Below are 244,967 nucleotides of genomic sequence, written 5' to 3' on the forward strand. Positions count from 1 at the left end.
CATTTTTCTGTTTCTTTTATCTTTTTACCATATGATAAAAATTCTAGTACAAGTCATATATTTTAACAAAATTAGTCAAAAGAATAGCCGGACAAGCCCGCAGGCATTTGAAATCCAATGTTATCCATTGAAACATATAGCACCAACAATGAACACATCAAGGACTTGCTGCCCCATGGGAGCTAGTGCAATCACAATGGTTTCATGGTTAAAGAAGAGCCTCTATATATATATACTCTGTTGGCTATACATACTCAAGGTAGCATATATATTCTCTGATACCTTCATATTTAGCCTATACGTACCCATTTGAAATATTAAAAACCCAGTCCTTTATAGTAGCTTCCATATTTATTTTCTTTTTTGACCACCTCACTAAATATTGGTCTTTAGATATGAATACTGTTTCATCTAATAGTCCTAACTCCTCTTCAAAAATAAGTTGTGTCACTGATTCCGCACCAAGTACAGCTGCACCCGCGTTACATTCTACACCCACAAATTCAAACAAAAAAGCAACCACATTATTATTATGATTCAAGAGATAACCACCCACTATAGTCATATATTTTTCATGAATATACTCTACATAATCACCAACTCTTTTTTTTCTCTCATGTTGCTTCCTATCATCTATTCCTTCACTCCTTTTAAGAATGATCGCTCTCAACTTCTCATGAGGAGCCCAAGCATTCAAATTTTTCCATTCACTCCAATTGTGCTTTATTACTTCCCAAGTTTCCTCCTGCTGAAATTCTTTATTTTCAAAGAATTTAAGATTTTCAATTCTCCATATTATCCACACCATAGCCAAAAAAAATGTTTTTGGATACACCGGCCTAACTTATCTAATTCTTTTCATATGCATTGCTTTTTTTCTCTGTTCTTTCACCTACGTGAATAAAAAAAAGTGATTTCCATCTTCAGCAGCTTCTTAAAGCATATTTTGCTTCATTTAAACTTAAGATGTTTTTTACTAGCCTCATCTTTGTATTAAGCTTGCCAACAACAACAAACCATGCTATCATTTCCACCTTTAGAAAAACTAATCCTCTCCAGATATGCTAACTTTTCTTCCCAAACTGATGCAGAAAATCAAACCCAAACAACTTATTATGACGGGGAGAGAAAAAAAAACAATGAAGAATCACATCCAGTTCAACAAAATTCCAAAACAAAATCATTCGGTTTTCCCCATTCTCAAAACCCTAAAAAATCGACTTCTGTTAATTAATTAAAAAAATATAAATTAATAAATAAGGTGATTGACTTAAAAATGTAACTTTTTTTTTTAAAACGGGGACTTAAAAATGTAACTATTTGAGTAAAAAGTACTTACCTTCTTTCCACCAACTAGCAAAAAAAATAAAAAAAGGACACATCTCTGATAACTAAGTAAATAATGGTTATAGGTGGCTATCAGTTGACTTGCAAATGAAGTGACAGTTTGTCACATGAAAGTAAATCATTTTCGTGAATGACGGCTGAAGTTGGACGAAGAATGCATCATGCCCACTGCCGTTGTTAGCTCCTCCATGCTCTGCCTGCCAGTTGTCTGACACTCGCTGCTGTCTGTCTTTGCCAGTCGCAATTCGATTCTGAGCACCTGTTTCCTCCACTGCATTGTGCACCTGTGACACACGCCACAACCATAGCTGCTCCACCACCACTACTTGGAGGTTATTTCGCCGCTGTGTGTTCGCTGCCAAGTTTCGAAGAGTCTAGCATCTTAATTGCTTCTGTAGGTGGTGCTTCAGGTGTTGCTGTTTCGGTCTGGATAGACAAAACTCGACCAAAAAATTTATTATTTATTTATTTATTTTAATAAAAATGATTAAAAAAAGAGAAGATTACTGTCCCTCTTTAACAAAGTTATTGTGCCTTCATTGTGTCAAAACCGGGTAAATGTACTTTTTTCTTTCTATGTGTCAATGTCTAATAAGTATTACATCTCTAATGGCCTTATTGTTAGTGGCTACAAATAGCTATGCGCTGACCCTACAATGGCATTATGACACGTGGATTGTGCATTCATAGCATTAAAGTGTGACTAACACATTAAGGGGTAAATTATTTTTCGGTTACTACAGGAAATACGTCCGAATTTAACCTCCATCTACGCAGTAGGTTCAAAGTGGAGAAAGCATAACATTGGTTATGTCTTGGAATGGTGTGGATGTCTTGGCTGTTGTTATTGTGGAACTCTGATGTGATGTTCATCCTTTGGGTATGGAAAAAGAAATTGATCAAGAAGGTCAGATTAAATCCGTGTACAACAGGCATTAGTTCTTGATCTGCATCCGTAGAGTTTTTGTTGTGTGTGTTAATATCCCAAGCAGTAGGAAGTCGTAGTTGCAGGTGGCGTTGGTGCGAGGTTTCAGGTTGTGGCAATGGCACGAAGAGGTTGAAGATGAGTATGTGTTGGTGTCACCGGGTTTTTTTTGGGTTTTTTTTTCAAAATGCCTTTGGGCTTGTTTTTTATGTTGATTGTTAAATTTTTGTGGTTTCTATGTGTGGGCTAAGATTCTTTTATTTTTGCACAAGTTTAATTGAATGTTTATACTAAGTGGTTCAGTGGCAAATGTATTTGCCTCAATCCAAAGCCACGTAACCTAGAATTGGGGTAGATAGAATGGACAGTGAAAAATCATTACTTTATTCTTTGTTATTTTTGTTAGTAGTAAGCTTGGTTTTTGAAAGTAAGAATTATATATTTAGATCTACGTCTTTTTGTTTGAATTCATTAGTCAAATTTTGTACCAAAAGAAATTTAGAAATACACCACAAGAGAAAGAGAAAAGCGTGGTATGGCAGGCGGCAGAAGAGAGTTTGACGGAGGCGCTATGACGGAGGAATCCGATTGAAATTCTTGTGACTTGACCCATCCTCGAGCATATTCATTAGAGCAGAAGTGGTCTCGTTGTGATTAGCACCATTGGGGGGAATATCACTAGCAATTCGAGTAAATACCCATAGTCGTCCCTGAGATTCGCGCAAATACTCAATATAATCCTCAAGATTCCGATTTTCCCATTGTAGTCCTCCAGATAGAGCTCTGAGTACTCATAGTGGTCCCTGAGCATATTTCTGGTGATGAGTCATCACCGAAATGCTTACGTGGCGTCGTTTTGCCAGACTGGAGCTGAGCTGGCTCATTTTCAGTTTATACCCACATTGGTCCCTCGCAGTTGGTGTTATTGTACAAATCCCCGCTCCTACACGCTTCGCTCTCCCTCTTCCTCGAGTTCTTCATCGCATTCTTTAGGCTCCCAATTCTCTTCCTTTACGCTCTTCAAACCTACATCCACCCTGATGCCCAACCCTCCACCTCCAACGGCCTTCCTACTGCCATTCGCCACCCTAGCGCTCCCAAAGGCCCTGCTCCTGACGTCACAAAGTGCCCCAAGAATAAGGACAAGCTCGATTTCGACTAGAAGAATGCCCGATCCTCAGGCTCGACCATGCTCACCTGTGCATAATCACTACTTGTGTCTTGTGGATTATGGTACATTGGTAGTGGTGTATTGTGTGTGTGATATGGGAGGAACTTTGTTCTTCTGGTGTTTTGCTTCTGATGCTTTTGCTTTGTGTATTGTCATCATGGAAGAGGCAAAGAAGAACATGTATGCCTTTAGCACCACCACCTACACAGGATTTCAGTGCACTGTTGACGAAGCAACATATGAGAAATTCAAGGGTAATGTTTTACAATTTGTGCAGTTGTCTTTGTGGCCTTGTGTCGTTACTTGGTAAAATATTTTTGGATCTTCTTGGTCTAATTTATGATTGTTCATCTTGTAGGGTTGCCTGGTGTTCTTTGGGTGTTGCCAGACTCGTATATAGATGTTAAAAACAAAGACTATGGAGGTTAAATTCGTTTATGGAAGAGGCACACAAGCTATTCGACGAAATGCCCGAGCGAACTATTGTTTCATGGACAACTTTGATATCTGCTTAGAAGCTCTCGATTTGTTTAACTCCATGAAAGTTATGGGTCCAAAACCAAACTATATAACAATGCTTGGGGTTCTATTTGCATGTAGTAATGCAGGGCTGGTAAATGAAGGCTGAAACTACTTTCGGTCTATGAAGAATCTTTATGGGATAGATCCTGAAACAGAGCACTATAGTTGCATGCTTGATCTTCTTAGAAGAGCTCGGAAGATTGATGACATGATTAAGCTAATTCAGGAGATGAATTGTGAGCCGGATGTTGTAGCATGGAGGACTCTGCTTTATGCTTGCAGAGCCCACCGGAATGTGGATTTAACCACATATGCTGCTAAAGAGCTTCTAAAGTTAGATAAAAATTTTGCGGCTTGTTTTAATTTGTAACTCCTGGACCACAAAGACCAAAGAAAGGGTGCATGGTTGTTGCTGTCTCTTAAAAAGCCTAAGATGTTGTATAGGCTTGTATATGCAATTTTGCATGCTATGTTTGAGCTGTGACTTTTTAATGGTATTCTAGAAGCCTAGTATTTTCTATGGTATTGTTGAATTGATGATTTTCATGGTAATAATTGAAAGTATCTTGAATTATCTTAGGCAAGTGGGTGGGATAATGTGGCAGGTTGTAGGCACAGGTTGTGGTCCTAATTTTCTTAGAAAGAATTTAAAGAGTTATTATTATTTTACCTTTAGCTTGACAATAATTTCTTGTGTCAATGGTGATTGTCTCTTGAGATAATTATTTCTGTAGTACCTCTTCATGTATGTTTCTTTTGCTTTTGTAGAATTTTCACCCTGCAACTTGATGTATCAATTTTTGTTTCACTTGTTTCAGGAAACCATTGATTAGGTTGGGTACCAATATGCCTGCAAGAGCAGAGCGCATGGCCCGTCGGAGTGATTTCGATTAATACACAATCGTCAGAATCAGCCATTTGACCCCTTATCGCAATGGAGAGACTAGCGATGTTGTTCTATATTTTGGGATTATTGACATCTTGCAAGACTATGATATCAGCAAGAAGTTAGAGCATGCGATGAAGAAAGCGATGAACAAAAAGAAGAGATGAAGTTTACGAAAATTTGGAGATTTAGGGTTAGATATATAGGGAGGGACCAACGTGAGTACAAATTGGAAATTGGCCAGCTCAGATAGTCGTTGGACCCCTCCAGCGTGGCAAACAGAACCCACGTCAGTGCTCCGGTGATGATTCATCACCAGAAATATGCCCAGAGACCACTTTGAGTGCTCAGAACTTTATCTAAAGGACTAAAATGGGAAAATCGGAATCTTGAGGATTACATTGAGTATTTGCGCGAATCTCATGGACAACTATGTGTATTTACTCCTAGCAATTCTCATAAGGTGTGACAGCCATGGAGTTTGTTAGCAGTTCTTCGCTGGTCAGGGGGACCTAGCAGCAATGTAGGATCTGGTAGGAATGTGTTCGGGGCGGGCGGGTCTTAGTGGGTTTTTGGTAAGGTTCAAATGCATGGTCCAAAACAAAAAAAAAAAAAAAAAAAAAAAACTAAATGCACACACTCATAATTACCATCTTGATTAGAAGAGTTACCATTGGTTTACCAATGAAAAAAAGTTATTGTCCTTCAAATTCGGAGTCATGTGATTGAATTTGATAATCAACTTGCTACGGGTTACATTATTACAGGCCAAACACTTATAGTCACGCTAGCCAATGATTACATCTAGTCATCACAGACAACACTTAAGTATAATCATCTTAGCCACTAAACTTATTATGCCACCAGAGATAGAACCAGAAAAAATTTCTGTATCGCATCCAACATTAAGTACAACCTAAATGCATGAAAGTTACAATCACTTTTTAGTAAAAACTAAAAAGATATTAAAGGAAATAAGAAAAAAAATAATGTAAGTGATTTATCTTAATTAATTACCTTGCCATTATATTAGGTCATGATACGTGATTGCATTCTTATAAGTATTGGTCCACACGATATCTTTATAAGATTAAAAAAAAAAAAGAAATTGTTCATATCCTGACCCAACGCTACGGCCAGGACCAAACGAAAGGCCCAATCCAAAGGATTGAACCTCACCCTGCGCCAACCTCTAACCTACTAAGTTGGTGCTTGCCACGACCTACTCTAAAGAAGTCGGAAACGAAGATTAGCTGGCAGATAAACACTCATTCAAATGAGTAACTGCCCCTAAAATCTCTCTACCCACTTCCAGGAGCCATATCTCAACTTCTCTAAGATAAAGGGACAGTTATTCCTCCTTAAATGGTGGAACTACTCTAACGGTTGTTATTGTTCACCACTATAAATACCCTGACACCCCTCAGGTATCACTAAACCCAATACTCTCTAGACCTGCTTATTCCCTTGCTAACTTAGGCATCGGAGTGTCTTTGCAGGTACCACCCCCCGTTCATTCATACTCACAAGTCGGACGGAGGCCCGAGGACGTGATTCTCTTCAAAGGCTTCCCTTTTTCGGCGATTGGGCCAACCCAACGAGTCTAGCCCATTATTCTCCGGTTACCCATCGTAACATTGGCGCCGTTGCCGGGGACCCGAGAGATCAACCAGGGATGGCAGACAATTCACCCGAAGATGGTCATACAGTGTCCGATTCTGAACAAGAAAATCTAGACACCGGAAATAACGACGCGGACCTAACTCTTCATCAGGGAACCAACGACCAACAAAGAGAAGGCACCTCCGGGTTGAAAAACCCGAAGGTAAACTCCTCATAAGGACGCGAATCAGGGAAGGAAGGACCATCCAATGCCGCCAAGCTAATGGGGTTGGTCCATGGCCACCAAGGTCATCTGGAACAACTGGAACAGGAGTTAGAGTGACAACGAGAGGCAGACCGAAATCTCAGGGAAGAAATAGAGCGACGAAAAGAGTTAAAGGAAAAACTCTTGAGGCTAGAATCTTCCCTTAGAAGTCGGAACTCACGTAACAACCGAGAGGAATCGCCCCTGGGGGGAGAGGATCCATTCTCTGAGGACATAATGAGGGCAAAAGTTCCAAGAAAATTTAAAAGTCCTGACATGAACCTCTATGACAGAACCACGGATCCGAAGCATCATCTAAGCAATTTCAAAAGTCGGATGTATCTGGCTGATGCTTCTGATGCAACTCGCTGCAAAGCTTTCCCGACCACCCTATCGAAAGCGGCGATGAAGTGGTTTGACAGCCTCCCTCCAAGGTCGGTCACCAGCTTTAAGGACCTTTCGAGAAAGTTCTTGATGAGGTTCTCCATCCAGAAGGATAAAGTAAAGCATGCCCCGAGCCTCCTGGGAATAAAACAGGAGGTCGGAGAACCTCTACGAGACTACATGGAAAGGTTCAACAAAGCATGTCTGGAGATTCAAGACCTGCCCACTGAGGCAGTCATTATGGGATTGGTAAATGGGCTTAGAGAAGGCTCCTTCTCGCAGTCCATATCAAAAAGGCACCCCACCTCCTTAAGCGATATACAAGAGAGAGCTGAAAAGTACATCAATATGGAGGAGAATGCCAGATTACGAGAGTCGAGTTGGCGACCTGGGCACCCTCCCCCAATAAAAGAGAGGGAGAGGGAGCCCAAGAAAAAAGAAGAGGTCGGTCTCGACAGACCAAGGAAATATCACTCTTATACTCCTCTAAAGGTTTCCATGGTGGACGTATACAGAGAAATATGCAACACTGAAAGACTGCCACCTCCCAGGCCCATTAAAAATAAAAAGGGAGGAAGTCGCAGCGAATACTGTGAGTACCATAAGATCTATGGTCATTCAAAAAATGATTGCTACGACCTCAAAAATGTGATAGAAAAGATGGCCAAAGAAGGTCGACTTGATAGATATCTCATGGAACGGTCGGATAATCATGGGAAGAGAAAGCGAGAGGACGGGGACAGAAGAGACCCTCTACCTCAAACCCCCGAGAGACACATACATATGATCTCGGGAGGATTTGCGGGAGGAGGACTCACCAAGTCCTCTCGCAAGAGACACCTCAAGCAAGTTTATTAGGTTGGGAGTGAAGCTCCCAATCTTCCTACTATCGCATTTACAAAGGAAGATGGGCAAGGAATAATCCCTGGACATGATGATCCAGTGGTAATAACCATGATCCTAGCCAATGCCCTTCTCCACAGAACTCTAGTGGACCAAGGGAGTTCAGCAGATATCCTTTTCAAGCCCGCGTTCGACAAACTAAGGTTGGATGAAAAGGAGTTAAGAGCCTACCCCGATACCTTATACGGATTAGGCGACACGCCAATAAAACTACTAGGATTTCTGCCCCTCCACACGACCTTCGGAAAGGGGGAAAAATCCAAAACTCTGAGCATAGACTTTATAGTCATTGACGTGGGGTCAGCATACAATGTCTTGATTGGCAGAGCTACCCTAAATCGACTCGGAGCAGTGGTATCTATCCCCCATCTTTGCATGAAATTCCCGACACCTGCGGGGATAGCAACGGTACGGAGAGATCAAAATTGGCAAGAAAATGCTACAATAAAAGCCTGAACCTGAGGGGAAAAGGCAAAGAAGTCCACACCATAGAGCTTGGTGGTGCAAGAGCCAAAGAAGAGCTGCGACCACAGCCAAGAGGAAAAACTGAGGAAATACAGGTCGGCATAGAGGAAGGAAAAAATACCAACATAGGGGCTAACCTAGAGGGAGTCTTAAAGCAAAAGTTGACCAAGCTCTTAAGAGACAATTCCGACATCTTCGCCTGGAAAGCTTCCGACATGCCAGGGATAGACCCCGAGCTCATGTCTCACAAACTCTCGGTGTACCCGGGGGCATGACCTGTGCAGCAGCGAAGACGTAAGCTCGGTCCAGAACGAGCCCAAGCGATGGAGGAGCAGTTAAAAGCACTCCTAGAAGCCGGCTTCATCAGAGAAGTTAAATATCCAACATGGCTAGCGAATGTAGTGCTAGTCAAGAAACAAAACGGCAAGTGGAGGATGTGCGTCGACTACACCGACCTGAATAAGGCATGTCCTAAAGACCCTTATCCACTCCCCAGCATTGATGCTCTAGTAGATTCTAGCTCGGGATATCAATACTTGTCGTTCATGGATGCTTACTCGGGATACAACCAAATCCCGATGTACAAGCCGGACCAAGAGAAAACATCATTCATCACGTCCAGAGCAAACTACTGCTACGTGGTCATGCCTTTTGGATTAAAAAACGCAGGGGCCACATACCAAAGGCTGATGAACAAGGTGTTCGCTCCCCACCTCGGGGACTTAATGGAAGTCTACGTAGACGACATGCTGGTGAAAACCCGGGAAGAAACCGACCTCTTAACAGACCTTTCGCAGGTTTTCAACACCATAAGGTCGCATGGGATGAGGCTAAATCCCGCAAAATGCACCTTCGCGGTGGAGACCGGAAAATTTCTAGGATTTATGCTTACCCAAAGAGGGATCGAAGCAAATCCCGACAAGTGCAAAGCCATCCTAGAAATGAAAAGCCAGACTTGCTTAAGAGAGGTTCAACAACTGAATGGCCGACTTGCAGCCCTCTCCAGGTTCTTGGCAGGGTCAGCATTAAAATCCCTTCCATTGTTCTCTCAACTAAGAAAGGGATGTCAGTTCGAATGGACTCCAGAATGCGAAGAAGCGTTCCAGGAGTTCAAAAGGTTCTTGAGCCAACCTCCAATCTTAACCCGACCTCTAGTTGGGGAAGACCTTGTCCTATATTTGTCTGTAGCGAACAAAGCTGTTGCATCAGCCCTGATAAGAGAGGACAAGGTCGGACGGCATCCAGTGTACTTCACCAGCAAAGTTCTACAGGGCCCCGAACTAAGGTATCACAAACTAGAGAAGTTTGCCTACTCCTTAATAATAGCCTCACGGAGGTTACGGCCTTATTTCCAAGCCCACACGATAAGAGTTCGAACGAACCAACCTATGTAGCAAATCCTCCAAAAGACGGATGTTGCAGGTAGAATGGTTCAGTAGGCGATAGAGCTCTCTGAATTCGACTTAAAATACGAAACTCGGACAGCAATCAAAGCTCAATGCCTCACCGACTTCATAGCAGAATACGCGGAAGACCAAGAGGAAAAGCCAACTATGTGGGAACTATACGTAGACGGATCCTCAAACAAGACCGAAAGCGGCGCAGGCATAATACTGGTTAATGAAAAGGGAATCCAAATAGAGGTCTCCCTCAAATTTGAATTCCCAGCTTCAAATAATCAGGCAGAATATGAAGCCCTGATTGCAGGATTGAAGCTGGCAGAAGAAGTTGGCGCAACAAAAGTGATGATATTCAGTGACTCTCAAGTGGTGACCTCCCAGATAAATGGAGAGTATCAGGCCAAAGACCCAAATATGAAAAAATACTTGGAGAAAACTTTGGAACACCTCGGGCGCTTTGCAGAGACCGAGGTCAGGCATATAACTCGGGATCTTAATAGCAGAGCAGACGCCCTCTCCAAGTTAGCAAGTACTAAACCAGGGGGAATAATAGAAGCCTGATCCAGGAAACTCTCCAAGAGCCCTCTGTGGTGAAAGCAGAAGACAAACAAGATGTCCTTGAAATAATCGGTCTGAACCTCGGATGGATGAATCCCTTGGTCAAATACCTAAAATTCGACATCCTCCCCAAAGAGGAAAAAGAGGCCAAGAAAATCCGGAGGGAAGTACAATACTATACTCTGGTGAAAAATGTCCTCTATAAAAGAGGAATATCAACGCCATTGCTGAAGTGCATACCGACCTCAAGGACCACTGAAGTATTAGAGGAGGTTCATAATGGGATCTGTGGAAACCATCTCGGAGCCAGGTCGCTGGCAAGAAAAGTAATCCGAGCTGGGTTCTATTGGCCGACCTTGCAGAAAGATACCACAGAATTTGTGAAAAAGTGCCAACCATGCCAGATGCATGCAAATTTTCACGTGGCTCCCCCCGAGGAGCTCATCGGTATAACTTCTCCATGGCCCTTCGCAAAATGAGGAATGAATCTGTGAGGTCCTTTTTCCCAGGCCCCAGGACAAGTCAAATACTTAATTGTGGGAATAGACTACTTCACAAAGTGGATAGAAGCAGAACCATTAGCCACCATCACAGCCCAGAGAAGTCGGAGGTTCCTCTACAAAAATATCATCACATGGTTTGGGATACCCTATTCCATTACTACAGATAATGGAACCCAGTTCACCGACTCTACCTTCAGAAACCTAGTGGCTAGCATGAAGATCAAACACCAGTTCACCTCGGTGGAACATCCACAAGCAAATGGACAAGCCGAGGCAGCTAACAAAGTCATATTGGCAGGTCTAAAGAAAAGACTACAAGACGCAAAAGGAGCTTGGGCTGAGGAGCTCCCACAAGTGTTATGGGCCTACCGGACGACGCCACAATCTGCCACAGGAGAAACACCCTTCCGACTTGTCTACGGCGTAGAAGCCATGATACCAGTAGAAATCATCGAACAAAGTTCAAGGGTGATCCTCCATGATGAGATCGGTAACATACAGGGGCACAAAGAGGAGCTTGAATTGCTCCCCGAAGTCCGAGAGCAAGCTCAGATATAAGAAGCAGCATTGAAGCAAAGGATGACTACCAGGTACAACAAAAAAGTCATTCGAAGGAGTTTCACCCCAAGCAATTTGATCTTGATCAGAAATGACATCGGAGTCAACAAATCGGGGGAAGGAAAGCTCGCTGCCAATTGGAAGGGACCATACAAAATCAGTGGGCTCCTAGGAAAAGGTTATTATAAGGTGACCGACCTAAACGGCATCGAGTTACCTAGGTCGTTGCATGCTTGTAACATGAAAATGTACTATAGTTGAAAGCGAACTTTACTCCCTGATGTACTCTTTTCCCAACTTCATGATTTTTTCCCAAAAATAAAAGGGTTTTTTCTGAAGAAGGGTTTTTAATGAGGCATCACAGTAGGGACTAAGGGGAAATAGACTATCAAAAACCCTTAGTAGCAGTAAAGTATCTTCCCAAATAAATAAAGATCTTTTACGATATCTCTTATAAATTCCTTCTCATATTTTTTCCCTTCTACAAAATGCGCTGACTTAAGCTCGACAAAGCGTGAAAATCCCATGAACCGACCTAGATGGTCGTCAGGATAAAATGACGAGGTACAAGTCGGCGTAAAGAGGTTATAAAAGTCGATCATGATAAAGTCGGAAAGTATCTGACTTACAAGTCGAAAAACCGAGACACAACGAAATGCATCGCAAAAAATAACCTAAGTCATAAAGGCTCAATAAATCCAAAAATTGGGTATAAGGAATATCAAAAAGAGACCAGAAAACCTATCGAAAACGCTAAGGCAAAGGCTGTCCCAAAGGAAAACTTAAGATAAGGGGCAGTCAGCCAAGGAAAAGGTTTTTAAATGCAAAGATCAAAAAAGGTTTTTTTTTTTCCGAAACCTAAGACAGGAAAAGCATGCACACAACAGACAAGAGGTAACTTAAAACCCTTATCCAAAAAAGGGTATTTTTTAACTTAAACCCTTATTCAAAAAAAGGGTATTTCTAAATATTTTGTTTACGGCCTTAAAAGGCCAAGGAAAATGTCAACAGACCAGCACCACAAAAATAAATAGTTTAAAAAAGAGGAGACCCACAGGCCGGGTCCCCATATAGCCACAATTAAATTTTTCAAAGAACATCACCACCAGAGCCAAGAGGAGTCGTCGGAGCAGCACCAGAGTCAGGAAGAGTAGTCGGAGCGCCATCAGGACCAGGGAGAGAAGTATCCATAGGAGATGGAGTGGAGGTTCCGGGAGCTTTCGAGGAACTTGGGGCATCCTTTGGTCGGGGAGGAGACTCCATTATCTTCTGCCCCCGAGTCTTCAAATCTGACTCGGTGACATATTGGGGAGAGGGAGGAGAGACTATAGCCCCGTCAATGACAACCTTGTCCGGATCTAAGGGAGAGAGATCCAGGTCGGGAGCGAGAACTCCGACCTGTTCCTTAAAGATCCTCCATGCTTCCTCGGCCCCGTCAGCAATTGAGTCCTCCAGCTCGGTATAAGCATTCCGAGCATTCAACAAATCCTTCCTCACTGCCACGAGGTCCTCGAACAAGCTCGAATAACTCTCCTGTGCCTTCAGCCTCAAGCCCTCCTCCATGTTGCGCTGGGCCTGCAACTTCCTTTCCTTCTCCTGGAGGCCATCCCTCTCTTCCTTCAATTTAGCGACCTCTTCCCTCAGCACCTTCTCTTGCCCTTGATATAAGAGAAGCCTCCCCTCCAGCTCCTCAACCTTCGAGGGTGAACTCAAAGAACTGAGGGGAACCTTCTTAAAAATATCCAGGAACTTTGTACATACCCCAGCCGCCCTGCTACTCTCCTGAGCTAGAATAGTAAGATGGTTTCGAACGGAAGCATCATCTATACCTATACGAGTATGAGGATAGATGTACTTCCGAACAAACTGAGGCGCATCCACTTTAGCCTCACCTTCATAAGAAGAGGTAGACTCTAAAGTCTTGCGCTTCTTCTTTTCTGGCTCAGGGAAAGATCGGGGAGGAGGGGACGGCTGAGAAGAAGCTGAGAAAGAAATAACAATAGGTCGGGCAGGGGTCCCCAAATTGTGGGAAGGAGGGGGAGGAGAAGGAAGAGAAGAGCTAGTTACCCTAGTGCCGCCGACCTTGGCGCAAGACCTCGCCTTGGCCTCCTGAACTCTCTGGTACGACTCCTTGGAATTCTTCTTCGCCATCTCTGTAAAAAACAATTGGTAGCCAAAGTCAGCAAAACAAGTCGGAAGAAACAAAGTCGGAAAATATAAACAATCCAAAAGCTACCTAATTGTGTCTGGACGAAGGTCGGAGCCCTCTGGAGAAACTTTTTGGTATCCAGATAGGGGGCCCTCCCCCACACTTCTTGGAGGAACCCCACAATGGCTGCCTCCACTTCATCCAGGTCATCCAAACTATATTTCTCACAGGGGGAGGCCTCTAACCAGTACAGAGGAAAGCGAGGAGAAGAACTCTCGTCCAGGAAAAAGGGGTGGTGACCCTCTACGGCTTGAACTTTGAAAAAATAATTTTTGAAGTCGTGAAAAGATTCATCGAAAAGGATGAAGACTCTCCGACCTTGTATAGCTCGGAAAGACACCCACTGTTGCTTGTTATTTTGCCCACTAAAGGGCTTTGTCATGTGGAAGAGGAAAAAGAAAATCCTCAAGGACGTCGGAAAGTCTAAAGCATGGCTAATGAACTGGTAAATTTTCAGAAAACCCCAGGAATTAGGTGAAGTTGGGTAGGAGCAATACGGCAGTGACGCAAGGCAGCCATTTCGAAATCAGAAAAAGGAAGAAAAACACGCAAACGGGTAATCATGCTCTCATACATATAGAAAAAATGAGGGGCTGCCTCAGCAACCCTCGCGAAGCAAACCCGGTCTTCAGGACCCGGGACAACCAACTCATACTTCGGCTCATCCTCATCAGAAGTACAAATTCTATGATGAGTACGGAGGTTGGTGATAAAATCGGTATCAACCATAGGTTCTTCCCCTAGGACCGTGACGTCGACCTACTGAGCAAGAAGTTCTAGGGAAGACATTTTTTTCTAAAGAGGATTAGTAAAACCTACAAAGAGAAAAAGAAAAAGAATCAAAAACAGGGTCTCTAAGGGGCCTGGAATCAAACAGAAGTCTACAAATCAACTCCTCTCTCTAAAATAAAAGCATGCAAACAGAAGCACTTTATGAAAAGAGAAGAGGAGAAAAAACTAACCTTTGCCTGGAAAAAGGATAGAGAAAGATGAATGCCCTCAAACAAGAATTCTCCACGAACAGATGAGAAGAAGTTGAAAATTCGCAAAAACGAAACAATGAAAGAGAGGGAAAGTATTTATAAACACGTTAGGGGCATAAGGGTAAAAGTAGAAGCGGTCATTAATGGGTGCACCGTTACCAAGGTAATTAATCCCTACGTGTAAATACACGAACCTCTAACAGACGCGACGTTTGATTAGACGCGACTGTGAGAATTCAAAAGTCACGAAAAGTCACGTCGGTTCCAAACGATCATGTCGGTTCCTTCACAGGTCGGCTACGACCCCGAGTAGAATACTCGAACCCAAGTCTTGAAAGAAATTGGGCTCGAGTAGGGACACTGTTCATACCCTGACCCAACGCTACGGCCCAGGACCAAACGAAAGGCCCAATCCAAAGGATTGAACCTCACCCTGCGCCGACCTCTAACCTACTAAGTCGGTGCTTGCCACGACCTGCTCTAAAGAAGTCGGGAATGAAGATTAGCTGGCAGATAAACACTTATTCAAATGAGTAACTGCCCCTAAAATCTCTCTACCCACTTTCAGGAGTTATATCCCAACTTCCCTAAGATAAATGGATGGTTATTCCTCCTTAAATGGTGGAACTACTCCAACGGTGGTTATGGGTTCACCACTATAAATACCCTGACACCCCTCAGGTATCACTAAGTCCAATACTCTCTAGACCTGCTTATTCCCTTGCTAACTTAGGCATCGGAGTGTCTTTGCAGGTACCACCCCCCGTTCATTCATACTCACAAGTCGGACGGAGGCCCGAGGACGTGATTCTCTTCAAAGGCTTCCCCTTTTCGGCGATTGGGCTAACCCAACGAGTCCAGCCCATTATTCTCCGGTTACCCATCGTAACAGAAATAATATCAGCATTACAGTCCAATTGTATTAATCTCAAAAATCTTTTGAAACACTGAAAACAAAATAGTTAGAGATTAATATTTAATTATTTAGTTTATTTTGTAGTTATAATATTATGATTCTGCTAATAAAAATAATTGGAATGAACTAAATTAGGTTGGTTTAGTGGTTAGTTCATTAGTTTTTTAAGTAAGTATCGGAGTTCAAATCCCGTCTTATGCATGCAACAATCTATGATCAGCAAAAAATTCTTTAAATAGAGCTCAGTATAGTCCTTGATCTATCAAACTGAGAGATACTATAAAAAACCAAAAATAAAAAATTAATAGAGATGTGCCTTATTTTCAATTTTAATTTTGAGGGCTCTGAAATTACCATGGTTAACATTGATTGTTAATTGCCTAATTGATTGTTAATTGTTACGATATAATTGTTAATTCCTAATTGATTAATTATTAATTGTTAATAGGCTCAGTTGTTACAGTGTGATCGTTAATTGTTTAATTAGAATTGATTGTTAATTGCTTAATTAATTATCATTATTATATCAAATTAAGATGTTATTGTAATATTAATTAATTTTATATCTATTTTTGTATTAATTATTTTAGAAATTGAGATTTGATTGTGACTCTAAGTATTGATCAAGATATATATTTCAAAATTTAATTTAAATTTTTTATTATTTTATATTTTTATTTAAGTAGAACTAAATTAGTCGATTCAATCAATAATTTACTAACTAAATCTCAATAACTTAATAGTCTAATCGATTTGATTACCAATTTGATTTTCACAACTACGGTATTTAATTTAATTTTTTTATTATTTTATATTTTTATTTAAGTAGGACTAAATTAGCCAATTCAACTAATAATTTATTAGTCACAAAAAAAAAACTAATAATTTATTAACTAAATCTCAATGACCTAATAGTCTAATCGGTTCGATTACCGATCTGATTTTCACAACTACATTATTAAATCTTATATCAGTCTAAGACAAAATAGTAAAGAAGTGCCCTGTTTTCTTTCAGAATGTTGAAACATACATGAAAACTTCCTCGATATCCTTGATCACTTTATTAGGTCTAAGTATAGACCAGCTTTAGATATATACCTTATTGCTAGTTAATAGTTATATGACATTCTTATTTCTAATGTTACATATATTGCTGTCTACGCCATTGAAGATGGACCAAGAGTTTTTCATAATCAGGAAGGTTTTCCTTAATCAGAGGAACTTGCTTGAAATTTTGAGTCCATGCATGCAACCGAGGGAATTGGCTTGGATCAATTAGTTTCAACCCTGTAATTTCCTCCAACCCTTCTAACCAATGACAAAGCAATCCATAAGCTATGTCCACCATTCCAATGTTGTTGCCTCCAAAGAACTTCTTGTCTCCTAGTCCTTTCTCTTCCATTACCTTCAGAGTTTCTTTTGCTTTCTCAATTGCAATTGCCCCCTCTTCTTCATCCTTTGAGGGTCTCATAAACAGATCAGTAATAGAAGCTGTCTACAAAACCACCTCAATAATTTCAATTAAGAAAACTAATTTTGATTTAACACAGTATTGGAAAGAGAGAATAGATGAAGATTGAGTTAAGATTACCGAATCTTCTCCAAATTTGATCCAAAATCTGGCTAAGGCTCTCTCATAGGGATCTTGAGGAAGCAAGGGATTGTGAGGCCAGGTATCTTCAATATATTGAAGAATGACCATGGATTCTGCAATGGATTTGCCTCCATGAATAAGAACAGGGACCTTATTGTAAACAGGATTGGATTGGAGCAATAGTTGACTTTTGCCATGCCTCTCCACTTCTATGTACTCGTAGCTGATGCCCTTCAGCTTCAGAGCCCATATCACTCGGTGGACATAAGGGCTTGACCAGAACCCTAGCACCTTGATGTCTTCCATTCTTCGTTACTAATTCAGAACAAGGGCTATGCTTTTTTCTATATATATAAATATATGAATATTTTCCGTGGTTCTCAATCGGCTAGTTTAATCCAGAATCAATTATCAAGTCTGTCCAAACTAGTAAAACATTGGAAAAATCGTCAAATTTTAATAAAACTTTTTAGTGGTTTATATATATGTTTAAAATAATGAAACAAAAAAAATAAATTAGAGAATTAACCTTCTTGAACTCATATTAGCCAATTTTTTAAAGTTACGATTTTACACTTTAAATTTTATAAAATAAAACAAACTTAAAATTTTTTTTCAACAACAAAATTTGACTATATTAACTAAGTATTTAATGTTGATGCACTGACAATCGTTTTACATGGACATCTAATCATATAACGTTACATTAGCAAAATAATTACTTTTTAGTTTTTACATTGACTACATGAATAATTATCCAAGAGAACGATTGTAATTGTACGACTAAGTAAAATATTTTACTGTCAGTTAAATAAAATTATACTCATTAAATAATTCAAATTAATTTTTATATTTATTAATATATTTTATATATAAATATATTATATTATTATCCAATTCAATTTTAATGAAACTTTTAATTTTAACATAATTTCTTGCGGCAAATTCTTGTCTGAATGAGTGGTCGTCGCAACTCGCACGCCAATACCAAAGTTTCCTTTGCGAATATTCGGGATTATTTAGAACATATTAAGGGAATTTTTTTTTAACAAACAAATGATTTCTATTTATTTGGGCCGGGCTCATATTGGGCTTCCTAAACAGATAAGGTTTTTGGAGCCCATCTGTTTGCTATACTTTTTTCACTTTTTTGTTTGGGTAATTTTCTTTCTTCGTGTTCGTGGAATCGTGTACATTGTGCTCTTCTTCTCTGGTTCTCTTATTAGGCAGAGATTTGGAGCGCAACGCAGATTGATACAACTTCCACTGGTTAGGTGATTGTTTGAATCTGCGTCTGAAGAATCATAGCAAAGAAATAGTTGAACTCGCAAGACACAACCCTAAGGTAAGGTAATTAAACTTCTACTTTCTGTCTCTGCTTCATTTGAAGTGCTTGTCTTCGAGTAATATCTGCTGCTTTTCTTTTTTAAAAACATTGTTTCGTGTAAATTGTGGTGATTAAAGCTTTATGGATTGATGCAAATTAATTTGGATTCATAAAAAGAGTGTTTTCTTTGCTTTGTGTCCAAACAGAGGCCAATAAGGTAGGTGAAATGAGCAAGTACGGCTTAAACCTTAGGCCTGCAAAACAGAAGCAGCAGCCAAAAAGGCCTTCCCTTGCAGCACCTTTTGGATTCAATGATGATCAATGGAATGATGTCGAGAGAGAAATCGCTCTCCAAGCTAGCAAGAAAAAGACTCTTATGGACGTAAGTTGATGCTTCTCTAGTATAATAGAACATTAGAACTTGTGAATTTACATGGTTATTATATTTTTTAGTTTATTTGTTGAAGTGAATATAATCTCACATCCTTGTGTGTGTGGATGTTGTTTGTTAAACTTAAGGGTTGAGGAGCAGCAAAAGAAAGCCTTAGAAGAAGATCCAACTGTATTTGATTACGATGGAGTCTATGACAAAATGAAAGAGAAAGTTGCCCGCCCATTGATACAAGATCGCGAACAGAGAAAAGTATGGTAATTATTTTCAGAATGACGTGGTCTTTGTTCTATCAAATCATTTTTGTGGACTAATTTTCAGCATGTAGAATTTCAATACTTCATGCAACATTTGCGCAGGGAAGGTCCAATTTATAAAGATAGAACAACATAACCTAAAATTATATATACTATATATAGATCAAGTAGGCAAGTAGCATATGAAGCTCTCTCTATATTTAAGATTAATAAATATAGTTTGTTTCCTTTCCATATGGTATTGGTAGTTGGATTGTCACAATGACATGCAGCCCTTCTTGATTCATAATTAGCACTTTGTTTTAATACTTAAAGTTGCTTCTTATTTTATGGTTAAAATTACTTTTTCGTGTTATAATTGAGTTAGTTATTATTGTTATTATTATTATTTCTTTTCTTTTTCAAAAAAAAAAAAAAAATTCAGTTTCATGCCAACTGACATTGCTAATCATCATCCTGCAAATTTTGTCATGCAGTCAAGGTATATCCAAAAGAGAGAAGCAAATATAACCATCTCTATGATGACAAAGACAAATTTATTACTGAAGCTTACAGAAAGAAGCTTGCTGAACTTGAGAGACAGATGGAGCTAGAACGACTGTGTGAACTTCAAGAGGAGAGAGATGATGTAGGTTCAAGCATTTTAAAAATTTCTCATATTCATTATCATGTCTTGGTTGTCAACGTGATTGGTAATGGAAGAACAGTCTTGCTTTTCGTTTTCTTCAATATCCTAATTGAATTGATGTACTTCTTTATGGTTCAATTCCTATATTTCCAATTCTCTGTTTCTTGCATACTGCTGACATACAACTTTTATATTTGTATATAGGTTACAAAGAAGAGGGACCTTTTGCTTGATTTTTATACAAACCTTGATAAAAATGTTGCATATGGTGCACAAGATCCTCGCGAGAGTTAACACGAGAATCGAGCTGAGCAAAGAACTGCAGAGACATGCGAAGACACAAAGCTTGATGCACCTGATCGACACAAGCATAATGAGGTGCCAGATGAATTGCAGAATTCACCTGTGAAGTCTTCCATGAAAAACGATGTGGATTGGGGTGAAACTCCTAATCCTTCCAATAGAACTGTTGATCAATCAGATATGAAGCCAAATTCTGAGGCGTCCATGGAAGGAAAGGATTCAGTTGAACAGTCATCAGCTTCCCAGCCAAAGGCTGATCATCACAAAAGAAGTCAAGATGCTGTGGCCGCAACAAAAGAACGGATTTTGGCCCGTAAGAAAACAAAGGATAAGGATAAGGAGTTCTGAATTTGTTTTCCTTTCTAGGCTTTATCCAACGTCGGGTTACAGATATTTTATTCATTAGCGATGATGTTATGTTCCTACCTACATTGTTAAAGAGCTTGATCGGGGGGAATAGTAAGTTATTTTGCCCATTTTTTATGGTATGCAATCTTGGTATCGGTTCCTGAATTCATCATATTGATTCACCTGAGTAACATTGATTTTCACATGTTGAGTTCATGAAAGTAGAGTTTGAAATTAGGACCTCCTTTATCTTGTTCAAATATCTAACCATATATCATTTTCCAATATAAGTTTTACCGTTTTGTTTTTGGTGGTATATTCGTTGTACTTTTCTCATTGCAGACTTGGTTTAATTTTTAATATTTAATTATAGATGAACTGAGCAGTGACATATGAAGGCAACGATGCAATAGTAATTTGACATATTCCTTGTTAACCATGAAATATGAATAGTCAAACATGATCAAAGCTTGCCTGGGCAATCACCCTTGTGATGAGATTATATTAGAAAGTTGTTTTTAAAATATAAATTGAAAAATATTTGATCTTTTTATTGTAAGATACCATTCTTCATTGTTCCAACTTTTGGAAGGTAATGCAACGCATCCATCTGAGCCCCTCTCATGTGTGGCCATCTGTTCCGAAATGATTCTTGCAAACTATATATAATGCTATATTCTCATCAATAATTGGTTTTAGAATAAACAAACTCTTAACTTGTACAATAAACAATTGATCGAGTTTGGCAAAGAGTAGGTCCATTAATTCTGTGTCCATAAATATACTATTAATGAGTAGGTTTGGTGCACCTGGACAGAGACTATCAATAAACCTGGAAAAACTTATTTTCTGAACAACATATTCAAACCTTAATGCAAGTATGACTGTCTTAACAATGTCTTTAAAATTAGTCATAGTGAAAAAGAGATCTAATTTTTTAGTATCTACCATGTGTTATGTAGGACAGCATGCGCACTTTCATCTTAAAGAGAGTAATTAGAATATTATTAACTACCATTATTGCAAATATGAACTAAAATGCAAATTGAGTCGTCAAAGCAAAAAAAAAAAAAAAAAAGTAAACTGTAGTTGACAAAAAAATATTTATATATATACAGATGTGTATGTCAAATTAATGAAAACAAAATGATTAAAATTAAAATATAGAATAACAAAAAAAAATGTAAAAAATGATTAGATATAAAGGTAAAAAAATAAAATCTTAAGATATGATTAAGTCATCTCACCTTGAGAAATAAATAGTAATATAATATGATGTGATATAATAGAAAATATTAAATATTTGTAAATGACTGTGAAACTATCTTGTCTTTCTTTTCTTTGTATATATTATAATGGAAAACTATGTCCAAATGCTTTGAAACTTTAATTAACTGGCAGCTATGTATAAGAAGGAATTGTCTAAGGTGGGGAAACTTGAAATTGGTTCTTAAAGGATTAGGGAAGAATATTCTAATTTAATGGTCTATATTAGTTTCTAACAAAACATATGTAAATTTATAAAATTTTACTTTAAAGTTGTACTAATTATGAAAAAGGTCTGTTAGATTAAATAATAAATTGATAAAATAATTGAAAACTAATTATATCTTTTTTATTAATTTTTTAAAAAAATTAAAAGAAATCTTTTAACATTATGAAGAAATAATATTTTAGTATCAGTATAAAAGATTAAAAAGTTTTTTAATTGTATTACAACTTAAAATTTGATTTCTATTTTAAAATATTAAAATATCTATAGAATTCATATTAAAAAACCAAAATATTTGTTAATTAGCATTAAATTTAAAATACCAAAATATTTTTTATGTAATAATTTTAAAATTACCATTACACATTTTATATGAATAAATAATATTATTTGATTTATTAGCAACTATAAATTTTAATTTAATATTAAAAAGATTAAAATATTTTATAGTTAATTTTAAAATACCAAAACAATCTTTTTTAGCATTAACCTTAAAAAAACTAAAATACCATTTTAGAATAAAAATTACTTAATTGTATTAGAAATTGTAAATTTAACATTTGAAACAATTAAAATATTCATATAAGTAAATTTTAAAATAACAAAATAATATTTTAAAGTTAATCTAAAACAAATTAAAATACCATTATAGATTAAATTCACATTGTTTGATCGTATTAGAAATGAAAAATTCGAATTTGATTTTAACAAGACTAAAATACTCATTTTAAATGACTAAGATACCCTTTTTAAAACTCAAATAAAAATAATTTTTTTGTATTAATTTTTAAAAATTCTAAAATATCTTTTAAATTTAAAGATATTTGATTGTATTAAAAAATAATATTTAAATTTCATTATAAAAAGACTAAAATTTACATAAAATTCATTTTAAAATAGAAAATTTTCTTAACATTAATTTTAAAGAGATAACTTTTTTTATTATAATTATAATAATTTTTATTATTATTGATATTAATGTAGTACATTAATTGATATTATTATAATTATTATTATTACTGTTATTATTGTTACTTTTTATGACTAACATTTTTAACAAAAATATTTTAGATTTTTTAATGAAATTGTTTTTAGAAATAAGCAAGTAATTTAAATTTGCAGTATTTCTCTTATTAGTGATGTTAACACGTGTAAAAAATGGTATAAACTCTTCAAGAATATGGGTTTTGAATTCTCTTTAAACACATATGATAATTATATGAATGTGATAGTCATATAAAGGTTAATTACTTGATTATCATATTTCAAAATGACTCGATGTTTTTTACATATTTTAAATTTATCCAGATCCATTAAGGACTTTAAAATACTTTTCTCATGCTAGAAGCTTCCGTATAAGAAAATTATTGGCTGGCTATCATACATCATCTGTTGGTGAATCATCCATAAAAAAGTCCTGGAGAAACATGATATTGATGATGACGTGAGCACTGACAAACCAAGCCCAACAATGCTTAGTCAATTGCAGAGTTCAAAATGACCAAAATTTTTCACTCAGGCACCCTTTAAATACCCTGCTAAAACATGCAAGAAGCAGTTCAAGGCACAAACAATAGAGAGATAAGAGTTGTGAAGGGAAACTTATTATATCAATAGGATGGCAGAAGTGAGCAACAAACAGGTTGTGGCTGCACGGAACATAACTGGTAATCCAAAAGAGAGTGACATGTATTTGAAGAGTTCCACCATAAGCTTGGAACTTCCTCCAGAGGCTGAAAATGCTGTGCTTGTTAAGAACCTTTACTTATCTTGTGATCCTTACATGAGAGGAACCAGGGGAAAGGATATCAAACGCCTCTTCTATTCTTTCACTCCTGATTCAGTAAGCACTTCATATTCATTTCTTTTAATTCATCAAAGTACATATGGTACTGCAGAATTTGTTTATTAACAGGTCCAATTTGATCACTAAAATTGCTACTTCCTAGAATTATATTTTAGCCTATTTTATAGGATATTTTGTTTTTTATTTTCCACAGTATTCCACTATTCCCTATTTCGATAGGCCAAAAATTAATCTGTATCTAAGTTTCATTTAAGAGTCTACAACTTCCTAACGAGTTGCTGCATACATAAATTAAGATTCGAATCTCGACACTTGTTTGAATGAACTAGTGAGCTGACTTTTTTACCAACTCTGATTATTGGTTATTTTACAGGATATTTTAGTCAATGTATAGTGACACATCATATTCAGATTTCATGGACTAAATTTAATTTTGAAATTTCAGGACTAACTTTTATTTTTTATTTTTTATTTGCAGCCAATAGTTGGGTATGGAGTATGCAAAGTAGTGGATTCCAAACACCCTGGATTCAAGAAAGGAGACTTGGTGTGGGGAGTGACCAAATGGGAAGAGTATAGTGTGATCACATTGACAGATAGCCTCTTCAAAATTGAGCATACAGATGTACCTCTTTCCTATTATACTGGACTACTTGGTAAGTAATTAACTCTTCTGGAAGCTTCCTCATTTTCATACATGGAATTCTAGGCATATTTCATAATACTTGTTTGCACATGCAGGTATGCCTGGTATGACTGCTTATGCAGGTTTCTATGAAGTTGGAGCTCCAAAGAAAGGAGATTATGTCTTTGTATCTTCAGCATTTGGTGCTGTTGGTCAACTTGTTGGTCAACTTGCAAAATTGATGGGATGTTATGTTGTTGGAAGTGCTGGCAGCAAAGAAAAGGTACATATGATGTTAGTAACTTTAATTGGAACCTAGTCTGTGTTTGTCCAAGAATTCCGGTTATAAGTTTTCATGTTTTTCTTGTAAAACAAGGTTGAGATTTTGAAGAACAAGTATGGGTTTGATGGTGCTTTTAATTACAAGGAGGAACATGACCTTGATGCAACATTAAAGAGGTGAGTACTTAATTGGTAGTTTGTTGTGAATTTTGTTATCAATTCAATTAACATTTATACACTTTGTTAACAAAACATAGAATCTTAACTATTTATTATGTCAAAAAATTTCTCAGGTTCTTTCCGGAAGGCATTGACATTTACTTTGATAACGTTGGGGGAGACACACTTGAGGCAGCACTTATTAACATGAGAAGGCGCGGCCGAATCGTAGTGGCCGGAATGATATCACAATATGAACTTGATGAGCCTCAAGGCATAAAGAACTTGCTGAATATAATTTATAAGCAGATTAGAATAGAAGCCTTCATAGTGTTTGATTATTATGAACACTATCCTAAGTTCTTGGAGATTGTTGTGCCTTACATTAAAGAAGGCAAGATATCATACGTCGAAGACATAGCTGAAGGCATTGAGAAAGCTCCGGCAGCTTTAGAAGCAATGTTCACAGGCCGAAGTGCTGGCAAACAAGTTGTTTTAGTTGCTAATGAATGAACTACTTTAACCTCTAGTACTGTTTTGTTTTTTATTTTCTGTATGTATCTATCAGTATTTGGATTTTGTTTGAGAAATAAATTACATACTGTCTTGTGCGAATTACTCCAAATAGTGATAGGTATTACAAAATTAAGCCTAATTATAAATATATAATTAATGAAAAGAAATGGATAGTCCTTGTTTATAATTAGGCTCCATAAGCAGGTAGTTCACTACAAGGTTTAGGTCGTTCCTCAGTTCTAACCGAAAATTCATCTTCACTTCTGTACTCTCTGAAGTGTGCCATTCTTCCCAATAATTCAACTTCATCTATGACATATTCTAGCTTTGCCACCATATCCAGCAACAAAGAAGTGAAAGCTGCAAGGGGAAGTGCTTCTGAGAACTCGAGGCCAACGATTACACTCATTGTCTTACTCATAGTCTTACTCAGTTGAGGCATAGGCATCTGACCATCATCACTATCAGGAGGCAAAGGGGGCCCTTGAGCTCGCATCCTGGCCGACAGTGTGTGGCTGAAATGAAGCTGAGGTTGTGATTTCAAGGCATTGTTGAGGTCTTCTAAGGCTTTGTTGAGACCATTGTTGAGTATGTGAGGGCAAACTTGGCGTTTGTCCTTTATGCTGTTTGAGAGTTCCTTTAGAATCTTGTTAGCTTCTTCTGCAAGTCTGATGCAAGGGTTCTTGCACTTGTTTCGAATGGACCACGGTGCCTTGAGGAGGAATCAATCAAAATAGTAATTGAGTACATGTATCAGAATGCAGAGCAAGCAGCTTCATGATTGAGATTGAGTTTTATAGTACCTGAATTTCAGACTTCAAACAACCATGTAGAGCTACAACAGTGTAACAAAAATGGCGAAGAGCATGGCCGACTTTCCCAAATTGCTTCCATGGGATTCTGTGGAAGCTTGTGTATCTTGGCTCCCACCTTGCATGTAAGATCTGTTTACTTTCACAGACACAAAGTTCATATGATAAGATCTTCTGTCATAACATAAGAAAGTGGGAGTTTAGGGATATACCAATGTATCTTCAGCAGCTTTGGAATCCAAAACACCTTTGTAATCTTTGGAAATTCGATCATGAATCGAACCGTCGTCACTTCCTTTTAGATCAGACTCACAAAAGTATTCCTTCACACAAACTGCATTCATGGTTGTTCCTTCTTTTCAGACACTAAGAATATATGAATCAAATCAAATCAAACTATTAATAGTTAATTACCATTACCTTCTATACAGTTTCCTAGGCTTTCTAGTTTTGATGTGATTGAATCCTGAAGGTATTTCCCTGACCAGTTTGGAAACACCAATAGGCACATCACAAGGCATATCATGCATCCAACCGCGATGTTTAACATTCTCGATTGCGCCAGTCTCAACACATTATCATCACGGTAACTGGACACTGTTACTAGATTAAATGTCAAGATAAACACAACAACACCATAGTCTAGATTCTTCTTGATGTGGGGTATGAACCTTGCATAAGTAGCTCCACTTCCTGCCAATAACATAAGATAATTGCAACAAGTTTGAGAAAGATAGTTCCAATTAGTCCATTACAAATTTCAAGATAAGCTTTCTTTGATGCTCAACAACAAGGAAAACTGAAACACCAACAATAATTGCAGTTAAAATCTTAGTAGAGGAACTTGCAAGAGCATCTATCAGAACTGCTAAGCATGCTGCCAAAACTGTCCCCAATGCTCTATTTAGTCCTTTGCATAATGTTGCTCCTGCAGAGGATTCATCAAATGAATGAAACAGATTCTTGATCTGATAAACATGATCATATATTAGAGAGTAGAACATACCAACTGTGAATTCCATCACCACAACCACAGTAAACACAGCAAACATAGCATCCTTTTGGAGTGCATTGTACAAGTCATCAATCATATAAAACAAAGATACGAATGTCAATGCCACGCCGAACTTGAAGGCATGAACCACCCTTCTTGGATCCTCTCTGCCAACCTTCACTGTCGAAGTCCATACCGATTCTGGAAACTTCCTCACTTTATCTGCAAAGCTACAACCTTCATTGCATTTTTTCTTTTGGATTTCTTTACCACTGCTGCTGCTGCTGGTTTCTTCTGCTGAAATCTTTGAGTCACCTGAGTTGGTTTTTGAGATAAATTCATCAAATTAAGGGCTTCAGTTATGATAATCTCTCAGAATGCAAAAGGTGACAAAAGTATGGACTAATGGAATAATAGACTTCATAAATTGGCAAAATCATAATGCTAATAATTATAATAAATAGTTTGAAAATTTAAATGATAACAACCTTTAGAAGGGGGAGGAACTTCAATATCCGGTTCAGGATGAACCTGACGGGTCATCTTTCAAAGAACACAATTTCCACACCAAGAGAAAGGTTTCTTGAACACCAAGTTATTAATCTGCGTATTGTGCTATTTGACAAAGAACACAATTAACGCACCAAGAGAAATGTGACACTTAAATCATGATCTTTAGAATTTAATTATTGTTTTGTGAGGGGTTTAGGGGTTATGGTATCATCATTCTATTTTCTTTTTTATTGTTATTTTGTTAAAAACGAGAAAAACTGGATGCAAGGTCACAGACAATGCAACAGAAACCACACCTGACAACAACTCTTTTTTTTAGTTCTTATTATTATTTAAAAAAAAAATCCAAAAACTGTTTTTGAAAACATTTGCCAACTGTGCTTTTCATTTTAGTTTTTTTTTATAAACTAAAAATAGCATTGAAAAACCTTTGACGAAGGAGCCTCAAGGGTTGCTCATAATAATTCAAGAGTGTTGCCTTTGGTGGATTTATTTTCACAGATCAATTTTATTGGCATTGTGGCCATTATGGCAAATGGGCAATTAATAATTAAGGAGATTTATAAATAGTGGTTAACTCTATCTATTATAATGTATCTAAAAATAATGTAATAAAATTGAGTCTTTGTAATATCATGTTATCAATATAATAATATATTCATCTCATCCTACCTATTTCTCAAAGTAATTAGACTTTAGCATCATTTTGTCTTATTAAAATAAATCATCTCGCATATATCTTTATAATAAACTAGGTACGCGGCCTATAAATTAATGATAGTATATAATTAATATTAAAAATTATTATATTTTGTAAAATTAAATTAAATATATGTAAATTAAAGTGAAATTTAAAAGGTGTTTTATTTAAAATAATTTGTAATACAAAAAATTTTGATATTGAAATTGTACAAAGTGATATTTTTATTTGGTGGTTTGATTTTTGTATTTATTTTAGTTGATGGACTTAGTCTTCTTATGTGGCGTTCGTCCTCCTTTTTCTTTATTGGTTGTTATTAGAGTTATTGCTTTCTTCTTTCTGTCGTAGGTTCTTATGAAGTCATGTTCTTTATGAATTGTTGAGTTGTATACACTTTCTATTGTGTTGTTTGTTTCATCTTTGCATGTATATTGTTCTTTGGAAGATGTGTCTTGAATTTGTATGGTTTTCTTTCTCCTTAATCTCTTGATGTGTATGTGATCTTCGTCTGATGATATTAGTGTTGACGAAGTTGGTTCCTATAATTAATGATTAATTTAAATTAGAAATAAATTAAAAATGATATCTTGAATAAGTGATTTTTTTTAGAATATTACTTGTTATATTTGTTGTAATGGGTGTTGAGGTTTAGTGTTTTTTATTGGAACAAATGTCTTGGTAACAATGTATTATTGAGAACCTTCTTTAAGATTAAAATCATTTACTTTGACTTCAAATATAAGTGTGAGGTTACACAAATTTTTCAATTGGAGTGGTGCTTCAATGTCATTATTTTTCTAGAATGTCATTAGATTTGAAACCGTTGTGGGCTGTGGCCAACAATTTTTTTTCTTCGCCATCAAATAGTACAAAAATTATTGTAGTACTTTGATCTAAAATAAGTATTGAGTTAGTAACTAATAATTTGATAAATGTGATTATGAAAAGTATATAGAGTTACCTTATTGTTGGATATTGTAGTGTTGTTTGATTATATGTGCCACAAATGTTAAAATGTAGTTGTCTCATTTTCATCTAATATAATCATTTCTAAGCAAAGAGACTTATCTTTATTTGTGGGTGTTAATGTTTTTTATAGACGAACCACACAAACTTTAATAAACTAATTGTATTGTCTGTTTTTTTGGTGTTATTGTCCAAAGAATGATACTCCATTGAGTAAGTTTGAGATGTTGTGTAGTTCGAAAATAAATTTCTTGTACTAAATTTGATGTTATTTGAAAGAATATTGATAAGAGACTTATATAAATAGGTCAAATTGTATGGAATTTGAATTATTGAATATTTATAATGTAAAATTTATTATGATTAATAATATTATTATGACATTTGTAACATGAATGTTTATTACATTTAATGTTTATTACATTTGTAATATAGAAATTAATTATTGGGATTATAAATTTATTGTCTTGTTTATAACGATAAGATATAATAAATATAGAGATATGAATTCAATGTCTTTGTATGTTACAAATTTGGTTAGACACTATTAATTTTTAATTACGGGTGTTTTTTAGTTTTTTTTGTATATTTTATTTTTTTCTGTTGATTTGAAAAAAATTGAGTGGTTGATTCTAAAATTTTGTCAAATAAATGATGTTGCTGACATGACATTAGTAAAAGAAAAAACATGTCTTAAAAATAATGTGAATAAACTTATCCATTTACTTTTAGATATTAAGAATGGATACCATTATAACATCGATATTCCTTTAACAATCAAATGCTTTTTTTTCAACTAAAAAATAATTTAAATATATAATTAATTATAATAACTATATTTTATACATATTATGTACGAATAGTGTTATTAAAAAGAATAACGAATTTTGATCCGTTAATAAAAAGTAAAGAAAATGGTGACCGGAATGATATCACAGAATGACCTTGATGAACCCCAAGGCATAAAGAACTTGGTGAATATAATTTATAAGATCAGAATAGAAGCCTTCAGGTGTCTCATTTTTGGATTTTGTTTTGAGTAATAAACAAGATTGAGAGTTATAATAATAAAAGTACATATTGGTAATTGATTGCAATTAGATAAAGAGAAAGAGAAAGAGAAAGTAAAAAAAGAGAATAAGAGAAAACAATGCAACATAATACAACAGTGGTAATGAAGTAATCTTGGATTTATATACAGAGAATGGTTAGAAAAGAGAATAATGTGTGATATAAAAAGAAAAAATAATAAAAATAAAACTTAATAATTTTAAAAGAATAATAAAATAAAAAATAGTTTATGATGTTAAATATATATTTGAAATAAAATATATAAATATTATTTTATCAATTAGAATTATGCATGGATATAAAAAGTTCTTCAAATTTAGATTTTTTATATTTCTTCAAATGAAATAGAATTAAAAAATGAATAAATTTAATAATATTTATAAATAACTACTTTGTGAGTAATATTTGTAAATGTTCTGATCTTATATTTTTGTTACATATAATAACAACATAATAATTTTTTATCATACCTTATTTAATTTAATTTTATTATTCATCTTACTTCTACTTAATACGCTGCTTTAAATCTAATTTATATCTAAATAGATTGCGACTTGAGTCTTTTAAACCTTGAAAATCGTTGCGATGAGTTAAATCAGCAGTGTTTGATGACCAGGATTTCTCAGCATTAGTCCATTGCTATGAGTTAAATCATTTGAAATTTCTGCTTCAACAAGAAGTTGCTATATATACACATTAACAAATCCAGATAGATGCCTCAAATTGTTGTTCAAAGTTGATATAATCCCATTTAGTTGAGACATGATCATAACATATCTAATACTATCAAAACAAGCAAGCTATAACAAACTAAGCCTACTCTCTTTAAACTTTGCCCAACTACAATCAAGGTTGTCAAACTCTTGAGTATGATTTTATCAACAAAATCTTTCTCAGTAATTACTCTTCTCCATAAGAAGTGATGTCATTATAAGACGAATTCACTTTTGGTCTCTCACAAGTGACAACAATCTCATCTTCAACTCTGAACTCTCTAAAGTGTGACATTCTGCCCAATTGTTCAACTTCATTTATCACATGATCTAGTTTTGCCACCATCTCCAAAAGCAAAGAAGTGAATGCAGCAACAGGAAGTGCTTCTGAGAATTGAAAGCTAGTGATCATATTCAAAGTCTTACTCAGCTGTGGCCTTAGAACCTTCTTTTGTCTTTCCTTTGCATCTTCACAAGAATCATTGTTGTTAACACTTGAAAATGAGGCTCTAGACTCTTCTTCATGCTGCATTTTCGAGGTTCGGCTGATCTTGGGGCCGCGAAAATATTGTGGTTGGGATTTCAAGGCATTGTTGAGATCTTCTAAGGCTACATTGAGATCATTGGAGAGTATATGAGGACAGAATTTTCTTTTGTTCCTTATGCTGTTTGCCAGTTCCCTTAGTATTTTGAACACTTGTTCTGTGAGTTTCATGCAAGGTTCCTTGTATTGAGATCGAATTGACCATGGTGTCTAAAGAATTAGTCAAATGTAAGTCAATAAATAACTATATTTTGATCATAGAAGAGAACTGAATCAATAACATGGCCATGTGCCATCAATAATAGAAGAAGCAGAATCTTGGGAGAAAAATGAGTTGGCATGAATGATGGCTTGTATCAACTAGCAAGTTTCTTTAATTTGAAATTCTGAATTATGTAACAGCAAAATTAGTTCAACTTTTTTAAAAGAAACTGGTTAAAATTAGTACCTGAATTTCAGACTGCAGACATCCATGTAGAGCTACAACAGTGTAACTAAAGTGGCGAAGAGCAACGCCGACTTTTGTATATTGCTTCCATGGGATTCGCCGGAAATATCTCGAGCATCTCGGCTCCCAGCTCGCTTGTAATGCCTGCTTGATTTCATAGAAACAAAGTCTAGCTTATGAATTAAGATATGTATACTAACACACTTGAACATAACAAGGAATTACCAATGTTTCTTCACTAGCTTTGGAATCTAACACTGCCTTGTAACCCAAGTAAATGGGATCCTCACATGAATCATCTTCACTTGATTGTATCTCAGACTCACAAAAATATTCCTTGACACAAACTGCATCATTATTGTTTTCAGAATCCGTTATACAAATCAAAGTACATTGATTTTAAAATGCGCCTTACCTTCGATGGCGTTGGCTAGTCCTTCGAGCTTTGATATGATGGATTTATGAAGGTATTCCCCTGACCAATTTGGAAACACCAACAGATTCATCACAAGGCATAGACCACACCCAATTGCAATGGTTAACATACGATCTCTTGCAATGCTCCAAACATTTTCTACTCGGTAACTTGATACTGTTATCAAATTGAAGGTCAAGAGAAATATCAAAACACCATAGTCATAATTCTTCTTGATATAGGGGATGAACCTCACATAAGTAGCTGCATACCCTGCCAATCAAAGTTGAAGCAAAGAATTGGTTTTATGTTAGTATCAAGTTGTTTTACATATTTTCAACTAAGAACATAATTTGTATCTAGATTCTTTTCATGATTACCAACAAGAAAAACTGCGGCGCCAATGAAAACAGCTCTATAAGTCTTAACAGACACATCTGCAATATACTCAATAAGAAATGCCAAGGACCCTGCCAAAATAGTCCCTAATCCTCTATTAAGTCCTTTGCATAATGTTGCCCCTGCAAGAATGCATAACAAGAGGAAAAGGCATAAGGATAGGATCAAAGGAATTGCGCGCACGCGAGAGAGAGAGCTGAGAGCATATATATACCAGCAGTGAACTCCATAACCACAACCACAGTCATAACAGCCCACATAGCATTCTTTCCAATGCCTTTGAACAATGGCTCCAAAAGATACAAGAGAGAAATAAGTGTCAAGGCCAAGGCTACTTTCAAAGCATGAATCACCCTTCTTGGATCCTCTTTGGCAACTTTCCATGTTGCTCTCTTCACCAGTGCTGGAAACTTTTTCACTTCATCAACAAAGCTATAAATATGTTCCCAATAATAACGGCTTGAGCTTCTTTTACTAGTAGTATTGATCTCAGCCATTGAAAAAAATAAAAAGAACTCTTAATTAAGCCTGAACAAGCTTTCTAAGGCAATCAATCAATCATTTAGAGAATTTCAGTTTTGATAATAAAGTGAATGTGGTGTTTAGCTTAAAAAGAATGCAAAAGATGACAGAGAATTGGAGTATTTGCAAATTTTATTTATTTTAAAAAGGGATACAGGTAATTCCAGCCATGTCTCTAGTGCAATCCACCGTGTTTACAAAGAGAGAGAGTTGATGAAGGTTGTAGCTTTCACTAGTGCCTTCAGTCAATGTTCAGTGTAGAAAACCAGACTCTCAAAAACTGGCGGTTGTTATCATATTGGTGAAGGTGGTGACCAAAAGCTTATACATATAATAATCATACTCCTAGTCTATAATTGTATCTTTTGGTACATAAAAGTAATTGTATTTGGATTAAAGTTGTATCTGGATACATTAGTCTTTAATGTATTAAAAAGTTAACTCATTCGTCTATTTAAATAAATATTAGAATTTAAATTTTATTTTATATATATAATAATTTATTAATCAATAATAAATCATTAAAAAAAATTCATATTCGTAACATGTTAATTCTTGATTTGTTGGATTAGAAAATATTCAGAGAAAAAAAATAAAAAAAATTGTTATTATATATATATATATATAAATTTGATTCATTAACAAATAAAATATAACAATCTAAATAGCACTTATATCTCATTTAACAATAAATTAAATATAATATGATAAGCTATCTCTAACACAATATTTAAAGAACAATTTTCCAAATGCATGAGTGCACCTTCTAAATTGTAGGATCTGACAACATGTTGTCCCTTCTGTTGGTTGTGTGCTTGACTTATTTATTGTAAATTAGAATCGTTTAGAGTATAATAATAACGTGGACGGCTAACATGGAATGGTGGTGGTGGATTGGTTAATCCTGAAAATGATAGTGGCTCGTATGATATATGCTTTTGAAAATGCAAGTACACTTGTCCTTTCCTCATATGCAAGTAATTATTTTTATGTGAATAATCCTAGTCCTAGGACTATGAAGTAAGCTATGCTGTCGGTTTCTTGAGGAGAAAAGAGGAAAAGTGTAGTTTGTTAACTATCTCCAATGTCCATAAGTCAGCCTAACTTGCATAAAATTAGAGACTGACACAAAAGTGAACCATTTTATCAAGCTCAATACATTTATTATGCTTTAATTGAACATGGAATTAAAAGGGTTTATTTATATAAGATCAAATCCTTTAAAATGAAAAAATTCAATAAAATTAGAATACTCAGTTACTCAGACAGTATAAATTATAAATTTAATAATAATTAAGTTTTTATTTTATTATTCTATAAATAATTTTCTAATTAAATAACAGTCATGATTGGCTCTAGTGGAGCATCCACACTAGATCTCGAACACTTTACATTTATTAAATTAAATTGTTTTAAAAAAGAAAAAAAAAGTAGTTTAACTCCAAATAGGAAACAAGAAACATGTATGGTGAGACGGACTCCTCAACTAAAGGATAATTCAGGTAAGAATCGAATCTTTCCTAAAGTATATCGAAAAATCCAAAACCATTATTGGCCACTTCGTTTTGTTTTAAAATGATTTGTGACAGATAGTTGGATCCAAGAATAGAGTTGTGAATGTGCTACGAGAAATCTAGAACCACCAAGATCATTATCATCATCATATGGTACAAATATTATCCATTCATGTGTTACTCAGCCAGTGACTTGAAAATCTGTATATTATACAAGTTTTACATTGAAATTGAGATATTCTATTGTTCTCCAACTAATATAGCAGGTGTCTGTGACTCTCACTCTATCTCTATTACAGGCTTCCGCAGTCAAAAAAGTAACTAAGAACTCGCAGCAGATATAATACCAATGGAAAGAAGCAACAAATGTTGGCAACCCCACCAGGATTGAGACTATGAACCTAACAGGTAAAAACTTTCAATATTATGTCATAACTTTGCACTGACTCGTCACAAAAACAAAAACTAGGTTTGTGCGGTGTATCCTGCAATCCATGGTCACAGAAATATCAAAGATAAAATCATAAAATCTTCACTAAATGTTGGATAAGTTTGACACCGGATGAGAGGGCTGCCCTTACCTAACAAGAATTTTACCGGAACTCGTCGTGGTAATCATAGTCGTCTTCTTCATCTTCATCGTTGAAAATGGCACTATAAAATACATATGGGTTCTCAATCATCTCAGTCAAACTAAGGCGCCCATCTTTGTCAGCGTCCGCCTGTCATTACATTATTTCATGAATAAATAAGATGTACATTGAAGAAATTAATGCATGATGTTAAGCAACATATGCTGGAGTTCATATTGAGCTTTCTTTGTCAATATCTGCCTACCATAAATCTGTAACAAATTATTACAAATTCAACAATGAAATTACTTCAGGATGTTAACACATCGAGATGATGTAGAATTGTAGATTACTCTGGAGCCAGCTTGAAGAAAATTTAATCCAATGCTAACATCTAGTTAAACACGCTTAATATGTAAATCAAGCATGCTGGAGACACCGCCCATACCCCTTTGGCCCCACACCATACCCCAACAAATACAAATGGAAACATTTGTTACCATAGGCTTCACATTCTTAAATAGAATAAACTTCCTTTCATTGCTTATTGGTGGTTATTTTCATTCATAATACAATCATATATCTTGATATTATTCAAAAAGTCAGAGACCTTCAATAAGAAACGGAGGGGTACAACAACTCCTCCAACAAGAAAAGAAAATCTTTCCTTGCTCCTACCTAAACCTATTCCATGAAAACAGGTTTTCTTAGCAGCGAGGTCTGTGGCTTTAGCAGTACTAACTCAAATGCCTATTACATTGGAAATTAGGACACATACCACCATGGACACAAACACACAGCACATGCGCACAGCCGCACACACATTCCCACACATACACCCACAAGCACACCTTACCCAATCAACAAGAAGGTTTAACATCTGAATATTTTTGTGTATAAAACAAATGTGCAACAAACGAATATACATAAATATATATAATCATAGCGACAGATTTTAACTAAAAAATATTATCAATTAGCAGTTAAAAGTTACTGAAAGGAAGCAGCTATTATGTCACCCATAATTACCATGACATGCAGCTATCAGTCCACAAGGTTACAGTAAGAGACATTATTTATCTAAAAAAGACATCATTTTAACTCCAAAAGGTAAAGCGTCAAGCTATGGAAATCTAATCAGCTTTCCTAATTGCATGAAATAGTTCAATCTGTTATGACATCATTATTTAACTACAATTTTTTTTTTGAAAAAAATGGTCTCTAAGCACACAAAATGCAATATGTATAATAGAGTGAACAAGTTTTTCTTTTTTTAAACACAAGTGGGGCAGATTTTGTTTTAGAACCGTGCCTCTCTCCCCATTTTTCCATTCTTCTCCTTCATTGTCTTATTATTTTACCTGTGATTCTTTGTATTGCTTCCCATCACCAAGGCTCTATTTTTTACTTCCCCTGCTACAAAATTTGCACACCATAGCTTCTAAAACTTAAAAGTAAGCTTCTGACCTTAGACCTTTATTCCTTTATGAACTTGATACTCTATAGAGCTTTGCAAGTTCAACATGTTGGATACATATATTTTTAGAGACTTTTGAGTAGAAATTTATGGGTTTAGAAGCTTTGGATTCTAGTAGGGATTTTATTTGGAATTAAGAGTTTTTCTCGTGAATTTTATCTGTTGGTTTTCTCATAAACATCCAAAGGTAAGTTGTGATACTATGGCATAGTTAAACATAAAGTATCTACTCAAAAAACATCTATACATGTGATCCATGTTAGGTCAAGAATAAAAAGTCCTTTCTATGTTCCAATTACACTGCAAGAGTGTAATTATTATTATCATAAGGTTAAATTCAGTACCTGTGAAATGATATAATCTGCTTGTTGCTTTGCATAATAGTGCTCAGATGGATGGATTTTCCCAATTATAGGGAGTAGTTCAACATCTGACAAGAACCTACAAAGATGAAACGTCAAAACTGAATTATACTAAACTGGCACAATCATTCAAAGATAAGTGACTCAGCATTAAAATGGAAATCATCAGTACCCATCTCCATCTTTGTCAAGCTGAGCAAACAACATTCTAGCTGGTGCATCCATTGAATTATCAGAATGATGTGAACCATTGTGAGTTTCTTCATCATAATTTCTTACCAAATCAAAGAGCCCATGGAAAAACTCTTTAAAGTTGATCTTCCCATCACGGTCTGTATCCCTCTCCCTGTAAAGAATTGGGTAAATCAAGCATGACGAAGCCAAGGCATTGGTGTAACAAAACAGAAATCATTTACTCGTGAACTAACTGATACTGAACCAGTCATAGACATTTTCGGGTTGTAGTTACCGGATTTCCTCCTGGCACAGCCATTGATGAAGCTTTGGGTTTTTGCTGTCAGCTGGATGAAGAAAGCTAGAATAAAAAAAACAAAAGCCAATGTTAACAAAGGCAAAACTTGTTTACATGCATAGACAAGAACAAGGTTTCATAACAAGTATTAGGATTTAGGAGTAGGAGCTTACTCATTGAACTCGGTTAAGTTGAGAAGACCATCTCCATCGGCATCAGATGCATTAAAATGCTCTTCTTTCCACCAACCCATGTCATATCCAACACCTGATAAATGAGAAAACAAGATGCTCAAATAATAATCCAGCATCTACCATAAATTTGCAACAAACATTACTACTACATTGAATTCACGAGCATCTATTCATAGTGAACTAACAAAAAGGTCATAGATCGAGAGGAGAAGGTGAACCTGAATTGTGAACCCAGCTGGGAGGATCGTACTCGGAGAAGGAGACGAAGCCGTCGTGGTTCTTGTCGTGGAGATCCATCTCCCTCTGGGAGCGGTGGAGAACCTCTCTGTTGGACTGGAGAACGTTCCACTGAGTCAACTCGTGCTCGCTAACAAACCCGTCGGGGGGTCCACATCGATCTTGGGGAAGAGGAGGAGGAGCCTGTTGGTGACATTGAACTTGTCCTCGTCGTTGAGGTAGTCCTCGGCGTTCATGAAGTCCTCCCACTCCGGCTGGGACTCGTGGCCGGGGGCGGAGTCGTCGTAGTCGTCTTCGTGAACGAGTTCGGGGTGGTTGTGGCGGAGGTGCTCCATCTCCCACTGCTTGTCCTCGCGGCGGCGCTCGATCTCGGCGACGAGGGGGTCGAAGGCGACGTGGTCATGGTGGGAGTGGTGGTGGGATGGAGTTAGGGTGAAGTTGGAGCGGAGCCTTAGGCGGCGGTGGCGGTGGGTGGAGGAGTGGTGGTTGTGTGGTGAGCGCGACAGGAAGAAGAGGAGCACTACGGCTACACCGATGTACACGAAAATCGAGGCTCTCCCCATTGCATTGAAGACGAAGAAGTAGTTGAGATCTGTGCTCTGTTCTGATTCTCAATAACGAAGAAGATGAATTAACGAATGCAAGATTTTCCGCTCATACTCTTTTTCTTTTATTTATTTATTTATTTAATTAATGATGATAATAATAAGATAACATTTTTTGAATGGCGTCACGTATGTTTTTGCAGATTATATAGATCTGCATAAAGAAAATTACTCCTCTGTTCTTCGGTTTTATGCACTGTAACTAATTTCTTTTCTGGACGACAACTCAAATCATCTCCTTCGCATGATCTTTTTTTTAGGGTTAAGAAAAAGATCAAGAGGCTGATTTCCTTATGACAAATCACTTTTTTAGTCTTTTCGATAAAAAAATAATATAATAAAATAGAATGACTTGGACGGTAATCTAATATCCCTTTCCCACCAACACAAAAAGCATGAGGTGCCATGCCATGTTGATAGTTGCCTCTGATCTCATTTTCCTTCAAAGCTGAATCAATCATTTTCCAAAGTATGATAAAGCAACACATTATTATGTTGTCTCATACATCATCATATAGACACTTGTTATGTACCATGAATCCTGAAGTTTCTTATGCTTTTAGAAGTGAGTGACTCAGATTTTAATATCCACTTCACCCTGAAGTTTGAGAGCAAAGCTGAGGGGAAAAAATGATATTTTTTAACAGCTGAACCGTCTCTAAATGGCTGCAAATATATGTACTCTAAGTGCTTGATAAATGGTCCCAAAGGAATATGGGATATTACTGTACACGTTTTTCCTACCTTTCTCTCTCAATACAATTGGAGAGGTTTCAACTTTCAATTTCATATTCATATATCTGAAAATCCCAGCTCATGAATGCTTTATAAGGCATTCTTACATAAGCAGGTTTTGCAAAAGAAAAGTGCACTTTTTTCTCTGAAGGATAGCTGGAAGTCATTACCAAATTCCCTTATTTTGATCATCAACCACCTTGACGGCCTATGGGACCTTGCTCTTTCTTAAAACTACCCTTTTTAAGCATCTTAAATAGGTTTCAGAAAAGATGAATCGGATGCTTCTGTTGCACACTTGCACCTTTTTTTCTAAAAGCAACCAATCAGTCCATCATGTTAAAATATCATCTTGAATAGCTGTATTTCAACTTGACATGTCAGCGCCTTTATATCACTAAATGCTCATGACTCATGATTGATGATCCATGATTGAGTCTCTAGAATCTATATTCAACTACCTAGTTTTCATCCCTTTATATATAGACCTCTATTGAATTCAAGGGACTGATCAAACCCAAGTGACCTTAACTTGCTCTCACCAATCTTGTATACTCATATCACTCCTCTTCACTAATAATCAATCATGCAGACCTCATCACTTCTTCAAGATTTGTTCATTGGAAATCCAATCATCTCAGCAGCATGTGATCAGCTGCAGAAGACAGTTAACAGATACTACTTGCCTGATCCTGTCATTGCCCAATCTCAGTACTCAACAAAAGCATCAAAACAAAGTAATAGTCTCTCTCTCTTTACACATAAACAACTAATTCAGGAAGAAATGTTGATGTTTGATACTTGATAGTTTTACCAATACTAAGAACTTAATATTTCAGGTAGACTATACTCCATTATAAACAAGCTTGTAAAGAAAGCAGATAGTAGTCATTCACAAGGAGTTCAAGAACATGGTTAGTATTCAAAGTTCAAACTACTTTCCTTCAATATCTGTAGAAGTTATATGAGTTTAAGTTATTTTTCCTTGTGAAACTATAATATGCAAATCTAATTCAATATTTATATAACTGTGAGATTACAGTGAGATTGGGGACAAAGATATCTGAAACTGTTAAGGAGAAGTTGAGACTAGGGGCTCATATTCTTCAGGTTGGTGGAGTGGAGAAAGTCTTCAAGCAATTCTTTAGGGTGAAAGAAGGGGAGAGGTTATTGAAAGCGTCACCATGCTATCTGTCGACAACATCAGGCCCTCTAGCAGGTCTGCTCTTTGTCTCCACCAACAAGGTTGCCTTCTGCAGCGATCGATCAATGAAGGTCTACAGCCGGGAAGGCCAGATGTGTAGGATCCGTTATAAGGCAAGTCATGAAGTGATGTATTCATAATCTTTCTTCATCTCTCTCAGTATTTTCTTTTAGGTAATCTGAAAGTCTTGCATTTCATGCCATGTACAGGTTGTCATTCCGCTCAAGAAAGTCAAGTGTGTGAACCAAAGTGAAAGTATTCAAAAACCAAAACAGAAGTTTATAGAGATAGATACAGTGGACAATTATGAATTCTGGTTTATGGGTGTCTTACAGTATCAGAAAACTTTCAAATATCTTGAGCAGGCAATTTCACAAGCTTACATGAAGAAAGAGTCACCCTTTTGAGCCTATAAGCCGAGTCACAAAAATTCATGTTGAGGATACACATTAAGATTCAAGAGATGATAGTTAGCAATAAAAATGGGTAGCCATAAGTGAAGAGTGAAGATGCAGGGCCTCATTTATGATGCAGAGAACATCTTATTGGGCTTCATCTTTTCGCCTAATGTCTGAGTACAAACAATTAGATGACACTTGTCACTGTAAACCTGAAACCAAGGTTATCAAATTTGAGATTGTAGAGCATAAGTAAACTTGAATCCTAAGAGTCAGCTCGTAAGCTCGTAAGAGTTTACACGAAAACTCGATTTGGGTACAAGTCAACTCAAGATTTTGATAATGTTGCATGTGATGTTGAATAGAAAAGATTTTATCATCTGAGGTGCAGAGAACATGGCGTTGCTGTCACCATGTTTGCATATAAACTTTGCTGCCCAGTTGTAAGCTTTCAGGCTCAACTATTTTTGTATCTATGATGTAAAATTTTCCGGAGCTACATTTTGCATTTCGGATTGCAATTACACCATCTAACTCTTTTCATCAAAATTCTGATTAATTACTTAAATTTGATGAATTTTAGTTAACCAGTTCAAAATAATCAGACAAATTTTTCTATTATTAACCGAATTCATTTCATCAAACATTAATACATTATTAAGTTTTGGAAAAGTATAAAGAGACAATGATTTCAATGTACAATGTGTTTAATAGGGGTAAAAAGAAAATTAAGATTATATAATAAAAAAGAATTTTAAAAATGTATACAATAAACTCGTTATTTAATCCAATAACAATAAAAAATAAGAGAAAGTATTGAGAACCAATACTAGTTGTGTATAATATGTAAAATGGATTAGAAAAAGATAAAATTACAATTAAAAATTAAATCATTAATTAATTATTTAATTTCAAATTTTAAAATTTGAAAAATTAGGATCAGTATTTAAACTCATTCACATTGCACCGTCATCTTCTCTGGTCCTCACCTTGCACCACTGAATTCCTCGTTGGCCATACCGACGCCGCCGCATCCTCCCACCGACACCGTCCTTACCTTCGCTGGTCAGCCCGATGCGCCTCGCCCTCTGACGCTCAGCCTAACGTTGCTGCCGCTTTTTCGCGAGCCTCTCTTCCGAACCGGCTTCGCTTTCTCCCATTCCTTTAGAATGGATGATTGAGCTCAGATACGTACACTGTTGTAGACCCAGCTACGGGCTTTCAACGTCCATAGGTCCTTCCTTCACAGTACTAGATGCTCCCGACCTTCGTAGGCTGCCAAAGATTGCTCTTTGTCGAGTGACGAGTTCAGTATCCATCCTCGCCCTTCTTTATATTCTTAAGCCTCGGATGGAGTGAATGGGTCGAGGAGGACGGGGTCGGTGTCTTCTCAAGTTGAGTCAACCGCAGCGAGAAGCTGTGTTTTGCCAGACTCGGTGTGTGGTGGAGTGATTTCTTTGGCATCTGGCTCCAACATTTTTTTAAATTCCGGACACTGCATGAGGGAGACGTCAAAGTCACTGCAATGAATGCAAATTGATGTTAGATAAAACCACAGTTATGCTTGCTAAGAACTCTAATAATGGCATGGGCACAAGAAACACAAACAAAAAAAATTAACGACACACAACTTGCCTGTCAAAATCATATGCTGCACAAGTGCCGATAATGGCTCTAGCGACGCGCAACTGGAACGACAAAGGAGGCGTCCGGCAGATGTCACGAAAGACCCACGACGGGAAGCAGGCGTCGTTCGAGATGTTGGCTGCTGGTGACAAGACAGACGCGCATGCAAGAGGGGGCACTACGGTCGAAGCTGTTGGACAGTTAGGGTGTCTTCGGCGCCGCTGAGGTAGGATACTTAGTGAAGAACGTACTAGGGGTCTGCCGTCAGGAAAGAAAGAAGGAATTGGGGGCAAACTGTTTTCAATTAGGGTTTGGATGGTTGTTTTGGTCAAAATATCTGAATGGGAATTTTTAGAATGAGGGTAATTTGTAGGGTGATTTTTATTTTTTACTGCTGTTAGGCTAAATAAGCAATCCGTTATACACATTATCAAGATTTCTCATTGTTTCTCTAACGGAATTGTTAAGTTTTTTCATTTATTCTGCTTGGTTATAGTAGAGTGATTTTTTTATCAACTAAAGTTGAGCTTGGTTGAGTTTATTGATTTCACACTTCACAGAATCCATATTATAAAGTTGTCCAAATTATGCAAATACTGTTAATTAATATGATTGAACTAAGATACTTGCTTGGATTTGAGTAGTAAAGTCAACAGTATCACTGATCACTAACACTAAATATGTTTGAGTAAATCTCCAAAATGGCCTCCTAGATTGGGCTCGTGCACCAATGTTGTCCCTCAGTTTTCAATTGCTCTAAATACACCCTCCAGTTTGAGCTCCATGCAATATTATGGTCCTTCTACCTAATTCCAGTATGACTCAGCAGCCGGACCACTGAGCTGGCGGTGCCACCTCCACGTAGGATGCCTGAAATGGCTAGCTGATGTGGAATGCGATAAAAAAATTTTCCAAATTAGTCCCTGGCACCAATCATAAACCCTAACGCAGTTCTTCGTTCTTCCCCTATGAATTTCTTCGTCGTCCAGCTAAAGCTCTTCGGCTTGTACCCTCTTCTTGCTCTGATTCTTGTTCGATTTTGTCCTGTTATTCTTCTTCTTACTCCTCTCCCACCATGAGTGACAGTTATGCTTCTGGAAGGTCAAATCGCTCCTCTGCGACCGGAAACTGGAAAAAGAACAATGTGCGTAGCCGGCATTCAGCAGTTCCAGAGTGGTGCGGTTGTGGGTGCAGGCTTGTCCTTCGGTGGTCAGGGACGGAGGCTCATCCTAATAAGTCGTTCTTCGGGTGTTCCAATTATAATGTGAGTGCACTAACTAGCTGAGATCTCAAGCGTTGGTTATTTAAGATAGTTGTTTGATAATGTTGATGCATATTTGCAGACTAGTGAAAAGAATTGGTGTGGGTTATTTGTCTGGGCAGATTCTGTATAGGATGAGGTGCCGGTGAAGTCTGATGAAGAGGATGAGCATGGTGAGATGAAGATGAACATTGCATGGAAGGTGGGTAAACTGGAAGCAGATGTAAAAAATGTAAAAGTGATGGTCCAAGTGCTTGGTTTAGAGGTATTCGTGTTATTTGTGTTGGTGTTAATATTACTTTTGAAGGTTTGATTATGCTCAAAACTGCAGCACAAAACCATGCTGTTAGTGTAATCCGTTTTATAAACATTGTAATTGATATTAGACTGGTTTTGATATATTGATATTAGATTGGGTTGTTTCTATAGTTTTGTTTTTGTAAACGTAATTGAACATGCAATGATGTTATGGATAAGTAAGAATAACGAAAGCTAACATAAGGCATCATTCATAAATGAATGACAATAACACTAGTTCATATAAGCTTCTGCAAAAATGCAGTGATCACAAGAACAATAAAAAAGATACTGAGCATTGTTTCAGCTGTTTTTCAGTAACTTAATTAGCATGTAAAAGTTTCAGAGGTGTCTATGAATTACCATGACCAAACAAAAAAAAAAGATAATTGTTTCACGAAACAGACAAACTTTCGGACTTTCAACCTAAAGCTATGGACATAATCACTTTTTTCTTGGCAGTTTGAATCCTGGGGTGGGCACAAACTTGAGGAAGTTGGCCAGCCTTGCTGCAGTTGCATCACTAGCTCCCTACATTGGATTTGATGATGCAGAGCCAATTGGAGGAGGTGACCTTCTTCTAAGTGGCAGTTTTCCAGGTCTTGTAGGTGTCTTCCTCTTAAGTTGATGTTCCTGCAGTGCAAATAGTAATAAGGCCTAGAAAATAAGGAAACGCCAAATAATAAAAACACATAACATGAAGCATTATTGTACACAATACCTTTTGGGAGTCTTCTGCTTCAGAGTATGAGGGCTGAGACAGATCAATCTCAGCCTGCTGGATATCAACCTCCACAAGAGTGGCAGGATCAGGTGCAGATGTAGTAGTAGTAGCAGACGCTGTTGCAGTTCCAGATCCTGTTGCAGTAGCAGAGGCACTTGCAGCTTGAGTTGCATTAGAAGTAGTTGTTGTAGCAGACGCAGAGGTAGTTGCAGTGACAGTCTGAGCAGCAGCCTCCGCAGCTTTGGCCGCACCAGCAGCAGCTTCTGCAGCCCTCTTCTTCGTGCACCCCCTTTTTGTATGACATTTCTGCAAGAAATACTTGCAAGTGAATGGTCGTAGCTGCCTCTTCAGAGTGGTGGTTGGCTTTGATTTCTTGTTAGACTGACCTCCTTCGTCCGCATCTTTCCTCCTCTTGGTTTGGAGTTGTCCCAGTTTCCTCTTAACCAATGGTGTCAATGGTCTATTGTTCTCAGATCTTTCTCATAATTGCTGTCCAGGTAGAGGGTTTATGTGGTGGCAGTAAGTGGTTTTGTATGACTCCATTGTTAGGAGCTTGTGGCAGAAATCCTTTGGATGCTTGTTCACTCTAGCAATGGCAGCACAGGCGTGAACACATGGGATTCCTGCAACAGTATAAACAATAATAAGGAATTGGTGAATAATTAATTCAAGTCACTAGGCAGACTAACTACATACTTAAGTAACACTTAAATATATTACCAGTTAGCATCCAAAACTGGCAAGTACATAGCTTTTTCCCAAATCCACTACATGGTTTGTAGGGTGTCCATGCACTTCGAACTTCTCGTATCCGGTGTCTCCAGCCCAGATTGGTTGCCAGTGCTTAGATTCCTTCCTCACCTTCTCTAGTCTACTCTTGATCACCGGGGAAAGTATCCCGACATAATTATCTAGCTTCACCTTATTTTTGGCCATTGTCCTCATTATGAACATCCTAACCTCTTCAAGCAGTGTGATTATCGGCTTCTTCCTAACTTTCTTAATCTTTGCGTTGAATACTTCGCATGCATTGTTACATATTGAATCTAACTTTGGACTGTGACTGAACTGAGATCTTGTCCAAGAATGTGTTGGCCATTTTTCGAGGCATGCCCATGCATCCGGATTGAGCCGCTTCATCTTTTCCCTGTGTTTCTTGAATTCCTCAAAAGTAGTGGCCCGTGCACAGTCCCAGAACAAGCCTCTTAGCTCCAGATCGATTTTTCCATTGCTTATTAAAATTTTTCCACAAATGCCATACACAGAAACGGTGATGCACACTGGGCATCACCTCCTGTATAGCATTAATCAAGCCCTGCAATACAGAGTCAATGGAAATAACAATTAACACAGATACAGCAGCGACGACAATTTAGAATACACATATTATCGTGACCCCTTGACAGAGGCTTTAACCCCTTGGCCTTCTTTTTAAGTTTTTGTTCAACCGGCACCTTAACAGAGGCTTTAACCCCTTGCTCCCTAGGTCGACTAACATTATCAGTAGGATTCTTTTCATCATCTGGGCTAGCACTGTCGTGTGGGGCTGCTTCGGCATTTTCCTTTGCTTGCGTCCCAAGGTCCCTTACTTGATCATCAACGTATACCATAACCTCCTTCTCTTGTATCAGTTCAGGTGACGAAACCTCATGTTCAATGTAGATATCAACAAGACCCTCATTCTGTGAACCCATCTCACACATCTCTCTAGGTCTGCATCACTGTTTAACTTCCTCAATCCCTCCCCTATGCTCTTTCCAGGTACAAGCCACCAAACTTTCTTTATTCTGTCATAACCTAGCTCCTTATAATAGTTTCTCAGGTAAAATACATCCATCATATCCACCTCAACATCATCCAGGCAGTTTCTGTTGTCAGGATAGTAACCAATCTTTTCATCTACACCCTTTTCGAAAGTTTCTCCATGATGAAACATAATGTCTAGTACTTCATCCATTTGCAAGATACATAAAGTAAACAAACAAATTAAACACATGCAACACTAACTTCTGATCATAACTAAACAACTGTATTATTAGAGGAAAGAGCCATTGTTTGATACATAAAAAAACAGAACAACCCAAACCCTATGCTAACATCGTAACCACAAAAAACCTAAAAACATAGAAATCTCAACAAAACACTAAACGAAGATGAAATCACCTTCAATCAACAACTCACGTGAAGAGCCATCAATGAAAACCCAAAAAAAAAAAATTTAAACTTCAACTCCACACTGTATTTCTAACATTGTCAATGCTGACGATGATGATACCCTCTGGTTCACCAACTTCCTACGATTGGCGTCCTTCCTTCTCCTGCCAATGAACTCAGAAAAGCACTAACGAGGACGTGCCCTACTGTGACCGCATTCTCTGGACGAAAGGGAGAAGAAACGTTTGAAGAGAAGTAGAAGAAAGACTAACGAATGATGAACCCTTCCCCAAGCAACCTTTCAATTCTCCTCCATCACAAAACGACATTGTTCTGATTCATCCACCCCCTCCAAGCAAAACGATGTCGTTCGGGCATCCTACGTGGAGGTGGCACTGCCAACTCAGCGGTCGGCTACTAAGTCATGCCGGAATTGGATAGAAGGGCCAGGATTTCACACGGAGCTCAAACTGAAAGGTGCATTTAGAGCAATTGAAAATTGAAGGGCAATATTGATGCACGAGCCCAATCTAAGAGATCATTTTGAGAATTTACTCAAATAGATTTGCATCAAAATTGAGCATTGAGATTAATTTAAATTGACTTAAAAAAAAACCTTAAATTTTTTATTTTTTAAATTATTTTTTAAATAAAAAAATTAAATATAAAAAATGCATTTAATTTTATTCGAATAAAACGAAGAAAATATTTTTTTAATTAAAATTACATAAAAAGACAAGATCAAAATACAAAACTCATGACTAACAACTACGGTACTCTTTTTATATATTTCAACTCTTAATACATGCCTCTAAAATATAAAGCACCATACAATCTCCCTTAGTAGTCTAATCCCTCTATGTATCCACTGCATTAGTTTGCTTATCTTGATTATATAATTAACTTCTTAATAATTTTTTAATTCTTTCATTATTTTTATCTCTTTTTAGTTCTTTTCATATAATTCTATCATTATTATAAACATTATCTTCACTAGTATTTTTATCACCATTATCTTTTCTTTTAATTTTTTTTCTCTAAAATATTTTTAAATTGCTCAAGAATATTGACATCGTTTAAGTCTATTCTTTTTATATAGTTGTACAAAACAAAATAAATTTATATAATTTAAAATCGAATTTTGAGCTTGAAGTTAGCTATATCTATTTATTTTTATTATATAAAAATTAATTTCAAAGTCTTTGTACATTATGTTTAAGTCATGTTTGTTTTCCTAATAATACCACATCAACATATTTGCTTATTTGACAAAATTTAGAAATCAACCAATCAAATTTTAAAAAATTAAAAATTAAAAAAAAAAGATTGTTTTTCAATGAAATTAAAAGAACTCTTTGTTTATCTCAACTTTTCTTAGTGTGAAAACATTAATGGCATAACCTTCTCTCTATTGGCAACTTTTTTGAGCCACCCATACCTCAGCCAAGGAACTCATGAGTCATTACTATTCTCCGAATCAATACACTATTTTTTGTGAAAGCTTTTCTAACTCTCATCCGGTCACGCCTGCCTTTTCAAAATTGTATTTACCCCATATTCAAATAAAAATTATGCTAAACTTTTGTGTCAAAATTTTATTTCTATTAAAATTAATCTCAAATAATAATAAAAATTTTATATTAAATTTTATCTAAAAATACAATAATATATATATATATATATATATATATATATATATATATATATATATATAAACAAGTTAACAAAAATAGAATATAGTGATAGTATTTAATTAAAAATCTATTTACTTAAATTTATATTTTTCAATTTTCTTTACTCAACTTTAATATTTATTAGTAAATTGAAAAATTTTGTATTACATCTATATTTTGATGACAAATTCTCAAACATAAATTGAATTCAAAATAGTTTAAAATTTATTTTATATTAAACACACAAAAAGATAATCTTTATTATAAATTCATAAAAAGCATGTTATAAAAAATTGAACTAATAGTCACATTAATGTCTATTAATATATTAATATTGATAATAAATAAATAAATATTTATTTAATATTAAACATTTTCATGTAATTTAATTCGACACTGGAACTATATAACATGATTCCAATAAGTCAATAACATTTCAAACGGTAAACCATAAGTAACAACTATTCAATTATAGCTTACCAAAATAAAAAATAATTCTATTACATTGATAAATTCACATATAAATTGAAATGGTTGACAAAATATATATATAAGTGATCGGAATATATACAACGTACAATGAAAAACTACCAATTATAATAATAAAAGGAAAAATTTAGGGACAAACAACTTTTTTAAATTTTACCTAGCATGTAACCAGCAAAGAAATGTGAGCCATTAGATGAAATCTCACACTAATCTCACACCATTAAAATCATCATTGATGACTATTTGATGACTACAAATCACAAAAGTTACTACCCCTTAACACTCTTCATAATAAAAACTTAATAATAGTGTCTGAGCAAATAATTTTTATTTCAAAAAAAAAAAATAAACAATCCATCACATCGAATATAAAAATTAATATAAAATAAAAGAAAAATGCATATCTCCTTTGTAACATACAAAAATCGAAATCTCAATATTCACAATATTTTACCGTTAGAAAATAAATTAATACTAATAAAAATATGAGAATAAAACGACACAATCAAATTATAATTATTGTAATTAATTAATTTATCACATTATTATTGAATAAAAATATAAATAACCAATTAAATATAATAAATATTTACATTAAAAGATAATAATAATAATAATAATAATAATAATAATAATAATAGTAAAAAATTTAAAGTTATAAATATTTAAGTTTTATATTAATTAACCTACTTATATATTATATATAAGATTCTTGTTACTATTAATTTATTATTTCATTTTAAAAATTTACATATAAATTATTGAAGATTCTTTCAAAAAACTCAATTTTGACACAACAAAATATTCTTATTAGATATATTTAAATATACAATGAATATACAATTAATTTCTATTTTTATATTATATTATTTTTATTTTTATTCTCAATTAATTTTCTCTAATGCTATTTTTTTTATTATTTCAAAACTATATAGCATTTCAAAGTAAAACGATTGAATTTGAAAAAATAATAACAATAATTTGATGACATAGGACCAAAAATCTAAAAATGTGTGATTAATTTGTTTGGCAAGCCATAAGCATTCAACTTAATCATTCATGGTAAGAAATAGTTGTAAATTATTATCCAAAATAAAAATAAAAAAGATAGATCTTTAGTAGGCAATAGGGGTGTGCATGGCCCGGCCCGGCCCGAAGACCCGACCCGGCCCCGAACACTTTAGGAGCTAATTTGATGTGATTTCATCGGGTCTAGGACCGGGTATGGGTCTCAAAAGTAGACCCGGTCATTATTTCGGGTCGGGTCCGGGCCATAGCTCGGGTCACCCGAAATCGGCCCGGTGGCCCGGTCATCATACACAATTAATATTTTGTGTTATTAGTGATGGATGATGACTATTATTATGTGAAATTTAAGTATTGTAAACCTTAATATTTTGTGTTATTAGTCATTATATATAAGACTATAAGTTAGTGTTTTATGTTTAAAATGCATAAGACTTTTGACTAATGCATAATCTTGTGTTATTTGTATTGATTTAAATATTTGGTGTTATTAGACTATATTAGTATTGATTATGGTTATACTTTAATTTTAGAGAAGAGTTAGTTCTTATTATATTTTTCTAAGTGAATTTTATCATGTCAAATAATGGTTGGAGTCTTGGAAATTTGGATATTTTTACATGCTAACTTACAAGAAGGTATCAAGGTTATGTTAACGGCCCGGTTTTTACCCGGTATAATCGTGGCCCGAAAGTGTATAGGTTTCATCGGGTCTAGGGTCGGATTCGGGTCTAACAAACAGGCCCGGTATATATTTCGGGCCGGGTCTGGGTCGCATCAAACCCGATTTCACCCGACCCATGCACACCCCTAGTAGGCAAAGTTATAGTGACTAAAAGTGGCTAAATTTTGATTGACCAATAAATACATAATATATGGAGAATTGGGTAAAAGTTATTAGTAAGAGTAATAAGTCTTATTGTTAGTGAGTAGTAGGGCAAAAGAATAAATAAATTAACCAAAATGATGTGTATATCATGTGGACTTTTTTTTTTAAGAAAAAAATTTATTAGTATTTTTTGAGTGGATAATTCCAAAATTTTAATGGTTGGACTTTAGGGTGAAAATCTATTATAATGTTGAATCAATAAAAGATTATGAACTATTAATGATGAAAGTAATCTAAAAAATATAAGAAATAAATCATGTAATATTTATGTGAGTTCTTATTATTAATATATTTGTGGCATGAATTATATCATAATATAAATATATGAAGTGTTAAAATTTTATAAAAAAATATTTTTATTTTGAATAAAAATAACTATTAAACAGTATTGTTGATATTATTTGGTATTATTTATATTATTATTATTATTAAAAGAGAAATAATAATTTTACTATGCCTTAATATTTTTAGAATTACACGTATAAATCTGGTTAGACTTTTATAAATTTTTTTATTATTATTATTTGTTATTTTAAAATTTAAAATGTAAAAAATTTATACTAAAATGCCACATTAGAAGGTTATATATAGGTTATTTTTTTCAAAAATAAAATTCATGGTTTAAATTTATATGTTTGTAGATATACCATTTTATTTGAGTTACAATCAAATACAAAATGTGAATTTTAGTTTTTATTAATTTTTATTCTGTTTTTATTTTTTATTGTAACACTTAGGAGACAGTAGTGGCTCTGGCCATAAAAAAATTTTAAAGAACCATGTCTACATATGGGATATATGCCTAAAGAAATAAAAAATATTATGTAATTTAGTAGTTTTATATGTATTAATTTTTATTATGTAATGCGTTTATATCTTAATTATTTAGCTCTCTAATATTTTTTAGGACAAAATACAGATATAAACCAATTGGAGACCAATATTACATATATTTACCAAAACGAAAAACGTTACAAAGATCTACCAAGTGTTTTTATGTAATTCGAATGATACCCATTCGAATTATAAAATCCAATACTAATTCGAAGCAGTGTAATTCGAATTATGTATGGACAAAATGTTTTAGTAATTCGAATGAGGGTGAATCGAACTACATGCACTGTGAATATAACTCTAATTTGAAGTGGACTAATTCGAATTACCACCAAGTAGCAGCCCAAGGTAATTCGAATTGATCTCATTCGAATTACCAATAAATGCCCTATAAATATAGTTTGAGTTCTGCTTTTTTTTTAATTTTTAAATTATTAATTTTTTAATAAATTTATTTAAATTATATCACAAAAAATATTTTATTCCATACAAAATAATTAAAAAAATGTCTTAAAAAATGTTAGAAATACTATAAAAATTTGTAATATTCTAGTGACTTAGATAAATACATGCATGTACTCAAATTTTTAAATAAAATACTATACATAGTCAATTATAAGATTTTTTTTTTTATATTTGGATAAAACAAATTCAATAACTATATATTATTCCTAAATTGCTTTTATGTAATGAAAAAAATCTAAAAAAAACTAAAAAATTTGTTTATAATTCAACCCCTCCATATTAAAAATCCTAGATCCATTCCTAGTAATCTAAATATAAAAATATTTTATACACTATTATGATTAAAATATCTTTTATCGTAATTTTACATGAATATCTTTAGAAAATACAAGTGATTCTTTTTATTTTATATTTGTACGTTTTGTGCTTGTCAATGCCCATTTCTTCTTTAGTTTTAAAACTTATATCATGGAATTAACAAATAATATGTATAATTATAGATATATAAATTAAAAAGCAAAATTTTTTTAGTTAAATAAAATTAACAAATTAATATTTAAAAAAAAACTTAAACGTTGATAAAACTAACAATTTTACTTCACAAATTGTGGTGGTTTTGCAGATTTTATATTTGTTTCTTTAAAATTTTATACAAGAACACGTTTTATATAAATATTGAGAGGAAAAAAAAGTTTAATAGTAAATTCAGTTTTAAGACAATCTGGTATGATTGATTTTCAATTGGTTTATTTAAGTAAATTATAGAAGGTATGATATTATGAATTCAAGATTTATGGATGCCAGTTTTAGTGGATTCACAAAGTAAAAAAGTAAATCTTATTAATAAAATCATTATAAAGATTTTTAATAACAACAATGTTATATGACTAACAATGCAAGTATTATCATTTTTTGTCAGCACTTAGTCAGTAATAATTACCCATATTTATAGAGATTTTGTACACAATAAACATACAGTTTACACTTATATTTATTAAAGTTTTGCACACATGAATCATTATCATTTGCACTCAAAATTTTCAGAGTTTGAACACATATATTAATAAAATTTATCTATTAAACATAATTTAGTGTTTATATTCACCAAAAGATGAACAAAACTACTAAAAATTACTAATTTTCAAAATTTTAATAATAATAATAATAACTATGATAATATCAACAATACTGTTCTTGCTGAGTTTGGCCGGTGTATAGCTCGTCCGTCGATGAATGTCTTTAAATTTCTGGTCGGGATGAGTTATACGTCAGTAAGGAGAGAATAAGGGAGTGGGTACCTGCAAAAAACACTCTGACGCTCAAGTCAGTAAGTGTTTAAGAGGTATAAGAATAATTCTATGAATATAGAATGTAAGACATGAAATAGAAGTCATCATGTGTTGTATATTATAATAATTTTATGAATATAGAATATATATAGAATATATCTAGAATGTATAATATATATAAAAATTGGTGCCTTTTATAGGCATAGAATTGATGAATAGAGTTGATCGTATCATTGTTGATCATTAAGTCAGAATAATGGTCATTAAGTCGATAATGAAGGTGTCGGTTACAGAATGAATGATAATTAAGGCCAAGTTATAATTTATAATGCACAATAAGGATCGAGTTATAAGATGACGGATCAAATACTATTTAATAGTTATTTTTATTTAAAATAAATTTTTTTTTTATAAAATTTTAACACTTTATAAATTTATATTCTCATATAATTTATGCCACATGCCCACAAATATATTAATAATAAGAACTCACATAAATATTACATGATTTAGTTCTTATTTTCTTTAAATTACTTTCATCACATTATAATAGATTTTCATACTAAAGCCCAACAATTAAAGTTTTGGAATTATCCACTTAAAAAATACTAACAGATTTTTTTTTTCTTAAAAAAAGGCCCACATAATATACACATCATTTTGATTAGTTTATTTACTCTTTTGCTCTGCTACTCACTAACAATAAGTCCTATCTGCCTATCACTCTAACTAACAATTTTCACCCAACTCTCCACATGTTATGTGTTCATTGGTCAGTCAAAGCTTAGCTATTTTTAGTTACTATAATCTTGGCCACCAAAAACCTACTCAATAAAAAATTCATCATTCTCTCAAAGTTATTAAATTCATTCTCTCTCTTCTCTAACCTATGTGAATTAGCTCCAAGAGAAGGCAAGAAAAGAAAACTTGGATTAGAGTTTTAAATCAAGAAGAAAAAGGTGATTTTTGATTGCCAAAATCAAGAAACAAAAAAGAAAGAAAAAGAAAAGTCAGAGATTAGGGCACAAAAACAAAGATCAAATCCAAAGGTAAGTCTCTCACCTTGATTTACAAACTCAAAATTTCGCTTAATAACTCTGTTTAGGCTTGAATGATAATAATGAAAATTTTTTCTAAAAAGTGCATTATATGATCTGAATTATATCTTAAATTCAGAAAGATAATATTTTTTATTCTTATAATGTCCTAAGAAAAATATTACTCAAGTTAAATCAATCATGCAACTTAGATTTTTGTTCAACACATTATAATTATTTCGGTATTTCTTGTTTAGCTGTGGCCAAGTGAGATATAAGTAGAAGAGTGTTTCCCCTTTAAAATGATCAAAACAGAAGTAATGAAGAAGGAACTTTTACTGTTAGCTTTGAATTTCTAGCAGCATATGGGGATGATGTGGAAGTGATTTGGCTATTATTTTCTTTGCAACATTGATGCATGTGAAAGAGACCACTTTCTATTTCTGGCCTAAACAGTATCAACTTCCATCACATGACATTGTCTTCATAGCCCTCTCAGCCTCATCAACCTCACTTTATAATATATACTTTGACTCTATTAATATAATAATGTAGGAGCTTCTCTGAAAGAAATAAAATATTCAAGTTTCAAGTACTTTCCATATTAGAACCTAGATAAGAAGTGCTATATGCTTGTTGCTGTTACTGTCATTAACTTGAGATATTCTCAATGGTCCATGCATGCAACAAATGAAAGAAAGAGAAGAGAATGACCTATGTGGAAATGATTTGGCAGTTCCCTTGATACACATGTCATAAAGTTGATATGAAAATATGATTTGATTTTATTTGATGTGATGTGATTTCATGCCCCACAAAGACAAAAGCACATGCCACCCCTCTTAAAATGCAATGTTTTAGGTCCAAAAGAAATAGAAAAACAAATTCAGTTTCTTCAAGGATTAGTCAATCATTCCAAAACAAACAATGCAAAAAGGAATATCTAAATGCAGGGAATGCCGTCCATTCCCTATTCACTGGAAAGCAAAGAGATTGTGTTGTTTCCCACTTCAGCCAAATGGTTATGCTTATGGTATCTGCATTACTCTCTTAAAAAGTCATCTACATATTTGAAGTGAACTTTTACATATTTGAAGTCATCAACATGGCTTCTATGTTTGGTAAGAGAGTTAAAAGAGATGCATCATAAAGTTAAGATGCCAACTCAGAACGCTCTCACATACATAAGCAACATAAAAAAAGATGGTAGCAATGCTCTTTTACATTTTTTTAAGGTTTATTTTCCATTACAAGTTGCAAATTATATATATATTATGTCATCAGAGACAAATGCTTTATTTCCTTTGTTTCTACCAACAAATATGGAACCTTGCACCTTAAGATATCAACTCTTCTATCTATCTAAAGTCTTAACCGCTAAAAAGAAAAGAAAAACTACCCTCTTCATAATTTGTTTGTCTAAAAAATGTTGACGTGGATATTGAATCTTTGTATAGCAACTTTTTTCAAAAAGAAAAGCAAGCAGACAATACATGTTGTCAATACTAACAATATCATGGTTGATGATCCTAGTCTGAGTCATACAACACAAGGATCAATATTGAATTCAAAGATTTCAATCCTTTAAATACCTCTTTGGATTACAAGGGACTCATCAAACCAGCCCAAGTGAACATATCTTCATTCCTCCATCATCTAGTATCTTAATCACCAACTGCTAAAATGTCAAAGAAGATGCAGACCTCATCATCACTTCTTCAAGACTTGTTCATTGGAAATCCAATCATCTCAGCAGCATGTGATCAGCTTCAGAAATCAGTTAACAGATACTATTTGCTAGACTCTTCCTCTACTCAATCCCAATATTCAACAAAAGCATCAAAGCAAAGTAAGACTACTTTAATTTCTTTTCCTTATTATACACAAACATCAATGTTTATTGAACTTTTCATGGATTTACTTACTAATAATATCTTGTGAATTTCATTGTTTCAGGCAGAGTATATTCAATTCTAAACAAACTTAGAAGGAAGGGTGATGATAGTCTTTCACGAGGAGTCCAAGAACATGGTGAGTACCCTTTTGTTGTTATCAAAATGATTTGTTTGGTGTTCATGTGAATTGTGAAGTAGTCTAAATACAAATTCAACTGATATATATGAGTATGAATTTGCAGTGAGAATGGCACCAAAGATATCTGAAAGTCTTAAGGGGAAGTTGAGCTTAGGGGCTAGAATTCTTCAACTTGGTGGAATAGACAAAGTGTTTAAGCAATTCTTCAATGTCAGAGAAGGTGAGACGCTTCTAAAAGCTTCGCCATGCTATCTTTCAACGACATCAGGGCCTCTAGCAGGTCTGCTGTTCATCTCAAGTGACAGGGTAGCATTCTGCAGTGAGAGATCAATCAGAGTGTTTACAGGGAAAGGCCAAATGATGAGGATTCATTACAAAGTTTCCATTCCACTCAAAAAGATCAAGTGTGTAAACCAAAGAGAAAATGTTGAGAAGCCAAAACACAAGTATATAGAGATAGTTACAATGGATAACTTTGATTTTTGGTTGATGGGAGTCATAAAGTATCAAAAAACTTTGACATGTCTTGAACATGCCATTTCTCAAGCTTAAGAACAATGTATGTATAGCTGAAGAAGCTACCTTTGAGTTAATTAGGATGAAGAAACATGTACATTCTGAAATGATGATTTGTTGATTTGCAAATCAAATATTTTGTTTGGATTAATTTGATAATGTATGAAGGAAATTGAAATTATTTATATATCTATTTATTTGGATGGAATTTTTTATTGTTGGAACTCAATATCAATATTTTATAAATATTTTTCTTAATCTTTCTTAATAATTAATTAGCTGATCATTGTATATAGGGAGGGAGAAAAAGATTTAAATAATAAAAATAAATCAAATTTATTTTAATTTTTATATTTTCAAATTACGTTCAATTGTTTTTAAATCTAATTGTAATGTTTCTATTTTTGGTTTAATTACTATCTTTGTCTCTATAGTTTTAACAAATTTGTTATTAGATCCATATATATTTTTTTTAATTGGATTTTTACACTACTTTTTATTTTGTAATTGTTCCGAAGATTAGAAACTGGGTCACTCTTGGGCCTAGACGTGAGGTCCATATTCCCTTTGAGGTAGCGTCCAACTTGTATTGGTGCCGAGGTCTCGCCGATTCCGATATTTAAGTTAGCAAGGATTTTAGGCAATTTTTTTAGTAGATTAGGACTTGAATATACTTGAGAGTTTCAGTGTATTTATAATAGAGTTGACAACCACTTTTTAGTGTAGTTCCATCTTTAGTAGTGGATAGTCGTTTTCCTTTTTCTATAAAAGTTATTGAGATCTCCTTCTAGATAAGTGAGAGATATCTTAATATCTTATGAGTTAGTTACTTATTTTAGATAAGTAAATATCTTATGAGTTAGTTACTTATTTTAGATAAGTAAAGCTGGGTTGTTTAGCGCCGCGTCGAGAGGTCTGATAGTTGTAGAAGAGGCCGCCTTTATTGGGTGGACTTTTATTCTTTTGGACCTGAGTTTACTTTTTTGGGTCTGAGTATGAATAGTAATTATGTTATTTTTTATGTCAAAAATGTTAAAATTAACGAAATATTTATCCCAAAAAGACGTGGTCAAGATCTAATTAAGTTTTTAATTGTGGATACCTTGAATTTGCGGAGAAATATTCAATTAGCTCTAATATCTTTTATATTAAGAATAACCTAATTACAAAATTAAAAAAAATATAAAAATTCAATTAAAAAAATTATAAAAATTTAATTATAAATTTTTAATGAAAACTACAATGACCAACGAATTAATTAATCTTTTTTATTTTAAAAAAAATAAAAGAAAAAATTTTAAATTAAAGAAGCATTAAACTTAATCCATCTCACACATTATTTTTTTTTTCTTCTAAAAATGATAATCACAAAAATACCCTAATTATATGCCTGCATATTCTAAGGAATCCATTCAGCAATATCCATACAAGAGTATTTCTATTTATTTAAACAATAAAAAAGAAAGGAAAAAACAAGTAAATGGTTGGTTTGCACATGATGAACAACTAAAATATTTTGTCATATCCAAATATAAATCAATTCGGATGTGTACTCTTTGAATTCGGATAAAAGCGAAGGTATCAACTATGAATTCGGATGTGTACTCAGTTAGCAGTGAGTCAAAGGATGTGTACTCTTTGAATTCGGATAAAAGCGAAGGTATCAACTATGAACAAGAGATTCAGAGTGATCACAATGCTGAGGAGGATGGCAGAGAAGAGAATGATGTTAAGATCGATGTGAAAGCACTTGCAACAACCTTGCAGTCCGCTTAGACCATTGAGGACGTGGAGGATATTCTTAAGGAGAAGGGGGAGTTGCCCCTTCAGGTGTATTTAACCATAATAAAAGGTTTTCGTCAAGACAAGAGAATGGATTCTGTTTTGATTCTTTTTGATTGGATGAAGAAGAGGAAGATAGAAACTAATGGTTCTTTTGGCCCCAATCTTTACATATATAATGCCATGTTAGGTCTTGTTAAACAGTCTGAACAATTTGATGAAATGGAGAACATTTTGAATGAAATGGCACGAGATGGAATCGCTTATAAGGTTGTGACATGTAACACCTTGATGGCTATTTACATTGAGAAAGAGGAAGCTGGCAAAGCTCTCGATATGCTTGAGGAAATCTATAGGAATGGCCTTATCCCATCTCCAGTGTCCTATTCTCAAGCCTTACTGGCATATCGGAGAAGATGGGTATGGAGCTCTAAACTTTTTTGTTGACTTCAGAGAAAAATATCGACAAGGTGGAATAGGGAGAGATGATGATGGTGAAGATTGGGAGAGTGAGTTAATAAAGCTTGAGAAGTTTACAATCCGTGTTTGCTATCAAATAATGCGTTGTTGGCTTGTCAGTCATGATAACTCGAGCAACCATGTATTGAAGCTTCTCATTGATATGGATAATGCTGGAATTCCACTGGGGCGTGCTGACCTTGAGCGACTTGCATGGGCTTGTACTCGTGAAGACCACTGTATTGTTATCAAAGAGGTGTACACCAGGATAAGGAAAGGTATGATAAGATCATCTTGTCTAGGTGCAATCATGTAATTTGGTTGATGGGGAAGGCAAAAAAGTGGTGGGCTGATTTGGAGATATATGAAGACTTATTGGACAAAGGGCCAAAGCCAAATAACTTGTCATATGAATTGATAACTTCTCACTTTAATGTCCTTCTCAGTGCAGCCAAGAAGAAAGGAATTTGGAGATGGGGTGTGAGGCTGATTAACAAGATGGAAGATAAAGGCCTAAAACAGGGAAGTAGAGAATGGAATTCAGTTCTTGTGGCCTGTTCGAAGGCGGCAGTCCAAATAATTAAGAGAATGGTGGCAAATGGTGAAAAACTGACTGTGATTTCATATGGGGCTCTGCTGAGTGCTCTTAAGAAAGGAAAACTCTAAGGAGGCCCTCCGTGTGTGGGACCATATGATCAAAGTTGGGATTGAACCAAATGCATATGCTTACACATTACACAATCATGGCATCAATTTATACTGCACAAAGGAAATTTTAGTAGAGTAGATGCGATCATTAGAGAGATGGTAACATTGGGAATTAAGATAACAGTAGTTACATATGCAATTATTAGTGGTTGCGCTCGAAATAGTATGAGTAGTGTAGCATATGAATGGTTTCACCGGATGAAAGTTCAGAACATTTCTCCCAACGAGATCACTTATGAAATGTTGATTAAGGCACTTTCGAAATGATGGAAAGCCTAGGCTGGCATATGAATTGTATATGAGAGCTCAAAGTAAAGCATTATCCTTTCTTCAAAAGCTTATGACTTGGTTGTACAATCCTCTGAAGCTTATAGTGCTATCATCAATCTAAATTCTTTAGGACCATGTCCTCTAGATTAAAAAAAATGTGCAAATAAAAAAAACAATGAAAGAATTCTACAACTTGGCTGATGTTTTCAGGAGAAATTAACCATTTGATAACCACAAGAATTGAATTAGCTAGTATAGTGAGAATAGGATAGTCAAATATTTTGCAACCTTTGTATATTCGGCTTTGTTGTTGCTTGAGCGTTTTCTATTCTTAAACAGTAAAAGTGAAAGAATTGTTGTAATTTTTTTCCCATATGTGAGCAAAATCCAGAAGGCAGCACATTCTCTGAAATTATGGCTTAGATCATAATCAAATGTTTAGTTGCAAAAAAAATGTTTTGTACTTTGTAGTTAACCTTTGTACTCCTTATGTACTCTTATTATAATTAATTAAAATGACACATGTGCGACACATGGTTATTGTTCATACCCTGGCCCAATAATAAAGGTACAGGACCCAAACAAATAGGCCCAACCCAAAGGGTTGGCCCTCACCCAGTACCAGCCTTCATCCCAAGAAGTCGGTACTAAACACGACCTGCTCCCAAGAAGTCGGATACGAGGGTTAGCTGGCAGATAACACTCATTCGAATGAGTAACTGCCCCTAGAAACTCTCTAACCACTTCATAGAGCCATATCTTAACCTCCCTAAGATATGGGAACGGTTATCCACCTAAAAAGGTGGCACTACTTCAGCGGTGGTTATTGGTTCACCACTATAAATACACTGACACCATTCAGGTATCTCCAAGTTCCAATACTCTCTAACCTGCTCACACTCTTGCTAACTTAGTCATCGGAGTGTCTTTGCAGGTACCACCCCCATTCTTTCACACGTACAAGTCGGACGGAGGAACACCGAGTAACAGATCCACTCGAAAGCCACCTCCTTCATACGTTTGGGCCAACCAACGCCATCCAGCCAGCCCATTAATCTCCGGTTACCCACCGTAACATTGGCGCCGTTGCCGGGGAACCCGAGAGATCAACCAGTGATGGCAGATAGATCCCCTGAAGAAGGTCATGTGGAGACAGATTCTGAACAAGAGAATCTGAACACTGGAAACAATGAAGCAGACCAGACCCTTCACCAGGAAGCCAATGATCAACACAGGGAAGGCACCTCCGGAATAAAAAACCCGAAGATAAATTCCTCGGAGGGGCGCGAATCAGAAAAAGAAGGACCATCCCACGCAACTGAGCTCATGGGATTAGTCCACAGTCGCCTCGAGCAGCTAGAACAGGAACGGGAACGACAAAAGGAAACCGAAAAGAACCTAAAAGAGGAGATGGAGCGACGAAAAGAGTTAGAAAGAAAACTCTTAAAGTTAGAATCCTCCCTCAAAGGTCAGAACTCCCACGACGGTAGAAAAGATTTGCCCTTAGGGGAGAACGATCCTTTTAGCGAGGACATAATGAGGGCCAAAGTTCCGAGAAACTTTAGAAGCCCCGATATGGACCTCTATGACGGAACCACTGATCCAAAGCATCATCTGAGCAACTTTAAAAGTCGGATGTATCTGGCTGACGCCTCTGACGCTACGCGATGCAAAGCTTTTCCGACAACCTTGTCAAAAGCAGCGATGAAGTGGTTCGACAGCCTCCCTCCGAGGTCAATTACCAGTTTTGAAGACCTCTCAAGAAAGTTCTTGATGAGGTTCTCCATCCAGAAAGACAAAGTAAAACATGCACCAAGTCTCCTGGGAATAAAACAGGAGGTCGGGGAGTCCTTACGGGCCTATATGGAAAGGTTCAACAAAGCATGTTTGGAGATTCAAGACCTGCCCACCGAAGCAGTCATCATGGGGCTAGTCAATGGTCTTAGAGAAGGTCCCTTCTCACAGTCCATATCAAAAAGACACCCCGCCTCTTTAAGTGATGTACAGGAAAGAGCTGAAAAGTACATCAATATGGAAGAAAATGCTAGGCTAAGAGACCCGAGTTTGCGACCCGGTCACCCTCCCTCAACGAAAGAGAGGGAGAGGGAAGCTAAGAAGAAGGAAGAACTCGGCCTCGATAGGCCAAGAAAATATCACTCTTATACTCCACTGAAAGTTCCTGTAGTGGATGTATACAGAGAAATTTGCAATACCGAAAGGCTGCCTCCTCCCAGGCCCATTAAAAATAAAAGAGGGGGGAGCCGCGGTGATTACTGTGAGTACCATAAGATATATGGGCACTCCACAAACGACTGTTACGACCTTAAAAATGTGATAGAAAAACTGGCCAGAGAAGGTCGGCTTGACAGATATCTCATAGAAAGGTCGGACAGTCATGGAAAAAGAAAGCGAGATGATATGGATAGAAGAGACCCACCACCACAAACTCCGGAGAGACATATCCATATGATCTCAGGAGGGTTTGCGGGAGGGGGACTCACAAAATCTTCTCGTAAAAGACATCTCAAGAGAGTTTACCAGGTCGGAGAGGGGTCCTTCGACCTTCCAACCATTTCATTCACAAAGGAAGATGGGCGAGGAATAATCCCTGGGCACGACGACCCAGTGGTAATCACCATGATCCTGGCAAATGCCCATCTACACAGAACACTAGTAGACCAAGGAAGCTCAGCGGACATCCTCTTTAAGCCCGCTTTCGACAAACTAGGTTTATATGAGAAAGAGTTAAGAGCCTACCCCGACACCTTGTACGGATTAGGCGACACGCCAATAAAGCCACTAGGATTTTTGCCCCTCCACACCACCTTTGGAAAGGGGGAGAAATCAAAGACCCTGAGTATAGACTTCATAGTCATCGACGTAGGGTCGGCCTATAATGCTTTAATCGGCAGAGCTACCCTTAATCGACTCGGAGCGGTGGTATTGACACCCCACCTCTGTATGAAATTCCCGACCTCAGCGGGGATAGCAACGGTGAGGGGAGATCAGAAGCTGGCAAGGAAATGCTATAATGAAAGCCTAAACCTGAGGGGAAAAGGCAAAGAAGTTCACACAATAGAGCTCGGTGGAGCAAGGATTAAAGAAGAGCTGCGACCACGACCCGGAGGAAAAACCGAGGAGATTCAGGTCGGAGAAGAGGAAGGAAAAAGCACTCACATAGGAACCAACCTGGGGGAAACCCTAAGACAAGAATTGATTAAGCTCCTAAGAGATAATTCCGATCTCTTCGCCTAGAAGGCCTCCGACATGCCTGGGATAGATCCAAAACTCATGTCCCACAAGCTCTCGGTCCACTCGGGATCTCGACCTGTACAACAACGAAGACGCAAGCTCGGCCCAGAGCGAGCTCTAATAGTAGAGGAGCAAGTACAAGCGCTCCTAGAAGCCGGTTTCATCAGAGAAGTCGAATATCCAACATGGCTAGCCAATGTGGTGCTAGTCAAAAAACAAAATGGTAAATGGAGAATGTGCGTCGACTATACCGACTTAAATAAGGCATGTCCCAAGGACCCTTATCCACTACCAAGCATTGACACCCTAGTAGACTCTAGCTCGGGGTATCAATACTTGTCGTTCATGGATGCCTACTCAGGGTATAACCAAATCCCGATGTATGAACCAGACCAGGAAAAAATATCATTCATCACGCCCAGAGCTAACTTTTGCTACGTGGTCATGCCATTTGGATTGAAAAATGCAGGGGCCACATATCAGAGGCTGATGAATAAGGTGTTTGCCCCTCACTTAGGGAGCTTAATGGAAGTGTACGTCGACGATATGCTGGTAAAGACCAAGAAAGAAGTCGACCTCTTGTCTGACCTTTCACAAGTCTTTGACACCATAAGGTTGCACGGGATGAGACTAAATCCTGCAAAGTGCGCCTTCGCGGTGGAGGCAGGAAAATTTCTAGGATTCATGCTAACACAAAGAGAGATCGAAGCCAATCCCGACAAGTGTAGAACTATCCTAGAAATGAAAAGCCCGACTTGTTTGAGAGAGGTCCAACAGCTGAATGGCCGACTAGCAGCTCTCTCCAGATTTTTGGCAGGATCAGCACTAAGATCCCTTCCACTGTTCTCCCTATTGAGAAAGGGACACCAATTCGAATGGGCTCCCGAATGCGAGGAGGCGTTCCAGGAGTTCAAAAAGTTTTTGAGCCAACCTCCTATTTTGACCCGACCTGTAGCCGGAAAAGACCTCGTCCTATACCTATCCGTGGCAGACAAGGCTATCTCAGCAGCCTTGATAAGAGAAGACGAGGACGGTCAACACCCAATCTATTTCATCAGTAAAGCTCTACAGGGCCCTGAGCTAAGGTATCACAAATTAGAGAAGTTTGCCTACTCCTTAGTGATAGCCTCTCGAAGGCTACGACCTTACTTTCAAGCTCACACAATAAGAGTCCGCACGAACCAACCCATGAAGCAAATCCTCCAAAAGATGGATGTTGCAGGAAGAATGGTTCAATGGGCAATAGAGCTCTCCGAGTTCGACTTGAAGTACGAAACTCGGACGGCGATTAAAGCCCAGTGCCTCGCCGACTTCATTGCAGAATATGCAGGGGATCAAGAGGATAAACCAACTACATGGGAACTCTATGTAGATGGATCCTCCAATAAAACAGGAAGCGGCGCAGGCATAATATTGGTAGATGAAAGGGGAACCCAGATAGAGGTTTCCCTCAAGTTTGAATTCCCAGCTTCAAATAATCAGGCAGAATATGAAGCCTTGATTGCAGGATTGAAGCTGGCAGAAGAAGTCGGTGCTACGAAGGTAATGGTATACAGTGACTCTCAAGTGGTGACCTCCCAAATAAGTGGAGAATATCAGGCAAAAGACCCAAATATGAAGAGATACTTGGAAAAAACTCTGGAGCACCTTGGGCGTTTTGCAGAAACCGAGGTCACGCACATAACTCGGGACCTAAATAGCAGAGCAGACGCCCTATCCAAGTTAGCAAGTACCAAGCCAGGAGGAAATAACAAAAGCCTGATCCAAGAAACTCTCCAGGAACCTTCAGTGGTAAAAATGGAAGACAAACAAGAAGTCTTTGAAGTGATCGGATTAAACCTCGGATGGATGAACCCCTTGGTCGAATACCTGAAATTCGACATCCTCCCCAAGGAGGAAAAGGAGGCCAAGAAAATCCGAAGGGAAGCACAACACTATACCTTGGTGAAAAATATTCTCTATAGAAGGGGGATATCAACACCATTGTTAAAGTGCATACCGACCTCAAGAGCCACCGAGGTATTAGAGGAGGTACATAGTGGAATCTGCGGGAACCATCTCGGAGCAAGGTCATTAGCCAGAAAGGTGATCCGAGCTGGATTCTACTGGCTAACCTTGTAGAAAGACGCCACAGACTTTGTGAAAAAAATGCCAACCGTGTCAAATGCATGCAAATTTCCACGTGGCCCCCCCAGAGGAGCTCATCAGTATCACCTCCCCATGGCCCTTTGCAAAATGGGGAATGGATTTGTTAGGTCCTTTTCCCCAGGTACCTGGACAAGTCAAATATCTAATAGTGGGAATAGATTATTTCACAAAGTGGATAGAAGCAGAACCACTGGCCACCATCACTGCACAAAGAAGTCGGAGGTTCCTCTACAAAAATATAATCACAAGGTATGGGATACCTTATTCCATTACCACAGATAACGGAACCCAGTTCACCGACTCCACCTTTAGAAGCCTAGTAGCCAGTATGAACATCAAACACCAGTTCACCTTAGTGGAACACCCACAAGCCAATGGGCAAGCCGAAGCAGCCAACAAAGTCATACTGGCAGGGCTGAAGAAAAGATTACAAGATACGAAAGGAGCTTGGGCTGAAGAGCTCCAACAAGTACTATGGGCTTACAGAACAACCCCCCAATTCGCCACTGGAGAAACACCCTTCCGACTAGTTTATGGCGTAGAAGCCATGATCCCAATAGAGGTCAATGAGCAAAGCCCAAGAGTGATTTTCCACGACGAGATCGGGAATATACAGGGGCACAAAGAGGAGCTCGACTTGCTCCCCGAAATTCGAGAAGAAGCCCAGATAAGAGAAGCAGCGTTGAAGCAAAGGATGACCGCGAAATACAACAAAAAAGTCATTCGAAGGAGTTTCACCCCAGATGACTTGGTCCTAATCAGAAACGATATTGGAGTTAACAAATCAGGGGAAGGAAAGCTCGCTGCTAATTGGAAAGGACCATACAAGATCAATGAGGTCTTAGGAAAAGGCTATTATAGGGTAACCGACTTCGACGGCAACGAGTTACCAAGATCATGGCATGCTTGTAATATGAAAAGGTACTACAGCTAAAAGCGAACCCTACTCCCTGATGTACTCTTTTTCCAATTTCATGATTTTTTCCCAAAATCAAAGGGTTTTTTCTGAAAAGGGTTTTTAACGAGGCATCATAGTAGGGGCTAAGGGAAAATAAATTATCAAAAGCCCTTAGTAGCAATAAGGTACCTCCTCAATTAATAAAGATCTCTTTCATTTTAAATATCTCTTTTAAATTCCCTTTTTATTCTCTTTCTACGAAACGCGCCGATTTAAGCTCGACAAAACGTGAAAATCCCATGAACCGACTTAGATGGTCGTCAGGATAAAACGACGAGGTACAAGTCGGCGTAAAGAGGCTATAGAAGTCGATCATGATAAACTCGGGAGCAGTCCGACTCATAAGTCGGAATGCGAAACCGAGTAAAATTAAAATGAATCGCAAAAGTAGCCTAAGTCACGAAAAACTCAATAAAACAAAATTGAGTACTAGGAATAACAAAAAGAGATAGGAAAAAACTAAGAAAAAGTCGTAAGGCTGCCTTGAGGATCAAAGAGATTCAGAAAAGCAGGCAAGCCCCAAAGAAAAGGTTTTTTCCAGAAAAGATCAAAGAGTCAAAAGAACCACGAACAGAAAAGCATGCGCGCATAAGGTAACTCAAAACCCTTATCCAAAAAAGGGCATTTATTTAAACGCTAAATTAAACCCTTATTAAAAAGGATATCGAAAATTTGTTTTGTTTACGGCCTAAAAGGCCAAAAAATTGTTGCAAACATCAACAAATAAATATAAAAAGAGTTTAAAAAGAGGGGCCCACAGGCCGAGCCCCAATAGCCAAAATCACTTCTTAAGAGGAGTAGAAGGATCACCACCACCAGGACCAGGAGTTGGAGAGAAAGTCGGAGGAGCGGCAGAAGAACTCGGAGCATCCTTAGAGCGAGGAGGGGACTCTATGATCCTCTGCCCCCGAGTCTTCAAATCAGACTCAGACTCCACCACGGGGACAGGAGGATCCACGATGGCACCATCAATAACAACCTTATCAGGGTCCAAAGGAGAAAGGTCCAAGTCAGGAGCAATGACTCCGACCTGCTCCTTAAAAACCCTCCAAGCCTCATCAGCACCATCCGCAATAGAATCCTCCAACTCGGTATAGGCCTTCCGAGCATTCAGCAAGTCATTCTTTACAGACACAAGATCAGCAAATAAACTATTGTAGCTGGCTTGCGCTGCTTTCCTCAAATCCACCTCCATGTTGCATTGGGCTTGCAACTTCTTCTCCTTCTCCCGGAGGCTGGCTCTCTCCTCCTTCAGCTTGGCAACTTCCCCCTCCAACTCCCTCTCATGCTCCTGATATATGCGAAGCCTGCCTTCCAGCTCATCGACCCTTGAGGTCGTCCCTAAAGAGCTGAGAGGAGTCTTCTCAAATATATCTAAGAGTTTACCACAAACCCCCGCCGTCTTGAGACTCTCCTCAACCACAGTGGTGAGGTAGTGCCGAACAGAAACATCATCCATACTCATACGAGCATGGGGATAAATGTTCTTTCGGACGAACGCAAGAGCGTCCGCCTCACCAGAAGCGCCAGACTCTAAGGTCTTGCGCTTCTTCGGCTCTGGTTCAGGAGTAGGTCGGACAGAAGGGGGTGGCAGAGAGGAAGCAGAGGAAGAAATTACAATAGGTTGGGAGGGAGTCCCGACGTTCCGAGGAGGAGGAGGAGGAGAGACAACCGCCCTAGCACCACCAGATCTGGCACGAGACCTTGCCTTGGCTTCCTGAACCCTCTGGTAAGACTCTTGAGCGTTTTTCTTTGCCATCTCTGCAAAAACAAATTGGTAGCTAAAAGTCAGACAAGTCGGTAAAAGAAATTGCAAGTCGGAAATAAATAAGAAACGCAAAAAGCTACCTAGTTGTGACTGGACAAAAGTCGGCGACCCCTAGAGAAATTTTTTAGTATCCAAGTATGGGGCCCTCCCCCACACTTCTCGGAGGAACCCTACGATGGCCGCCTCCACTTCGTCCAGGTCATCCAGACCATATTTCTCACAGGGGGAGGCCTCTAACCAGTATAGAGGAAAGCGAGGAGAAGAACTCTCATCTAAGAAAAAGGGGTGGTGACCCTCTACTGCTTGAACTTTGAAAAAATAGCTTTTAAAATCGTGAAAGGATTCGTCAAAAAGGGTAAAAAGCCTCCGACCTTGTATGGCTCGGAAGGACACCCACTGTTGCTTATTATTTAGCCCACTGAAGGGCTTGGTCATATGGAAGAGATAGAAGAAAATCCTCAAAGAAATCGGGAACTCTAAGGCCTGGCTGATAAATTGGTAAATTTTCAAAAAACCCCAAGAGTTGGGGTGAAGCTGGGTGGGAGCAACCCGGCAGTGACGTAACACAGACATTTCAAACTCTGAAAACGGAAGAAAAATGCCCAAACGGGTGACCATACTCTCATACATAAAAAATAAATGAGGGGCCACCTCGTCGGCCCTCTCGAAGCAAACCCGGTCTTCTGGACCCGGGACTACCAACTCATACTTCGGCTCATCCTCTTCAGAAGTACAAATTCTGTGGTGAGTACGAAGGTGGGTGATAAACTCGGTATCGACTGAAGGCTCCTCCCCTAGGACCGTGACATCGACCCACTGAGAGAGAACATCTACGGAAGCCATTTTCTTTTCTTAAAAGGGGTGACAAGAAACCTACAAAAAGAAAAGGAAAATCAACACACGGTCTCTAAAGGGACGGAGTACGGAACTAAAACCTACAAACCAATCTACCTACAAAATAAAAGCACGCAAATAGAAAGCATGTTACAGAAGGGGAAAAAGCTAACCTTTAAGTCTAAAATCAAGACTGGAGGAAGTAAAAGCCTTCGAAACGCAAGAATGCAGCACGAACGAATGCAAGGGAAATTTGAAAAATCGCAGAAACGAAACAACGAAAGAGAGGGAAAGTATTTATAAGAACGTTAGGGGCATAATGGTAAAATTGGGGCAATCATTAATGAAGATGCACCGTTACCAAGGCCATTAAATCCCTACGCACACCCCTAACGGACACGACGCTTGATTAGACGTAACTGTCAGAACCGAAAGGTCAAGGAAAATCACGTCGGTTCTTAAACCATCACATCGGTCCTCTTGCAAATCGGCTACGACCCCGAGTTGAATACTCGAACCCAAGTCCTAAAAGGAAATTGGGCTCAAGTAGGGGCACTGTTCATACCCTGGCCCAATAATAAAGGTCCAGGACCCAAGCAAATAGGCCCAACCCAAAGGGTTGGCCCTCACCCAGTACCAGCCTTCATCCCAAGAAGTCGGTACTAAACACGACCTGCTCCCAAGAAGTCGGATACGAGGGTTAGCTGGCAGATAACACTCATTCGAATGAGTAACTGCCCCTAGAAACTCTCTAACCACTTCATAGAGCCATATCTTAACCTCCCTAAGATATGGGAACGGTTATCCACCTAAAAAGGTGGCACTATTTCAGCGGTAGTTATTGGTTCACCACTATAAATACACTGACACCATTCAGGTATCTCCAAGTTCCAATACTCTCTAACCTGCTCACACTCTTGCTAACTTAGGCATCGGAGTGTCTTTGCAGGTACCACCCCCCATTCTTTCACACGTACAAGTCGGACGGAGGAACACCGAGTAACAGATCCACTCGAAAGCCACCTCCTTTATACGTTTGGGCCAACCAACGCCATCCAGCCCATTAATCTCCGGTTACCCACCGTAACAGTTATTTTTTGTAGAATTAAATTAAATATGTGCAAACTAAAGTTAAATTTAAAGGTGTTTAGTTTAAAATAATTTTGGATGTTGAATTTCCAGAATGTGATTTTCAACACGATATTCTTAAAATTATTAGTATTTTATTAATAATATATATGTAAATAAAAAATGAATTGCTTGTATATTTTTTTACTCTTTAAGTATCAATTTCATTCTTTGTATTTTTGTGGAGTTTTCTTTAATATCTACTTGTTTTTCTTCTCTCAGTGCATGTAATTTTTCAATGATATCTACAGTAAAAATAACAAAAATGTGTAGAATTTTTTTTGAATAAGTTAGTTTTAATAAGAATAATTGAAATAGTATAAAGTGAAATTATCTGTTAATATTTTTCTTTGACCCACCGTGTCAGACAATGTTTTAATAATGCAAATTTAAAATAGTGTTGGAAAATGTTCAAAACTGAATCTTTAATTTCTTTCACAATTATTGTGAGTAAAAAGTTTGATTTCATTATACCTTTAATTGGTCTATACAAATCATTTGCATATTCCATTTTCAAATTTTGTATAGTATAGACTTTTTCTTCTTGTAACAAATGTTTGAATTTGTTCATCATATTTTTCTTCACAATTATATGAAGATGTGTTTTCTGCAGTGTTACTAAATCATAGTTAATAATTAGTTAAAAAAATTTGATTACATTTGTTTTTTTTTAAGTTATTAGAAAAGGAATAATGAATAGCATATTAAAAGAAGTATAATTTTAACGATATTAAAATACAATTATATATAAAGTATTAGAAAATAGTATAAAAAGTATAAAAAGCAAAGATAATTAAAGTATTTTTTTGTAAATTCAATTTAAAAATACAATAAATATGTTTGTTTTGTACCTTTTCATCTAATATAATCATTTCTAAGCAAAGAGGTTCTTGTGGGTGTTAATGTTTTTCATAGACGCAAATTTTGGTAAACCAATTGTCTGTTTGTTTGGTGATATTGTCCAAAGAATGATGTTCCATTGAGTAAGTTTGAGATGTTGTGTAGTTCAAAAATAAATTTCTTGTGATAAATTTGATGTTATTTGAAGGAATAGTGATAAGAGACTTATATAAGTAGTTCAAATAGTATGGAATTTGAATATTTGTAACGTAAACTTTATTATGATTAATAATATTATTATGACATTTGTAATATGGATATTTATTACATTTAATGAGTTATTTATAGAAATTAATAAATTAATTATCCGAGTTATAAATTTATTGTATTGTTTATAACGGTAAGATATAATAAATATAGAGATATGGATTCAATGTCTTTGTAGGTTATAAATTTGATTAGACACTATTAATTTCTAATTATTGTCATTGGTGATTTTGCACCCTAATTTACATATATTTCTATTACTTTGTATATATATATTTTGCTGATTTGGAAATAAAAGTTGATTTGGCAAAAATTGAGTAGTTGATTATAAAATTTTGTCAAGTAAGCGATGTTGCTGACATGACATTAGTAGGAGGAAAAAGATATTTTAAAAGTAATGTGAGTAAACTTACCTATCTACTTTTATATATTAAGAATAGATTATCATTAATATTAAACTAATAAAAAAATAATTTAGGTAATAATATACTTTTATTTTTTTATAAGAATGATCATGATTCTTTTATTTGTGAAAAAAAAAAAAGTAAAAAACTAAGAAATTATATAAAAAATATTTAAAACTATTTTACAACTTAAAATATAAATAATCAAATTTACCAAAAGGGAACATCAATGTAAAAATATTAGATTATTGTGTTTTATCCTTTTAGTTATAAGGTCAACTTTGTTATAGAACCACCAATAGATTTTTTCCTTTTATTTTCTTCCTGCAGAACTCAAAACACATAGTGGTCAACATGGAACTTTTATGATGTGGAAATGATTTGGCAAATTCCATTTCCACAAAGTTCTTGAAACATGTGGAACACTCTTCAATGGCCTCCTGTAGTCTGCTTGAGATCACTTTCTATTTTTGACCTAAGCAAAACTATATCCAATGTCTCCAATTCATAGCCCTGTCAGCAAATCCACTTTATGATATATACATATAGTTTGACTAACAAACATACATAACTGATTATTTTTTTATTTCCTTAGTATAATAATTTTTAATTTAATAACACAATATTATAACTATAATAAGCTTCTGCCTAATGTTGCTTACATAAAAAATATCAATTTCACAAAAAATATTGGTTCTGCAGTTTAAATATTAGACATACTGATACTGATATATATAGTCATATATATATAGATACATATTTATATGCATTTTTTCTAGCTAATTAATTAGTAGTTCATTCTAGAGAAATGATTAAGGAATTAAAAATAATATTTAAGCATTAAATGATACTAAAACATTGAATAAATTAAATTAGTGGAGAATCAAATTGAGTTGGTCTAGTGGTTAGTTCACTAGTCCACTTATTGGCCAATGGAAAACTCTTAAATAGAAATCCGTGATGGATTAATCCTTAACCTGGGTTGAAAGATACCGTGTGGAATGAAAATTAAAGTAGTGTGGCGTCAGAAAGGTGATGAAATAGAAAATCATCCACATGAATCTGTCTGAATGTCTGATGTTCTCATCATATAATAACATGGGATATTCTTAGTGGTCCATCCATGCATGCATGCTAATGCAACGTACCAGTTAATTAAGTGGTAGAGAAAAAAGAATATATACCTCTGTGGAAATGATTCAGGAGTTCCCTCATATGCACATGGCAATAAAGTTGTTGATGACATTGCAATGGATTTCTTGATTTCCTGCCACAGACAAAACCATGTGCCACCCTTCACAAGTTTGTGATGATGAGTTTCTTCAAATAAAAAAAACTAATAATAATGATGTTTTCTTCTTCAAAGGCTGAGTCAATTCATTTCCAAGACAAATAAAGAAAGCAAAAAGGAGGGTTATCTATATACAAGGAATTCAGCACCATTTCCTATTCACAGGAAAGCAAATAGATTGTGTTGTCTCCCAAGTCATGTATGTGTGCTTTAATAAACTTGCCTACATTACAAACATGATATACATTTTGATCAATCAAGTAGTTAAGATACACTATTGATTTTGTTTAAGAAATATTTTCATTAGCAGCTTTGAAGTGAACATTCAGAAATGTAATATTTTCATTCACCATTTTCCTTGTCTATATCATTGATTTCAAATATTATATGGTATATAAGAGTCACAAGCTAAGGGAATATATATGGCATATGCTTCACCATTGCTTCTTCTTTATCTTATCTTCTTATTAATCAGAGTTTAAAGAAGGCTTGCATCATAAAGTTTAAATGCCAACTCAAAAAGCTTTGATGATGCAACTTCAGATATGCAGAAAGGTAGCAGTGCCTAACAACTTACACTTGTAAAGCAACACTAACTGGAAAAGAATTTCAACTAACTAGTAACTAGCATAGTGATTCATCTTTTAGCCTTTTACATTTTCATTTATGCATGGTTTACTTTCATTACAATTTGAAAGAAGATAAAAAGTGCATTTCTCCAATAAGGTGATGATGAGGGAAGACATCACAATAAACTAATCAGACACAATCTTTATCCTTAATTAATTTCTAGTATTATCAACAAATATGGAAACTTGCTCCTTAAGATTTCATGTCTTGTATCTAAACCTCTAAGAACTACACCTTCAATATTATAGGTTTTAAAAAAAGGATGGCTTTAAATTCTATATAGCATCTTTTTCAAAAAGCAACCAAACATTCCATGACATCAATGGATCCACCTTTGAATACATTCGTCATGCTACTGCCTTTATTATATCCATCAAGATCATGGTTGATGATCAGAGGCTGAGTCATCCAACACAAGGATCAAGATTGAAATTCCAAGATTTCATCCCTTTAAATACCTCTTTGGAAGACAAGGAAATCATCAAACCAGCCCAAGTGAACATATCTTCATTCCTTGAACATCTAGTATCTCAGAAATCAGTATCTTAATCACCAACTGCTAAAATGTCAAAGAAGATGCAGACATCATCATCACTTCTTCAAGACTTGTTCATTGGAAATCCAATCATCTCGGCAGCATGTGATCAGCTTCAGAAATCAGTTAACAGATACTATTTGAATGACTCTGCCTCTACTCAATCTCAATGTTCAACTAAAGCATCAAAGCAAAGTAAAACTTTGAATGTTTCGATTCTAAACAAGCTTAGAAGGAAAGCAGAAGATAATCTTTCACAAGGAATCCAAGAACATGGTTAGTATTCTTGTATTTCTTTCTTTATTTGTTATACAGAATGATTTGTTTGGTGTTTATGTGAAGTCCAAAATCTAACTCAATTCACATGACTATGAAATTGCAGTGAGATTGGCACCAAAGATATCTGAGACTATTAAGGGTAAGTTAAGCTTAGGGACTAAAATTCTTCAAGTGGGAGGAGTGGACAAAGTCTTTGAGCAATTCTTCAATGTCAGAGAAGGCGAGAGGCTTTTGAAAGCTTCGCCGTGCTATCTATCTTCAACATCAGGCCCCCTTGCAGGTCTTCTGTTCATCTCAACAGACAAGGTTGCATTCTGCAGTGAGAGATCAATCAAAGCCTTTAATGGGAAAGGCCAAATGATTAGGATCCATTACAAGGTTTCTATTCCACTCAAGAAGATCAAGTGTGTGAACCAAAGGGAAAATTTTGAGAAGCCAAAACAGAAGTATATACAGATTGTTACAGTGGACAAGTTTGATTTCTGGTTGATGGGAGTCATAAAGTATCAAAAGACTTTGAGATATCTTGAGCAGGCTATTTCTCTTTCTCAAGCTTAGATGATTTTGAGACAGTGACTTGAGAATGTTTTGTGAGCATTTAAACTCCCAATTGTACATATAAAAGAGAGAAAGAGAGAGAGATTTCAAGTTCAAGTGCCTGTTCATTAATTATGTACATATGTTTAGAGGAATCATAGTGTTGTGTTTGAATTATGTATCAAATTTATGTATATTAATTAAGCATGAGCATCTATCTTTGATGTATTATCAGATTGTGTTGATAAATTTACTTTTAACATTGACAAAACTAAGACTCGCACCATGTGTAGAGAGCTAAATAAATTAGACTACATAGTATAGATTTATATAACAGTGAAGGTCTAATATTTTAAAGAGTGCTACCTAGTTTGAAGATTGATAAAATAATATGTTAAATTGATGTTTGACTAAGTATGTAATTTCTTTTAATAAAATCCATTATTTGGTTATAGTAATTATGTAAAAAAGGTACAATACAGACACCAATAGAAACAAACTTGTATATTAGAACAAAGAAGACATGGGCATGGGAATATATTTTCTTCTTTTGAGTTGATTATTAACATCTATAAATTGCTGACATGACACAATTAGAAAGAGCAATATCACATAAGTTCATTCTATAATAACTTGGTATCAAGTTTTATGTAATATAAATAATATATTAGTGAATTAATTTAAAAACCAGCATTAGTGAGGTGTTAACTGTTATTGTCAAGAAGGTATTCAAATTTTCATCAAAAGGACTTGTTCTTATTTCTGGCAGTTCAAACTACTTTTCTTCTTTTCTTTAATCTCTGTTGAGTCATATAACAATATAGTCCAATTAATGATGATACAATTTTTTTTGTGGTCCAAACCTAAATTGAACAGAGATTTTCAGATGGAATTACAAAGGTTCCCAGCACATGGGAACTAGATAGGGTTTGTTGATGTTAGTTACAAAAGCTATATTTATGGTGCATGATAAGGGACATGGAGTATCATTCTTAACTTCTTATACCACTTGATAAATTTTGGCACCAAATTAGTGTTCTATCACAACAACTGATCCACCAATAACACTTAATATTTTACAGGAATTGTTGATTAATGAAAAAATGAAAATATTTTTCATAATACAACTAATCCCCTTAAAATTTCAGTTATAAAACATTAATTTTCTCTTATATAAACTCAATCAAGCTGCACAAATAATAAAATGAGAATGATTTCCTTTTAGAAAACAGCAGAAAATGAAGAAGGAATTTCTAATAATCTATTTAGTTTTGAATGTGGGGAATGAAAGTATTATGAGGGAGTGAATGATTTTGGCTAATTCCTTTTCCACAAAGAATTGAATTGTGTCTCCCACTTTAATTCCTTCCAGCACATGATGTCCACAGCCAAACTAAAATTTCATTGTTTCCTTTCCATTTATAAACTAAACAATATAATGTTCCAAAGCACTCACTTGCCTTCTTTTCTTATAAAAAAATGCTACGTGCACACCAAAACTCAGCCACTAAATTAGCCGCTATATATTTGTATATAAACATATATGTTGTTTAAATTCTTTTTAATGTGTATAACATGGGTGCTTTCTTACAGAGCTTACCATAGCCCTCTCAGCTACCTCACTTTATGATATATATATATACTCTTGCCACTCACCAAAATATGCACTTTCAATTAATGTTAGTTATAACTTTTAGGACTAGAATACATGAAGTAAATTATACCATAGTAGGAAATTCTTAATATAGTTAAATAAGGACTTTGAAATGCTGAATTAATTTCATTCACACGTTTGGTGCTAGTCTCTTTTTTTTTGTTATTTTTATATGTAGCTAGGAAAATGCAAAAGCTGAATCTTTTCTCTGACTGAACCTCCAAACATTTTCTATTCCTTTTAGCATGTGATTTGGGATTGATGTAAGCAAACAAACTTTTACTTATCTTTACTTTTCCATGATCTAATACAAGTAAACCTTGGAGAGGTATTGCATCAGAAAGTTAAGATTCCAGCTAAGAAAGCTTGAATGACACCCTCATGTTGGCATTTTTATATAAATAAAATAAAGTGACAAAACAATGGATCCTGCTTTGTCATCAACTACTCAACAAGCATGTGGCATAGATAGATATATCCTACCAAACCAAGATATATTATTAATTTCCTTAATCTTGCTAAATTGCAGCTTATAATTAGCTTCCTTTTTTTTCTTTTTTTTTGTCCCTAATGAATCCAAAAAATTTGCCTTGGTGCAAAGAAATTAAATTCAACATATATTCTATTTTTTACATGGATAAATCCCATGCTCAAAATCCTTTAACCAAAACAGTTATGAGCATAAGAAAATTATATGTAAATTTGAATATAAGAACACCAAGTTCATTGTAAATGATGGAAATAACAGACACAAACATGTTTTTTGCTAAACTGAATGAATTGAGAGTAATTGCCAAGTTTCAACCTACAGTCAATATCCAACTGCTATAAAAAGATTAACAAGACCCTTTGGTCTGAAATCTGAGTAAGCATGTAATAAGCAACCAAATATTTTGTCCAATCACATTCCAAGTTTGTGTAAGTTTTTTTTTTATATATATTATTTCAACTGTATCAACAACTAGAGCAGACATGGAAAGAAGTTGCCTTATTTAAACACACATCCTTTTTCATAATCTTATAGGATTATAATTAAGGATGACTTGTATTTTACCTTGTATATAATGACTTTTTCTAAAGGCAAACCAAACATGAAATCCCAAGATTTTGAATTACTTTATTTCATTTAGTCTTCATGATGATCCATATCTGACTCACCCTACAAAAAGTCAAGACTTAAGACTTACCTAGTTTCCTTTTAACCATTATATATATACCTCTTTAGAACACAATGATTCATCATCCAAGTTAAGAAGATTTCTTGAATACAATTCAGTTAAGTGCTCAAGACAATCCACAAGAAGAACAACAAAAATGAAGTCCTCATTTCTTCATGAGCTTGTTAATGGACTTCCTATCCAGAAGTCATCAAGGAGATACTTGCCTGATGCTTCTGGAAAATACAACAAGTCTTTCGCGAAATCAAAGCAAGGTAGGAACACCCTTTTCATCACAATATTGGATTGGTGAATCCTTACTAAAGAAAATGCAGTTCTATTCATGATGGCCATTTTGTTTTTCCAGGTAAAGTAAATTCGGTTTTGACTCGGATGAACAAGTTCAGTTTCGCACATGGAATCCGAGAACATGGTAAGTACTTAGTTTTGAAAAGCTTTTACCATGTTTGGGAAATAGAATGAATGAAGTTAACTGTAACTGATGGTGTGTAAAACTGTTATTGTAACTTGCAGTGAGATTAGGACCAAAGATAACAGATACAGTTAAAGGGAAATTAAGCTTAGGGGCCAGAATTCTCCAAGTTGGTGGAGTAGAAAAAGTTTTCATGCAACTTTTCAGTGTTAAAGAGGGAGAGAAGCTTTTAAAAGCATCACAATGCTACTTATCAACCACATCAGGTCCTATAGCTGGTCTCCTATTCATTTCCACTGAGAAAGTTGCTTTCTGCAGTGAGAGATCAATCAAGATCACTTCACCAAATGGAGAAGTGAAAAGAATCCATTATAAGGTGATTGATTAAAAGATAGCCCTCTAGATCTCTTTAATATCTTTTTGAGACGTTACTAATACTTAACTTGAAAAATGTGTTTGTCATTTCAGGTGTTGATTCCAGTTGTAAAGATAAAGTGTGTGAATGAAAGTCAGAATGTGGAGAAGCCTTCACAGAAGTACATAGAAATAGTTACTGAGGATAATTTTGATTTCTGGTTTATGGGGTTCTTGACTTATCAAAAAGCATTCAGATGTCTTCAGCAGGCTGTGTCTCAAGCTCAGAGGACAGAATTGTTGAACTGAACTTGTTCATCCCTCTCTCTATGTATCAGAAAAGAAAAGAAGAATTGTTCATCCCCTTTGCTTCATCTCTTTATTTTGTGGAGCTGCAAGGCTCCTAAATATGTACAAATATCACATGATTTTGTTAATTAAAAGAAAAAGGAAATCCCTCTATTTCTTACACTTTTGGTCTCTTCTTTTAAATGAAAAATGATGAAAATGCATGGAAGTTATTATGGCACAAGTAATACAATTCCATACACTTAATCCATAGTGTAGGTAAGCAAAACAAGGTTATCAAGCACTAACTAAAGTACATTTTAGTTCCTAACATATGAGTTAAGTCTTAATTTCATTTCTAATGTTTAAAACCTTCTATTTTTTTTTAAAATATTTTATTTTATTTTTATTTTTGTTCTCTTGTAAAATTTAAACTTTTTCTTCAAAAAACTCTATTTTCTCTCTATTATTATATTTTCATTTCTCTTATTTTTCTATCACTTTTACTCTCAAATCATTACAATTACGTTTTGATACTACTTAAAAAAAATTATAATGAAAGAATGGGTATTTTTCAATGAAGATAAAAAATTCTAATTTTGACCAAAAAATTAAAATAGGACTAAATAAGATGTTTGAAACAAAACTAATATGTTTCAAATATTAGAAAAGAAAGTCACCAAAAAAAAAAAACATTAAAAAAGAAATTATGACATCACAAACTTTTACCCCACTAAATAAAAAGAGATCTCATGGACAAAAGTTTAAACAAGTTCGACAATGATCATCCTGTTAGAATTAGCGTATGCTTACAAAATCTAACTAGTTACATAAATTGCACATGCATGCATATTTAAGAAGTTACAACTTTGTGAAAGTGGCTTCCAAATTTCATTTTCTTTAGTATAATGTACCAGGCATCTTTCGCATCTTTCAAATCTTGGATTTTCCACATGTTTTTTTACATTTGGGGGCTTAAGGGGTGATGTGGAGGTGATTTGGCACTCCCATTTGTTGAAACAAAAGGTTGTGTTTCGGTGCCTCCATCGCATGATGTTAATGGCGGACCTAAATTTAGCTGACTAGGTTATCACAAAATAAGCAACGAAGGTCCTTTCACCTTGCTTACTCGATAAGCACATTCTTTAAACCTACCCAATTAATTAATTATAAGTACAAAGGATTTAATCACTGATGGATGCTTGTATTTCTATCATATCAATGATGTTTGCCAAGTAAATCTGCCTGATGTAACAATTCATTTAGTAAATGGTAATTCCTTTCCACCTGATTTCCTTAAATTCCATTTGTGATGGGTGACTTCTGATTTAGTCTGGAGTGTTTTTCTTTTAAAAAAATTGCAGCCACTAAGTGTGATTTAAGATTAAAATTTGTAAATAAAAATTTGTATCAAACTAATTTTATAAACTTGATTTTGATAAAGAATAAATTAATATTAACTTGATTTATATTTGACATTTTATTTCAAAATAAATTATAATAAAATAAATATTATTTAAATTATATTATTTAAAATCATTATCGAAAAATGCTAAGGAGCCAACAACTTTTGTAATTTGTAGCCATCACATAGTCATCAATGATAGTTTTAATGGTGTGAAATTGGTGTGAAATTTCATCCAATGGCTCATTTTTCTTTGCTGATTACATGCTGGCCAGAATTTAACAAAGTTGCTGATCCCTTAAACTTTTTCTTTAGATAAAAATTATTAAAAAGGACATAAATTTATATTATTTAAAATTATATTTTTTTAATACTCTTTTGACTATAGTTTTTTTTTAAAAAGTTTAAATGTGTTAAAATCTAATAATTTTTTTATCATAATATTTCAATACTTTTTTTAATTAAATTTAGTCTTTCTAATGAAATCAATAACTTATATTATTAAACCCTAACTACAAAAAATTATTAAAAGAAAAATATCGTAGTTAATAAAAATTGATCGTCATTGATTAGTTCTCTATTTTATCTAGAGATAACTATCGTCTCATTGAGTTATATACATAATCGAGGTCGCAGTGATAGAAACTTATATGTTTGGTTGGAAGGAAAGAAATAGAAAGGAAGGAAATAGAAAGGAAAGAAAGGAAAAGAAAGAAATTGAGTGGATTTTTATTTTCTTTAGATGTGTTTGGATAGAAAGAAAATAATTATAAAAAAACAATTTTACCCCTATATTATATAATATATTGAAAAAGTGAAGGGATAATATTAGAAGTAGAGAGAGAAACATTAATTTTCTCTCCATTTTCTTTCCAATGTTAGAGAGAAAAAAAAATTGGTAGACCCCACCAGTTTTTTTCCATCCATTTTTTTTCCTCTCTAATTTTCCTTCTCAACCAAACAAAGGAAAATAATCCTTTTCCTTCCCATTTTCTTTCCTCACTTTTCTTTCCTTCCATTTTCCTCTCAAACAAACATAGTATAAGAGTATGATTGGTTACAAATTATGAAGCACGGATATTTCTCCGATTTGCCGTGTCTGCGTGTCGGACACGACATTCATCGACACTCGTGTCTTCTATGTCTAACCGTGTCCTAATAAAATCGTGCGTCCGTATAGGATAAGTTACAAACAAATCCAAAAAAAAAAAAGGTTAGTTAGTATAGCCTCAAATAGAATAAATACAAGGAAAAAAAATATTAACCCTCTAATGCCGAATGCCAATGCACTAACTTTAAAATGTTATGTTTGCATGGATTGTGTAATATAGTCTTTCAGTTTCAATCTTCATTTGTCCCATTAACCTGTAATATTATATTATAATATAGAAATAGAAAGTTGAACATCACCCATAACGCTGGTATCTTTGGACCTTTCATGATATATATCATTGATATATGTCAAGTTACTGGCCAATAAAAGCTACCGCGACATTGTAACCGAAAGAGGCAAACACTTCATCAGTTCATCACCTAGATTTATCCAATTTGGTGATATGCCTTAAGTTCTGCAATCAGCTTATATCAACAAAGCAATCCAACAGAAAGAGGTTCAGGCCGTTTTGACTTGGAGATCCCCCACAGTGGAAGAAACTCTTGTGAAGAACATGTAAAATATTGATACGACACAAGTAATCAAGTACTGAACTCCTCGCATTCTGGTCCACAAGTAAAGTTGATGCATGATACCGAACTTAACTAGTTCCTTAACAGCATGAGTTAAGCCGAAGAACCAGATTTGAGCTCACGTCCAAGTTCAGTAACTTAAAAGAACTATGTACTTAACAGTTTATAACTTGTACCTAGTTTGAGCTAACTCAGTTAACTTGAGCTGCCTCTGATCATCTGGTGAGTTGTGCTTGAGTCTGAAAAAGCACATTCTCATAGAATCCAAGCCTTTGGGGAAACCAGGGTTGTTTCTAAGATGCAAAGAACCATAGATAGACATGTCTAAAGTCCTTTTAGCAACACATTAGTGATCATTCAACCATATCATAAAGTCTAATACTGAAAAAAAGAAACCTTAAAAGCTCTCATCAATACTTTCACACTGAAGCTACTAATCAAGCTCACTAGTGTTCAATAAAGACGGCGGCTCCAGCAGAAAAATTCCACAACAAAAGAACAAACTTTTACATGATGAGAAGCTACAAATTGAATTGAATTGAAGTAGTGTTGATCACATTGATTCAAATGCCTATATACAAAGTATCTTAGCAACTGGAGCTAAGAAGCCAGCTACATAAAATTAAAAACCTTCAAATAAATAGCATTGGGCAAAGTTTTGATTAAAAACAACTAATAACCCTAAAAAAAAAAGGTTCACAAAGGAAGATAGAATTATAGAAAGCACAAAATATATTACAGCAATGGTAGAACATAACAGAATGAGAAACAGAACATACCAATTGGCATCAACCAGAGAAGGTGCCACCTCCACCGCCACCGCCACCTGAACCAGAAGCACCGTTAGCAGAATTGAAGACTCTCTTGTTCTTCCTCTTGTCCGCTTCATAATCTCTATCATCAGTTGGCAGCTCAAACCTGCAAACAGGGCACGAATTTCGAGAACCTAACCACGGCACAATGCAGTCTCCATGGTACTCGTGCCCGCACGGCAACCTCTTTGCCACGTCACCGACGCCCACCATGTCCTTGCATACGGCGCACGCCACCACCTCGCTCTCCGACGAGATCTTCACTGTCGGCAGCGCCTCCACGGCAGACTTCGCCGCCGGCGGAGCTCCCCTCCTCCCTCCCCCGTCGCTCTCCGCCAGCGTCTGCAGCAAGGCCTCATACTCCGCCGCGTCGACGTAGTCCTCAGGGTTTCCGACGTAGCGATCGGAATCCGGCAGCTGGAGGCGGAACTCGATGGAGTTGTCCTCAAGGCCCATCAGGATGTCGGCCCAATCCAAGATCCGGTTCCGCATACTCCTCGTTCGCGTCGCCAAATCCCTAATTCGGAGACGAAGCAGCTCGCGCCTCCTCCGCCGCAGATCTTCGTCGTCGCCGTGCGGTTCCTCGTTTCCGACTCGATCTCCTCGCTCCTCGACTGCGTTTTCGCGGTCTTCGCCTCCGTGGTGGAACTCGATGCCGTTTTCCTCGTCGTCATCGTCATCCTCGTCGTCGTCGTTGTCCCAGCCTCCGAGCTCGATCCGGAGGAAATCGTTTTCCGGCGAGCGACTAGGCGGAGGAGGAGGAGACGCGTCGTCGTCACGCGCTGACTGGGCGATTAGGCGGAGGACGTGGAGGAAGTGAGAGCCGAAGTAGGGGTCGTCGGAGGAGGAGGCGGCGGCAGCGGAGGAAGGGAGAGAGGGAGTGGGGATGGACTCGACGAAGCCGTTCTTGCAGTCACCGCAGATGACGTCAGGTAGGTCAGGGAGTGTCTCGACGGAGACGCGCTTCTCGCAGTGGTAACACCAGTACGATGGCGCTTCGGGAGCTGGAGGAGGAGGCGGTGGCTGAGACGGTGACTCCGACATGGTTCGCTTTCCGGTGCGGCGGAGATGGGAGCTGGAATGGAAAGCAAAGGAGCCGAGTGTGATTGTTTTCTTTGGGGATTTGGGTTCCCTTTGATTTTATGTAAGGTATAATAATAATAATAATAATAATAATAATAATAATAATAATAATAATAATAATAATAAATTAATCATTTTTATAGTAATAAGTTAATATAAGAGTTTAATTGGAAATGGAAATGGACCATTTCTTCTTTTCTTTTCCTTTTTCTGGTGTAAAAATTAATTAGTGGGTCATATTTGATAGTTCATTGTCCAGGATAAAGTGGGAAAACAATATATTAGTAAATACTATATAATTTGTGACATTTGCGATTTAGAAGTTAGAAAAATCGATGTACAAGATCAAGGAAGAATCAAGTGAACCCGGCTGAAAACAATCGTAATCATACTGCCAAAATTTACAACTCAAATCACAACAAATTATGATATATATTACATTACATTACATTACACATGTGGGTTCCATAAGAAAACTAAAAATATTCTCCTCTCTTATCAATAAAGTTCATCATATTGATGTAGGAAGAATACCCTATGTCGATGCCAAATCTTTACAACTAAGAATTATAATTATAATTATAGAATCAAATAAGCACAACAGGCTCATTGATGGTACCATTAAAATTAACTTTACAGAATTCAGGAAAATGGAGACCAGCCTCATCCAGGCCAGCCTTAGTAATATGTGGGCATGATCTCACATCCAAGTATTCCAGATAACTGCATTTTCCCACAAGAATGCCTATTCCTGCCACTGTGATCTTCGGACAGTTACTAACCTTCAAAATCTTCAACCTCAAATCCACCTCCTCGCTGCTTATAAGCTCGAAAGCAGCATCGCTCACCTCCTCACAGCAACCAATGTCCAGTGCCTCAAGGTTTCTGCATTGACTTAAAATACAGCTCAATGATGAATCCGAGAGGTTTAGACACCAATCCATCCTTAAGTTCTTAAGATTGCTCCTACCTGCAGCAGCAAGAGATTTTATTGCGTCGTTGGAGACATCCCGGCAACCACCAATGATTAGAGTCTCAAGATTATCGCAGTATTTGGACAAGGATAATATGGTTTCATCCCCAATTTTGTAGCAATCCAACAACTTCAACGTCTTGAGAGATGATGAACAAGCCCTAGAAACACTAGAGACACCAACATCGCTGACATTACTGCATTTGTTGATGTCCAAATACTTGATCTGTTGACAACCACTTGCAAGGCTTATCAATCCATAGTTGGTAATATTTGTGCACCCTTGCAATCCCAGTTTTTCTAGATTATGACAGTTTTTGGAGAGAGCTTCTAATATACCATCCGTAACGAATCTGCAACCGGCGAGATGCAATACCCGTAAGTCGCTACAGCCTTTAGCGACAGCAGATAGTCCCTTGTCAGTCAGCTTTCTGCAGTAGGATACATCCAATGACTGCAACAAGGAAAGACCTTCGCCAATGGCTTTCATTCCAACATCTGAAATTCCTGTGTACATTAAACCAAACAAAAACATTCCATCTCAATCTTATTGAGATTTTCACTCCCCATCATAAGAAAAGCAACATCACAAAGGTGGTAGATAACCTTTATGAATCCCGCTAGGGAGCCAATGGAGTATTTGTACAATGTGTACAATGGACTATTTATTTGGCCCGATATGAGTTAAAAAATGAACTTCCAGGATAAAATACAACTAATTCCTCAAACACAATACACTCATACTATCCAGAATAACCATCCGGATACCAGAGATAATAAACATATGATATCCTACTGAATCGAACATCCCTAAACCCCTATTGTACACATTGTGCAGAGCCTATACTTCCTCAACCTTAAATCATCACTCAAATTGACTATCATGACAACAGCACTAAAAATTGTCAAAATTGTTCATTTTCAAATTGCATAATACAAACAACAACAGAACACAATCATTCCGAGTGATGAGTTCAAAACTACTTCATATAACCAGTTTCAAAAGCAAAAATCAAGAAAAAGCAACAGCAGTAAACAAACCCAGCATTTTTAAAAGAGAAGGGGGGGGGGGGGGGGCTGAAATTTAAAGCTCAATCTCTGGAGAAAAAAAGTGAACAAAAAATTGGCACCGGCATTAACTAAAATCGTAAAGCAGCAGAAGCATTTTTAACAACAGACTTTTAAATTCAATGATACTGCCTAAAATAAAATTAATTAGCACAGTAATATTTGGGGAAAAAATAACAATCAAAATACAAGTCAGCACACTAGGGAAAGAAACATAGCATCCATCACGATCAGAAGTCTGAAAGGTCAATTTCAACGGTTTTCTCGCAAAACAAACAAAAACAACGGAAAAAAAAAGGGAAAAAGAGTTCACCTTTACAATTATGCAAATTGAGGACCCTCAAGCATGTGAAACCATTGGCGATGACGGCGAGGTCGGAATCGGTGACGCCGGGATAGAACGACCGCGAAACGGACTGGGCAAGGTCCAATTCGAGCAAGCGCGTGAACCTATCAGCCATTCTGCGAAGCATGTGTGGACCTGCACGCGCCGCAAGCTTCTTCCTTTCGGTGCTCTGCAATCGGAGCCACCTCTTACACACCAACCCGAAGATCTCCTTGTCCTTCTCGCTCTCCAGCTTCGCCAGGATCGAACGAAGCTCGTCGTCAGTGAGAGTGTCGTTTATGCAGAGGTTCGAGGATCCCGATCCGGCACCGTTCATTGTTGTTGGTGCGGAGGAAAACCCTAACCCCTCGAGAATTTGAGACTAATTTTTGCAGAGCACGGTTACGGAGGGAATAATTAGCGTACAAAAGCAAAGCTTTAGCAGCTGAGAGGTGTGAAAATGAACCCTAATTTGGTGGCGTGCATGATTATCTGCAACGAAGCGTACATTGAAGGAAAGGCTCTCGCGAGTGAATTTACGTGGCAATGCCCCTTCTTCATAAGATAGTGCCTTTAGTGAAGGGGTGATTTCGTCAAAGAGAAAAAATATATTATATTTTGGGTGCTGTTAGTAACTAAATGATTCTTTCTTTCTTTGTCGCCTTTGTAGTTATAAACCCACCAACCCCATCTATTATACATTTATACAAAAAGAACAAGTGTCTAAAGTTGCGAGAAAAAATTTTGTGCACATTAAATGTGTTACTTTTATGAATTATAAAAAAAATGCTATGAAAATAAGTATTGATGTATTATAAAAAATAAATATAGTAGTATGTACATAAATAAATAGAGTAAATAACCATTTTTAACCACAAAAAATATAAGTGTTAATAAATTTATTTATAGAAAAACAAAACTAACGTTATATCTATATAAAATATATTTTAATTAATAAAACTAACCAAAACTTAAAAAATTATTTAGAATTCTCAAATTACTCATTTTAATATTTCATCGTCATCTTCGTTCAATTCCATAATTTTTTTTCTTTTCTTTTCATATCGTAACACCCACTTCTGATACCACCATTAATGATCTGTATTGAGTCCATTCTTTTTTATCTCTTTATCACCACGTCGTTGTTCTTCTTCCAGTTCCGAACTTACAGTGTCTCCTCTCCTGTTGCTCATGGCGCGAAGAACAATGCTCTCGACGCAGTCACCACAATCCTCGGCAACCCGAGAGGAAGTGATTCGGATCCAAACGCAGAAGCAGAAGCTGCTTTTTCCTTTAGCGAGAACGCCGACAAGTGTAAGACCCGTGACTAAACCGATCATTTAGATAATATAAAATGGTAATTTAATTGCTCGAAATAGGTTTAAAAATATAAAAGTATTTTTCAATAATATAAAGGTGAAATTTGAATTCAATGAATTTTTCTGAGTGAAAAAATTTATCTTTTGCGAAATTTTTTTGTAAAAATGCGTACCGGTCTTTAGCCGGTAGTACCGGTTCTAGTCTGTCCGGTACCGCGTATTTTGGAAAATAAAGTTTTGAAAATTGAATTTATTGTTTTGAAAGGACAAAAAATAATTTAGAATAAAAAATCGAGCGCTAATCTTAAAGGTTTTGACCCAAACAGACCTAAAACGCTAACGGGTTAGACCGGGCCCAAACTGGACCCAAGGCCCAACATATATATGTATGTTTAATGAGTATTCAGCTCATTTTAACCTAATTTGAGAGAGATTGGCGCTAATTTGAGAAGAGAGGAGAAGATGGTAATGTTACTATTCATCACCATCTTCTAGAAGCCATAACTTGAGCTACGGTGCTCCGATTGACGAGTCGTTTACGGCTAGCGAAGCTCTCCTCGAGATCTTCGTTTCTGTTAAAACAAAGTGGTAAGATTTTCGAAATCCATGCTCCAGTTTCCATCCCTAACAGTTTCACGTTTTTTGTTCTAGTTTTTTAGTAGATTTTGTGATTTTAGTTGTTTAGGGATGATCTAGTATTGAAAAATTGTTGGGTTTTGTCTCTAATCTCGTTGGATAAGGTAAATCTCTTTTATCTCTTGTGGTTTGATATTTTGGATTAGCCCTAGTGATATTTTGTATGTTATATGATGTTAGATTGATGTTTAGTGTTTGTTGGAGTGAGCAGATGGTTTTGGAGCTTTGAGTTTGAGCTTGGTATTTTGAGTTGTGTGGAAACCAGCTAAGGTATGGTTTCAGTTTTCTTTAAGTAATATGTAAAGTTTCATGAAACTTAGGCTAGTAGACCATAAGATAGGATTGAATGATGTTGGTGTATGCTTAATTATGCGTGAATTTATTATATTGTATGATATAGAGGAGTATATAAAATGTTGGAATGTGTAATATATGAATGTGATGATTATTATGTGTGATTATGGACATTGATGAGTATGATGATTGAGATGGTATTGATGAATTATAATGTTAATTGTGTAAAAATTGTTAAAGTTGGGATATTGGTTTGTGAGTTGTGGATTTTTGTTGAATTATGGTGAAAAGATTGAGTGAAAGAGGTTTTAAGTTGCTTGAATTGAAATAAAATGATAAAGTGTAGTATGCAGGGACGGATCCACATGAGTGGGTGTGGGGGCAAGCGCCCCCACTACAATTTGGAATTTTATTGAGTAGTATACAATAATAATATTTATTTGCCCCCACTAAATTATTAAATTTGACCCCACAATCATTTTTTATTCAAGTTTCGACACTTGATAGCCAATTTGAAAACTTCATATTAGATGTTAATTATAATGATCAATTTTTAAATTTAAATAAGATTGGTGTTCTTTCTTAGAGATCGACTCGAAAGAATATTATCTATTAATTTGTGTTTCTTCTTTTAAAATTAGCTTTAGTTTTTTCATAATAACTACACTAATTGAATGAACTTTTTTAACTATGAATATCATCAAGAGCTAATTTGTATGAAAGTTGAGTTTTAAATGATTGTTAATACAAAAAAAAAAGACATTTTAATTATATTATCAAGGTTTCAAAATATGAAATATAAAAAATTAAATTTTAAATTATATGTTATTATTTAAATTACTATTTTAGTATTTTAATTTGTAATTAGATATTTTGAAACCTAATCATATTTTACAATAACAAAATATAATTATAACAACAATTATGCTACGTATACATAAAATAATCACTTGTACAGAATAAATCTTAAAATATAAATTTTGAAATTCAAAATATATATTAAAAATAAGTTAAATGATATATGTATTTATACACAAATTTATAATAGATAATTTGATAGCTAATTTTTTATGGAATAAATTATCATTTGTATCCATGAAATATACAAACGCTGACAAATGTATCCATATAAGAATAAAACGACAATTGTACCTACGAAAGATAGCTTCCGTGCGCCAAGAATACCCTAGTGGACCAATTGTGTAACCAACGTTCAGATACTCTTGGCACACAGAAGCCATCTTCTATGGTTATAATTGTCGTTTTATTCTTATATAGGTACATTTGTCAGCATTTATATCTTTTATGTGTACAAATGGTAATTTACTCTTTTTTACATAAACATAATATTTTTATTATAAAAATTATTATAATGTTATATATATTTTGCCCCCACTACCAAAATTTTCTGGATCCGTCACTGGTAGTATTTTGTGATGAATTGGGTATGTTTTGGTTTGGTTTGGTTTTGGGAGTTTGGAAAAATTAGAGAATTGTCACTTTAGTAAAAACCTATTTTGGTGAACTTTGACAAATCAAGTGTGTTATCGATTTGGCCATACCGCAATGACTTGTTTCCACCGATTTGATTCTTCTTATCAACAATCTACCATGAATCCATCTAAATCTGCATCTCAGGCTTTACCACCTCCACCATCCACTTTTCATAATCCCAGGACATACTTGGCTATTCCTTCAACATTTTCTTATTCAATGTGGCTACCCGATACTGGTGCTTACATCATGTCACTGGCGATGCTCAGAATTTGCTATCATCATCTGAATATAATGGCTCAGAAGAAATTATGTTAGGTAATGGTAAAGGTGCGAGTATTACACACTATGATAAAAGTTATTTAATTAATCTTGATACTCATAGAACTTTCTTGTTGGATAAACTCTTGCATTCACCTGACATTGCACACAATCTTATTAGTGTAAGAGAATTTGCAACTGATAACAATTGTTATTTTAAATTCTATACTGATTTTTGCCTTGTTAAATCTTAGGAAACTCAGGAGGTTCTACTCCGAGGAACACTTAGACAAGGAATTTATGTATTTGAACGTGTTGATGTGCCTTGTTCTAGTCTAAATAATATTTTCCAATCAAAATTCTAGTGATCATGTACTTAGGGCATTTCTTGCAAAATTTGATTCTTATAAGTTGTGGTACCATCGACTAGGCCATTGTGCCTCAAATACAGTTCTGAGTGTAATGAATAAATGCAATATGTATGTCTTTTCTAATATTGTTCCATCTAATGTGTGTGAATTTTGTTGCAATGCAAAGATGCATCTTCTTCCTTTTAATCTTGATAAATATAATTATACTGCTCTTTTAAATATGGTTTACTCAGATTTATGGGGGCCTGCTCCGGTAACTTCATATCATGGTTTCAATGATTATATCTCTTTGGTTGATGCTTTTAGTAGGTATACTTGTATATATTTACTGCATTCAAAGTCTCAAGTTTTTCAGGCTTTCTTGCAATATAAAACTATGTTAGAGAAGTATACATGTTTCAAGCTTAAGCGATTTCAAACTGATCATGGGCACGAGTATTTGTCACAAACTTTTACACAATATCTCGCTGATCAAGGCATTGAGCATAGGTATTGTTGCCGATATACGCATCAACAAAATGGAAGGACTGAGCGCAAGCATCGCCACATCACAGAGACTGGTTTGGCAATGCTTGCTGCAGCATCTCTTCCCTTAATTCACTGGGATGATGCTTTTCTCTCAGCCACATATGTCATCAATCGTCTTCCATCTCCTAATACAAACTTGGTAACTCCTTTTAAACTTATGCACTCTAGGAAACCAGATTATGAATTTTTGCGAGTGTTTGGTTGTGCATGCTTTCCATGCTTAAAACCTTATTCTCAAACAAAATTAAATTTTAAATCTCAATTATCAGTTTTTCTTGGATATGTCCCTCACCATAAAGGGTATAAGTACCTTACAAAGTCCAGCAAAATCATTATCACTCGCCATGTGATTTTTGATGAGTAACGCTTTCCTTATGCAGAATTATTCTCCACTGATTCTGCCCCTGAGGCCAGAACCCATTTTCCTCATACTTCTCTTATTTTTCCTTTGAGCACTACCATGTCCACTGTACCATCTAATTCAATCCTTAATTTACCCCCTGATTCTTCTCACAATTTACCTACACCAACCATAGAGAATGAGGGACTTATAAATCATCCTCACAATAATCAAAGTCCTTATTCTACTTCTCATCCTATTCACACTAAGTTTCCACCAACTACACCCCCACCATCCTCATCTAATCCTTCTTTTTCTAATAATTAACTTCATCCTAGTAGTAATGTAGTATCCCTATCTCAGATACCGAGATACAATTTGGTAGTGCCCCTAAGACTCATATTAAACCTAATAATCATCCTATGCAAATTAGATTGAAATCGGGTATTAGTAAACCCAAGTTATATCACACATTGGTAACTCTTCAACTTGATTTGATTAATCATATTTTCTCTAATGTGACTCAAGCTTCACAATCTAAACATTGGCATCAAGCAATGATTGAAGAACTAAATGCTCTATACAAGACCAATACATGGTTTATTGTTGCTGCACCTACAAACACTAAAGTGATAGGCTGCAGATGGATATTTGTTATTAAGCGCCATCCAAATGGTGCAATTATGAAGTATAAGGCAAGATTAGTTGTCAAAGGAAATCATCAAATAGAGGGTATTGACAATGATCAAGTTTTTGCTCCCGTTATCAAACCTACAACTATTCGAGTTATTCTTACAATTGCATTGAAAAATCAATGGCAAATTCGCCAATTTGGTTTTAACAATGCATTTTTGAATGGAGACTTGAATGAACTTGTTTTTATGAAACAACCACCAGGTTTTATAAGGTGATGCTGCCCAGGTTTGTAAATTGCACAAGTCCTTATATGGACTCAAGCAAGTTCCAAGATCATGGTTTCTTAAACGTTCTTCTACTCTAGCACAATTTGGATTCATCAAAATCAGGTCAGATCATTCTTTATTTACTAAACATGATGGTGATCTTATCTTATATATCCTTGTTTATGTTGATGATATACTAATTACTAGAAATAATTCTCAAGCCATACAGTCCATTATTGATCAATTAAACAATGTCTTTTCCCTCAAGGACCTAGGTGAATTTAGCTTCTTCTTAGCAATAGAAGCAAACAAACTAGAATTTGGTTTTGTTCACCTTTCTCAACTGAGATATATTACTGAACTTCTTCAAAGAGTGGGAATAAAAGAATCTAAAGCGGTTCCTACACCCATGACTACCTCGGTTAAGTTGTCCAAAAAATGGAGATGATGAATTTGAAAATCCTTCTCTTTATAGGTCGATCATGAGCTCCCTTTAATATGCTACTCTTACCCATCCTGACATAGTTTTGTCGGTAAATAAACTGTGTCAATATATGCAGAGACCTCTCATTAGTCATTGGAAATGTGTTAAAAGATTATTACGCTACCTCTCTGGAACTATTACTCATGGTCTTATATTTCATGCTAGCAATGACTTATATTTATTTGCTTTTTCAGACTCTAATTGGGGCTCAGATTTGGATGACCATCGTTTTACATGGGATTACTGCATCTATATGGGATCAAATCTTGTCTCATGGTCAAGTCGAAAGAAGCATCCGTTAGTAGATCAAGCACGGAGGTCGAATACCGCGCTCTTGCTGCTGCAGACTCGAAAATTATTTGGATCCAAAATCTGTTACAAGAATTGAGAGTGAAGATTACATTACTACCAACTTTATACCGTGACAATGAAAGTGCTCTCCTCTTGTTCGTAAATCCAATTTTGCACAGCAAAATCAAGCATTTTGAGCTTGATCTACACTTTGTGAGAGATAGAATAAATCAACATCAGCTACATGTGGTGCATATAAGAGCCATTGACCAAGTGGCTAATATATTTACAAAGCCTATTTTATTGAATTTATTCACAAAGTTTAGTACCAAACTTAAGGTTGCTCCTAAAGTCATCTTAACTTTGAGGGGAACTGATAATAATACCAGTATAATACAAGAATAATGGCAATATTAGTTTGGTTAGTTATCAAGAAGAGTGTGTGTTATTTTCTTGAAGAAATGAAAAATATCTTTTGTATAAGTACTACTCTTATATCAGTAACTAGTGACAAGCAATAATACAATTCTGCAGAATTTATTTTCACATGCAATTTTACTCCTCATACACAAATTTTATCAATGTGTTTAACATACCAAATAAAGAACTTGTTCTACTGTGTCTTTGTCTTTGGCGCACACACACATCAACTAAAAGGTGCCTAAATTACTAAGACTTATAATGTCCTAATACAATTATAACACTTCGTTAAAATGAACTAATGAGTTAATTGGAGTTTTTTAATTTTGATATGGATGTGTTGATGGAGTATAGCAGTGATATGGGTGGGTTTAGGGTGTTTCACCGAGATGTGACGGCGGTGTAGAAGAAATTGGTGGCACCGATGAGGGGGACAGAAATCGGATGGACCGATTTCAGGACGCAAAAGGTGCACAAATTGGTGGGTCCGATTTGAGACCCCCTGTCCACGCGTCACGCATGCACCTGGCTTCTTGGTTGGCCCGTGACTCTCTATCCCAAGGATCAGTGTTTCACCCCCTCCCAACACTATCTCTTTCACTCTCACTCTCACTCTCGTATCCCTTTCTTCTTGCTCCCAACCCCACCACTTTCCCCATTTCACCATTGTTGGACCACAACAATCCTGCTGAAAAATTTAAACAAAAATGCCAAGAAGACCAAAAATTAAGGAAGTAAATCAACCAGAGCTTCATATTATTAATTATCTTGGACATCCAAATTATGTAAGTTTTTATTTTTTAATAATCTGATTTAATGATAATAATAGTGATAATATTAGATTTTATTAGCAATATATATTATAATGGCACTAAGTAGAGATTAAGCATGTATGTATGTATGATTTATTTGGTGGTTAGAAATAGAAATTAAAATATGAATTAACTATGTATGTATGTTTGATATGGTTATGGTTAGTAAGTAAATTCTACCGGTGAACTGGATTTTTTTTATGCATATTAGTTAAAATAAAATGAAAAAATGAATGAATGTGATGCATGTAAAGAATGAATGAATGAAAGAAGAAGGAAAATGAGATCTGTACATATTAGATTGGAGTAGATAGATATTGATATATTGTTGTTGTTATTATTAGTATTAGTAATTGAGTTTAATTAATTATTATGATTAATAATAAAAATTTAATTAATTATTTTATTTATGATCATTAATAATTGAATTTTAATTCAGTAAAATTTAGACAATAAATTAGTAATAACTAAACTTAGATTAGGAAATTAGTATGCTATGTGTTATGAATAATAATAATAATAATAATAATAATAATAATAATAATAATAATAATAATAATAATAATAATAATAATAGAGGCTAATTTACTGTGTAAGGTTAATTAATTTTTATTATAAGGTAATGAATATGATTGAAGGATTTTTGTATAACAGATTTAATGTGTATGTTTGAAATGAAATTATGCTGGAAATTAGTTATAATGGAGATGTTAAGGATAATTGTGTTTTTGATAATATAGTTATATTATACTTGTCCTTATAATGGAAATGTGATATTGTAGGATTCACGGATGTTAATATGTGATCATTTAAAGCCGCTGGATCCATACAACCAAATTGTTGAGTCACAGTTACGCGAGACTGAATTTTATTATGTATCCCAAATTGGAGTTATCAAATGTCAGTCAGCAATGATTAATGCTCTAATTGAGAGATGACGGCCCGAGACTCACACATTTCATTTTCTGGTTGGTGAGTGTGCCGTGACCTTGGAGGATGTGGCGGTAATTCTCGGTCCCCGACAAATGGTCTTCCGGTTACAGGTCTGACCATGAGTAGCTTTGAGGCATTGGAAGCCGAGTGCTTGCACCAATTTGGAGTGCACCGAGGAAGGCGGACTGTAGAGGGAGCTTTATAAAATTAACGTGGTTTAGGGGTTTGAAAGATCGTATAGTGTTGAATGATGATATGCACATTCAGATGTATGTAAAGTGTCACATAATGTTGTTATTTGGGACAATTCTGTTTGGAGATAAGTCAAGTGTAGCGGTGCATTGGAAATTTTTACCTTTGCTCCGTAACTTCGGTGGGATCATATAGTTTAGTTGGGGTTCGGCATGCCTGGAACACTTGTATAAATCATTGTGTAGGGCAACTCGTGTCGACTGCAAGGAGATAGACGGTCCACTGACACTATTGCTCACTTGGGCTTGGATCCGGCTACCATTTCTAGCGCCGATTCCCGGCAATCCCCGAGTGTTTCCAATTGCGAATAGGTAATTTTGATTAAAGTATGCATTGAAAGAATTGATAGAAATTGTATTTTGTTTTTCACAAGATAAGTTAACTAATGGATTGTCCGACGGCAGGTGGCGTAACTGGGACCGTGAAAACTATGCCTACCGATATAAAACGCTTGCGCACTATAGGAGGTTGTTGGATGATCTACAAGAAGGACAGGTATTTTGTAAAATACAAGTACCTTATGTAACTTGTTAAGTGAATTAATTCTTGTGTAATCATCTGACTGGTTTGATGTGTCCAGTTTGTTTGGCAGGCTTATGGCATTGGAAACATCGACCCAGACGTGATTCATTTAGACATCCGTCATAATTCGGTTATCTGGAGTACCACATTGCCACTTATATCTTTTGAATGCATCGAGTGGCATGCATCTGATAGAGTCATGAGGCAATTTGGATTGAGACAGGGTGTTCCTAATCAAGAGTGGGATCTAGGTGCATCACACGGCGAAGTTCTAACTGGGCCTAAGAATCAAGATTGGGCCAATACCCACTCTTTTTGGGTGATGCAGTGGACCAATCGGTATAGTCACACTCTCTCTGATGACTTGGTGCATTTACATTATCCATTGAAAATTTACATGCATTGGTACCGAGAAGCATTTGGTGACCACTTGCAATTATCGAACCTTGTATTTGAAGAGAATCCAGAAGGTCCTCCACCACCACCGCCACCGGAACCGCCACAACAGGGGGTTGAGTATTTTGCACTATATGTTCCTGACACGCATCCGTCTGATTATTACTCAGCGTCAGTCCTGGTACATCAACAGTATTGGGGTGGTCCACAGTTTGACTATGGAGAGCAAACTTCATTCAGTCAGCTGCTTGGTTTCATGGCATCGGGGTCGCACCACTCACATTCAGGTAATTATGTTGACATTCCCATCGACCATGAAGCACATTCGGGTGGTATTACTCCAGCTAGGAGGTCATTGGATTTGAGACCTCGGGTTCGCACTTCCTCTGATAATTCTGGTGCCAGAATGTCTGTTGACTCGAGCAGAAGTGCTGAAGCGGCGGGAGGGATTATACAGAGTGGAAACCCTAGACGTATTTCGATGACTCTGATTCATGAGAGTAATAGGGCAGTTGATGATGAGACTGATAACTACCTAGTAGACCATCCAGAGGATGCGGATGAGGGTCAGGATGAGGATGAGGATGATGATGAGGATGAGGATGAGGATGAGGATGAGGGTGAGGATGAGGATCCAGCGCCTAGTGCAGGTAAAATAAACTGCTGGTAATGATTTAGGGCTTGATTATGAATTTCTATTAGTAGCTTCATGGTGAACTTGTAATTGTATTACATATCGAATTGCCATTTGAGTAATGGAATCCAACATTTGTTGTGTTTTCATAGGTACGGCCACAAGTGAAAAAGGTAAAGGTTATAACCTTAGAGCTGATCCTCCACGTCGGAGTGCGAATTGGTATACACCATCCGCTTTTAACAGGATTGCAAAGAAGTGCAGAAAGTTATACAAAGATATGAAGTGGGCACCGAGAAAGTGAAGTTGTAACTATTTAATTATTGAGTATGTTAATTAGGTTGTTACTACTATTTAGGAATTAATTTGTACTATTTACTTATTGAGTATGTTACCTAGGTAGTTATTACTGACTATGTTAATTAGGTTGTTATTACTATTTACTTATTGAGTATGTTAACTAGGTTGTTATTACTATTTAATTACCGAATACGTTAATTACGTTGTTATGACTATTTTTCTATCGAGTATGTGAATCAGGTTTGAAATGAATACAAGCACGAGTTGGTAAATTCAAATGTCAATGTCGTACATAAATGTAAAGTCAAACGAAATGTAAAAAAAGGTAACTACTACTCTTCGGCTGGACCTGCACTCGGTCAACCACTTTAACGACATCTACTGCGAGAATGGCCCTCGGCACCGCATTGCTTGCATTGCCTAGGGCGACGCAACATACGAGTGTCCATCTCATTCAAGAAGCAGGTCATCTTCGGCCGACCTTTGGCTACCCGTATGAGGAACATGTTTCCAACGAATCGAGGTCCATGATAAGTAAGCCACGTTGCCGGATTTCCCAGTGGTCTAAACCTAGCCCTGTATACTCTTCAAACTTGGTCCATCTTGTATACATCATTAACGTACACTTGCCAATCCAACCGCTGATTTGCACAACAAGCAAACACATGTCGACAAGGAATTCGGTCAACCTGGAATTCACCACAGTCGCACCGATGGTGGCGTAGGTCAACTGCATACTCAACCCCACTAGGCATCTCGCGTACTTCAAAGACTTCATTTTCTCTATCAAAACAGCTAACCTGTATGTTACCCGATGCTCGTTGATTTGCATGTAGCTTGGTGGTCACCATCTCAGAGAACACAAGTCCAGCATTGATTCGGGCTTCGGCCTCGACTCTTTTCCTAGTGAACAACTCATTCAGTCTGTAAAATGTAGCCTTAACAAGTGCAGTGACCGGGAGATTGCGTGCACCCTTTAAGACGGAGTTGATGCACTCCACAAGATTGGTGATCATATGACCCCATCGGTATCCACCATCAAATGCCAAAGCATACTGCTCACGAGGGATCCGATCAAGCCAGGTGGTGTAAGCCTCACCCCGTTCCTTTAATCGTTCATAGCGCATCTGGTACTCCCTGATCGTCCTCAAGTATTCTATGAAAAACATTCAGTCAACTATGAACACCATTCTATTCGATCGTACTTACAATAAATTCAAAGTTCATTCTATTCAAACTTACCAATGTTGACGATAAGCTTCTGCAAGTAAGGTGCCTTGAACTTCCTCAAGAAGTTGGACTCAATATGCCGGATACAAAACATATGGAAAGCTCTAGGAGGAGACCAAGCCCCATTACTTCGTTCAATAGCTGACCTAATTGAATCGTGTCGATCAGAGATAAGTCCCACACCATCACATGTCACCACATGTTGACGCAAGTTACTCAGAAAAAAGTACCATGCATCAGAAGTCTCTCCCTCCACTATGGCAAATGCAATAGGCACGATGTTGTTATTACCATCTTGTGAGACTACAACCAATAAACAACCCTTGTATTTTCCATACAAATGAGTCCCGTCCACCTGCACCACTGACTTGCAGTGTCTGAAGGCCCTTATACAAGGGTAATAACTCCAGAATACTCTATGTGGGACACGTATATCAGGAACCAAATCATCCCCTGGTAAGCAGGCATTGTTTCAAAGTGAACTACTGCTGATGGCTCTTTGTGGCACATGGCCTCAAACCATATGGGCAAAGCTTCATACGATGCTTCCCAACCTCCGAAAATTGATTCGACCGCCTGCTGCTTTGCTAACTAAGACTTGTGATAACTGATGGTGTAGTTAAACTTTGACTGGACTTCAGCAATTATTGATTTCACCTTTATAGACGGGTCAACCTCTACCAACGGCTTAATTGCTTCTGCAACTGTCTTGGAATCCAGCTTCGAATGGTCTTGAGAAATAGTAGACCTGGTACAAGTGTGACTTCCATTGTACCTCCTTATCTCCCAACAGTACTTCTTCTGCATTTTGGTAACCCTAATCAACCAGTCACAACCATTCCCATATTCTGTATATTTGGCATAGAATGTTGTCGGTTCCGACTCATATACCCGATAGTCCACACCTCTTCGGATGGTATGATCTTTCATTGCCTTGATTACTGCCTCCCTTGAACTGAATTACATTCCCACTGTGAACTCACCATTCGCCACAACAGGAGGCGCTGCATACATCAAAAGTAATAAATGCTTTATTATGTACTCAATAATAAGTCTTTTATTACAACTCAATTAATAAACACACTTTACCATGTAAGATCATTATAGTCTTATTTTTCGCTATTCCATCTACGTAAAGAACAACTAAATATAATTCATAACAAAAAACTATTAATTAATAAAAAAATCAAACATTATGGTCACAAATGCCTAGTCACATATCACATATATTACTCATCCGACTTATTGATCTGCTACTTCAGAGTTTCACATAGCAACCTAGGTTTACGCACCTGCATTCATATATTGCGGAAACTCCGGTGGGTGCATAGCCTCCAAATCCAACATCTGCATGAAAGAAGGCTCCTGAAAAGGATGTGGGTTTGCTAGTGCATTTGCAACTTCCGCCACATCTGCGTTCATGGCGCCGCCAGCTTCATCTTCGTCTTCACTTGGACCAACGATCTCATAGTTACTTTCAAATTCATGTTCGCTTTCACTATTATAATCTTCCAATTCAATGTCACGGTCTACTTCAGATTGCTCAAACTCAATATATAACTCGATGCACGACATTCGGTGACGATTTTCCATGTACATTGAAAACATTTCATGCATACTCGCTTCGTCTGTCACGTACTTGGTCTGAAATTGAACAAACCCACCAAACACAGATAAAGGATACTTGTACAAAATACACGATACTCTCCTACATCTTTGAGAATCTAGCTTCTCACAAATCACACCTTTCAATTCTTCAAACGACAATGTGAACGGAATAACGACATCTAATGGATTTTCACACACAAATTGAACTCCCTCATATATTTGCAATAAGATCTACCCGTAATAATAAATCTTCAATACAACTCTATCATCCATAACACTACACGTACTTGACTATTCTCAACCTCACAGAAATTTATTTTACAAAAATGAAGGAGAAGAATCAGAGAAGAGAAGAGAAGAGGAAGAACATTAGCTGAGAGCGGCGATGAAGAAATGGGGCTTCTGTGAGCTCTTTCCAGTTTATGTATGCACTAACGGGCAAATCGGACGGACCGACCGCGCACTCCCAAATCGGTGGGTCCGATTGGTGCACCCCGGATTAAAATAAAATTTTTCACCACCAGTAATCGGTCCCTCTTCGGTTGAAAACATTGGCCACCCAGAAATCGGTGGCACCGATTTCATGCAACCTCAACGTCTCCCTCACACAAATCGGTGGGTCCGATTTGTGTTACTTCTTTTCTCTGCTTGAAATCGGTGGGTCCGATTTCTTCCCCCAATATTCCAAAAAGCAACGCCGTCATAACAGTGTAAATCACCCCTAATGATCATATCCCAGCATAACTCACACCACCAAATCATATCCAAAAAAATCAGCCAGTTAATTGTTCAACCCATTCAAGATGCTTTAAAAAATTATATAAATAAATATATAGATTGTTTTTTATATTAAATGATTGTTTTTTATATTTAAAAGTTCTGTATTTATTTATTTGTTTAAAATATATAGAAAAATAAAAATTTATTTATATATGTATTGGTATATTTTATTTTATTAAAATTTATCAATATTTTTTTTAATGCATCTTTTTATTTTCATTTAATAAAATTCAACATTCATAAAAATAAGACATCTAATAGACACCAAATTATTTAGACTTATTTTTAGACACAATAAAGCAGTTTCTCAAAATTTAAAATTTCTCTAGTTAGAAATAGACATTAGCATATCTATAAATGTTCTTAATCAGGACCAAATAGTTTCTGTTAAATTTATACAATTAATTCGTCATAATATAGTATATTAAAAGCAAGTGGAACATTTTTCCCTTAATTCATTCTTATTAGGTGGTGCTACTTTCTTGTTGGCTCTTTATTGGCTCCTAATAAAGGGAGTTAGGCAAATTGTTTGAAGGATAAGGCTATAGTTTATATTCTCACATGAAAAACGCTAATTATTATTCTTATGTGGTAGCCAACGGTATGTTATGTGGCCCTTATTAACCCTTTTGTTTGGACCAACAGAAGAATGACCCTACAACTTGGTTTCATATTCATGATCTTTTCCATTAGTTGACCAAGTTCATGCTGCCAAACATGAGTTGTCAAATTCAAAATAAACCTTGAATCAGACTTCACATTCCACTAGTCCAATTCAATTTCTCACATGCCAATTATGACGATAACCATTAGGTTTTATTAGATAACTAACATCCAATACCAAAGAAAAAAAATCTAACATCTGCTGAAGTTTGATCAGAGGGATAATCAATCAAGGAAGTATGACATCTTATAACCAAAAAAATAAACAAAATTATAAAATTTTCAACAGGGAAAAGAATGAACAATTATATAATTCCCCATGAAGGGTTGACTTTGATACAATGGCAACCACAATCTTTAAATGGAAGGGTTGCTCTCAAAATGAATCAGAGGTGAGCTGTATGACTAGTGAGCTATAAAGAGTTAGTGAGAAGATTTACATTTGTTAACCACACACTCATCAAGAAATTGATTGACCTGAGAGGTGTACAATTTGGGGTGATTTCTAAAGTGATCAACATGGGGTGAGGACACAAAATTGCATGCCCTCACATCATGCCCTGATTTGCGCTGCGCCTCGACGAACGACTCCACGGAGTCTGCAGGTATAACTCTGTCTGCAGTGCTATAGATGTATAACTGAGGACAGCTTGGTTGCTTTGATGATAACACATTCAAAACATCAGAGAGCCTCCTGCATTACAATAAGATTATCATTATGGTTAGAAACTCAAAAGATAGATATTCATTTAGGAAAATAGTGCTCTTGGCTGGTTACACTTTAGAAGATACAATAACTTTTACATAGGAAATTTTATCATGACATTTTCTTATCAGCTTTATCTTACAAGCAAGGAATGAATTAAAAGACCTTACCTATTCACTGTAGGGAGATTCAGAGTGATCTCAAAAAATTTCTTTAGTATTAATAGCAAAGCTGCTTCAGTTAGTGCAGGTTTGGGTCCTGAAGCTTCCTCGCGGCCAATTGATACCTTAATGCCGGATTCATTAGAGGTTACATATCCCTTTGTGGCCACACTTCTTTTCTTGAGAAACGCTGCAGAGAAACCTGAAGCCCATACCTGACAAAGTAACTGGATAATTAAAATCACATATAGAATAAAACCTTCAGCATATTGGTTGATTTCTAATTTTCCAATGCCAACTAAAGACAAGAAAATTAATAAATCAAAGAGATCAAACAAATGTGCAAGTGCTAATGGCAAGTCCTAAGATGTCAGAGAGATCAAACAAAATGATTGATTGCCAGAGTTAATCCAACAATGCAAATATAACTCACAATAATAATATTGAAAAGCAAAGAATTCAGAAAACAAGCATGTTAGTTATACATATCCACAACAATTCGCTGAGTCTAACAAGTGCAATACCTCAGGATCAGGATATGCAACAGGTGCAGAATCTACAATGCAGCCCTTAATCCTATCCATTATAGACAGGCCCTGCTTTTGACATTGCTCCAGAATAACCCCATATCTGCAACAATGTATAATACCAAACCAATCAAGCAAGGAACAAATGCTTCTAACCAGAGAAGAATAATCCAGATTTTATGCTTGTATACTTAACAAATTTCACAACTTACGTTAACCATCCAGTGTTGCTGAAAGTATGAAAGACCATATTCTTTTCATTTTCCCCTTCTAACCAATCAGCCAAGTGGTCTACAAGCAATTGAACATTCTGTTCAGCTTTTCCTCCTGGCTTATAACTAAGGACCTCATCCATGGGAAACGTGAATGTAATTACATGATACCCCTTCGAAGTATACCATTCTGCATACTTCGAAAGATGCCTCTGCTTTGCTCCCAACCATCCCAACAAGACCACAACAGTCTTTGACTTCACAGACGAACCGTCCAATACAGCACTTGGTTGGGGCAAATGCCATTCATACATGCCCTCAGAAGCTGAAGTGGACACACCACGAGAATGCACACAAGGCCTAGGCAATCTAGAGAATTCAGCAGATTGATACACATTCCAAAGAAGCGGCGATGAAGCAACAGAAGAATGGTACAAATTGGAAGCACAATTGTGGCCCAAACTTGGCACCCGGAGTTTGACATTAGGCAAAGGTGCTGGAATCCGTGTCACAAAAGAAAGGTCCGCAAGTTTTGAAACGGAGATATGAGAAACCCATGCTGTATTAAGTTGTTGTATTAAATTGCATGCCGTGGAATGTGCCAAATTGGAGGTAGAGCAATAATCACTTGTTGTTGTTGTTGTTGATGATGATGTTGTTGTTCCACTGGATGGGAATTTATCAGAAAACTCGGCAGAGAAAGAAGCCACAGCAACCGCAGCAGCAGCAACAAGGGGTCGCTGAATGGCTCCTGAAAAGTTACTCATTGATCGCACAAATTTAATGCCAAAAGAAACTCCTTCAAGCCAATACCATTAACACCTTGTCGCCCTTGTCAATAGCTCAACCAAACCCCAAAATCCGAACTCCTGCAAAATTCAATTTTGATGGCAAAAAACAATGCTTTACGTGAAGCGAAGACAACCCAGAAGGAAAAAAAAAATTGGGATAGCGAAAAAGGGTAGGTGGGGTTGTATAAAATTTGAAACGTGAATCGCGTAATATGACACGTAAAAGGAACGCAGAGTAAAATAATGGAATAAAAGCGTTAAGGTATATTCGGTTGGTGGAAGAGATTATTCCAAAGAAGAAGAAGAACGGAAGCATACGAACCTGAAATTTGGAATTTGTGGGGTTTGAAACTTTGAATATGCGTCTCCAAGGAACCGGGCTGTCAATGTTGATTCGACAGCCCGATTGGAAGAGAAGAATCTGAGTGTGAACAGAAACAAAACACCGCACCGACCCACAAAGATAAATGCTGATTTATGGAATGGGGTCACCGAGTTTAAACCCCTTCGCTGTCTCTTCTCTCTTTGTAAAAGCAACGCAACGCAACCTGAATGAAAAGAAAAAAAGTAATAAATAATAAAATAGTTGAAGGTTTCTCTTAAAAAAGGTAGTTATTTTTCCTATAATGTTGGGGCTCTGGTGAAAGAGAATGGACCAACCGGATTGAGCCACGTGGTGCCATACTCCAACCGTCCAAAGTGACGAATATGGGAGTTGAATATGATAAGATTAATTAAGATGGGGGAAGGTATGGGAATGATAATTGATAATGATATGACTCTTTTCATGCGACCCATACTTTAGTTTTGATTTTGAAAGACGCTTTTACCCCTTCACATGTTTATATATTAGCCTTAGGATTAAACTTGATATCAAAATGGTTTCTAAACTATAAAGATTATGTGCGTGTAAATTTAATTATCAAGTGATCATAGTTTAAAATTAGTGGCTAAAAAATATGAATTAGATAAATGATAATTTCACTCTTATTTTTTTATAATTTTTTGGTGATATCAATTGGATGATATATAGTCACCAAAAAATTGGATGATATATCACAAAATTATTGATATCACATATCAATATTTATAAAACAAAATAACCCATCTGACTTGTGGAGTTATAGTTGTATCCTTTGAATAATAAGTAATTATAGTTACATAGAATCCGAAATTTTCTTTAAAATTTAGTTTAATTTTATTATATTAAATTTTTAAAGTTTTGAAAAAGTAAAAGCCTTTTTAACATGATTTAAACGACAAAAATAAAATTTCACAGCACATCAACGTATAGTGATTGCCTTTTTCCATCCACTTTTGTTAGTCAATGTCTGACTTTGTAAACAGAGAAAAGTCAAATTTCAACCTAAGCAATCCAACGTCAGCAGAGTCATATATTGATTATCTATTGATTACGTGACATAACAATATAACATCATCTTAGTCACTGAATCATGATTAATCACAAGATTATTACTATTATACATATTTAATAAATAAATCAAAAATAAAAGCAAAATAGAATTGGAGGTAATCAAAATCGATCAAACCTTACTCAAAATTGGCATTCTAATTCTATATAATAAGAAAAAAAAGATCAAGTTGGGTTGGCTTAATGGTTAGCTCACTAGTCCGCTTAAGCAAGTGTCGGGGGTCCGGATTCCGTTTTATGTATGCAACAACCCATTGACCAGTAGCAGACCCTAAAACTCCAATTCGCCACAGATTAGTAGTACTTGGCCTGATTCTGTGGGTAACCAAAATATGAAAGGAAAGAAAAGCCAGCTACAAAAATGTGATTCATCAAAGGTGGAATTAAGATGGTGAGGATCTAAACTACCTGAGAAATATGATTCTTTCTCTTTCTGTGGTGGAAATCCATTGGAATGCTCAAAACAAATCTATTGATTCCAAGACCAATCTCCACTCTTTCCACCAGATTTATGCTTGAGCCTTATATCTGTAATGACTATATCTTTTGAAGCAGCCTTGCACATATCATACACTGTTAACCCAGCAACAGAAACTGCTGTCATAGCCTCCATCTCAACCCCAGTTCTTCCTGTTGTTGCAGCTTCCCCTTCTATCATCACACTAAAGTCGTCGTGATTCAGCTTCAAATCCACCTGCACATGTGTAAGGTTTATGTTATGGCACAAGGGAATCAGACTGCTGGTTTGCTTTGCAGCACTTATGCCGGCGATTTTCGCAACAGTAAGCACATCCCCTTTTGCCATTTGATTAGCTGAGACCAAGTTGAACACCTTCTTTCCAAGAAGTACCTTGCAACCGGCAATGGCGGTTCGCTTAGTACTTTCTTTGGGAGACACATCCACCATTTGAGCTTCCCCTGAATGGCCAGTGTGAGTCAATTCAAAAGAATTTTCATCTATCTTTTGAGACATCATCATCTTTGATTCATTGTTGACATGAACATTGCTTGCAGAGCTAGCCAATCCCCCACCAGGAGGCTCACCGAATACAGATTCCATTTCCTGAAACAGTAATAATCAAATGAGTAAAGTAACAAATAAATCCTGAGAATTTATACTTTGGACAGATTAATCCCTAAAAAAAATAACAATAAAGACTTTCAGGATGCCAGATGTAGACACACTCCCTTCAACTTAATCCGTCTTAATTTGAACTACCTTCTACGTGTTTGTTATCTGAAAAACTATATTGGTCCTTTTGTTATTTAGAGACTAATCTGTCCGAAATGTAAATCCTCGGTCGTTTCTTTGTCACGTTAATCAAATTCATGTGGATAGGTGTACTAATAGTATTCTAATTCTAACTCTACCAACATTTTTATGGAAGATAATGAACACAAAAATAGAAATTATAGATAACGAATTTCAGGTAAAGTATCTTTAACAATTTAGAAGTCAGTAAAAAAGAATAATTATAGATAATTGAAGAGGAAAACAAAGTTTACCTGTAAAATTAGGTTAAAGTTTAGTATTTAATAGAAGAAAAGGAAGAAGACCTTGTTGAGTTCATGAATGGCACTTGTGAAGTCGCAGTTGCTAATAGAAGGAAAAGAGGAAGAGCACAGCATCCTTTTGGAGTGAGGACACGTTATTATTCGACGAAGCAACATTTGATTTTAGGGATCAGAGCTGCAACCAAAGCAAAATGAAGAATGTGTACTTGAAAGTTGGAAGGGATTGAGGAATGAAAAACCTTGCTAGATTGGAAATCGGAACTGCATCAATTTTGACAGCAGACAAGAAAAGAAGAAGAAAGAATTCGGTGACAGCAGAGAGCAGACAAGAGAAGATGGTTGCTCTCCTTTGCTGCAAAAGGCTCCTCAGAACGTTTTTTTTTTTTTTGCTTTTGGGCTTGTTTTGGAGTGGTTTACACTCATTGGCAATTAAAGTTGGCACAGATGGACGAGGGTCTGTGTCCCTTAACCATCTCTTCCGGGTTCGATACTCACAGAAAGATGGGAATAGAGCTTGCTTGCTTGGGAGGGTCACCTATTTTGCCTCTGCAGTACTCGACGGATTAGTTATTGGGCTACCGGCCTGATGGATACCCTGGTTCAAACTAAAAAAAAGTACTATGAAAAAACCAAGTTGAATTAGTCTAGTAGTTATCTCACTAGTCGCTTAAGTAAGTATTAGAGGTTTGAATTTCGTCTTGTACATACAGCAATCTATTAGCAAGGAGGACAGATTAATCCTTGGCTTTATGAGTTGGGAAATACTATGAAAAATCATTGCATGTTGTGAGGGGATGAATAGAGCCCTAAATATATATATTAAAAAAGAACAATCATGAGTTTACATGTAAGATAATTAAGTAAAACGTTATAAACTTCTTTAATAAAAATATACAAAGAAAAATCTAAGAATAATATTTCAAATAAGCCTTTAAAAAATATTAAATTGTTTTAAAATAATAATAAATCAGTCTTAATTGGTCTCTAATAAAGACATTATTATTTGATAAAAATGTAACATTTATAAAAAATTTTAAAATTCTTAGATTAATTCTAGTTTACCTAAGAATATAAAACTCTGAAGATTGATTTAGTAACTAAATTTTGTTAAAAATTAAAGTGTATGATTAAAAATTACTTAAGATTATTTGTGATATCCCTCAAAACCTAAAAATCTATTTAGAAGATCCAATTCACTTATTCATGGATGAATTTATTTAGAGGTTACAGTCAGAGAGGGAGAATATTCAAGGAATATAAGCACTTGGTTTGGCAGCATTAACAAGAGGGTAGAATCTATACTCAAAAATAAAAGCATATCCCACTTTCCCAACCATTTTCGGGTATGTTCATCACCCATAATGATTCAGTATACTGTTGATTTGAATGGATATAATTAATCATTATTATATGAATTAAACTGAATCATGTCAAGTCCTGGAATCACCAAATTCAATAGGCAAGAACTGCGAATTTGGAGCACCAAAAATATCACTCAGACCTCCATCATAATCTGTTTCTACATGGACAAACTTCTTGTCAATAACTACCCTACACTGCACAACATTTTCTTGACCAAGTAAAAGTGAACACTTCTCATATAAACCTTCCTTTGGTGCTAGATTCAACAAGCAGGATTTAGGAGCAGACACCTTATGCTGCTCGACAGCGAACCTTTCTTCTTCGGTGGCCTTCAATATGAGACGATGCTGTCTACCTAAAAGCTCCGAGACATAGGCCATGTCTCCTACGGCAAGGGCTTCACGAACTCGGGTAGACGAAACCTGTCCCCTCTCTTTAGGATTACTACTAGAAATTACATTTGCAGAATTCTTGTCCATAACAGATTTAATTATGTAAGCTTCCATGCCATACTCCTCACACAACTTTATTAACTCCAATGCATCTCCGGCTGCTTTATATCCAAATCGGTAGTTCTCTCCTGCAGAAAGTTCCGGTGCAGAACCTCTGTCAGTTTATGTGAGATAAAATATTGGTTCAACATAGTAGATTATGTTTCACGAAAAGGTTCCAATAGCAAATAACAGTATTTGAGTAAGGTATTGTAATATAACTTGTGCAAATGCCAGTAAATTATAGAGCTATTTGTTTACCAGCAACAACTCCGCGTACCCTAAGCTCTTTCGATAACTTCTCAACAAATTGTTGCGGACTGAGATGCCGAACGCTTGAAAATTCAACATGGAACTCTTCAGGGACCATGTTGCAACAATAAGAAACCCATGATGAAAGAACTCTCTTGCGATCACAAGTAGCAACTATGGGAGGCCTGTATTTGAAACAATTAACAAAATGTATGTTATTGTCACTGACTTAATAACTAAACAAGAAATGCTGCTACGATTTCCAGTAGTTTGGAATCTGATATGCAAATTCAATATACAACATTGATTACACTATCCAAGGGCAAAAGTTGAACTGCCAATGCCACTCGGGCATAATGGCTAACTGATTTCCATGGGCTGCAGCGGAAGGGTAAAAAATATGAAGAATGCATAAACTCAACCTAATACTCACTTCAATTATATCTGACTATGATCCTATGCTAAACAACATTGTATGCTTGAATTGTTTCAATCTATAATGAAGAGTTCACCTATTAGCAAAATCTTGGCAGAAATCGATTTTCGGTTGAAGCAATTAACCAAAAGTGTAAGATTATCTGATGAATGCATGGCTGGCTCTATACAAACAAATACTAAACCATACCTAGGTTCCCATCCAAGTACTTTAGCCATTCCAACAAATGATAAAAGAAATGGAGGACCGGCCCTTGATGCTTGAATTGCGAGTTCTCGATGACCAATGTGCAGAGCATCAAACTTTCCCAATGCTACAATTCCACCTGGCAATGACTAATATCGAGTCAACAATACTACAGTAGTATAGAACATTTGTTCCACTTCTCAGGCTAAAGCTCTATTTTTTTACCATGTTCATCATCACTATTAAGATGCAAATAGCCTAAAGAATTAAAAAGATACACCAAATCAACAAATCAATCAAATTTAAAGAAACAGGAGTCTAATGCTAATAATGATTACAAGGTTAATGACAGAGCCAGCTCAGACATATCATCAATCACTTTGTCTCCTGAAAAAGCAAGTTACTTCGCTCAAACCCAAAATGGAACAAATATCAGAGAAAACAAATTACCTGCAATATAACTGGGATGCAATTGAAAAAAAGAAAAAAAGAAAAGAAAAGAGGAAGGGGGGGGGTGTTTAAAAGTAGCATAAGGTGAAATGAAAGAGACTAATAACCTGCCACTGAAGATACTCCATCAGAGATAATTTCTCGTTCGTCTTCTTGTTGGCTTCAGAGAAAGAAGGGGTATCATATAAATTGATTATTGACCAAAGCACAATTACAAATAATGCACTTAAAAACTTAAAATTTTGCTATAAATCAAACAGAACAAACAAGACAAATTAGATATCCAAATCCTCGAACTAGCTAGCTTTATATGAGCAGCATGTTAACATCAAACCAAAACCAATTTTTCAGGACTATCCAACCATGAGCAATTTTTTTTTTTAAACTTTTTTTTTTTGAAAAAGGAAAGAACCCATTTAGTGAAATAAAGAGTAGAACCTGAGAGAGTTGAAAAGGAGGGGAATTTCGCCACGAGGCTTGGGTGGGGTTGCAGAGCAGCAAGACCTCGATTGCACTCTGTTATGGTTGCCAACAATGGTGGTGAGACCTCCCCAACAAGGTTTCAGAGGACATGGAAAGGAAAGTTGAAAGCTTTGGGGTTGAAGTCCAGAGTAACCGAATCTGAAGGTAGTTGGAAGGTGGAAATGAAGGTCGCACTCTCGAAAATGATGGGAAATGCGACTGCCACGACAACCCAACATTGCACCATCAATTTTTCTTTCTGATGGCGGTTCTCCACCTTCTTGCTTTGGCTATAAATTAGTTAAGGGTTAATCGGGTAGTTGGGTCATGTGACAAACCGGCCCGATTCTTCATTCTTCATTTTCATTGAAATTACAGAAAAAAAGAGAAACATTTATATGGTAAACACATTGGTTAAAGAGGGTATAATCTTAAATATCTGGTACGGATGGTACCTACACATTGAATTAATAGCAAAAATCTTAATTTAACTCTTAAAATTTTTAATATATGATATTAAATAAATTAATTAATCTCAATTTTAAATACATATGATAATTGAACAAATATTAATGCATTTAAAAAAATAAAAAATACAATATTTTTTAAATTTTGAATCATAAATCTTAAATTTTAAATTATAAATTCTATACTTGACTAAGAGTGTTTAAAAATGAACTTAATTTTCAATTCAAATTATGTTTTATTTTATATTTTAATTTAGGCATATAAAAATAATAAAAATTTATTCAAATGATTAGAGTCCTCTTTTCATTAAAAAGATAATTTTGGAACACTTCATTCATATTAGACCAACTTAGCTAGAAATAAATTAGTTCTAGTTTATCAACAACTAACAAGAGTAATTTTATTTATTGTTGCTTATGGTATCCCCCAATTCGACAGATCAAGAACTAATCTGTTGTATATTTGAGCTTTATTTAAAGGTTTGCCGTTGACCAATGGATTGCTACATGCATAAGACAGAATTTGAACCCTCAACACTTGCTTAAGCAGACGAATGAGCTGTATATGATGACAAATATTTATTGAGTTAAAAAGCTTAAATTAGTGCTAATGGATTTGTGAGTGGTGCAGGCCGAATACTTCATCTCGCAGCCCAATTCATGTTGTTTCAGCAAACTTCCAATACACAAAATTAAGGCTTGTCTAATGCTTATAAAGACAAATTAGAACTAAACACATAAAGAAAGAAAGTTCTGCATTTGCTAAGAGAAAGAAAAGAAGTGAGACATTTGGCATCATTATAGAGAATGAGAGACAACAAGGACAGAAGAGGATCAAAATTCAAAAGTTGGTAAAGCAAAAACATGCAAGAACAGCAGAGGTAGGTAGTGGAGTAAAATGAAAAGGCATTGCATGCCAAGAAAGACAGCAACAACGGAAAGAATGAGCAAGGAAATGAAGAGGCAATGAAGCAAATTGAAGGGAGAGCTCACCAAATAAAGCTGGCCTCACATCAACCTTTGAAGACAAGGAAAATAAAGTGACACTTGAGCATCATCTCATACTCTTGAGCTGAAACATTTTCTTTCAATTTTGTGCTTCATTTGAAATTTCAGTGTTATGGCTATCTAATCTTCATCTTTCTGTAATTGAGAAAGAGGCACATTATGGTGAGGAGAAAATTGGAAAAACCATGAGAGAAAAAGAGACAAGAGAAATGCATTGAAAAAGGCAAAGAAAATTTCTATGTATTTGTTATTTGATGAAATAGGATTAGTTCTCCTTACCAAGTTGGGATAATACTTGGTGACTGATTGAATTAGTGGGTTTTCCTTTGCCAAGTTGAGACAACACTTGGTTGTAGCTAGGCTTAGATAGAAGCTTAGAGTTTGATACTAGATAAATTAGGTTATAATTCATTGGTATTGGTATATATAATCAGTTTGATCATAGTGAAAATTCCACCATGATTGTAATGAAAACAAGATGTAAGTTTCATGGCACAAAAAAATCGAAGCAGGATACATGCTTACCTCATTCTCTTGTTCCTTACTCTGTTCTAGTTTTAGAAACAAAAAAAAAATCTCCTACATAATCTGCTTCTGCAAAAAAACTGCTAAAAGAACTTATTTTCTAAAATCAACTTAATTCAACCCCCTTCTCACCTTCTAGCATTACCATCAATATTTAAGCCACAACAAAAGAAATTCTGATATAGATGCAATTGACATACCAAAAAGGAGGGAATGATATACACAAATCACAACTCACAAGCTTGTATGTATGCCGAAATTTTTGATAAATAAAAAAGGTGGCTAGCAAGTAGCAACAGCCAACCCAATTACACCTATTTTATATTTCCTATTGTATTTTCCTCACTTTCAGATTATATTATATATATTTAGAAGAAAAATAAATCAATTCATCCTTGTGCTATTCCTTCTTCCCCACCATTTCTTCTTGGCTTTCTCAATTGACCCATCTTCACTTCCAAGCTTATTCAAAATGACCTTTGTTTCCCTCAGTCTTGCTCCATAATCCTTCTTCCAAGCTTCAAACATCTGCTTTAATCTCCTAAGTTCTTTGTCTGGGTTCAAACTGGCTTCAACTTGGCCAGATTTTACTTCAACCAAGAACTTTGCATCATCACCAAAAACTTGACTCCTCTGCTCGAATTCTTCAGCCAACCGGCTTATAACACTTAAACCAGCACTCATTGATCTTGTTCCATTGCTTTCTTGGCGCCTATGATTACCTCCCATATCCCAGCTATAATCCCTGTCATCACTTGCATTAACAGATGCATCTGAATTCCTTTCAGAATCATCCATAGCAAGACTCTTCTTTGCAATGGATAGGCTAGATTGTAGGGATCTCATTTGTTTCTGCCACACTTCTTCCATGGATTTCATCTTCAATTCATATTCAGACCATCTGTTATCATACTGTTGAAGACGTTGTTGTAGGATGTCATTTTCCTCTTCTTTCTCTCTGAGGGCAGCTTCAGCTTTAAGTACCCGGCGTTGTAATTCAGCTAGGAAAGATGACTTCACCAGAACCTCATCTGACTCATTAGTCTGTTTTGTAATTCATCATTGTAAGCATCATAATTCACAAAGTAAGATTTCACAATAAAATTCCATGATAGCATCATTTTGAAATGTTCCTAAAATTAGAAGAGAAAATACCTTTGTGCCTCCAGATTTCAGTAAACTTAGATCCCCTGAGCATCTTCTGACTAACCAACCACGGATAACTGCAAAATATAGCAAAATTAAAACTCGTACAGAATTTTTTAATAAGCAAACTCGTACAAAATGTCTGCTAACTATGTAACTCATGTCCATTGCTGCTTTGCACACTTAAATATTTGATTTCATGAGTTTTGAAAATCTTTGGTGGTGGTGAGATTTTACAAGCACCACTTTCAACATCCTAGCAACATACGTGTACTTACATGATTGTATGACAACTGCAGCATCAATGGTAGTCTTCAATCTGTTTCTCGCCAATATTGTTTTCGTCTTCTTTTGTATAACCACAGCAGCTCTATGTCTGTGCACTGAAGCTGCATATTCCTTTCTGCTTTTCTCTCCCCTAATAACTGCATGAACAGTAACAATGTCTCCATCTGTTATAAGCCTCAAGGAATATGAAATGCTGAAAATATTAGAAGGGGAAAAAGGAAATACATGATTGAAGAGTAGTGATTGATCTCCAAAGATTTTTGCGGTACAAACGAGCTTGGTAACCCCTGAAGCAACTTTGCACACGCAAAATTCCATGGAGCGTACGATTTCTAGTATCTTCAAGCACTCCAACCTGCAATAGTGGTCAAAGAAGCATAGTATTAGTAACCAGTTCAAAGATGAGGATTAAATGAAGTTTAAAAACTCATGTAGAATGTAGACATCTCTTTACCTGTCCTGTTCTGAAAAATAGTTTTGTGTAACCAACTTGATACATTTCTGGCAAAATGTTAAACTGATGAAGAATTGCAACAGAAACGCTAAGTGGATCTTGAGATGCAACATTTTCAAGGAGAAGAAAACCATATCTGATACACCATTCCCAAGTCAACAAGATACGGGTTAGAAGAAAACCATATCTGATGCAAAAATCATCTATGGATAAGGGGGTGTGGGGTGAGATTTGGGAAGGGGGCAGATGTTAATTAAAAGATGTCTTTCTCTATATACCTTCTGGCAAACTTTTGGTGGGACATTCTAGTGGGAAAGCCTGATCTAGATATTCGAACTACTTCCAGGACCCCACAACATCTCAGCTGCTGCAGTACGAGGCCTTGCTCGTATAATCCAGGTGATTGGAGGTTATTAGGTTTAATGCAGCGGATAAAATGTGGTGTAGTGCTCTCTAAACGTTGCATCAGTTGGAATAGTTGTCCCTGGATGCCAACAGAAAGATTTTGAAGTTTGATTGAAGCAAGATAAATATCTTAACCTAAAAATAGAAACTGAAAATTTAAGGTGCTAATGCATAGTTTGAATTTCATCATGCCATCATAAGTTTTGTTTAGGAGAACATAATTAAGTTCTGTACCTTGAATTTTGTGGCAACACTTAGCTTTTGGGAATCTGCTCCACCTGACTTGTGTAAGGGACCAACTGCAGGCTTCTCAGTCTGAGTAAGCATTTGGGTCGCAAATTTCTGAGGAAGATGACATGTACTTGAGGAGAGAAGTTGGATGGAATCCAAGTGCAACAAGTCTCTGTTCTTCTCCAGGAATCCAGTTGTATCATAAATTACCTGAGGAAAAAACAGGTGACATTATCAAATAGTCAGGTAGGATGTGAAACTTTAACCAATAAGCAAACCTCTCTGCTTATAAGAAAAAGTATAATACGTCAGAGTTTAAAATTTATTAAATATGAAAGGTTCAATAAAAATTTATGATTAATTACTACTAGCATAAATGTATAATCCATCAAATAGCATCATAATAAAAAATCGCAGTAGAATATCAAATTGCATGCAGTCGCAAGTTCCATTCAAAATCTCATTAACATATTCGGATTAAGGAAATACACAAGCACTTGATATAAAATAGAACTAATGTAAAATTAAACGAATATGAACAGATTAATACCTCCCCTGCATAATGACATACGGTAAAGGCCTTGTCTCGTTCTCCTTTGAAACAAGAATTAGAATTCAAATGTTGCTTAAGCTTGTTGGCAAATGTTAAATCTGTGCCATTTGGGAATGTGGACTCTTCATCCAACAGGGATAGTAAGCCCAATGGTTTCTATACACAAACAAGGAGTTTTCTAATCAGATATGGCAAATTTCCACAACAAAGAATAGAAATATATTAGCAACACCAAATTTCATCCAGAACACACACACACACAGACAGGCAGACTATTGCTGTCAAAACAATACAGATTACTTTCTTAATCGTTATTATTAAGGAACACAATTTGCCCTGCTTTGTCCAATAGATTTGCTCACTTTTATTAGGATTTAGCATGGTTCAATCTTATCCTCCATAATATGAATATCAAACACTACAGAATATTACAGAGAAAAAATGGGCAAGGAAGATATGTACCTTTTCAAAAAGATTAAGGCAATCTTGGTTATCTTCAAATTCAACTTTAGCCCAATCAATCCCATCTTGTATATATTCCTGAAACAAGGTTGCAAACAATTTTTATTTCAACTACAAGAGGTGAGCAACAGTTTTTTTTTTTTCCTTGTTCTTTTATATATATATATATAAGGTTTAATAAAATACTTTTAAGTGGTTCAATATTATAACTTAAAAAATAGTAGGAAATAAGTCCCCACTGCTTCAAAAGTAATACCAATAAGACAATCAAAGATGATTCAGTATAGGATTATTGGACTAAATTAAGGCAAAGACCCAAAGCAAAATCCAGTAGAGAAGACCAAAAATCTAAAGTAACAAAATCAGGGAGAAATCAAGATGAACTAGGACCCCAGAATGGTTTTGTTTTTTAATTTAGAATTGATATGAAAACATCATTATCCATTGTGGTTTTGTTTAGCAGTCATTTCTATGTGACGCGTACCTCTTGTTCTAACTTAAACAAATGACGATTGAAGTGTTGCTGTAATCTCTCATTAGCATAATTTATGCAGAACTGCTCAAAACTGTTCCTCTGCATATAAAATACACAACATGAACGGAGAACATTTCAAACAGGATAATTACCAGATAGAGAGAGAGAGAAGAGGAGAGGAAAGGAAAGTATAATCATACATTGAATGATTCAAAGCCATAGATATCTAGAATACTTATTGATCTGCCTGTGCGTCTTTTACCAACAGCAAGAGATTTGTTTATTTGTTCAACTATCCAATCAAACAAACAGGAATATATTGACTTCGCCAAAGCATCTCTTGCATCAATAGCCTACACCATAAAACATCTTACATTTAAGACAAGCTTAATACAATGTTGCCAATTTATGCAGGAACATTAATGCTGATTGACAAAAATTGGCATATACTCATTCAGAAATACAAAACACATTCATAATCAGAAGATGTTGCCTCACATGAAATTGATATTTTCAATAGTTACAAATAAAGGTTAATGTCAACACAGTACTTATATTACCTGAGAAAGTTTCAACTTTTGGACAATATTATCATTACCAACTTTCATTTTGCGAGTTGTTAATGTAAACTTGAGATCTTCAATGTCACAGCCAATCAACTTGGCAACGCTGAACAGCCCTTCAAAAAGCAGGAAACAAATTAATCTTCAAGTAAGATATTGATTAATTTATAACACAGGAAAGCAAACGAAATATTGATATGGTCGAAACCTATGCCCGTATGCATATTACAATTATACAAAATGAAAATTATTCGAGTTGAACTTCTGTCATATTCTTCCAAGTTTCCATCATAAGTGCACCAATAAAAATTAATAGAAAACATCTTTACACCCCCCCCCCCCCAAAAAAAAAAAAAAAACAAAAGTTAACAGGAAAGTTTTCTTAATCCAGGGACATTCACAGTGAAAAAATGCAGTAATGTAACTTGTAGATTTAGGTTAATTTTCTCCTGCTAATTTCAATGCTTTCACAGAAGAGAGGATCTTCCAAAAGTGTTCACATATTAAAAGATAGCCAAACAGATATGCTTTTATAATCTGAAATCTATCGCACAGAAAACATTCTATCTAGTAAATTCAATCTGTAGACATCTGGAAATTTCTTACCCTCATCTTCAACAGCTTGAACATGATTTTCATTATCAATCACTGTAAACGATACATTTCCTAACCATAATACCGCAGCAAGCATTGCAAATACACTCTCCTGGTCTTCTTTGCTAATATGGACAACATCCAGTGCTTCCTGGAAATCAGTAACAGCATAAGTAAGTACTCTGCATGTCAAGCAATAGTTTCAAATGCAATCCATCAGTCAAAGCAGAAGGAAAAAAAACTATATGGAAGCATATACTCCATAAACAGTGGAAATGCATACCACGACTATGCGAAATTCTTCTGCATCATTAACACCAACAATTGAGTAACAATTGCTCTGCCTAAGATATTTGTATTCTTCAGCACTTCTTAGATTTAGCTTCTCTGAGTCATAACATCAAATATCAGAAAATAAATAATAACACAGCACTTATTTGGTTACTTAGAAGACACAAACAAGTACAAAAAGCTTAAACTACCATAAAAAATTAAACACTACATAAAATATCCCCAGCAATAAAACACTAAAGGAGAACTACATGCTCATTGGGCTTACATAATGAATTTCCATAGGAAAAAAAGGGAAGAAGATAATTGCATGCATCAAACATCAAAACAACTTTATTCATCAAAGAAAATCAGGAAAAACAGGTATCACTTGAGAATCAATTCTAGATCAGCCTAGAGTCCTAGACATAGGTGAAAATGGATCTCAAAATACTGCCCAAACATGGATAATTACTGTGAGAATAAATGGTGACCAAGAAACTCAGAATAAAGAAATCATATAGTTTTCATGGTTATCCTCAAATAAAAAGCCTAGATAACAGAGAATGAACAACTATACATCATATGCAGCAAATATGTTCAAATATCAAATAAAATTAAGATAGAAAAGCCCAATTAGTCAATTACCCCTTAGAGATGGTGGCGCCCCAGCACATAGCTGATAAAATATATGATAGGACCTTTCACCTTCATTGCATTGGACAACTCTAGACTGTTCAAATATCAAATAAAATTAAGGTGTCTTGATGTAGTATGAACAGAAATTGAGACAGAAAACTAGCTCAGAAGAATGATTACCTTTTCCAGAAGAACTGTTTATGGTATGATCATGCCAAGAGCACCACAGATCAACAGTCAGCACATAGATGCAAACATTTTCAACTCTTTTGTTAAAAACTTATAATGGAAGTAAAGAAATGTAGCTTCAGTCACAATTAAGTAGTAGACTTACATGTTTGGATATTAGCACCACATATTTTTCCAGTTTCACTGAAGTGAATCTCAATGAGCTTCCCCTGTGACAAATTCGACCGAATTAAGAGATAATTTAGCATCAAATATGAGATCAAAAGTCTCAAGAACGACCAACTGAAAGAACTGCTATGATTAATGAGGAATCTTACAAAACGACTTGAGTTGTCATTTCTCAATGTTTTTCCATTACCAAAAGCTTCTAGTATTGGATTAGTCTTCAATATCTCATACTCTATTCCACTTCCACCACCAAGGGCAGCTAAGTACTGCATTGCTATCTTTGCTGTCTCAGTCTTCCCTGCTCCACTCTCGCCACTGAATATGTAGATGATGAGAATTATTATTGGTCCTAATTCAAATGTGTTAAGGGGCACAATATTTCAGAAATCCAAGTTCATGCAGAATGTAGAAGTATCTTCCTTCGGCCAATGTATCAAGACTTCAGCAATGAGAAGCTTATCCCTAACTAATACTTTTCTAGAGCAGTAAAAGCATGGAGTCACTGTGTGACCCTTTTAATCTTGTGTAAGACTTAAAACCAATATTCAAGCATTACTTGCACAAGTAACAAGAAGATTAAACTTAGATTGAACCAATAATGATAACTTCCTCATAAAAGGAGAATTCATAAAAAGAAGACTGACCTTATAATTATAGATTGATTTACTTCATCTGGAGAAGAAAAAAAAAGAGCCAGAGTAAGGATTTGCTCAAATAAAAGGTGTAAGTGGTCATAAATTCGAAAACTTCATGCATACATGTAAAAGATAAGAAAAGAAAAGGTTACCCCGTATCATTTCTCGGATGGCTGTGTCAGTAATGGCATACACATGAGGGCTTTCAATTCTTTTACGCTTGTAGGCTTCAATATAATCATTACCATACAGAGGAACTTTCTTGAAGGGATTTATGGCAACCAAAACAGGCCCTGCTTTTGTCTGAATTGTACAAGATATGCCCATAAAGCTGTTATGACTTATGATAAGGAAGCAAATTGATGAGGGGAAAAAATCAGCAATATAAAGACTTACATAGATCATATTCTGGTTGTATCTATATTGTAAGTTGTATAAGACTGAAGGTTCGTTTAAATAACTAAGTTGCATGAGGTCATCCACTCCATCAAGAATATCAGGGTTTGCTGATACTAAGCTTTCATCGTGTACCTTTAAAACCTATGATTAACAATGTTAAATATTGAAGTTAGTTAATCAGACCAAAAAAGAGCATTTCCCAGTTGTCTCACTGAGTCCAGCTAGATGGAACAAACATCACTGTGTACTGTCGTAATTCTAGATCATATCTTACTTTCCCATCAGGCAGTGAAACAACAGACTCAGTTCCAGAAGATCTTATTATCTTCACTAGCTCCCAATTCCCATTTGAAAGTTGAAGCCAACACTGAACCTTCTGAAATAACGAACTTCAGAAGTAAGGGAAAGAAATAGAAAATTCTGAACTATCCATGTCTTACTAATAATGAGAACAGAAAAACTCAATCTCTTGAACTCAATAATTACATCAGTTATCCAACTAAATAATTGCATCACAGTTATCATAAACTGATTTCAAAGCCTAGAAGCAGAGTGAAATTAAAATTTGAATCCAGGAGTACCTTCTTTGAAGCATAAGGAGTTGTATCACACCACCTGCTTTCTCTAGTGGATGTAGAATTTGAGGAGAGGGGCAAAGGAACAGATTCTGAGTCTTCATCCCCATTTGATGGCCTGTCTTCTTCTAACAACCTAACCTGTCCACTATAAGGCGAATCCTCATCGAAAACATCCATGTTGCTAGCACAGTTGTGAACTTCCTTAGAAACCTCCACTACTAGTGCACCATTTGCAGGACTACTTGATCGAACTGGATCACCGCTTCTCAATCTAACATCTCCATTCTTGCTTGAAAGACCACCGTTCAGATTATTGGCAACTTTGAAGTCGGGAGGCAATGACTTGATAGATTGGAAGGCAGGTGGGACACTGGATGTTCTAGACATCTTCCCTTTAAAGAGTTCATACACAACCAATAAAGGTTACCATAAGCAATTGCAATTGGCAAAAAGAGAGATATTATTTCAAAAAGAAAGGAGTTAACTTTTTAAACAAATGGACCTCTCAAACTTTAGGAGAAGGCCCCATAGAATGACTTAATCAGATAAGCATATAATGGAGGGGACCATAGCTTAAGATACAGACTCTACTGTCTAGTGCTCCAGGCTTAAAGTGTTCAATGACACGTAGAACCTCATTCCAAGCTGTAAAATTCAATAAAACACGATTCATGAACCTCACACAACAGGCACAACCCCACTTAGCCTAACCTAAGAGTAAGGACCCTTATTCCCTTAAGCATACACCATCTTTTGCGGTAATGGAACCTAAACATTCTCGATCTGTTCCGTCAAATTCATTCACCTTTGAAAAAATACCTTCACTATTCACGCTTTTTTTTTTCCTTTTTTTTCCCTCTTATGAAATTAAAAAGAAAAAAAAAAGAGAGAATGCTGCAACATTCGCAGAAACAGATCTTTAGTTCTACTTCAACATCCATCTCTAAGAAAGTAAACTCCACAAGCATTGAAAATTTCAAACAGAGAACTAGAACACACATAGCTATCATCTAAGTTGAAATTCCTCGAGTAGAATTCAAAAACTGAAAAAAATCAACATATCCCTACAAACATTAATCATCCGTTCCTGCTCATTATAGTCTAATCAAGCTGAAGAAGCTCAAAACGAAGAATCAAAAGCACATAATCACCGAATTATCTTGAGTTTTAGTTTTCCAAAGCAGATCCACTTACCTCAGAGAAGAGTAAGATGAAGCTACGATCGAAGTCCGAAGGCAAGTGAAGAAGCGCTCCGTGATGTTATCGAAGAAGGATTAAGCTAAGATCTTGCAGAACGTCGCCGAGGTTGAACAAGTCTTCTGGTTGAGCATTGAACGAGTCAGAACTCGGTAACTCAGTAAAGAAGAAGACGAAGAAGAATCTGAACTAAATGCGTTCAGAGGATGAAGAAGGGAATGTTTGGATGCTAAGGAAAATAGAAGGAAGCATCCAAATCCAAAATCAAAAGAGTTTATGTCTTTGTGAAGTGTGTGATTTGTGGTATGAAAGAAGCAGCTTTTTTTCTCTTTTTGCTTTTTTTCAATCTTCCATGCTTAAAGTAATAATAACTCAACGACGGAGATTAGTTCTAATTTTAAGTTTTTAACAATATTTTAGAATTTAAATCCAATATAATATAAAAAACATTATTTTATTATTCGTAAATATTTCTATATCTGCTGATAAATCTAAAACATTTAAAAAAATATTATGTAGCACTCTAAAATTAATTGAATATTTATTTCAGCAAATTAATTGTGACGAGACATTGTTAATGTTACTAGAACTAAGAAGTAGATTTTGATTTTAGTATGTTTTATTCTCTGACCATATTCTGTATATTTATTTTGTGTCTAATTTTGGACCATAAGCTGGCCTGAGGTCCTGACCATTTCAATTGTTGTCCGGTCACATAAATTTTTGAAATTTTAAATTTTAAATTTTTTTGCGTTCCGCGTTTTTCTTTGCCAACCGAATTTGAAAAGAAAATTCTGCCACACCGTTTTGTTGGAGCCAAGTGTTTGCTCTGTTGACGAAACTACCCCTCACCATGTTGCCACTTCTGGCAACTAATGCTGGTGATTTTGGGAATTTAAACATGGTTGTGACTTGACGGTGTTCCATTCACCATTCAGTGCGTACGTAATCAATTGGATGTTGGAAAATTAACAAATAATATCATTTTCTTAATTTAATTAATCAATATCAATAAATGGCGTCGTAGAGTTTCTTCTATGTCAAAATTGAACCAATAATTCGTTAGTTGTTGAGTCTCACATCATTAACATTTTTCCATAAGGTAGGGATACCCACTATGTTGCTTGCTGCCAAAACAACATACATGATACAACTGCGCTTTTGCTATCAAATATCAAATATATCCAAAATATATATCAATTAAGTAATAAGATTACTACTAATAGCTTGTACGATAAATCATGTAAAAATTTCTTCTTTTTCTTTTATTTTATACCATTTAGGAAAATGTGTATTTAAAAAATTTGCATATAGAAAGTAGTTTTGATTTTCAACAACCTAATTCATATTTCATGATAATGTGAGAGAAATTTAATTTAGTATCTATTTTTTATCTCTGTTTGTATATCATTTTAGAATAAAAATATAAAATAATAAGATAAAGATATGAAAAAAAATTATATTTCTATTTATTCATGCTATAACCCAAAAGATAAAGTTATGGTCTAAATAAATTAGTCTAATTCTACAAAATATTCTAAAAAGATTCAATAGATCTACATGAGTTAACTTATCCCCATTTCTTAAGTCGTTTTTAATCCGATTTGCATAGTAAGTAAGAACTTATCATGTTGTTACCGATATCCATACAACTGTGAAATGATTTTTCTAATAATAAGAAATTAACTACCCACTATTATAAATCACAGGACTTTAAGAAGTAATGGATAAGTTATCATCCTATTTCTATAAATATTTTATTTGATCTAAATATTTCTTTAATTTCTAATCAACTTAAAGCTGCGTAAAATTCTTTTAAACTTAAGCATCGAGTTCATTGCTATCGTTCTCTTAAAGACATTAGAATAACTTCACCCTTCTGATGAACAAGTCCAAACATTCACCTTCACTTAAAAAAGTCAGGACCTCACATTTAGACCCACACCTTATTGATTTTAAATAATCCCTTAAAATACTATCGTATTTTGCGGTATACTAAATATAAGACAGAAATTTTAAATATTATTATTAATCTTATCTTTTATCGTTCTAAAACAATATTCAAATGGAGTTTAATCCTCAAAATAAGTCAAACAATGCTAAAATTGTACATTGAACGTTACGTTACTGTGCGAGTGTAGTGTAGTTGAAATAGCTACGTATCTGTGTACATAACTCAAATGAATTTTTAATGCAAATTTGTTAGTAATAGTAATAAGTCAAACATGAAGGACTTATTCTCCGCAAGACATTATGACTCTCTAGTACAACGAAAAATCTACATTAACAACTAAATTAATCAAAAGTATACACTTGAAGGGTGATAATACAATAACAAAAGCAGAAAGTAGCATATAATGTAGCTTTCAAAATAGCTTTTTAAAGATTAACAAATGAATCAAGACCTTGCAACTTTTTTTTCAGTGTCAGAGAAGAATGAAAGAGAGTGAAGCTCAATTGGTACCTAATTGATTTGAACACACTTTGATTTTGAAATGCAATCCACTAATTCCACTTTCTTTGTGCTATCAATAAATATGACAATGTCTTTCATAAATAAAAACTGCTTGAACTTACCATCCTAATCCACAGACGAGAATCAATCAATCAACCAAAATCAAAATATCTACTTCAATTATTATTGATAAAAGTACTTAAATTTTGTTTAAGTCGACATTTTGATTCAATGAAACTTTTTTTTTCTCTTCATACAAATATATTATTTAGATGATTGTTCGAAGTTTTACAATCTAATTCCTTCATGAGGATTTTTTTTTCAAAATATAAAATTTTATTTCTATATAAAAAAATAGTATTTGATATTCCTATGTCAAAGAAATAAAAAATTAAAACATATCCTCAATTATTATGTTTCTTATGAAAAAAGCTCTTCTTTTTTTCGGTATTGAAATTATTTTGAAAAATTAAAATATATTCTCAAAAATATATACAATAAAACAAACGTATTCTAATTTATTATTGAAAATATTAAAAACAATTCCTAATTATTTGTAATACTAATAAACAAATTCTTTTTTAATACTTAACTATAATATTCTCGAAGACAATATTCCTTAGAATTTAACTCCTTGAAATATATTTCTTTAACCTTGGAACAGATTTCTAAAAGAAAAGCCTTATAACAGATGCTGTCAAAAACTGTAGGTGACTACTGAAGGGAAGGGACATGTGAGGGGAGACGTAAGAAAAAGGTGAATGTTGACATAAGGGTAAGAAAGATGAGGGTTGAGGGTAGCTTTGTTGTGACAGTAATATAATGTTTGAATGATTGGATTGGACTTAACAAATAGAAAAGGTATTGACTGTGTGACAACATATTTGTATAAATTTAAAAATCCAAGAAATTTATAATTGTCTCTGTTTTCAATATTTAAGATTTTTTATCATCGAATATTATGTTTTTTTTTTTTCAGTTTATATTTTAACATAAGAAATACTTATCTATTTTTTAGATGTAGATCTAATATATATATATATATATATATATATATATATATATATATATATATATATATATATATATTGTTTTTTTTGCAATATATATGTACCATTTGACAATTTCTATAAATAAAAATCTGTTCTTCCAAGGATTGAGGTAGTGGTGGAGGGAGTAAAAGTTGCATGAACCTGTTTAGAATTGGCACTGTCGGATTTGGATCTGATCAATGGCACGAAGGTAGGTAGCAAAAGTTGGGAAGGGTGAGGACTCACCACCTGATTGAGTCTCCAAAACTTTAAGAAAAGGGCCGGCAAATTAAGGTGTTATGCAATTATGTTGTCCCCTTCTCATGTCCTATTCCCAATCCCAAACCCTAATTTAGATAATTGGGCTGGGCTAGAACCCCTTCTGACCTACCTTGAATTGTCTATAACATTCGTAATCAATCAATTTGAGTTAGTCAAATAATTAACTCACTTATCCACTTAAATAAATATCTAAAATTCGAATATTAATTTGTGCATACAATAATAAACGAAACTTTGATCTACAATGAATATATTCATAACCTTAATTTTTTTAATAGACAAAAGATAAAAATATCCAATATGATTTGTTTGATTAGAAGTGCCTTTTTTCAACTCGCTCTTTATTATTCACCGAGCTAATAGGATGTGTTCAATTAATTTGAATCTCATATTCTATCTAACCATAGGAAAGAGAGAATCAGCTACAAAAGAGTTAAAAAGTTTGTACATGTAACAAATATCTTCATCATTGAATACATACAAATTAATTAATTCCTGGAATATACGCCTTTTCTGAAAAAGGATTCTTAGAGTTCATTTCATCGGAGTTTGTCTAAGACCTTTTCTTTCTAAGTTGTAGAGATTTTGATCTGATCTAGTGTCTCATATGGATGTCATACATGAACACATGCATGTTATATATTATCAGAAAATATTAAAAGGCATATTATGGAGGGTTGCCATTTGGCGGTTTATTGTGAAACAATAAATAGCCGAAAATCAAATATTATTTTTCCCGAATTATCTCACAACCCTTGCTTTTACAGGTCACAACATGTGCACACAAACTGCCAGACCCAATAAAATAACAATGCATAATAATTTAGCATCATGTGTAATGCAAAAAAAGGGAGGAGAAAATGCAAATTGATTTTGCATCTTTGGTATTGTCGAAAAAGAAAAGGAACATTGATACAACTTTAGACGTGGATAGCAAGTCACCTGCAGTCTGCACCAACTGCTTCAAGAATGGACTTGAAACCATCTCTTTCCAAGCATTCAGCTAACTCAGCCTAAAACCAATCAAGTAAGAATGAGAATTTTGGTGAATTAGGGCCTTCAACCAACCACAATCTTGAACATGTGCAACTTTTAATACCTTCATTTGTGGAATAAGTGCAGGTCCCCCATAAGCAAAAGCAGTATATAGCTGAACAAGAGTTGCTCCAGATCTTATTTTCTTGTATGCATCCTCACCACTAATTGATACCAAAACTTATGAGAAATTATTGTATAATTTATTTCCAATTTTAAATCATAAAAAGAATACTTATAACAGGTAGGTAGGTAGGTAGCTAGAAACCAAACTATACACATGAAGTAGAGGAGAAACGTGCAGTTTTACCTGCTAATGCCCCCACAGCCAATCAAAGGAATCTTGCCCTGATTTACATTAAAAATTGACAATTATTAATGACAACTGATGCCAAGGGAATGGATCTTGTCATGTAAAAATGACAGATCACAACAACTGATTAGATGCTCCTGAATCCTATATAATTAGCTCCACCAACTTAATAAATTGGTCAAAATCAATGCATAACAAGTGATGTGAGATTTTTATATTAGAGGAACCATCCTTAGGTATGCTAGAATGAACTGGAGATATAGGACTTGGTGCTCTAAACCAACTATTATAGTAGTTCTGTTTACAAATCACAACGAAAAAACAAAAAGCATACCCGTGTTAAGATATACATCTGCTTCAAGATATTGGTAGAGAGATCAAAAAGAGGCTTCCCACTCAACCCACCAGCTTCTGAAGCTAATGGATTGCTACTGACAGTATCTGGTCTGGAAATGGTTGTATTTGATATAATCTTGACACAATAAACAAATGAAACTAAGCACAACTTAAGATTGCATCGTTCTCAAGTTTGACAATTGAGAGTACCAAAGAGTATAGACATACCAGTCCATCCAAGTTAAGGGCCACAGCAACCTGTAACCAAAGTATTAGCCATTAATACAGCATATGATGAAGATAGGAGAATAAATTAATATTCAGACTTACTGCAGCAATGTCTTCAAGGTCGTCTTTTGACAAATCTGGAGCAATTTTTACCAGCAACGGAGGTGGACCCTCATCACCCCATTGCATTTCATCACGAGCAGCTTGAATCTTCGCAAGAAAGGAAAATTGGCCAGAATCAATCTCACAATTATGCAAGACAAGAAACAGAACAAGAAATCATCACATTTTAGTTTCTACCTTCTTCACAAGATCCTTCAATTGCTTTCTTCCTTGAAGCATGCGCAAGCCAGGAGTATTGGGTGACGAAACATTAATCACCTAGGAAAGGATTAAATCATTAAACAGTAGACGTTACAAGGCTTTCGTCTCAACAGTTTGCAATATACCATTTGGATGCACATTCATATGTACAAATATGTACGCTGGAGTAAGTTAAACAAATGTTAAGCCACTAAATAACTTTCTATCGAATTTTTTTTTCCAGCACCTGTTTATGCATTATGTCTTTATTGATGTGTGTAAAGAGAATAATTTGATCATACTTTTATTGATGTCCAATATATAGTGATAATTCAATGGTTGAATTGATAAATATTCATCCTTTATAAGAAGTTATTAAGATGAAAACATGCTTGAAACAACCATGTGTATAGCATCAAAGAGAAGCTCAAAAACATAATCTTATGGTCCAGGCAGTCAAATTGAATATTTGAATGCATGGGAATTTCAAAGTGTGAGAAACATTAATCAAAGCTCATAAGGCTTTCTCTGAACACATGAAGCTATTGTCATGTTGCACCAGACACTACAAAGTTTATTGTAACTCTATAGTTAGTAGGTGTGTGCCCACACTTCAGACATGATCACAATATGCAAAGTGCAGGATAGCAATAATTTTATTTTTATAAATAGAGTAAATGGTTAAATTAGTCTCTGAAAGATCATTCGTTCTTTAAATTGGTCCCCGAAAGACTTTTTTAATCAAATTCGTCCTTTAAAGATTTCAAATTAGTCATATTAGTCCTTCTGTCACTTTGTTTGTTAATGGTGTCAAAATTTGCTAATGTGACACATTAAGTAATACTCCAACACACACCTAAGAGTCTTAATTGACTATTAACATAATAAGTTTATGAAATTAGGTCAAATCAAAACCTAATTGTAGAGAGAACTTGAGGCATTGGAATTTCTCAATTTGGAGTTGATTTTATCTGATTTCATAAATTAATCATATTAATAGTCAACTAAGACTTTTAGGTGTGTTGGGGTGTCATTTAATATGTCACATTAGCAAATTTTGACACCATCAACAAACAAAGCGACGGAAAGAGTAACATGATTAATTTAAAATCTTTAAAAGACGAATTTAATTAAAAAAATTTTCTAGGGACCAATTTAAAAAACGAGTGATTTTTTAGGGACTAATTTAATCATTTACTCTTTATAAATAAAAAAAAGGGGGTAAAATTGCACAGATTCATGTCGACCCAACAAACAAGAATAGATACTAACTAAACTTCTAATTACATAGACTGCACTTATCAAACTGCACAAACTAATTTACCAAGTATATATGTTAGGAATTAAAGAAGTGTATGTATACATATAATCAGCACTCAATCGTATGGAGATGGGATTGTGTCATTTAAGTTTTACATCTTTCCTTTCTTTAGGCATATAAGAAAAAGAATGCTTACCAAGTAATCAGCATACTGAGACAGTGTATGAACCCCTTGAACATAGTCTGCTGCAGCATCTTCACTTGTCTTGTTCTTTCCAAGATTGACACCAAGAATACCAGGGCCAGCTTTCCCACCATGTTTGACATCATTATTGGATGTACGTGAACTAGATGAAGTTTCATCTAACTTCCTCTTACCATGCTGAGCACCCAGGCGCTTTGCAACAGCAACAATTCCTTGACTATTAAAGCCACATCTATTTATAATAGCACTGCACATTTAAATTACCATTATTAGAGAAACATAGATAATTAACAGACAATCCAAAAATCCATCATATGAAAAGTAAAACTTCTAAATCTTGAATGATCACAAATTTCTTCTACATTCTAAAGAGACTAGAAAAATTAAACAACGAAAAAAAAAAATCCTATATAAATTATTCATCTGCAGCAGAGGAAAGAAAAAAAAATACAAACTCTTACCCTTCTTGTCGCAACCTAAAAATTCGAGGCTTCGGATTACCATCCTGTGGGACAGGAGTAACGGAGCCAACCTCCACAAAGCCAAAGCCCATACCAAGTAATCCATCCACAGCCTCAGCATTTTTATCAAAACCTGCAGCAAGCCCTACAGGGTTGGAGAACTTCCTTCCCCAAACCTCTAGCCCTATGATTGGGGGGTCAACCCTCTTCTCTCTTGGAACCCAACCACGAGCTGCAGCTGAAACAGCTAGTGTGTGTGCAAACTCCGCGTCCAACAAAGCAAAAAAAGGATTCACAAGTTTTGTTGCTGAGAATAACCATCCACTGCAAAGAAGATAAATCTGGATCATCATTGTTCATGTAGGAATTATACAATTCAATTCCAAATCGTGCATTATCAGACACCTATATCTAGAGAAAAACCTTTACACTTCGTATAAGAAAGTATGCAGAACACATTCCCAGCTGATAAGAATTGTTTAAAGCATAGCCAGTTTATTTCCTTAAAAAAATGCAATACAACATATTAATACCAGATGCTGATTAAAGATGCAAAACAAAATGCATACAGCAGTCAAACTCCCAAATGAAGTACCAGAAAGTAGCTTCATCCACAGTACTCACATAAGCTCCACCAGCTATAACTATGCCTATGGTGGCACCTGTCAACAACCTTCCCTGTTATTCAAAGTAATCACTGGTAAGTAAATGACCTCAGATGTCAACATAGTATAATGTATAATTAAATACTGATACAAATAATAATAATAATAAAAATGTATTTTACTACGAACTCAATCACAAAATAAACAAATTGCTCGTTTTCCCCACAAATATTTTTGCACTAATTTATTAACATGTGAGCTCACCCCCAACAACATGCACACCGTTTGCTTATTGCAGCATGGAAAGCGAATAAGGCACCTTCCAACCTAATTTCTATCGCATAAGTTATTCTTTACGATGAAAATGCAAGGCATCATAGCAACAAGACAATGCACTTATGCAATGACAATGTAAACGAACATATATGCACACGTGCGCATACAAGAAGGTAGAAAATGCATACTTTCTTGGAATGGTGACTGATCTTAGGAGCACTTTCTGGTGCGGAAGTAGAGAAGCATCTGAAACGAGGAAGTGGAGGATTCGAACAAACCCTTCTGAGCAAAACCTCTTTCAGTAACTTTCTAGAAGACCATGCTGCCATGAGTTCGAAGAAGAATTTACAGAAACCGTAACTTTAACGCTATGTCCAGAAGCAGAATCCACGAAAAAAGTAAGCAGAAACAGCGAGAGATTCCCAAAGTTCCAACCTTTCCGCTTCGAAAAACTTCCAAAGCGAAAAAGGGTAAGTGAGAAAGCACAAGAGAAATAATATGGAACCTATCGTGCTTCCCAGAGCAATACTACTAAGAAGGTTGAGAAGTGTGGATTTCGGGAGAGAGTAGCTGCAATACTTTCAACTCGGGGAATGGAATGCGGCGGCAAAGCGGTATTCGGCGGCGTAATTGCCGTCGCGAGTGGAGGCGGTGTGTTACAAGACGCAGAACTAAAACCTCTGGGTTCAACACTTCAACCACAAAACGAAGGGGAAAAGCACCTTTCTTCTAATCAAACGACCTCGTTTTGATCGTCGTAGAATAGGTCATAAAAACTTAATGGGCCAGACCACTGGGTTGATAAGCCCATTAAAACATTTTAGACAAAAAAATTACAGCCCAAGAAATTTAAAATGATAGCCCAGACTAGCCCAACTCAACCTAATCCGAGGAAACGTTAATCAATAATGAGCTGAAATGATTACCAAAAGAAAAGAATAATGAGCTGAAATAGGCGGCGCCGCTGCTATTCTCCGCCGCATCAGCAGATTCAATGGGAGTGACCGTTAAAACTTGACAACTGAAGAAACTGCGTCTTCCTCTTCGTTCTTCTTCTGCTTCTCTCTCTCTCTCTTGTTCTGAGCTTCTAATTCGGATGGAAGCTCTAGCTATTTCAACCGTCTTAGCTCGTCCTACTCCCTCTTCCAATGGAAGCTTCTTCTCCGGTTTCAGATCTAGGTCTCAGCTGCGCCTCCGCCGTGGGACGCTCAGATGCGCTGCTCAATCTCTTCCTCTAGGTCATTCCGACTCTTCACTCTCTTTTCGCATTGAAATTTTTGGATAATTATCAAATTCTATCAATCTTTTATAGTTTTATTAATGGACTCTTTTTTTTTTTTTTTTGGTTGCTGTTGTGTTCAGTGGACAATGCAGCGAAATTCATAGAGGCTTCGAAGTTGGGGAACGTGATACCACTTTACCGATGCATATTTTCTGATCATCTGACGCCGGTTCTTGCGTACCGGTGCTTGGTGAAGGAAGACGAGAGGGATGCTCCAAGCTTTCTCTTTGAGTCTGTGGAGCCTGGCCTCAGTGTTTCAAACATTGTGAGTGAACACAATAAATAAATAATCCTTTGTTTTGGTCTAATTCTATTGAGTCTTGTTCTTTCTAAACTTTGTGATTAATCTTGTGTTAGGGGAGGTACAGTGTGGTGGGAGCTCAGCCATGTATGGAGATTGTGGCCAAAGAGAACATGGTTACAATCATGGACCACGGGGAAGGATGCCGGACCGAGGAGATCGTCGAGGACCCTATGGTCATTCCTCGCAGAATCATGGAGAAGTGGAAACCCCAACTCATCGATGAACTTCCAGAAGCATTTTGTGGTAGGTGAATCAAACTCACTCATAACTGCATTTGTATGCATGTAGGTCTATTTGTCATTACTGCTTCATGCATTTTCCCACACTTGAGATAAATATGAATGAGATCATCAGTGATATAAAAAATATCCCTGGTATATTTTTAATTTACCATGTGCCATTTTCTTTTCTCCAGGTGGTTGGGTGGGTTATTTCTCTTATGATACAATGCGCTATGTAGAAAAGAAGAAACTACCCTTTTCTTCTGCCCCAATGGATGACAGAGGCCTCCCTGATGTTCATCTGGGCCTTTATGATAATGTTATTGTGTTTGATCATGTTGAGAAGGTACTGTCATATTTACCGTGTATTGTACAAGTTTTATTTTAGAGAATTCTTGCTTCGGTGTATGATTTTATATTCACCTTTCATGTTAACAGCAATACTGATTTTATATTCACCTCCCATTTGACCTGAATAAATGGGATAACTTACTAGAGCTTGTAGCAAGATGTACTGAATCTTGTAATTAGATTCAAACAAGTTATGTTCATTAGAATCACAACTTGGAGAATAATTTCATTTTATTTATTTGAGTATGTTCAACTCAGAAAGCATACGTGATTCATTGGGTTCGGTTGGACCGATATTCTTCTGCTGAGGAAGCCCTCAATGGTGGAATGGAGCGACTGGAAACTCTAGTATCTAGGGTGCATGACATAATTACGTGAGCAATCTATTCTTATCCTGTTAATCTTCTTCTTGGCCTAATTATAAAATTGGGATGGAATTTGGTTATGTTAGATTTGAGTATCTACGTTTATCATTGTCAATATCAGCCCAAGGCTGCCTGCAGGTTCAATAAAGCTACACACTCGTCTCTTTGGTCCCAAACTGGAGATGTCAAACATGACAAGCGAGGAATACAAGCAAGCAGTTTTGCAGGCTAAAGAGCACATATTGGCTGGTGATATTTTTCAAATTGTACTGAGTCAACGATTTGAACGGCGAACTTTTGCCGACCCATTTGAAGTCTACAGAGCACTGAGGATTGTTAATCCTAGTCCATATATGACTTATTTACAGGCTTGTCAATTTCCCTTGACATAATTATTTATAAGTTAGTCACACCTTCAAAGGTTAGGTTATTTAATCATTTACTGTTAACAGGCCAGAGGAAGTATTTTGGTAGCTTCAAGTCCAGAAATTCTTACACGAGTAAAGAAGGTAGCATTCTGTAACAATTAATCAAATACATAGCATCATCTTTTAATTTTCATACTTGGAACATAAATAATTTAATTCTATGATATAATTATAATGGGATTGTTGACCTTTTTAAATTGCTCTCATTTTACTTAACTTTTGGTAATGCCATGAACTTTATTAATAGGTGTTTCATATTTTGTTTGCAGAAAAAAATTACCAATCGTCCCCTTGCCGGGACTGTTAGAAGGGGGAAAACACCAAAAGAAGATATGATGTTGGAGAAGGAACTTCTGAATGATGAAAAGCAATGTGCAGAGCACGTAATGCTAGTTGATTTGGGGAGAAATGATGTTGGAAAGGTTTATACTTCTCTATTCTGGACTTGTGTCTTCAAATTTCACGTTGAATATATTATTACTAGAATATGAACCTAATGCTTTTTAATAAGTTGTGCATCCCCGTGTCAATCATTTCTTCTATTGTTCTAGCTTTGTGGTTTATGAAAGATTGATTATGCAGGTCTCAAAACCTGGTTCAGTTCAAGCTGAAAAGCTCATGAATATTGAGCGTTATTCCCATGTCATGCACATTAGCTCAACGGTAATAGTTTCTTCTATTGTTGATTCATATATATGGGAGCTAATGAGCTAGTTTCCCTTTGTTTTAGTTTATTTGATTTAGTTTTTCAAAAAATCCAGTTTCTCCAGCCTGATCTGTTTGAAGTGAAGAAACTTGTCTCAAATGATGGAAACTGTATTCATCTTTGCAGGTTACTGGGGAGTTACTAGATGATTTAACATGCTGGGATGCATTGCGTGCCGCTTTACCTGTTGGTACAGTTAGCGGAGCACCAAAGGTAATGTTTACCTGTACTTTGTAGATGTAGGGTCTTGATTATTACCAAGTCAATAGTGCAATCAAATATTTGACTTGTTTGGGGTCCCTAAGTAGTTGTCGATGTCATTGTATATGCTGGAAAACAGGTGAAAGCCATGGAGTTGATTGATCAGTTGGAAGTAAGAAGACGAGGGCCATATAGCGGGGGGTTTGGAGGCATATCTTTTGCCGGTGATATGGATATTGCCCTTGCTCTGAGGACCATAGTTTTCCCTACCAACACCCGTTTTGACACAATGTACTCGTACAAGGATGTCAACAAACGCAGAGAATGGATTGCCCATCTTCAGGCAGGAGCAGGAATTGTGGCCGACAGCGATCCGGCGGATGAGCAAAGGGAGTGCGAGAACAAAGCTGCTGCCCTTGCCCGTGCCATTGATCTTGCAGAATCTTCTTTTGTAGACAAGGAATAGTTTTATCCAGGAATTGACAATGTAGGAGCAAACGATGGGATTCCATCATTGAAGAATCGTATTTTGTTATCTTGACTTGGAATGTAGACCAAAGAGGAAAAATGTAAGTCTTAAGGTATTTCCCCTCGTTTTTGGAAAGAGGATGGAAGTGGATGAGAGGATGGAAACAAACGGACAATAAATCATAAATGAAAAGGTAACTAAGTTAGGTTATCCTTCTCAAGTAGGGATGGCAATACAACTCGTACCGCAACTATTAGTATCCACCCTGCTCCTACTTAGTTGGGGCTAGTAATTATACGATCTGGTGCAGGATGGATTTTGAGAGAAGTAGAGTTGGGGTCTGGATGTACCTGCCCCAACAAGAGGTTATAGAAGCGAAGCTGGGCAAATTAGGGATTTACGGTACAAGTATTTACTACTAATAAATAATAGTAGAACTAGTTTTATATGGAATAAAGTCAGCAGGGCGAGAGACGAGGATTGGTAGTGCGTAAACCTAATCCAGATTATTGTCATCTTTTTTTTTTTTTTTACCAAAGATAGGAGACTCGAACCCGCAACCTCTCAATTGAGTATGGGGAGATTATGCCATTTGAGCTATTACTCATTGGCTTTAAAAATTTGGAAAGATAGGAGATTCGAACCCGCAACCTCTTAATTGAGTATGGGGAGTCTGCCATTTGAGCTATTACTCATTGGCTTTAAAAATTTGGAAAGATAGGAGACTCGAACCCGCAACCTCTTAATTGAGTATGGGGAGTCTGCCATTTGAGCTATTACTCATTGGCAAATTTGGAAAGATAGGAGACTCGAACCCGCAACCTCTTAATTGAGTATGGGGAATCTATGCCATTTGAGTTATAACTCATTGGCTTTAAAAATTTGGAAAGATAGGAGATTCAAACCCGCAACCTCTTAATTTGAGCTATTATTCATTTGAGCTATAACTCCTATCTTCCAATTTTTTAGATTATTGTCATCCTTACCTTCAATTTGGATTTAGCTCACATTTTTTTAAAACATATATTAAAGTTTCTATATAATTTTTTTAATAAATACAAAACAAATATATTAAAAAATTAAACTCTAATATCTTTTACAAAAAATTTCATAATAACTTAAAACACATATTAGTTAAATCTATAAAAAAAATTCAAAATGAATTTTCCTGTCAAGTGTTTAATAATTTAAATATTTTAAATTAATTCCTTAGTTTTACAATTGCACAAAAATATAATAAAAAATATTATTTATGTGTACATTAAAATCAATTATCAAAATCAACTAATATATATTTATATAAAAATACATGATTATTTAACTCATGATTATTGAACTCATTTTCAATGTGTATTTTATATTTCAACATAGATTTTATATTTTAAAATTAACCAATACGTTGTTTACATCTAATATGATTGCATCATAAATAGGGCTGGCAATTCATACCCTACCCGCGGGTATCCAACCCGTTCAGGTAGGGTAGGCTACCCGATCTGTTGCGGGTAGGATAGGGTATGGGTTTAGGGTGTACTTTACCCTACCCCACCCTACCCGCACCTCATATATAACACATTTTATAAAATTAGGTATACAGTAAAGGAAGTGAGAGTTACACCCACAACCTCTCTTGTATAATGACTTACAATTAGTGAACAACCACTAAAACTAGTTAGTTAATTTAAAAATTTAGAACATTAGTTTTTTATTTTTTATGTTATTAATATGTATAAAATTCGAAATGATTGAATTTTATATTTACTTCGAAAAAATTTGATATTTCTGCAGGTAGAGTAGGGCTTAGAATTTTAGAGTGCGGATAGGATTAGAGTTGAGAGTTTAGAATTTTGGGGTTCACCAAAGAATCGAACTCTTGACCTTTCAGATCTAGAGCTCTAATACCATTCAACCCAGAAGCTTACACTGATGGAAAAAGGTAACACTAATGATTATATCTCTAATACTCCCTAAACCTCCATTGTACGCATTGTACAAATATTCCATTGGCTCCCATACTTTTGGTATTTTGAAATATACGAAATTAACTTTTAGAAGATCATTGTGTTGTGTTATTTTATTAGCGTTAACATAAGACTGAAGAATGACGGAATGATAACAGAGCAGAGTCACTTCCTATGGAAAGCGCTTAATCAAAAAACCACTCCTCAATCCATCAATACTCTCAATATTCCAAATTCCAATAGTAATCGTTTGACTTGATTTTCCAAACACAGTTCCGAATTCCAATCTTTCCAAGATAAATTTTGGAGGTATCTAATAAAAAGAGGAGTAATTTAATAAAAAGTTCAAACAACATATAACATCACTGACTCAAAACCACTGATTTTGGTTTGCTATGGTACAATAACATGGAAGAAGTAATTGAAGTCTATACCTACTACTTTAGGATGATGTAGATGCTAATTGCTTCATCTTTGCCTGTAAAATAACCGCCATTTCATCTGCAACATTTTTCTTTTTGGATGCAACCTGCAGTTTTGGATTATGCTGCTTTTCAGTTATAAATGGATAAGGCAAAACATACGACGCTAAACCTTTTTTTCACAAGAAATGTTACTTGAAACCACACTCCTCAAAAAAAAATCATGTTTAGCATAACCATAGAAATTACCATCAGCATCTAATCGGGAAAGCTTGCCTTAGAACAAGTAGTAAATATACATCTATCAAGTTTTAGAAGATGTGTAACAGGAAACTTACCTCAACAAGTTGATCGAAGTTTGACTTCAGTAGGTTGATTTTGCGCTCACAGTAATCTTTTCCTTCAGCCATCGTTTTCTATTTTCAGCATGAAGGAAACAATTACTTTTTTTTCTTTGAAAAGAAAGAGTACAACGCATCAATGTAGAGCATAATTCAAGCGAAAATCAAACAAAATAAAATGAGCTAGACCCTATAAATACAAAAAACTATTTCATCCAACACACAAACACGCACAAACCAGATAAAACAAACACCTTAAAAGTTTTCAACTCCACTATCATCTTCGACATTGCAAAGGAAACACTTACTTAACCATGGAAATATTGAACAGGATACAGAAAGGTTGTCTCTTATACTTTATTGTAAATGTGTAACTGTATAATGATTAAATGCACATATGGATACCTACCCAAGAATTGTAGTTTTTTTTTTTTTTCCCATGTCACTATTGAATATCCTTGGTAGATTTTGGCAGGTATTACAACGAATCATATCACTTGAATACAAACTAGCACGCGCAAAACATTTAAGTTTCGTTGAATATGGAAAGTTACAGATAGAACATTACAAGAACTGTACTTAACTCATCACTCAATTACATAACCCCCCCGCATATGAACCTAATATTTAGAAATTTTTTTTGTACCTCAAAAACTCATCATAGTTCTATCACTATGTATGCAAACAAGATAAACTGCATCTCTTTGGAGTTTCTGAAAACAAACGACAGTGGCAAAATACGCTAGTGGCTTGAAAGCAGTGCCATTGCTATCATAAAATGTTAACATCAATTTTCAAAGGAGACGCCAAAACAACACAATTCCAACGATTATTACTGAATAAAATCGAAGGACGCAATTCGGATCATAAAAGCAATCTACAAACACAGAATTCGATTAATAGGTTTTGATATAAAGCTCAGAAGCTGAAGAGAAGAGAAAGAGGGGAGCGTACCTCGATGAAGTAACCGGTGCCGACGTCGACGAGGACTTTCTGAGAATCGTCGAGGGTTCCGGGAACGTAAAGGGAGGCGGTGAGGGGGACGAGCATCTTGGAGGCGTGAGGGCGGAGGGAGAGGTCGTTGAGGGCGGAGGAAGCGATCTCGAGGCGAGTGGTGGCGGTGCGGATGTTGGTGAGGGAGTCCTGAAGGAGGTTAACTTCGAGATCCGCCTGTTCCTTCAACGCCCTCAGCTGCTCAACACTCATCCTCTCCAGTGGAATCCCTCCTCCTCCGCCTCCGCCTCCCTTCGACGACGCCATCTCCGATGATTCTCTCTCACTTCAGCTCAGCTCTGAGTGACTCGCGCTTTCTTTGGCAAACCCTCCCACGCGTGTGATTTCAAGTTGCAACAAAAGCCCAATACACCACACTACTCCAAAACAAAGTCTTAAACTCTTAATACATTCGCACAATTTGTACTTTAACTAGAAAAACAAAAATGTGAAAATGGACTAACGCAACTCACTTTTTTCTTTTTTCCTCGAAGAGTGGTTCGATATACAGTGGTTTGTGAGCAAAATCTATTCTTATGTAAATACCAATTTTTTAAAGTACATCAAAGGATTTTTTTGATAAAACAAAATAAACTTTGAAAATAAATTGACTGAAATCGAAATGAATGACATCAAATTTAAATAAAATAATAAATTACCTTCGACAAGATTGAAGAATTTTAAAATTAAAAAATAAAGTGCTGAATATTAAAAGGAAACAGGAAAGATAACTTGCTTGAAAAAATAAATTTGCAAAGAAAATAAATGTTATAGAAAATATAAATATAATTTAAAAACAATGGAAGGAACCCTATAGAAAAATGACTCGAATGCAGGTTCAGAAAATCTCTGGGATATAAGTGTGCTTTGAGTGTTTTTCTGAAGTAAAGTCCCAACCCTTTCTTCATCAAACCTTTACCTATTTATAAAAGTCTTCGACAATCAAGTTCAAGAGTAACTTCCATGTGAGCTAATCCTCGAGTAACCTGTTGAGTTTGAAAAACTAATATTCAATTAAAATGATGAATAAACATTATTAAAGTATTATTAAAGAGTTTTATTAAAATATTTTCAATTGTTGGTTTGATGTATTTGGTCAAGTGTGCAGGAAATAAAATGAAACAAGTTGGCCCAAAAAACAAATGCAAAGTCCAAGTCAACACGCTTTTGGTCCATCAATTAAGCCAAACCCAATCACATATCTTTAATCCAAAATAAAAGAAAATAAGAAAATGGTCCAAGGTTTTCAAAGCGCTTTTCGGTTATCTACTCCCTTGGTTTAAGTAATACATTTTTCAAGTTCCAATTCACTTTCTTTGAGACTTCCACTGAAAGCCATCAATTTTCTCTTCTCTCTCTTGCTTCGGTCACATCACTTATTCAAAGAAGAAGAAATAAGAAAAATGGAAAGTACAAAAGGAAGATTTTGAAGAAACGTAACAAGATTGTTGTCAAATCAAAGCAAAGAAAAGGGGCTACAACTAAGTAGCTAGTCTCTCTCGGTCAAAGCACAACAAAAGTTTATTTTCTCATTTGTACTACAATGAGGAACCAAGAAGAAAGCCACAAGTTCTCATGCACAGAAGAAGCAACCATGGAGAACGTGAAGCCATCTTGGTTCAGAAGCTCATCAACGTTCAAAATCAATACTTGGGGCCAAAGTCAAGCTGAACAGAAAAGATTGAAGAAGCTTGAAGAAAAAGGATGAGAGAGAAGAGGTGAGCATGCATGCAACAGACTCGGTTCTCTCTCTTCTCTCTGATGAAGTCACTGCTACTCAGATGTTGGAGAAGAAGAAAGTGTGAGGGTTGAACTTGTTTCAACCTTGGAGGCTTTACCCTTCTATATTAAGGATGAACGGCCAATAGTTGAAGGCAAGGCGAGTAAGTGAAAAGCACAGAGTTCACTCTCATAGCTACCCAAGCTATTAGAGTTCTTCTCCTTCACGTAGTTCAATTAGTATTCTCTTTTTCTCAGTTTTGATCTGTTTGAGTCTCATTTAAAAGGCAAACATGGTGAGGTTTGTAAGAAAAAGTCAATGAGAGGTAAAAAGCAATGAGTTAAACTAGGAGAAAAAAACCATAAGATATCTCAAGTTTACTTTGTACATCTTTCTGTTTTGTGTCATGATCTTGTGGGGATTCCCTTACAAGTTGAGTTAGCACTTTATTGTTGAAAGCTAGATTGAGGTCTAGTCAAATTTGGATTGGGTTTAGAATCTGGATTTGTCCCAGATAGGATTGGGTAGATCCTAGGGAAGCATTGGTGTTTGTAATCTTGAAAAAGAGATAGTGAAATTTCATCATTGTTGTGATGGAGACTAGATGTAGGTTACATTGCACCAAGTAGATGAACCAGGATACATCTAGTGTTATTTCTTCTTCCCTACTTCATTTTTGTTTCTGTCACTTAGGAGACAAAATGAAAATGTCTCTCAACTCGATACGAGACAAAAGTTAAAATATCTCCTAAGTTTCTTTGAGAAAGTAAAAATACTATACAGCAGAAAAAGAAGTTAAGATTCAACACCCCCTCTCTTAGCCACTTATAACCATCATAATCGTTTCCACTCTTTTTGCACAACGTGAGTAACCACTAAAAAATCAACTTCAAAGGACTTTAACTCTTCGATAGAGTACATCGACTAGCTCTTGTTTTTTATTCCTCGACAAACCATTCTCGATATAACTTCCATGCCTTGAAATAAAAGTCCATTATACTTTTGAGTATGTATTTTTCGAAACTAAATATTTTCGATCAACACATAGTGTAGCGAAAATTGAAATTATTCATTAAAAAAAAGATTGTGGATCAAATTGAATGCTACCTGTCTTTTTGTTGTTATGGATCTATTTTTATTGTAAAAGTGAATGTTACCTTTTTTTTTCCAATAACTTGGTTTGTTCTTGATCCTTAATAAGAATGATAGAGGAAACTAATTTAGATTGGTCTAGTGGTAGTTCGTTAGTCTGCTTAAGTAAATGTTGGTTCCGCCTTGTGTATATAGTAACCCATTATCCACTAATAAGGCCTTAAATGAAGTTCTGATTCGCGACAGATTAGTCCTTAACCTACCGGACTTAAAGAATACCGTGGGAAATTTTATCCAACTTTTCCCCTAATGTTTTCAATTTAACTAAAATTACTCTTGCATGTTAATTTCGTCTAAAATGTTAAGGATAAAATTTAATAAAAGTAAACGTTAAAAAATAATAAATATTAAGGACAAAAAATACATTTTACATAAAATTACAACTCAACTTAATTACACATGTTCCTGTGTGAATATAGATATTTCGAGGTATAGCTCGTTCTGCTGTCGCTTGAACTTGCTTTCCTGGGAATGAAGGTGAGGAACGTCGTCTTCTTATGAGGGTGGCGGCATTGGGCACCTGCAAAGGGACTCCAACGCTCAAGTAAGTAAGAGTGTGGGAGTATTCAGAATAAAATGGAATGAATTGCGTCCCTGTGACTTAGTTGGTACTAGTATATATGGAGTTACCTTTAGGCGATTATTCGTATCTTCTTCTTTGGTTTGACGAAGTCTATTTGGTATTATTCTGGTTGTTGGAGTTGTGGTTGTTTGATTGGAGAGATTTTCGGGGGAGTTATCCTTTTGGTTAGTGCTCCAATTCCAAGGTTGTTGGTGTGGGCCATACTTTGGGTAACGGATCATAGCCCCCAAGGTCGACCTGTTTGGTATACCAAACTATAAACAGGTTGAGCTTTGACGAAGTATAGCTCGGAGTTGGAGCTGGTAAGAGCCCCAAGCTCAACCTCGTTTTAGAGGTTATTCGAAAATGGGAGTGCCTTAATGGTTTGGCGGTAAATTGAATTTTTACTGTAAAGTGTGAATTTTTGTAAATATGATTTTTGCTTTTCTAGTGAGAAAAAATAAATGAAAGGTCACATTGAGTTAATGCGCCTGGGGAACCGGAGCAGTTTCTAAACTGTCAGTATGCTGCACCACGCGGAGATGGACGGGCTTGCTTTGACTTGGGTCTTCATTGTTTGAATTTTTAGTGGGCTAGGGGGTAAAATTTCATTCTTTTTCGTTTCTTTCGGTCTTGATTAGGTTTTTGTGTTGAGGTTATTTGTTGAAGAATGGACAGAAGAGGTTAGTGTTCTTTTGCTTTGTATTTCATTTCTTCTGAGTTTGTTTCTTTTCCTTTTGTGATGGAAAAGGGGAAAACTGTTTCAAAAAAGAATGCCAAGGGTCAAGGGAAAAAGGCTGTTGTTGAGGATAAAGATAGGCTTGTTGAGGAAGTTTTTGTTTGGGATCCCCGTGATCCCTTTGCTTGGGTTGCTGAGTCTGTGACGAAGTGGGTTTTATTTTTTTATGATGAGAATAGTATCTCTCAGCTAGGTCCGGTGTCGTCTTGGGTTAGGGATGGTTCAGATATAAAAAAGAAATCTTTGCCATGCAATGTTGCTGACCGTGTGTATCACCGAGGCGAAGGTTTTGAATTTTTCTTTATGTACAGTTGTGTATTTGTTAAGCTTGGTGTCAAGTTTCCGTTCTCTGAGTTTGAGTGTGGGGTGCTTATGCAATTGAAATATGCCCCCTCCCAGTTACATCCAAATTTCTAGGCGTTTGTGAGGGGGTTTGAAGTATTGATGAATTGTCTTGGGGTTGTACCATCATTGGAGGTATTTTTTGCTTTATTTCAGTGTAAAGGTGTTAAGAGGGGTTGTTGGTTGAACCTGGCTAGTGTTCCTGGCCGAGCTATTTTCAGTTTGTACAAGTCTTCGTATAAAGGGTTTAAGTCGATGTTTTTGAAAATTGGGGTTGATGATAATGAGTTTCCGTGGTATATGGATGAGTGCTTGCTGGAGAAGTTTCCTTTATACTAGGTTCCGAGGCCTAGGCAGATACTGGGGATGGAAAGGATGGAGTATGAAAACGAGATGGTAGTTGAATGTTTAGTAAATAATGTCTCTTTGTGTGATTTGTTGTCTGTTGTTGACCTTCTTGAATTGGAGTCTGATAGAGATGCTTTATCTGAGTATATAGGTAATTGCCGAATAGAGATTCGAATGTATTATTTGTTGTTGGTTTCGTATTTGATTTGTATTTAATGTATTGCAGTTGAAAAAGCTCCGAAAGTTACTTCAAATGGATTGCGAGATTTTTTTCGTACCAAAAATATTGAGAAGCAAGGGTTAAGTAGTCATGTCGTGGCCGAGAAAGGTGCGGAAGTGGATCAGCCATCGCCAGCTAAGAAAGTGAGTTATAAAAGAAAAAGGGGAGAGGGTAAAAAAGAAAAGGGGGTTGGGGTGTCCGAAGATAAGTTTGGCGGGAAGGAAGTCAATTTAGAACAGGTAAAGAGATTTACTGACAACCAGAGGAGTCTTCATGGGTACAAGGGTGATGAGGATCTGACCTCCTTATGGAGTGAACACTTCCCTTTTTCTATTGTTGCTGATAAATATGGTCAGAGTCCCTCTGATGTGAAGCTTTTGCATGACATTGGGGATGTTGGTATCTTGCAGTATTTGCAGGTATATTATGTTATATTCGTAGTGACTGTGGTATTTGGTTTTGTTTTCGTGTTCTCAGGTTTTGTGTTTTTTCAGGTGATGGGAGCTTGGCTGATGTGTGTTGGCCGAACTCAGGAACTTAAGCATGCTCGTGACTCCTTTGATAGGGCATCTATGAGTCAATTGATGCAGGATAATCTGGAGAAAGGGAATAAGTTTCGGGATGCTCTAGACCTGGTGAACTCCTTGCAAGAGAAATTGACTACCGCTGAAACTGCTGAAAATAAATTCAAAGAAGAGAAGGTTGCTTTTGAGGCTAGATTGGTGGTGCTTGTTGCGGAGAAGAAGCAATTAGAAACTGAGAAAGAAGATCACGGCCTTGAGATGTTTGCCGCCGGCTTTGAGAGAGCAGCATAGCAAGCCAGGCTCTTGGCCTCTGAGGTGGATTTGTCTCTGATGGACCCTTGCAAGGTTGTTGTGGGTGGTCAGCTAGTAGAGGATGAGGATGATGATGAAGAGGAGCAGGGTGAAAACCCGAATGTCTAGTTGTTTTCTGTAATAGACTTAGTATTTTCTGTCTTCATGGTTATGTATGTTGGGGTTTCCGGCTTATAGCCGATTGTTGGCTTCTTAGCCAAAAACATCTGACTTAGAATTTTGATAACATGTTTAAAGTACATATTTGGTTGGTTATTTGATTTTCTCGTATGAAAATCTTTTTGAATGTTCATACTATTAGTTAGTATTATTTGTTGATAGTATTCGGTCGAGTAGGATAAAGAATTTAATTATTTGTTGCATTGTGGAATGGTAATTGGTAGAGTGCGGGGTGGTGTGCCTCATTAAAATCTCTCTAGTAAAACCCGCCTTAGGAAAAAAATATGGTAGTAGGAAAAAGAATACATCACCGTGCCCGACTTATAGACTAATTGTAGTACATTCTTAAAGAAGAAATGTTCCAATTATTTGGTAGTATTGAGCCATCAAGTGTTTGTAATTTGCAAGGTTCTGAAAACCAAACCGATCATCGAACCGTTCTAGCTACTGGTTCACTGATTCATAGGTTCAACCGATTCGACCGTGGTTGAACCGGAAAAACCGTTTTCTAATAAAATAATAAATAAAATATAAATAAACACATTAAAACATAATTATAGTCTAATATGAACCTTAAAGTTATAATTACATGTCCCTAAAGGCCATTGGGAGCACCATATATTCCCAACCTAAATTCTCAACCGTTACCTCACTTATTCTAATTACTACCTGCATAGGTCTAAAGTTTTAATATGATTCATTGCTGCATCAAAATATCCCAAACAATTTAACTAAATCATCTATTGTCTGGTTACTGTAATCCAGTACGTGTTCCAGCAAGTCTTTATATGTTAAAAAATATTCTACCAATTTGTCCGGCTGAGCAGTCTTTATATGTTTAAGTCTCCTATTCTTATTGCCCGGCTGAGCAGCCTTTGAAATTTGAACATACCTACAACAATCATGAAATATAGAAATCTTAACAAAACCCTGAACATTCACTTCCATTGCAGCAAAATCTTAATTATTTTTTCCACAAAGATTGTTTTTTTCTTCATTATACCAAACATTTTTTCAGAGGATTAGTCAAGCAGCTAATTCTAGGTATCCCTTCACTAGTTCCAGTCCCCATGAATATAATCTCTGCCTGATCACTAGGTAATTCAACCCCAATATCTCCATTTGCAGAAGCTGCAGTAGCAAATAGAATAAAGGCAAAAAATCAACACAAATTTCACCTAATCCCATATCAAATTAAGAATCTGAATAATCCAAAAGCATAGTTCTAACTTCAATTAAATAATATCAGAGTACAATCATGCAATCAAATTATGATAATAAATAAATAAGTGAAACAAAATTGGAGAGTAGTTAGTTAGATAGTTACTGGATTGGAGGCGAGAGTGAATGGGAAAGAGAAGAGAAACGGAAGAGGGAGAGCGCCAACAGGAAGAAAAGGAAGAGCGAAATCAGTTCAATAAACAAACAACATCCAAAGTTCACAGTTTGGGTGTTCATCATGCTGAATCACAGATTAGTTTCAGTTCAAAGTAAAATCATCCAGTTTGAGTAATCACACTACATAGTTCAAAGAAAAATAAAACAGGGAGAGTGGGAGACACTGAGACAGCGAAGGCACCTTCAAGGAAGAACATGCAACAGGGAGAGTGAGAGCGAGGCGGTGGGAGACAGCGAAGGCACCTTCTCAGTTCTCGACGACTGCTGCGATGGCTCGACGGCAGTGGCTCGACCCGTGAGAGTGAGGCGTTCTCACTTCTCAGTTCTCGACGGCTCTGCGGTGGCTCGACGGCGAGCCCTCGACCCGTGTGACGGTGTGAGTGTGACAGTGACTCAGTGAGGCGTTGGAAGCAGCTTCAGCGAAGCCTGCTCGAAGAATGAGAACCACTGAAGCAAAGAAGGGAAGGCGTTTTGGTGATTTAGGGATCTCAGCATCTGGAGTTTTGGTGATTTAGAGATTCAGAACGAAAAAATGGCAGCGTTTTGTTGCCATCCAAAAAATCGGCCAGGTCACAGTTCGGTTCGACCGACCGGTTACTGGCCGGTTCACCGGTTCAATTCCAGTTTTTGAATTTCACGGTTTTGATGAATGTCCGAAACATTTTTCAGTCCGGTTCATGGTTCGACCGGTCTGACCGGCCGGTTCGAACTAGTTTTCAGAACATTGGTAATTTGTATGCTCCTTTGCCGATGAGTTTGCAAATCCGGAATAGGCCTTCCCAATTAGCGCCTAGCTTGCCATGTCCTGGTGGCTTTCATACCGTTGTTCTTTTTTACCATTACCATGTTGGCTAACCAGGTGGAGTATCTGAGCTTTCTTATGAATCCAGCGTTGAGGAGCTTTTGAGTTTCCTCTAAGGAAGCTGCCCTTTTATCTGTGCCAAGATGTCTTTTCTTCTGGGCTATAGATCGGATAGATGGATTGATTGCCAACTTGTGACAAATGACATTGGGATCTATTCCTGGCATGTCTGCTGGAGTCCACGCGAATAGATCAACATTTTGCCTCAGTAGCCCGGCCAGTTGTTCTCGTTCTTCGTTTTTCAGTGCATTACTGAGGTATGTATATTTTTCTTCCTCGGCTGTTAGTGGAGCCTTTGTGAGGTCGTCTGTTGGCATCGGTTATTCTTGATGGTTGGTTCAAGGATCTAAGTCGGCCAACGGGGGTAATGATTTTGAATTGTATACTATGTGGACATACTGTATGTTGCTCAGGCTGTCTTGAGTATTCGGTCTTTAGGCTGGCGTTATAGCACTACCTGGCTTCTCTCTGGTCTCCATGAATTGTTACGACTTTGTTATCCTGGGAAAAGAACTTGACACACAAATGCACAGTGGAAATAATAGCATTGAAAGCATTTAAAGAAGGTCTACCTAGAATTATATTGTAAGGACTTCTGCAATCAACAACTAGATATTGTATGTCTATAGTGTTATAGTCAGGATAGTTTCCAAGTGTGGTTTGTAACCAGATATAACCTCAGATAGGAACCCGCTCACCTGAGAAACCTACCAGTTCCCCGGATGATGGTTGGAGGGCTTTGTCACTTAACTTCATTTTCTGAAATGTTGAGTAGAATAGCACGTCTGCGCTACTCCCTGGGTCCATCAAAATTTTCTTGACCAATGGTTCTCCAACCGGCGCAGAGATGACTACGGGGTCGTCGAGGTTGCAGTCATTTGCCTTATAGTCCTTGGGGAGAAATGAGATATCTGGTTTGTGTGGGTTGATGGGTTGAGATGAGGTTGATCCTGTCACTGAAATCATAGCCTGGTAGGATCTCGTTCTAGCCGAGTTTGTGTATCCTAGCTCCTCCTGCAAAACCGTCAGAAATATAATTTATTACTCGACGGGGTGGATTGACATCATCGTCTACCTTTTTCCCCTTGTATCGGGGATTGTCGATTGTTTTGGAATGTTGACCGAGGTCTTCTGTATGCCGCTTTCTCCCTCTGGTATCAATATATTTGTCTAGTAGGTCTTGTTGGGCCAGTTTTTCGAGAAGGTATTTGGCGATGACGCAGTCATCTGTTGTATGTCCATATTTCTGATGGAAGGTGCAGTACTTGGACTTGTCTACGTATCGTTGGTCTTGGTATATGCCTGCTTTGTTTAGCGGTTTGATAAGTTTTGAGTGCAGGATATCTCTGATGATGTCCTCTCTCTTGGCATTGAAGGGGAGTGTAGTTGTCGAACTTAGATGTGAGTTTGAATGATCTTTGGTCTGTCCTGTTACTTGGGTGTTTGTTCCACTTCTCGCCTTCTCTGTTCGAGGCGGGTTTCTCTGCTTTTCAAAGTGTTCAGAGCTCTTCAATCTCGATTTGGGTTGTTGCCTTTTCTCGAAATTCGGCTAGAGTTTTCGGCTTTGCTATGACTATGGTCTCCTAGAATTTCCCGGGGCGGAGGCCGCTCTTCAGGGCATGAAGGTGGACTTCAGGGTTCAAGTTGGGTATTTCATTGGTCGCTTCAGCGAATCTGGTCATGTAGTCCTTCAGGCTTTCATGCGGCCCTTGCTTAATGGTGCTCAGGTAGTCGGAGTTGTGCACGTATATCTTGGATGCAGCGAAATGGTTGATGAATTGGTCGGCTAGTTCATCGAAACTAGAAATGGAGCCTTCAGGGAGGTTGGAGAACTAAATCAGGGCGGCTCCGTCTAGGAAGGTTGGGAAAGTACGACATAGGATTGGGTCGGATTCTTTGTTTATGAACATCATGGTATAGAAGTTGGTGACGTGGATGTTTGGGTCCCCTATCCCTACATAGGGTTTCAGGGTCATTGGCAGGGTGAAATTTTTTGGAATCTGAAAGCTCATGACTTCTTTTGTGAAAGGATTAGTTCTTTTGGTTACGATTTTTGGGGGGAGTGGGTATGGTATGCTTTGCCTCTGACGTGTGCTCGTCATTGTCATCCTTGTTCTCCGCGTTCTTGTGCTCTCCTCATTTACTTTGACTATTTTGCTTTTGATGCAAGAGCTCGGCCATTTTCAGATTCTCCACTCTGAGAGATTCGTTGATGGCCAGTAATTCGGCCGAGTTGGGGTTTGAAGGGGCGTTGCTATGAGCATCCACCATATGTCATGACCTGCAAGGAAAAGAAAAGAAGAAAGCACAGAAAATATATAGAAAGATGTGGGGTTAGAAAATCTCGGGCCCCATGGTGGGTGCCAAATGTTCCTATGTGAATATAGATATCCGAGGTATAGCTCGTTCTGCTGTCACTTGAACTTGCTTTCCTGGGAATGAAGGTGAGGAACATCATCTTCTTATGAGGGTGGCGGCATTGGGCACCTGCAAAGGGACTCCAACACTCAAGTAAGTAAGAGTGTGAGAGTATTCAGAATGAAATGGAGTGAATTGCATCCCTGTGACTTAGTTGGTCACTAGTATATATGGAGTTACCTTTAGGAAGTTATTTGTATCTTCTTCTTTGGTTTGACGAAGTCTATTTGCTATTATTCCGGTTGTTGGAGTTGTGGTGGTTTGATTGGAGAGATTTTCGGGGGAGTTATCCTTTTGGTTAGCGACCCAATTCCGAGGTTGTTGGTGTGGGCCATACTTTAGGTAACAAATCAACACATAATGAGTTCTACCTCAACTTCAATTATCATTCATTATTAGCTTCTAATCTATGATCTTATTTAAGAATGGCAATGGATCTCTATGCCTCCCCCGACCTTGTCTTTGTTTAGTAAAGCATCTCTAGTCCTGCCTTATTCCCATCACTCTTCCTCATTTATTCTCCTCTCACACGAGGGATACAGATACCTGCAAAGATCCATGGATATTAAGTTTTAATTTTTTTTTTCAAAAAAAGTTAATGCAACCATAATAAAATTTAATACAATTCGATCAAATGTATCAAATTAAAACATAATCCAAATACAAATCCAACATAATCAACATACACACAAAATGTTCAACATACAAATTAAAATAAAATAAAATATAAAATTTTCTAACAAAATAATATAACAATTCTTAGGACTATACATAACTTATATATAAAAATGGATGTTTAAGTAATTTCTCCTTCATGGAGATTTTGTGGGTAACTCAATTCCTGCTTCAGTTTCCATTTATTTGCCAAACAAGTACCGTCGTCGTGGAGATTTTGCGGTCCTCGTTAATCCCCATCATAAATAATCCTGCGGATATATGTTTTTTTGCCATCGTTAATTTTATTAGTCATCATTACCGACTTAATTATCGAAATAACATTAATGATATTCATCAACCTAATATCTATAGAAAACACTTTCTACCTTCAAACGAAGGAGATCTATTAACTTCTACAAACTAATCTCATATTTTATATTCAATAGTGTTAGGGAACCAAGAGGGTTCCAGCTAAAAATCTGTCAACTGCTGTTGGGCCAGGATCCAGAATCCCATATCACCTTAGCAACATCCAAAAATTCTATCTTGGTAAACTAATTTCATCCTACCCAAAACCCTACCCCTTACTTTCACCGTTTTACTGCAGCACATTTTGAAACACACCCACCGTCGCGCCAGAATACCGGGAGCTGCGCGTACACCTCCTACCTCCTCCATTGGACGCAGCGCCTTTGCCGACCACGTGCGGGCAACCTTGGAGCGCCGTCATTCCAGAACGCCACAACCGAACCATCCCTTCGGTGCTTCCCCAATCTCGGATGCCAAGTTGTGAGAAACAATTAGGTTCCGCTGCTCACAGAGGGTTCGCCGCTAGTGCTGCATGCCTATTTTGGCAGCATCGTTGAGGACTCCCGACTCTGCTCCGCCAAACACTGGTTGAGGTCTACTGCTCCAGCCTGGAAAACCTACCTTCACATGACTAATTGGTATGTATGTAGTTGTTGCTTCTGATTTCAACTGCATGTTTTTTCAATAAAATTTGGTCAATGTATTATAACGGTGTTTCTGGGTATTTTTTGGAGATTATATATTGCTATTAGGGTGTATAGTTCATGTACTAGTACTGGGAGTAGTATAGTTCATGTTACGGTGATTATGCTTATTTGAATTGAAGATTAGAGGTTGCTATTAGGGTGTATAATTCATGTACTAGTATTGGAAGTAGTATAGTTCATGTTACAGTGTTTATGCTTATTTAAATTGATTTAAGGTTACTTTATGGGTAAGAGTGTTGTTATCAAAATACGAGAGCAAATCATTCAATGAGAGTGGAAATTTTGAAAAAAAAAGTCTAATGTGATGAGAATAAGATTTAATTTACATTACAGGCAAAAGTATTTCAGAAAAAAATAGCAGGAATTATTTATCGCCTCCAACAATTATATATCTTGTTAACCCAACGGATTTTTATAAATGTTAAAGTGAGTATAAATATAGTTGGCAATCACTGTCATGCTCTTGGTTGAGCAGTGTTTTTTCTGTTTGGATTCATAGGGGGTAAGAAACGTACTTCACTGGTAATTATGATGTTTTTCCTGATTGAACTTGGGTCTGAACTGATTTTATCAACTTCCAGCAAGAAAATTCGATTTTTTGGGTAAGATTTGTTGGTGGTTTTACAACATCTATTGGATTTTATTAGTTACCTAGAACATAAAATTTGAAATGGTTTAATTCTGTTTTGTAATCTATGCTTAGCTTCAGGAACTATGGTTGTAGTCGATGTGGTTTACCTTTGCTAATTTGTTGGATGTTGTTGAATTGCTATAACTTGCGAATGGATGATTCTGAAATTAGAAAGCGAAAGATGTTGTTATTGGGAATTGGGTTTTGATATATTGACTTTGATTGGTGATTGATTGTTACTATTCTCTTAATTGTGGTTTGGATTTTGGATGGTGAAATTATAGTAAATTTTGTCTGATTTGTGTCGAACTAAGTTTTGGTCCTTACTCATGATTCAAGCGTCAATTTATTAGGAACTCTGAAATTGTTTCTACTACCTGTGTTGTAGCTTAATGCTTGTTAAATCATGTTTCCTATATGCAAATTTACCTGTTTGCTTTCTAATCTTTTATACCCCGGAACACACACTTGATGCAATCTGTGTAACTTAAGACTCTCTTCAGGCGGTTTTCTATTCATGTTGAACATCTACTCTAATTTTGCATGTGTTTAAAAATGAACCTCGTGCAATTTGATATATACTGCTTTTAATTTTGGTTTAATATGGTATTATTTGATGTGGGTTTCGTAAAGCATCATCAATCGTGTTTAATTGAGAACTCTTTTAATGTTGCCTCTGATGTTTGTTGGCAGTATCCATTAAAGGATTAGGGGCTATTTTCTGTGAAACCGCAGCAGGATTGTTTTGCAAAAAAGCCAACCAACATGGGAAAAAAGGTAAAATGATGTCTACCATTCGCAGTTTAACATTCCACATGATCTTATGTGTGACTTATAGCTATTGTAACAATTAAAAGAAATTGTTAGAGTTGCGGTACTCGCCCAGCTACATACATGACATGATGAGCACGCTATCTAAAAACAACTCCGTTGAGAAGCTTGCGGAGATTGATGAGATCGGACAACAACCGAACTCTGGAATTTAGTTTACAGTTGTCCAATGGCCACAGAATCATATAGGATGGAGTTCAAGAGATATTTCCTACTGGTGGTAATGAAAATGTTCCTGTGACCCACCACTCAACAGGCACTTTTGCCATGGCACATCTACCCTGTCTTAGATGTTTCTGATCCACGGAGATTCAACTAGCTGTTGGAAATTCTGAAGTGGTTCGACAAGGCAGTCGAGAAGTATAAGCTGAAAGGGAACAAAACATGTGAAGGCTGCATGTTTGTCATGCTGGTAGGATGCAATGACTATTAGTAAATTCAGTATGCTATTTTTTTACGAAGAACATAACTTGTAGAAAATTAATTTCCTATACATTAGTTTGGAGAGTTCAGGCTCTAGTACTATTATTTGTATGAGATATACTAATATGTTGCTGAATTACTTGAATTTTTGTTGACTAATTTTAGATGGTTCAGTGTATGATTTCAGCTGAATGTTTCCTGTCACTACTTCTGTGTTGCGAACCTTTTACCATCTTGAACCATATCTCATGCTAACTGTTCAACTTAAGAGTATATTCAACCTGGTTTTCTGTCATGTATAACAAAACTTGTGCCCATCCTCTGTGTAGATCCTCTATTTTCACTGATTGTAATACGGTCTGCTCGACAACTGTCTTGAGCATGAGCCATGGCTCGATGCGTGGACCTCGGAGAGGCTAGAAAAGAAGGCACAATATATTATATCCGATGAACTCATTTCTCTCTCGTAATCGGTTAATTTATGCCATTATATAAGTCGAAGCTGCCTATTAGAGGACTCAAGATGTTTTTTATGTTTGCTTTTTTGTTGTTTCTAAATATGTTTTCTGTTTTTCAGATGTGCTAGGTAGTTGTGGCTAACCCCGTGTGTTTAAGATGTTAATTTTTTTTTTATTTTGCTGTTTTTGGTTTCTGTTTTGGTGGTGCTTTGGGGTTTGATTAAGATCATTGATTATCTTCGTTTCTTAAATTAGGGGCACCTTTTGACTAGACAGGGGGAAGGTGAAGACATAAAGGGCCGGTCACCTCAAGCTGCAAGTAGAAAACCGGGAAAAAAAGCACCACAGAAGCGTGGACGAAAGGATTCAGTGCCGCCAAGGGTAATCATGTTTCAAGGCTTTAGCATGTTAACAAGTTTACTTCGCTATTGTTAGTTTGATTCATGCTATTACTTCAAACAGGGGAGCTCCGTCAGTGGAAAGAGTAAGCAAGTAGCATCGGAAAGACGACCAAGTGGACGCACAACAGCTCCACATCCAATTAGAAGAAGTTCACAGTGTGCGGAAGGAGCAAAAACTAGTCCGAGAGTGAGTATACGTTTATTGTTGTGTAAGGTTTAAATCATCGACTAGCCTTGCATAAGTTTATAAGGTTCATTTCAATGTACTTGCATGTTTCTTTACCTAACATAGTCGTTATGCGTAAAACAGCACAGCAAGGAAGCTACGCAAAAAAAAGGGGGGCTAAAAAGGACCGATCACGTAGGTCCAACCCAAAACAATCTGAAAAAAAAGATCTCCCAATGAGCACAGATGATGATGAGGAGAATGAGCCTCTTGCTAAGAGGATGTACCGACTGTTTAACCAGGGATTTGACTAACAAAAACCAAGTGCCGATCCCACCAAAGGCAACCTCAATCAGGATAACGCTCCCCATGAAACACCTGTCTCTAGAGTTCCTGATGCAGGAACACCCTCCGTTGCGTTAGTGCAACATGAATGGGAGTTCGATGGGCAAGTTTCCTAAGCAAAACTATTTCATTTTGTGGTCTATTTTGCCTGTTAGTGAATTAGGGATTGTATCCGTATACAACTGCCTTTTCTCTAACATTGGTTGAGTTTCTTGCAGTAATCCCAATTTTCTGTCGAACCGAGACCCCGAGAGTGAATGAATATGGAAATCATTTGAGCAACTGCAGAACACGAGGCCACTGCAGACCGTGATGCCAGCCATTCCATCTTGCATGACTTCTAGCCCACTGAGCAAGAAGATTTCACCGGGCATGACTCGGATGGAATAGAAGTCTACCCAATGTACTCCTATAAAGGTGCATCCACTGCTAAAGGGGCGAAAGTTGGACGAGGATGATGAGGAGCGATTGCGACGATGGGCTGCCAATGGTTTGTTGGTGAAAAGGCAGGTCGTGGCATCCTATGAAGGAAGGCAACATCTATCATTGGTCCGAGAGGACATCTGCTCACTGCTACCCCAGCGCTGGGTCAACAGCAACGTAAGTAAAATATACTACCACTTTGATAGAATGAATATGGTTCTTAATATATATCATGGCTCATATAGATGACCCTAACTCAATTAAAATTTATCGTGCAGATCATTCAGTGGATGTGTTCAACCTTTAATGACTCATAATCATTGCGATTTGGGGATGACTTTTACTGTATTCCTCCAAGAAGTTTGGTATGCATGAATTTGTGGATTCTTATCGTTCATGATTTGAGGTCTGAAACTAAATAGTGCTTTTTTAACAGGAAACTGTGTTACAAAAGAGGAACTTGGATTCCTTCAGGGAGGTTCCTACCGTTAGTTATGTGGGGCTGGGTCCTCACTTCAGTGATGATTCTAGATTTTTTGACAAGATAGCAGCTTCCATGCAAAAATGGGTAAGTCAATGCGCTAGTTGAACAAAAACTGTATGGTTCTTGTACAAGCTAATGCTTGTAGGTTGATGTTTTGGTTTAAGTGCTTACAACCCCTTGTTTTTTACTTGGATGTTGCTTATGATAGGCACTAGGATGTTCCCATTCATTGCCAATTGGATGGTTCTGTATATGTTTCTTAGTTTTGATGTCGTAGGCTCTTGAATTTGCGTGTACTTAATTGAGATGTGATTGGCTTTCGTTTCATTAGATGTTCTGCAACACGTTACATGTTTTAGGAATTTCGCAACTATCTGTTTTTGGTGACTAACTTGATCATGTAACTGCTTTGATATTTCTGTTTCCATCGTAGTGGTTTGCCCCAGTCTGTATCGATCGTCATTGGTGGTTGTATACCTTTGAGATTGCTCAGAAAAGGCTGTGGGTGCTGGATAGTATGTATTCAGGAGAGCATAATAATGAAAGATTAAAAATACATGCTTATGCGGTAAGTATATGTCAACCAATTAGTACACCGACATCCTTAGTAGTTGAAAATGTGTCATTGCTAATGTGTTGCTGCTTTCCAGGGGAGAATCATTGAAGACATGGCGAAAGTTTCTATGCCCGCATATGAGCCCATGGAGAAGGCCTACCTCGTTTCTATCCCAGCGTCCCAAAACAACATAACGGGTCGGTTAAAATGACACCTAACAATACTCTTAATAGCACTTCACATGATAATGATATCATGGTTGAAAATAATATTTTCTGTTTGTACATATAGTTGTGATTGTGGTGTATTTGTCATCAAGTTCATGCAGTTTTGGAGTTTAGAGAAACCCTTGCAGCTTTGGGACAAGGTGAAGTTAAATATGTTATAACAATTAAGTTGAACCTCTTTCTGATCAATTTCTTTATCATTTTTAAAATTACCGTCCAACACGGAATTGCCATGCAGGACGTTGTACAGGAGTTTTGGAAGGAAATCATACTAGACATAGTGATGAGTCCTCATAATTCACAAATTGGGAAGGCGCTGCAGGCATTGGACAGCGATCCTGTGCGCCGCAACCAGCCAAGGAAAAAGACTAAGGCTGTGAGATCACCGTTCACAGCACCGAGCACGAAGAGCATGTTGCAGCGTGCGGGGTTACCCACTAGAAAGCCAAACAAGGGGGAAGACAACGGAAGAAGACATATGCCTAGGTAAGAAATCATCAATATAGACACTTGCCTTACTGTATCTATGGTTTCCTTGAGATAGAGTTATAGACGTTAATATGGCATTTTCCGACTTAGATTCATTTCGTGTGAGCCTGATAAATCTTGTTTCACTGCAGGTTTATGATTTCATGTTGCTGATTTTGTCAAGTTGATGGTGACAATCAATCCAAAACCTCTACGTGGATGGTGCTTATACAAGGTATTAGGATGTTTCTTTTCTTTGTAAATTGGATGGTTCTGAATCTGTTTTCTAATTTATCATGTTTTAGGCATTTGAACTTGTGTGTACTTTATTGAGAAGTGAGTGGCTCGTGTTTTGTTAGATACTCCTCAGCAGGTTTCATATGTTAAGTAATTCAGGATTCTCAAGCAATTAGTTTTCAAATTGTGGATGTCACTAGTTCATTAAGCAATGCATTGCATATTTATACTATTTAGTCAACTCTGATCGGTGTATATAACCCTTTTGTTCATGCCTATGCTTAAGTGGCAATTCTTTTCATTCACTAGCGTGGTGTTAACTAAATGGAGGCGTTATTTATTTTTTTATCATTATTTTCTACTGCTGAAATTGTGAAGTTACTGGAACTTTAAGCATTGCACGGCCTTCGGTCGTAATCAGTCTACATGGCCGGTTCGTTTACGGTGGTACCGATGACTTTATCCAAGATTTTAAGTGGATGGTGCTTCTGAGATAGGCACTCGGATGTTTCTTCTCATTGTAAAATTGATGGTTTTGGATATGGTTTCTTTGTTTCATGTGTTAAGCATTAACAACTGCGTGCACTTCATTGAGATGTGAATGCCTTTTGTTATTTTTTTTAAAACTCTTCAACCGTTTCCAGCATTTTTTTTTTGGAACAAATATGTGACAATTTGTTTCTTTAAAACCATAATAAACAATAAATGGGGAAAAGATAACAACAGTTGTGCTTTTGTTTCTTTGAATGAACACTTCATAACAGGATAAATGCAAGTGACAAAACAAAAAAGGGAAGAGTTTATTCAGTTGTGTCTAAGGAACCAAGAAATCTAGCTAAGAATGACAAAACACTCACGCCAAGAAACCTAACTATATATGCCTAAAAGAGTTCAACAGGTGCATGAATCCGCCACCATCCGATGAATTCCATATAGTAGAGTCCTTAAATCTTTTATTTACAGAACCATCATTATCATTATCTGTCTGAAGGTCAACATCATCCTACAAGATACACAACACAAAGAGAACAACATATATGAATCAAGAACACCATTCATAAGAAAAATTTAAAATATACGTCACTTCTAACACATACCGGATGTGATTTCCTCTTCCTTTTTTGCATTGACTTCTTAATTGACTTGTCCAACTCTACTCCAAGTCTCTTACTCTTCAGCCGTCCTTTGGTTGATCTCTTTCATTCGAACGAAATAATTCATCATCCCTTGAAGTCTGCATTGTCATCGGAGCATCAGAGATTGCTTGTGATGTAATTTCTGACATCCTTTTCTGAGAAACTCAGGTTTTAAGACCCACCAACATCGTTTGCCAGTGCTAGATATGTCTTGTTGGGTCTTATGCCAGCCTCGTTGTTATCCGTAATGACGCACTTAGGATGCATGGTCAACTCCCTATACTCATGATAGTGGATAGCTTTCTTAGCCGAACAGGGGTGAGAATGCCTCAATTCTAACCTGGACACAACCCAACATTCCTTCTCCTTGTCCAGCATGACATACATCCTTGCTCTACATCTCGTGGCTGTTATTCTGTTTGACCGAGTTGCTGCCTTAACCTGAGATTCCCGATAATCCTCTCGAGTGCAGTGAAGAGATTGATTAACGGGTATATTTGCGTCCTTCCGCGTGTTGTCGAAATTCGTGTTCCTGACTTTAGTTACAAAACCCAATTTCTTTGCATAATTTACATAAAACTCATGTGCCGAATGCAACGAATCAAAACTCATTTCTATGGCTAGGATTTCCTCTTCACTGATCCCACTATGATCTGACAACTATAAAGCCAATTCATAGAATCAAATACGAATTAAAGATAGTATTAACGTGGTAACTATAACGTGTTAACAAACAATAAGGAATAACTCAAACTTCGTGTCTTAATTCCAACTCATCCTTTCTTGTCACCATGACGTCGATAGTTTCGTAGACCTTCAATTAAAGACCATCGAAAAAAAACTTTAATCAACTTATGGCCATTACTATATAATGAAGCAATCCAATAAAGCATATCAATACATAGAAGAAAACACATATAGGAGTCAAGCATACTTTATTAATATCTCAACTAACCACTTCATTGCTCTAGATTTTCCCCAAAAAAATCAATGAAAAAACATCTAATTACCATGAATAAGAAACATTCACAACACACATTTTCATAAACTTTCTCTTAGGCATCAATGAATCATAAACAACTTTTAAATGATTGCATGAATTGTGACATAGAAATACAACAGTAGAGAGATGGAAATGGATATTTTCTATTCACAAATTTAGGAATAATATAAAATACACAAAATTTTGTCTTCAAGCAAAAAGATTTTACATGTCTTCTCCACAACACAATGTATTTCTATATTCACTATCTATGTCTCTCTCTTTCGGAATCTTTTTTTTTTTCAATGACATTAGCTAAGCATAGCCTTCAGAGATCTTATTTGATTGATGCCACACATTATAACTTACAAGTATACAAAGGAATGCTATATTCAATTACAAGTATACCTTATTAATATGTCCACTAACCACATCAGTGTACCACATTTTTCCAAATAAATAAAATTAAAAAACATCTAAATATCATGAACAAGAAACATTCACAGATCACGTTCTCATAAAATCTCATGTAATTGAAGACTAACCTATACAACATACAACATACCTTAGAACCTTTTTGATTAACAACTTCATCGACACTCAATTCCCCATTGCCTTCGTTAGTATTGATCAATGTGCTATTCGATTCACCTTCCGGGATTGAAAGGTCCATGAAGAATGTTCTTTTCCGGAATCTTTGCGCCGCGACGGCCGCTTCTTTGTAGAGGAAACGCGGCACGCACTGTGGAGAAGCGACGACGGAGCGACGGGTTAAATGATTGATGTAGACGGTGGGAACAATTGATGATGAAAAGCATAAAAGGTTGCAAGGCACCCGGGAACGTGTTGCACCAACGGCAGCTTCTTAGTGCAGGAAAAACGGCCCGCACGGTGGAGGAGTGACAACGGAGACACCGGTTGAGTTATTCGGTGAAGACGATGGAGGAAATTAATGAGGAGAATAGTGAAATATTGCACCGCACCTGGAAACGTGTCGCACCCCGAACAATCTCAGCACCGCTAATGGCGGCACGTACCGAATGTTACCGATGGCGGAGCACTGGGAGGTGCCTTGGATGGAGGAGGTTGGCGGCTTTGCTTTTTGGGGGAGAGAACAGATAGACGGCGCTAGTTGAAGAGGAAAGGAGAAAGAAGAGACGGAAGGTACGTAATCAGTTTTCGTGATTGTCTCCTGCAATGCTATTGAGCGTATCTCCCTTTCAAATTTGAATGTGGTAATTTAATTATTAACAAATATTTTAAAATTATAAATGAATAAAACTAATTATTATATTTATAATTAATTAAGTTGTTCCATTCTTGACTGATTTGGAATTGGTTCCATATACTTTTTCTTTTATATTTCTGTCCTTTTACTTCTAAAATTCTATATATAAATTTAGGTTATATCTTTTAAACGCTTGCTAAGTTGAGCATAAAATCTTTTGCAGTATAACCTCACCTTTTCCCTATTCAACTCCGACCATAACTGTGGAAAAGCTTTTGATGAAAAAAACACTAACAAAATTGTATCCCAAAATATCCATTTCACTTCGACTACGTGCTCCAGAAGAAAAGTTTCGATCAACAACAGACCATATCCTCAACGAACTATACGTCGGAGAAATGTTACGAACCCTGTAACAATTCTGATTCTTTTCCTGAAAAATAATATTTGAATCATTATTTTTGGCTTTTGTACTCGTTTTATGGTTTTTATAGTATAAAAAATAAATTTCTTAATTTTAATCTCATCTTATCAATCATTTCTAATCTATAGAAGGAACTAATTCCAAAATTCACACGTCGTTATATTATCAAGTTTTCCTCCCAATTCTTTCTAGTAAATTCTCTATATCCTATATCCGAGATTGATTCTTATTATATATCTTGAGCTAGACATAAAATAGAAGAAAGTCTTGAACAAAAGCATTATGTGTCTACCTTAGATTTGGTCGCTTCATACCAAACGTGAGTAAATGCAACATATTTCGTAGGAGTTTACTTCTCTCAGGTTAACTTATGAGTTATGATACATCGTGTATGCACCAAATCAACATTTAAAAGAAACTCCTTCCTGTGTCTTGGCACTGAGAAAGCCACAGATCCATGTGTTCGACGATCTTTTGCCTTACTTTGCGAACTGCATCCGGTGAGGTGCAGTTCTGCTCGTTACCTGAAAAGCAACCAAGCACATTTGTGTCCAGCGGCATGAAAATAAAACTAAAATTATCTAGATGCATTGGAGAAGGATCATAGTGAATATCTGATCATCCAATACAATTGCATCTCCTCATACAGCGAAAAAAGTTGGATTTTCTAAATTGGCAGGCAAACGTTTAATGTGATGCATACCTTCAATGACCAAAGGAGACTGTGGACAACCTCGCATGTCAGTGCAATGGCCACAATTGTGACACGTGATAAGGTAGGAAGGCACTGAAACATTTAACAGAGATTTAGTAGCATTCAGCAAAAAGAAGTACAATAAACATAATCATAACTATGCAATGCAAATGAGCCAGTCATTTTTCACACTAGGTAACACATCAAATATAAAATCATGTAAAACACTAGAGAGAAAACAGTTTTGACATACTGCAGAAGTGATGACAATAATGAAGAATTTATTGACTAAAATGATAAACTCACTGTCAGCCTCAGGGGATGAAGTTTGTTTGGATGCATGCCGCCAAGGATCCTGTGAGCCATTTGTAAATATTATTTTTGAACCTGTTCATACACATAAGAACCACAAAGGAATTTAAGGTGTGCTGGACAGACATAACATGCCATATAAAGGAAAAATTCATATTCAAAGTGATAAGTTCAGGTTTGGAATAATAGTAAATAGTAATAATCAAGGCCTGATCAAAATAATGTTTGGTCATCTAATGACATGAATGGTTCAGCAAAAGGAGATATACGGACTGTATATATAGTGAAGTAGTAAATAGAGTTGAAGAAAATTAATAGTGATGTTTGATATAAATTCTGTAAACATCACTGAACAAAGGGAAAGAAAATAAATAAAAAAGAATATGGTAAAAATAGACACAGGAAAATTTCTATACCAGCAATTTTTGTGCCACCATAGTATAAGTTAGTTGCATCCACTTCAGGAAAGACACCATGTCCAAATACATTTTTGCAAAGATCCAAATGATATCTGCAATGCATGAGAAATCAATTTGAACCAATTAACAAGATCACAAGAGAAAAAGATTTAATAAATACAAATATTCAATAATAGCAAATGTATGTGCCTGTGCACGTAGATATAAACATAGGATAACGATAAGGTACTTGCTTTGTGTCAACTATTGAGGAGCGGACACTATCATTTGAGGGAGCCACCTGAAAGTATGCAACTTCAGTGCAGACTTGAAACCACCATAATCTAGCAGAACTGTCATCATTAACATCAGTGCGTTTCAAGAACTCCTGATCATAAATCTGTACATTGGTTCCGAAGGTCTCAATGTAGTACTCTTTTACGTATTTGGAGTAAGCATCCTGGCATTTTGAAATTCGGGTTCCATTAGATTTTATCAAAGAAAATCGACACAACTGGACCCATGAGGGAGATCAGAGGCATCTTGAGAAATGAATGTACTATTGAAAGAAGGCAACCGTTGATTGCAACAGAAACAGGGTATTAAATTCAGCACATGAATGTGCTATTAAATGTAAACTTCTCTCACTGAAAACTCAACACATGATCATGAATTTTACATCACTAGAAAATTGCAGAGAAACAAAGAGAGAGAATATTAAATTCAAATGAAGATTTAAATAAAAAAGGAACCAAAAAAAGAAAAGGAAAAAAGAGTGATGTTTAATAGTTCCATAATATTCTTAAACAAAGAGCTGGACAGTAAAGCATACCACTAAATCTTCTCCTCCATTCTTTGCTTCAACTAGAGGCTTGCATAGTCTATCCGGATTTCCATATTGAAACTGAAATATTCAAAATCCAGGAAACAGCATAGGGAATTTGAATACAAGAGATTGCAATGAATAAGAAAAACAGCAAGAATCATAATAATTACCGCTATAACAGCAGCATCAGCCACAAAATACATGAAGTCTCCATCAATGTCAAGCTACAAAATAGAGCAAAGGTCAACAAGCACCATTAGAATCAGATTAGAAACTCTAGTTGTGAACAAGATTCCTATCCTTGGACAAACTACAGTAAACTTTCTCTGAAAAACAGAGTAATGAAGTAAGAAAAACATACATCAGCAGCACCAAAAGATGCCTTCAGTGATCTTCCATTGATTGCAAGTTTTTGTTCAATAAGTTGAGTAGTTTCTTGTAATACTGCTTTACATTCAGGACCTGCAGATTCACCAATCTGCATGCAAAATATGGCACTCAATCAGAATTTGGCTTAAATTAATAAAGGGAGCAGTGAATGGTTTATATAAGATAGGCTTAAGAACAAAAGAAGATAGCCTCAAAATCAAAATCAAAATATGTACTTGCTGATCAAATTCTGTAAAATCAAATACAGCTTGAACAACTGCAGAACTTGCAAGACTTCCGCATGTTAGATGGGGGTACTTAAGACGGAACCATGCACTGAGTGCACCAGAATATGAGCCACCAAAAAAAAACCAGGAGCTTTCAACTTTTGTTCTATTAAGCTTTACATTCAAGGAATCCTGCACAAAAGTACCGCAAAAAACAAATAAAATGATAATGATTCCAATGAACATTTATTGAATGAGGGCATTTGAATAATTTGTCTTTTTATCACGGAATTGTCTTAAACCATATTAACAGACCCGGCTTGCATGGTGCATGTTGGGGGATGGGAACTAACCTGATAATACTGACGAAAAGCAGCCAAATCATTGAGTGCCTGCTTGGAAGAGAGATATTTCAAATTCTCCGTAGCTAGAGACTTAAATGGAGAACTCTTTCCGTAATAACGATGCTCAAGAGTAACCATAGCAGCTCCAAACTTCTTTGCCAATACCTATACACCCAATAAGGCATGAGAATTTGTTCATACCGGTAATTTTTTCCCCCCCAAAGTCACATCATTTTCTTAGGAGTAAACGAAAAGTTAACTGATCACAACATAGTGCCTATGTCAAAGCTACAACTTTTGATCCTAACTTCAATCTTCAATCTTCATCTACATTGACTAGAGTCTTGCCAGTGAAACATATAATAACAAACAAAAATGAACACTTACAGCAATATAATCATTAACAATCCCACCGCAGGGACCTTCACCGCATATTATCAAAAAGATAGGTCCATCAGGAATCCTGAAATAGTCAAGGAATTCATAGTATCGTTGCTGGAACTGACGGTGATCCTGCAATCAGCGCAAACACAAGAAATATGCGCAATCAACACCATCGAAATTTCATAAATCAACTATTCTACACGCAAAAAATCAGTTACCAAATCAGCAACTCGATAGGATACATGTTTAAATACATGCATTGAGAGTGCGTGAAAGGACTTATGTATTTATATCTAAATACATACTAACTGATTTGTTCATAAATACAAGAAACATTTTGAACCCTAACAAGAGAAAATCAGCAAGAGCATATTTGAAATCTGTTTCTCTTTAAGATAAGAATAAAGTACAAAAATAGAAACAGTAAGAAAATTAAAGAGATGGAATATTTAGTGGAGAGAGAGGGGAGTACATAGGGAGAGTAGTGATCGAGGGTTTGATTGAACCAGAGTTCCTGATTGGAGAGGATCTTGGGAGGTTCTTCAGCGAACTTGCGGCTTCGGAGCAGCGTGATAGGAGGTGAAACACCGTAAGAAGCTTCCGGAAAATACAGAAAGAGGATAAAAGAAAACGCTGCTGACAAAGTCAACCATCTCCTCATGGTTCCTTTGCTTTGCTTAGCTACTTCTGCTTCTGCTTCAGGCCTTCAGCTAAACTTTGCTCTTTCAAAATAGAACGTGTGTCTTCACTCTTCACAAATGCTACGCAAGTACGCATCGTGTTACACACTCCAACAAATCAAAGTTATTAAGCCAGTAAGCTACTATGGTTGGTGAGTCCTCGCACTGTCACACGTGCGCTTCATTAGTGCTATCAAGCATAGTTGTAAGAACCGGACCGGTGATCGAACCGGTCATGTTATTGGTTCATTAGTTTATTAGTTCAACCGATAAATCGCTGGTTGAATCGGTAAAATCGGTTTCACATGAATAAAAAATATAAAATACTAAAAATAGTCATAAACTTAATAAATTCAAAATACATATGTTAGTTCTTCACCAACATTTTAAAAACAACCAAGTTTCAAAGTCTAAATATAACTAATACAAAACAACAAAACAACAGATAATTCATATTTCATATTTCAAGCATATAATTCATATTTCATATTTCCAGTACAAATCAACAAAACAACAAATTTTTAAGTTTTTAACAAGCATGTAAAACACAGAACAAATCAACAAAATAACATAAAAAGATTCAAGCTTTCAACAAGGATATTCATCCCAGAAATTTCAACAAGCATATTCAGAACACTGTAACAGCAAGTCAACAAGAAGTGCAGAAAAAAAGTAAGTTTACAAGTGTAATGCAGAACAGAGCGGGTGTAATGCATTTCACAAAACAATCATTAAACTTCAAGTGCAGAACAGAACAGAAGCAGATTACAGAACTGGAGCTAACCTGTTTGACAGAGTCATAGAGCAGAAGGGCGAGGCAATGGCGAGTTCGACGGCGCAGCAAGGGCGAGATCGACGGCACAGCAAGGGCGAGGGCGACGGCGCGACAACGGCGAGTTCGACGGCGCAGCAAGGGCGAGGGCGACGGCGCAGCAAGGGCGAGGGCGACAGGGCGGCAACGGTGACGGCGATGATTAACAGCCGCGGGTCTGTCTCTGTTTTGTTCCTACTTCCTTGGTTGAGTTGGTTCCTTCAGAGTTCAGACCGGCGGTGAGACGAAGAGGATGACGGCGGGCGGCTGGCGACTGGGTGAGTGAGGTGAGGCGGAGGGCTGATAGGGTTAGGCGCCGTTAGGGTTAGGGGAAAAGGGGAAAGTGGAAACTCGGGTGGGGTAGGGTTTGGTAGCCCGTAGGGCTTTTCCTTTTTTTTTTTTTTAAAAAGTAAACCAAAACGACGTCGTTTTGGAAAAGAAATAAAAAAAAACATTTTCGAACTGGTCGGTTAACCAGAAACCGCCGGTTTTTCGGTTTTCATCAAAATCGGCCGGTTCAATCCGATTTGAAAACGACTCTCTTCTTTATCCAGTTACATCACTCAACCGAACTGATTACAGGTCCGGTTTACCGGTTTTTCAGTCGAACCGACCGGTCCGATCCAATTCTTACAACGATGCTATCAAATGTTTTTTTTATTTTATTTTTATTTTTTTTACCCAAAATAAAAAGAATCGAATCCCAACCTCCGTTATTTCAATTATAACTCATTACCAAATTTATTTAAATATCTTATATCACTTGTGTATGTAATTCTAATTTATTTTATTTTAATTTATATATTAAAAATTTTATGTGTATATTATTATATTAAATTAGTATTTGGAAGAGATTGGATAGATCTGGAGCTCCAACGCCAGCACAGATCTTTCGCTTCCCGTGTCTTGTGGCCCTCTTCCTGTTGACGCCTCCTTCCTCTCTTACCATCGCCGGCGCCGTCTTCCTGTAGGTAAGCCTCTCTTTTACTCTTTTTTTTTTCTTTTTCAACTGAAAACGTTGAGGCCTCTGTTTTTCTTCTTATAGAACTTGTAAATTAAATGGCAATACCGCTGAGAGTAGAATTGTTAGTAATTAACTAATTATATTGTTTTTGATTTCTTATTCCTGCTGTATTGTGGAGTTTCCTCGTACGTATGAGGACGGGTCCCATTCCTGATGATGTTGATGATGATGATGATGTTCCGAGGAAGGAGAAGGTTGTCACAACCACCGGGGGGTTGCCGGAACCACCGCCTATCCTTCTGGACGAGCTCATAGCGGAAGTCCTGCTGAGGATACCGGCGAGGTCTCTCGTTCGATTAAGGAACAGCGTCTGCAGTTCATGGAGAACCCTAATTTCCAGTTCCCAATTTGCCAAGGACCACCTTCGGCGTTCAATGGCGGTGGATCCAGCCTTGACCCACCCACTTATGGCCTATTATAGCCAAGCCTACATATACCCCACAATCGGAGTTTTCTCCGTACGATCTGTGATGGAGAACCCTCCCCATGAACCCACTAAAGTAGTTCCCTATGAGGGACGATGCTACCGCCTCATCATTGGCTCTTGCAATGGATTGCTGTGCTTGCACGATGAAGAGCATGAGGATAGATTAATGGGCCATCGTGCCATGCTGTGGAACCCCTGCACCGGATTCACTTCTCAGCCGCTTGAAATTGGAGGTCTCTTCTCCATTTGCGGATTCGGTTATGATCATGTGAATGACAAGTATAAGCTTTTCGCGGTTGTGGATAAGAAATCAGGCGAATCCGTCACCAAAATGTTTACATTCGGCCCAAAAACTACCTGGAGAACAATCCAGGATTTCCCCCATGATCTTCGTGACCCCAATCCCAGGGGTCATATGGTGCATCTTGAAGGGCTTTTCCTTAGTGGCACTGGCACTCTTAATTGGCTTCTTCACGGCTATCTTAGTTTTGTGTGGGTTCTTTCCCTTGACTTGGTGAGAGAGACTTATTGTCAGTTTTCCCTTCCCAGCAAGGATTCAGATGATGATCACGAGGTGGAACCCAAATTGGGTATCTTGAGGGATTGTCTTGCTGTTTGTTATGCTACTAAGAAAACTCATTGGACTATCTGGTTGATGAAGGACTATGGAGTTCCTCAATCTTGGACTAAATTGGCCATAATCCCCCACCACCCGTTACTAGTTCGTCATCCTTCATACATAGCATTATGGCCTATATACATGTTGGGAAATGTTCTTCTTGCTTTGGCTCCGAATGGCAAGTTTTGTTTATGTAACTTAAATGATGGCAGCATAGATTTTCCTAATATTGACAGCTCCAGTGATGGCATGCCCAGACATCGGCCTTTAACTCAAAACTCATATCTAAGGGGCTTTCACCTCTATCATGAAAGCATAGTTTCACCGTACCACTTTGGTCTTCCAAGTTGCTCATCTGAAATGCGCTTAATTAAGCCAAAGCCTATAATCACTTAAAGATGGTTTGCATTTTGGGTACCTTTTTGGTGAAGGATTTCCTACACTTGAATCCATAACTTAATTATCATCAATGTAGTGCCTTGCTTTTTTGTGTTTTATAGATTCTGTGTAACTGTCTTCATGTTTAATGTTTTTTAATTAGGTTCCTTATGAATATCGATCTTCGTCTTCTTTAGTTAGAATATGTATTTATCATGAAATGCTATATAAATTATGTTTTGTATCGGTTCGATTTGACAAAATTGCGAGTGCAACATCTGCAAAGGTTCAGCTGCAACTTGCAAGTGCTACGCAACACCATATTTAACATGGGAATATGTCAACTATAGAAATTAGTTTATCAAATAAACCTTTTCGTTATCATTAATTAGAATATAAGAACGATTCAATCAATAATAATCTTGTATGCCAATCCTGGCCTTGCTAAAATGGTGAAAACAAAACCCTGTTCATACGACCATTTTTTATTAAGAGTTTTAGTTCGTCTGTATGCTGTGCTCTAGTGTTTAACAGACATTTAGAATGAAAACAGATTTAAATCCTAGAAGAAATTGTAACTATTTCTAAGGAATTTTTCAACTAATAGTTGTTCCGTTAGGTAGCATGTATAAGTTTTTCATTTAGCAAAAATTTATTTATATTCTCGACTATCTTTTGTAGAGTTAAGTGTTTTCAGAGCAAAAATCAGTTGCCATCAGTGAATGGTGCCAAGCAGCAAAGGTTTTCACTTTTAATATTAAAAATAATTAATACAAAGTAAAACTAGATAAAAAAAAAATCTTTCATTACAAGAAGAATGTTATACTTCTAAATTTTTTTGTTAATTAGGTTAAACTTAATAGTCTAACATAATAATAATAATTTATAATTAACATTATTTTAAATTTTATTATTTAATTTGGTTAGACTTGATTTATAAAAAGACTTAGTTCATAAAAAGATTTAAATGTATAATAAAGAGAAAGGGGAGGGGAGGGGAGGGGAGGGGAGGGGGAGGAGATGGATGTTGGATGAATTTTTAATTTCGGCATAAATGAAAGGAAAATAAGAGAGAAGGAAAGAATAATGAATTAATGATGCTATCAAAACTAATTTTAAGATTTTTTTAAATGTATATTTAAATATTTAAATTAAATCAATTTAAAATACACCTTCTAGTTTCTAGATTGAAATTTGCAGTTAGGTGTTGTTGCACACTGTGAGTTGTAACATTTGCAAGCTTGCGTCATTGATTTAACTGGTCATGGATTTAATTTTTAAGTTCTGTTATCACTATGGTCTATGGAAATGTTTTGTACAAGAAGATCTTACCTCACTGAAAGTCTGAAACTATGTCAGTCAATTACCTATTATTTATAAGGTTTTTAAATATAAATATTTTATTATTGAATCACAGTTTGAAATATTTATTGATAAGCTTGATTTTAGCTAATATAAACAAATAGTATATATATTAAAAATTTTATGTGTATATTATTATATTAAATTTGTATTTAAATTGTATTTAATTTGACATATTTAGTTGAATTATATAAGATTTTATTATGATTGTGTTAATTTTTTTAAAAAAAAAAATTAAATTTCATAATATTCATGGATAACGGTGGATACCTGTCTCCTCTGTGTAGAAAAATAAATGAGACTTATAACAAGTATAAAACAGGAAGAGAGATATTTTACTAAATGAGGATGGGGTGGGAGACTCTGTATCCCATAAAATCCTATTGTCATCCCTAAACAAGAGATAGGGGGTTAGAATAATAAATTAATAGTGAATTTTGATATGGATTCATATATTTGTAAAGAAAGTAAAATGTCAAATAATTGATGAATTTATAGGTCTTTCAAAAAAATATATCAAATAAGTTTTTGAAAAGTTACAACAATATATTTATAGATTTTGACATAAAGATGAATTGTATCCAATATTGTTTCTATTTAGTATTTTAATTTTTACATGTAAGTTTATTAGATTTTTTTCCAAAAACTTTATATTTTTATTAGTGGTTTATGTCTATTACAGAATTTCTCAGTTACATAATTTAAACGTGAATTGTGATAATCAAGTGATTAGTATGGTATCAGGTATATCATGAGATAGGAGATAGGACACTAATGATATTTTTAATTAACTAAAATGGTAGTTTTCTTGTCTCCAAATGACACTAACTTGGTCCTTTTGTATGACTATCATTCTGAATAATAGCCTTTTCTATTAATTAACCTTTATATACTTTATCCACAGTTTTTAGTGATTATTTTCCTTCATTCGCATTTGTTCTCTCAACTCTATCTTTAGAGTTTGTCACAAAAGCTTCTTACATTAGTTGTTTTGAAAAAATAAAAAAAACGCAAGTCTAAAATGTTATCAAAAAGGGAAATATGGAATCCGTGGAGTGTGCTTATGCTTTAATCAATTCCAAATTACTTTCTAATATGTCATCTAGAATTTTCTTTGTTAGACTCTTTTTCCTTACAGGGTTGATTGAGAGGTAAGGGGTTTAAGAACAAAAGATAAGGAAGATTTGAGTAATGAAAATAGAAGAAAACGGTCAACCTCGAACTTTCCATAAAAATGACGTAAAACTCTAACCTACCCAAGGAGAAACCCAAAAGAAGGGGATGTATCTTAGATTTGGATTCGGCCCACAAAAATAGCGTTGAAAATTGCATGGCCCAAATAGGTGACCCAACCTCAACGGCCTTAAAAAATAAAAGAAGTGGGCCCAGAATCAGTTTTGCAAGCTCGTATGTCCATGTTTGAAATATAGCCTCAAATCATTAACGTGGTTTTTAACTTGTTTTACCTCGACATTAAATTCCAGGGACCCATCAATTATTGGGAGCTGACCTTTCTGTTCAGCAATAATTAAGAAAACATGTTGGCATTGCTAAATTTGAAAACCCCACCAATAATCCACACACACAAAAGTAAATGATGAGTTGGTACACTCAACCCCTTCCCTATCCCTCCCTTGACCCTTATCTACTCACTCCGGGAATGCAACTACGCCTGACTGGTCAACCCAATTACATAGAATTTTTTTTACTAACTGCTACTGAATCATCATCAAAGGCGTATTATTTTCTTGTTGTTCACTCCCATGTACCAAGTTTGAATATGAGACCATATGATAAGTATAAAATATAAATGCATAGCCATGGTTGATATATCATTACAATTCCTTATTGATAAGAAGATTAATTATTTTGGTACATTAATGTCTGAATATACCAAGTCAAAACAACTCACCAATATAGAAAAGATGGGGGCATTTTTCTTTATGTTATGCTTCAAAAGATTCCAAGCATCCTATGAGTGAAATTTAAATCTGGAGGGAGGAAGATTGAAGTAGAATACCCAACCAAATTAGTCACAGGTTAAAAGCAATTGTGTAAGTTACACAAAAGATCAATGGTGATCCCTTTTCTATTTTTTCCTTCCAATGCTAACTTGCTCAGAGCATTGTGTGGTTTTGTTTTGTGGGGAAGATAATAGACAGTAATGGGGGGAAAAGCGAGGGAGCAGAGGCACATGGTAGTTTCCAAGGGTGTGGCAATAAAAGCCAAAGTCATAACATAACAACAACCAGTTTTAAATATGTCATTATTAATATGGCACCATAAAAATTGAGTTCTTATATCAGAATGAAAACCAGTGTGTGTGTGTGTGTGTGTCTATATATATTGTTGAATCAAATGTACCAACATGGGCTTGGTTTTTAACCAAAGGTGAAACGTCAAAAATAGTAACCATACCATGAGCATGAATGTTTGATAATTTCTTGTTACATATTTAAGACTGGGAATACCCAATAACTTTATTTTACCTTAAATACTGAAAAGCCAGACTACAAGTTCCCAGAAAAGAGCAAGAAGTAATATAGTAGTACCCTACCATGGAAGTGACAAAAACTAGCAGAAAAAAGAGTACCATGGAAATGACACAAACTAGCATGAAACCCAACACCAACCATGATGACGAACGTTACAAAAACAGACGCAACTGGGTTATTAAATACAGCTAGGCCATCTTCAGAAAAGGTCAAAATTGGCCATAAGAATTAAGAACATAAAGCAAACAGAACCAAAATAGCCACAGAAGAAAAAAAAAAGAAAAGAAAATTATTGAAAAAGTCTTGGCTAGCTGCAGCATAAGTACATAGAAAATGACAGATAAGAATCAATCAAACAAGGGAGAGATAGCAATAATAATAAAGAATAGAAAAAACAAGATGGGTTTTTATTCACATCACTGGCAAACCCAAAAAACAATCCCACTTCTTACATATACAAGAAAAAAGCATTATTCTCACGCTGATAATCATCAATCTAAGAAATGGCTAAGAATTGTAGATAATAAATATCAAAACACTGGTCTTTCACACACACTATAGTGACCTCAGAAAACAACATCATGATGAACAACTTAAGACCAGCAAAGGAGCTAGCTGTGAAAGTGAAAGAGATAGAGAGATTGAGAGAGAGGATAGCATTGACTACTCACCACACCACTCACCATCCATCAAGCTGTGCCAAAACCCATATCATTAACAAGAACAACACATGAATTCTTTCACAGGAATTGGAATGTAGTGTGGTGTGTTGTGTTGAGTTGTGTACTCCAACAAATTGGGAGCAAAGTTGAGTTGAGCTTGACCACCATTAACACTAAATCTACTAGTAATTGCACTTGAGCTGGCTGCAACAACAACCAAACTTGTACACTCCATTAGGATTTAGGACATGATGGACGAGAGTAAGTGAAAAACTCAAAAACCAAAGCAACCAATAATGCAATCCCATTATCATTACAAAGCTTATTAGTCTCTCCAACTCGGAGAACCTTGCTTTCTTTTAATCACAACCAACATTATGAATTTCCAAGCTGCATTTGCACTTGCACACAGCAAACACTGATGATCAAGGTCCTGAAAACCGCTTCCAGCCTCAATCTGCAGCAATTCATCTTCATCATAATAAATAACTTAAAACAAATCCATCACCTCTCTCTTCCCCCCATCTTTTTTTCTTCTCTTCCAGCAAAAACCCCAGAGTTCTAAACAATTTTGAACTTCTAAAAAGCCTAATTAATTCTTCAAACCAGAAGGGATTAAATTAAAAAGAAAAAACCCTAATTGAATTCATGGACTTCTCCACTCAAAAAACTAAAAACAAAAGAGCCCTAAACCTAAAAATTTTACTCAGCATCTTCTGCTTTGCACACACAACGAACAAAGAGATAACCATACACAAAACAAGATATATATATTTATATATATATATATACGAAACAAACACCACCATCTTCCAAGTTCATATCTCGGCCACCAAAACCACCGCGAATTCAGCGAGGCTCATCGTCTCTCCGGCCGGAGTTTCCGGGCCCTCCCGACAAAGAAGCCAGCAAATTCAGATGTCCAGGAAGGTAATTTCCCAGCCTCGCCGCCGAAGCTTCTCCCATGGCTTGTTGCTGCTGCTGATGTTGATGGTGAACGAACAAAGAAGCTTGCTGCTGCTGAGACACCGACACCGCCGCCGACTGCACAACCATCTCCGGCGGAGGAGCAGCCGTTGCGAAACTCCAAATTTGACCGAAATCGGGCCTGGCCGGGAGGGCCCAGAGCCCCGCGGGAGCTCCGGGGCCCACTAAGGACCCCACGGCGGGCCCCACGGAGACGCCGTCGTCCTTGGCGGAAGCGTCGTCGTCGGTGCGTATGCGCTTGCCGAGTATGAAGGGAGTGGGAGCGAGCAAGGGCTTGTGGTCGAGCGAAGACGCTGCGGAGGTTGAGGAAGGAGAAGAGAGAGAGCCAGCACCGCCTCGTACGGAGACGGAAACGGAGGAGAAGCTGGCGGGAGTGGTTCCAGTTCCGGTGGCGGCGATGATTGAGGGCTCGGCCTGGCGGAGGAGCCACTCGATGGTCTGGCCGTCGGACTTGTGGCCGAGCTCGCGGGTGAGCTGGAAGACGCGGGCGGCGCAGATGATAGGCATCCGAATACGGCGGCCGCGTCCGTCGACCTTGCTGTGTCGGTCTTTGGATGGGGGCTTTTTGACGACGAGGGCGCCGTTAGTTGGTTGTTGCTGTGAGTGGTGACGGTGTGTGTCAATGTTGGTAACGGCGTTAGAGGTTCCGTCGGTGTTAGACATGGATGTGGTTTGTGAGTGTGAAGGGCAGTAGGGTTGGTTGATTGGGTAAGGTAACGGTGGTGGTGGTGAAGAGAGAGAAATTATTATTATTATTTATTATTATTTTTTTGTATATGTGTGTGTGTGAAGGGTTTAGTAGAGTTGAGTTGAGTTGAGCTGGAATAGAGAGTATAGTAGTAGTAGTATAAGTGAGTGAGTGAGAGAGAGAAAAAGAGATGAGAAGGGTTTTGTTTGGTGTTTGTGCTGGCAACTAGGGTGAGAGAGAAGGGAAGGAAGGAAGAGGGAGAGGGGGGGCTAATGATTGAGCGGCAGGAGCTGGTGGAGACAGGAGAAGGGGCACATGGGTGGTGGGCTCCACTACTTACCCCCACAGCTCATACCCCATTTTCTCTCTTTCTCTCTCTTCTCCTCACTCCTCCACGCGCTTCCATCTTCTTCCTCTTCTGACTTCTCCTCCTCCCCCTCTAAAGTCTTAAGGGTTAGAATAAATATTTAGATCATCAATAAATATTTTTTTTAGTATTTAATTAATAATAATTTATATTCATATTTATGGATATTTTGAGTATAAAAATATATTATTTATATTTATAATTTTTAAAATTTATATATATAAATTAATAAAATTTATTTGTTAATACAATTATAAACCAATTCAATAGACTAAACTACTAAAAGTAATCATGAAAGATTGATTTACTGACAAAAGTAACTATAAAAGATCATAACACCTCATATGTCTATAAATAATTAGATCTGTTTGACAAAAATAACCACGTACACAAATTATACTCTGATAGTTTTGATTTTACCTTTAATTTTTTTCTGGTCATATTAACATTTCTCTCTCTGTGGTCTATTGGAGCAATCGTGTATTGGTTATTTTTGACAAACAAAACTAATCAATTATAGACATATGGATGTTATGATTTTTTATAGTTACTTTTGTCAGCAAATTAATCTTTTATGGTTATTTTTGGTAATTTAGTCAATTCAATATCTATTAAATACTAAGTATCGAAATTCTAACTTTTTATTGAATACTAACTTAGTTTATACTTTTTATTCGGTAAATTTATATTTTGTAAGACAAAATAAAAGTTACTTTTAAGTTTTAACAACTGTGAATAATAATTTTAAAATAATATTATTGAATCAAATTATTTTAAATTTTAAATAAATATAATAAACATTTTTATAATATTATATTTTAATATACAAGGTTATATATCATTTTTTTTAGTTTGTAATGCATAAATTGAATTTTAAGAAATATTCTTATACGTATATTTAAAAACATTCAAAATCTTTAAAGGTCAAAATTATATGCGCATAATATTTTTATATAGGGTAAAGACTATTTTTTTAATTTATTAAAATTTTTAAAAATATTTTAAAGTTTTATTTTATTTTAATTTTGTATAAAAATATTCTTAGCAGTTAAATATTCAAAAAGTTTAGAATCAATCCAACAATAATATTTAATAACTAACAGTTAATAACAAAACTTTATATCTAATTTACTTGTGTTAAAAGTAGCTTTTATAAAGTTGTCATTGAATCAATCCTAAATTTTTTTAAAAATATGTTGTTAGTAGTACATTTGATATAAATTAAAAATTTATGTAACAAAATTAAAACAAAATAAACATTTTTAACAAATTTAAAAGGTAAAAAATTTAATTTTTTTTAATATTCATCAGAATCAAAATATTAATTTTTTTAGTTATGAAAATACAAGTATATCTATAATGATTATTTAAAGGATAGTAATGTTATTAGTAAATTTCACGAGTTGTTTATTAGAGTTGAATTTTGAAAAATAATTCTTTAAAAGTTTTTGCACATATTTTTAGCAAATTAAATTAAAAATAATTTTAATAAATATAAATAATAATTATTATATTTATAAAATAATTTTTAAAATTTAAAATGATTAATAATAAACATAAATAGAAAGAGAATTTGGTCACGAATAAATTTTAATATTAATAATTTAATTAAAAATAAATATAAATATTTATTAATATATAAAATTATATTAATTTTAATTTTAATAAATTTAAATTAATTTAAAAAAGTATATCATGATTTACCGAACACAAAGAGCTATTTAAAATAGAGTAAAGTATTATTTCGTCTTAACGTTTGGGGTAAGTTCTAAAGTTATCATTAATGTTTAAATCGTTATATTTAAGTCCCTAATGCTTTTAAATTGTCTCAATGTAGTCATGTCGATAAGGATATGTTAACAGAATTGACGGCGAGATAAAATTTAGACAATTTTAAAACGTTAGAGACCTAAATAGAACAAAAACGTTGGGACAAAAATCAATACATTACTCTAAAAATAATTGCTTTATGAATTTAATATTTTTACTCATCATAGAATACTTCTAAAATGACGATTAGATAAACTTCCTGGTAAAAAGAAAAAAATGAATATGATACATATATAATAAAGTATAAATTATACATTTTTGTCTCTCTAATGTATCATAATGTTTAATTTAAATAAATTTTATTTTTAACTTAAAAATAAATTTTAATTTTATCCTTCAATAATATTAATTTTTTATGGTATGTAATTATTCAATTATTTTTTAATCACATTTAAGTAAATTATACTTAATCACGTTACCTTCATTCTAAATAATTTTATTTTTTAAAATTTTACTCTTAAAATTTTTTACTCATCATATAATGTTTGCAGAATGGCTAGTAGATAAATTTACAAAAAAAAAAGTATGGTACATATGCAATAAGTCTAAATTATACTTTTTATCTCTAACGTACCAAAATTTTTTAATGTTTAATTTAGTTAAACTTAATTTTAAATTTTAAAATAAATTTTAATTTTATCCTTTAATAATATCAATTTTTACTACAAATAATTATTCAATTATTTTTTTAATTACACCTAAGAAAATTACTATGAATCTCATTATTTTTATTCTAAATAAATTTATTTTTTAATTTTACTCTTAATCACATTATCTTTTTCTAAGTAAATTTATTTTTTATTAAGAGCAATATTAAAAATAAATTAAATAATTATCTGTCGTGAAAAAATTAAAATTATTGAAGAAAAGTTAAAATTTATTAAAAGTTAAAAATAAAGTTTAATTAAATTAAACATTAAAAAAGTTCGGTATATTAGAGACAAAAAGATATAATTTATACTTTATTGTATATGTAAATGCTCTTTTTTTTTTCTTTCTCAAAAGTTTATATACTAGTCATTTTACAAGTATGAGTAAAAAATCTTGAATTCGTAATGCAATTCATTTTATTCAAATTCATTATCATTTTACTTGATTTGATAATTCTTCTAAAAGTGATGTATTATTTTTGAGGCAATTTACGTTGGTAAATTGTTTGACCCCGAATATTACGCAAATATATTGTTTCTAAATTCAATACGCAAATGCATTGTTTCACTATTTTATGTAAACCGCTACTGGCAGTAGCGGTTTACAGGTGTGCATAAACCGCTGCAACCAGCCGCAGTTTATGTGTGTGAGTGTGTGAGTGTAAACCGCTGCTGCCAGCAGCGGTTTACGTGCGTTTGTGTGTGAGTGTAAACCGCTACTGGCAGTAGCGGTTTACGTGTGTGTGTGTGTGTGAGTGTAAACCGCTATTGCCAGTAGCGGTTTACGTGTGCTGCTTTGCCTATATAAATCGTGGTTGTAGCCGCGGATTATGCATTTAGATGGTGTGTGGAGTTTTTTAGAGAGAGGAAATTCTAGAGAGAGGTCAGAGCAAGTTGTGAGCGGGTCCGAGGTATCTCAGCGGCGACTTCTGGCCAGTTATCATGGCAGGCAGGACCCTGTACCGACTGAACGGTGTTGCGCATATTGCCGGTTCTATTGGGGACGAGGTTAGTTAACATTTATTTTTTTCTAGGCTTTGCATATGTTAGTCAGAAAATTGTAGGTTAGGTAGACGAATTAGAATTTATAGAATATTCCCTCTAGTTTGAAATTAGGCTTCGCATGCTAGGATGTTAGTTCACTGGTTAGGGAAAGGGATAGCTGACGTTAGTGAATTATTTTAGTTTGGTTAGGGTATTTGTATGATATGAAGTTTTAAATTTTAAAGCTTTATAGTATTTTAACATTTCTGGCTGTTATTTATTAAAGTATGTGTGTTGTTATTTTTCCTATCGTGACTAGGGAATTTTTTTATTTTTTATTTAGGAGAATTTGTTGATGGTTTAATATATTTGTATCCGGTTAGTTATGGCAAATTTTTTAAGGATAGGAGAATTTAATTGGACTCTGTATATCTTTGTTGTTCTGTGCAGCCCACTAGGTGTATATACAGTGTGAGACGGCAACAGAATATGCCCTTGCATGATAGGATCATCCCGTATTTAGAGAGGGCTGGATTGTACCATTTGGCCAGGCTAAACAGCCAATGGTTCTGGTTGGATGAGCCACTGGTTAGTGCGTTCGTTGAGAGGTGGCGTCCTGAGACGCATACGTTCCACATGCCTTTCGGAGAATGCACTGTGACATTGCAGGACGTGGCATTTCAGCTAGGGCTGCCTGTGGATGGGGAAGCTGTGAGTGGTTGCCTTGGTGAGTTTGAGAAATACATGGAGGGTGGCCGACCAGCTTGGGAGTGGTTTGAGGACCTATTCGGTGAGCGGCCTCCACCGAATAAGGTCAAGCAGATGACAGTACACTTTACCTGGTTTCACGAGAGGTTTAGGGTGCTACCACCAGATGTGAGCGAGGAGACTGTCCGCATCTACGCACGGGCCTACATCACGATGCTGTTATCCACTCAGTTATTTGGGGACAAGAGTGTGAACCGGGTACATATACAGTGGTTGCCATTTGTGGCAAACCTTGATGACATGGGGAGGTATAGCTGGGGGTCGGCCGCTCTAGCATGGCTGTACCGATGCATGTGTCGAGTAGCGAACAGAAATGTGACTAATCTTGCGGGCCCGCTCCAGTTGCTACAGAGTTGGATATTCTGGCGGTTTCCGTCTTTGAGGCCGGAAGGGTTTGAGGCTTTCTCTTTCCCACTGGCATCCAACAACAATGTCCCGCCATACTTGCCATAGAGGTGTGTTCCATCGATGCTTACGAGCGGCTTACAGTGGCGGAATGCCTCAATACACGGAGGGAATGTCCAAAACATCCGATGAAAGTAGACTCTATCTTCATCAACTTGGTCACCCACCCTAACCGGTGACGTCTTTAGTAGAGCAACGGAACCTTCCATCGTGCATGAGACTCCAAGGATCCACTGAGGCAGATCAGCATATGACTCCTCCCAATCGCCATATATTTGCGCTACTGCCTTCTGCTTCGCCAACCACACCTTCCGATAACTAGACCGGAATCCATAAGTCGCCTCCGTTGCCTCTTGCAACACCTTGATCGACACCGACGCATCAGCTCGAACCAACGGATAGATTCTCGCACAAATGACATGATAATCAAGCTGCTTGTGGTCGCTTGATATCGATGTGGCCATACACGTGTGCGGACCGTTGTACCTCCTAACTTTCCATGTGCTCTTCCTTTTTCGCATGACTATCCGAATCAACCACGTGCACCCGTTACCAAACTCCTTGCATCTTCCTTGGTATTTCAGATTGTCGGACTCCATAACCTTGTACTCAACTCCACGCCGAATACTGTAATCTTTTACACTCAACACGACTTCCTCTTTACTCTGGAAAGATTGGCCAATCTGAAATTCAGTCATAGGTGTCCCATCATGCATCCCCTGCCCATCGAATGTTGCATCTACATTCTGCTCTTGGCCGACGACTTCCAAGTTCAAAGAAGAGAGGTAGGGAGGGTACTCTTGTGTTGCAGAACCAGAACCTCCATGGGCTGAACGTCCACCTCTTGGAATATCATCCTCACTATCCCCACCAATATCGACAGGCTCCTCATCTTAATCATCGTCAAACAGTGCATTCTCAACTCGATCCGGTCCGGCATCGCATTCAAAATCAGAAACAACAGGACCAATATATGCATGAACAGCCCCAGCACGTTCGGGCTCCGCATTCGGAACGGCCACTGCTACCACAGGCATCGATGTTGATGCACCACCAGCTGGGGTCGACTGAGGATTAGGTGCCGATGCTCCAGAGCTATCCACACCATCTTCCAATTTCGCAAACCGCTCAGTTATCCTCACCTCCGAAAAACTACGCCTGCAGTGAAACAAGACCTGCAAGTCTTCATCCGACCCGATCACGAAGGTCTCATATCTCACACCAGTTGAGACAACGTCAATGGAAATCTTGTAAAATAATTTTTTTACCCACTTCGTCCCACACGTACCGAGCTTTCGTAATATGCTTTGCTTAATCTCTGCCAACGTATTCGACGATCGAATAAAAACACTAAGCGGTTCTCTATCTGTGAATTTTACACCATGCCTTTTGCTCTTTTGAATTTTTCCAAAGCAGTGAACTAGAGCCACAAAACTATCCTCCCCCTCCATTTGTGAATAACACTCTACCTCTCCACATTTGGCCCCTCTATGATTTATATAGGCAGCCCCATTCAGCCCATCACACGTAAACCGCTACTGGCAGTAGCGGTTTACACACATACACACACGCACGTAAACCGCTGCTGGCAGCAGCGGTTTACACTCACACACACACACACGTAAACCGCTACTGCCAGTAGCGGTTTACACTCACACACACACGTACGTAAACCGCTGCTGGCAGCAACAGTTTACACTCACACACTCACACATAAACCGCGACTGGTTGCAGCGGTTTATGCACACCTGTAAACCGCTACTGGCAGTAGCGGTTTACATAAAATAGTGAAACAATGCATTTGCGTATTGAATTTGGAAACAATGTATTTGCGTAATATTGGGGGTCAAACAATTTAGATGCATAAATTGCCCTTATTTTTGTGTCCAACTTTTCATCTTATTTAAGTCACTAACATTTTAAAATTGTCTCAATTTTGTTTCACCGTCAATTTTATTAACAGATCACTAATGATAGAACATTATTAAAACGATTTTAAAACGTTGAATGATTTAAATGTTAAAAATAACTTTGAAACTTATCCTATATATTAAAGACAAAAACGATACTTTAGTCTTTGAAATATTTTAGTAAATTAAATTTCAGTTTTCTCAATTCTCACATATGCGCCAACAGCATGTTTGTTGTTTGGAGTGTTTGTGTGAATATTGATTTTCCATAGTCCCCTACCAAGTGTTTAACTCTTAAGTAAGAAAGAAATTGGAGTTATGGTAATCATAAAGTTCTTCGTGAAGCGGCATACCTTTCTAAAATGCCTTTTGATCCTTGCCCGTAACATATTTAGCGTTTTCGTTTTCACAAGAAAATGCATATGATTTTCCAATCAAATAAATATAATATAGTAGATAAATAAACTGGCTAAAAAATTTTAATATAAATTTTAGAGGTGTGTTTTATCTGAAAATGGAGGTTTTTTGTGTATATACAGATGGGTGGACGTTGCAGGCAGGTAACGTACGAGTTAATACGCAACCAATGTGTTGGACACGTGGCACAATCGCATGCAACACGCAGGTAATGTGTTGCCACGTGGCGCACTTCCATTCAACACACAAGTAACGTGTTGGACTGCTTTTTTGATACCTCCACAATTCTGTAAAATACCCCAAAAAATCCATATTTAAACAAAACATCATTCTTTTCTCCATATCTAAAATAATTTATAGAATAAACTACCATTTATATTTATGAATTTTATGAACGCTGACAAAAATATCTACCAAACAAAAAAACTAACATTGTACCTATAAAAGATGTGTTTCGTGTAACAAAAATATCTAAACTCTAATTTTTTGTTGACTTTTTAATAAAATTTTCAAATTAACCCCTCTATCTTCTTCTCTAAATCCCAAATTTTCACCACCCTCACCCCCATCCGTACATTTCCTGATTATCACTGTTTTTCCTTTTCCTCTCCACTATCACCAGTCACCGTCACCACCACTAGCACCACCATGTGGGTGCACGAAGAAGCAGTTGGCTCACACGCTTCTCTTCCACCGCCACCACAGGCTATATTGCCTCCTGAACTTGACCGTGGCATCATCATCTACTTCACTAGCTTCCGCGTCGTTCGCCGCACCTTTGATGACTGCCACACCATCAAACCGGGCCTCGGCATCCACATATCCTTTGTCCGACCCGTCACCATGGATGCATGGTCCGAAATCCAACTCAAGAAAATGGACGCTGGCGGCAACAATAGCCTTAACTCCTTCCTCGCCTCTTATTATGTTTCCCAGGAAAATGATATAGTTAAGAAGTACAACACCAAAGCCATCTACCGTGATCGCATCACCACAATTGCAAAGGGCAGCCGTGGCACGATCTGCCTGTTCGAAGGGAGGATCTCGTTTGTGGAAAGGGAAAGCCTCCGATGAACAGCGGCAGAGGAGGAAACAACCGGAATGATGACGATTGGGAGGATTAGGGAACCGATGAAGGTTTTGGCAGGGATTTGCGACAGAATTAGTCTACTAGCGATGTAAGAAGTGTTGCTTATGGCGGTGGCGGTAGCCACAAAATCTTTGCGGAGAAGAACGACAAGTTCAGAAGCTGTTCATCTTACAATGCCTACGCGTGGAGGTTGGAGGTGGAGATGCAAATTCTGTGGAAATGGGGAGGGGATGCAGTGGTAATCAGGGAAAGTGTTGGTGGTGGTGAGGATGGTGAAAATTACCTATGATTGAGCATATTTATAACATTTTTAAATATTTGGCAGTGGTCGTGACAACACTGTACGGGAGAAACGAAGCTACTAACAAAAGCTTTCACAGAGTATTAGTGGTGTAGCTGTCGCTTTTGTCGAGGTAACCTTTGTTTAATCAATTTTTGAATTGTGTTCAAAAATCGCATTTTTGTCGTCTCTTGTATGTTTGTTTAATAACTTTAATGAAAAATACTATTTTAATTTATGTTTAGGTTAGTAATCAGTTAATTATTAGTTTTTTTTTTTTATTTTTTGCATGTAAGTGTCTTATGAGGTTGTTCTTGTGTTTCTCTACGGGAGTTAGTTTAAAAAAGGACTCTAGTGGGATGTTGCGTTACATGGATGGCAATGTGCATAAATTTTTTCTAGTAGATATTGATCTTGTCAATTTCAAATATTTGGAGCTAATGTTTAAGAAACTAGGATATGCTAGTTATAAACAGATGTATTCATATGACTCAAGTTCATCTAATTTAGAGACTGGATTGCATGTTCTTAAGGGAGATAAAGAGATTAATAAAATGTGTAATAAGAATATGGAGGATATAAAAACTGATCTACTTATGATATATTTTGACCACAACATGAATAAGCCACAAGTTTTGAATGAGAAAGTAGAAGACGGAGTTGGATTTTCTGTAATTTTGAAGCTCACGACTTCTCTGAAGCTCTTTGTCACCGATATATAAGAGAAAAAAGTGTTTATATGTTAGGGTTTTCTATAATTTTGAGAATTGAGTGAGGGTTCTTTGAAATTTAAGTTGAGAGAGACCTTTCATTACACATTCCGATGTGACGTCATTTTAATGATTCGACAGGAATTTAATTGTCCTAATCGAATGGTTATAATCCACGTAGAAGAAGCGACGCCAGGTCAAAATTTTTTTCTAAAAACTTAATCGCACAGTTAATAATATACTTATTTATTTTATAGAAAATTAGAATAAAAATTGAAAAATATTATATGCATTATTATTATTATTATTATTATTATTATTATTATTATTATTATTATTATTATTTATTTATTTATTATGTTAAATTTGATTAATAAAAAATAAAATACATTAAATTTATCTTTTATATTATATAAAATAAACAAATAATACATAAATAATAATATTGTTTCTGAGAATTTCTTGAAATTGAGATGAGAAACAAATGTGTTGTAATCCAAACACATTCGAATGTGTTTATGTTCACTTTTTGGATAGTGATGAGAGTACACATAAGAGACTCTGATATTTAAATTAGCGAGTTTTTTAAGTATGGTGTGTGTAAGTTGAATAAAAATATATAAATTGTTGAGGCATTTATAGAGTAAAATGATAATTTAGTCTTTAATAGGATGGATAGGAAGTGAATATTCTTAATTTTTTTATTTGAGGGTATAAATGTAATTTTTTATTATACATTCTATAAGTATGACAAAAAAAATTATGAGAAAAAAATGTTAATCGATTAGAAATTATACTTTACACTCCCAATTAAAAAAAAATTGAGAAGATCTATTTTCAGGTAAAATTTTTCTGATGATAATAGACCACCGTTTTATCTGCTGTATGTGAGAAGTTATAATAGGTTGAATTAGTTATCACATACCTAGGACCGCTTTTTAAATTGATTATGGAGGCAAAGTTGGTGTTGGACTTGGATACGGGAAGGAGTGGTGCTTAATATTGGTGTGGTGTCAGGCACAACTCGAACCCAACGATTTCTTAATCTTAATTCAAAAAGCAAATTAACAGAGAAAATGGGCCATCTAATTTCATGTAAATCGTCAAAAAAAATTTTGATTATGGAAAAATCGTAGGGTCCGATTTATTTTATGTAAATTTCAGATCCTCTCTCCATGCAAAACGGACCCTCCGATTTGCTTCCAAAAACTTAAAAACAAAAAACTCGAAGGATCCGATTTTTTAACACGAAATCTGAAAAAAAAACTGTCCCACAAATTAGTGTAGCACCTCCATTATTCATAACCTAGCACAACACCTTCGCCTCTTTCATAACCAAAAAAATCAACCACATAGGACCTGCTTAACCCGTTTTATTTGTTCAAATAAAGCGAAGTTCTCTTCACTAGGTTAAGTTGCGTAAAAAAATATCCAAGTCGAATAAATTTAACTAATCTGGTTCTATGTATCAATAAATACAAATACTATTTTAATAAAAATATAAATTTATTTTTTATCAATTTATTTTTTATATACTGACGTTATAAACACGATTATTAATCATATATTATCCCATAAAAAAATAAAATTTAAATTTATGAATAATCTAAATGGATAAATTTACCTGTATGAACACACAATAATGGAGCATTGTAATTATTAATTAAATTCTAAGAACTGGGACGCGCTGTAGACTGTAGTAGAAGTAAACTATAGGATACCGAAGGAGGACGAAATGGACCCCACCAACTTTCCGTACTCTCCCTGTTTCAGTGGAAGTTTCCGGTAATCTCCAGCTAGTTGTGGTATCTTTTCCTATCCAATCACCTTTTGCCACGTTGGTTTCACACTATATTTTTTCCATCTTTAATTATTGCTATATTGTACTGTTCACCGTGTACCATGCATTCCATGCAAGTGTCTCATTTGGGCCAACCTTCAAAGCCCTTCACCCAAAAACCCCTTTTTCACTATATTTGCAAATGGGCTAAAGAATTCATTTCTCACATCTTATCCATTAATACATTATTCATATCACCATCAATATTAAACTAATTATTAAAAATGTTGAATTTAAAAAGACAAAAGCAATCATGAATTTTAAGATCTTATTTAATATCATATGAAATTTTCTCTTATAAATCTCATTTGTAGTATTTACATATCTACCATAAAGTAACATTTTATACCAATCTATTGAAAATATATTCTTTAAAAAACTGATTGAAGGCCCACAGAAAAATATTGAGTGCTATAGAAAATTATTCACCTTTAACCACCCAAAAAATATGAAAATTGATTGAAGAGCGTCCATTTTTCCTGCAAAAGAAAAAATAAAAAAAATTCTGAAGGAATTTTAAAAAAGAGGGGAAAAAAGGTGACTTTGTAGTTTTGTACAAGTGGTGTTACCTTAGTTGTATTATGTTGAACAATTTAAGGTGTTAAGACTTAAGAAGACTAGTCAGTAGTCATTGATTTTGAAAAGTTTCGTTACCCAATGGATGTAACTTTTGGGTACTTTCTTTTTCCAGCTTTTTTATTTTAAAAATTAAAAGATTTTTTTTTTTCAATCAAGGGAAAAACAAACAAGTAACAAGTAAGAAGTAGCAGGTGGGATACTGGGATGGGTCATTTGCAAACTAGAATTTGGGACCTCATAGTCATATCTGACAACAAAGACAGAAACAAACCAAAGGAAAAATAGAAAGTTGGACCCATCTTTTTCCATTACGGACACTCTACACAAAATAAACGTTTTAATTTTCCCCCTTTACTAAAATTTCAAATTTTATTTTATGCTTTTTGTATTATCAATTTTGGGTTTTAAATAAATAAGTTTACTAATAAGGATTTAATTTATATATCATTATCAATGTAAAATAATCACATAAGATATTTTCTAACCATCCTTATCATATATATATAGATTATAATTTGATTTCACTTTATTGTTCAAAGAACACATAATCACCATTCACCAACTTGAATAGCAGCATAAAACAGGGATTAAATAAAATAAAAAATGTAATTAAGTGATGCATACGGGGCATATTTTCCGTATCTTGATGCCTCTTTTTTCATGGGATGTCTCATGGTGATGGATTAGATATTGCTATTGATATTAATACTAAATCTGTGCACATTAATATTATTCTTTATGTTTTCCCTAACCACTACGAAATTGTTTATTAGAGAAAGCAACTCAAAAGGGGGCCTGATTAATAATTATGCCAAGGATTTGATGCGCTTTTTCTCGATTTGCATACTACTAATTCTAAGCTAGAAATGATGGAACATTCTATGCTAGCCCATTATAATATTGGATCATGATCATTGTCCTATTCCTATATTAACAACTTAACATTATTATTAATCCGATCTTATGATACATGGAACTCTTTCCAAACACGTGTATGCTCCGAGATTTATGGGTGAGGTGAGGTCCTCCTTTTTATTAGTGGTTAGGTTTTTAACTAAATAAACAGCCTTTAATCACAAACCAAAAGAAAACTGAAAAAAAAAAAAGATATTTAGTTTTGTGCATGTTTATCGGTTTATGTTCAAACTTGGCGGCTGGAAGAGGAACGATTTAGCATGGAATTAAAAAACAAAATAAAAATCAACTTGGGTTAGTCGATTGGTCAGCTCACTTGTCCACTTAAGCAAATGTCGGAGGTTCTCGAATCCTGTCCGCTGCATGCAACAACTCATTGGCCAACAATTAAAAGACTAAAAATAATAAATTCTACTTATCTTTAAATTTTTTTTATACTAAAATATAAACACATTATCAAAAAATTTTATCAAATTATCTAATAATTTTTAATTATCATAATCTAATAAAAACATCTTCATGCGAATAATCACCATAAATAATATTTACAAGTGAAAAGTTGTGACTTGAAAACATTGGACACATCAAATTCGGTTAAATGTTTTATTGGACATGGTTTTATCCATTGAGTAGCTTATTGTAAGTTAATGGGCCAGTTTTCAGTCCTTTTGAGCCATTTAGTGTTTCAATGAAATCAATATCCATCAAAGATTGATTAAAAAGATCAACTTGACTTGGTCAAGTGATCATCGTCCACTTAAAGATGTTCAAATCTCATCTTGTATATGCAATAATTCATTGACCAGCGACAAATCCTCAAATAAAACTTAGATTCGCGACAGATTAGTCTTTGACCTACCGGACTAGAAAATACCGTGGACAACCAAAAAAGAAAACAAGATTGATTAAAAAAAAAAGCAAGAGACTACGAAATTCACAAAGGTATTGGAAAGGAAGCTTTATTTCAACGAAGATGATCTCCTTCACAAGGAATTGAGCATCATAGATCATAATATTCCTCCACTAACTACACTACCTGGCACTTGACAGCGACCTTAAAATGGTTGAGGGTGAAAGATTCAAAGTGAAGAAATGATGTTTTCTTATATCTAAAAACAGATAGATACAGCGAGATCAATTGGTTTTTGGTTAAAATTTTGCAAGGAAGTGAAACTCAGCAACCAGCAGCATGTTTAATTTGGCCGACACTATTTAACCATAAATCTGAGTCAGTCAGGATTCACTTGGGAGAACGTTGAAGAAATGATAAACCTCATCTTCGTCGATCACGCCTACCTCCGTTGAGCAAACTGAGCAGCAGACCTGTTTGAATGTTTCGTTGTTGGCAGAAGTTGCTTCCCGCCCATCCGATCTTCCGGCCCCTCCTCTGTTTCTTTTTCTTGATCTTGGAGTATCTTCCATCAAAATATTATCATCATTAATCTTGCAGTTTACAGCAAATACGGCTCTGTACCGTGTCACATATTTTTCATGCCTGCAAGAGATAAAATTTTATTGAGACTAAAATGCGTATCAAAATTAATTTCAGTAGCTGAGCTCTGAATATCTTCCAATGCTACCACTTGGAGAAGTTGCACGAGGCGAAGCAATAGCTGCTAAAAGGAAAACAGGTTCTAAATTGAAGTCACCAATGGAAGGGATACACTGATGGCTTTTGGTTTTTTGAGTTTTAATGATTCTCTCTTAAATTTATCAAGAAAAAGTTTTGAAAGCCAGCAATGTCTCCAGCAATTCCATTATTTTCCAGTTTCCATCAGCAATTAGAATAATATCCTTCCACTTCCCCATCTAGTAGGAAGAATAAGTCTCCCTAATTCGAAAGGTTGTCTTGCATTTCATAGTTCTGATGTATCACTTACACGCACGGCAATTTAATTAATATAAAGAAACACATACGGCAACCAAAACAATAATCAATAATTTTGTGATTGCAGAGAAGATATCACAAAATATGAAAGCTTAAAAACATTCATATTCAACCATATACCTTTGACATTGTAGGCATAGAGTGGTGAAGCAAGCAGGGCAGCTAAGCACAGCATCAGAGCCACACTGTTGTCTTTTCTTTTGAACCCATTTTTCATCCTTATCATCAAGATCTGGATCATAGAACTCTGGTTTGGTTGTGTAGTCTATCTCATCATCATCAGAAACTGGACTTAATCAAATAAACACAAATTAGATTGTTGGCTTAAATAAAGGTCACTTATTGGTAGTAAGAAAAAAAAAAAGAAAAAGTACAAGTAATTTTAAAGAAAAAATAGAATTTAATAGCATTGCAGTCTCAATTTGCAACTGGTCCCATAGATGCTACATTCAAAAGACTGATCCTGGAAGAGATGACAGAAACTTTAAAGCATAAAACAGTCACCATTAAAAACCATTACTAGCCAACTTGCAGTTGCACATCTGATACAAAGTTATCCATTTATAGTAAAAGTAAAATGTAGATTACCACAAGAAGAAAGAATATTACATTGGACTCAAGAAACTGTAATAAATAACTACTACTTGAATATGCTCTTTTGTAAGCTTTGCCTCCACAATAAAATCCAGCTTGCACTTTCAGTCAAGCTCATCAACTCCAACTTATGATACTTTATACTACTTTACACATAATATAATCTTTCTTTCTTTTTCGGTTTATAAATATCCACATAAAATTGTAAAATTTTCCAAAGTACTCCATAATCACAACTTTGTGACTATAATTATCTGCAAAACTTTAAGACAAGGTGGCAACAATGGTACCAAACACTCGAGTTAGTGAGTTTTATGGTTCAAGTTTCCCTAAGCTCTATAATTTTGTGTGATTATGTTGGTTGAAATTTGAAAATGAGATTTGGCCATAGAAAAAGCAAGTATAAACTAGAGGTCATTATCAACCACTGATTTTCAAGGTTGCAGCTGGTCCTAAATTGAGGTACAAACTTTTTTTTTTCTTCAATCAATGAAATTGTGTTACACCCTATATTCAAATTGTGTTGCAGCTGCTCCATAATAACCCGTTTTACCTACTTCTCTGATCTCAATTAAATGAAATAAATTATTCAGCAACACAAAAACTGCACCTTGAAACTGTAAATTCTTCTTTCACACAGTAATAACAATAGTAATAGAGAATAAAAGAACTGAAAAAATAAATGGTGAAGTTTCATTACCAGTTTGTTGTGAATTGGTGGGTGATTCCTTCCCATCGCCTTCTTCCATCTCTCTCTCTCTCTCTCTCTCTCTGAGGAACAGGTGAGAGAAAATGAACGAAGCTTGTAGCGAAAATGTGTTTTTTTTTTTTTTGAGTCGGTGATGTATTGAAGCCCAATAAGCTAACATTTGGGCCTTTTGCGTAACTAATTTGTCAACATATCCCAATAAAGAAAATCTAGACCCTAACCAGAAAAAGGAAGAAAATCTAGACTGTTAACAGAAAAAAAAAAAATCTAGACCAACTTGAATTGGTTAAGGGATCAGCTTACTCTTAAAAAAAAAAAGTGATAAGCTCACTCGTTAGTTTAAGTAAGTGTCGGAAATTCGAGTCACACCTTATGTATGTAGCAACCCATTTGCTAGCAGCATATCTTTAAATGCAATTCAGATTCGCGACGGATTAGTTTTTAACTTGTTGGGTTGAAAAATACGGAGAACAATCCAAAAACAAAACTAGACCGTGGAAAAAAAAATATTGAATTGGTCTATTGACTATTGTACTAGTTTCTATTTCTATATGACCTACAAGTTATAAAAAAAAAAGAAGTCTCACTAGATACTAGGGTGGCAAAACGGGTTGAATTCGTCGGGCCGACCCGCTAAGCCGTTAAAAAGGGCGGGTCGGGCTAGAATTTGGAATCCGCCAAATTATAAAAATTTGCCAAACCCGCACCGTCAAATTGGCGGGACGGGGCGGGCCGGTCCACTGGGTCGAAGATTTTTATTTTTCTTTTTTTTATTAAATAAAAGAGTGATTATTATTATAGAATTAATAATTATAGAATTTTCAAACACTTTTTTTTTGTTTTTGTTTTTGTTTTTATTTTTCTTTTAGTTATTAACTTTATTTATTTTATTTTACAATTTCGTATATTTGTTCGAATTATGTGACTTGTTTTTTAAAATAAAGATAGTTCTATTGACAAATATTATTTTAAACAATTTTATTGAAGTTAAAAATTAAAACAAGATAGTAAAAAAATTATATTATAATTTGACTATTTTTTATTTGTATTTGATTTTTTAATTATTATTTTTTAGTTAATTTTAATGAATTTTATTTTTCAAAAAAAAAAAAAAGTCAAGCAGGCTAGCTCGCCGACCCGCCAATCCGCCGTAAAGCGAGACGGACTAGCATTTTGAACCCATTTTAGTTGGCGAGACGGGTTGGGCGGACCGGCCCGCTTTGCCACCCCTACTAGATACTTTCATTAATACGCATAATATTATGAAAATTACATAAGAATGTTATAATTTTTTGAATATATTATTATAGTATAAACACCAGAAATCACATTCTCTTTTTTTGATTGTCATTAATTTCTTTTGAAGTTTGTGGAGTGATATTTCTACTTCAAATGTTCTCATCCATCCATGTGGCATGAGAACAAATTGCCAGTAACCACATTGAACATGTGCTTGCATAGAATGATAGAATAGAAGACAAATTGTACTTGACCTTCCCTTGCTTAGTGAGAATCTTAACTTAGAAGTTAAGGAATTGTTCAGTTTGACATGCAAATATATGAGAGTGCAAATGCTATCCAAAATGGCATGACCATGGTATAAGATGCAGATTCCTTGTAACAGATGGAGAAAAGGTTGTTAACAAACTTGATTCCTAGAATGAGTATGCCAATGTAGATGGTTTCTATTGCATTGCTCACTGATTTCTCTGCTGAATCACACAGAAACAAAACAAAACACATATAACAATTAATTGTACTCTCTTTAAGTTGGATTAATAAATGAAATAATTGTGGTAAATCAAAGTTATTATTAATAATTAAGAACTGAACTGACCAATAATACTTCCAAAGAGATTGCAATCACTGTGTGTATCAAACTTTGTGGAAGTCCCACAAATGCATGAACTGAAAATTGAACCTGCAAATAGCCCCAAAAGGGCATAAATATAAACAACCTTGTCCATGTTTTTTCTTTCTTGAATTGAACATACACTACTACTTAGGCAAAGGATGTGAGATACTCCTTTATATAAAGTTCTTGAAGGTCTCAAACAGTGTTCAGCAAGCCACATGAATTGTTGGTTGCATTGACTTCTTATCCGAGGTCAACCTAAGAACAGGTCCGATAGTTCAATTATTAAGCAAGTGGATTTCTAATATTATATATATTAATATATAGTTGTTGCTGTGCTTTTTATTTTTGTTAAGAAAATATTAGATGATGATTGAATATGTTATTTACTCTATATAGCTGATCTTGGGAGACAAGGCATTGGCAATTAAATAACGCCTGGTATACATTCTTGGTGAGCACTCAGTCAACAGAATTTGTGCTTGGGTTTTAACTTTTAAGGGCTAAAAATGATTATTATTATTATTGTTATTATTATTATTATTATTATTATTATTTGCCAAGCAGAAACAGTATGTAATGTATAACTATGGGTAAACTACAAAAAATACTCTCAAATTATCAAATTATTGACAGAAATAACAAGAAATACAATTTTTTTATAAGTGCAAATGCCTTTTATATTTAGCAAAATTCTTGAGATATTTATTTTTTAAAAATATTTTTAGTCATTTACAAAAAAAATCACAAAAAATGTCTACTTAACATAAAATTACCAAATTCTAAAAATATATATTTTTATTTTTCTAATTTTATTTGAAAAAAATATATCTAATTTTGATCTCTAAAATCTTTTTTAAAATATATATTTAACTGTTGAATAATTTTTATCACGTTATAAAATATTTTGAGGATGTATTTTTGTTAACAAATTTAAAAATAAAATTCAGCGATTTAATAATTTATAGACATTTTTTTTATAGTTTATTCTATAGTTATTTACTCAACTATGAATAACAATAATGATGTTATTTGGTACTTTTCCATTCAGGTTCCAAACGATAGGTCGATAACAACTACTAACCTTGTTTGTTCAACGGAAATTGCATCCCTCCCGAAAGCTTAGCAAGAGGCCTATTGTGTTGCAAAAATGTTATTTGTATACTAAAATTAGTTATTAATATATTTGTGTATAAATATATACGATTTAATTTATTTTTAATATATATTTATATTTTAACATATATAATTTATACTAATAACTAATTTCGATGACTGATTTTAATATGCATGTAGTCAATTGTGTTAAAAGTTAAAACAATATGTTAACAAACAAAAATATACTAATAACCAAAGCTGATAAAAATTAAAAATGAAAAAGAGGAAGGACACTAGGTCCAAAAACAAGTGTTTATACATGGTTTACATTGCAATCATTTTGTTATTGTTTGGCTTCTAACTATGTGATTATTTATTTTAAATAAGTATCAAACTCAAAATAAAAATATCTTGATACAAAATTCATACAAATAAGACCAAAACATAGAATGTGCAACCACTTCAACAACTCATACACATGTACTTAATGAGGCCACTATATAAAACACGATGAAGATCTTCATCCAGTCATATTTCTATTGTCCATTCCAATATAAATTTTATTCAAATTGTGAATTCTAAAAGATCAATTTACTTTATGGCACTCAAACACAATTACATTATTAAATTTTCAAAAATTCAATGTTATTATGAAAACATTGATAATATCTTATTCTTTAAAGTGGTAAAACCTGGATGTTTTACTGAAATGCGCTTGAAAAATTCTTTAATTCCCAGAATGCGCATATGTGGAAATGTTTCTCAAAATGTGCAGGGCCATTTCTAGAATGACGGGCACGAAATGGATTTCCACATCATTTCTGGCATGGTGGCAACGAAATGGAGAACCCATTTTAAGCGTGGCAAAAGCGAAATGGACAAACCAAATCAGGCACAGCAGACACGGGCACAGCAATGGTAATGCATCTCATCAATATCAATCTGAATAAACAAAAATACAAAATAATACATTTTGTCGGTAAAAAAGGAAGTAAGGAACACAAAAACAAAGATATTTTAAGCAAAGACGGGATTGCTGATAAACCTGTCTCTGGAAACCATCCAGAGCTGGTTATACTGCTCTGTACGTTCCCCCAATCCAGCCTGCAATGACTAGTTTGTTGTTGATTGGAAAACATCCATCTCACGAACACGGTTTATCCAGGCTGGGGCTTCTCTCAATTGTTCATTTTATACATTAGGGTCTCTTGAGCTACTCTGTGCTGGAAATCACAGAGAAATGTAAAGCAGCAGCTTTTCTAATAAACTTTTATCATAGAAACAAAGCACACAATGTAAGCAGCCTACCTGTTCCTGCAACTCAATAAGCTGCCTGTCTTTTTCTTGAATATGTTCTTGAAGATCATGTATTTGTTTCATATGCTGAGCTCTTTCAACTTCTGAATGATCACGCTCCCTTCTGCAAAGATTTTAATGGTGTGCAGTTCTCTTTCCTTCTCTTCCATTTTCCTTTCCAATTCATGAATTGTACGTTTCCTTTCACAAAGTTGCTCCTGCAGCCAGTTAAACATGTTTTAGAGCAGAATATCAACTAGTGCATCATGAGAAGAAAAACATGTAGCTAATAAAAAAAATAAATGTTGATCAAAATCAAAAGAATGATACTTTAAAATTATGAGGGAAAATGGAATCTATGTTAAACTATTGGCAATATAAAACATGATTACAATTTGCATTGTAAAAAAGTCCTTGAATAATACATAAAAATTGAAAACGCAAAGTATTCCACTGCTTTGCCTATTTCGTGTGTGCCTGCATTGAGTTGGTCCATTTTGTGTGCTTCATACACAAATTCTACCATTTCGTGTGTGTCATAGGCGAGGTCTCCCATTTCGTGCCTGCTGCAAAAGATGTGGCCCGTGTCAGATCCAATGCACCATTTCGTGCTCACCATTCTTGACTTGCTGTCTAGAACCATTTCGTGACTGACCCAAGCAAAATGGCCGTGTGTATTTGAGGAGAAAGATCAAATCTTGCGTATATTGGGAATTAAAGAATTTTCTATGCGCATTTCAGTAAAAAAGCCAGTAAAACCTCCTGTCTTTTCCATTCCTTCAAATTACCCAAAATTTTTAGAAAGCAATATTGAAAGCTTTACCATTTTATCATTTTCATTCGTAAAGATAATTGTTTTACATAAAAAGAATACATGATTAAGAATTCTATCTTTATTTGTCATGGAGAACAAATCACCTCAATCGGACTTGTATTTTGACTATATAAAACCTTAGTATTTGATCTTAGATATATAAACTCTTCACTCATTTTCATTTTTGGAAGGCACAACTCCTTTTCATAGCTTTGTTGTCTTTGAAAATTGGGTCCTCCAGAGAGTTGATCCACCAACAGATGTAATGTTATACCTAGTGATTTTTGTTAGAGTTTATTATTATTTTCTTTTATGCTCCACCAACAAATCACATCTTTTAAGCATGCTACAGTGAAGCTATTTTTTTTGGAACATCAAAGATATGATGATGAAAGTATTTTAAAAAAATTAGAGGAACAGGAGGTGAAATAAACCATATGCCTCTTAGGATGCTGCATCCGGGTTCAAACCTTGGTGAATGCACCAAGTGTTGAATATGAACTCTTAAAGTGTTATATGAGTGAGTGTGTAGTGTGGGTGTGTTGTGATCTATAAAGCACAGACATTTCGTTGAGTTGTCGTGTTCGAGTGTCGGATACATTTTGAACACGACACTCACCGACACTCGTCCGACACGCGTGTCTGCTGTGTCTAACCGTGTCTTAATAAAAAATAAAAAATTTTTCTCCGAACATGTCTTGGCACACCTAAATACCATCACGTGTCAACGTGTCCAGTCTTATTCTTTACATATATTCTTAAAATAAATTTAGATATAGTATATATTATTATTTATTAAAACAAAAAATACTTTAAATACTTGTTATAATTAAAATAAGACATTAAAAATAATTAAAAATTTTAATTTATATTTTAATATTAATAAAATATCAAAATATCATTACAATTTATTTAAAAAATACTTTATATTTTATATGTATGTGTGTCCCCGTGTCATATAAGATTTTAAAATCCGCGTGTCGAGGTGTCCAGTGTCGTGTCGTGTCCCGTGTCCGTGTCAGTGTACGTGCATCATAGGTTGTGATACCTAAGATTGGGGGTTGTCCAATCTACTTGACCCAAAAAAAAAAACTAGTCCAAATTTTTACTAGAATAACATCTGAGAACACAACACAATGTATGCCACATTCAGCTGCTCCAATCTCTTCACTAACAATCCATGAAAATAATCCCCTTACTCAGAGGCATGCAGGCGAAACTCGCAAAACAAAACGGTCACCCGAGTTATCCCGCAAATCGAAGATGAAATGATTATGGTTTATGAAAATGGCATTCATGATTGTTTTAATTAATACACATTATATTATCACTAGAGGTATTTTTAAGTATTTAAAATTTATAGATAGTTGGAATGAAAAAACAAAATCAAAAGCCAATGAAGTATAGCTTAAATGGCATAGTTTCCCCATACTCAATTAAGAGGTCGCGGGTTCGAGTCTCCTATCTTTGGTAAAAAAAAAATCAAAAAACAAAAGTTTATTTGAAAAAAAATATAATAACAAGAGGTATTATGTATTTAAAATTATATCTCAACATAGAATATAATAATAGAAGATGCAATTTTAATGAAAAATAGAATTAGTTAAGATTATTTAAAAATTAATAAAATAGAATATAATAATAGAAATAAGTGCTAATTACTAGGAGTAAAATTGTCAAAGATTATGATTTTTTGTGAAAAAGACGATTTTATAATGTTTTATAACGTTGACGATGATATTAATAAGAAAAAAAGGTCGGGATGATTTTGATTTTGATCTAAGACCTTAGGGACGGAAAAAAGTACTTAACCCTAGTAAGAAACCATAAGAGTAGATGGCAAAACTCCTCGAGATGCGGAATCCCTGCGGAGACTGCCCCGAATAGAGATTCGACTGTAGAAAATTTTTTCCGTGGGGATGGGGACCTGAGCAGGGATCTCCGCGATTCCCGCTAATCCGCAAAATTCATAAATTTACTTGATTGTCCTTCATAGTTTATTTCTCATATATGTTTTTTAGTCATTTCACATAAGAGAGAGACCTAAAATTCCTAATCCTCATTTGCATAACACTTCTTCAATTCATAGATCCCTAGTGTCGTCCATACTCCATCTAACCTCTCTGCAGCCACCTCTCGCCACTCTCCCGTCTCACCATATTGTCATCCCTTATTGTTCCATCACCCTCACCGCGTCGTTCTCTATATTCGTGGCGTTCCTTTCTACAACTCTGTCGTCATGTCCATTCTCCTCTCTGTGGTCGCGTCCCCACCTCATCCACTGCTCTGTACTCTGGTTCGCCATGGCGTCCCCCACTACGTCATTTTGAAAGAAGTCACCATCTTATCGTTTAGACTTTTTGTATAAAATTTTGCTATTTTGTATAGGATAAATACTTTCAGCTCTATTCCTATGGAAATTAATAATTAGTCAGAATTGTCAGAGAGATGGGAAATGGAGTCCCCGCAGAGAATGAGATCCTGTGGAGAATGAGGATAGGGAATAATATTCCTTCCCGGCGGAAAATGGGGACAGGAACAGGGAGCAAATCTAGGAGTGGGGATGGGGAGCAGGGAGACAGCTCCCGCCCCCCGCCTTGCCACGTTAACATCCCTATATAAGAGTAAATTACTAATTTTGCTCTCAAATAATCAATATGCTAACAAAAATGACTTCTATTTTTGTTAAATTACAAAAATATCTCTTCAATATTAAAAAATATTATAAAAATATCCAACCGTACAAAAAATCTACTTTGTTAATAGAACTGGTTGAAATGTCAAACGGAACATAAGAAGAAAAGAGAGGTGGCGAGAGAGAAGAATTAAAGAAGGAAAAGTGGCTGAGTAAGAGAATGACCAAAGACAAAGAGAAAGACAGTGAGAGCCGTAGAAGAAGAGGCAACATCGTACTTGAAGAGAGAAACAATGATAGTTTGGGGAGGGATGGAGATGTTCTTGCCGCTACTCCAAGAAGGTTTGGGGGAGGGAGGGAGTGATTGGGATGCTATTTATTATTGTTGTAGTTACTTTGGAGAGTGTGGGAGAACAAAAGAGAAGGAGAACGGGTATAACGAAATACGTTTGACACCTCAAATAGTTCCATTAACAGAGCAAACTCTTTTATTATGCCAAACATTTTTGTAGCATTTTTAATATTTGAGATGTACTTTTGTAGTTAACAAAAGTAGAGGTCATATTTGTCAGCATATTAATAATTCGGTGGCGAAATTAGTAATTTACTCTAACAATAACAACTAACACCAACATTCGATTTAATAATTAGAAAAAAATTAAAATACCCTCCACAGATGACCGTTACTCTAAAATTTTGATCTAAATGGTGATACCAACTTATTTGGCGAGTCGGCTAATCACTAATACATTCCTACACTATGTGAAGAAGGATTGAGCCATGACATGGTATTGATAAGTATCTTATATGTTGGGCAAAGAAAGAATGTAAATAAAGGGCGGTATTGATATTGGATAACACAGAGAGAGCAAATAAAGGGTGTAGTCAACACTGCAAAATGATCTGTACACATGAAAAAAGATTAATCACTTAAATAACAGTGCCTAGTATCTCTATAGATGAAGAGGGTGAACGGCGGGTTTGGAGAGACAAGAACTTCCATAAATAGAGCAATGCGAGGGGATAATTTCCAATTTTCCAACACGAAATGATACCTGCAGATATATCAAATGATAAACTATTCTTGTAAGTACTTATATTTGATATCAACACGTAGTTTCATCATTATTGAATGCACAAATATATCCAAAAATCCAACAAGCAATCCACATATTTACATTTAATTAGTAAACCAAGAGAACATGGGCATGGACAAACATATATCTAAGAGTTTGGAAGAAAGTATGGCAAAAGATAAATTGAGCAGCATCAAGTGGGAGAACCTCAACAGAAATTATGTTTAAGATTTCACAAGTCAAAATAACAAGATAGATAATGGAAGTATACACATGGAATATTAATAGTTTAACAAATCCCTAGTTAAAATCACAAGATGCAGTTTAGATAATTTACAACAACAAGAAAATAACTTACCAAACTACAAAAAATGGCATCAGTTATCAATAGCAGTATCATACTATACAGAAAAAAGATTCAATCCTGAAATCATAACAAACTCACATCTCCTTCGGTTCAATCCAAATCTTCTTGCCTACTTTCCCATCCTCTGTCGCCACTTTCCTGCGGAGACCCACCCGAACCAAACGGGTATCGCAAAGATATCCTAAAAGTCCTGGGAACAGGTCTACCCCCAGAAGCGTCACCGCTGCCGCTGCCGCCACCGCCACTGCCACTGCCAGACCTCGAACCATCACCACCACCGTCCCCCTGGCGATTCCGATTCTCATAATCAGGGTCGTCGGTTGGCAATTCATACCGGCAAACAGGGCAAGAATTGTGTAGTTGAAGCCACGGAAGCAAGCAATCATCGTGATAGACGTGTTTACAAGGCATCTGCCTCACCTGCGACCCCTTCTCGAACTCGTCCTGGCAAACCGCGCACTGGTTATGCTCGGAGTTCAGCAACTCGTCGTCCACCGTCACCGTCGGAAGATTCTCCACGGCTGTCTTCGACGCCGGCGGGGTACCATAACGGTTGGGATCATTCTCGGCTAGCTGCTGAATCAACTGCTCGAGGCCGGGACCGAGGAAGTAATCGCCGATGTTCGCCGGAAGGCGAAACCCTGGGTCCGAAGGGTGGTTGATCTCGAATTGTACATTTGCTCCGTCGGCGCGAAGGCCTTGGAGGTGGTTCTGGAGAAACATAAATGGGTCGAACATATCGGATCGAATAAATTCATGCCGCGGCGTGGATCCGGAGGAACTGGAGAAGATGCGAGGGTTCTGGAGGTCGATGGTGGTGGAGGCGGCGGCGGCGGCGGAGGAGAGCAGGAAAGGGAGGAAGGACAAAGGATGGAAGGGGAGTTGAGCATCGGAGGAAGGATCGGGGCCGAAACTGAAGGAGATGTTTTCGTTAGGGTTAGGGTTGGGATCGGTGAATTCTTCAACGAAGCCTTGGAGGCAAAACGGACAGAAAGGCTCGGATTCGTCGGAGACGGTGATTCTCCGGGTGCAAACGTGACAGAAGTACGGCTTAGCTCCGCCGACGACGGCCTCGCCGGACGACATGGTTTCTGACTAACAACACCAATATTCAAAGAACCTCGTTTCGAACGAAACGAAGGAGAAAGAAGCAACCCCCTCCCTCTTCGCCTTCCGTTCGTAAAAAGGGACAACAAAAAATTGGGCCTATAATTGGGCCAGACCGAAATATAATTGGGCCAGCCCAAACCGAGTTTCTTCATTCTTTCTTAGCCCGACAAATAATCTGCAACGGTTGATAATGATAATGATGAATAGATATTTACAGCTTCGTCTCCGGGTTTGCAACAAAGGGGATTTAGGATTGGGAAGTGTTATTGCAGAGAAAAACGCATTTTTTCTTCATCCTTGTGGTTTTGTGCTATGTGTAGCATCATTTCGAAGACGCACTACCATTTAGGACAACTTCCATTGAAGCCACTTCATTCTAGGTACTCAATCTTGAAGCTTGTTTCTCTTTCTTTTTCGTTTTTTCTTCCTGTTTTTGTTGTGTAATAGTGTGTAGTGTTTGCTGCAGTAAGAGAGAGTATGGAATTGGGAGGGTGAAGATGAATGGGAGAATGGGGGTGGTGTGTATGGGGATGCTTGCACCCAGAAAGTTCATGCAGAGAAGGAAGAAATTGGAAGTGTTCAAGGATGCTGCTGATGAAGCTGATCAGAAGAATTGGAGGAGGCTCATGAACCAAATTGACGAGACCGGTTCCGCTGTTTCCGTCCTCATTTCTGAGAAGAAAGCAAACCACACTCTTCCTAGAGACCTTATCCTTGGTACCTTGGTTAGGTATAAACAACTCAAAAGGTGGAACTTTGTTGTTGAGGTATACAATGAAAAATTATACATATATATAGATAACACTTTTTGTGGCCCTATGAAATTCTTGCTTGGTACTTTGTTGATGATTCTAATTAATTGCTACATGTTTGATTTTTTTTTAATTTTCTAGATTCTTGAATGGCTTCGGACTCAAAGTTGGTGGGATTTCGGTAAGATGGATTTTGTTATGCTTATAACGGCTTATGGAAAGCTGGGAGACTTCAATAATGCTGAGAAGGTCTTGAGCTTGATGAATAAGAATGGGTATCCACCAAATGTAGTAGCTCAGACTGCACTTATGGAGGCATATGCGAAAGGAGGTCGATGCAGTAGCGCCGAAACAATATTTCGTAGGATGCAGAGATCAGGCCCTGAACCTTCTGCAGTAACATATCAGATAATACTCAATGCGTTTGTTCAGGTAAACATAGATCTTGTTCTATGCACTTTAATTTTGCCTTATGAAATATTGCTGAGTTAATGTCGTTAACTTTCGCTTTTGCATTTTTATTACTGATATGCTTGTAGGGGAACAAGTTTAAAGAAGCTGAAGAAGTATTTGAAAATCTACTGAATGATGAAAAATCGCCTTTGAAACCAGATCAGAAGATGTTTCATATGATGATTTATATGTATAAGAAGGCAGGAAGTTATGAGAAGGCTCGCAAGGCATTTGCAGTGATGGCTGAACGGGGAATTGAACAATCTACAGTTACATATAACAGCTTGATGTCATTTGAAACAAATTACAAGGAAGTTTCAAACATATATGATCAGGTAATATTAATTGTCTGTCAAACTTATCTTTCATAAAATCTCTGGTAAATTTGGGATAGTCTAATTCCAACTCTTGTATTCTATGAATTCTTATTACAGGCAGCATCATCTTCGATATTACTCTTTTCTCTTTTTTTAATTGAAAACTTAATACGTGTACATTGAACATTGAATTACTTTGTTATTTCCAAAGGAAAAGGAACTAATTTTGAGCTTGCTTGTATAAAGAAAAAAATTGCTTATTTAGAAATGCTTCTTCAAATGAGATAGATAGGCTGTAAATTTTCAGTAAAGACTCAATTTTCATCCCTAGTTCTTTGTATCAGAATGATGAGCACCAGTTTGTTTCAGTCAGATTTTTGATAAAATACCAAACCATTAGTAATTTTAGACAAAATTTATTTGATCCGAGTCATTTTCAAGACTGTCCATTAGTTTTCATCTACTTTATTCCCCCTTTAATATATTGTTTATAATTAATTCATCAGATTTTGAAGTCAATGCCTTATTTTAGATGCAAAGAGCTGGTCTCAGACCTGATGTTGTGAGCTATGCCTTACTCATCAATGCTTACGGGAAGGCCAGGAGGGAGGAAGAAGCACTAGCTGTATTTGAGGAAATGCTTGATGCCGGTGTCAGGTATGTTAAAGAATAAAGAATATGATTATTATTACATCATGACTTGAAAGAATGCTGTAACCTGTCAACTGGTGCATTATCAACTGGACTGAACACTATATTTTTTGCATGGATGAAATTTAACATCTCAATATTTTTACTGCTGTTGATTGGTGTCTATTTTTTTTTGCCAACTTAGTTATAGTTTATCTAGTAAAGGTTTTTAATTTACAGAATTTTTCTTCTGTTTCACAGACCAACCAGGAAGGCTTACAATATTTTACTAGATGCATTTTCAATATCTGGAATGGTAGAACAAGCTCGGACAGTGTTTAAGAGCATGAGAAGAGATAGGTAAATTGTACTTCTTAATCCTTATACTGTGATTCATTATTGAGTAGGATTCCATTTCTGCAAGAAATCACTGGCCGAATGAAAGGCTCGCTGCTCGCCTATGTTGGTTCCGCTTTTTACAGTGGTTTATGTTTTAATTAAATGAAGAAAACAATGAGCATCTTACATTATGATGACCCTTTAAAATTTAATCTCTCTTGCTATCAAGCATTGAGGAAGCATTCTGCTCATATCATTGTACTTGCTCCATGCAGATGCTCACCGGATATTTGCTCATACACTACCATGTTATCAGCTTATGTGAATGCATCTGACATGGAGGGTGCTGAGAAGTTTTTCAAGAGATTGATACAAGATGGTTTTGAGCCCAATGTTGTAACCTATGGAACCTTAATCAAAGGTTATGCTAAGATAAATGATCTTGGGAAGGTAACACAGAAGTACGAGGAAATGCTTAAGCGCGGCATCAAGGCGAATCAGACTATTCTGACCAACATCATGGATGCATATGGAAAATCCGGTGACTTCGACAGCGCTGTCCTTTGGTTCAAGGAAATGAAGTCTCCTGATCAGAAAGCCAAAAACGTCCTTCTATCTTTAGCAAATACAGAGGAGGAGAGAAAAGAGGCTAATGACCTTGCATTGCATTCCAATTTACCTAAAGTTAATGGTGTTAGCAAATTAGGTGATGAAGATGATGATGAGAATGAGAATGAGAATGATAACGATAACGATCAAGAACATAATTATGAATATTTTGATGCACAGTTGAGCATGGCCTATGATGAACAATCCAGAGTTCCCAGCTGATGACCGAGAAGTTCTGGAAGTCTCATTACAAATTTTGTTTATTGTCAAATTTAGGATCTTTATGTTTTTCTTTTTCTGTGGTGCAATTATATTATAGACAAACAATTCTTTTCTTTTTCTTCAATTATTTTCGAAAGTGTTCATTTCAATACGTAAAAACTGTTGATGCATTTATACCAACAAGCTCTTTTGTCAAGGATTTATTTTTCTTTCGAGATAAATTAGGAAGCAAAATTAAAATGATAAAAAACCATGCAACAAAAAAATTGATTAATCTGTAACGGTAAATTTAATTATTTTATTAAAAAAATATATTTATATATAAATATTTGGCATATAATGTACGTGTGGTCAAGAATGAAAAATGGGGGAGAGTGACAGCATTGGTTCCTGGCATATCATATTTTATCGTTGAACTTCACTTTGAGCCTTTCCTCTCGATTGGCGATTCACAAATGGCATCGCTGTCACTTCCGACGCTTCCACTCCGTACACTTGCATCTACCTCCTCCGCCTCCTCCTACTCTTCTGCTCCTTTGCTTCACTGCTCCGTTCCGGCGAGGCTTTCCTTTTATTCCTCCCAAAGAAGAACTACATGCCCCAAGCTCCGCTGTTCCCGTCAATTCACCGTTACTTGCGGCACCGCCATCACAGAGATCAACGAGACACAGTTTAACGACACTGTTTTGAAGGCTAACCGTCCCGTTCTCGTTGAGTTCGTCGCTAACTGGTGCGGTCCTTGCCGTTTGATCTCTCCCGCTATGGAATCCCTAGCTCAGGTCTCTCTCGCCCTCCAAATTCCTTTTTCCTGAAGAATTTATCGTCCCGTTTTCTTACTATCCGATTATATTAATTAATTAATTAACAATAAATAATTCTTCTTTTGATAACAAAATTTAGAGTGTTGGTTAGAGTGTTGTCTTATTTCATATGTCTTCGTCGAATGAAATAAAAGTATTAAAAAAGAACACTATTTTTTTTAATAGAGAGATATTTGCCATGCTAGCAACACATACTTAAGCTTGGGATGGTTTATATTGATGAACCATGAAAGTAAGGACAGGATTTTAAGAAATGCAATACATCTTATCATGGTGATCTCTTTACATGAGGTGGTGATTTTGGTTCAATGAACAGAACTTCTTGCTGAATGTTCTTAAGGATATTCTCTCAAACTGAAATGTTTTGTATCATAAATTGCAGGAATATGAAGACAGATTAACAGTGGTGAAGATTGATCATGATGCAAACCCTAGGCTAATCGAAGAGTACAAAGTTTATGGGCTACCAACATTGATCCTCTTCAAGAATGGGCAGGAAGTTCCAGAAAGCAGAAGAGAAGGTGCAATAACCAAAGTTAAACTCAAAGAGTATGTGGATGCTTTATTGGAATCAATCTCAGTTTCTTAGCGAGTCGAAATTCTGTTTCCCTCTCGGTTTGCCGGATTTCTACACTCTTGAGTCAACTGTATAACATAAGCTGCAAATACAGGATGTTTTGTTTTAAGTAAATTTGTGACTTTCTATCCCTTTTTGGGTTTCCCTTTGTTGTTTGATTCAGGTGTATAAATTTCTTCTCCTTTGACAGAAGTGTAATTGGTAACATTGTTAAACAATCAAGAGGCTTAATGTAATTAGGGTTGTGAAATTTGACGTTATTACAAAATTTTATTCCACAAAATTGGAAGCCTTAAATGAATGATTCAGAACTCTATCTGCAGCACCACCAGTATAGTATCCCCAGCACTGCTTCTTCTCTGCATGAATGACAATGATGTTTATACAAAGTTATAGACAATTGTGGAAGTAGCAAAGAATTCAATATATTAGAAATGCAACTATATATAACTGACTTCAATGTTAAATAGAGCAGTGTAATAGATTGAAAAGCAAAAATGGTATGGCATAAAGGTAATTGAAGTATTACAATGATCATTGTTCCAAAAGAGCAAAACCCAAATATTTAAAATAAAGATCTTATAGGACATGAACAAAGGCCGTGCTTTAGTATCTTAATCTCAAGGAAGCTTAAAAATAGACAAATTCATAGGGAAAAGGAACTTCTAAACGGGTCATGTGCTGTGTGATTCACCAAGAGATCCTACAGTAGCCAACCTAACTACCTAAGTGAAACTATTGGACTAATATTACGAACATTTTCTTACAGGGTGTAACACACTCTCTCTCTCTCTCTCTCTCTCTCTCTCTCATGGCAGTGCGAATCCTCAAACCGAATCCCTGTGCTCTTTGTCATCTCTTATTCTCCAAAAGATTACGACTTTCAACTTCCACCACTCGTTCGGTTTCTCAAGCACCCACTTCTTCTTCTTTTTCTTCTACGCACGTCGATGCCCTGATCTCCATCTTCACCAAACGACCCTTCACTCCAGACACCCCTGAACTCACCCAAATCGCACCCTTCCTCACCTCTCACCTCGTCGAATCCGTCCTCAACCGCTTCCACAGCTGGAAGCTCGCTCACACATTCTTCAATTGGGCTTCAACCCAACATGGCTACCGCCACACTTGCTACACCTACAATGCCATGGCTTCAATTTTGTCCCGTTCCCGCCAAATTCCTCCTTTGAAGTCTCTTCTCAAAGACATCGTCCAATCTCGTTGCTCTTTCCCCCCTGGGGCACTCGGTTTCTTGGTTCGGTGCCTGGGCAGTGCTGGGTTGGTTGAAGAAGCAAACGAGGTGTTTGATGAAATGCGCCTGAAGGGTCTCTGCATTCCAAATGATTACTCTTACAATTGCTTGTTGGAGGCTTTGTCTAAGTCTGGTTCCGTTGATTTGATGAAGAAGAGGTTGAACGAAATGCACAGATTTGGTTGGGAATTTGATAAGTTCACTTTGACCCCGGTCATGCAGGCATATTGCAATTCTCGCAGGTTTGAAGAGGCTTTGAGTGTTTATAACACAATGCAGGAGAAGGGTTGGGTTGATGAACGTGTTTGGACCATGCTGGCTTTGTCTTTCAGCAAGTGGGGTGAGGTGGATAAGGCGTTTGAGTTGGTGGAGAGAATGGAGGAGCAGAGAATGAGAATGAATGAGAAGACTTACTGTGTTCTGATTCATGGGTTTGTGAAAGAGTCTCGGATTGATAAGGCCCTCCAGTTGTTTGATAAAATGAGGAAGGCTGGTTTCACTCCTGATGTTTCCTTGTATGATGTTCTGATTAGAGGACTGTGCAGGAATAAAGAGACTAACAAAGCTTTGAGCTTGATTTCGGACATGAAGGAACTTGGCATCCTACCTGATGTTCGAATCCTCACGAACTTGCTGTCATCTTTTTCAGACAAGACTATGGTTGTGAGAATACTAGAAGAAATCCCGGAAGAGGAAGATGATAAAACTGTTGTTTTGATTTATAATGCTGTTTTGAATAGTTATGTTGGTGATGGGTTGATGGATGAAGCTTATCACCTTCTTCAGATGATGATTCGAAGCAAATCTGGTACTGATGCTGATACAAATAATTTCATCAGAGTCAAGAGATTGGTTTTACCTAATATCACATCCTTCAGCATTGTTATTGATGGCCTGCTCAAAAATGGTCAGCTGGACCTTGCGCTGAGCCTCGTCCATGATATGCAACAATTAGCTTGCAAACCAAATATTTCAATCTATAACAATCTGATCAATGATCTATGCAATTCCAATAGATTGGAGGAAAGCTTTGAGCTTTTGACAGCGATGAAAGAATCAGGAATTGAACCAACTCATTTCACTCACAACTCAATATATGGGTGCCTGTGTAAAAGGAAGGATGTTTCAGGAGCCATCAATATGCTGAAGGAGATGCGTGCTTGTGGGCATGAACCGTGGATAAAACATTCAACCTGTATTGTGAAAGAGCTATCTGATCATGGGAGGGCAATAGAAGCATGTAAGTTCCTTAACAGCATGATTCAAGAAGGTTTCCTTCCTGATATAGTGTCCTATTCTCCAGCAATTGGTGGCTTGATCAAGATGCAGGAATTGGATCAAGCTCTGAAGTTATTCAGGGATTTGTGTTCTCGTGGCCACTGTCCTGATGTGGTTGCTTACAACATAATGATAAGTGGGCTTTGCAAAGCCAACAGATTCGCAGAGGCTGAAAATTTGTTAGATGACATTGTTTTGAAGGGTCTCTCTCCCTCAGTTGTTACATACAATTTGCTAATTGATTTTTGTTGCAAGAATGGTTCTATTGATAAGGCTATGGCGATTCTTTCCAAAATGTCTGGAGAAGGTAGGGAACCAAATATCATTACATACACAACTTTGGTAGATGGATTATGCAGAGAAGACAGGCCTGATGATGCTCTATTGGTTTGGAAAGAGATGGAAAAAAAGGGTTGTCCGCCGAATCGAATTGCTTTCATGGCACTCATTCATGGTCTTTGCAAATGCGGTAGGCCAATTACAGCCCTCCGTCGTTTGCGCGAAATGGAACAGAGAGAAATGAAAGCCGACTCATTCATCTATATTGCATTGATGAGCGCTTTCTTGTCTGATCTAAACTTGATCTCAGCATTTGAGATTTTCAAAGAGATGGTTGATTCAGAATCTTTTCCTGAACCCCATGATAAAAATTACAGTATTGCCGTAGATGCGATAAGTAGATTTTCTAATGATCATCAAACATCCTCTGGTATCCAGGTTCTAAGGGAAGAGGGAAAAATCCCAACACATGGTTTTTGACTGTTTGGAGTGAAAATGTTGATCTTTTCTAGTCAACCACTTTTAGCTATATCTAAAGGAAGTCAAAGTTACATATCAAATTGGAAAAGGAACAAAAGAATGAAAGAGAAGGAGGGAACCAGGATACGTTCGTTTACAGAGACAGGATGTTGAGACATGAAGAAACAGAGACACAAAGTCATGTTTGACAGAGGAGACATGGATAGAAATAATATGTCTAGAGATATTGAATTAGTGTATTTTGTATCAATTCTAACAAAAAAGACATTAAGACACTAACAAAAAACACAACTTATTTTTTATTTTTTTTTTTATTATTCTTGTTAATTTTTCATAATTATATTTTTTATTATTATATTTTTTTGTCTCAAATTTTTTGAATGAAAAAATAAAAATAAATTAAATTTTCATCATTTGTTCTAGTTTATCAACCAAACAGAATACAAGAACATAAAATTTTGTGTCTCTATCCTTTATGTCTCCCACTTGGAAGGAATGAAGTAATAAATGATGGTAGAAACTCAAATGTAGTCGACTTCACATAAAGTTGATAGCTGGGAGTCGTTGGATAAAAATTTAGTCAAATTAATCAGATCATCTAAACACGAATAAAATACGAATATTTTAGAAACTTAGTCATTAAAAATTTATCAAACACAAATATTTTATTAGCGTTTTTAGAAATTTATTTAAAATATTACTCTTTTCTCTGAGTTTTTTTTTTTCAATTTTTGAATGTGATAGATTAAAATGTGGAATTATGAAATTTACTTCTAGTTTGTAGTGAGTAAATTCCCAAAGTAATCCCTCAGATTGAGCTCGCGCACCAATGTTATCCCTGACTTTCGAAATGCTCTAATTGCACCCTTCAGATTGAGCTCCGTGCGAAATCCTGGTCCTTCCACCCAATTTCGGCGTGACTCAGCAACCGGAGCGCTGAGCTGACTGCTTATGGTCCACATAGGCAGCCTTAAACGACGCCGTTTTGCCTGGAGGGTGTTAATGAATTAGGACGACGTCGTTTTGCCTTGGAGGGGAATTGAAAGGTTGCTTGGGGAGAGGGTTGATCATTCGTTAGTCTTTCTCCTACTTCTCTTCAAACGTTTCTTCTCTTTTTCGTCCAGAGAATGCTGTGACGTTAGGGCACGTTCTTGACTAAGTTCATTGGCAGGAGAAGGAAGGACACCACAGGTACGAAGTTGTTGAGGCAGAGGGTATCGTCATCGTCAGCTACAACAAGGTTAGTAATACAATGTGTAGTTGAAGTTTAAATTTTTTTTTTTTTTGGTTTCCATTGATGGCTCTTCACGTGGTGTGTTGATTGAAGGAGATTTCATCTTCGTTTGGTGTTTTGTTTAGATTTCTATGTTAGGTTTTTTGTGGTTACGCTGTTAGCATAGGGTTTGGGTTGCTCTGTTTTTTTTATGTATCCAAGAAAGATTGTTTCCTCTAATGATACGGTTCTCTAGTTATGGTCAGAAGTTAGTGTTGCATGTGTTTAATTTGTTTGTTTACTTATCTCGCAGATATATGAAGTACTAAACATTATGTTTCATCATGGAGGAACTTTTGAAAATGGTGTGGATGGAAAAATTGGTTACTACAGAAACTGCCTTGGTGATGTTGAGGTGGATAGGCTGGAAGTATTTTACCTGAGAAACTATTATAAGGAGCTAGGTTATGACAGAATGAAGGAAGTTTGGTGGCTTGTACCTGAAAAGAGTATAGGGGAGGGATTGAGGAAGTTAAAGAGTGATGCAGACCTAAGAGAGATGTGTGAGATGGGTTCACAGAATGCGGGTCTTGTTGATATCTACATTGAACATGAGGTTTCGTCATCTGAACTGATAGAAGGGAAGGAGGTTATGGTATACATTGATGATCAAGTAAGGGACCTTGGGACGCAAGCTAAGGAAAATGTTGCAGCTGCCCCACACGATGGTGCTAGGCCAAATGATGAAAAGAATCCTACTGCTAATATGAGTCGACCTAGGGAGGAAGGGGTTAAAGCATCTGTTAAGGTGCCGATTGAACAAAAACTTAAAAAGAAGGCCAAGAACACCCCGAAACCAAATCAAACAAAAGTTCATAGGAGGTATTGCCTGAAGTCTGCCACTGGGATAGGAGGCACAAAGGCTCAGAAAAAGAAGCAGGGTAGCAAGATCCCAGTGATGTTGATGTCCTCTAATGAGGAGTCCTCTAATTTTGATGATAGTTCAGAAGATGAGCCCTATAAACCAGTAAGGAAAAACAACTCATCTGATTCATGTGCTGCGGACCATGTTCCTTCACGTAAGGTAAAAGGTAAGAAGAAAACAAGTAATAAGAGTGATTCACAGGATAAGGGTAAGGGGAAGAATAAGATGAAGGAGAAGATTTGTGTTGATGACGATGCTTTTGTGGAGATTAATTCTGATGTTGAAGTGGATTTTGGGAAAGTAGGAACTGATAAGAATGATGATTATGATGCATACAATCCTGGGACCGATTCTGATGGTGCCAACTCTTGGCATTCATTGGAGATGAAAACCCCACCCAATTCTGAAGACGAATTAGAAGAGGAGACCGAGTCTGATGAGGTGTTTCCAGTTTTTAGAGAGGGGGCTAGGTTCGGGGAGCTTCACTTAGAGGTTAGAATAAAGTTTAATACGAAGTGGAATTTTAAAGAGGCTGTTAGGGAGTACACCATCCAGGAGGGAAGGCGTATTCGATTCAATAAAAATGATAGGAAGAGGCTTAGGGCAGTTTGCAAGGTGAAGGAATGCAGTTGGGTTATCTTTGCTTCCAAGGACCGAGACGATACTTGCTGGCAATTGAAGACTTTCAGAGATGATCATAGCTATGCAAGAGAGGATAAGAACAGAGCAGTCAATCGTAACTGGGTCGCTAGTAAGCTGGTGAAGAAAGTCAGAAAGTATTCCAACTTCAGGCATTGTGATGCAAACACCTTCTTCAAGATCAAGTATGATCTGTCATTGAATAGGAACTCGATCTCAAGGGCACTATCTGATGCTAGAAACCTTATATATGGTGAGGGACTATGGGGAGACACTGTTAAAGACCAACCCAGGTTCAACTGTCCAAATTTACACCATTCCACAGCCAAACGGTGATGTCATATTTGAGAAAATGTATGTGTGTTTAAGTGGCTGCAAGAATGGATTTAAGGCAGGATGTCGTCCACTCATTTAAGGCAGGACTACTTTAGATGCACGATAGCAAAAGTTAGGGACAATTATGGTGCGTTTAATACAAACTCAGGGACTATTATGGTGAAAATATTAAAATTCAGGGTCTACTATGGTGAAAATATAAAAAATCAAAGTCTATTATGGTGAACATATAACTGTGTATTCTATAAACTTCTCTCTACTGTATCTGAGTTAATTATTATTTGCATCCACTCTGTGTTGCAAGGACTCATAAATGCTGTACAGGAGGTGATGCCCAATGTGCATCACCGTTTCTGTGTATGACATTTGTGGAGGAATTTCAACAAGCAATGGAAAGATCTGAACAAGTGGCCAGAGGATTTTTGCCACAAGCTCCTCACAATGGAGTCGTACAAAGCCACTTACTCCCACCACATAAATTCTTTACCTGACCAACAATTATGGGAAAGATCTGAGAACAACAGACCATTGACACCTTTGGATAAAAGGAAACCTGGACAGCTCCAAACTAAGAGAAGGAAGGATGCGGATGAGGGGGGTCAGTCTAACAAGAAATCAAAGCCAACCACCACTCTGAAGAGACAGCTACGACCATTCACTTGCAAGTATTGCTTGCAGAAAGGTTATACAAAAAGAGGGTGTGAGAAGAAGAAGGCTGCTGAAGCTGCAGAGGCTACGAAGAAGAAAGCTACGGAGGCTGCTGCTAAAGACCCTAAGGCTGCTGCTCAGAATGTCACTGCAACTGCCTCTGCGTCAGCTACAACAACTACTTCCAATGCACCTCAAGCTGCAAGTGCCTCTGCTACTGCTACAGGCTCTGGAACTGCAACAACGTCTGCTACTGCTACTGCATCTGCCGCTGCTCCTGCCACTCTTGTGGAAATGAATGTCCAGCAGGCTGAGATTGATTTGTCTCAGCCCTCATACTCTGAAACTGAAAACTCCCAAAAGGTATTGTGTTTAATAATGCTTCATGTAATGTGTTTTTATTATTTGACAATCATCTTATTTTCTAGGCCTTATGTAAGGTATTGTCTGCATTGCAGGAGCATGAACAAAAGAGGAAGACACCTACAAGACCTGGGAAACTGTCACTTAGAAGAAGGTCACCTACTCCAACTGGCTCTGCATCATTCAATCCAATGGAGGGCGCTAGTGAGGCAACTGCAGCAAGGCTGGCCAACTTCCTTAAGTTTGTGCCCATCCCAGGGTTCAAACCGCCAAGAAAGAAGTGATTATGTTCCTAGCTTTTGGTTGAAATTCTGAAAGTTTGTAATATTTTGTGAAACAATTATCTTAGTCTTTTTTGTTTGGTCATGGTGATTCATAGACACCTCTGCAACTTTTAAATACTAAGTTGGAATCTAACTGAAACAATGCTCAGTATTTTTTTGCTTGTTATTGTCATCAATGCATTATTGCAGAATTTTATATGAACTAATGTTATTGTCATTCAGTTATGAATTATGCCTTATGTAAGGTTTTGCTATTGTTGCTTATCCATAACATAATTGGATGTTCAATTATGTTTACAAAAACAAAACCAAATAGTCATTCAATATATCAAAAACAAACTAATGTCAATTACATTGTTCATAAACTGGATTCACTGGTTCTGTGTTTCAGTTCTCTACCTAATCAAACCTTCAACAGTAACATCAACACAAACACAAATAACACGAATACCCCTAAACCAAGCACTTGGACCATCAGCTTTACATTTCTCACATCTGCTTCCAGTTTGCCCACCTTCCATGCAATGTTCATCTTCATCCCACTATGCTCATCTTCTTCATCAGACTTCAGCGGCACCTCATCCTGTACAGAATCTGTTCAGACAAATAACTCACACCAATTCTTTCCACTAGTCTGCAAATATGCATCAACCTTATCAAACAACTACCTCAACTAACCAACACTAGAAACTTCCGCCAGTAAATGCACTCATGTTATAATTCGAACATCCGAAGAACGGCTTATTAGGATGACTCTCCATCCTTGACCACCGAAGGACAGGCCTACACCCATAACCACACCACTCTGGAACTGCTGAACGCCGGCTATGCACTTTGTTCCTTTTCCAATTTCCGGTCGCAGATGAGTGATTCGACCTTCGAGAAGCGTGACTGTCACTCATGGCGGGAGAGGACGAAGAAGAAGAATAAGAGGAAGAGGGAAGAAAAGCTTGAGCTGAACGACGACCAATTTACACAAGAAGAGGGAAGAACAACTTTGGTTTATAATTGGTAACAGGGACTAATTCGGAGAATTCGGAGATTCTTTAATGACACTCCACATCAGCTAGCTGTTTAAGGCTGCCTACGTGGACCATAAGCAGCCAACTCAGCGCTCTAGCTACTGAGTCACGCCGGAATTGGGTGGAAGGACCAGGATTTCAAACGAAGCTCAATCTGAAAGGTGCAATTAGAGCATTTTAAAAATCAGGGATAACATTAGTGCACGGACTCAATTTGAGAGACTACTTTGGAAATTTACTCAGTTTGTAGTTGGATTCTTTTTTTTTTTTTCCCAATACTTTAGAGTCGTTTCATTAGGGATTTTCAGTCTTCATGATGTACCACCTGAATTCATAGCTTCCTCAAATAAAACCGTACCACATTTATCTCCCGACAATGCTACGTAACCAACCGGCTGCACGTAGCTTCTCAGAAGAAGATGACGTATCCCTTGGTCCAAACTCCAAAGTAAACAACAACGTAAAGACTGCGACATATTGAATTCTTGGTAGGGAGTACTAAAAAAATAGTTAAATACAGAGAGAGAGAGAGAGAGAGAGAGAGAGAGAGAGAGAGAGAGTAACTAGCCACTTTATCCTGTAGTGTGGAAAACAAAAAGGGAAAATTAAAATGGGCTCTGCTAAAACGCCAGTCATTCCATTTAAAGACAATCTGAGAGCTGATTCCAAAAGTTACAATTAAAACCCAGGGCAGAGAAGAGGGATAACCACAAACTATTCTCCCCAATATGGCATGTACTAATATAAGGGATAATAGCCCTCAACTTGCACAGTTTTTCTTCATTTTGAAGGACAGCTATTAAACCCCCTACTAGCTGCTCCCGGAAGCAGATACCTCAGTACTGCAAACAGGGCAAACCTGCGGACAAAGACACGTTAAACAAAAGCTTCATTACAATTTACACACACTATCATGAAAAGGACAGGGTAATGAAACTTAATGTTAATATATGGTGCTGTTAGATTTATAATGAAACTTCAGCAAAGAGGATCCCAATCAAAAGACTAGCCTATTGGGTTGAAGGACTACATGGCTAAAGGACTACATTGAATTTACTTATTTGCTCTATTTTTGACTCATAATACCTTCCATCCTTCAACTCGACTAAAATAGAAGTGGTCTCGTACCTGAAAGAAATCCATCTTTTTTCTTTGTTTTATTTACATAAAGCCCATATTTAAATTTGATTCCATCATGTTACCCTAAATGCATGCTTTCAGACATAAAGAAGAATATACATCATGAGGAGAGAAGAATAACAATACCTTGTTTATTTTCAACCAATTATTGATGCACTCAGGATGGTACAGATGTTTGCAGGAAAGAACTGTCAAGGACTCGTCGTCCTCATAGTCCATCCGACAGATGACACACCTGAAACAGCGCAACAGAATCAGGTGCCTCAGCATATCTTGATTACAGCTCATGTTAAAAAAACAACAGAATTTGCACATACGAATCATTGCTTCCATGTTGATCACTCCCAGTCTTGTACTTGATTGATGGCAGACCGGCAAGAGTATCAGTTGAAAGACCTCTGCTCTCAGTTCCAACTACTTCACCCAATGCCAGTAATTCCTAAAACAATTGAAGCTAGTCTTAGAAAATGGCATCAAAGGGGATACAGAGGATAGTAGGCATTACACAAAATTTCTGTATATAGAAAGCCACCTCATATGAAAGTTCATCTGGATCAACATCTTCCCATGCATCCTGCAGGTCCATATATTCAATCGTACATAAGTTGCATGATTATATGTAACTATATAAAAGGTGAGAAAATAAATCCAGTTTGATCAATCAAGATTCAAGAATAGCAATTTTGACTTGAAATGGAAGGAATTAGTTATATTGTTGATACAAAGATATTACTTTGTCATCAAACTTCCATTTTGCATTATTTTATAACATCACTTCATTCTCAAATATCCAAAACGAAGGAAACGACAGTCAATTTCTATCTCCAAGGTTTTAATATTAAATTAAATATATGGGAAGATTAACAGCTAATGTGTTCGTAAGAGGAAGTACAAGTCAAGCTAATCTATCTAAATGTGGAAAGAATTTGGACCAAAAAGTTAAAATCTGTACTTGAAAACATGCATTCGGAATGAGCCTACTGGATTAATTTATTCCATATAAGGCTAAGCCCACCAAGTGAGATACCCCATTTTTAATGGAAGACATTCCCTTATGTGGTACTCAGGTTTCACGACTTTTAAATGTTTGGTACGTTGTCCATGAGTATGTCCAAGTTCCCGCACACAAAGATTAAATCATGAGTATGCTAAAAGGCACATAAACAAAGCAAAGGCGTTTACCTGAGAATTAGCACCATGCTCCTCTGCTTCCCCAGCCTCGCCTGTAATTGAAATTGAAATTAGCAGTTTGAACAACTGAATGATTTAAAAATATGTAATCTCAACAGATTTTCCATTTGAAGCCTAGAAACTTACGGTCATTTATCCCAGCAAGTGCCAGGAGTCTAGCTGCCATTTCCCTCTCTTCAGCCTCTTGTAATGCCCTTGCATAGGCTTCATCACTTGAAAATACATCTGGATCAAATTCAATGCTAGGATTATCATGTTCTCCAGCATCATCATGAGCATGGACATCAAATGCATCTTCATCTTCATTCTCATAATCCTCCTCGTCATCATCATCGTCGTCCTCATCGTCTTCATCCAGATCAGTTCCATCATGCAGATCATCAAAATCATCTCCATCATCATGCAAATAACTCCCAGCTTCCCAACTTCCATAGTCACTTCCTTCATTATTCATTCTAAGCATCATGTATGCCCTTTCCTGTTAAATAATTAAATCCAACAACATATTAACCAGAGGAAAATAAAATCAAGAGCATTTGTGAACCATGACTGCCACAGGATAATGCTGATAATATTGTGTTAATACTTTACATATATACACTACACTTCCTCGCGAGGTTTCTAAAACAAACTAGTGCATCTCAATATAAACATGTAATATCTTTTTCTCCGACTATCTTTCTATAACATTCCAACATGTTATCAATGTGGGACTTGAATCAAGGATATTCATGACACAGTATGAACTATGAAGCCTATAATTTCAATTGAGAATAAATAAAAAATCCTTATCAAAGATATAGAGGCTTAGTGTTCTGCATGTTCATGATCTACTACCTGTTAATACACATACAGTTGTGGAAAGCAATACTAGTTCTAGTTCAGGGGTATTGGGATTTAAACTGTTTAAGGCATTCTAATTCAGAAAACAACTTCAATTATCTGAAATTCATCTTAGTTACTTTAATATGAATCGAGTCAAAACAACAAAAATTAGTGTTAAAACCTTACAAACTCACTTCATTGCGTTCTCCATACCCAGATTTCTCCCCACCCAACCACAACCAAATGGCACCACCAAAGACGAAGGATCAAAAACGAGAAAACGAATCAAAGATAAGAGAAGGAGAAGAACCTGTTCCTGAAGGGTTCGGGCAAGGGCAAGGTCAGCATCGACCTGGCTGAGATTGGTGAAAGGGGTTCTCGAAGGTTGCCGAGAAGCAGATCCAGTTTGTTCCCCTTCACCGCCTTCGCCACCGTCACCGTCTTCTTCTGCTTCTGCTTCTTCCTCTTCTTCTTCATCCACTTGCTCCGCCATGTGCTCCTCCACGCCGTTGTTGAAATTGGTGCGGTCCTCTTCCTCGTTGTGGCTGTTTGATTTCCCACCGGCAATTGCGAGTTTGGCGGTGGCGGTGGCGCTGCCGTTGGTGTTGGTGGCGGCGGTGTCGTTCTCCATCGGAGCCAGAAACAAAGAAGAGAGAGTCGCAGACTCAACACAAACACGAAAAGGTGAATACGGAGAAGAAAAGATGAACGAATCCAAGTATCACACAGAATATATACTCTCTTTCTTAATTATTATTTAAGCTTTAAATATCTATTTTTTTTTTCTCCCTAGAAAAAATATTTTTAATTTTCCTTCAACCAAATTTGAAATTAGTCCATTTTCATAATTGTCATTAACGGTCTGCACTAATTATTAAAAAAGATGAGATAAGATACGATATATATAAGATAAAAAAATTATTGTCAGGTTCGTAATAATTCATATTTTTTTTAGAAAGATAAGATACAATAATTTATTTTTAAAATATTCTTTAATTTATCTTATATCAACTATAAAAACAAATATTCTAAAAATATTTAATTCTTTATTTAGATGCTGAACCTAAAATTTAAAAATAATTGTAGATGTTAATTTTTTTAAAAATTAGATCAAATATACTTTTTATCCTTGAAATTTATTATAAATTTTAAAAATATCTCTAAATTTTATTTTATATTAATTTTATTTCTAACATTTTCGATTTATATTAAATATATTTCTAACGGCTAATTTTTCAAAATATTTATGACCAATTTAATAATAATTTCACAAAAAATAATCTTTAATACAAGCAAATTAAACATAATTATCATGCATTATTATCGGATTGGTCCTAATATTTTTTTAAAATTTAGCTATCAATGATATGTTTGATACAAATCAAAATTTTTTTAAATAAAATTAAAACAAAATAAAATTTATAAATATTTATAAAACTTTTGTCAAGTTTCAGAAAAAAAAGATATACTTCACAATTTTTAAATTTTAATTAACAAATCTGATAATCAGATTTGAGAGATAACGAAATAATTGAAAAAATTTAACTCTCAAATTTTATGAAGATATAAATCTTAAAATTTAATAAAATATAAGAGTCAAATTTGTGTTAAAATTTAATAGAACATAATTTTAAAAATTAAATTTATATTTAAAAAAATAAAAAATCTAATACTATAAATCTAAGAGTCAAATTTATAATATTCAAAATTTGACTGATTTGTTGATATATGACTTCATATCATAAAAAAATACATCAAGTTCTAACAATACTAAAAAATATTATTGTTAGCCTAATATTAAAATTAGATAATGGCACTTGTCATGTATTTTTTTTTTTTTTTTTTGTGCATGATGGACTAATTTTTCTTATATGGATGAAAATATTATGTTATATGTTGTTATTGGAATTACTGGTAATTTTTAATATAGAGTTAATTTTTTTAAATTATTATTAAATAAATTAGATAATCAAATTTGTTGAGGGACAAAAAAGATATAAAATTAAAAGGTTCGATTTTAATAGGAGCAAATTCTTTTTCGACCACTACACAAATTGGTAAATTCAATCTCTGAAATCTTTTTTTATAAAAAAGTGAACAATAAAAATTCGTGAATACAATTTCCGCACAACACCATTACAAAAAAAGAAATCGAATGTACAACTGCCAACACCAGTGAATCTATGGATCACCTCCCTGTTGTACACACACTCCTAGGCAATATTAACATTTAATTTTTTTGTCCGTAATATTAAGAGAATATAACTCTTTTAAAATTAAGTTAATTTTATTTTGATAATATAAATTAAAACAAAAAATATAAAATTAAATTATTTTTATAAAAAATCATAAGAGAAAAATATTCATTAACTAAAAAGATCAGAATTTTTATAAATAAAAAAATTAAATAATAATTTTTTTTAGGACAAAACACACAACTAAACCAACTAGGAGGATAAATTATAGGATTCGACCAAATGCAAAAACGTAATATGGATCACCTAAAAGCATGTTTGTATGTAATTTGAATCAAACAGTTTCGAACTCTTAAATTGGTAGTAATTCGAATCATATCAATTCGAATTAGTATGGAAGTGTAATTCGAATTTAATCAATTCGAATTATGCATGGACGATGTTCTACGTAGTTCGAATCGAGCTGATTCGAATTGTGCATAGGGTAGTCCGAATTACACTAATTCGAATTATAAGGGGAACTATTCGTTATGTAGTTCGAATCTAACTTATTCGAATTATATGTATGTAATTCGAAATTGGCTGTTTCGAATTATGAAGTCCCAGACATGTATAAGTATGGTGTGAACGTGAATTCTTCTTATTAGAGTGGAACACAATGGCTAGCGAGGAGAGTTTTTTAGTGTTGGTGCATTGGTCCATTAAGAAAAAAACACACTCTGGTGTGAAGTTCACTGATAAGGATCCCCTCAGTATTTTTATGAGACCCACGACGAGCTTCGATGACTTCTTGAATTCTATAATATAGAAACTTGGGCTGCAAGGTGTGAAATGGGTGGAGAAGTTATTATATCGCATTCCCATCTCAGTGCTGCGAGATGACGTGAAGTACGACTCTTTCGTCATAGAGAGTGACGAGGATTTGAAATTTCTGTTCCATTGTCGTCGGCAGTTTCCCGAGGTCAGAACACCTGAGCTGTTGGCAAAGCTGGTTGATATGGTCTCTAACTCAGGAGGTTCGAACCGGAATACCTAGACGCCAGGTACGGTAGCTGGTTCTAGTTCGAGACCTGTTGGTGCATCTTCATCCGTGCCTGTGATTGCACCTCGGGACGAGCCTGTCGCCTCCCCATCGTTCGCCGTTGATCTCAACTGCAGTGGTGACGAAGAGGTTGGTATCATTGATAGGGTGCCGATTCCTTTACAGTGTGGAGCACCGGCTGGTATGGATGATGCATTGCCGAATGATGATGACGATGATGATGTGGAGCCGGACATCATTACTGATGATAGTGGTGATGACATTGCAGCGAGTAATACAGCTGGCAGTGGTTCTAGCTCTGGGACTCAGCAGTACCCTTTGCACTTTTCATCTTTGGATTTGGATGCCATGAGACAGGAGGGAGTTCCTGGGGAACCTAATAGATTTGGTGCCAGGGTTACCCAGGGTACCGGAGGTCTTACAGAGTTTCAAGTTGGTCAGCAGTTTCAGGATAAAAAGGAGGCTGTGTTAAGCGTGAAGACGTATAGCATCCGACGCGGGGTACAGTACAAAGTGGTGGAGTTCGATTATCGCAAGTATCTTGGGAAGTGTACTGAATTCGGGAACGGGTGCACATAGTTGATTAGAATCAGTCTCCGCCAGCACAAGGGTATTTAGGAGGTAAAACAGTACAACGGACCTCATACGTGTCTGGCGACATTGATTTCGAGCGATCACAGGAGTCTTGATTATCATGAGATCTCGGCCTTCATCATGCCGATGGTGAGAGCTAATTCATCCGTCTGCATCAATAAAATCAATAATAGCATATGACGAAACTAATTCCTTATAATGGTAACAATAAAATCATTTTGAATATACTAGTACCTCGAGGCCAAAGGCCAGCTGAACGTATCATATCCAGCGGGTCTGAATCCAGGAAACCGTCAGAAGATCGATGACTGAAGTAGGTGTAACGGTCCGGCTAACTTCACCACGTGTCTGTTCGCCACGCGGCACATGCACCGGTATAACCAAGAGAGAGCAGGTGATCCCCAGCTGTACCCACTCATGTCCTCAAGCCTAGCTACATATAGGAGTCACCTAATGTGAATGCAATTGCCAGACTTATTGACAAATAGATGAGTCCCTAACAGCATCATGATATAGGCCCAGACATACCTCCTAACAGTGGGCTCATCAGCTCCCTCAGGAAGCTCTCCAAATGTCTCCTGGAACCAGCTGCAGTTCACTGCAAACTTCTGGATTTGGTTCGCAGGAGGTAATGCACCCAGCAGCTCCTCGAACCACACCCAAGCTGGCCGATCACCCTCGATATACGTCTGAAAATCTGTCAGGCAACCACTAATATAATGTCCATCGATCGGCAGTCCTAACTGGTACGCTACGTCCTGCAGTGTAATGGTGTACTCCCCGAACGGCATATGAAACATGTGCGTCTCCGGATGCCAGTGCTCCACGAATGCACTAAACAGGGGCTCATCCAGCCTAAACCATCTCTCGTTCAGCCGGGCAAGATGGTATAACCCGACCATCTGCAAGTACGGAACGTATCTCTCATCTAAACGCATACCCTGCTGCCGTCGCATGCTCGCAATACATCGGTGGGGCCGCATAAAAAATATAACAGAATTTCTCTCAGCTCGAAACATATTCATACAACATCATTCAATAATGTACACTACCAAATAATACAACGCCTTAACAGGGAAAATAACATCGTATATCCATCAAACTGTGCCTCTATTGATCAAATATCTTTAAATCATGTATCTTAAAAAAAATGAACAATATTATGATATAAAAATTTGGATTACTATTCATGTTAAAAAAAAAATCTTACTTCTAAAAAGTTACATCCGATTTTGCCCTTACTTCTCACAATATCCTATTTATTTGTGATCACTAATAAATCACTAGCAAAAACCGCTTATATAACAATCCTATCTAACTTAACAACGCTAAATAATGACTACCATTCTAACGTATAAAAGGCAAGAATATGAAAAAAAAAATCACATTAAATCCTAAATAAAAGAAAAAAGTTCGCACTAACCTCCTCATTGATGACACCAACTATATAGGCGACTCTATCCAAGCGATAAAGTCGGTCCGGGTTATTCCCAATCGGCTGAATATTCTGTTAAACCCTTTCTTGGAGTCGTTTGGAAAGACTTTTCTCTAGGATTTGGTGGGGTAGGGGTTTGGAATAGTGGTTCGAATGAGGTTATCTCGAATTCTATTTATAGGCAAAACCATTGTAATTCGAATTGGAGTATTTCGAAATACCATGGGTAGCTTGTTCGATGGTAATTCGAATCAGTATGTTTCGAATTACTATGGGTGTTGAAACCGGTTGCTAGTTCGAATCACTCCAATTCGAACTAGTGTGGGTTGGTGTGTGTAATTCGAATCAGGGTGATTCGAATTACTATGATGGTTTGGTCCAGGCCTAATTTGAATTGTTCCAATTCGAATTACTATGTGTACATGTAATTCGACTTGGTCTAATTCGAACTACGTACAAACGTCCTCCTGGTAGATCCTTGTAACGTTTTTCTCTTTGGTAGAATTGTGTAAAATCTGTTTCAACTTAGTTTATATGCATGTTTTGCCCAATTTTTTAGTTATTTTTTATGTAAAAGTTTAACTTTTACTAATAATAATTATTTTAATATTTATTATAAAAAATTTAAAAAATTTTAATATATTTAATTAGGTGTTAAGTGTTTAAGTTTATTACATAAACAAAAAAAAATAATTTTTATGTTTGTTTTTTAAAAATAATATTTTTTCATTCTCTATATATAAAAATATAATTAGATATTAGTATAAAAAATTATATTGATAATTACAAAATTAATTTAAAATAATTTTTTTTAAAACAATTGAATCTTGATTCTAATTATTAATCACATATTAGTATTACTTTCAAATTATATATAATAAATATTTAAAGAAAGAAAAGTAAAAATATATATTAAAAAGATAAGTGGTGAAATTTAAAATTAAATAAATATATATATAATAATAATAATTTTATGTGAATAATATTATAAATTCTTTTTTAATTATATTTAATTATAAATTTAATATATTTTTTATAATTTTATAGAATAAAAAGTAGAGAGAGATAGATAATGAGAGAGAAAAAAAAAGGAAATAGATAGAGAATTTGTTAATTTTAGAGTGATATATTTTATTTTAATTGTAATAAAAGAATATCTGATGACATATTTTGATTTGTCAAATTAGTAATATAAATTATAAGTTATATATAGAGTGAGAAAGATAAAAAGAAATAAATAAAGGGAGAAAAGTAGATAAGAGGATGGAAGAAGTGAGTTTATTAATTTTAGAGTGAAATATTTAATCTCAATTTTAATGAGAATGTGTCATGTGACACATTTTAATTGTTAAATTAGTAATATAATAATATAACTATATTTCAATTTTAATTCTATTTGTAATTAAAAATGTGATGTTGTACATATTGATTATCAAATTTGTAATTAATTCTTGATAATGATACATAAGAAGACAAAATAGAAGAAAGAATGAGAAATAAAAAAAAAAAAAAAAGGATGAGAGAATTTTTTAATTTTAGAAGAAAATATTTAATTTTTAATTACAGTAGAAGAATGACACATAACATACTTTGACGATTTTTATCTTTTATATTACAGTTCAGGTGAAATGCTATTTGTTCTTTAAATTTTCAATCTTTAGTCAACCTTTTGATTTAAATAATATTATTTAATTAATTTAAATACTCAATTTTATAAAAAATTACTTGTTTTTTAGTTTTTCTCTTTTCTAAAAACTGAATGATGGATAATTTTTAAAGGATATTTAGTTATACTATTCTCAATAATGTGAAAATTTTGTATATTTTATTAGTATGAATACCACAAATTTAAGGATCATATTTTTTGTTTTTATTTTTTATTTTTTTAAAAATAATATTAATTTTTTTTTAAACATATAAATCAAACCCCCCAATTTATTTTACATAGAAAAAAAATTTATTTTCACCTATAAATATGAGACTCTGTTTTTTTCTTGATCACAAGTGAGACCCTAAATTTTTTATCCTAAACAAATTTGATCCTTGAATTTATAAATTTTAATTAAAAAAAAATTTCATCTCTATATCCATAAAAAATATACCATTTTTCTATAAATAGGTATAATATATCCTAGATCTCTATAACTACAAAAATTAGCCATACTTTGATAATAAAATTAGTGACTTAAGAATTTTTGACGAAAAAATGAAACTCTATCCAAGAGCGTTATTGAAATTTATTGTTAATTTAGGATGCATAACTAACAGTACCAGAAATGTAAAGAGAAAAGTGCAATTTAGTGGGAGTGCAGACGAAAGACATCTTAAAAATAATATGTTCACTCCACATATTTATAAGTACTTAAAGTGTAGTTATTAGGTGTTTAATTATGTGAGTTAGTATTATTTGTGGTAGGAATTGAAATTGGACTATAAAATTTAGTGTCATTGGAGTAAAAAAAATTGTCTTAAATTAAAAATCTATAAGGTTTAAATGAATCAGTGGTATTTAAAATGATTTAAATTGAATTTATTACAATAATTATTATTTTTTTAGGAAATCATATGACTAAATTAATTGAGATATTTTATTATAAAAAATTATCAACAAGGTCTAAATGAATTGCATAAAACAAAATTTGTATGTTCATAGTGAACATAAAAAATTATGTTTATACTTTATAATTACTTTTTTATTTTTTCTTTAATAGCAGAAGTGAAAATCTAATGCACTAAATAAAAAGTTATCCATGTTTTTTTAAAAGAATTATAATTAGCACAAATTCAGTATCTCATTTAAAGAGTTTTAAAAGAATCTTTAGTATCAGCTAATAATTACCGTTTTAAATCCTCTTTAGTTCCAATAATAACCTGTAATTTTATTGTGTACTAAGTTACTAAGTTGTTTATTAATTATTCTTATTTGATATTTAAAAATAAAAAAAATAAACTTTCTCATTTCTTTAGTTTTTTTATTATTTATAGAAAAATAAAGGTCTATTCAGATTCAAATTTTTATTTTGGCATACTACTTAAAAAAAATGAAGACAAATACGAAAATCTACGATATTTAAGTAAAATTATCTTTTATAAATAATTAACATGTATTTTGGTTTATAAATACTTTTTTTAAATTAGAATATTATTATTATTATTATTCTTTGAATTATGTTTTTTCTTACATTTTTATTATATGTTTTTATAATTTAATATTTTAAAAATTTTTTATAATAATTTTATGGTAAAAAAATATGATATAAATAATATCACGTCAATATTAAAATAATATAAAAAAATATTTATTTAATAATTTTAAAAAATAAATAATATATTAACAAAAAAGATAAATTAATTTTTTAAAAAAATAGAAAAGCGACTGATTGAGCCCGTTGAGCCGCTAGTTTCTTATAACATGAATTCATAATCTTATAGAATATCATATGTTAGACAATGCAATAATATGTCATTAAACTTGCAAAGTAAAGTTGAACATATATATATATCAATAAATTATAGTTTAAATGACATAATTTTTCCATATTTATTTAAAAAGTCGCTGATTTGACTCTCTCTGTATTCGAAAAAAAAAAAAGAACCCAACTTTCCAGAAACCCGCACCTGAACCCGACCCACCCATACTCTTCTGAACAGATCCTTCTCCTACCTTGCTGCTGCTGCTGCCGACTTCGACCTCTCCAGGGAGCTCTGCTGCGCTACACGTTCCTAACTAGGCTTTGGGCTGGGCAAGAGAAGCTCTTCCGCTGACCCTAAAAGAAAAAGCTCTTTCGCCACCATCAATGGAGGCGCCTCCCACACTGTCAGATCAAAGTCACATCGATGCGTAAACCAAAAAAAAAAAAAATCGCATCGATGCCATGTTTTTTAGGAAGAGTTTCAGCTACTGCATTTTCCTTCAGGTATGTTCAAATGGAATCTTCCATTTTCTGCTTATAAACCTTAAATTCTGCTGCTTAATCTGTGTTTTGTTGGTGTTGCCATGCATCTGAAGTGTTAAGCCTGCAGGAGATTTTACAATACATATACGCAAATGCTTGGAGTGTCACTGTCACCAAGTAAAATTGCAAATGTAAACCAAACCCTAATTAGCCTCCTTGATAAGTGTAAATCAGTGCTTGAACTGAAGCAACTTCATGCTATTGTGGTCTCTATGGGCTTATCTCAGGATGAATCATATGTATCCAAGATTATTTTCTTCTCTGCCCTATCAAATTCAGGGGACATTGGTTATTCCTACAGGGTTTTCTCCCAGTTATGCAGCCCATCAATTCTTTGCTGGAATACAATCATAAGGGGCTACTCAAATAGCAAAAACCCAAATGGTTCTTTTTCTGTATTTCTGAAGATGCTGAGACTAGGGTTTGCTCCAGATTACTTAACATACCCTTTTCTCATTAAGGCATCTGCACGCCTTTTAAACCTGGAAGCTGGAGTGTCAGTCCATTCTCACATTATAAAAACTGGGCATGAGTCTGATAGGTTTATCCAGAATTCTTTGATACATATGTATGGTTCTTGTGGTAATATTATGTGGGCTCATAAGGTATTTGATTGTATGGAAGGAAAAAATTTGGTTTCATGGAATTCCATGTTGGATGGCTATGCGAAGTGTGGAGAAATGAATCTAGCTCGCAAAGTTTTTGATTCCATGTCAGAGAAGGATGTTCGATCATGGAGCTCTCTGATTGATGGTTATGTTAAGGCTGGGGAATATAGGGAAGCATTGGCTGTCTTTGAAAAGATGCGGGCTGTTGGTCCCAAGGCCAATGAAGTAACTATGGTGAGTGTATTGTGTGCTTGTGCACACCTTGGTGCTCTTGAAAAAGGGAGAATAATGCACAATTATGTAGTTGACAATGGATTGCCAATGACGTTGGTCTTGCGGACTTCTCTAGTGGACATGTATGCCAAATGTGGGGCAATAGACGAGGCTTTTCTTGTATTCCACGGTGTCTCAAAGAATAAAACTGACGTATTGATTTGGAATGCAATGATTGGAGGTCTTGCCACACATGGGTTTGTCCAAGAATCTCTTAAACTGTTCAAGGATATGCAAGTAGTTGGTGTCCTTCCTGATGAGATCACATACCTGTGTTTGTTGGCTGCGTGTGCCCATGGTGGGTTAGTTAAAGAAGCATGGTACTTCTTCGAGAGTCTTAGCAAATGTGGCATGACACCTACAAGTGAGCACTGTGCTTGCATGGTGGATGTGCTGGCTCGTGCTGGTCAATTAGCCGCTGCATACCAATTTATCTGTCAAATGCCCATGCAGCCAACACCATCCGTGTTGGGTGCCCTTCTTAGTGGGTGCATAAACCATAGAGATTTTGATCTTGCAGAAACAGTTGGCAGGAAGCTTATTGAGCTGGAACCAAATCATGATGGAAGATACATTGGCTTATCCAATGCTTATGCAGTTGAAAAGCGCTGGGATGATGCAAGAAGCATGAGAGAAGCCATGGAGAGAAGAGGAGTAAAAAAGTCGCCTGGGTTTAGCTCTGTTGAAATATCAGGAGTCATTCATAGTTTCATTGCTCATGATAAAACACATCCTAATTCAGAGGAAACGTATTCTATGCTGAATTTTGTTGTATATCAAATGAAACTTGGCTGCTGCCAAGATCAAGAAATTGCGTTGAATGGTCCATGAACAAAAGATGAGTTCCTTTTCTCTTGACTGGATACTGGATGGTGTCAGGTTTGGGACAGTTCCTGGATATCCAAGTTGGCTGCAATAAGTAAGTTGTTGATACATTATTAATTAAGATAGTTAATAATTAATTTATAATTAACCATTTAGTAATCTAATTCTTTAACTTTAGCTAGAATTCAGTTTCATATTTTAACTTAGTTTAGAAATCCCCTTATACTTCGAATGCACAATCCAATTCTAAGTCTTTGAGAACAAAACATGCATTGGCTATAATATATTGAATTTGAACAATTGACGTATCATTTCTTGATCTGAAATTGTTTATCTTCTGCATTGCTTCCAACTCTTGAACTTATCAACTTTCAGTGCATGTAAAATGTTGTAACTAATTGCTTTTTATATATATATACAGAGAACTCATGACCCCCGAAGGTTAGATGCCACATCTAGTATCTGGAGTAGTTTCAGATTTATTGATGTTTCTATGATGCCAATGCTATTGCAATTCTACATCTTGTTGGCTTGCTTGTGCATCCTTGACACATGGTGCGTTCTCGTTACTTTTCCCCCACAGAAGAATATACAAGCCAGTAATAACCAAGGCCGATCCTGCAACACTGATTATAAGAGACAGGAATATGTTAGGGGATTGGAAAGTATAAGGATAAATCATAGAAGGGTCACAAAAGAATCAACCTTCCTAGGTAAATTTCTTCCTTTAATATAGAGAAATCAAGCACTGCCACAAATATTTGTACAAGGGGGGTAAATGCTGAAGTAAAAACTGGACCCCTTTGTTTGACACACCATGACATTGCCACATAGCACAAGCCTGATCCCACCAATCCCTACGTTCACATTTAAAAAAAAAAAATTAATGCAAAAGTTTGGGCATTTATTCAGGGATTTAGTGTTGATACATCACAGATGATGTATAGTTGTGAAGATTATACTTACAGCATATATAACACTCATTATTTCAAGCTTTCCTTTGAGAATCCAGGAGGCATTATTTCCCTTGATGATTAATGTTAATATTGCTGATTGAATGGCAGAAAAAAGGGACAAAATAGCTGTGCTAGAGTATTGACATGGATATCTTTTGCTAATCTTTGCTTGTATGATAAACCATGAAGACCAAAGAAGGCACCCTGTAATCAGAAATATTGAACCTATGATCCATTTTTCTAACTTTCTGGCTGGAGGACCACTTGATGCTTCGTTTGCTGTGTGTTGTGCTTGGGGGTTGATTAAGGGCATTCCTTTATAGAGGATCAGTACCAAAGTTCCACCAATGCACACAACAGTCCCTAAGATTTTGGCTTTCCCACTCTTGCTTGTGATGTTTACCTTCTCTATCCTAGAAAAATATTTTCGAAGATGGTTAGAATTATTTGAAATTCAAAGACTATCTAATTTAAATATTTCTTTTTTCCGTCATGAACTAACATATACTAAGTTGGTATCATTTTGTTTGACTTACCCAAATGGCAGTGCCACGATGAAGGTGAATACTGGCACAGCATTGAGGAATGCACATGAGAACGTTGCAGACGTATATTCAAGTCCAAGAAGAAATATGTATTGGGTGAGTGTTACTCTGGAAATCATTGGCAAAATTTTAAAATTATGTAAACTTATAGATGTAAAAAATTAAATCATAAACTTGAGTGGATATTTATATGTTAATGACAACTAGAAGCATGCATCTTTGGCTCTAAAATCACTTAGAGTTATGATATTTTTACTCACTTTGTTTTGTACATTAAGATAACACATGCTTCTCCATCATTAGATGGGGTGTCATATTGAATGGATTCCAAATATCATCTATTGATGGAGAGATATTTGTTAGTTCAGTATACGAGACAAAATGAATACACAACTTTTTTCGACTACATACCCGACAAGAGAGCTGAGGAAAAGGAGACATATTATGTGAGCCTCCAATTTGTGTTTCCTGTAAACAGCAGAAAAACTAAGTCTAATCTTAAATACAATTCTCTGTTGTAGAAATAAAGAAAAATGTTTACTAACTTTTATACATGCTAGGTTCAAAACCAGTGAGGGCAAGTATATTATTCATCAAAGACACATGGAGGCAGGGGATGAGAGTTAAGAATAAGCAGAAAGAAGTGAAAAGATGGAAGTGATTCTAACCTTTCATACAAGCAGGCAATAGGTGCCATGAAGATAAATGAAACTGCTTGTCTATATGTTACAATGGACATGTTGTCCATTCCTCCATTAAGAACCTTCTTCATAAGTAAATTTACAATAGCCATAGCTAAGTTAACAATAATCAAGATAATAACTGGCTTAAACAAACCCCTGCAATGCATCAACATATTAACAATATTTTTCTTTGCTTTTTACTTAGGACTTTATTGTTTGTTGAGCTTTGAAAGATGCTATGATTTTCTTCAATATATAGGCCATAGGGAGTTAATAACCTCCAAGAAGAGAGGAACAAACATAATATATATTCTTCATCACATCAAACACTCCATAGTCAAAATTTCAAACTCCACTATTTAGTTTGTTATTTCATTTTTCATGGTGGAAATTTACGTGTGATCTTGCTGGACCAACACCCAAAACCATGTGATATTCGTTAATCGTCATTGATTGATCTCAGCCTAACGAAATTTGGAACAAATCATACTTATCCCATCTAAAACTTTTTCAGTCCATTTGCCATATTTTAATCGTTTATTCTCTTCACTTTCCCTTGCCAGAATTGTATTTTCTTCAGGTGGAGTAAGTGCTAAATAACACGTTTGATTTATATGCATCATTCACATATTTGACAACAGAATTATCTTCTTTTCTATATAAATGCATTTATGCATAGCCCGAAAAAACCAGTACATATCTTAGAACCATTAACACCTTACCCTTTTTACAAGTGGCTCTTAAGTCTTAACTTGCTAGAGCATCAACAGAAAAGTAGCGACAGATTTGATATGGCATTGTCTCCATTTTCTTCATGGCTATTTGGGAATCTATTTTTTGTTTTTTTCTTTTGTATTTTTACATGTTTATTTATTATTATGGGTTTAATTTTGATGCACTGACAGTAAGAAACGTTTTACACAGTCGTTCAATTATATTAGTTTTTTCAAATGACTATTCACGCAGTTAATGTAAAAAGTGGTTATTTTTGTTGACATGACATTATGTGATTAGATGCACGTATAAAATTAATTTATCCTGACATAGCATCAAAATTGAATTTTTGTTATAGATTATATCTTTTGACATGCAAGAACAAGATGTCAAATCTTGGCAAAAGAAAGAAGCTAGGAGATTGTTGAATGATGCTCTGTAACTGGAACGCATTATGGCCAGTTTGTGAAGAAAAACTTGACGTGTAAAAATGGTTAATTGTGAAATGCATATAATATATAGTTTCATCACATTATAGCCTTCCTGCCTTACTATGAAGTAAAATCTCCTTGTGCATGATATTCTGGGAATACGATTTTGACACAGTTTTGAGCACTAATATTAGATATCTTAATTAATTCCCCATTTGGTAAGAGGAAAAGGAATACCATAGGAACAGAATGAGAATTGGAATAAGCAATAATTACAGGGAATGGTCATTTCATTATAGAAATTGAATACCCATTTCCTTTCAAGTAATTAATTTAATTTTACTGGAATCAAAATAGAAATTTTTTTTATTCCGTTTTCTGTAAAAATATATATAATAATGGATCCAACAAAGAAAGGTAAGGGATTATGCTACATTTTATTTTATTCTGTTGCACTCTTGTCCTCATTCTCATTCCATTCAAACTCATGATGTAATATATTAACTTTAACTGTTGTCAATAGTTCCTATGCCATTATTACTCCCTTTAGTAAAAAAGATGACAATGAGCTGAATCAATGATAAACTGTTAGGTTAATATATTGAATCAAAATCAAATTGCATTGAAAACCTAGAAGTACAAACTTACCCAATATAATTAATATTATTGGACTTTTCATTTTACAATTACATTAGATGAGATAAGAGTTTAGTCAGATTTAAAGGATATCAACTGTGGTACTCATGTAACATTTTTAGATTCAAAATCTTACATTGTAAAATCATTTTCAATATGAAGTTTAGAATAAAACTCTAGAAATATAAAAACATTTTTCTAACCACATGTCCCCCTAATTTTTGAGCTTGTGTCCACAGATTTTTCACTTGTTAGCTTTGCAGACGTTGGATGAGAATTTTCACAAAAGTAGTAACCATATAGTAATGGGGAGAGAAATATAATGCAGTAATCAAGTTTTAAAAGTACAGTGCTCATATTAGCATATGCCCCTAAACACTAAACACAGTCCAAACATTCATGAGCAGTGATACTATATACTAATTATGGAACACAAGATTCATCACAGCTAATAGGCCAATGACTCTACCAAATCATCTTTTTTGACTTCATTCTCTTGCAGTTGTTTTTACTTACATCCTGAACCTCTCTTTTCCCAGACCTGTATAAAAATCACCAATTTAGTAAATCAAATAATAAACTCAAATTCATAGTCATGATTCATGAACTTGGAAACAATAATCTAACAATGCCTTATCAAAGTGAACATTGTAATCAAATCATGCATGCATCACAATGCAAATCAGATAGGCCTAAGGATTGCAAACACTAACCGTGCTTCCTCCAAATTTTTAACCACATCTTTCATTGTGTGTACTGTAATTTTCTTCACCTGGTGTAAATAACACAGCAATTCAGAAAGTGTAAAGCATTTACATTATACACCAGCAAGAAACTATTAAGCTTGCAATATGAAGGACACGTAAAGTTCATGCTGGAACTATCAAATTTAAACAAATTGGTTAGTGACAATAAACTTCTGATATACAAAAACAAATTCTTCATAAGCAGAAACTACACATGCCAAGATTAGACATACAATGTGATACTCAGTAATGTTATCTGATAGCAAATATACTTCAAAATGGTCTTTAAAGACCCATTTTGAAGTCAAAGATGATATTCAAGGATCAATCAATTAGAACTGCTATATCATGTTATATTCAGTTCAAGAATCAACTTGAATAGACCTGCTACATTCAATAAAGAAACAAAGAAACAACTAGTAAAGTTAAACCAAAATATTGTTTGCTATACCTCCAACTTGTCCTCAGAAGACCTGTGATTTATTGGGAGTGTGCGGAATTCCTCTGTCAATCGGAAGCACTCACCAAGATTTTCAGGAGATACAAAATCAAGGGCAACCTTGATGCATGACTGCAAAAGGAAGGAATTCACTTGATTGTGTTTTGATTGAATAGATTTCAGGAACTACTTAAAATATAAAAATTAATCAAGTCAGAAAAAGTGGCTAGTTGCAAGGGTTGTTAGAAAAAGGAAATTTTTCTGTATATCAAAAGAGATTACAATGCCAAACAAATAGGCCTTTTGAGAAGCCGATATCTGGTTCTATTCCTAGATTTAAAGTTGTAATATTATCCTCCGGATTTGGTGTGATGGCTAGAATGGTTGTGGGATAACTATTTTGAATATGATTAGCAATTTCATCTGGCTCACTTCACAAAAGAAAATTCTTTACATTTTTATTGAATTATAATATTGCAGATATATAAAGAAACAACTCAGTACACTAAAGATGTGACTAATGCATCATGTATGTTCTTACCTTCAGATTTCTGACTTGGTGAGGACAACCTGCTGGAATGAAAACAGCTTCTCCTAACCTCTGAACGAAAGTCCAGGGCTCAATTCCTACAAGAAATAAAGAGCTGTTAACATGCCAGTACAATTTAATTATCAATCAAACAAAATAGGAAAGTTTATGGAAATAACTAACCATACTCCTCCTTAAGCTTCCTCTTATGATACTCAGTCAAATACATGGTCTGATCATGGATGGGATGAATGACCTATGTCAACAGAAATACGATTAAAACAAAAAACATATAAGCACAGGGACTGAGGGAAAATTTATTGTTATTCTCAATAAATTAACAAACTTTTTTCAGAATGTTTATGGCATGTCTCAGTATTGCATATCACATCAATCACCCATGTCCAGCATCCATTACGCATGAACATAATTCACCCATCCACAAATTTTAAAAGAAAGATATTATCAGATCAACGCTATCAGGGTCAACAGTCCATATATTACAAATGTAAAGGTAGCTATAAGAATATGTTCATGGCAAGATTAACTACAAGTAGAAAAGATAGTGTCAAATAATAGAGAATTATTTTTACTATTTTACCTGTGTCAAAGGACTGCAATACACATGTCTAAACTCTCTAAAATGATTTTTCAGATATTCCTGCAATTTAGGAATATCCTCTCTTCGAAAAATATCCCAGAGAGCACCATCAAAGGCACCTGACATACTTTTTTCTTGTTCTTCCGCTTTTTCAGCCTCTTTCAACTCTGACCCGCGACAAAGACCATCCATATTTACAGCTGCACTCTCATTACCAGAAGCTTGATGAAACTGTTCATCCACTTTCATGTCACATAGTCCACTTTCATTTTCCACAACTTTAGAGCCATTTTGCTTGTCAGAAGCATTTATGGCTGAACATGAATCATTATGCGTGTCATCAGTAGTTTCTCCCTCATGAACTCCATACAATTCCCTCTGGTCCTGCTTTAGGTGCTTTGCTTTGTATGTCTCAATCGCTTCACGTGTGTTAGAATCCAATTTCACTTCAGCAATGTGAGTTAGCACATTTACCTAAAGCATCCAGTTTAATGAAAAAAAAAAAAAGAAAAGAAAATATATATAATAATTCTTCATGAATAAGTAATTCAGTATGCACTCAATGAACCAAAAATAGCAACAAATCCTTGGTATGGAAATTTATTTGCAACATTATCAGAATATCATAGATAGATTCTTCTGGCAGATTATCAATCACTCATGAAACATAGGATCAAATGAGAGTTTATGGAGAGATGACATAGTGAGCCAAAAAATATATGACCTGGACTACAAAAACTATAACCAACGCATGTGAAACATCTGAGAAACGCAATCATAATGGAAAACATGCCTAATACAACAAGTGGAAAAAACATACTGCATCAGACATATCGCAGTGGAGCTTAGTCACAGAATCCCCACGCCCAAGCTCTTCCGGAAATCCATAAGCAATATATGTCTTTGGCCCCATGTCTGGCTTTATACTTTCCTTCGGCAACTTCACAGCAAGATTAAGAGCACCAATAAGAGGATCTGTATAATCCTTGTAGGGCAAGGATGATATAAACTCAGCACAGTGACGCGGTAAACGTTCCTCAAATAAATTAGAAGGTGGCCAATCTTTTAATTTCAGTATCTGAGGCCAGTTACACCAATCTTTACGTCCGCTTGAATACCCAGTAAAGAATTGATGGATATTAACATCTGCCTGCATTTAATCAACAACTCTAGTGAAACATGTATACATCACCAGCAAAAGAATAGAAATGTTAAGTAAAAGTAATAGAGTTTAAAGAATTGCTGAAACAATGAATAGAATGAGTACAAGTGGAAAACAATAATATATACAACCATAAATGATAAAATCACCTTAACGTGTGCTAGGAAGTCATGATCGTGTTTTGAAAAAGAAAAAGTAAAAAAAGGGGGCAAAAAATACAAGTCCAGAAGCATGAATTGCAGGTGCAAAGGTAACAAAAAATAGGAAAACAGACAGCAACAAACTTAGATAGCTTTCTGCAATGGTAAGATATGACATGACATGAAACCTTCAGAAAAGAGAAACTATGATAATAATAATAATTGTAGAACCATGAATTGACTGTTCACCCATATTTGTCGACAAGGTTGGAAGAAACAATATACAGCAAGCAAACATCTGCTGAAAGTTTATTTCCAAGACTAACACCGACTACAATAACAACAAAATACCCTTCCAACTTGCTACCACAATGCAACAATACAATTTTCTCTACATGCCTATTCAACAAAAACAATATAATAAACTAGCCTTCAAAGCAAATCAGAAATAAGCCTCATGAAAATCAAGATAAAGAAACAAAGGAAAAACCCTGCATGTTAAGGACTGAGAAATTGAACAAACCTCGCACCAATCCAAGCAATCAATTGCTTCGACCTCCAAATGTATACCATGCTTGGTGTTAGTTATCTGACGACATGCACGCCACATGACAAGTGGTTCCCAGCTCAAACCTGATGAACAATCGAGCACATTGCTGACAATCACAGGCTCCCCTTTGCTCCAGTGCCATTGAAAATGTTTTACATCATCATGCTGTTGTAGATCTAAAGCTGACGGGCAGTATAAAAAGTTGTCACTGGAATCTTCACGGGAAGCTGCCTTCCTTGTATTTTTATTTTTATCAACAGTGTTTCTCAACGTCGAACATGAGCACCAGCTATCAGGAATCTCAACTGAATTGTCAAGCTTATATGCTTCTGCTAGCTCATCTGCTTTGTGTACTAACTCAGAGATAAAATTTGGACCAAATACACTTCTCAGCTCCAGAGATCTGCCGCAGCACTCCTCAGTGACTTTTGGGCAGGGTATGCTGCCATCACTCTCTGCATGCCACCCATCCCTTGACCACCCACGTGGTACAGGAATAGCCTGTGATTCCTGAGTCTGAACCTGTGATCCATTGGATTTTCCCTTTACTTCTGGTTTTGGTTCACCATGCAGATATCCGATTCCCCGGTTGACAAACCCAAACCCAATTGGATCTGGACCACCTAAAAGCTGCCCATTACGAAATTCATGGCAACAGCTGAGACACAGGTCAAAAGAGCACGTTTCACAGCTTCTGTGGTAATCAAATATTGACGTTTTGCAGTTGTCACTACAAGAAAGTATTGAGTCAACAACTAAATGGAAAGAAGGGCAACTGAAAAACAAGAAGGAATCAGAGAAATACTAACCAGTAGACACGTTCGTTTGGTTGAAAATCTGCCTTTTCAATTTTTAGCTCCAAGGATGAAAGCCCTGTATTCCACATCCCAGTGTCCCACAACCAAATTAGACAATGAAACCGATATAGAACCGGTACTAAACTTTGGCTTAAGAATCAGATTATAACCCTAAACACTAGATATGCTGATTTGCTGCATGCAGGAAGAATAATTTAGTACAATTACCAAATCATGTTAGTACACAAAACTAAGATCCAAATTCATTAATTTTAGGGCACTGTCAACCTATACATCAATGACCTCAGTTAAGAATTATCAAACAAACGATACCTTGTCTTTTAGCTTCGAACTCTTTCTCAGCAATTTGTTCTTTATCCAACTGTTTTATATATGGAAGAACGCCTTTTAGCAAATACAAAGAGAAATCAACTTGTTTATGGTTGTTGGTATTTTTCCTCATCTTCATTTCCTACATAAAACGAAACGCCCACAGTTAAAAAGCAAAATACTGAAAATCAAAGGAAAATCAGTACACAATGGAAAAAGAACAAACCTTAATAAGATCAGTAGATCGCAAACATGCTTTGCAATTACAATTGCCTCGGCATACAGGACAGAGAGTAAATTCATCTGGCTTCATATTGGGATACCTTCACAAGACACCGAACAAAATAAATAAATAATTTTTAAAAAAAAATCAGCTATCATCAACAAATCAGTGAAGCTCTCCTTAGACACAGCACTTCAGTGTATTCCTGCTGTTGCTGTTGTTTCTATGGACTATAAATTACCTTTTTCCCTTAATAGGATAAAGTAATCAATTGTAACTCTAGCAAAAATAACCAACAAAACGGGAAATAAAAAACAAACAGAGAAAGCAATACCAATTTTCTATACAGGGCATGCAATATCTTTTCGTCTTGCATCTAGCGCACCTCACTACACCACCTTTATCATTCCTCTGACATTGATGGCACATTAAGCTCTCCTCTTCAACGAACTGTTGACTCACAATCATCAGAAACATACACCAAAATTTTAATCTAAACAAAACATTTATTTACACATACACACATAAGGAACAAATGAGTAAAGAGATGGTGTTTTTACTTTTTGGTCTCTCCTGACTTTTGGCTCCTCTTGTTGCATTTTGACCACACGATTCGTCCTTAAACCGTATCTACGCTGATTGTCACCTTTTTCCAAGGAATCTAAAGTCGTCTCAGCATCAATTTGAGCATTGGAATGAGACCCCAACTCCTCATTTTCCATCTTTTCATTTTCACACTTTAACTCACCATCCAAGTTCTTTCTTTTCCTTCCAGGAATCTTCTCCTGAACATTGCCATTTGCAGAATCACTGGGGTTCCGATCTTCTAACTTCCTTTTCCCAGATTTTGACTCATTTTCAGCATCTGGAACATCATTTTCATTACTAGGGCGTTCTTCCTTCTTCTGGTTCTTCGGTTTTCTGCCACGTCTCTTCTTCTCACCAAGACCCTCATCATCATCATATTCTTTGAGATTCTCAGCATAACTTGGAACGCTTGTTCTTTCACGCATTTTCACAGTCATAGCAGCGGAATCATCATCACCTTTCTTCTTCTTCTCGATCTCCAAGGCCTCCAGCATCTCCTTTTTAGATTTTCTTTTGCGCTTCTTTCCAACAACACTAACTTCTTGAACACAAGAGGAATCTTCAAGCCCATTATCACCACTGTTCAAAAGCTGCTCCTTTTCATCCATAGTCACACCTTCCACGCCTTCATCGACCTGGTCCTCAGTGACCGCGCTTGTCGGGTGGTGGTGAGCAGAGTCACCTTGTTTGTTGGCATCAAAGTTCGGAACTTTATCGGAAAGGGGCTTCTTCGGTAGGAGTGGAGGCTCCATGGAAGGTTCAAATGTGAAAGCTTGATTGTGTGGAAGAAAAACGGAACAAGAAATTGAACAAGAAGAGAAGAGAGTGAAGTGTGAATGAGAATGAATGAATGAAAGAGAGAGAGAGAGAAGAGAACAAGAAAGTACAAAAGAAACAGTACGATGAAACCGTGGGCGCGTGGGAGAGCCCTAGTTCGGAATCGCTCTCATCCCTGTGGGTTTGGTTTGGTTTTGTTAGGTTGTTTTTGCTGCTTTGATTAAATAGTAATTTCAATTTAATTCAGTAAATTTATCATTGGATTATTTAGATTGGATGGGCGTTTCTAATTCTTTCATCATTGAAAGAAGATAATTATTATAATAATAAATAAATAAATAAGATAATTCTGACTAGTCAAGTGAAATTGGGGGGAAACGGAGGTAGGGTTTTGAAATGTGGCGCCAACATCATTTTCACACCAATTGTGTGTCAAAACTAAATTAATTTTTGGAGTGATTCCTAAAACCGTGTTTAGTTACGATGATATACGTCTACTGCTTATTTGATTAGACACATGATGTTTATGAACACAATATCATACAAAATACATGTTTTTAAAATCTTTGCTTAAAATTAATACGCTAAGACATAATTCATAAGAACACACATTTTTATTTTTTTATATTTAAATATTTTTAAAAATCATCCATTTTAATCTCATTTAATTTTTTTTCTTTCTACTCTCTTACGCTCTGTTTGTTTAGATGGAAATTGGGGGAAATTGAACATGAACAGGCAAAAAAAAAAGAAGGAAATATGAAGTTTCATTTGTTTGGAAATGAAAGAAAATGTAAAGGAAAAAAATAGGGATAAGTACGATTTTGGTCCCTCACGTTGAGGGTCAGAATCGAACCCGTTCCCGATGTATATTTTGATTTAAAATCGTCCTTAACGTGTTTTTTTCGTATTAAAATCGTCCTTTTTATTTTTTTGGACAAAAATACCCTTCCCCCACCCGGTCTCCCCTTCCCGCCTCCCTCTCCCCTCCCCCACCCCCAACCCCACCCCCGGTCTCCCCTCGCCCTCCTCCTCCCCTTCCCCTCTCCCCCACCCCCATCCCCACTCCACCCCCGGTCTCCCCTTCCCCCCTCCACCTCCCCGTCTCCCCTTCCTGCCACCCCCACCCTCGGTCTCCCCTTCCCCCCTCCTCCACCCCCGGTCTCCCCCTCCCACCACCATCCACCCCCACCCTCACAACCACAACCACCACCAACCACCAACCACCACCACCACCAAGAAACAGGAAACAACACCACAACCACAACCACCACCAACCACCACCACCACCAAACAGAAACAGAAACAGAAACAAACAGAAACAGAAAATAAGAAAGCAGAAACAAGGCGTGAGGCAGAGGCGGCAGAAGCGAGGCGGAGGCGGAGGCGGCAGAAGCGAGGCGGAGGCGGCGACGTGAGGCGGCGAGGCGGAGGCGGTGACGTGAGGCGGCGAGGCGGAGGCGGCGAGGCGTGAGGTGGCAGAAGCGAGGCGTGAGGCGGCAGAAGCTAGGCGGAGGCGGCGAGGCGAGGCGGCAGGCGGACTCCAACGTTCTTCCCCTTCGCCGCCGCCGTCCTCCCCCTCTCCCCTTCCCCCACCCCCACCCCCACCCCGCGTTCTTCCCCTTTCCCCCTTCGCCGCCGCCGTCCTCCTCCCCCTCTCCCCTTTCCTCTCACCCTGAACCCGCTTCTTCTTCGGCTTCTTCCACTTCCCCTCCTCCCTCTCTTTGCCGCCGGCGCCATCCCCCCCGCCGTCCCCCCTCCCCCCTTCTCCTTTTCCCCCTTCCCCCTTTCCCCCTCTCCCTTCGTAAACCCTTCCCCCCCTCCCGTACGCGTTTTATTTTTTTTTTATAATTTTATAATTTTTTTATTTTAGGGGTAGTTTAGGAATAAATTAAAAAAAATTTATTAGAAAGGACGATTTTAAATTTAAATGCGACTTTAAGGACGATTTTAAATCAAAATATACATCGGGGACGGGTTCGATTCTGACCCTCAACGTGAGGGACCAAAATCGTACTTATCCCAAAAAAATGCATAAGTTGCAAAAAGTGAAAGGGACCCACCAAAAACTTTTCTCTCCGACTAAAGCGAAAAAATGGAAAGAAAACGCGTTACTGCATCATTTCCAAACCTTACCTTTCTCTTTTTCTGAAGACTCTTCTTCAACCTGAGATTCAGCTGTGCATGCTACCCACTTCCAACACTATCAACCAGTGCAAGTGTTACTAACGGTCCATTCCTCCACCACTTCTCAATCATTTTGGTCACGGCATCTTTCATCTACGGGTCAAATATGGTAAATTTTCTATGTTGCTCTTATTTCACCTTTCATTCTTTATTATATTCATAAATATGTGGGTCTCAGGTTCAATTTTGCAGTATAAGAACAAAGATTACATTTTAGTTTGAATTATAAGTTTGTTAATTTTTATGCCTGTAAACTGTTTGATAAAATGCTCAAGTGAAAACATGCAAAGGTATTGATTTATAAGTTAATCAGAATTGAAAAAATTGATGTGTGTATATACTATAGATAAATTTTTTATGTTGCTCTTATTTCCCATTTAACGCTATATATTGATGGATCTGTGTTTGTGATTTAATTTTGAAGTATATGGATAGAGATTATATTTTGGTTTGATTTATTACTTTGTTAATTTTCATGTATGTAAACTACTTGATCAAATGCTCCAATAAAAAAAAAAATGCTTATTCATACTTTGTTAATTTTTATGTCTATAAACTGTCTGATAAAATGCTCCAATCAAAATATAACTGCTAAAGTAAACTTGGTTTAGGTAAACTAATTGATTTCGTAGGACACACAGAAATTATTATTATTTGGGAGCTCAGTTATTAAAAACGATAGAAATTAACAACTTACCTTTCACCGCAAAGTAACCTTGTTCCACCGCACTTGTTTGCAAATTTGCTCTATAATCTACACTTTTATAACTATTCAGCTATTTTATTTACTTGTACACAAAATTCATAACTAACTCTCACATGGATAGGTGTTAAAGTTGATTAAAATAATTTTTTTAATCTAAAAAGGACAACTAAAAAAATGTTAAGCAATTTTAAAGGATTTGATTAAGTTAATTTATGATATAACATATAACAAATAAATTACTATCTTCATGTGAATAGTCTTTATATATAAAAAAAATTATCTTTCTTCAGGATGACTATCAAAGAGTCCATTACTTTATCTGTTTCAAGTTGAACAAATAACTTTGAAAAGTTACAAGGCACTTTGCATATGTTGTCTCTGATCAAATTCAAGTTTAGCTTAGATTTTTCTGCTTGTTTTTCACTAAGATAAGATCTTCAATATGGTCTCTTGTTTAATACTTTTCTTCTGAAATACTGTTTTCTATATATCCATAAGTTTTTTTTTTATTTTTATGTAAATTTATACCCAAAACCACATTAACACCTATTACTTGCTTTCATTTTCTTTTTTTTTTTCTTTCATATGTAGTTTATGTTTAAATTTTTTTTGAAAGGTATAAAAAATTGTTATCTTTCAATTGGTTGAGATTCTTTTACACTTAATTATATTCTTCGATTAGGAGGTCATATATATGAATACTAGTTATTTAACTGCATTGCTTATGCTTTACATATGATGCTGTCTTTTTTTGTTTTTGTTGGTGTTATAAATCTACGATATGTACATTTGAAACTACAAAATGCTTGTTAAATGGATAAGGCTAATCATGAAAAAAATTTTTTGGTCCCCAATATGAAAAACATCTTTAATTGTGATCTCCCACTAAACCTTTCCTTTAAGTTCGGGGTCGATAATTAGGAAAATATGTTAACCCTTGAAAACCAAGAACATATATTAACAGTTTTGAGGGAGGATTGGAAAAAATGACAGAAATTATGCACAATAACACTGATATGTTATGTAACAACCCCGATTTTCGAGTACGCGAGATCTTTTCTGAAAGTACGAATTTCTCCGGAAGATCAGTAAAGGGAAAACCTTTGATATATCATCGAGTATCTCAATCCTCATTGTCATTATGTCATCTTTAAGTTAGAACCTTTTCCGAGACAAGCTCGATAACGCGGTCGCAAAGAACCTAGTTTTTGAACCGTATCGGTTAGGAGTTTTGATTCGGTTTTTCGTAAATAGTCTTAGTTGACAAACCGGACCCGCTTTATGAGAGAAGAGAGATAATAGGATGATATTATCATTATATTAGTATTAGAAGCTTCTCGAATGATATTATAAGGTTACCTGATCAGTTTTAGTTAAAAACAGAAAACCGGTTTAACTGGGTTCACAATTTACTGGTGCAGCTTAGCACCAGCACTCTCTGATGACTTTAGCAATGCTAAGGCCTCATTATTCATGTTTTATTCTCATAATAAATATGTTACTAGTGTCATTTATGCTAGTAGCTCAGAAAATAATTTTTAGAGATGTTTTTGCAAGTGTTCTGATACATCTAGTTTTAGTAGTTATACACCTGAGGTATTTTAATATTATTTTAATCCACCTCCAAGCCAACCAATCACAACTCACCCTACACCCCCAAAACCCCCAAGGCTGGCTCATTTTCACTTTGTGGCCGAAAATAGGTAGAGAGAAAAAGAGAGAAAAGTTCTTAGTTCCAAATCTTCAAAGCTTGATTTCTGCTGAACTAAAACTCAAATCAAAATTCCAATCCGACCAAAATGATCCTCTCTTCTTTCTCTACATGATCATATGACTTATCAAGGCTGGAATCAAGGTGAGTTGGCTGCACCATCTCTCTTTTGATTCGGTTTCAAGAAAACATGGTTAAATATGTGTTTTCTTGATGTGATTTAGGAGGAAAAAGTGCTTAAGGACCACTTGAAACTTTGATTGAATTAGGAGCAGCAAAACCAGGTAGGGTGTCACGAAATTAATCTTGATTATTTGTGTTTGAGTTGTGTGAATGTTGTATAAATTGGCTGTGCTAAAAATTGGTTGCATATATGATTGATTCTTGGTGAAAATTTGGTGAAATTTTGATGAAATTTGATGAAATTCAAGCTTTAAAGTTCATGTTCTTGGGCAGCTGGAAAAATGAAACCTTAAGCTTAAATTGAGGTTCAATTTGTGTTAAAATCATGTAGAAAAGATGGGGTATTAGTGGCTGCTAATTTATTATGAATTATAGTAAAAATCGGTTGCCGAAAAGACTGAAAAACGGGTAAAAACAGAGAAAGAATCTGAAGAATTTATGAAGAACATGAAGAACACTTTGAGTGTGATGAAGAACAATGAAGAACAGGCCTTAGATCTTAAAAAGGGCAAGGAAGTAAAATTTTTGGTGTTTAAGGGGTTGTTTGGTAATTTCTGAAAGTTAGGGTGGTAAAAGTAGAAATATTAAAAGTTACAGGTGGTAAAAAGTGAATTTTAAAGATTAAAAGTAAAAGTAAGTTAATTTTCGAAAATTTAATGATAAAATAATAAAAAATAATAAAATATTAAATAATAATATTTAATTAAAAATAATATTT

At 35.8% G+C, this 244,967-nt stretch overlaps 31 protein-coding genes, 3 long non-coding RNA genes and 3 pseudogenes across 57 annotated transcripts; 13 read left to right on the forward strand and 24 right to left on the reverse strand.

The window, feature by feature from the left end:
• Positions 1-16,583: 16,583 nt before the first annotated feature.
• On the reverse strand, positions 16,584-17,649 carry LOC112779274 (probable glutathione S-transferase). Its single transcript, XM_025823524.2, has 2 exons — positions 17,189-17,649; positions 16,584-17,092 (listed from the first exon to the last, which is right to left on the reverse strand). The coding sequence occupies exons 1-2, from the start codon at positions 17,495-17,497 to the stop codon at positions 16,739-16,741; spliced, it is 663 nt and encodes a 220-aa protein (XP_025679309.1). The 5' UTR covers positions 17,498-17,649; the 3' UTR covers positions 16,584-16,738.
• A 674-nt stretch (positions 17,650-18,323) lies between these two features.
• LOC112779752 (uncharacterized) lies at positions 18,324-20,761 on the forward strand (annotated as a pseudogene).
• Positions 20,762-23,321: 2,560 nt separating this feature from the next.
• Positions 23,322-25,425, forward strand: LOC112777364 (2-alkenal reductase (NADP(+)-dependent)). The gene is made up of 5 exons (XM_025821715.3): positions 23,322-23,780; positions 24,223-24,400; positions 24,486-24,652; positions 24,746-24,828; positions 24,945-25,425. Exons 1-5 carry the CDS (start codon positions 23,556-23,558, stop codon positions 25,321-25,323), a joined length of 1,032 nt encoding a protein of 343 aa, XP_025677500.1. The 5' UTR covers positions 23,322-23,555; the 3' UTR covers positions 25,324-25,425.
• An 88-nt stretch (positions 25,426-25,513) lies between these two features.
• Positions 25,514-27,675, reverse strand: LOC112779135 (aluminum-activated malate transporter 12-like). The gene is made up of 6 exons (XM_025823387.1): positions 27,621-27,675; positions 26,983-27,447; positions 26,559-26,831; positions 26,351-26,472; positions 26,130-26,270; positions 25,514-26,038 (listed from the first exon to the last, which is right to left on the reverse strand). The coding sequence occupies exons 1-6, from the start codon at positions 27,673-27,675 to the stop codon at positions 25,514-25,516; spliced, it is 1,581 nt and encodes a 526-aa protein (XP_025679172.1).
• A 3,403-nt stretch (positions 27,676-31,078) lies between these two features.
• LOC112779968 (aluminum-activated malate transporter 12) lies at positions 31,079-33,690 on the reverse strand. The gene is made up of 6 exons (XM_025824319.3): positions 33,116-33,690; positions 32,883-33,023; positions 32,503-32,775; positions 32,313-32,434; positions 32,088-32,231; positions 31,079-31,849 (listed from the first exon to the last, which is right to left on the reverse strand). The coding sequence occupies exons 1-6, from the start codon at positions 33,396-33,398 to the stop codon at positions 31,283-31,285; spliced, it is 1,530 nt and encodes a 509-aa protein (XP_025680104.1). The 5' UTR covers positions 33,399-33,690; the 3' UTR covers positions 31,079-31,282.
• Positions 33,691-35,057: 1,367 nt separating this feature from the next.
• LOC112776025 (uncharacterized) lies at positions 35,058-38,965 on the reverse strand (annotated as a pseudogene).
• Positions 38,966-40,014: 1,049 nt separating this feature from the next.
• LOC112776026 (GEM-like protein 7) lies at positions 40,015-41,688 on the forward strand. Its single transcript, XM_025819977.3, has 4 exons — positions 40,015-40,328; positions 40,431-40,505; positions 40,634-40,908; positions 41,005-41,688. Exons 1-4 carry the CDS (start codon positions 40,178-40,180, stop codon positions 41,200-41,202), a joined length of 699 nt encoding a protein of 232 aa, XP_025675762.1. The 5' UTR covers positions 40,015-40,177; the 3' UTR covers positions 41,203-41,688.
• Positions 41,689-54,847: 13,159 nt separating this feature from the next.
• Positions 54,848-57,700, forward strand: LOC112779805 (GEM-like protein 4). Of its 2 annotated transcripts, XM_025824153.3 has the most exons (4): positions 54,848-54,969; positions 56,491-56,806; positions 56,914-56,988; positions 57,095-57,700. In XM_025824153.3, the coding sequence occupies exons 2-4, from the start codon at positions 56,641-56,643 to the stop codon at positions 57,541-57,543; spliced, it is 690 nt and encodes a 229-aa protein (XP_025679938.1). In that variant the 5' UTR covers positions 54,848-54,969; positions 56,491-56,640; the 3' UTR covers positions 57,544-57,700. The 2 variants fall into 2 exon arrangements, with proteins under 2 accessions (XP_025679938.1, XP_025679939.1); XM_025824154.3 differs by lacking the exon at positions 54,848-54,969 and having other exon boundaries at positions 56,439-56,806.
• A 1,394-nt stretch (positions 57,701-59,094) lies between these two features.
• On the forward strand, positions 59,095-60,876 carry LOC112779136 (protein LOW PHOTOSYNTHETIC EFFICIENCY 1, chloroplastic-like; annotated as a pseudogene).
• Positions 60,877-74,530: 13,654 nt separating this feature from the next.
• Positions 74,531-75,828, forward strand: LOC112779850 (GEM-like protein 4). Its single transcript, XM_025824204.3, has 2 exons — positions 74,531-75,057; positions 75,164-75,828. Exons 1-2 carry the CDS (start codon positions 74,811-74,813, stop codon positions 75,616-75,618), a joined length of 702 nt encoding a protein of 233 aa, XP_025679989.1. The 5' UTR covers positions 74,531-74,810; the 3' UTR covers positions 75,619-75,828.
• Positions 75,829-78,215: 2,387 nt separating this feature from the next.
• On the forward strand, positions 78,216-79,666 carry LOC112779556 (GEM-like protein 4). Its single transcript, XM_025823856.3, has 4 exons — positions 78,216-78,683; positions 78,776-78,841; positions 78,943-79,217; positions 79,310-79,666. The coding sequence occupies exons 1-4, from the start codon at positions 78,566-78,568 to the stop codon at positions 79,502-79,504; spliced, it is 654 nt and encodes a 217-aa protein (XP_025679641.1). The 5' UTR covers positions 78,216-78,565; the 3' UTR covers positions 79,505-79,666.
• Positions 79,667-82,153: 2,487 nt separating this feature from the next.
• On the reverse strand, positions 82,154-82,898 carry LOC140181787 (uncharacterized). The gene is made up of 2 exons (XR_011877096.1): positions 82,751-82,898; positions 82,154-82,653 (listed from the first exon to the last, which is right to left on the reverse strand). It is a non-coding gene; the product is annotated as an uncharacterized lncRNA (long non-coding RNA).
• Positions 82,899-83,085: 187 nt separating this feature from the next.
• LOC112776059 (E3 ubiquitin-protein ligase CIP8) lies at positions 83,086-84,549 on the reverse strand. The gene has a single exon (XM_025820023.2). The coding sequence runs from the start codon at positions 84,428-84,430 to the stop codon at positions 83,363-83,365; it is 1,068 nt and encodes a 355-aa protein (XP_025675808.1). The 5' UTR covers positions 84,431-84,549; the 3' UTR covers positions 83,086-83,362.
• A 320-nt stretch (positions 84,550-84,869) lies between these two features.
• Positions 84,870-87,585, reverse strand: LOC112776057 (uncharacterized). Of its 2 annotated transcripts, none has more exons than XM_025820021.3 (2): positions 86,824-87,585; positions 84,870-85,949 (listed from the first exon to the last, which is right to left on the reverse strand). In XM_025820021.3, exons 1-2 carry the CDS (start codon positions 87,170-87,172, stop codon positions 85,057-85,059), a joined length of 1,242 nt encoding a protein of 413 aa, XP_025675806.1. In that variant the 5' UTR covers positions 87,173-87,585; the 3' UTR covers positions 84,870-85,056. The 2 variants fall into 2 exon arrangements, with proteins under 2 accessions (XP_025675806.1, XP_025675807.1); XM_025820022.3 differs by having other exon boundaries at positions 84,870-85,940; positions 86,824-87,479.
• A 10,690-nt stretch (positions 87,586-98,275) lies between these two features.
• On the reverse strand, positions 98,276-101,637 carry LOC112779137 (uncharacterized). Of its 2 annotated transcripts, XM_072227433.1 has the most exons (3): positions 100,547-101,637; positions 99,267-100,258; positions 98,276-99,180 (listed from the first exon to the last, which is right to left on the reverse strand). In XM_072227433.1, the coding sequence occupies exons 2-3, from the start codon at positions 99,346-99,348 to the stop codon at positions 98,612-98,614; spliced, it is 651 nt and encodes a 216-aa protein (XP_072083534.1). In that variant the 5' UTR covers positions 99,349-100,258; positions 100,547-101,637; the 3' UTR covers positions 98,276-98,611. The 2 variants fall into 2 exon arrangements, with proteins under 2 accessions (XP_072083534.1, XP_072083535.1); XM_072227434.1 differs by lacking the exon at positions 98,276-99,180 and having other exon boundaries at positions 99,548-100,258.
• A 930-nt stretch (positions 101,638-102,567) lies between these two features.
• On the reverse strand, positions 102,568-105,443 carry LOC112777433 (uncharacterized). Its single transcript, XM_025821812.3, has 6 exons — positions 105,363-105,443; positions 105,025-105,250; positions 103,912-104,780; positions 103,697-103,802; positions 103,182-103,387; positions 102,568-102,999 (listed from the first exon to the last, which is right to left on the reverse strand). The coding sequence occupies exons 3-6, from the start codon at positions 104,676-104,678 to the stop codon at positions 102,729-102,731; spliced, it is 1,350 nt and encodes a 449-aa protein (XP_025677597.1). The 5' UTR covers positions 104,679-104,780; positions 105,025-105,250; positions 105,363-105,443; the 3' UTR covers positions 102,568-102,728.
• A 618-nt stretch (positions 105,444-106,061) lies between these two features.
• LOC112777453 (cyclic pyranopterin monophosphate synthase, mitochondrial) lies at positions 106,062-108,064 on the reverse strand. 2 transcript variants are annotated; one of them, XM_025821825.2, is made up of 2 exons: positions 107,692-108,064; positions 106,062-107,197 (listed from the first exon to the last, which is right to left on the reverse strand). In XM_025821825.2, exons 1-2 carry the CDS (start codon positions 107,803-107,805, stop codon positions 106,604-106,606), a joined length of 708 nt encoding a protein of 235 aa, XP_025677610.1. In that variant the 5' UTR covers positions 107,806-108,064; the 3' UTR covers positions 106,062-106,603. The 2 variants fall into 2 exon arrangements, with proteins under 2 accessions (XP_025677610.1, XP_025677611.1); XM_025821826.3 differs by having other exon boundaries at positions 107,641-108,054.
• A 962-nt stretch (positions 108,065-109,026) lies between these two features.
• On the reverse strand, positions 109,027-111,643 carry LOC112776152 (FAD synthetase 2, chloroplastic). 2 transcript variants are annotated; one of them, XM_025820184.3, is made up of 5 exons: positions 111,265-111,643; positions 110,934-110,986; positions 110,380-110,525; positions 109,764-109,939; positions 109,027-109,591 (listed from the first exon to the last, which is right to left on the reverse strand). In XM_025820184.3, exons 2-5 carry the CDS (start codon positions 110,952-110,954, stop codon positions 109,080-109,082), a joined length of 855 nt encoding a protein of 284 aa, XP_025675969.1. In that variant the 5' UTR covers positions 110,955-110,986; positions 111,265-111,643; the 3' UTR covers positions 109,027-109,079. The 2 variants fall into 2 exon arrangements, with proteins under 2 accessions (XP_025675969.1, XP_025675968.1); XM_025820183.2 differs by having other exon boundaries at positions 110,380-110,515; positions 111,265-111,638.
• A 1,798-nt stretch (positions 111,644-113,441) lies between these two features.
• LOC112776151 (myosin-1) lies at positions 113,442-123,148 on the reverse strand. Of its 3 annotated transcripts, none has more exons than XM_072226949.1 (24): positions 122,532-123,148; positions 121,341-121,729; positions 121,034-121,132; positions 120,757-120,900; positions 120,513-120,663; positions 120,370-120,397; positions 119,875-120,040; positions 119,703-119,766; positions 119,549-119,562; positions 119,378-119,462; positions 118,743-118,846; positions 118,472-118,610; positions 117,863-117,981; positions 117,503-117,655; positions 117,312-117,401; positions 116,828-116,905; positions 116,363-116,521; positions 115,816-116,022; positions 115,455-115,660; positions 115,177-115,312; positions 114,948-115,077; positions 114,713-114,859; positions 114,444-114,511; positions 113,442-114,332 (listed from the first exon to the last, which is right to left on the reverse strand). In XM_072226949.1, the coding sequence occupies exons 2-24, from the start codon at positions 121,722-121,724 to the stop codon at positions 113,673-113,675; spliced, it is 3,531 nt and encodes a 1,176-aa protein (XP_072083050.1). In that variant the 5' UTR covers positions 121,725-121,729; positions 122,532-123,148; the 3' UTR covers positions 113,442-113,672. The 3 variants fall into 3 exon arrangements, with proteins under 3 accessions (XP_072083050.1, XP_025675967.1, XP_072083049.1); XM_025820182.3 differs by having other exon boundaries at positions 121,034-121,135; XM_072226948.1 differs by having other exon boundaries at positions 121,034-121,135; positions 121,341-121,724; positions 122,532-122,836.
• Positions 123,149-127,012: 3,864 nt separating this feature from the next.
• Positions 127,013-132,233, reverse strand: LOC112779688 (dihydroorotate dehydrogenase (quinone), mitochondrial). The gene is made up of 11 exons (XM_025824023.3): positions 131,514-132,233; positions 131,040-131,122; positions 130,445-130,768; positions 129,975-130,230; positions 128,515-128,595; positions 128,317-128,424; positions 128,215-128,244; positions 127,985-128,122; positions 127,648-127,685; positions 127,402-127,501; positions 127,013-127,315 (listed from the first exon to the last, which is right to left on the reverse strand). The coding sequence occupies exons 1-11, from the start codon at positions 131,652-131,654 to the stop codon at positions 127,241-127,243; spliced, it is 1,374 nt and encodes a 457-aa protein (XP_025679808.1). The 5' UTR covers positions 131,655-132,233; the 3' UTR covers positions 127,013-127,240.
• Positions 132,234-132,387: 154 nt separating this feature from the next.
• Positions 132,388-135,872, forward strand: LOC112779687 (anthranilate synthase alpha subunit 2, chloroplastic). The gene is made up of 11 exons (XM_025824022.2): positions 132,388-132,563; positions 132,688-132,872; positions 132,965-133,154; positions 133,327-133,478; positions 133,742-133,857; positions 133,970-134,216; positions 134,301-134,357; positions 134,546-134,698; positions 134,859-134,939; positions 135,109-135,195; positions 135,323-135,872. Exons 1-11 carry the CDS (start codon positions 132,422-132,424, stop codon positions 135,647-135,649), a joined length of 1,737 nt encoding a protein of 578 aa, XP_025679807.1. The 5' UTR covers positions 132,388-132,421; the 3' UTR covers positions 135,650-135,872.
• A 1,926-nt stretch (positions 135,873-137,798) lies between these two features.
• LOC112777259 (prefoldin subunit 5) lies at positions 137,799-139,892 on the reverse strand. The gene is made up of 3 exons (XM_025821592.3): positions 139,331-139,892; positions 138,374-138,451; positions 137,799-138,142 (listed from the first exon to the last, which is right to left on the reverse strand). The coding sequence occupies exons 1-3, from the start codon at positions 139,634-139,636 to the stop codon at positions 138,056-138,058; spliced, it is 471 nt and encodes a 156-aa protein (XP_025677377.1). The 5' UTR covers positions 139,637-139,892; the 3' UTR covers positions 137,799-138,055.
• A 21,160-nt stretch (positions 139,893-161,052) lies between these two features.
• LOC112775958 (probable serine protease EDA2) lies at positions 161,053-166,640 on the reverse strand. Of its 2 annotated transcripts, none has more exons than XR_003815897.2 (13): positions 165,245-165,617; positions 164,776-164,901; positions 164,398-164,553; positions 164,054-164,236; positions 163,810-163,926; positions 163,619-163,672; positions 163,455-163,526; positions 162,877-163,082; positions 162,641-162,735; positions 162,219-162,299; positions 161,922-162,005; positions 161,511-161,742; positions 161,053-161,227 (listed from the first exon to the last, which is right to left on the reverse strand). XR_003815897.2 is itself a non-coding variant. In XM_029295585.2 (13 exons), exons 2-13 carry the CDS (start codon positions 165,431-165,433, stop codon positions 161,627-161,629), a joined length of 1,479 nt encoding a protein of 492 aa, XP_029151418.1. In that variant the 5' UTR covers positions 165,434-165,617; positions 166,237-166,640; the 3' UTR covers positions 161,486-161,626. The 2 variants fall into 2 exon arrangements, 1 of the variants encoding a protein (XP_029151418.1); XM_029295585.2 differs by lacking the exon at positions 161,053-161,227 and adding an exon at positions 166,237-166,640 and having other exon boundaries at positions 161,486-161,742.
• A 338-nt stretch (positions 166,641-166,978) lies between these two features.
• On the forward strand, positions 166,979-168,974 carry LOC112775522 (F-box/kelch-repeat protein At3g23880). Of its 2 annotated transcripts, none has more exons than XM_072227758.1 (2): positions 166,979-167,234; positions 167,406-168,974. In XM_072227758.1, the coding sequence occupies exon 2, from the start codon at positions 167,419-167,421 to the stop codon at positions 168,727-168,729; it is 1,311 nt and encodes a 436-aa protein (XP_072083859.1). In that variant the 5' UTR covers positions 166,979-167,234; positions 167,406-167,418; the 3' UTR covers positions 168,730-168,974. The 2 variants fall into 2 exon arrangements, with proteins under 2 accessions (XP_072083859.1, XP_025674966.1); XM_025819181.3 differs by having other exon boundaries at positions 167,042-167,230.
• Positions 168,975-172,954: 3,980 nt separating this feature from the next.
• On the reverse strand, positions 172,955-175,338 carry LOC112775500 (transcription factor TCP7). The gene has a single exon (XM_025819139.3). The coding sequence runs from the start codon at positions 174,878-174,880 to the stop codon at positions 174,080-174,082; it is 801 nt and encodes a 266-aa protein (XP_025674924.1). The 5' UTR covers positions 174,881-175,338; the 3' UTR covers positions 172,955-174,079.
• Positions 175,339-178,694: 3,356 nt separating this feature from the next.
• Positions 178,695-179,957, forward strand: LOC140182428 (serine/threonine-protein phosphatase 7 long form homolog). Its single transcript, XM_072228628.1, has 2 exons — positions 178,695-178,760; positions 179,187-179,957. The coding sequence occupies exons 1-2, from the start codon at positions 178,695-178,697 to the stop codon at positions 179,955-179,957; spliced, it is 837 nt and encodes a 278-aa protein (XP_072084729.1).
• Positions 179,958-188,593: 8,636 nt separating this feature from the next.
• On the reverse strand, positions 188,594-191,629 carry LOC112777548 (uncharacterized). Its single transcript, XM_025821950.3, has 3 exons — positions 190,833-191,629; positions 189,659-189,824; positions 188,594-189,145 (listed from the first exon to the last, which is right to left on the reverse strand). The coding sequence occupies exons 1-3, from the start codon at positions 190,999-191,001 to the stop codon at positions 188,884-188,886; spliced, it is 597 nt and encodes a 198-aa protein (XP_025677735.2). The 5' UTR covers positions 191,002-191,629; the 3' UTR covers positions 188,594-188,883.
• Positions 191,630-192,162: 533 nt separating this feature from the next.
• On the reverse strand, positions 192,163-192,911 carry LOC112777416 (uncharacterized). Of its 2 annotated transcripts, none has more exons than XR_011878134.1 (2): positions 192,679-192,911; positions 192,163-192,550 (listed from the first exon to the last, which is right to left on the reverse strand). It is a non-coding gene; the product is annotated as an uncharacterized lncRNA (long non-coding RNA). The 2 variants fall into 2 exon arrangements; XR_011878135.1 differs by having other exon boundaries at positions 192,163-192,553.
• Positions 192,912-194,183: 1,272 nt separating this feature from the next.
• On the reverse strand, positions 194,184-195,308 carry LOC112776732 (uncharacterized). Its single transcript, XR_003190164.3, has 3 exons — positions 195,103-195,308; positions 194,840-195,017; positions 194,184-194,736 (listed from the first exon to the last, which is right to left on the reverse strand). It is a non-coding gene; the product is annotated as an uncharacterized lncRNA (long non-coding RNA).
• A 4,059-nt stretch (positions 195,309-199,367) lies between these two features.
• Positions 199,368-201,068, reverse strand: LOC112779711 (E3 ubiquitin-protein ligase RING1). Of its 2 annotated transcripts, none has more exons than XR_003190828.3 (2): positions 199,974-201,068; positions 199,368-199,594 (listed from the first exon to the last, which is right to left on the reverse strand). XR_003190828.3 is itself a non-coding variant. In XM_025824048.3 (2 exons), exon 1 carries the CDS (start codon positions 201,066-201,068, stop codon positions 200,073-200,075), a length of 996 nt encoding a protein of 331 aa, XP_025679833.1. In that variant the 3' UTR covers positions 199,368-199,594; positions 200,061-200,072. The 2 variants fall into 2 exon arrangements, 1 of the variants encoding a protein (XP_025679833.1); XM_025824048.3 differs by having other exon boundaries at positions 200,061-201,068.
• Positions 201,069-201,144: 76 nt separating this feature from the next.
• On the forward strand, positions 201,145-204,610 carry LOC112779710 (pentatricopeptide repeat-containing protein At3g59040). Its single transcript, XM_025824047.3, has 7 exons — positions 201,145-201,472; positions 201,559-201,859; positions 201,986-202,276; positions 202,384-202,632; positions 203,147-203,271; positions 203,506-203,604; positions 203,859-204,610. The coding sequence occupies exons 1-7, from the start codon at positions 201,405-201,407 to the stop codon at positions 204,412-204,414; spliced, it is 1,689 nt and encodes a 562-aa protein (XP_025679832.1). The 5' UTR covers positions 201,145-201,404; the 3' UTR covers positions 204,415-204,610.
• A 2-nt stretch (positions 204,611-204,612) lies between these two features.
• LOC112776670 (thioredoxin X, chloroplastic) lies at positions 204,613-206,062 on the forward strand. Its single transcript, XM_025820900.3, has 2 exons — positions 204,613-205,193; positions 205,618-206,062. The coding sequence occupies exons 1-2, from the start codon at positions 204,870-204,872 to the stop codon at positions 205,822-205,824; spliced, it is 531 nt and encodes a 176-aa protein (XP_025676685.1). The 5' UTR covers positions 204,613-204,869; the 3' UTR covers positions 205,825-206,062.
• A 9,022-nt stretch (positions 206,063-215,084) lies between these two features.
• Positions 215,085-218,526, reverse strand: LOC112775598 (E3 ubiquitin ligase BIG BROTHER-related). Its single transcript, XM_025819343.2, has 7 exons — positions 217,998-218,526; positions 216,989-217,340; positions 216,854-216,894; positions 216,204-216,245; positions 215,989-216,110; positions 215,798-215,906; positions 215,085-215,390 (listed from the first exon to the last, which is right to left on the reverse strand). The coding sequence occupies exons 1-7, from the start codon at positions 218,316-218,318 to the stop codon at positions 215,343-215,345; spliced, it is 1,035 nt and encodes a 344-aa protein (XP_025675128.1). The 5' UTR covers positions 218,319-218,526; the 3' UTR covers positions 215,085-215,342.
• Positions 218,527-221,616: 3,090 nt separating this feature from the next.
• Positions 221,617-222,474, reverse strand: LOC112779138 (protein MAIN-LIKE 1-like). The gene is made up of 4 exons (XM_025823390.1): positions 222,047-222,474; positions 221,860-221,947; positions 221,753-221,770; positions 221,617-221,667 (listed from the first exon to the last, which is right to left on the reverse strand). The coding sequence occupies exons 1-4, from the start codon at positions 222,472-222,474 to the stop codon at positions 221,617-221,619; spliced, it is 585 nt and encodes a 194-aa protein (XP_025679175.1).
• A 3,931-nt stretch (positions 222,475-226,405) lies between these two features.
• LOC112776217 (pentatricopeptide repeat-containing protein At5g08305) lies at positions 226,406-231,154 on the forward strand. Of its 13 annotated transcripts, none has more exons than XM_072228943.1 (7): positions 226,406-226,870; positions 226,963-228,709; positions 229,037-229,328; positions 229,680-230,007; positions 230,119-230,212; positions 230,420-230,562; positions 230,677-231,154. In XM_072228943.1, exon 2 carries the CDS (start codon positions 227,002-227,004, stop codon positions 228,619-228,621), a length of 1,620 nt encoding a protein of 539 aa, XP_072085044.1. In that variant the 5' UTR covers positions 226,406-226,870; positions 226,963-227,001; the 3' UTR covers positions 228,622-228,709; positions 229,037-229,328; positions 229,680-230,007; positions 230,119-230,212; positions 230,420-230,562; positions 230,677-231,154. The 13 variants fall into 13 exon arrangements, with proteins under 13 accessions (XP_072085044.1, XP_072085045.1, XP_072085042.1 ...); XM_072228944.1 differs by having other exon boundaries at positions 230,485-230,562; XM_072228941.1 differs by having other exon boundaries at positions 229,037-230,007.
• LOC112776218 (WAT1-related protein At3g30340-like) lies at positions 228,869-230,972 on the reverse strand. Its single transcript, XM_025820282.3, has 6 exons — positions 230,785-230,972; positions 230,528-230,584; positions 230,108-230,224; positions 229,582-229,984; positions 229,321-229,472; positions 228,869-229,241 (listed from the first exon to the last, which is right to left on the reverse strand). Exons 1-6 carry the CDS (start codon positions 230,970-230,972, stop codon positions 229,121-229,123), a joined length of 1,038 nt encoding a protein of 345 aa, XP_025676067.1. The 3' UTR covers positions 228,869-229,120.
• Positions 231,155-232,857: 1,703 nt separating the features above from the next.
• On the reverse strand, positions 232,858-239,688 carry LOC112776580 (lysine-specific demethylase JMJ26). The gene is made up of 13 exons (XM_025820783.3): positions 238,658-239,688; positions 238,432-238,547; positions 238,101-238,197; positions 237,878-238,016; positions 237,557-237,620; positions 236,721-237,477; positions 235,716-236,045; positions 234,896-235,369; positions 234,478-234,550; positions 234,307-234,392; positions 233,778-233,897; positions 233,294-233,352; positions 232,858-233,121 (listed from the first exon to the last, which is right to left on the reverse strand). Exons 1-13 carry the CDS (start codon positions 239,435-239,437, stop codon positions 233,046-233,048), a joined length of 3,171 nt encoding a protein of 1,056 aa, XP_025676568.1. The 5' UTR covers positions 239,438-239,688; the 3' UTR covers positions 232,858-233,045.
• Positions 239,689-244,967: the final 5,279 nt, after the last annotated feature.

This window comes from Arachis hypogaea, chromosome 19 (genome assembly GCF_003086295.3).
Source record: "Arachis hypogaea cultivar Tifrunner chromosome 19, arahy.Tifrunner.gnm2.J5K5, whole genome shotgun sequence".
NCBI classification, from domain to species: Eukaryota; Viridiplantae; Streptophyta; class Magnoliopsida; order Fabales; family Fabaceae; genus Arachis; species Arachis hypogaea.

Bases quoted from the DNA above. Each gene is read 5' to 3' on its own strand.
- LOC112779968 (XM_025824319.3), bottom strand. From the start codon at position 33,398: ATGGCTGAGATCAATACTACTAGTAAAAGAAGCTCAAGCCGTTATTAT. The intron at 32,435-32,502 runs GTAAGGCGCATT...ATAATGATGCAG, and splicing joins ACTAGCCAACGCCATCGAAG to TTTGTGTCAAGGAATATTTT. The intron at 31,850-32,087 runs GTACTAATTTTA...CTAATTCTTTAG, and splicing joins GTCTGCAGTCTGAAATTCAG to ACACCATGGTCAATTCGATC.
- LOC112777453 (XM_025821825.2), bottom strand. From the start codon at position 107,805: ATGTTGCTTCGTCGAATAATAACGTGTCCTCACTCCAAAAGGATGCTG. The intron at 107,198-107,691 runs GTCTTCTTCCTT...TTACTGTTTCAG, and splicing joins CCATTCATGAACTCAACAAG to GAAATGGAATCTGTATTCGG.
- LOC112775598 (XM_025819343.2), bottom strand. From the start codon at position 218,318: ATGGAGAACGACACCGCCGCCACCAACACCAACGGCAGCGCCACCGCC. The intron at 217,341-217,997 runs GTTCTTCTCCTT...ATTATTTAACAG, and splicing joins CCCGAACCCTTCAGGAACAG to GAAAGGGCATACATGATGCT. The intron at 216,895-216,988 runs GTAAGTTTCTAG...TTTCAATTACAG, and splicing joins ACTTGCTGGGATAAATGACC to GCGAGGCTGGGGAAGCAGAG.
- LOC112776026 (XM_025819977.3), top strand. From the start codon at position 40,178: ATGCAGACCTCATCACTTCTTCAAGATTTGTTCATTGGAAATCCAATC. The intron at 40,329-40,430 runs GTAATAGTCTCT...TTAATATTTCAG, and splicing joins AACAAAAGCATCAAAACAAA to GTAGACTATACTCCATTATA. The intron at 40,506-40,633 runs GTTAGTATTCAA...GTGAGATTACAG, and splicing joins ACAAGGAGTTCAAGAACATG to TGAGATTGGGGACAAAGATA.
- LOC112775522 (XM_072227758.1), top strand. From the start codon at position 167,419: ATGAGGACGGGTCCCATTCCTGATGATGTTGATGATGATGATGATGTT.
- LOC112779556 (XM_025823856.3), top strand. From the start codon at position 78,566: ATGAAGTCCTCATTTCTTCATGAGCTTGTTAATGGACTTCCTATCCAG. The intron at 78,684-78,775 runs GTAGGAACACCC...TTGTTTTTCCAG, and splicing joins TTTCGCGAAATCAAAGCAAG to GTAAAGTAAATTCGGTTTTG. The intron at 79,218-79,309 runs GTGATTGATTAA...TTGTCATTTCAG, and splicing joins TGAAAAGAATCCATTATAAG to GTGTTGATTCCAGTTGTAAA.
- LOC112776151 (XM_025820182.3), bottom strand. From the start codon at position 121,724: ATGTCTAGAACATCCAGTGTCCCACCTGCCTTCCAATCTATCAAGTCA. The intron at 120,664-120,756 runs GTAAGTCTTTAT...TGTACAATTCAG, and splicing joins ACAACCAGAATATGATCTAT to ACAAAAGCAGGGCCTGTTTT. The intron at 120,398-120,512 runs GTAACCTTTTCT...TTTCTTCTCCAG, and splicing joins CATCCGAGAAATGATACGGG to ATGAAGTAAATCAATCTATA.
- LOC112779805 (XM_025824153.3), top strand. From the start codon at position 56,641: ATGTCAAAGAAGATGCAGACCTCATCATCACTTCTTCAAGACTTGTTC. The intron at 56,807-56,913 runs GTAAGACTACTT...TCATTGTTTCAG, and splicing joins AACAAAAGCATCAAAGCAAA to GCAGAGTATATTCAATTCTA. The intron at 56,989-57,094 runs GTGAGTACCCTT...ATGAATTTGCAG, and splicing joins ACGAGGAGTCCAAGAACATG to TGAGAATGGCACCAAAGATA.
- LOC140182428 (XM_072228628.1), top strand. From the start codon at position 178,695: ATGGCAGGCAGGACCCTGTACCGACTGAACGGTGTTGCGCATATTGCC. The intron at 178,761-179,186 runs GTTAGTTAACAT...TGTTCTGTGCAG, and splicing joins CCGGTTCTATTGGGGACGAG to CCCACTAGGTGTATATACAG.
- LOC112779850 (XM_025824204.3), top strand. From the start codon at position 74,811: ATGTCAAAGAAGATGCAGACATCATCATCACTTCTTCAAGACTTGTTC. The intron at 75,058-75,163 runs GTTAGTATTCTT...ATGAAATTGCAG, and splicing joins ACAAGGAATCCAAGAACATG to TGAGATTGGCACCAAAGATA.
- LOC112779710 (XM_025824047.3), top strand. From the start codon at position 201,405: ATGTGTAGCATCATTTCGAAGACGCACTACCATTTAGGACAACTTCCA. The intron at 202,277-202,383 runs GTAAACATAGAT...ATATGCTTGTAG, and splicing joins TACTCAATGCGTTTGTTCAG to GGGAACAAGTTTAAAGAAGC. The intron at 203,605-203,858 runs GTAAATTGTACT...TGCTCCATGCAG, and splicing joins AAGAGCATGAGAAGAGATAG to ATGCTCACCGGATATTTGCT.
- LOC112777259 (XM_025821592.3), bottom strand. From the start codon at position 139,636: ATGGCGTCGTCGAAGGGAGGCGGAGGCGGAGGAGGAGGGATTCCACTG. The intron at 138,452-139,330 runs GTACGCTCCCCT...TGCTGAAAATAG, and splicing joins GCACCGGTTACTTCATCGAG to AAAACGATGGCTGAAGGAAA. The intron at 138,143-138,373 runs GTAAGTTTCCTG...CCAAAACTGCAG, and splicing joins ACTTCGATCAACTTGTTGAG to GTTGCATCCAAAAAGAAAAA.
- LOC112779711 (XM_025824048.3), bottom strand. From the start codon at position 201,068: ATGTCGTCCGGCGAGGCCGTCGTCGGCGGAGCTAAGCCGTACTTCTGT.
- LOC112779135 (XM_025823387.1), bottom strand. From the start codon at position 27,675: ATGACCCGTCAGGTTCATCCTGAACCGGATATTGAAGTTCCTCCCCCT. The intron at 26,271-26,350 runs GTATATCCCTAA...GAAAGTAAACAG, and splicing joins AAGCTGCTGAAGATACATTG to ATCTTACATGCAAGGTGGGA. The intron at 26,039-26,129 runs GTACTATAAAAC...TTCCTCCTCAAG, and splicing joins GTTTGAAGTCTGAAATTCAG to GCACCGTGGTCCATTCGAAA.
- LOC112779688 (XM_025824023.3), bottom strand. From the start codon at position 131,654: ATGGCAGCATGGTCTTCTAGAAAGTTACTGAAAGAGGTTTTGCTCAGA. The intron at 128,596-129,974 runs GTAAGCATTCTT...ATCCTTTCCTAG, and splicing joins CTCAGTATGCTGATTACTTG to GTGATTAATGTTTCGTCACC. The intron at 127,316-127,401 runs GTATTAAAAGTT...GATTGGTTTTAG, and splicing joins CACTTATTCCACAAATGAAG to GCTGAGTTAGCTGAATGCTT.
- LOC112775500 (XM_025819139.3), bottom strand. From the start codon at position 174,880: ATGTCTAACACCGACGGAACCTCTAACGCCGTTACCAACATTGACACA.
- LOC112777433 (XM_025821812.3), bottom strand. From the start codon at position 104,678: ATGAGTAACTTTTCAGGAGCCATTCAGCGACCCCTTGTTGCTGCTGCT. The intron at 103,803-103,911 runs GTAAGTTGTGAA...ACATTGTTGCAG, and splicing joins AGCAACACTGGATGGTTAAC to ATATGGGGTTATTCTGGAGC. The intron at 103,388-103,696 runs GTATTGCACTTG...TTACTTTGTCAG, and splicing joins TTGCATATCCTGATCCTGAG to GTATGGGCTTCAGGTTTCTC.
- LOC112776580 (XM_025820783.3), bottom strand. From the start codon at position 239,437: ATGGAGCCTCCACTCCTACCGAAGAAGCCCCTTTCCGATAAAGTTCCG. The intron at 236,046-236,720 runs GTTTGTTCAATT...GATTAAATGCAG, and splicing joins ATTGCTTGGATTGGTGCGAG to GCAGATGTTAATATCCATCA. The intron at 234,551-234,895 runs GTAAAATAGTAA...CTGTTGACATAG, and splicing joins ATTGCAGTCCTTTGACACAG to GTCATTCATCCCATCCATGA.
- LOC112776152 (XM_025820183.2), bottom strand. From the start codon at position 111,527: ATGTTGGGTTGTCGTGGCAGTCGCATTTCCCATCATTTTCGAGAGTGC. The intron at 110,987-111,264 runs GTTCTACTCTTT...CTTTCTCTGAAG, and splicing joins CTCCTTTTCAACTCTCTCAG to CCAACAAGAAGACGAACGAG. The intron at 109,592-109,763 runs GTAAACAAATAG...AACTTTCTGCAG, and splicing joins GGTACGCGGAGTTGTTGCTG to GAGAGAACTACCGATTTGGA.
- LOC112776670 (XM_025820900.3), top strand. From the start codon at position 204,870: ATGGCATCGCTGTCACTTCCGACGCTTCCACTCCGTACACTTGCATCT. The intron at 205,194-205,617 runs GTCTCTCTCGCC...CATAAATTGCAG, and splicing joins CTATGGAATCCCTAGCTCAG to GAATATGAAGACAGATTAAC.
- LOC112779138 (XM_025823390.1), bottom strand. From the start codon at position 222,474: ATGCGACGGCAGCAGGGTATGCGTTTAGATGAGAGATACGTTCCGTAC. The intron at 221,948-222,046 runs GTATGTCTGGGC...ATATGTAGCTAG, and splicing joins GATGAGCCCACTGTTAGGAG to GCTTGAGGACATGAGTGGGT.
- LOC112776057 (XM_025820021.3), bottom strand. From the start codon at position 87,172: ATGAACGGTGCCGGATCGGGATCCTCGAACCTCTGCATAAACGACACT. The intron at 85,950-86,823 runs GTGAACTCTTTT...TAATGTACACAG, and splicing joins CAATTTGCATAATTGTAAAG to GAATTTCAGATGTTGGAATG.
- LOC112777364 (XM_025821715.3), top strand. From the start codon at position 23,556: ATGGCAGAAGTGAGCAACAAACAGGTTGTGGCTGCACGGAACATAACT. The intron at 23,781-24,222 runs GTAAGCACTTCA...TTTTATTTGCAG, and splicing joins ATTCTTTCACTCCTGATTCA to CCAATAGTTGGGTATGGAGT. The intron at 24,653-24,745 runs GTACATATGATG...TTGTAAAACAAG, and splicing joins GTGCTGGCAGCAAAGAAAAG to GTTGAGATTTTGAAGAACAA.
- LOC112777548 (XM_025821950.3), bottom strand. From the start codon at position 191,001: ATGTTAGCTTATTGGGCTTCAATACATCACCGACTCAAAAAAAAAAAA. The intron at 189,825-190,832 runs GTAATGAAACTT...GATTAAGTCCAG, and splicing joins CACCAATTCACAACAAACTG to TTTCTGATGATGATGAGATA. The intron at 189,146-189,658 runs GTATATGGTTGA...TATCTCTTGCAG, and splicing joins CTATGCCTACAATGTCAAAG to GCATGAAAAATATGTGACAC.
- LOC112776218 (XM_025820282.3), bottom strand. From the start codon at position 230,972: ATGTTGATGCATTGCAGGGGTTTGTTTAAGCCAGTTATTATCTTGATT. The intron at 229,985-230,107 runs GTAAGTCAAACA...ATATTTTTCTAG, and splicing joins ATCGTGGCACTGCCATTTGG to GATAGAGAAGGTAAACATCA. The intron at 229,242-229,320 runs GTTGATTCTTTT...TCTTATAATCAG, and splicing joins GAAGAAATTTACCTAGGAAG to TGTTGCAGGATCGGCCTTGG.
- LOC112779274 (XM_025823524.2), bottom strand. From the start codon at position 17,497: ATGGAAGACATCAAGGTGCTAGGGTTCTGGTCAAGCCCTTATGTCCAC. The intron at 17,093-17,188 runs GTAATCTTAACT...GTGGTTTTGTAG, and splicing joins TCAAATTTGGAGAAGATTCG to ACAGCTTCTATTACTGATCT.
- LOC112775958 (XM_029295585.2), bottom strand. From the start codon at position 165,433: ATGAGGAGATGGTTGACTTTGTCAGCAGCGTTTTCTTTTATCCTCTTT. The intron at 162,736-162,876 runs GCAAGTACCTTA...CATGCATTGCAG, and splicing joins TCCTCAATAGTTGACACAAA to ATATCATTTGGATCTTTGCA. The intron at 162,006-162,218 runs GTGAGTTTATCA...TAAATGTTTCAG, and splicing joins TTCATCCCCTGAGGCTGACA to TGCCTTCCTACCTTATCACG.
- LOC112776217 (XM_072228938.1), top strand. From the start codon at position 226,791: ATGCGTAAACCAAAAAAAAAAAAAATCGCATCGATGCCATGTTTTTTA. The intron at 226,871-226,976 runs GTATGTTCAAAT...TTAAGCCTGCAG, and splicing joins GCTACTGCATTTTCCTTCAG to GAGATTTTACAATACATATA.
- LOC112776059 (XM_025820023.2), bottom strand. From the start codon at position 84,430: ATGTCGGAGTCACCGTCTCAGCCACCGCCTCCTCCTCCAGCTCCCGAA.
- LOC112779137 (XM_072227433.1), bottom strand. From the start codon at position 99,348: ATGTTTTGTATCCGGCATATTGAGTCCAACTTCTTGAGGAAGTTCAAG. The intron at 99,181-99,266 runs GTAAGTTTGAAT...TGTTTTTCATAG, and splicing joins GAAGCTTATCGTCAACATTG to AATACTTGAGGACGATCAGG.
- LOC112779687 (XM_025824022.2), top strand. From the start codon at position 132,422: ATGGAAGCTCTAGCTATTTCAACCGTCTTAGCTCGTCCTACTCCCTCT. The intron at 133,858-133,969 runs GTGAGCAATCTA...TGTCAATATCAG, and splicing joins AGGGTGCATGACATAATTAC to CCCAAGGCTGCCTGCAGGTT. The intron at 134,358-134,545 runs GTAGCATTCTGT...TTTTGTTTGCAG, and splicing joins TTCTTACACGAGTAAAGAAG to AAAAAAATTACCAATCGTCC.